This window comes from Trachemys scripta, chromosome 6 (assembly GCF_013100865.1).
Source record: "Trachemys scripta elegans isolate TJP31775 chromosome 6, CAS_Tse_1.0, whole genome shotgun sequence".
Classification (NCBI taxonomy): domain Eukaryota; kingdom Metazoa; phylum Chordata; order Testudines; family Emydidae; genus Trachemys; species Trachemys scripta.
The window spans coordinates 79,926,965-80,215,322 of record NC_048303.1 but is presented as its reverse complement, the minus strand read 5'-3'; the positions used below and the strand labels follow the sequence as shown (position 1 = coordinate 80,215,322).

Below are 288,358 nucleotides of genomic sequence, written 5' to 3'. Positions count from 1 at the left end.
AGTACTTGTGGCACCTTAGAGACTAACAAATTTATTAGAGCATAAGCTTTCGTGGACTACAGCCCACTTCTTCGGATGAAGTGGGCTGTAGTCCACGAAAGCTTATGCTCTAATAAATTTGTTAGTCTCTAAGGTGCCACAAGTACTCCTGTTCTTCTCTCTCCATTGTTGTGACCGGCTGCAGGAATGTGGAAGTGTCGGTTTCAAAGCTCCTATTGCAGAGAAAAGCAAACAATTTGCAGCTTGCTTTGAGTGAGTAAACGAATGAGCAGAGGGCCGGGAGTTTGGAACTTGCAAAATAGAGAGCTGACATGCTCCAAAAAGCACTCTCTCTCCCCCCACACTCCCTGTCACAATCCACCCACCCCCCCATTTTGAAAAGCACGTTGCAGCCACATGAATGCTGGGATAGCTGCCCATAATGCACCGCTCCCAACACAGCTGCAAATGTTACAAGTGCGGCCACACCACTGCGCTGGCAGCTGGTAGTGTGGACAGACTGCAGCGCTTTTCGCTACTCAGCTTTATGAAGACAGGTTTACCTCACAGCGCTGTACAGCTGCAAGTGTAGCCAAGGCCATAGACCCTGGAACAGGGCTCTGACCCAAGGCGGGTGAATGACGTCCGAGTCCTTCACAGAGAAATGTTTTCTCTTGTACTTTAGTTTACCACAGAAAGGGAAGTCCTTTGATTTGGCCTGAGAGGTTAACTACCTATTTTACCGGGAGAAGAAACGACAGGCAGCACCTCACCCACTGTCAGAGGTAAGTAATCCTCTCGCATGCACTAAAGTTAGCTGATGTGAATAAACAAAAACAACCTAGTTTATTATGATAGTAATAATGCACAAGGTATCACATGCAGACACTGCCTAAGAGAAAATTACTCCAGTGAGATCAGTTGAGTTGTCTGATTATGCCTGGGATAAATTTGGTGAAACCATAGAGATATGATTTAAGATGTAAAATTTGGATCTGGATTGGGATTTCTAATACTTCAAAGTTCAGGGATGTTTGGATCTGGGGTTTTGGTTAAATCAGTTATAAATGCTGGGGCCATTTGTAAAATCAGGATCTGAGTTTTTATTTTGAATCCCAAAGTGTGGGGCATTTGGATGTGACATTTTGATTCAAGCCAATCTCTAATTGATAGTAAGTAGAGCTAACTGAAATTTTTTCATTGAACCATTTTAAAATGAAAAAATGCCCATATTTTGGGGGGTTACAAATGTTTGGGCTTTTCTTTTTTTGTAAATTGAACACTTACTGAAAACTTTTTTTTAACAATCAAAAATAAAAACAATCTGTTTGTACTGCACCTAGCACAACGGGGTCCTTGGCCATAATTAGGACTCTTAGGCACTATGGTAATACAAATAGTAAATAATATTACAGTGACTGATTCTATGTACAAAGCATAAGAACATAAGAAAGGCTGTACCGGGTCAGACCAAAGGTCCATCTAGCCCAGTATCCTGTCTACCGACAGTGGCCAATGCCAGGTGCCCCAGAGGGAGTGAACCTAACAGGCAATGATCAAGTGATCTCTCTCCTGCCATCCATCTCCAATAGGTTCACACATTTGGTGGACTCGGTTTTAGTGACTAGTTGTTTTCTAAATGGCAAAATACCCAAAGCGACTGCATACTCTCTCTCTCTCTTTCTCTAGTATTTAAGTGCATCCAGTCATCTTGGAGAGCATTAGGTTAACAGCCTGAGGGTGGGGCATACTCCAAGTATATTTACATGTTCAGAGACTTTGTTTTCCCCCCTTTTTCCAAGTGAAAAGGTGGTTTGTGGTTAAGGCACCAGGAGTTCTGGGTTTCATTCCTGGCTTTGTCACATTTGCTATGGATCCTGGGCAAGTCCTTTAATATCTGTGCCTCAGTTTCCCAGCTGTCCAGTTGGGATAATGACATTTCCCTACCTCTCAGTCATGCTGCAAGAACAAAAATCCTCCATGTTTGTGAAGTGCTCAGACTCTAGAGTGCCAGAGACAAGCCTAAAGAGTCGCCCACTTCTTTCTCTCCCTTAGATCTCCTGTCACTTTCTCATTTCCCTCCACTCCACCTGGCAGCCTCTGACCCTCTTTCCTTCCCTTCAGTCTCCCCATTTCACTTTTCTCCCTATCACCGCCCCCATCTTCCTTCCCCACCCCCATGCAGATGTCTCCTGTCCACCTGGCTACTTGCTACATGTTGTTCCATTATTTTGTTCGAGCACACAGGGAACAAGTTAACAGTAACAGGACAAAGTGGCACTCTAGTTTGTGTGGAGTGTGTACCAGCAGGACTAGTTAGTATTTCCATTGAACACGTCTTCATTCTTGGAATGTATCCTCTCTCTCCCCACCCTCCAGCCCCTCGCCGCACCATTTTCTTGAAATTTGACGTGTTGATATAGATGGGTAAATTATATCAGATGAAATTAGAAAACTCTTTGAACTTTCTGAAGAACTTTCCCATTCTGAAACCCACTTCCATGGTTCTGAAACTAGGTGTTACCACAGTGGTGAACAACCTTATAAAAACATTAAAAAATGATGGAAGAACTCCTCCCTCAGCTACCATTTTTCCTTGTCTTTGTGCTTCCAGTATCCAGCAGAAGCAGGAAATTAAAATGTTTATATAGGAGTAGACATACTGTTCTTATGATATTTCATTCAATAGAGGAGGCAGAGTTTTGGAAATATTGCATAACAACCTGTTGTGAGATTTCAAGCCAAACTTTGTAGGTTCATGAGGATTTGGGAAAGGTTGAATAGGCTTTGGCTAAATCTTGAACTTTGGGATGCTCATCCATTCTTAACCCAATCTCTGATTTTTTTCTAAGGTTTTCCTATCACTGATACAAGGAGCCTGCTCCAATAGTCCCTGAACTCAGTGAAAAGATTCTCATGGACTTGAATGGATGTTGGAACAGGGCCAAAATGAGGATTTAATTTATAAAGCAGTGTGACTTAGTTGAACAGCTTTTCAGACACAGCAGTTAGAAAAAGGTTAATGGTTTTAGTTCCCTTTTTTGAAAAATCTGCTTTTATGTAAAATAGCATCTTCAGCTGACATTTTACAGTCCCCTCACTTGAAGCCATAGTGTAACATCGGATGCCTCTGTGGGCTGGAGCTGATATTAACAGCTCAATGAGAGCTTTTTGCTGAAACATGTCTGGGGTGGTTGAAATTACTAACTCATATTTTAGATAATGAGTTCTAATAGGGATGGGGGTGTATCTCAGTATTCTGATCTGGGTGCTGATGAGTCCTGCTATTTGGTGATATCTGATTTACATCTCCCCTCCCCCCCAATACAAACATGTGATCAGAATTGGCTATTCCTACCTCACATGGCACTCAGAATTAAATACAAAGAACAATGATAAAATAATGCAGCTAGTTATTCATGCACACAAGTCACCAGGGCCACACAGTTCTGCTTACTGCTCAAAATCTCCAAACAACAGGCTTGTGCTTGTGTTGCTGGACTAAAACATATGACATAGAGCCCACAAGCTGTCCCATGTGCTAAAATCCATGATGCAACAGGTGTTCAGAGACTCCAGGTCAAATCAGATAAGATTAGAAGAAGGCAGGATGACAAACACACAGCTTACTACACTTATCCTCCCTTGCTCCCATTTCCTGAATGCGACAATTGCCTCTAAGTGTCTGAAAACCTGTGTCCCCTATTCCATTTTTTACCCACCGCTGCCAACAAAGCCATGCATAAAATATCCTCACGCAATTCGGAAGATGTCATCTGTTATCAGCTAAGGTGGGAGAGGCACTTTAGATTAAATTAAGTGAATTATTTGAGCAAGGAAAGCAGCATGACTTGTATTCATAATATTGAGAGGATAGCTATCATACAACATGCATATTAAAGAAAAATAATAGGAATAACAAAACTGCTTATTATACTAGGAAGATGAAACATTTTGACTTAGTAGTTGATGCAAACTTTGGGTAACGTCTATGTGTTTAATAAATAGATGTTAATTTTCAAGGAAATAGCTAGACAGTATGTAACTCTTCTAATACTGGTGAGTTCCTCCCTGGACAGGAGATCCCATGATTTATTAAGCCACATATTAATGGGAATGTTGCAGGGAGAAAACTGTTCAGTTATACTGTGTGTTTAATAATAATCACCTATGAAGTAAACTAAGATGGGCTCAAATTTTTTTTTTGTCCTTTCCTTCAGGAATTTTAAGGGTAACTTGATGAGGAAAGCCAACAAGGAGTGACAGAGGTATGACTTTTGTATGTTCTAGTGTGTCTGGGGAGAAGAATAAGGGCTATGACTAGAGCTGGGTGAAATTTTTTTGGCTGAAACCTTTTTACAGCGAAAAATGCAGATACGGTGACACCAAAACATGTTGCGAATTCATATCAATTTTGCCAAATTGTTCTTTTTATTGCAACAAACACAAAACAATATTTTTTTAAAAAGTCAACAGTGTTTTTGAGAATCATTACCATGAAGCTAGGTATAGATGGACAAAGACTTTGCCCGCAGAGGCAGCAACATAACTCTGCCTGAATGCTGGCTGAATAGCTGGGCCATGCTTCTGCTTGTTCATAGCCAGGCAAGGTGATTAAATTAGGAGAAAGATTCTTCATATGCCTGGGTTGGGAAACAGCAACTTTTGCTGGTGCAGTTCCCCCTCAGGCCTTAGCTAAGAGAGGGCAAAGCTGAATACATACCCCTAAGATTTTGACATGTACCTCAAATGGGCTCCTCACAACTAGCCTCTAACCAATAATGGGACCATTAAACTCCTTTGTGGGCCAGTCTTGGGGAAAACTGGACCATCATGAAAGAACATGCTGCATCTGTAGGAAAAATAACTGCATCACGTACACTCTTCATTAACCCCCCCACTCCCACCCCCAGAGGGCTGCAGCTGATTGCTTGAATGCCTTCTTCAAGAAGAACTACCAGCTGCCTGGAAGGAAAGTTGTGATAATACATTAAATGCTCTGTTACAAAGCCATGAAAATAAGCAAAGAAAGGTGAGCAGGTCACAGATATTACAACTGTTTTGTGACAAGTTTGACCAGAAACTTCAATAGCTTACCAAGCACAGTGCTGAAACTGCCTGGAAAAAATACCCCAGATAGTCCAGTCAAACCCTTCTCCAGCCTCCTAATTTATCCAGCATGTAGCTGCTAAGGGCACAGTGAGTTACCACTTGAGTTGTGTGAGATTGAGTAATACATATAGCACCAGTCCAGGTCAGCAAACTGTTCAAGAACCTGGACTAAGGTTTGTGAGCAGGACTAGAACCAAAATATACTCTGGCTTCATGTGGGTTCAGGGTTCCAGTTGAACTGTTCTCACAGCCCTAGCTGCCAAGCTTTGAATGCACATTACATCTGACTCACTGTCTCTGATGCTAGTTATGTGCTAAATTGCATTTATCATGTATCTTTGACCACGTCATCTTTGCTCTGCCCACTGATTTATTAATGTCAGGCCCTATTTTAACATTCCAAACTTCTGGGCAGCTTTAAACATCTCGTAATTATTATTATTTGTTTTACAACTCTTTCCACCAAAATGTTTCCCCCTCCCCGCCCAATGTTGAATTCCCCATCACCATTTGTTAGTAGGCTGGCCATTTCAAATTAATGCTGTCAAATCTTCTACCCTGCTGTACATCATACACATTATTTTTACTTCACTTATCTGGCATGGGTCTCCTTTTGTGCATGTGATTCTTCAGCATCAAAACTAAAATTGAATAGAGCTGTGCTGGTTTGTCGCCACTACTGCTACTGGAATGCGTGTACCAGTGTGTTCCCACGGCAATTTCTTGGGAATGTTCCTGCAAATGATCAAAATGCGTGGGTGTGCCTGCAGGAACATCTGACAGTACCTAATAAGTATTTAACACTTGGATTTTCAGAGATTGTAGTTTTTATAGGCTACACAGCTGACACCTCACAAAGATAAAGGGTGCTACTGAGCAGAATTATATAACTGCCTAGCATGATCTAACAGAGGAACAGAGTTTTCTCTTTTTAGGGACAAACAAGGTGAGGAGTTTCATCCTGATTCTTTTAGACCAGAAGCTCTCAAAATGTTTGCACTTTGTGCTTCACGTAATTGAACAGTTGCCTTGTGGACTACCTCCTCTCACATTCACAATAGCATAGCATCTGTGTAGTAGCAATAGTACAGGTTTATGTGGAAAAATATATCTTCACCCAATTTTGAGAGGCCCGAACTGTTGTAGATATCAAATTCTGTAATGTGTAGATATCAGTGAGTTTGGTGTTTAGTAAATACCAGGAGAGCGTGTGAGGATTAGAGCTGACAAAAAACTTTTTATAAAACTTTTTTCTGTTTCAAAATGGTACTTCATCCAAACTAAAATGTTTTTTGCAGAAATGTGTCAGTTTTGACAAGAGGATAAGAAAAGAGCAAGACTCCCACAATTGCCAATAGAGTGGTGGTTAGGGAACTTGCTTTGGATATGGGAGATTGAGGATTGTCCCTGCTCTGCCTGATCCAGAATTCCCTATGCTACTGGCAGTTCTGCGGTGGATCTCTCTCTCTCTCTCTCTCTCTCTCTCTCTCTCTCGCGCTCATGTTTTTTCATGACAAAATTTGACAGGTCTCATTTTCATTTTGCATTGGAAACAAAACTGAAACCTCAATTTTTGCTGAAGGGGAATTATTATTGTTTTCCAGCCAGCCCTAGTTCGGATGTGGCAACTGAGGGATTCTCATAAAAATATGTGGAATAATGTTAAAGGAAGATACTGTATAGCCATATTAAAAAGTAGATTTCCACTTTAAAAAAAATCCCTTTACTAATTATCCCACTCCTTCCATTTGATTGAAATGCTGACTTAAATGACTTTTCTTTGAGTAGCTATTGGAATATGCAGAAATACCTGCACAATGTTCATGGACATAGTGCTTAATTGAAATAGGATTTATCTATTGCAGCTCTGCATTCTAAAGCAGCCCCTCATTTCTGAGAATAAAAATTTGGGGCTGGAAAACTGGTGATCTGAATCTCTTCTCCCCCCTCCTTCTATTAGGGATGCTCTGTGTTTGGTTAAAGGGTATGTTTAGACTTAATCTGTCCTGACATGCACATACTGTACCACTGCAATGTGATGCAATACTCAGTACTTCTCTGAAGAGTATAATTTCTGGGAATTGTGTCACAGTGTCACATTCGCTGGTTGGTTGCTATGAGTAACATCTGTGAAGAACTATTATTTATTCTCATAGGGCAAAGCACCATAAAAAGTCACTTCAAATGAACAGTAAACACAACATATGAGAATTATTGGCCAGCAATCTTCTTCCACATTTTGTGGTCTTCACACAGCTTGAGAAGTACGCCATGCTGCATTCTGTCCAGTCAGCCACATCATTGAACCACACTCACTGCAGATGCCGCTAACCCTGGCACTTAGTACCAGTCCCTGCAAAACTTCCTTCAGCAATCTTCCTCTGCTCCTCTAATCCATGTGTCCCACAAATTCAAGTTTTCTTTTTCTGAGCATCTTGATGATGTCAGGTATCACTCTGATTCTACTGTACATTTGGGTGATTACCTCTTTGTTAGTTGTGTGAGATATTGCTAACATGCAGCAATTGCCTGTAGCATTTCAATTTGAAGGCCAAAAGCCTCTTAATGCCTGTATCCTTGGAATCCACATCTCTCACACACATATCAAGATGCTGAAGAAAAGGAAACAATTTCATTTTACATTTCACGGTAATACTGTGGTGTTAAGAAGAGTATCCATAAAACTTTGCAGCACCACTCAGGGAGTGCTGTCTATTAGTTAGAGCTAGAGGGACTAGGAGTCAGGACTGTAGGGATCATGTCCAGCTTTTCCACAAAATGAGTCTGCCATTGTGTAAACTATGTCAAATGGAGTAATCTCTGTGCCACAGTTTATCAAGCCATAAGCTGATCATAAAGGTTGTTGAGGCCCAACTATTGTTTGCAAAACATTTTGAGATTCTCAGATGAAAGTTGTGGAAGTGTCCAATATTATGGAGGACTCTGGCAGTAAATTTTCCTATCATTTGTGTTTGGGATACATAACTGTTTCCAAACATGCTGTTAGAAATGTGGGATAATTGAAATTGCTTCCTAAGAGCATTTCACAGAAAAATTCTCAGCACAGTTCTGGGGAGAGAAGCATTCCACCTTATTCTTGTCTTCCTTCCCTGCTGGAAGTGATTTTGTGCTGACATACTGTCCATCGTCTGTTCAGTTCCTAAGGTGCATGTTGTATACAAATAAAATCTGTCCAATGTGATTGATTAACTTCCTTGCCTTACTGTTTATCTAGAACACTTTGTATGCATTCATGTGCAATGCCTCCACGTGCTTCCTTCACAATTTATAGTCCAGTACTTGTCACTTGCATAATATCCTATCCTTACTTGCTACTAATATATTAATCAAGTAATTTTTCTATTCAATGAAAATGACAAGTAGACAGCTAATCTACCTACCTATATGAATATTTATACCATTCCTATCACTGTGGTATTGGAGCTGAGCATCCTTTTCTCAACCACTCAAGAAGATTATCCATCTTTATCTCCACATGCCTCATCAGCATCATCCGTTAACTTCACTTTAAAAAAAGTTTTGATTATCAGTATTGAAATGGAAAAAAAGGATCATAATCCTTAGTAAATGAGAAACAATCAACAGTGTCTTAGGAAGGAAAGGGATTGTCCCTCTGATAGACTGACCATTATTTTTTATTATTGCAAGCATAGCATGGAACAGGAAATATTGACTGAATTTATTGTTGTAGACAGATGCTGGGGAACCATGAACGAAAGGAACAGAGGGAATGAAAAGGCATCAAGCTGTGGGGATAGAGGGACAGCTGTGGCAGAAAGTTAGAGGCATCCACATCTTGGACACCCAAAGAAGAGGCAAGTACCCATTTAATTTGGGACATAAAAATTCACGGTGGGTGAGATCCTCACCCTGCTCTGTCCCCTATATGTCAAATAAAAAGGCTGGTGCCATATGAAGGGACCTTACAAGCCCTGTTTCTGCATGAGGAAGCCAGACAGACACTTTGGCAGACAGCCATAATGCTGTCCTCTGAGGACCTTTCACAAGCCTTGGTAGATCATGGTGGAGAGGGTGTATGTTATAGGTGATGGTGGGGACACAGTGGGTTCATTGGGGTTAGAGCTGCCTGCATCACACACATCTGTGGAGATTCTGAGCAACATTGTAGCTAATAGGACAGCCCAGGGAGGCTGCCTGGACTTAGGCACCCTAGGCTGTCTAAATTACACTGTGGCCTCTCTAAACTCCCAATTAGCCCAGGATCAGGAGGGTGCAAAGTTGTCTGGAAGCCGCCTTATCCCCCCTACTCACCCTGGGCTATTACATCTGTGCTGCACCTGTTGGGGACACAGCGCAAAATCTCACTCCATACATCTTTATTTCTGATATATTTTTAATTTGGACTTTGATTATGGTGAGTGGTGATGTTATTCCCCCAATATTGATCCACACATTAGCACTACAGGCCAACGGAAAGGATCCCAGCACTCAGTGGCTCGAATTGTGGGCCACTATTAACATCCCAAACAAAGACCTGATTGAAGATCCAATGAAGGAATTCTCTGGATTCTGCCTTCCCCTAGGCAGTGGGCTGCACTCAACCATGTTCAGACAACACACACAGAAGGTGTAGATATTTCCTACACAAATGGAAAATCAAAGAATTGCCCAATTGTTGACTGTAGTGAGGTACAAGCCATGCAATACATCATGGACAACTGCCCCATTCATGTTTACTGTGGTGGCAAATGGAGTGTACACCTAGCTACCCCAGAAGTATTAGAATGGCTTTCAAATCTTAAGATTCAATTATAATCCTAGCCTGTTGCTTTTCAAATGCCAAAGACGATGACTTTCCCCAACCTCACCCCCAGAATAATTTTACTATAACTGTAAGTTAGTGATAACTGAAATTGCAGTTTGCGCACTTGCATTTGAAACAATTTGGGACTTCCATTCTTATTCAGTGAACACATTTTTAAAAATGGAATTAGAATGCATTGTCTGTCCTACACTGTGCAGGCATGGAAAACATTGTAGGCTGAACCCATTTTTAACACTGATTTCATCTGACCCTGTTCTTTACGTATGAGATCTATATGAGGTCACAATAGGAAGGTTTCAGTGCGATGTTCATATGTTGCTGCCTTTGCTATCCATGTCTACTACTCCCCCATATTGGATCAACACCAAACTAAAATCTATTGCCTTTATTATATTGTTTTTTCTTTCAACTTTAGGAATAAGAACACCCATAATTGTAAGAAAGCTGGGCTAAATCAATTGAAAGTGACAGAGCTGCCTGCCTTAAGATGTTGCAGTCCTACCTTTCTAGATATTAGCAGAAAGTGTTCAACAAATTAAAAAGCAATTGAGGCAATTATACAATAATCACTCACACAACAGTCAGTTTCTTTCCTGGCATAACTTCACTGGCTTACACCATGGATATTTCTTGGTTCCAGAAGCTTTCCAAGGGGACTTCATAAAAATTAAGATTCAAGTAACTAGAGTATGAAGATTTTCTTGGAAAGAATATTAGTCCATAAGAAACATCCTTGTGATTGATAATTTGTTACTGGAAATTGCGCTACATTCTAATCTCATTCTGCTGCAAAGCTTTCTCTCTCTCTTCATCATTTTGTAGCTGCTTCCCATAATTGAAGGCATTGCAGTGTTTCAACTAGAATACAAAATGGAGGGAAAAAAGATTCAGTATTTCATGGAATGAATTCGTTCCTCAGTCAGATCTCATCAGTGTCCAAGATGAGTAAGTTACATTATTTTGTCTGTGGGAATCTATCAGCTAATTTACACTGTCTGGTATATGGAAACTGTAAAAAGAGAAGAAGAAAAAAGCTTTCAATGGCAGAAAAAGAGATTGCATGTGCATGTGCACATATGTATGAGAGTGAGAGACTTGCCAGCTTTTAATAAGGTTACTAATTCATTAGTATACTGCACCTTCCATATTGCTCACTACTTTTAGGTGCCAACTACGCTACAGAATTAGGGCCAGATTCTGACTTGTCATGCACGCTAATGCAGGAGAGTTTTATATACTTTATCTAATAACTTTATGTATCTTCACCTGGTTTCTTCACTATTCTAACATAAGTGACATAAGGCATAATCTTATTCCCATGTACTGGCTAACCATACATCATTACATGTGAGTGGGAAGGGGTGGAGAATTGGTGAACAGTTGGGTGCACCCCTCCAACCAGCTGGCCAGTGCAGCTATGTGAGAGGACACACTGTGTCAAGTATAGGCTTGTCACAGGGTACACCTCAACAAAGCAGGGTGCACCAGGAGGCAGACTGTAGCTCTGAGATGCAACCTGCTTCTTGGGCTGCTCCTGGGGAAGAGCAACAGTGCACTGCCCCCATACATGGGACTTGTGGCAAAGCCATGGTTGAGCTCTGAACTGTGATTGGCTACCCAAAGGCTCAGTACAATGTAGACTATGGTAAAAACAATGTTAGGTCTCCTCTACACTTAACTTTGTCATGGGTCAAGCATGTTGTATCTGGGTCCCAACATTTGGTTAATTTTATAGCATATATAGGACTTGAAGCATGGGGCCAAGTTCTAGTGATGGGTGCCTGTGTGTACGTGGCTCCCATTGACTTCAATGGGAGCTGTGTGTGATATTGAAGAGTGGAATTTAGCTGAGGGGGTAGGAAGTCTGTGCCACCTCACAGCTGTTTAACACTTTATTATATGGGCTAAAAGTGCAGGATGGGAAGGAAAGATTCCCAGCTGCTTAAATAGTTCTCAGGCAAATGCTAAGTTCTATGAGAGCCAAAAGTATCTATCTTGGGATCCATGCACCATGGTGTGACCGGATGCCCAGGATGGACCAAACTGAGAATGCCGCACTAAGGGCAGACTGCAAGAAATAGGGCAGACAATTCCCCAAAACTAGTGGTTTATTCTATAATTCGATTCACCAAGCCAGTAACAAAAGAGCTTCTGCAGTACCACACTGGCTAACCAGAAGCCAAACACAGTCCCCTTTAGGCTTTCCAGCCCTTGTCTCCTACCCAAACAGGTCTAATACAGAAATCCTAATTCACCATATGTGAGATTCTACTAATCCCAAAGGATCAGACCTTTACCCCCAGGTCAGTATGTATTTCAGATCTTATTCTGTCATGTTATGCTAGCATGCTGTCAGCCAATCCTTAGTAAACCAACTAAAGATTTTATTAAGAAAAGAAAAGAATTAAAACGGTTAATAGATCATATACAGTACATACAAATGATTGCAAAGTCCTTTTATCAGGTTTGTAGCAATGATGGAATAGACTGCAGGAAATAGAGGTAAAATAATAAATAAATAAATTAATGGAGATATCCCATCTCCTAGAACTGGAAGGGACCTTGAAAGGTCATTGAGTCCAGCCCCCTGCCTTCACTAGCAGGACTAAGTACTGATTTTGCCCTAGATCCCTAAGTGGCCTCCTCAAGGATTGAACTCACAACCCTGGGTTTAGTAGGCCAATGCTCAAACCACTGAGCTATCCCTCCCCCTCCCCTGGTGTCTCAGGTGTCTTTTATAGCTTTTGCCATGTGAATGGAAATTTACTGTCCCAAACAAAGCCCACAGCCCCTGTGTATGGAAAATTCCTGGCCCAAGATGGAGTCCAGGGTCACATGATCAGATCATATGCCCCTTCATGTTCTGCTGAATCACAAGGGGTGGTCTTTGGATCCTTGCTGGGTGGGATGAGATTCTTCAATGGCCTATTGTGCAAACCATTGTCCTTAATGAGCCATCAATACATAGCTGTATAGTCCTGATGTAAATCTATCTGATGGGTGTCACCCAGGAGTACAACACATAGAATTGTGGGACTGGAAGGGACACCGAGAGGTCATCTAGTCCAGTCCCCTGCTTGTTTAAGATACAGGAACATAGCCAATATTCATAACTTCAGATACAAAGATGATATATGGATTTAACCAGGATAATCATACGTGATAGATTGTAACTTTTCCATTGACACCTTTCATAATACACTTTGTATAAAATTTGTTGTAATTGTACCACAGTGGTAGCAACACTGATGCAAATGGCATTTTCAGTCATACAGCATCACATGTGGGATGGGATGGGATGGACTCCCCTTTATTGATATGCCATTAATGATGTCAAAGACCACATATGAAAGAAGCTTTAATAATAATCACGGTGTGATGGGGTGCCTGCCTGACATTGGGCTCTAAGGGGTTAACAAGGTGGTTGTGCAGGAGGCAGCCAATCAGAGAAGGACTGAGAGGAGCAGCCAGTCAGGATGCAGGCAGGCCCATATAAGAAGGGCTGCAAGGCAGAGTAGCTTCAGTAGCTGCCTGGAGCTTGAGGAAGGAAAATCGGGCTCTTAGCAGCAGGAAGGAATGGTAGCACCCTGGACGAGCAGTGCTGCCAATAGTAACCAGGGAAGCTAGAGAGCGCTCCTGGCTAGCTGCTAAGACTGGCAGGCTGAAGCCCTGATGTAAGGGCAAAGAAGGTGTTGGGGGCCATGGGGAAGGGGTCCAGGGAAAGGTACTGAGAGGTTAGAGGGGATGCAGCACATGGCTGCCATCTACAAAGTCCCTGGGCTGGGACCTGGAGTATTGGGTGGGCCTGGGTCCCCCCCCATCTCACTTGCCATTGAGGAAGTGGCCACAGTCCTGGGAGTGATGTGGATCCTGGAGCAGAACTCATGGCGGTGAGATATCACCAGAAGAAGGTGCACTGGCTAGTAGAGCTAATCCCCGGGACAGCCGGCAGGAGGTGTTGCAGTGGTGAGTCCCTTCCCATCACACACAGGAACTATTCGCATTTGTTAAGGGAGCTACTCAACAGAAAAATGCTACTTGGTTTTTTTTGTAATAATTGCTTGATTTTGTAGAATATGATGTATGCCCACAGGGCAATCACAAAAAATCTCCTGCTGCTTTCAAAATACTTTCCTTTTATTCTATTTTAGATTATTCTTAATAATTTATTAAAGACTTGAAGGGCATCTGGACTTACAGGGAGGAGGGTGGGGGACAAGGAGATAAGTGCCAGCTAAATGGCATGGGAGCCTTCTGCACAAGACTAATAAACAGCCCAGAGGGAAAACCAGAATGGGAGTCTGCAGCATAACAATGGTGACTGGTGAGAGGTCTGGAAAGAAGAGATTAACTCTGGAGCCTGGGTTACTTTATTGCCTCTGATGACAAAGATTAGATGTTTTAGCCACTTCCTGCTACATACTATACAATAAAGATGAAAAGACATTGTAATTTGCAATTTTAATAAGATGCTTTTTTCCCCCTGCAGTCGTTAGGTCAATTCTGCATGTTCTAAACTGAGCAACAAACCACATCAGTTAAGTGAAAAATAAACCAATTAACTGAATGAGAAAGTATGATTGATTAAATCAATAAACCTGAAATATCAACAAATTACTGACCACTGATTTTTATCGCTATTACTAGACAGCAATTGTTTGTGCCATATTGAATTAGACTGGAAATATATACTTGGTGTCTCTATGTGCCTCCTGAAAACGGAGATGTATATCTTGTGGGGACCATTTCATTGAGCAAAAATTTTACTAAATAAACCCTCTTAATAGAAAACAGAGGAGTAAACCCCTTAAAGTAGCTACGTCTCTGCTGTTGCTGCTTTAAATAGGCTCCATTGTTTCATGTTCATGTTGTTTTTTAGCCTGTTGTATGTTGCTAGCAGCCTAGGGATATGTGTGTGAGGGGGGTGGAGAGAGCACCATCTGAGAGATCAGTGTTCTTGGAGTTTAATCACATTCTGAGATTTTAATTCTTGCTCCAAACAAAGGCTGGGACTGGCAGAATGTTACAGATCAGAGACAGTGATCTGGTCATTTCTTAGCGTTCAGTCTGTGTCCTGTTGTGATGCAGCACTGGCTGAGGCCGCTTTTCTTTCTCCCTGTTTCTGATCAATTCCCAGAGTGAAAAGAGAAGGAAATGAGTTGTTAGAGCTCGGAGTTCTTCATTAAAGCATGATATATTTAAAAATGAGTATAAGTTCACCAAGCTAGTGCATGCTGTTCTTCTGCCCTCACTTTCCTTGCTGTCACCCTACAAGCATGTAAATGGGACACTGCACAATTTGCCCTACTTCTGGACCCCCCCCCCAGCGGTGTTCAATGTTTTTTGTTGTTGCTTCAGTCTTCTTTTAAAAAAACAAATCAACCAAGCACTCTCAGCAGCGCTCATACAAAGGATTAACAATGAAAAGCAATAACAAACCAGTGTGTGTGTGTGTGTATAGTGAAGGAACTAATTAAAAACAAAAGAATCAACAATTGGAATGATGGATCAGAACCTCAGCTGGTGTGAATAGACGTAGTTCCACTGATGTCATAGGAATCAGCTGAGGCTCTTGCTCCTTGTGCCTATACAAAGGGAGAGTTTAGTTTCTAACATGGAAACGGTTTTCAATATCAATCTTCTACAAGGTTATTAAAACAATGAGGAAAAAATTGACTTAAAAGTTATTTTAAACTAGCTGGCTGGTGTCCTTTTGAAAAATACATAATACTGCAAAAGGCAAGACTAGCAATTCCTTTTGACCAACCACTTTAAAGGAAGAGATGGTAAGTGTGTTTGTAAATTCTATATTTGTCTGTCCAAGTTAGGCATTTGTGCCAGGGTTGTCACTGTGGTATATAAATACCTGATCTGTGCACCCAAACTGATAACTGCACATCTAGCTACCTATTTGCATATGCACTGCATGATTAACATGTACAAATGTGAGTTGTCATGGGCAAAAGTGGTGTGTAAACATTTTGGGCATACCAGTGGCTCCCTCCTTTTGCAAATTTGACTTGTAAAGCCAAATTATCAAAATCGGAATCCTTTGCCACCATACATGCCTGCATAAAAATGCATCCATGATTGCATGCACAGTGGCTGCAAGTCCATGCGCAAACTAACTGAATGTAGAAATTGTTAGGTGGCGACCTATCCATTTACTCTTGCATAGAGCCCTGAGAAGAGCAGAAGACTCAGGGCCCTTTGCCATGCAGCTCTGATTTACATGGGAAGCATTTTGATATTAGGGATGGGTTTTCTGTGGCATCTTAAAATAGAGAGATTTATTCCCTTTGACTGCAAGTGCAATTTTTGCATGGGCATTTCTTGCTCATGGACCCTGAGTGTCTATTATTGAAAACTTGGCCCTGTATGTCTGCATGGGCATACCCATCTGAAATTCTGTCCTCAGGAGATTGAGTGGGTTGGTTCTTGTGTTGCTGAATTATTAATCTGAATTTAAATGGTTTCCCTTTGATTGACTTAGATGTTATTCTTTTCTAATTTATGGGATAAAACATATTGATATAACAGTAAAGGATAACTTAAAATATTTAGATTACTGGTTTTTAAAAAAAAAAGAAACCAAAACAACCCTACAACCAAATATTATCCCTTACTGACATTCCAAAAAAATAAACCCCTAGAACATACATGTGCACAAACATGCATAGTACTATGTCAGTGTCAACGGGGTGAGATTGGGGATAGCTGAATTTTTTATATATATATATATATATATATATATATATAGGCAGCTCTTTCTCCTTTGTCTTGATTCTTGTAGTCAGAGAGGCTTACATCTGTCACCACTGCCAAATCAAGAAATACAGGGTGTGTAACTTAGTTAAGTAGGGGCAAATCCAGAAGTCCTTACTCAAGTAAAACTTTTAAAATGAATAAACTAAGAACCACAGAATTTGGTCGCATGTGTATAACTCACGGTCTCAATTACATAAAATGCCAGTCCTTACATACACTGAAAGTGGATTATATTAGCACTGGATTGCCTATGCAATCATTGTAGGGTTATCCGATACTGGATACTAGATATTGATGAATAATTTGGCAGATTTTCCTCTGTTATAAAATGTCCTGCACTGTGCTTTGCTGTAGGTGTCTGATTTTCATAATCACTTTAATTACTTCTCAATAACTATACAATATGCCAGCGTTTCTCAAACTGGGGTCCACGAGGGAACTCCAGGAGTCCATGGGCCCCTCTGATCAACTTCTTCCCCTCCCTCCCTTAATTCCTCCCAGTGCCTCCTGCATGCCGGGGCACAGCTGTTCCCTGGCATGCAGGAGGGGCTGGGAAAGGGGAGGAGGGGGTGCTTGGGGGAGGGGCGGAAAGAGGTGGGAAAGAGGAGGGGCAGGGGTGGGAAGAGGTAGGGCAGGGTGGGGCCTTGGGGGAAGGGGTGGAGCGGGGGCTGGGACTAAGCGGAAGGCTTGAGGGTCTGCAGCAAAATTTTAAATCAAAACAGGGGTCCTTGGGTTACTAAAGTTTGAGAACCGCTGCAATATGCAAATCTCTGAATTCTGGCTGCATTGACAGGTCTCAGAGGAATTTGCCTTAGGCAGCTCTGGAGAGCACACCTGTTGCTATACCCCTCCATGGACTACACTATACAAGCAAGTGCATAGGAGGGACAAGTTCTGCCTCTTTCCTATCTGTTTTAGTGGGCTGGTGATGCTAGGAAGGGAGTAGTCCTGTTCTCAGGGGAGTTCAGTAGTTTTGTTATATCTCAGAGGAGAAAAAAAGCTAGGAAGTTTTCTGCCTCCTCCCTACCCCCTATTCTTATCTTGGGAGCAGTCAAACATGCTGACCCATTGAGTTTACATCACCAGAACATCAACCTCTTGCTCTGCATTCAGTTCTCAAATAGAGTGGACCTTTATTCCTTTATGGGGGTTATTCCTATGTCAATGAGCATAAACTCCTGGTGTTATTCAAGGACAGTTTGTTAGCTATAACACAGTATGGGAGTTTAGGGTGAAAGATATTATTATTATAAACCATATTCTAAAAGATTTTGTATTAGACACTTCACTTTAATGTACGCAACATCAGCCCTTCCCCACTGTTTGAAGTTCAGCTCCAATTAGTGAGGGAGCAACCAAAGACATTCATGGATTTTTAAGACTAGGAGGGACCATTCTGATCACCTAATCTGACCTCCTGCATAGCATAGGCCATAGAATAAGGCTCTGCATTTGAGTCTTTAGCCAGAGAAAGGGTTCTCATCCTTAGCCAACGTTTTACTAAACCTTGTCTGAAAATGGGACAGAACTTTTGTATAAACTTTAGGTAAAAAGCTTTTTTCATTGGAAAATTAATCTTTCAACCAGCCCTAATCTTAAATAAGCACTTGGGTAGAATGTGGTACGTCACCAAAGACGTGTTAAAAATAATGAAAGGATGACAGCGTAAAAGCATTTGAAAGGGTAACATCTTGCCAAGTGTCCTAGAAACTGACGTCCCCTACAGGGTTTTGCCCTATTTTTCAGGAGATCTTTTTAGAAGTATAATTATTAAAGCATAACAATACTGTGGAAGGAGAAGAAAGTAAGAAGGTCATTGCCCACCCTACATTTATTTCTTATGCGAATGTTTGATTATTGCAAATATTTAGAAGTTCCTTTTTTTAGATGACGTCTATAGAATTGCAAATGAAAAAGCTCCGCGTTTGCTAAATGACTTGTTGTGCAGAACAACAAAACATGGTAAAACTCACTGTGAGTTTCTCTTTCTGTAAGAGCCAACATCCTGAATTGCCTCTTAGCAATGCTACCTCTCCATCTTACCAGGATAGTCTGATAAGTATCCTTACATTGTAAAGGCACATAACACAGAAAACCAAATAATCTCCATGGTAGTTCAATACATCACACAAGAGATAGATATATGGTAAGTAATTTCAACCCTAATCTCCCTCATTGGTATAGAGGGATCCCGAGAAATGGGAAAAACTCCTTGTGCTTCCACTTCTTGAATATCTCACATCCTTCTCCACCTCAGGTTGCAGTGGATGTGAGGTTTCTGAGGATCTGCAGGGAAGGATTCTCAGCTCCTTAGAGGCAAGTCTGCATGAACAACTGATGCTGCTTCTGCTGTGCTGAACCCCCAACTCCACCTTCCCCCCTGGAGGGCAGCCAGAAGAGAATGGAATCAGCCAGGAATGGAGAGAGCAGGCGAAATATCAGTGGTTATACAAGTGGAGAGAAAGGGTGAAATGAACCTATGGAGAGTTCTGTGCCGCAAAGAAATTTTGAATAGGATTCAGAGAGAGTCTGTGGAATTGATAGGGTGCAAGTGATATGGTCTTGAGATATATTGTTTTAAAAAAAGTTTGGGCTCACATCAGTTCAACAGATTTGTGCCAAAGTGCGACTAATTCTTTATGTTTTCTGAACCAGTGCATCCATCCCTGGTATAAAGACCAGATAATCAGTGGCTATAGAGCAAAGCAAGGAAAAAATAATTCTAGCCCTCATTAAAAAATACTTTCCTCCCAACGATCTCTGTGTTAACCTTGCTCAGTGCCCTACATACCTCCATAACTTTTTTATTGGAAGACTCCTTAGTGATCCAACAGCAGAATTATTTGGTGTAGATGGTGACAGTTCGGAGGAAAAAGTGATGGAAACATTTGTTTTGGAGATATAATGTCTGGGACAGATATACAAACAGAGACCTTTAAAATAACCTTATTGCAGTTTCATGTCATTCTTTCATGGCCCACATTTATTTTGCATCAGTCTGGCTACCATTGGATTGCTCTAATAAGCTTAGCTTAAATGACAGACTCTCTGTCAATTGAGTCCATGACAATCAGTCAATTATGCCTCCGCAGATCATTCACATCTAGTGTTTTGTGGTAGAAGCTTTCCATTTTCATAATAATTGAAAGGTTGGTTTGTCTGACTTCCTTGTGAACATGGTGGAAAATGGAAATATACTACCTGAAATGAACTACTTCTATTTGGAAAGCTATTAAGAGTACAGTAAATGTTCATAAAAGAGACAAAGACGCTGATCTGAAGAGTTTATAACTCTAGACCAAATATAATATGCTAGACAAGATGCAAGAAGCAGAGGGAGTTGAAGATACAGTAGTTTTCATGAGAAAAGCTGGGTAAATTAATGTTTGTTTTTTTTCATTTGCTGGTATCTGAAAAATTGGTAAAATATTTCAGGTCAAACTACAAATGCAACTTTTCAGCAAATGAAAAAGTAAAAAAAAAAAAAAAAAAATGTGGCGAATGAACTGTTTTGTTTGACCCCAAATCAAACATTTCAAACAAAAAGCTGTTTCAAATCAAACTGTTTCAATTAAAAAATGTCATAATAAAATATTGTGATTTTTTTTCAAGATGACTTTTTAGGGTCTTTGACAGAAAAAAAATTATGTCAATATGAATTCATGAAATGTTTGTGTCACTGAATCTGCATTTTTTCCCCCCATAAAAGGGTTTTGGTTGAAAAATTTTGCTCAGCTCTGTTAATGAGACGTGAATGTTAAGGAGAGAGGACTGGTGCACGGGAAGGGGAGCCCCTTCCAAATACAAGGGTTAGTATGAAAGAAGGTGTGAGGCTGAGAGCTGGAGGAAATGAACGGTGCAGTTGGGAGAGGGGAAACCAGAGAGTATAAGCAGCAAGAGGGGGCTGCAGAGCAATTCTTAAATGGTGCAACTTTACCAGCCTTTTGTTAACATTTTGTTCTGTAAGTAGAAGTATCTGAGGCTATGTCTACACTACACAGCTTTTAGCAACATGTCTGTGTCGATTCAGCTGTGCTGCTAAAAGTCGTGTAGTGTAGCTGCTGTTTGTTGGCTCTCCTGCCAACAGAAAACTTCCACCCCCAACGATCAGGGTTTGTGTTGTCACCAGGAGAGCGCTCCTGCCGACAACATGCCGTTCACACTGGTGCTTGTCGCAACAAAACTTTTGTCTTGGGGCGGGGGGAGGGGGTTAACACCGCTGGAAGACAAAAGTTTTGTCATTCAATTGCCAGTGTAGACATAGCCTGAGATAAATGGTCTTTGTTATTGGGACTGATATTATTCTATTTGAACTCAGGAATTTTATTTCCCTGGTAGCATGGCAGAAATGATCTTCTACCATCTGCTTATGGTGATGTTACACTTAGTTGCAATTAGGCCTTTCAGTGTGTGCTGGGATAGGAGTGGGTGGGATGGTGAGCATTTTATCTGTCATGTGTTCTGTGTATCTCCAAGTGTGAGTACATCAGTGCTGTGGAATGAGAGGGAGATGAGGGCTAAGGGGTTTCTCTGAGGAGAAAGGCAGCCCGGAATGACAAGGGCAATAAAATCTTTTTACATCCTAAAATCCTTGTTGCTTATTCATGGCTGGAATAAGACAGTTGGTGAAGGATAACCAGATTTGCCTAGAGCAGCTCTGTTGCCTAGAGCTGAAAAAAAAGTATAGGAAATCAAAGGACATTTTGTTCCCACTGACACAGTAACCTGTGAATATATACACAATGTGCCCAATTCTCTGCTGTAGCTCTATTGACTTCAGCAGTTTTGCCCATTTACACCCGCAGAGAATTTGGCACTGTGCCTTTTGCAGCAAATGTCATTATTTTGAAGTGTTCTGCATACGTAAAAGCTTATGACAGTTCATGTTCGACAGAAATCGCTATAAATCCTGACAATCTCTCTTGATTCATTGAAGACGTCAGCTAGTCCTTGATCAGTTTACGCAGAAACCAACACAGTCAAGAAAATGCACAGCACAACATAGGTGTGAAGGTAAATCTGCTGTGGTCTGTTCTTTGCAGTAACAGCCTGATTTTTTTTTTCTAGTGGTGACAAAGGTATTGGCTATATTAACAGTGCAGCAAGAGCTGATAATTCCTCTTTCATTCTCCAACAATCAAAACCAGAACGATTATTTTCTTCATCAGTATTTCTTTCAGGGCTCAGCACCAGAGCCAGTGTTGGGATCTTTGGGGGGCGGGCTCTCAAACAATATTTTGCCACCCCCACAATTGTAAAGAATCCCTGTTGGCTGTGATCACACCAATATACACAGACCCAGTCTTAAGAGTTTGGGGAGGTAAAATGATTTTTTGCTGCACAAAAACATACACACCCTTAACTGACCGATATTTTGAAATGTATGTGATCCCTAGATCTCATTCCCTTGGCCTCACACAGGAGAAACAGGGCCTAGTGGTTTGTGCTGGGATCCATGAATACTGGTAGTTGCCAGATTTTAGAAAAGTCTTGCAAGGGACAATTGTCCATTTAAGCTGACAATATTGGTCTGGGACCAATATGTGGGGAAATGGGGGCTATGTGCGATTCTGGTGACTTTTGGGATTTATATACACAAGTATTTAATTAAATATGTAATTTCCTGAGTGTTTTAGGTAAACATATTTCCCATTTTAAAGATATGGAAACTGATGCAAGAAGCTTAAGGGGAAAATGTTCAAACTTATGTTTACAATGTCATACACCCATGTCTAGATTTAGGCACTTCGGCCCAGATCCCAAAGCAGCTTTAACTCCCATTGATTTCAAATGAGTTAGGCTTCTAAATATCTTTTGTGTATCTGGGCATTCAATAAAAGTGGAAATGGACACAAATAAAGGTCAACGGGACCTTTCAGTGCTCTGCTTCTATGATTTTTTTTGGTATCTAACTTTAGGCCTCTCCATTTGGAAATATTGGTCTATGGGACCTGACAAAGGCCACAGAGCGAATAGTTAGTTTTTTTTAAGGTTAATCCGTTCCCAGAATGGGGAGAGATCTTAAAATGCAAACTTATAACTAGAACTGAAAGCTTGTCACTGATTTTTCCCAAAGGTCACAAGTTATTTATTCACAGTCATTAGTTAGTTTTCTAGACCATGCTGCCTGTCATGCTATCGACTGGCCCCTCCTTATAGCCCACGGGTTCCCAAACTTTTCACAGTTGCGCCCCTCCTTACCCCGTCCGTGCCTTCCCCCCCGCTCAGGAGCTGGGGCCAGGAGTAGGGCTGTGGCTGCCACGCCTCCTGAACGTTCCTCTGAGCCCCCCGGCGGGGCAGGCCTCACAGTTTGGGGACCACTGTTGTAATCAGAGGTCAGGCTGGCTGCTTAGCATAGGACATGGCTCAGCAGTAGGCGGCTTATGGAGGCTGTAGTAGTTCCGGGGTGGGGCTCGTCCCTTCCTGGGGCGCCTGAAAGCCAGGCCGCCCCGCTACAAAGCGAATAACAGTTCTGAGCTCAGGCCCTTTGTGCAGGGGCTGAGCAGACAATTAACAGTTCTGAGCTCAGGCCCTTTGTGCCGGGGCTGAGCGGACAATTAACAGTTCTGAGCTCAGGGCCTTTGTGCTGGGGCTGAGCGGACAATTAACAGTTCTGAGCTCAGGCCCTTTGTGCAGGGGCTGAGCACAATTAACAGTTCTGAGCTCAGGCCCTTTGTGCAGGGGCTGAGCACAATTAACAGTTCTGAGCTCAGGCCCTTATGCAGGGGCTGAGCACACAATTAACAGTTCTGAGCTCTGGATCAGGGCGGGGCTGCACACCAATAGTCAGTCAGGGGCCCAGGCCCCTTGGACAAGGAGGAGGAGAGACTGCCACCCGGCGCGGGGTGGCAGGGGGGAACACAGGCCCACCCACTCCACTGTGTTCCAGCCCGGGGCCCTATCCGCAGCAGTCCGTCTGCCGCGCAGTCAGTGGGGATCCTGACCGCAACACATTGACATGGGTTCGGGGTCTGCTATCCCCGGGCCACTTCCCATCTCCTCCTCCATGGGTACCGGGCTCTCGGCAGGCTCGGCCAGTCCTCCTCGGGATACCGGGCTCTCGGCAGGCTTAGGTCCGCGGGAGCTCGGGCACCAGCGTCTGTCCTCTCCCGCTGCCGGCCAGCTACTGAGCGCTGGGGCCTGGCCTTTATACTTCCTGTCCCGCCCCTTGACTTCCGGGGGGCGGGGACAGGCCGCAGTGGCTCCGCCCACTCTGGCGGCTTTTCTGGCTCATCGCTTCCTGGGGCGCCTGGAAGCCAGGCCGCCCCGCTACAGAGGCTCTATTGTCACCAGTAGCAGCCTGGGTGGCACTGCTCCCTGCATTTGGGAACTGAGCTTGGTTCTTCAAGGAACATACGGCTATGGTTTTTATGGACCCTAAAAGCCAGCCTTGGAGGCTGTGAGGGGACTGTGAATAAATAACTTGTGACCTTTGGGAAAAATCAGTGACAAGCTTTCAGTTCTAGTTATAAGTTTGCATTTTAAGATCTCTCCCCATTCTGGGAACGGATTAACCTTAAAAAAAAGAAAGAAGCTGAGATTTTCATTTCCATTTCTAAGTCATTCAAAGTAAGATTGAGCTTGACTCTTGTGTTCTTTGAGTCCACAGAAGCCAGCTCTGTCTCCTATGCTATATGCTGAAAGACGTCACTCTTTACTATACAACAATATTAATGAAGTGCCCTCAGAACAATCAGTAAACCTGGACTGGTTTCAGTAATGTGCTAGTACAAAATGTTACTTTATTAGCAACAGCCATGCAAGTCACTTATAACAAATACTTGTTCTGGCTCAGTTGCAATTTGCTATGATTGTTAGTGGGTTTTTTGTGCTGGAGCTATGAAAAGCCTTGATAATCATAAAGTTCTCTTTTATGTGATTGGAAGTCAAATTATGATTATTGACAGGTACCCAAAAGCATAAAGGAGCACTTCCAAGAAAGATTTTGTAGGGGATGGCTTGCAGGGAAAAAACATCAGCTAGATTCCAGTAAAACCAGATATGAGTCTATTCATTGTAATAGGATTTAAGAAGCATGGTTAAAGTACACATGCAGGACATTTTATTACCCTGCAACACCCTACAATTAGAGGTTACCTTTATGGAAGGTGGTTAGCGTCCTCCCAATGCTTGGAACACTCCTGTGCACAGAAGTGCACCATCTATCATTCTGACAAAAAGCTATTCAAGGGATACATTGCTGCTGTGTGATCTGCCCTGAGCAAGGGGTAGTGAGTAGTTGTGCTGCCGCAGGAGCAGGCTGGGAAATAAATTGTGACCTGGAGAGTCAAAATCTGCCTACCCATTTCCCCCATGGTTCTGGGAAAAAGTAAACTGAGGGCTGGTCTATACTGAAAAGTTACATTGGCATAGCTACGTCTCTCAAGGGTGTGAAAAATCCACACTCCCGAGAAGCGTAACTATGCCAACCTAACTCCTGGTGTAGACAGTGCTAGGGCAATGGAAGAATTCATTTCGACCTAGCTACCACCTCTCAGGGAGATGGATAAACTACAGTGATGAGAGAACCCCTCCCATTGCTGTAGGGGGGTGTCTATATTGAAGTGCTGCAGTGGCACAGCTGCAGCAGTGATGTTGGAACCTTTTAAGTGTAGATTTACACTGTGTCAGACTTATATCTCATGCACTGTATGTAATCTGGGATATTGGGGGTGCAGACAGGGTTTGACCCATTCCTAGCCATGTCCTACCCACCAGTGTGGTGTGGAAGTGGTGGCTCTGGAGAACCTCCTTCCCCTCCTGTGCTGAATCTCATGGGCTAGCCCACTCATGGGAGCAAGGAGGTGCTTTTACATTGCCATTACACCCTTGCATGCCCACGTAAGGCTATCGACAATCTAGCCCAAGTGATGAGGGGAAAGGCCCCTGAAGTTGAAGGGAAAGTAAAAATTTCAGCTAAATCTTGGAGCTAATCACCTAGTGCTAGATATAAGGCTTTGCCCTGGTCTCTGTTTTGGCAGGGAGTTTTGTGTCTGAAGATTATTGTGTATGAAATTTATTTGTGGGCACAAATAGGCAGCTAGCTGTCAAATACATGCAATGAAGTATGGGTGCAGGCACAACAGCCAAAGTTCAAAAAAAAAAAGGGGGGGGGGGAGCAAGAAACAAAGGCCAGTGATGAAAATCTGGCTCATGAAATAAAATTCTGCCTTCAAAAACAATAAACAACAAAAACAAACCACAACAAAAAAAGTTTAACTCCCATTGAAGTCAAAGGCAGTTGTGCTAGCGTGTGTGTGTATGAGTGTGCGTGACCAGGAACCACTTAATGCCAACTAGAAAAAAAGTATAGAGGGGGTACATAGGAGTTACACATAAGTAAGTAATAGTTCACCAAGAGGGAATGAAGGGGTGTTCCAAAGAGGATGGAGCTAGGCTGTTCTCAGTGGTGGCAGATGACAGAACAAGAAGCAATGGTCTCAAGTTGCAGTGCAGGAGGTCTAGGTTGGATATTAGGAAAAACTATTTCACTAGGAGGGTGGTGAAGCACTGGAAGGGGAAACCTAGTGAGGTGGTGGAATCTTCATCCTTAGCAGTTTTTAAGGCCCGGCTTGACAAAGCACTGGCTGGGATGATTTAGTTGGGGTTGATCCTGCTTTGAGCAGGGGGCTGGACTAGATGACCTCCTGAGGTCTCTTCCAACCCTAATCTTCTATGATTCTATGACATGTAAGGTCTCTAATAAAACATGTATCACATTGGTCATCATATTAATTGCAAAATGTATGAACAGATATTATGTAAGCAGTTATATATATACTGAAAATTATGTTCTGAAGGTATGCAACTTGGGGGTTGGTCACCAGGAAAGATGAAAAGTTTTTTTTTTGCAGGGAAGAGATGGATGGATAAACATCTATCTATGTACTTGTAAGTTGAGTAGTGTCAGGTTCACAATGGACAATCCTTTTTGATCTGAACCAAGTGCTAATGAAGGATTGTGAAATCTCAGGAGAGCAGAAATTTACAGGAAGAAGTGAGCCAGCAGTGGAGCCCCATTTGCAAGTGAAGACAATGAAATTTTGGGCTACAACTGTAGGTAGAGAGATTCAGCCCTGGTCTACACTAGAAAACTAGGTCAGTTTAGTTATGTTGGTCGGGGTGTGAAAATTCACATCCTTGAGTGATGTAGTTAAGTTGACCTAAGTCCCTGTGTAGACAGTGCTAGGTTGACGGAGGAATTCTTCTATTAGCCTAGCCAGGGCCGGCTCTAGGATTTTTGCCACCTCAAGCAAAAAATTTTGGGGCCACCCTCCCTTTTCTTTGTTCCCCCTCCAGCCCCGCCCCAACTCTGCCCCTTCTGAACCCCTTCCCCAAATCCCCGGCCCCGCCTCCTCCCCTGGGAGTGCTGCATTTCTCTCCCCCCATTGCTTCCTGCGGCCCCCCCCGCGACCTCCCACCCTAGCTCACCTCCGCTCCTCCTGCTCCCCGGGTGGGCCACGGAGTCGGTGACTATGATGGCCATGGCCAGAATGCCGCCCCTAGAAATGTGCTGCCCCAAGCACCTGCTTGTTTTGCTGGTGCCTAGAGCCGGCCCTGAGCCTAGCTACCACCTGTTGGGGAGGTTGATTACCTACGCTGACAGGAGACTCCCTCCCGTCAGTATAGGCAGTGTCTACACTGAAGTGCTACAGTGGTGCAGCAGTGCTGCTGTAGTGTTTTAAGTGTAGACAAGTCCTAAGGTTGTATCTTTCATGGATTAACAAGCTGCAATGTGGCTTGGTTCATGAAAAGAAGCTCACAGCCCAACCTGCGTGAAATATACTGGAAGGACTTTGGGTGAGGAAAACGTCTTTAGACTCGGAGTTATCTTGTTAGTTAACTTTAGTCTCTCGAAAGCGTGTTATGATTTTGTTTAATATGTAACCACTTGTTTCCAATATTCTTATTCACTATCACTTGAATCTGTTCTTTGATGATAAACTTATTCTTGTTTTCACTATAAATATATTGAAGCATTGTGTTCAGCAGAGCTGTGTTCTAAGGTATAGCTAGTGAACTGTGGTGCACTGTACCCGTGGGTGCTGCAGGCCTGGTCATTCGGTGAGTGTTCAGTGGATAAGGGGTTGGACACTCAGGGAATGCTAGGTGGCACAGACAAGACTTCCTCATGCTAAGGGCAGATGGTGGCAAGGTGCCTCCTAACCCTGGGAACCTCTGGGAAACATCAGTGTGTACATTGTACCTGAGGGCAGAATTTGGCCCATGGTAGTAATCTGTTATCCACTGCCACAGAGTCAAGTAGTCTATACTAAGGTATATTTATCATTTATATTTCTTCTTTCTGAATAAAGCAATCAAGTGGCCTAATCTGGAATACTGTGTGCAGTACTTGTCATCCCATCTAGAAAAGGCTGTTACAGAATTAGAAGGGGTTCAGAGAAGGGAAACAAGAATGATCAAGGGCCTGGAAAAACTCACATAAAGGGAGACTGAAAAGATTGTAACTGTTAGCTTTAGTAAAAAGATGAATAAGAAGGTACATGATTAAAGTATATAAAATAATGAATGGGATAGTGAAGGTAGACTGGGAGCTTCTTTTCTTCCTGTCCCATAACACAAGAATGAAGGGACACTAAATGAACTTAAAAGGTGGTAAATTCAAAACTGATTAAAGGAAATACTTTTTCACACAATGTGGTGTTAGGCTGTGGAACCTACCTGCCACTGGAATTTGTTGAAGCCAAGAACTTAGTGAGATCCAAAAAATGATTGGACATTTATATGGATAACAAAAATATCTGGAGTCATCATATTAAATTATAACAAAAATCAGGATACTGATGGAACTCTGTCTGATCCAGTATGGTTGTTCCTATGTTTCTAGCTAAACTGCCCCTGGAGACACCACTGCACCAGTTGCAGAATTTAAATTGCTGGCACCTACTTAACCCTCCTCTCTGAGTTGATACTTCCATTCCATCCCACTTGCTGTTAAATAACAAGAATGACATCCTGGTCTCACTGAAGTCAATGGGACTTTTGCCATTCACTTCAAGGGATCCAGAATTTCACCACAGGACTCTGACCTCATCCTTTCTTATCGGTCTCGGACTCCCACATCAAATCCCACCCCTGAAATTCCTGTTTCTCTCCTTTCACCTTTTGACCCACCAATAATTTCATTTTCATTTCCCCATAACTCTAAATTCCACGTTGCCCCCCCCATACAATTCCCCAAGCCCCTTCCGATTCCTGTGCCCCCTCCTCGGCTTCCTCTGAACCACTACTCAAACTTGGCACAGACTCCTTTATCTTGGTGGGAACTGAAAAGGTTGCCATTTCATCCAAATGTGTTACATGGTTTCATACTTTAACAGTCCCTGCAGCCTAGCTCAGTGAGCTCACACCCAGGAACTACTGTGTTCTTATCCTCACTCTGCCACCAATTTGCTACATGTTAAATCATGGCTCTATGGCTCAGTCTGACAGTGGTAAATTTCTACAGGTTCTGGATGACATTATGGGAATATATGCACATGTTCATTGTCTCTGGCAAGAATGACCCAAACTAAACAGAATCTTTTGTTTATTCAAGTAATATATTATGCAGTGGTTACAAGCTGAGCTGCTGATAATAGACATTTAAGCTTCAGCCATATTTTTCTTAAGTTTCCCAGTGATTTGTACCAAGTAGCATGAATGATGAAGTGAGATAGATTTGTGTAGCAATGATAGTTTACCAGTAATCAATCATAAGTGTCAACATTTAACAGAATTTATCTAAAAATCTCAATAAGGTTGCTCACTTACAAATATATCATTAGTTTGATAAAACTACCAAGCACTTGCTTGGTATGTTCAAAGTAATAATGGGCTGATCTTTTCTGAGAATGTTCCATTACTGGCATTGTACATTTCTGAATTGTATCTGATGCTTAGATTTCCCCGCCTCTCCCCCACTCTGTGTTGGGCTGTAATTCCTGCAGAGGAAAGCAGACAGTATCGTGCATGGAGGATAATGTTCTCAAGGCTTTATCTTGATCTGCATGTTCATGTTGACCCAAATGATGCAAAACTTAACTAATTAATTTATCTTTGACAAAATGACCATTGGGGTCAATGAAATATACCAGTGTAAATATTGTGATCGCCTCAGAGGGATCGCCTGTGGTTTAATGTGGCTTCATTTTTCTCTGAAGTGTCACAATGGTTGCAAATGATTTGTTCTCAATAGGTCAAAGTAGGAGATGCATTTGGACTTTAAAAAAATGTAAACAACTGCTTGGGAATCTAGGAGGAAGAAGCCATTACTGATATTCTTTTTGTGCTGTGCCCTTTAATGTTCTCTCTGTATTTGGGGAGATGGAAAGGCAATAATTTCTAAAAGGACTATGAGGATGAAAACTAGGGAGGGGAAAAGTCAATTTGATAAAAACAAATGACCCAAACCTGAAACTTCTGAGGCGTGTAAATGTTCACAAACTTCTCCCTCACCACTTTCATCTCTCTCTCTATTTTCTGCTTTTTCCCCAGGGTTGCAAATGGCTGTAGTGCACTTTGGGGGGAGGCAGAGGAAGGCTTTTTGCTTGATAATGTTTTGTAGAAGCCGGAAGTGTTGGGAATTGTGAGCTGGGACTTCCAGACCAATTTCCAGCCCCAAATATTTGGATAAACATCTGGATTTTGACTGCAGACTGACTCCCTTCAAACCCGACACTCCTCAGATTTCAGGTCGCATGGTTTTGCAAAACAAGTTTGGGTTAGCAGCATTACTATCCACTGAAGTTTAGCTGGAATTTCATATTTATTTGAAATACCAAATGAATGCCAAGAAAAATGGCACTTTTCATCATGCCATCCATCTTCATAAGCCTCCTCCCCACAATGCACTCGGGTTAACTCTGCACACCAGCTACTGGAGTATTTTCTGGGGCACTGAGGCATCTTCTTAATCACGTCAGCCTAAGGAATCTTCAAAGTCCTGGCTGGCCCTCTCCCCTGAAGCTGCTCTTCAAAGGGCAGTAGGCTGTTTTCCAACCCCTCCATCCTGCCTCTGTTGATGACAGCAGGATAGATGTACTTATTACATATCACCGGTATCTTCTGGGGTTGTGAGCAGCAAATGTATTGCTGCTTCTCATACTGCACACACCTGCTGCTCTTGGATCTGCCCTTTTAATCTAGGGCTGAGAGCTTCTCCAGAATATACTGAGCCTGAAGAAATATCCATTGTGGGGCATTGTTTGGTCTAGGGTGACCAGACAGCAAGTGTGAAAAATCGGCACGGGGTGGGGGGTGGGGGGGGAATAGGAGCCTATATAAGAAAAAGACCCCAAAATCAGGACTGTCCCTCTAAATTGGGACATCTGGTCACCCTAGTTTGGTCTAAGAGTTAAAGGAACACTCTAGTAACAAGGTTTGTAGTCCCCTTTCTAACAAAGGGAGCCATCCACTCCCTAAATAGTTGTAGGGGGGGGGGGTGAGTCAGCTGACTGCCTTCTGAAGATGACAGCAGGTGAGGAGTTTTCCATCCTATGCCTCCAAGAAGATAGCACTATCTTAGATGGAGGATCCTGGATTTGTTGGGGAGATGGCATATTATCTGGGGATGAGCTGAAGGGTCTTTGAGAAAACTGAAGTACACTTCAAGATTAGCATGATCCTCTGGGTGTCTACACTGCAAAGTAAGCCCCGGGTTCGAACGCAGGCTCAATTCTAACCCCCCTTGCCTCTACGCACAAATCATGCTAACCCAGGGCTTGAACTCAGGATCTCAGGACCCCACAGGCATGGAGAGTCTGAGTCAAACTGAGACCCAGGTCAAGCTCTATTGGTTTGCAGTGCAGATGCAGTCTTGCTGGACTTGTGCATTGGGAGTCCACCAAAAGTATTTCACAATCTCAAGGGCCGAATTTCTTTGTCATCTGGACAGTCACATTTCCCCACACTGCACTATGGACAAAGGTAAATGTACATGTAGAGCAGCTACATTTTGGGAGGGTGCTAGGATAAGGGTGGTTGGACTTAGGCCCACATAATGCTGCGTAAATGCTGAAGCCCCATGTTGAGACCTAGGGTTCAACAATGCCTAACCTGGGGTTACAAATGAATGTAGAAGCTCAAGCCCTAGCTTAACAACCCAAGGTCTGCTAACTTGAGTTCTCCTAACCCTGAGCTTACTCACTTACCCTATGAGGTGTCCTTTCCTACTGAAACCTAAAAACCAGGCAAATTAACACAACTCTATCTTGAACCTTTTTAAGATCACCCATCCCACTTTTAAAACTTCAAATATCTTCTCTGTCATCAGTATATTTTGACCACTTGTTAGTCAAATGTGTGATTATACTGGTATGTATGCATTTCTTTTTCATGGGGCAGTCAGGTAATTTTCTATAGCAGCTGACTATTTCATGGTTCCCTGTGGGTGGGCCTTCATTAGTAAATTATACAAGTCTGCAAAGTAGGAGGGACTGAAAAATGGAGAAAGTAAGTTTATGCCAGGATAATGTGCTTCCATGCCAGCTACCTCAGATTAGTAGCTGCTTAATTCCCTTCTGTCCCCTGTCCCCTTTCCTCTGGGATCTGTACATTGCAGCTCAGAAACCCTCCTGCTCTCTGACCAGGAGGTTAGTGACCTGACCCTGCTGTGACCAGGACACACAAACAACATTAAATATTTAGCAGGGTGACAAGAGCCCTGAGGATTGGCCTCTGGAAAAATGTAATGAGCCTATAACTTGGTTCTTGTTAAGTAAAAACAGGCAATAGATTATAAATTTCAGCAGCTGAGGAATATTGTGGAATACCTTTGTCCTGCCCACCCTACAAGACCAGAGGGTGCGATGCTTCTATGGCACAAGAGGAAAGAAGCTCAGTGTGAGGAATCAGATGTTTTGGCTGATAGTGTTGGTAACATGGAGGAGCAAAGGGAATTGCTGTTTGATCTGTTACTAGGCAGATCTTGATCAACCAAATTATTTACCTCTCTCTCCCCCCACTGCAGAAGGGGGGAGGAGGGGCATAGTAACTGTGAGTGCTACTGCAGGCTAAGATGGAGAATGCCTTTCCTTTTCCTCTTCCTCTGGATTTTTGTAGTGTTGCCCACTCACAATTTTATTGTGAATCTCAAGCTCTTGGTGTGTTTCTTGCAGCCCCAGTTCCTGGAGTGATGCAATTACTTGAGACTCAACTTTCATTAAAAAGTGTGGATTTTTTCTGTTTTTTGCTCTCATAGCTGCAGAGGAATACAAATGAAAATGTGAACCCTAAAGTTATTAAAATCAGAGGTAAATGAAAAGGATCAATTTTTTAAAAGAATCTCATGATATTTAAGCCTAACTTGTGATGGGGGGGGGGGTGTTGACTCATGTAGGTGCTCGTAGTTGGCCATAGTGTGTGTGCTGGATGGGGATCAGCCTCTTTGGCCTTACCTATTCCAGGGAATTTCTCTGGTGCTAATTATACCTTTACCATGATGGTGAAAATACCAGAAGCTGCTAGAGCTTGTTTGCATTACAGTTTCCAACAGTGCTAACGTAACTCACACTAGGAGAATGCAGTTCTTTGTCCTTCTAGTGGTTGATCTGCCAGAGGTTAATAAATCAGCTGCCAGAACGTCTAGCTCCCTAACTCTCATTTAATTCAATGGGATTGAGCTGCCTAAATACATTTATAAATAAATAAATAAATAAATGGAGATATCCCATCTCCTAGACCTAGAAGTGACCTTGAAAGGTCATCGAGTCCAGCCCCCTGCCTTCACTAGCAGGACCAAGTACTGATTTTGCCCCAGATTCCCAAGTGGCCCCCTCAAGGATTGAGCTCACAACCCTGGGTTTAGGAGGCCAGTGCTCAAACCACTGAGCTATCCCAGACCTCAGTCTTTTAAATCAAGTAGTAAAGGCTCATGATTGTTTAGTGTGAAAGATCCGCTGCAGGACTAGTAACCTAACACCATTGTGAATAAATATGAGGTAGAACCAGTGGGTTTTTTTGAGTAAAGTTTCCTGATGAAGGCTTGGCCAATGTGAACTCACAGTGAGACTCAGTTTACAGTAAAGTAGAATGGAAGTCCTAAATCACCTCAGTGCATGGAATGCACAAGCTGCAATTCCAGTTATAGCAAACTTTCTTTCTGTGAAGAAAAATGACTACATTGAGTTGTTGATTTGCTGTTACATCCTGTTTCAAAGAATTTCTTCCAGAGCAAAAGAAGATAGCATTAAAAAGGAGATAAGTAGTTCAGTGAAAATACCCATTCTCTCTCTCTCACACACACACACACAAAAGCCTTGGGAAATGATTGACATCTCAATTTATCACTTAGAATAAATTGTTAGTCATCTTTTGATAATTTTTCATGAACAAGAGTGATTCTCGCTTTGGAATGCAGTCAGTGAATTTTATCAGTGAGTCATCACCGAGGGCAAGTGCTACTGGTAAAAGATCACAGGTAAAATCCAGTGATGTGTAAGAAAGAATAGAAGACAAAATCCCCAGGAGACAGAAGATAAGGTCACTCCTGTGTAGATTCCAGTGGCACTAGCTCCATTTCTGCATAGCGCCATAACTTTTCTGAGAGCATAGCTTCTGGTTTGGGGGTGCATGTGTGTGGGCGCTTGCACCCATTAAGGGCCAGCAGTGGACTAATACAGTTAGAAGTTTGATGTATGATAATATTATACTTAAAGAACTGTATAGATAAGATCCTGTTCCACAACCCTTATCCATGCGAAGTAGAGCACTCCCACTGAGTCAATAGGGGATTACTCATGTGAATAATGGTTTGGATATTACCCTGATGAGGGCCATATAAGGACCTAGAAAGGTTGCAGAATGAGGCCAACAAAGAGGAAATGCTATATATTTAACCACACACTGCTAAATTTTCAAGCATAGGCATCTAAGTTAGGGTGCCAGTCAGCATCTGGGTATATAAATATTCTTACAGACTCCTGTTGCTTTTCCTGCTACTTCTGTCTCTTCCAGCCCTTTGTGAGGAAGTTATAACCACAAAGACTTCCTTGCATCCATTACTGACATGAACTTACCTCACTCTGCACATCACCCCTAAATTTGGCCTGTAGTTTCTGTTAGGTTGCATCTTAATAGAGAAGAAGGAAGCATCACCATGGAGCGGTTTTATGTGAAGTGAAAAGAAGGATGGAGTGGAGGTTGTGAGAATAACCTGCAGTCCCCTGGCCTCTATTCTGCTTGATTATATAGGGACAACAAATGACTTTGTGAAGCCATACGAAAAGGTTTTCAATGTCTTAAATCTAATCCAGGAAGCTCAAGACTGAAATCTGTTTCAGCATTCTAACTGGGAATAATGCCTTGACAAATATGGTCTCTGGTCTGCCCAGATTTATGCCCATCTACTTGGATAACACAAGATGATCAGCTCCTTAGAGTAGGGTGCAACTGTCAGCTCAAGAGGTGTGTTTATGAGCAGCCAGAATACTGAATGTGACATCTCTTCTGCAAAAAGCCTTCTGGGTATCGCACTAGTGACACAAGCTTTTGTTCACTTTTGCCTATGCCATAGTGGGAAGAATGTTCACAGGTATTTCTAATTGCTAGCAATGCTGGTTGTTTTGCAGTGAGTGCTGTGGGCACTTCAAAGAACCCTTAGGCTTATGGTGCCAAAATGTATGCCATAGAAAAATACTGCCTACAAAACCTGCTGTGTTCAAGCAATGGGGTTCACTTAATGGGGACAAAATAAATCACAAATGGAGAGATGCAGCTGATAAGATAAGTGCACAAGGCTTGTCTAACCAGGTATTTGGATAACCTTGAATAGTCATTTGTGCCTTTTCATGTGGAGTAGAAGGGAAAGGAAATATTCTGGATCAGTTTTGCCTTTGCCTGGAGAGAACAAAAAACAAACAAACTCTTAGGCACAATGGAGGGTAAAAGTAGAGTAAGCCCATGTGTAGAGCTGGGCAAACTATATTGAGCTTTTAGATTTTTGGATGAAAAAAAAAATGGACACGTTTCATGAAAACTCTTGCAAAAGAAAAAAAAAAAAAAAACCTCTTTTTTTTTTTTTACCAGTTCTGTCCATGAAAATGCGTGTGCTAGCAGTGGAAATGCAACTGTTATTGGACAAATCTTCAAGTGTCAGTACGTTCCCGAGGTAGATGTGGCCCAATAAGGTTATCAGACAGTCTCTGTTAGCCTTATCCTTGGAGATCACTATTGTCTCAGCTGTTACTGTTATGCTAGAAGTGTCAGGTTAAAGCTGATGGGAGTACTAACCTGCAGGGCTTGTTTACACTTGAAAGTTAATTCAGATTAATGTAGGGAGTGACACACACACACACACACACACACCCCTACCTGTTCCTGAATGACTCCAGTCTTTAAGGGCTGATCTACACTGGGGTGGAGGAGGGGAATCGATCCAAGATACGCAACTTCAGCTATGTGAAGTCAAAGTATCTTGGATCAAATTACCTGGGGTCCAGACGGCACGGGATCGATGGCCGTGGCTCCCCTGTCTACTGCGCTACCGCTGCTTGCTCTGGTGGAGTTCCGGAGTCGACGGTGAGCGCGTTCGGGGATCGATATATTGCGTCTTAACGAGACGCGATATATCGATCCTGGATAAATCGATTGCTACCCGCCGATGTGGCGGGTAGTGAAGATGTACCCTTATTCTGGCATAAATGTTCACAGTTGAAGTTATTCTGGGAACAACTGTTCCTGAATAGTTCCATGTATAGACAAGCCCTAATTTTCTTCAAAAATTGTGTTTTTGTTTGAGGTAGAAAACTATAGGGATATATTTTCAACCCATCTTCTATTTTTCTAGACACAATTTGCTGCCACAAAAAAGTCAATGGCAGTGGGAGCTGATGGGTGCTCATCACTGTTGAAGACCAGGCCACTCCGGCTATGTCTACACTCAGGGCAACCCCAGGCACCAGCTTAACAATCAGGCGTTTCGGGCGGCCAAGGAAGAGGGGCAGCATCTGCAGCAATCCCTGTATGAGCAAAGGACCTGCCGCTGAACTGCCGCCACCAATCGCGGCTTTTTTTTTTTTTTCGCTTGGGGCGGCAGATATGCTGGAGCCGGCCCTGTCTACGCTACAATGCCACAGCAGCATAGCTGAAGCTCTGCTGTTGTAGTGTTTCAGTGTAGACTCACTGCAGTGACGGGAAGTTTTCTCCCATCACTGTAGTTAATCCACCATCCAGAGATGCAGAAGCTTGGTCAGTGCAAGAATTCTTCCATTGATTTTGCTCTGCATATACTGGGGATTAGGTCAGCGTAATTACATCGCTCAGGAGTGTGGATTTTTCACACCCCTGATGGACATAGCTGGATCGACTTACCTTTTTAATGGACTTAGTTAGCCACCTAAGTAAGTATGTAGGATCCTAGCATTTTAGGCATCAATTTAAAAAAAAAAATCTTGGTCTCAGTGTTTGGAGGATTTAGTATAGCTCACTATTATGTTTCCACTCAGCAAATTAAAAAAAAAAAAAAAAAACTGGATGAATTTCCAGCCTGAATAAACAGCTGCATTTCTTCTTTATTATAGCAGAGCTAAGCAAAATACCAGAAGGCACCAGGTAATTTAATAAGGCAATTGCATGTAAGACTCAAGCTAATTCTACCATAGATATATGAATGATGCTATTGTGTTATACTGCTGCTTTGCTAAGAAAGGATCCTTTAAAAGACCATGGAATTTAATGAAACAATCTTAAAACACAAAGATTATTATGATTTGATTTACAGAATTTAATATATTTTTCCACACAATTCTTGGCCAATTCTTTAAAAGCAAATAAGCAAAATTCATCCTTTTTGGAATGAGCATCCTCCTCACCTTCTAGGAGGGGTTTTACTTAGTTCATTGAGCCACAAATGTTGCATTATCACTCTAATTTTTGGAATTTTGGACAAATTCCATAGTTTTGGGGTTTTTTTGGTAGTTCTTTTAAGAACAGAGGAAGTAAAAGAGGTGAGTTCTGGATTTAACCTCCACACTTACCTTGACAGTGGATGTTAGTGAAAAAATAATTCACAGATACATTCTGTAAAACACGAAACCCTCAATTTAAGTTTTTTTGCAATTGGAATTAAAAAAAAAAAAAAAAAGCAAAAAGAAAATCCAAAAGGACTAACCTGGTTGAGTCAGAGAAAAATGACAGACATAGAAACGTTAAAAGCTGTCAGGCAGGATATTGTGCTGTTGTGTCGCTCCTAAACCTCTTATTAACACCCATGTCCCTTACTTATAGTGGATTAAAGGCAGCAAATGTCTGTGAATATCAGGGTTGGAAATAACGGATGCAATCTTTACAGATGAAAAAGTTTTTGAGAACTTGTGGCACCTTAGAGACTAACAAATTTATTAGATCATACATTTATTTATAAAATTTATTTGCGGATACAGACTAACACGGCTGCTACTCTGAAAGTTTTTGAGAGAGCCTCATGAGTGATCAGATTCACTTTCAGGGTATTGTAACGCGGTCTCTAACAGGATCTCCAGCTGCTACATCACAGAGTAACTATTGCAGCTTAGTCACATTTCCACAGATTGAACATTTTATATAATATAGATAAAGGGCAAGGAGGCTGACTTTGATTTCACACCAGTGTGATTGGATTGATTTTCAATTGACGTACTCCTAATTTACACAGGTGTTGGTGAGAAGAGAATCAGTCTTGATACTTCTGTCCAATCATATTCAGATAAACTCCCCACATGAAAAGGAGATAAAGAAGTCATAGGCATATAAGAGTTTGAGACAACTTTATACCATCTCTCTTTATGTATCTGTATAGTATCTTTACTAAGATAAGAGACTTTGATTCTTCAGTATGGAAAAACCAGACATTAGTAGCACAGGCCTCATCGTTTCAAGGTGTGGGACAGAAAATGGCCTTGTTATTTTGCTTGCTGTCTACTAGCGAATACACATGCTTTCTCTGACTAGGATCTAACTTTAGTACCTTAGCCCAATCAATTGGAAAAATAAGTTGTATTTCACTGGAAACTCATTGTGGAAACTTCTGAACATGAAAACAGTAATATGTACTACATGCAGTATATGTCTAAGGTTTACAAGAGATATAAAAGAACAACAGAAACCATCAACTAAGACTATCAGCTAAAAGATTGATTGCTATTGGCATTCCAGGTTTATCCATGTCTGTATTTAACAGGATGAGTTGACATACTATAAAGATGAAGTGTGAAATGATTTATGTGCTACCAAGTGTATAGTCCTAAAATCATAAACACAGTATTGACAACTCCAAATATTCAAAAATCATGAGGTAAGCCCCTGAAAATCATGAGATATTTTAAAAATAATACATTCTGTGGGCACACTACTAGGAATGTGAAGCTTCAGCTAACACAGTGGAGTAACTAGCTGCTTTATTAAAGTGCCAGTTTAGTTTTATAAGAAAGATGTCCATGCATATTATTGCCCAGCAAATTGTACATGAAACTGCCATGTTACCACTCACAGAGAGGCTGTAGGTGTAGGCAAAGCAGCACCCATTTCTAACATGACACGAGAGAGTACCGCTCTCTAGCTGGAACTGGGACCCCCTGTTGCAAGTCTGGCTTTCTACCTGCTGTTAAACCCTATTGCTCTGTCCCTTTGGACTAGGACACTTTCAGGTTGAATAAGGCTCGGGTTTTAGATGTTTGTCAAAAAAATAAATAAATGAAACAAACCAATGCTAGGTTTTGCCAAAGATGAAGGGAAATGTTTTCCTTTTAATTCCATACAAAACACTAAGTTAAACATTGGGGGTTCAAAGTGAAACATCCAAACTTCAGGAAATGCCAAAGTAAAGGTAATCCTCACAAACTGAACTCTTCTGCCTTGTGCATACAAATTACAATGCAGTCCATTAACATGTTTGGATGCTATTATTTCTGTGCCCTTTCCCGCACCAGACTCATCCAGCATGTAGCCCGTGAATGAGGAAGGAGGAGCAACCTAGCAAAAGATTTTATTTCTTTCATAAAATTAAATGAAAGGCTAAGTTTTAAAATTAAATTATTAAATTCAGTTATTTGTAAATATATTTTGTATTAATAACTATACCCTTACTGTACACTGAATGAGGCAGAAAGCTTGCAGAAGTCATATTTGACCACGTAGTTAAAGAGTGTATTTGTGCAAATTGAAAATATGTAGCAGAAGAGTAATGAAAGGATCGATCACTCGGGGTTTTCTGGAAGACATGCCTTTAAAAAATGCAATACTGCACAACGAGAGTTTTTAAAAATAGGCAATTCTTGTTAGGTGAGAGAATCACTATCTGTATTCCCATGAGGACCAGTAACGAGCAACATGGCTTTGGGAACATCTGCCTCACAAGAAACCCAGATCTTCTCTGCTACCGGAGATGCATGCTAAACACAACAACTTGTAGGGAGATCTGACCTATTTAAATAGTAATTTTGAGAAACTGGTCTCAGAAATACATAGTTTTGTGGATGAGGAGATTGAACAGAAGACATGCACACTTTACACGTAATTACACATTGCAAGCCCACAGTAACATATCAGACATGGAAATATATCCACTAGAAAGTCTAAGAGAACATGCATCTGAATTATTGGGCTGAATTTCAAGAGACCCAAATTTGAGTTTAGAGAAATACCTTAGTTTATCTGAGGTTACTGACACAAGGGGAAAAGACAGTCACTTTCTTTGAACAACAGATCTCATCATTATTAGATTGAGGCGGGCCCCATGGAGTTCACTCCTAGAAATGTGATTGCAAGAATCTCGAGGATAAAGACTGGATTTGACCAACAGCAGGTTAAAAACAAAACAAAATGTTTCTTCCTAAAGTTCTATTTACCTTAGAATTAGGACAGTATTCAGGCAAGTAACATACTCTTGTTCTTCTGAACTAGGCCTTCAAAACTCTGACAGAGATGCCAGTTTGCTTTTCCAGCAGTTACATGTGTTGCCTGAAGATAAAGCAGATTAGTGGGGCCTGTAGTGATTTTGTTATTGTTCCATGGCATTTTTTCCAAGTTAATGTGGACTATAAATAGTTTTTGTTAGGCATGAAAGAGGAAGGCAAAAATACCTCATAAGCAGGAAGTATTGTATACAGGACAACCCCATATATCATGGGGCTGGAGGGTGTGTGCGAATTATTTTCTGATCTCAACTTGTGATTGTTTTATGCATGAAGCTTGCTTGAACTTACTCCTGCAGCTGAAGCACATTCAAGCCCGTCAAGCAGTTTAACAGGAAAAACCACTGAGCCTGAAACTTCTGAGATGGTGTCCTGGAATAGAACATGTGGGTAGGTCCTTGCAACCTAGTGAACAAAGAAAGGTGGTGTAAATTCCTCTGCAACGTGCTTTGATTTATTTATTAATTTTTTTTGCAGTTTGTTGCAATGTTTTTTTCCTCTAGCTATTGTTTTTAGCAACAGACATCAACAGATGCTATAGGAGAGAGTCTGTTATTTACCACTGGTAATCTCTGCAAATAATATTTATTAGGCCAGCATTTCTATGCTCTCCCCCCGCACCCTCCATTTATATAGCATGCTTTTGGTTTGGTTTTTAAACTATATCTGAGTCAATGTTGTTTGTGAAAGGCTTACTAGGCCTTGCCAGCAGTTCTCGCATGATGCTCTGCCAGTGCTTCTTGAACCTGAGCTATGGTACTTGTAACGTATTTATTCTCATAGCACAAAGCACCATAAAGTAACATCACAATGAACAGTAAACACAACACACATCGGTCAGCAATCTTCCTCCATGTTTCATGGTCTTCACACAACCTTGAGAAGTGGGCCATAATGCATCCCATCCAGTCAGTCACATCATCAAACCAGACTCAACACAGGTGCCCTCTGCCCTTGGCATCAGTGCCTCCAAAAACTTGCTTTGGCAATCTTCCTTAGATTTATATACTGTCCCTATCATCATGTCTGACTCAGCATGTCCCCTTGCAGGTGGGAATGGTGTTGCAAATGAGCCCTTCCTTGATTTTTCCCCACGCCCAGGGTATTAGCAAGTCCAAAAAGACTGTTAGATGCTGAAGAGCACCTCCTTGTGGAAGGTCTCTTTTATTAACACAAAAGCCAACACAGAACATAAACAAAACTTTTACCCGAAATCTCAGTTGGGTGACTAGGTTGTTCTTAGTCCATCTATCACCCACCTGAGTTCAGTGCTCATTTCTTTCAGGCTCTTCCCCCAGGGTTTTTTTCAGTTCCAGCCTCTGCGCCTCTTGCCCCTACTGAAATAGAATCCTTCTCTGGAGTCAGGAGTTCAGGGAGGTCTGTCTACTGCAACTGTTCTCCAGGGCAGCAGGTGATACCTGCCAGGCTGGGCTTCCGTCCAGTGTCTGTGAGACCCCTGGCTCAGACCAGGCTCCCTTGGATGCCTGCTGACTGGAGCCCTCCATCTAGGAGGCTCCCTTCTCTAGGGGCCCCTCTTAAGGCACCCCACTCTGGTGGGTTCCTAAGAGACCTCACCCTCTAGGCCAGGGGAGGGAAAACTACAGCCCGCGGGCTGGATCTGGCCCATCAGGGCTTTCAATCCAGCCTGCGGGATTGCCAGCCCCAAGGGGCAATGGGGCTAAGGTAGGCTCCCTGCCTGCCCTGGCTCACTGCTGCTCCCGGAAGCAGCCAGCACCACGTCCCTGCGGCCCCGGGGAACGAGGGGGCAGAGGTCTCCGTGTGCTGCCCTCGCCTGCAGACACCGCCTCCCCCAGCTCCCATTGGCCAGGAATGGGGAACGATGGCCAATGGGAGCTTCGGGGGTGGTACCCACAGGTGAGGGCATCATGCAGCAAAGCCGCCTGCCCCACCACACCCCCAGGAGCCACTGCCGGACATGCTGGCCACTTCTGGGAGTGGCGCAGGGCCAGGGCAGGCAGGGAGCCTGCCTTAGCCCTGCTGCGTGCCGCTGCCACCCCAGAGCTGCTCGAGGTAAGCGGCTCCAGGCCAGAGCCTGCACCCCAAACTCCTCCTGCACCCAAACCCCCTGCCTTGAGACCTCTAACCCCCTGCCTTGAGACCCCTGCTGCACCCCTCTTGCACCCCAACCCCCTTCCCTGAGCTCCCAACTCCCTGCCCTTAGCTCTGTGCCACACCCCGCCCCCCTCCTGTGCCCCGCACACCTGCCCTGAGCCCCATCCTGCACCCCTCCTACACCCCAACCCCTTGCCCTGAGCCCCTTCATGCATACCGCACCCTCTCCCACACCCCGCACTCCCCCATTCCACACCCCAACCCCTTGCCCCAGCCCTACATTCATGGACCTGCATACAATTTCCCCACTCATATGTGGCCCTTGGGCCAAAAAGTTTGACCATCCCTGCTGTAGGCTCCCTGCTCAGCCCTCTGGCTCAAGCCTTTCCTGGGAGAATCTCTCCACAGAAGATATAAGTATCTTCTGCTTTTGGAGTGTTCCCATCTAAGTGAGCTTGGATAACATTTATTAGGTCTAGGTGCTCAATTACTAATCCGTCACATAGGACAGTTAGGGTCTTCATCTGGCAGTCATGGGCAGACTGGGCTCAAACTGCCAGTAAAGGGCAACTGCCCCATGACCATCCCGCCATACAGGTAGATTCGAAAACTTTTTGGTGACTGTCCAGACAATGGGATAAATCTCGAAGTCCTTATTCAGTTTTTATTCCTATCTAACTCAGGCAAAACAATGGGGACTATATGTTGGCAGGACCCAATCCTGCACTGCGCGCAATGTGAAAGTGCAACACACCTTCAAGGGGAGCTCTTGAAAGTATTGTTCCTTAGGAAGGCAGAATACACACTAGAACTTCCAGAGAACACAGCAACTGCACTTTCCTTACAAAGGTAAGGACTTGAGATTTGGTTCTATCTTCCTTCTACTCTCACTGAAGTTCCCTCAGCTAGACAGCAGCTGGTGACAGAAAGAGAAGGATTCCACAGAAGGATTCCTGAATTTACAGGGTTAATTTAGGTAGTCAGAAATGTAATTATCCAAGTTGGAATTCATCCAGTACACCAGTCTAACCCTCTTCTTTCCAAAAGTACCATGCACACTTTAATTACCAGAGGAGACCAAGGTCTCAGCTTTATTGCATCTGAAAAATAACCTGGCCTATAGCCCAAAGGCCCTAACACTGTACTAAGGCACTTATTCAGTACTGACTCAGATGGAAGACCGCCACCTACTGAATTGCCAACACGGCCATTTCCTACAGGGGTCTCCCGTCTAAATGCTAACCCAACCTAACCCTGCCCAGATTATGCAATCTGATTAGAACACAGCTTCAGGTGTTTTGACTGAGAGCTTAGTATAATGAAATACCTGAATGCTAAGTATAATGAAATACTCTGCTCCTACGTGCAGGACATGTACATTACCTGTGCTAATGAGACAGAAGGGGGAAAGAACCTAATGATTTAGAGGAGAACTTGATATTAGCAAACCTCATCTTTTTTGTACCATCAGCATCCTATGTACTTTGCCCAACCCAAAATGCTCTAGTTCTTGCTGTATTTCAACATCCAGCAAGTCTTATCTGACCCTTGGTGTGTCCCAGCCAGCCTGACAGCCCCATAGCACATCAGCACCAAGATGACTTGGTACAAATGCAAGAGTGCTAGAAGGAACAGACTTGTACTGTTTCCCATTGGCCTCCACTGTAATAAACTGTGTGTTTTTGTGTGTGAATGAATTTAATGCTTCATAATCTCAACCAAGTGGAAATACCAAATAGCTATTCTTATGGTAACAACCAGGAAGTATTAGAGATCTGACAGGAACTTCTTCTTTTCAGACTTCCAATCTAATCTCTCTAGTCCAAAGAGATTTGGTTTATTTTTGAATAAGAATCTGAGTACTTACTTACATTTTACCTCTGAATCTTCTGTAGTTCTTACATCCCTACTTTGAATATTGGTTACTTCTAGATGACATTGCTATATACAAGTGCTCTGGGCAGTGAATGGAGGGAAGGACAGTTTTGTGGTTAAAGCACAAGACTGAGGCCTGGTCTACAACTAAAACTTAGGTCAATATAGCTAAAATCCATACTCCTGAGTGCTATAGCTATGTCAACCTAACCCCCAGTGTAGATACAGGTAGGTTGACAGAAGGATGCTTCCTTGACCTAGCTACTGTTGCTTATGGAGGGGGAGTTCCTATAATGACAGAAAAACCTCTTCCATTGATGTAGTCTGCATCTATGCTGCGTGGTTACAGTGACAGAGCTATAACACCATAGCTATGCCGCTGTAGCACCCATAGAGTAGACATGGCCTGACTAGAGTCTGGAGATTTGGATTTTATTCCCAGCTCTACCAGCCATTTTCTATGACATTTTCCAAGTCATTTAGAGCAGTGTTTCTCAAACTAGGACTGCCGCTTGTTCAGGGAAAGCCCCTGGCGGGCCGGGCCAGTTTGTTTACCTGCTGCGTCTGCCATCTGTTAAATGGGGATAGTTAGCACTCTTGCATAACATATAGGTGCTGTGATCATTAGGGCCTAGATTTTCAAAAGAGATCTTGAATATATTTTCAAGTGCTCAGCACCCAGAATAGGAGTGAATTTTTCAAGAGTTTGCCATTCCGCATGCTGCAGTCATTTTAAAAATCTGGCCTTGTTTGTTCATGCTAAATTCTTTTGAAAATCTGGCCTTCATTGTTTGTGTAGTGTACAGATAGTATGGTGATGAGTGCTGATAAATAAAATAATGAATAACTGAATCTGATAGCTTCCCGTATCCTTTAACAACAAAGCAAGTAATAGGGCGTTGGAGTATCAACTTGGTGTCAAAAAGGTTTAAATCCTTTTTCCTGCAGAAATAGAATAGCCCCCTTTATACATACTACTTTGGTGCTTTGGCTTTCCATTTTCACATGTGAGAGATACTAGAGAATGAATTTTCACAAGTAGCATCCAACTGGCTAAGTTTATGGAATTAACTTCAAACTTTTCAAATATCTTGGAAAGGGACTTGAAACACCATCGTATTTTACTAGTTGAATCCCCTGCATTGTCTGAATCAACCGGAGTCCTGTAATGACTGACAGTTCTTTATCAGAATGTCAAACTCACTCTGACTTCAAACCAGTAATTATACAAGGACGGAGTCCTAGTAGTTCAAGGATGAGTCCTGATACCACTCAGGCCAAGTGAAATTAGTCACCCTCTCGCATCCCCTTATTCAGGCATCTACATTTTGACATTGCTCCAATCTTTTGTTGTTACTGATACAATGAGATTTTTGTCAAGCAACTGTTAGAGTTGAAAATCAGAGGCACAAAGCCAAACCACAACTGAATGAAGTTTAATTAAACTGGAATAAGTAACAAACTTCTGACTGCAAGAAAAACATCTTATATTTCAATTTATGATGAGGAGGCCTATTTTTGCCAACTAAAAGCATGAACTCAAATTTCAAGAGAATATTTGGAAGAATTCCTGTGCCCTAAAAATGTAGAACATAGTTCAGCTGTCTTTCACTGTCCTGCCCCCCTCCCCCAAAGATTTAATCCCTCAAACTAAAACCATTTTCTTTCTATCTCATCCTAGCTAAGACTGCAAAATGTAAGGCTTTTGCTAATCCAAATCATTTGAATTTAACAAACTACCATTTAATTACTTGATGCCACCTTATTGCTTTCCCCAAACTTTAGTAATTGTCCTAAAAATAAAAAATGTGATCATAATTACAAACCTGCAAATCAGTTGATTGCACATACGGACTGAAATTTAGATCAGAGAACTTTCTCCCATTAAGTTCTGTTACAACTTCTGGTTCCAGTCATGACTGGAAACCAAAGTGGGAGAATATGTAGGTCAAGCCCCCTACACTAAAGTGAATCTCTCACCCCCCCCCCCACAGTCCTGCCAAAATTGAAACATGAGCATAATTTTATACACAGAGGTCTTCCCGTTGACTCCAATGGGAGTATTCACATGCATAGTTACAAACATGCTTAAGTCTTTACAGAACTGGGCACCTGGCCACCACTGTCTCATAACTGGTAGCTGACCTTCCTCCAAAAGCAAGAGGAATAGTGGGGGTTGAGACTGGGATTAGAAAAAAGGGGGGTTAAGGAGATTACAGTGTAATACTAATGACCTGAGGTACTTCCTATTAACTTGGTTAAGTACAGCATATCCTGAGTTAATTGACTTGTAAACAGGAAGTTCCTTCAAGTTATCTAATTATTTTACTGTTTTACTTCTAGCTGTACCTACTATGCAGTGTGATAGGGATAATAAATAGAACTACAGTTTAACTTGGCAAGGATGCAGTCCAGTTGTGGACTTAATCACTGTGGATGCATCAACCATGTTGGCTTATTTGCTTGTAAAACTCAATGCTATGCATTAGTCCCTTATAAGAACAACACACTGTGTGCCATGTTGCTTAAATATCTACAGCACAGTCCAGGACTCATAGACACAATAACCACCACAGAGATGTTTTTGGTAAAAAGAAAATCTCCGTTTCAACAAACTCAGTGTTTACTCAAAAAACTAGCCTGCTTTTAGGCTTAAAAAGCTGTCTAAGGCAGTATTTCTTCTTGCTTCCCCTCCTACCCAACTGAAACACCTCTAATAAAACATCACTCCAGGAAAAAAAGCCCCTTTTAAACAGACAAGTACACCCAAAAGGATGTATTAACCATCAACTCAAATCTGCATAAAAACTACATTGAAATCCCACTCCCCTAGACTTCTTCCTGGGAATTCCAGCCATATTAATTATACTGCACTTGGCTTTGCGGCTGAGAATTCTGAATAATAGCAGTGGAGTCTGCTAGGCTGCATCACTATAGCTTACACTTTATTCCCTTGGTAGCATAATTAATTAATATAGCATTTATTCTCAACAAACATGTCAACATTAGTATCACATAGTCCTTGATGGCTGGCACTGCCTCCTTTATACCAGTGATGGAGATACTGTGTGTTGGTTTTATGTAAATAAAGTCTTGTAATTGTGCCGAGTTCAGATGTGGGACTTCAATAGGAATGACTATACATCAAGAGACACTGGCAAATTGGTGAGATGCAAAATGTGACCTATTTTTCTTTCTTTTGTCTGTTTTCAAAGCCAGGTCCCTTCCTATGGGATGACAGTCTTATAGATTGTTAAAAGTGATGGGCTCTACAGAAATTACTGTAAAAATTAGTGCTGGTCAGAGAATGCAATTCAATTTCATGACAATTTAAAGTTTTGCAATCTACTATCAATCTGTTTTTGGTTCAAAAGGGTGACTTCTCCCCCTCTTCCCCTAGACAGTACAAGCTGGACCTAAGAAACTGTCCAACCCAAACCTTTGTTGAAATTAATATATTTTCACTAAATGTTTTGGTATAAACAAAATGGCATATTTTGACCAAAAACATTTAGCCAAAACGTTTCTAACCCAGCTCTACAAAAATCCTATAATATTTAAAAAAGAAATACAGCCTTTCTACAGGCTTTTTGAAGTCACCCCACAGAACTCTAGAACAGGGCCATAAATCTCTATTTAATTATATAAGATTTTTTTAAGAATTATAGACAAGTTATGTCTTACTTTTAAATTCTACATAACTCTTTTATAAAGATCAGTTATTTAAAGGCCAAATGCTCAAAAGCAGTCTCTAAAATTGAGCCCTGCTTTTTTTGCATTCCCAGAAATTTAGCTGTGCATGTAAATGATATTTGCGCATAAAAGTGGATTATTAATCATGACTGTTTACATTTGTGTGAACAAATGTATGGAAAGCCAAGTTCTTTGAAACCCACAAACTTACAGGCATAACATTATGTGTACAAAGGTAGAGGCCATGTTACAGGCATTTTGAAAATTTGTCCCGTGTATTTTTTCTTTCCCTCTCCAAACCAAACTAAATTTGGGGAAAAACCCAAGAAGCTGTTCAGCGATGCAGGTAAGAGGTTTAGTTATAAGTTATGAAAACCATAACATATAAGGTGATTGGAAGAAGGCGAGGGGGAACCCAAGGGTTTAGAAAACACAAACTCTGCTGAGAAGCGATAGCACAGAGTGCAGGGTCTCCTGGTCCAATGAAGTGGTTCAATGACATTCAGATGATGAAACAAATGTTACTGCATTGCAATTCTGTCTCTGCAAAAGCTTGGGCTCTTTTTGGCTGCACTTAGATGGTACAGGTGGTTTTCAGAGTCTGGCCCACACACTGCTAGAGCAGTTTTTGATGTCGGGCTCAGCTTGAGGGCACTGCGTTTTTCACCAGCAGCGAAGTGAAGAAGTTCCTGTATAAATTCACTTCTAGAAGTGTGTGTGACATTATACTCCATATTATTTATGAAAATATGCTTGTGATAGAAATATGACAGAATTAAGATACGCTTTACGCAAGATAACTCTTGTAAGGTATCACTGGAAAGGTTATAATTTACTGAATATGATTATCCTGTTTGTATGCATGTATCATTTCTGTATCTGAAATTAGGAATAGTGAGTATGTATCTATATTTCAACTATGTTACTTTGGGTGACACCCCCTGCAAACACTTCAGGTACAATGATGAAAAAGCCAGACAGTGCTGATAGCCCATCAGCAAGAGACAATGGACTGTAAAAGAGCTTAGTCTTCCTGTGAACGTGTGGGTCAGCTTGTGAAGAATGGCTACAGGGGCCCTACAGAGGCATGTGACCATGTCATCTGATACTGGAATCCATCTTGAATTCTGTACTTTTCCAGGAGAAGCTGGGGGGAGGGGTGATATCAACCTAGGAAACAAAGGACTCCTGCCTTATGCAAATCCTATTTAAGGGTGGGGAGTGAAGTAATCCAGGTACTCAGTTCTTCCTTGCTACCCCACCCAAGATGACTGCTGGAAACAACTAAGACTGAACTGGGGGAAAGAACTGGACCCAGGCTGGAAGGGCATCTGGCCTGTGAAGAAGATTATTAGAATCACATTTAGGGTGAGAACTTACATGTAACCAGTTTCTTTAGTGTATTAAGCTTAGTTTGTGTGCTCTGTTTTATTTTCTTAGTAATCTGCTTTGTTCTGTCTGCTACCTCCTTAACTACTTAAAATACACCTGTTATAATTAAATTTATTTCTGGTTTATAATATAACCCAGTTTATGTGATTTCTAATGGGGGGGAGGGGGCAAGGAGTTGTGCATACCCTCCTCCTCATTGAGGGAAGAGGCAAATTTCATATAATTTTGGGTTTGTACTCCAAGCAGGGTGTGTGTGTGGGGAGACATATGGGTGCTGTGCCAAGCCCCTTAAGCTGAGTCTTCCCAGAGTGGATCTCTGTTTCTCTGTGCAGCTGGGTGTGGCTCTGCCTATGTGCTTGGCTGGAAAAGGCTGGGGAGCCGAGCCCAGCAAGACCAGGTAAAAGGGGGCCCAGGCTGGCAGAACAGTCTGACTCAGTGGCATCTCAGCCTACCAGGTGACATCCAAGGGGGTCCAACTCATCACAGTGTGATACAGCTACTATGGCAAAATGGTTTTCCTGTAAAATGAGAATAGTGTGGCAAGGGAGTTGACTTGTACGGCTTAGATCTATGCAGTTACACAGGGCATCACTTTTCGAGGGACTTCCCAGCACATGTATATACGTGACTGACCATCCAGAGCATTATTGCTGATTCACCCTCTACGGTTCTGTCCGGCTCCATTGCCAGCAGGCCCTAATTACTTTTCCCTCAATTGGAAAATTGCTTTTTGGCTTCACTTCCTGGCTTCTCTGATTACACAGAGGGTTCATCAGTGCCTGTGGAGTCTCACAAACAGCAAAAGGGAGTTCACCTCAGCCTGGCAGGGAGGGGAAGAGACACAGGCAGGCATATGGCACTGATTGGGATCCTGTAATTTAGATAAGCAGTGCTAGAGGGAAATGTGGTGGACACAAAATAGAGCAGTGGTGGGCAATCTGTGGCCTGCGGGCTGCACACGGCCCATCAGGGTAATCCGCTAGCGGGCCAGGAGACAGTGTTTACATTGACCGTCCACAGGCATGGGCGCCTGCGGCTCCCAGTGGCTGCGGTTCACCATTCCTGCATATGTTGTTTTTATTAGGTCCTTCATAAACTATGCTATGCAGTTATGCTGGACACCTGCAGAGTTTGGACCCTCATTGACTAACTGATTTTATATTGTTTTCCCTGGGATTTTAATGTATATGGTATACTCATGAATGGTTACTAAACTGTGGATACATTATAATGTAGTAAAGAAAATGCTGAGGTACTTCTACCAAAAATTAGTGCTGTGACCCGTCCACCTCCAGAGAATCCTGTGCCACTGGTGGCTAGATTGCATACTTGGGTTAATGCATTAGCCTTTCACCTCTGGAGACCTGGCTGGGTCACATCACACGTATAATTGAGTCTGATTTGTAGCCTGTTTTCATGCTTCTATATTACAAAACACACAACAAAACTTGTTTCAGAGTAGCAGCCGTGTTCTTCTTACAACAAAACTTGCCACAGGTAGCCTTGGTTGCTCAAGAGAAGTTCTGCCAAACAAAATTAAGAGGGTTATTGTAGGCAGAATTTAACAGTTTAAGTATGTACCCAGGTTCTGTAACTTGGACAACCCATGCGGAAGCCATGCTGTGACATCTATACTGCTATTTTTAGCTATGTTCGCACTAGGAAGGCTAGCATATGTATGTCTATCTGAGCTGTAATCACACCTTGAATTGCAGTTTGGACATACCCAAGTGTTATATTCATTTAACTAGGGAACAAACACAATACCATATGGCCTGTGTATAATGAAAACTAACAAAGCAAGCTTGAATTTAGAATATCAAATATACGGCAAGGAACTACTTGTGAACAATCTATTCATCAAGAATTATTCCTGTCAAGTCATGAGAAGCTGCAAAGATTTATGTAATAAAGAATTAATCTGGAAAAATTATAAACTGCTCTTGGATAACTAGACACTGAAAAGAGGCTAAATTAATTGAATAAGTTATTTGCTATGTATTATTCTTTGTATTCTCATTATAGGTTAGGTTCTGAGCTAGCTTCCCCTACGGTTTTTCCAGTGCACCTCAACACTATCTGCCCTATGCCTGGTCAATATAGCACTATTCTTCCCTTCTTAGGAACAAAATTAAGCCTACAAAATTAACAGTTCTTTGTTGCAATTTCTGTTATACATCTCAGAGGTCTTCTCTGATAAAAGTCCTTGAAATGCACACCTCTGCTTCAGCCTCTGCAAATATCAACAGTATTATCAGAATGTTTTTGGTACACATGTAACGATGTGCTCTGGAAAAATCTTGCTGCAACAAGTATTACCTTGAACTATAAAATCCACAGTTTATCATCCAAACTGCAGAGTTTAGGGCTAGAGTTTGAAATCGGAGTCTTGTTTTGTGCAAATCAGATATATTTAAATAGTTTTTATAGATGCTTGTTTTTGTTCTTCAGACAGTAATTATTTAACTAACATTCATTAAGGCAGTTGCCGCAAGTTCCAGGCATAGAGGACAAGTTAGTAGTCCCCATACCTCCATTATGTCAGCTTCATTGCATGCTTACTAGTTCTTTGATATCTTCTACTCTTATTTTAAAGCAGGTCTCAGTCATTTTTTGTAAATTGGCTACTTTAAAGGAAACCCACAATGCCTATTTATATTATGTCAAATAGCTAAATATATATTTGCTAAATAAAAATAGATGTAGTGTTTTAAATTAATTTTCAAAAGAGATTTGAGAATTACCTGTGTCTGGTCAACTGCCTCTATAACTGTTAATAAAGCTAGATTCCCTCTTGCTGGATAGATATTTTGCTGGCCATTTTGTTGATTTTTACCTCTGTTAAAATAACCATATTAAAAAACCCCACACACAAACAAAAAACAACATACAACCCACTTACCCTACAACTTTGAGTCAGATTTTCAATAGTTTGCAAAATATATGTTCTTTTGATTGCTTCCTTTTACAAAGCAAAATCCTGTGTTTGTATATGAAAACAGGTAATTAGATATGCAATTACCATGTTGCATATGCAAACCGATGCAACTGTTATTACTGTTACTAATAATTCAAATAGCACTTGTATATTATAATGCTTTTTCATCTGCAGATCTCAAATAGATCCTTTCAAAATGTAGCCCTTACAATATCCTGCTTTTTCTATGTAGTACTTAGTTTCCTGTCTCCTCATCTGGGTTACAAAAAAATCAATTTCCTGACTGATATTTTAAAAATTATATTTAGGACACACTTTATTTTATTTAATGATTTAGGATAAAATTTTCAAAAGCTTGTAAAGCAGCAGTTATCGAACTGTGGGACACGCCCTGCAGGGGGGCATGTTGGAACATTTGGGGATGTGAATGGTGACGCCAGGCAGCTCATGCGAGTCCTGCAGGACTTGGGCCAGCCCCCACTGGGAATGGGGAAGGAGTGCCACCTCTGCCCCTTGACTCACCTCAGCAGGCCCCCCCAGCCTGTAGGTCAGTGTGAACATCCAACATGGCCACACCAATTTTCTGCTCCTGGCAGCCTCTGCACCCAGTGCTGGTCCTGCCCTCAGATACCTTTGTACGTGCTTCCCCCCTGAAAATCTGAGGGGGGGGAGGGGCAAGGGGGCCCTGTCCTAGTGGTGCAGCTGGCTGCAAGTTAAAAGCAGCCCGCTGCTGAGGAAACCTTGGCTGTGCCATTGGTAAGTATCTGTGTATTTGAAACTTATAGGTGTAGGTAATTTAATTAAAGTTGTGTTAAGATCTCTGTCAGGTTTATGAGAAAGCTATCAAGCATACTTTTGCATGTGTCTATTTTTGTTTGTTTGTGGGGAACACAACAAAAATTGTAAGTCAAAGGGGGGGGGGGGGCTCTCAGCTCAAAAAAATTGTAAACTTGACAATGAGATTTAGGGACCTAAATCATTTAAGCACTTATGAAAATGCTTATCCTTATTGTTGTAATTACTCCATAATTCATTGCAGTGATTGGCTTTGAAAGTTTCCTTGAAATCTTTTCAAAGGGATAAACAAGTGTCTTCAATTATATAGTGATTATAGAGAGATAGTGGAACTCCACTTCCCCCACAAGGGCAAATGAAAGAAGTAGATCAATGCTACTATAGCAGCAACTGTAATAATGTTACTATTACCAGAGTGAATATCTGTATTCTCTATATTTTCATAATGATGCTCCCTATAGAATCGTGCTCATTATTTAACAGCTCCCTTTTTTTTTGTATTAGCAAACCTTATTCCTATTTCTGTAACCCTTGCACATCTGCGCAACCCATTTAAGGCATTATTTCTCAAAGTGTGGGGGCACAAAGGACTAGCTGGGGGGATGTGAATAGGCCCCAAATTGTTCTCCACAGTGCCAACTTTTTTTTTTTTTTAAATTCCCTAGCTGCTATGGTTGTGAAGAAAACCTTGTAAACATGACCTGAGCATAACTGAGGCATCAAAATCTGCCTGAGTTTGCAAGGGACCTGAAACAATAGTGCTGATGGGGTGAGCTATCCTAATCTTCTCAGTGGATGTTAGCTCAGATGCCAGTGATGATATTTTTAAGGTCAACATTATTAACTATTTCACTGCTGATCAAAGCATGTAAGAAAGCAGAGAAACTACCCTGTTATGAAGTTGGTAAGTGTGGTCAAGCAACCTTAACTATGCCCCAGTCGTGTTTCCATCTTATATTGCTTAACAAAACATGCACCTTTTTTTTTAAAAAAAAAACATTCCACTTCGAATTAGATTTTTGCTTCTAAAAATTCTTTATTATGCTGCACCATGGTGCAGGATTAGAGAAAGGTGTGTGGAACCTTTCATTGTTTCATCCCCAAGCACACAGAGGACCAAACTCAGCACAAACCTGGATGGGCACAGTAGCATGCTTTTCTGCAGTCAGAGAAGAGCAACAGAAACCCTTTGCTGTAGAGTTAGTTGGAATTTTTCTGGTTGAAATTGAAAGGTTCCCTGGTAATGTTATGATTTTGACAACTCTTTCAATGGAAATCAACCCTCAATGATTTTGCAGCACTCTCTAACATCAGTGACTGCAGCAAAGGATTGGCACTTAGTAAGCAGGGGATAGAGAGGGTGGGCTTGGGCTACTGGAACTATTAATTGAGTCAGAGAGCTTTAATCTGTATATTTAGGATTGGGAACTGGGATATTTTATTACTGCTGAGGAACATGCATATGTAACTTGCCTGAGGGGTCTCCTCTTGGTATTACCCCCTGAAATGGGCTAAGGGCTTGCCCTGCTTGGATAAAAGCATTGTTTTATTGCTGAGAGCCATGTCCATTCCTGGGGTCACCTTCTGCCTCTTCAGAGGGGGTTTGTGCTGATCAGAAGCAAGGGGGTGTCTCAGGTATGTGGGCTAGGACCTGAGATCCCCTCCACGAACCCCTGGGCCCCCTATTGACAGTGACATTCTCTGATTTCTCACCAGTGTTCTGTGACATGACAAATCTCCTGTGTGCCTCAGTCTGGGTGACTGTCAAGAATAATAACCTTTGCTTATCTCACTAAGAAGAGCATCACCTCCCCTGAGGTACTATAAGCTCAAAAGATAGTTCACTTGTTTTTAATATGTGTGGGAGTAGGAGGGAGAGAACGGAAGAAACTTGCCCAAGGCTAACTTATTCTCACAAAGTCTCTATGTATGTCAGTGTTAAGCTCTATGGACTTGTCCACACGACAGGCTGTGTTGGCATAATGTATGTCCCTCAGGGGTGGGAATAAGCCACACACCCCTCCCCACCAAGCAATGTAAATTACACTGACCTAAGCGCCAGTGTGGACAGCACTATGTCAGCAGGAGAGCTTCTCCCACCGACATTGCAACCGCCTCTCACGGAGATGGTTTTATTTTTGCCAATGGGAGGGCTGTCAGCATAGAGCATCTTCACCAGACACGTTGCAGTGGCGCCATTGTAGCGCTACTAATGTAGACTAGCTCTATGACTTCACACTATTTGATTATCTCACTCCCCAAATTCTCTTATTTGTTGATGTTTGCTCTCTCTAAGAAGCAGAATCTTGACAGAGTTGTGGGAGTGGGTGGGGGAAGGGTCTTTCACATCCCTGCTGGAGCCCTGAGGAGCCCCCATTTTCTCCCTCCCCCCCTCAAGATTCTGCACAGAAATCATCATTGTGGCACAGGACTCTCTTCAGAGTCCGTCACCTGCACTCCAGAAACTGAGTCGAGGGTTTGCTGTTTAGCTCTGTGAGGCTTTTCCTGCTGGGGCTGAGCATGCTGCCTTCACAGTGCCCTTGGCTCCTGTCCTGATTAAATACTGGCATTTGAGTGACGTATTTCTTTCCTGAATTTCTCAGGGGAAAGAAATTAGTCAGTACTCTGCTGCCACAGCTAGTCCTTCCCCTACCAAATGGTACTTGAAGCTGACTTTAACGTCTTGCAACTTCCTCTCTTACTATTATGCCACACACTCAGAGGTTTTTTTTCCTTTTTGCAGGCTGACAGGCCTTCTGTCACTGGCAGAAACTGATGCTGAATTCCTAGAATGTACATAGGAGGAGCCTTTACATCTTGAGATTGATCATCTTGAGACTGATAACCATGCACTTCAGGGAAAAAGCATTTGCTCTGCAAAGAAATTTCATCCTCTGCCTCACCACAAGATTCTGCCCAGGCTGCAGCAGCAGTGGTGACTCCTCCTACCTGTGTTTTCCCCCACCCCCCCCCAAAGGCTTTCCAGTAAAGGTAACAGCTAACAGGCTGAGGAAACCTCACGGCCATTTCCTGTGCGTGAAGTTTCTGGTAAGCAAACTATTTGCATTCCCTTCCTTGTCTGCATCAAAGCTGGAGGGACAGCAGTGTTGGAGGAATACATGGCCGCTGAGACCAACATGCTTCTATTTGCCTTGCACTTAGAAACAAAAAATATTTTGAAAGCTCCCATGATTGCCTGCTGTAAAGTAAAACTCCGCAAGAAAGTGCTTTGGCTGTGGTGTTTGATTCATGTGTGTGTGGGTGAGACAGCAAGATTACCCTCTGAAAACCTCTTGTCTGCTCACAGAATAGAGGCTGCAGGCTAATTTACAAGCACTTGTGGTACAAGAGTTCTTTGTATATAAAATACATTATAGAAGATAACATAACCTAAGTAAAACAAGTTAACACATTTACCTGCAGTCCTAAAACTCCCATTATTGTGAAATACAATTTGTCATGACTTGTATACACAAGAGCAAGGGTCACAATAATTTAAGCTTTTCTTTAATTGAGCTAGTGTTTGAAGATCTTTCCTGCTATGACTTACTTAATTGTTCAATGATGCTGGTTATAATATTTTGATTTGCTGTATATTTTTTGTCTACCCTTCAATGATAATCCAAGGTAAAATTACTTTTCATTGTCCTGCTTTGGTGACCTTGGGCCTGACTGTTCTCACATCACTTTTACATCATTTTACTCCTTTGATTTCCATGGAGTTACTCCTTTTTTATGTCAGTTTAAGTGAGATGGGAATCAAACTACTTTGGTTTTTTTCCTGTTTAAATTGTGCAAACTAATGTGCAAAACTGGTACAAAGTTGTATTATAGTTGTTACATATTGGCATGATATTCCATTGTAAAGAACTGGGAACAACATTTTGATTGAATAACACAGTGCTGTTCTTAAAGGTGACTTGCAAAGGTAAGCTACAAAATTTCAATAACTTTACTAATATGTACTAAACTTCCCTCTTTAGTTATGCATAGGAAGTTAGGAGTAAAATAGCACATTATCTGAAATCTGTTCTCTTTTATATCATATGATACCCAATCAGGGGTGAAAGTAATATGAAACACTTACCAGTACAGGGGCCCGGCTACTGGCCCCTGGAAGGGGCGGGGCCTCAGACAGAAAGGGTGGGGCTGGTAGTCAGCCTCCTCCAGCCAGCCAGCGCTGCCTGGCCCGTGTCACCCGGGACTCCGGCTGTGATTTTAAAGGGACCGGGGCTCCAGCCGTTGCCACAGTAGTGGCGGCCGGGAGCCCCGAGCCCTTTTAAATCACCGGCCCCGGGGCAGTTGCCCCCTTTGCCCCTCCCCCCCCGTCGGCGGCCCAGGGCAGGGGAAAGGGGCAACGACATACGGGCCAGTACCAGCTTCTTGCTGGTACACCATACAAGCCTGTACCGGCCTACTTTCACCCCTGTATCCAACCCATGAAAGCCATCCATCTGTTGTTTCACTGTGAGCACTCCCCTCCATGGTAGCTGTGCATGCTATCTGCCATTGAACCTTCTTGAAATATGGATCCACCCTGTTAGAGGGTGGATTGGCCTTTTAAGTCATAGGCTTGCCACACCTATGACTAAGGCTGTGATTTAGTCACGGAGGTCGCAAGTCATGGAATTCGTGACTTCCAAAGATCTCCATGACTTCAGCCAGCATGGGCTGGGAGCTGCAGGGTCCCCTGCTGTGTCTGGAGGCAGGGAGCTGTAGGCTAGCTCCCTCCTGCTCCCGGCTGCCACAGGCAGCAGGGAGGACCCCCGCAACTCAGAGGCGCCAGGGGAGGGGGACCCTGGAGCTCCCAGCCTGGGCCCAGCTGCCTAGGCTCCTCATTTTGTCATGGATATTTTTAGTAAAAGTCAGGGACAGGTCATGGGCTTCTGTGAATTTTTCATTATTGCCTGTGACCTGTCTGTGACTTTACTAAAAATATCTGTGACAAAATCTTAGCCTTACCCAATTAACTACATCCCAGGTGATTGGTTTGAGGCCAGGGATCAGATGAGAGAATGCAAGTCACCTGATCCTTAAACAAACAAACAAACAAACAAACCCCCCAACCAGCTGCTTTAGTGGGAAGCGAGAGCTACTGCGGGCCAGATTGGTCTTCTGCAGGAGCCTAGGGACAAAAGAAAAAGGCCTAGTTTAACTGTTTGATTTATGTTGGACAGTTCTGGTGTTGAGAAATAAACCCATCACTGAAGAAAGAAAGAGATGTATTCTGCCACAGCTGGGCAGGGCCGGCTCCAGGCACCAGCTTAACAAGCAGGTGCTTGGGGCGGCCAAGGGAGAAGGGCGGCACCTGTGGCAATTCAGGGGCGGCAGGTCCCTCACTCCCTCTAGGAGCAAAGGACCTGCCGCTGAACTGCTGCCGCCGATCGCGGCTTTTTTTTTTTTTCCGATTGCTGCCGCCGATAGCAGCTTTTTTTTTTTTTTTTTTGCTTGGGGCGGCAGAAATGCTGGAGTCGGCCCTGCAGCTGGGAGCTTTATTTGATGCACTAGCCAGTGAGATGTCCCACTGGTTTATACACTCTATAAAAGGTTTGGCTTAAAAATTGTCAGCACTCTGAAACATTTTATAATTGGGCTGTGAAATGTTTGTTTGTTCCTTTCCTTTCACAGAGGCCAGATCTTGTGTGCATCACTGAACTTGGGTTTTATGGAGATGTATAGGCCCCATTCTAGCAAATGTTTTAAGCCTGCGCGTAAACTTTAGAAGCATGAATAATCCTATTGTAGCCAATGGGACTACTCATGTGCTTAAAGTTAAGCATGGGTTTAAATTGCTTTGCTGGATTAGGGCCATATACATGTATATCTGGATTTTCTACACCTGGATTGACCTCACAGCTCCTAATGTCATGCAGCTCCTCTCTTCTCTTTCAAATCCCTTCTTACATCTCCCCTTTTGGCTGTCTCCACTGCCACTCAAGACAAATCTCATTCAGATGCATATGTACATATTTAAAAAAAAATTGAATTAATATGCTGAATAAGATGCAAACACAAGTTAATAATAATTGGCATCTTGAAATGTAGTTGTTAGGGTCATTTGCAAGTAATTCAGAAGGCTTCTTTATCTGTGTATCTAGCCTACCAGCAAATTTTAGAACATAAGAATGGCTATGTTGGGTCAGCCCAAAGGTCCATTTAGTACAGTATCCTGTCTTCTGACAGTGGCCAATTCCAGATGCCCCAGAGGGAATGAACAGGTAATCATCAAGTGATTCATTCCCTGACACTCATTCCCAGCTTCGGACAACAGAGGCTAGGGTCACCATCCCTGCCCATTCTGGCTAATAGCCACTGATGGACCTATCCTCCATGAATTTATCTAGTTCTTTTTTGAACCCTGTTATAGTCTTGGCCTTCACAACATCCTCTGGCAAAGAGTTCCACAGGTTGACTGTGCATTGTGTGAAGAAATACTTCCTTTTGTTTGTTTTAAACCTGCTGCCTATTAATTTCATTTGGTGACCCCTAGTTCTTGTGTTATGAGACTTTCTTTACTTTTTTATTTACTTTCTCCACACCAGTCATGATTTTATAGACCTCAGTCATATCCCCCCTTAGTCATCTCTTTTCCAAGCTGAAAAGTCCCAGTCTTATTAATCTCGCCTCATATGGAAGCCGTTCCATACCCCTAAGCATTTTTGTTGCCCTTTTCTAAACCTTTCCCAATTCCAATATATCTTTTTTGAGATGGGGCAACCACATCTGAATGCAGTATTCAAGATGTGGGAGTACCATGGATTTATATAGAGGTAATATATTTTTTGTCTGATTATCTATTCCTTTCTTAATAATGCCCAATGTTCTGTTTGTTTTTTTGACTGCCACCACACATTGAGTGGATGTTTTCAGAGAACTACCCACAATGACTCCAAGATCTCTTTCTTGAGTGGCAACAGCTAATTTGTTGTCATTTCATATGTATAGTTGGGATTATGTTTTCCAATGTGCATTACTTTGCATTTATCAACATTGAATTTCATCTGCCATTTTGTTGCCCAGTCACCCAGTTTTGTGAGATCCCTTTGTAACTCTTCGCAGTCTGCCTGGGACTTAACTGTCTGGAGCAGTTTTGTTTCATCTGCAAATTTTGCCACCTCGCTGTCTACCCCTTTTTCCAGATCATTTATGAATATGTTGAATGGGACCAGTCCCAGTACAGAGCCCTGGGGGACACCACTATTTACCTCTCTCCATTATGAAAACTGACCATTTCTTCCTACCCTTTGTTTCCTATCTTTTAACCAGTTACCGAGCCATGAGAGGACCTTCCGTCTTATCCCGTGAGAACTTACTTTGCTTAAGAGCCCTTGGTGAGGGACCTTGTCAAAGGCTTTCTGAAAATCTAAGTACACTATATCCACTGGGTCCCCTTTGTCCACATGCTTGTTGACCCCCCTCAAAAATTCTTGCAGACTGGTGAGGCATGATTTCCCTTAACAAAAATTATGTTGACTTTTCCCCAACAAATTATGTTCATCTATGTGTCTGACAATTTTGTTCTTGTTTCAACCAGTTTTCCCGGTACTGAAGTCAAGTTTACCAGCCTGTAATTGCCGGGATCACGTCTGGAGCCCTTTTTAAAAAATTGATGTCATATTAGCTATCTTCCAGTCATTTGGTACAGAAGCTGATTTAAATGCTAGGTTACAGACTACAGTTAGTAATTCACATTTGAACTCCTTCAGAACTCATGGGTGAATACCATCTGGTCCTGGTGATTTATTACTGTTTAGTTTATCAATTTGTTCCAAAACCTCCTCTAATGACAACTCAATCTGGGACAGTTCCTCAGATTTGTCACCTAAAAAGAATGGCTCAGGTTTGGGAATCTCCCTCACATCCTCAGCCATGAAGACTGATGCAAAGAATTCATTTAGTTTCTCTGCAATGGCCTTATCATCCTGAGTGCTCCTTTAGCATCTCAATCATCCAGTGGCCTCACTGGTTGTTTAGCAGGAGTCCTGCTTCTGATGTACTTAAAAAAAAAATTGATATTACTTTTTGAGTCTTTGGGTCGCTGTTCTTCAAATTATTTTTTGGTCTTCCTAATTATATTTTTACACTTCATTTGCCAGAGTTTATGGTCCTTCCTATTTTCCTCACTAGGATTTAACTTCCACTTTTTAAAGGATGCCTTTTTACCTCTCATTTAGGTTCAGTGCAATGGACTGATTTAATATTACTGTTTGAAAATACTGCCTGCTAATATTATCCCCAGGAAATAATTTTGTCCTCTGCACAGATACAAGTTGGAGATGCTCCCGTAATTCCTAATCTCATTCTCTAGCAATGAGTTAAACACCCTTTCCTGCTCTACTCCCTCAGTCAATATTTGAAGATACATTAATTTAATCATTAAAAACAAAACCTGGCTAGCATAGCAAACTTGACCCAAAGTTGTACCATGTTGGGCAACATTTGTCCTACTTAACAAAGCTCAATAATAGACATCCTGGAACACACTGATGCAGAACAATGCAGATGAATAAAGCACGTCAGCCTAGCCTGTTTTTGTTTGCATGTGCGTATAGGTCTGACCTGCAAGCAAACATTGGTTTAAAAAAGGAAATCTATCAACTCTTCTGTCTCATAATAACTATTAGAAGACACTGCACCATTAAAGAAATTGTAACAAATCAATTCTAAGAACTGCCTGTTTGTATTTTAGTTCCTCCCTTACTACAGTGTACAAGCACAGGTGGAATTTTCTCTAGGGTTGTTCGCCTTTTGTTTTCACAATTCATAGCACTTAGAATGACCTGTCAAACAAAAGAATAGGCCTGATTCTAAGAAGAGCAGAGAAATTCAGGTCCCACTGAAGTCCAGGGTAACTGTGTGTGTTCAACAACTTAAACAAGTAAGTTAGGCCACAAAAATGTGCCTGAATGTACTTTCTTGCAATATTTATATTTATCCATGGAAATGGGAATTTAGATAACACCCTTCTTCACATATCTGTGCACAAATATGCGGTTTGCATGTGCAAAGTGTGCACATGCAAGTTTTTTTAGAGACAACCAAGACACGCTTATCTCAAACTTTGGTCCACAGAGTGGATTTCTTTTGTGAATTTTTTAAAAAAGGGAATTTAGTGTTTCTCAAAGCAGCTGGATTGTGAGATCTGGTGAGGAATAAAGTCATATTTATATAATGACATTTGTATAATGTCAAGAAATATATTTAATTTCATGTCATCATATAATATACACACTTGTATGTGTAATATATAGAATACATACACACGCATAAAATGAGAGACTTTATTTACCAGCCACCACAATATTGTTATGCTGAAAAGTGTTAAGTGGGTCTTTGATCCTTAGAGAATCACAGACCTGGTTAATGTTGACGGATGGGCTAAGCACCCTTCATTCAGGCTAAAGAGAAGAAACAATTAAGTCCCTTTTTATGCCAAGGCTCTGGACTGCATGGGAAGAACTAACCTAGGGAGAATACGAGGAGTTTCCCTGGGACTGGTTGCAAATGCAGGGACTAAGGGATTGTTTGGCTGTATCTAGGTGTGTGAGAGGCAGAAAGCAAAACATGGATAGAAAGCAAGAGAAACAGTTATTAGTGTAGTGGGGAGACACAGAGCTCCTTGGGAGCTCAGTGGAAAGACAAGCTTGGAAACTGCGAGCAAGGAAACTGTCTGCTGTTGTCTGTTTTTATTGTGTTCTGGGAAACTGGACTTCGTGAATGTTCTGTGTAAACAAACAGGATTATACCAAACAATATACCTGACACACATAATTAACTCATCTTAATGGAAATACAGGGCAAAACCTCGAATATTGCCTAACTGCTCAGCCAAGGGGCAATAATATGTGTAGTGCAACTTCCAGGGAGTGAGGCTTCTAGCTGCTCTTTAAGTATCAGGGGATAGCCGTGTTAGTCTGTATCTACAAAAACAACAAGGAGTCTGGTGGCACCTTAAAGACTAACCGATTTATTTGGGCATAAGCTTTCGTGGGTAAAAACCTCACTTCTTCAGATGCATAGAGTGAAAGTTATAGATGCAGGCATTATATACTGACACATGGAGAGAAGGGAGTTACTTCGCAAGTGGAGAACCAGTGTTGACAGGGCCAATTCAATCAGGGTGGCTTTAGATGAGGAGGTGTCAATTCCAGGAGAGGAAAAGCTGCTTCTGTAATGAGCCAGCCATTCCCAGTCCCTATTCAAGCCCAGATTAATGGTGTTAAATTTGCAAATGAATTTTAGTTCTGCTGTTTCTCTTTGAAGTCTGTTTCTGAAGTTTTTTTGTTCAATGATAGTGACTTTTAAATCTGTAATAGAATGACCAGGGAGATTGAAGTGTTCACTTATTGGCTTTTGTATGTTACCATTCCTGATGTCCGATTTGTGTCCATTTATTCTTTTGCGGAGGGACTGTCGGGTTTGGCCAATGTACATGGCAGAGGGGCATTGCTGGCACATGATGGCATATATAACATTAGTAGACATGCAGGTGAATGAGCCCTTGATGGTGTGGCTGATGTGGTTAGGACCTCTGATGGTGTCGCCAGAGTAGATATGGGGACAGAGTAGGCAACGAGGTTTGCTACAGGGATTGGTGTTTCTGTGGTGTGGTGTGTAGTTGCTGGTGAGTATTTGCTTCAGATTCGGGGGGTTGTCTGTAAGCGAGGACTGGCCTGCCTCCCAAGGTCTGTGAGAGTGAGGGATCATTTTCCAGGATAGGTTGTAGATCGTGGATAATGTGCAGGAGAGGTTTTAGCTGGGGGCTGTATGTGATGGCCAATGGTGTTCTGCTATTGTCCTTGTTGGGCCTGTCCTGTAGTAGGTGATTTCTGAGTACCCGTCTTGCTCTGTCAATCTGTTTCCTCACTTCCCCAGGTGGGTATTGTAGTTTTAAGAATGCTTGATAAAGATCTTGTAGGTGTTTGTCTCTGTCTGAGGGGTTGGAGCAAATTCGGTTGTATCTTAGAGCTTGGCTGTAGACAATGGATCGTGTGATGTGTCTTGGATGGAAGCTGGAGGCATGTAGGTACGTATAGAGATTAGTAAGTTTCTGGTATAGGGTGGTGTTTATGTGACCATCACTTATTTGCACTCTAGTGTCCAGGAAGTGGATCTCTTGTGTGGATTGGTCCAGGCTGAGTTTGATGGTGGAAATTGTTGAAGTCCAGGTGGAATTCTTCAAGGGCCTCCTTTCTGTGGGTCCATATGATGAAGATGTCATCAATGTAGCGCAAGTAGAGGAAGGGCACTAGGGGACGAGAGTTGAAGAAGCATTGTTCTAAGTCAGCCATAAAAATGTTGGCATACTGTAGGGCCATGCGGGTACCCATAGCAGTGCCACTGACTTGAAGGTATAAGTTGTCCCCAAATCTGAAGTGGTTGTGGGTGAGGACAAAGTCACAAAGTTCAGCCACCAGGTGTGCAGTGGCCTCATCAGGGATACTATTCCTGACAGCTTGTAGTCCATCCTCATGTGGAATATTGGTGTAAAGTGCTTCTACATCCATGGTGGCTAGGATGGTGTTTTCAGGAAGAACACCAATGCATTGTAGTTTCCTCAGGAAGTTGGTGGTGTCTCGAAGATAGCTGGGAGTGCTGGTAGCATAGGGTCTGAGGAGAGAGTCCAAATAGCCAGATAATCCTGCTGTAAGAGCACCAATGCCTGAGATGATGGGGCGTCCAGGGTTTCCGAGTTTATGGATCTTGGGTGGCAGATAGAATACCCCTGGTCGGGGTTCTGGGGGTGTGTCCATGTAGATTTGTTCCCGTACTGTAGCTGGGAATTTCTTGAGCAGATGGTGTAGTTTCTTTTGGTATTACTTAGTGGGATCAGAGGATAGTGGCCTGTAGAATGTGGTCTTGGAGAGTTGCCTGGCAGCCTCCTGTTCATAATCTGACCTGTTCATTATGACTACAGCACCTCCTTTGTCAGCCCCTTTGATGATAATGTCAGAGTTGTTTCTGAGGCTGTGGATAGCATTGCGTTCTGTACAGTTGAGGTTATGGGACAAGTAATGTTGTTTGTCCACAATTTCAGCCTGTGCAAATCTGCGGAAGCACTCTATGTAGAGGTCCAGTCTGTCATTTCGACCATCAGGAGGAGTCCACACAGAGTTCTTCTTCTTGTAGTGTTGGTAGGAGGGTTCCTGTGGGTCAGTGCACTGTTCAGTGGTGTGTCGAAAATATTCCTTGAGTCGGAGACGATGAAAGTAGGCTTCCAGATCACCGCAGAACTGTATCATGTTTGTGGGAATGGTGGGACAGAAAGAGAGTCCCCGAGATAGGAAAGACTCTTCTGGTGGGCTAAGTGTGTGGTTGGAAAGATTGACAATGTTGATAGATGAGTTGAGGGTACCACTGTTGTAGCCTCCTGTGGCAGGTAGGAGTTTAGATAGCTTACTGTCCTTTTTCCTCTGTAGAGAACTGAAGTGTGCATTGTAAATGGCTTGTCTCATTTTTGTAAAGTCCAGCCACGTGAAAGTTTGTGTGGAATGTTGGTATTGTATGAGAGTCTCCAGTTTTGAGAGCTCAATCTCTCATTGCCTACTCTGTCCCCATATCTACTCTGGCGACACCATCAGAGGACCCAACCACATCAGCCACACCATCAAGGGCTCATTCACCTGCACATCTACTAATGTTATATATGCCATCATGTGCCAGCAATGCCCCTCTGCCATGTACATTGGCCAAACTGGACAGTCCCTCCGCAAAAGAATAAATGGACACAAATCGGACATCAGGAATGGTAACATACAAAAGCCAATAAGTGAACACTTCAATCTCCCTGGTCATTCTATTACAGATTTAAAAGTCACGATCATTGAACAAAAAAACTTCAGAAACAGACTTCAAAGAGAAACAGCAGAACTAAAATTCATTTGCAAATTTAACACCATTAATCTGGGCTTGAATAGGGACTGGGAATGGCTGGCTCATTACAGAAGCAGCTCTTCCTCTCCTGGAATTGACACCTCCTCATCTATTATTGGGAGTGGACTACATCCACCCTGATTGAATTGGCCCTGTCAACACTGGTTCTCCACTTGCGAAGTAACTCCCTTCTCTCCATGTGTCAGTATATAATGCCTGCATCTGTAACTTTCACTCTATGCATCTGAAGAAGTGAGGTTTTTACTCACGAAAGCTTATGCCCAAATAAATCTGTTAGTCTTTTCGGTGCTACCAGGCTCCTTGTTGTTTTTGTAGTTGCTCTTTGTGTCTTCTGAAAATCTCCCACATGTAAGTACATGGATAACCTGTGTACTGAATAAGGGAGGGGTTTGGGCAGCACTTAGCACAATGGGGCTCTGATCCTGACTTAGCCTCTGGGTGCTACTGTAATAAAAATACTAAATAATAGTCCTGACTTGAACCAGATTTGGACAAGTCTCTTATATATATACCACCTTGAGCGACCAACAAGCCATTTAAAAACTCTTCTAGAGCATGCTGCAAGTACAGATTCAACTGTTCCTAGAAATAACAACAAGGAGATCTCAGGTCAATCTGAATTGAAAACTTGAAAAGGCACATTAGCTTGCTGTTTGTCAAAGTCAAATCCTGCTTGATCTGGTTGTTCTGAGGGAAGCAAGAATTGGTTTCCAGCAGCTGACAACTATTTAGTGACTAATGTGCAAATGTGTTTGTGATCTCCATGGTTCCTAGTGGAAAAGCATTCACATCCCAAACACAGTGACAGTTGGTATCAACAGGCACTACTGCTAGCAGTTTTGGCATGAAAAATGTACTTCCATTTTTCTTGTGGTCACGGTCCCTTTGTGTCAGGGTTGGGGAATATTGGCAGATGATGAGGGAGGAACTTGTACTACAATTGTCTGTGCTTTACCTGTCAATAATTAGGACCCCAGTCTGGCAAAGCACTTAAACATAACTTTAAGCATGTGAGCAGTTTTATAAATTAAATAACTGGGTCTACTCATGAGCTTAGAGTTAAGCATGTATTTAAGCACTTTGCTGGATCAGGACCTGGAGGGATTTATTTTTCAGTGTTGTCAGTTTGACAACTTTCTCAAGCACCAAAATCATTTTATAAAAATCAACTGTAGGTGTGGTAAAAATCGAATGTGGCCTAAACCAGCTTTCCAGCAACAAATACTTGTGTTGCATTTCTACTGCTGCAACAAGTGTTATTTTTTAAGACCTAGGGATCAATAACTAAATTTATAGAAAATCCAGCTTCTTAATGGTTAGTGGTTGTGTGTAATATGTAGAACATTACTCCTCTGAGTATACAGTGAACTTATGGAATATTATCCCCCACGTCAACTTATATCAGTCTTCTTTTTCTGCTATCCCGGAAGCAAAAGAGAGAAAAATCCACAAAGTGGCCTCTAACTAATGTTAGAGAGTCAAATATGACATGCTCTTTGCATGTACGAAAACTGGCATTTGTGGATTGCAGTTTTGATTTCAGATACCATCATAGTATAATGTAAAATCTAGGACAAATATGATGTGTAGCACTTCTTTGCATGATGTTGTGGACATTACTGGGGATATGCCAGTCAAGAATGGGGGAAGAGCAGTTGGAATTAAGAATACAATCATGCAGGTATAATTTAAAACAAACAATGCTTTCCTCTTCTCTCCTCCCCACCCCCCGATTGTGAGAGGAATGAAAACTTCAGCTAAATTAAGTTATGTAGAAATTACAACAGCAATATTTCTGATCATCATCTCATCCAGGAGTTGCGATTAGAAAAAAATAGGATGCAACAAATCTCAGAAGAATAGAAATATTCCTTGTGGCAAATTGATGAACAAAAATATGACAATGTTTCCTTTTTGGACAATGCAGACAAAGAAACCAAAACTTCATAATGCATCTCTGTAAGAACTGAAAAGTTAAAACACTCAGGAGTTCACAAGCGATTGAAATATATGGAGAAAGAACAGAACCGCAGATGATTCCTGCTAAATTGTAAAAAGACAGATTCAGGCTATGAAAGGAGAACAGGATAAATATTTCACTCTTTTAAATTGTTTTAAGTTTAGATGTTATGATCGTGACTTGATAACTGAACATTTTACTTATCCTATATTTTGGAGGAGTGTATTAACTATACAGGGGCGGCTCTATGTATTTTGCCGCCCCAAGCATGGCAGTCAGGCGGCTTTTGGTGGCATGCCTGCGGGAGGTCCGCTGGTAACGCGGATTTGGCGGCATGCCTGCGGGAGGCCCGGCGTCCCGCACCTTCGGCGTACCCGCCGCCGAATTGCTGCCGAAGCCGCAGGACCGGCGGGCCTCCCGCAGGCAAGCCGCCAAAGGCAGCCTTCCTGCCACCCTCACGGTGACCGGCAGGCTGCCCCCCGCGGCTTGCTGCCCCAGGCACACACTTGATGCGCTGGTGCCTGGAGCCGCCCCTGTAACTATAAAATGAGTCATCTTAACATGCCCAGCACTGAGAAACAAGGGTTTGAAAGTAAAGGGTGGTAAATTAGGCCCAAAAGAGTTATTTTTTGTTTGTATATTTAATAACGTTTAGCAGAATAGAGAACTTTTAAAAAAAGGACTTAAAAAAACATACAGTGAAATCAGTGTTTTTGTTGGGAATTGAACAGAGAAAACCCAAACACTGAACCATTGCACTGGTCCCATGAGAATCAGAGAAGGAAACTGAGTCATAAAAAACAATTAAAACTGAATAGTGTGAGGTTGGTACCACAGTGTCTCAGATCACAGTACAAATAATCTAATTTCAGTGCCCATACGAAGAGCCAGATTGTGCTCTGTTAGTCCATGGTTGCACAGAAGGGGTGGAGAGATAGCAAATTGCCCTCCTTGCCTGCTTTTTTGAGTTCCTGAACAATCTGTGCTTCCCTGGAGTTCAGGGTCTGTTCCTTCCTTACATCTCCCAGGGTGCAAGGCACTCCAAAAAGGTTAGAGAGGAGGTGGGGTCATCGACACACCCCACCCTACATACAAGTCAGCAGAGTTGGCTGGCAACAATAGGGAATCGGCTGCAGCAGCTTAAATTCTGTTATAGCTTCGCCTGGGGTGGCATGTCTCTGCACTGCCCCAATGTGGTGCTTGACCTTAAGTGCCTGATGCAATGCCCATTAAAATCAATGGAAAGACATCTATTGACTTTGATGCATGCTGAATCAGATCCTGAAGGCACATCTGAATCCTGAATGAAATACAAAATGGTGAAAAGTGAATGAAACCATAAACAAAGCTTTCCCTTTCATTGATCTAAGAGATGTAAGTAAAGCAGGTAAAGGCCTTTTTAGAAAACCATTTTTTTAACCTAATGAAATCCATTATGAATTTCAACATAAGTGGATTAATGCTGCCAGTTGGTTTAGTAATCTGAAGATATGTGAGAAATGACATTTTTCCTAGCATGTTTTGGATTTTGGGCTCCAGAGGGTTTTGCCAGATTGCATGTGCCTTAAGAAAAAAAACCTTTTGTGGGAAAAAAAATTCCTGCCTAAAATACCTTCTCTTGGAAGCCCTCCTAAAAACTAACAAAGAGTTTGGGTGTTTTTTGCTGGTAGTTACATAATGTTGTTTTCTCAACTCTATAATAATATGCCATTATTTGCAGACTTGAGCTGGTTTAATAATTGCATTACTTTTCTTCATTTTCAGTTCAGCGACCTTGTGCACCTGAGGATCTCAATCTTGACATGTCATTAAGTTCGATGAGCAAATGCTTAGTTGTCTCTTTTTCAAACAGGAAAAAAATATAATAAAACTGCCTGGTTTAAAAAGTAGAGTTTTTTTTTCAAAGTTAGTGTCTGTTAAAACAATTTCTGTAAACTCTAGTCATGATTTATTCATTCCATCTACAGTAGATACTTCTGCACACTTTTCCCAATTGTTAGCTTATTAGAGGCTCTTTTGCCACCGCAATTTAAAGCTGAACTGCAAAGCTATTATGAAAATCTTGCTAACGTTTAAATCCTCACTCACTAAGAACGTACATGTAGACTGGAACCTTCTAAATACATTTACATTTGGAACAGCCCACTCCTGAGTTCAGAATTTTCTTTCCATTTTAATGGTTGATGGCAAATCCTTAAATTGAATCTCTTGCCCTGTCTGAAGTGATTATGATGCTGTCAGCTGTTGCAGTGAAAGAAAAAATTTCCTGAATTCAGGACTTAAGGCAGGTCACTCAAGAAAAACAAAATTGACAAGTATTCTAGTATAAAGTTCATGTGGCCCTGATTTAAAATGTAGCACTTTCCCAATGACTGGTTTCAGTACTACGGTCCCTTTGCTGTCTCTTCCCATAACCCAGAGAAAACAAATGGAAAAACTCTGTCAGTGCTCCAGTCATTTCTAACTACAGAATTTAATAATGACCATCTCACTTATTACTTCCTATTTTAACTAGTACTGTCATAGGACCTTATCCACCTCACAGGATACAGAATGTGGCCTTGTGGAGTTTATATATCAAGCCAAACTAATCAGGAGAATGTCAGCTCAGTATGCAAGGCCACTTCCTGAGCCAAACTCCACAGCTGCTTGACCTAAATGACCTCTCCATACCCTAGGACTGTTTTAACTCTCCCCCCCCCCCCAGCAGCCCCAGGTGAGTATGAAAAAAGCAAAGTCTCCCTTCCACGGGTCTCTGATTTTTAAAAATGCACACATTGGTGTGACAGCTTCTTTCTCTGACACTATTCCTGCTAGAACTAGTGGGAGGGTGATCCTGCCCCCAAACACTTGTCTGATGGTAAGGGCACCTGCTTCGTTGTGGGGGCTCTGTCGTCCTCTTTGATTCCCTATCTCTGTGGAGGAGGGGCACAATCATTAGTCTGATGGGCCTTTCCTCTGCTGGATGATAACTTTCCAGCCAGTCAATTTTTCATGGCCTCTTTAAGAACTTTCCTCAGCTGACTGAACACTGAGCTTGTTCTTCTGAAACCATTGCTTAGGGCTAAGTAAGAGAGAGTTACAAGCTTATTGTCTGGGAAGGGGAAGTCCTGAGTGGTCACATTATGTCTTATGTGGCTGCTTCAGAGTGGGAATTTTCCACTTGGAATTGGAAGCTGAAACCTGTCTTGCAGAAAAGAGGAAAGTCATGGAGCCAGAGGCTCTGTAGCCATCTGTTTAGGATGACACATTTTAAGAGGTGTGCCATGGCTGTGGGAGCAGTATTAAGAAGAGAGTCATGATGATTCTGTCAGAAGAAGCCAACTGGCCAAAACACCCCATATTCTGGAGTCCTATTCCTAGTACACAAGCAGGGCCGGCTACAGGCACCAGCAAAACAAGCAGGTGCTTGGAGCGGCATTCTGGCGCTGGCCATTATAGGCGCCGACTCCGGGGCATGGGGAAAAAGTGCCCCTGCCGCCCCAGCTTGCCTCTGCCTGCTGCCCTGAGTGCGCCGCCGCTGCTCCGCTTCTCCCACCTCCCTCCCAGGCTTGCCGCGCATGAAACAGCTGTTTTGCGCAGCAAGGCTGGGAGGGAGGAGAAGCCGAGTGGCAGGGCGCTTGGGGGAGGCGGCGATAGTGGAGCAGAGGTGAGCTGGAGTGGGGAGCGGTTCCTCTACCCCCCGTTACTTCCTGCGCCCTCCCATTACTTCCTGCACCCCCCCCATCCTAGCTCACCTCCGCTCCGCCTGCTCCCCTAAACGCGCCACTGCTCCACTTCTCTGCCCTCCCTCGCCTGAGAGGGAGGGGGGAGAAGTGGAGCGGCGGCGTGCCTGGCGGAGCAGGTGGAGCAGAGGTGAACTAGGGCGGGAGATTGCGGGGGGCCCGCAGGAAGCAATGGGGGCAGGGGGAAATGCAGCACGCCCGGGGGTGGAGGCGGGGCTGGGGATTTGGGGAAGGGTTTCGGAGGGGGGGGGGTGGGGGCAGGGCAGGGGGTAGGGGGCCACAAAAAAAAGGGGGGGGCGGCCAACTTTTTTTTTGCTTGGGGCAGCAAAAATCCTTGAGCCGGCCGTGTACACAGGTGTCAGAAGAGAGTATCCTAGAGAGAAGGCAAGTTCCTTGCCTAGAAAAGAGAAACCAAACAGGAGCTCGGAGGAAGGGCAGAGCAATGTAAGATGACTTAGGGAAAGGGGATCCTCTTTGATTTATGGGTGGAACACAAAATAATCTGTTGCTTGAAGTGCCAAAACACCTAGTGCTGACCCTACCAAAAATCTCTGCAGAGTTGCAGACACAGAGTATGCAAAATAGGTCCCTCAGTTCAGAAGGGCAGCTATCACACCTTAAACCACACCTCCTAAAGCAGTCTTTCAGCTTTGATGACACCAGAACACTACAGTAAGTTCAGCTATACAGAAACTGTGTACTTCATCACCCTAGCTTGATGTCTCTCCTAGATTTCTCTAATTCCTGACATGCTAGGAACTGCATGCACTTCCTTTTTGTATAAAATGACTTGATTGCTTTATACTCTCTCCCCTATTTTAATCAAGGCAAGTTCAAACAACAAAGGACAAGATCCTTAGTTAAGCTCCTGTGAGAAGTCAGTCACAGTTCATGACAGACCTCCGGAATCTGCTGGAAATTAATATGAACATTCTACATATATTTATATCCTATGCATGAATTTTATGACCACCTATTTTTCAAGGAAGGGATGGGTCGTGGGTTTAAAAAGAATCAAGCATCTATAAATGTATATAACACTCCATCTTGTAGTGCTAACAGTGATATTGCCAGCTCTAAATGTGGTTTCTGAGTGTTTGGAATCTGGTAGATAAGTGACATCCGCAGTGCAGAATGCAAAAATTCTTGGCCCTGGAGTACAGCTGTGTCATCATGAGGCTGGAATGTACAGTATATGCTGTCCACAAGCATAGCTCTGAGCAGAGAAATGTGTATATGATCAACAGCACCTGCCTCCTGATGGAACAGTTCAGCTGTTGTGATAGCTGATGATCTAAATTTAAGGTTTGCACATGCTTGATTCTATTTAATACCAAGCAACATAACTGTACAGGAAAAAAAAGAACAGCTTTGGGGCTTGCACTTTGTAAATGAAGTATATACAAAGAATTGAAATATTTTTTTCTCCTTTTTGCTTAAATTTTTAATTGGCATGATCTGAAGACAAACCTTTTCTTTTAAGCGTATATCATGCTGTGGGGTGCCCTAACTCTCCTGAGATATTGCCAGAGAAGTCACACTTATTAGTAATAGCTGGGTCTGTTCTCTTCTCCTTGGAATTCACAAGATCTCCTGTCAACCCTACAGAATTCCTCAAACTGCTCCCCCCCAATCTAGAATGCAGCCCATTCTCATTCTTGTTGAATTTAAGATGTACATTAGGAGGGTTTTGGCTGGCATTAATTTCTTCATTACTTCCAAAGGGAAAGAGAGAAGGAGGGGAGCATTATGGCTGCTTCTTCACAAGAGATATTCAAAGCAGCAGAGACCCATGCTAAATGTAGTTTGTTAATCATGGAGAGAATTGAGATGCTGCATATAAGCAACATGCTTTCAACCTGAGTATGGGCCAAAAAAGCCTTCTTTGCATTCTTCTCTGGCTCTGGCAAAGCACAGCAAACCATCCCACCACAGACATTTCATGGGCATTTGTTGAGTACTGATTGCAATAACAGAGAACTTGAAGGAGCCTTAAAGATGAAGTACATATTTTTTTTTGAAGTTGCTAACAGAATAAATGCTATCCTCCACATACACGAATATGACAATATGCCATGGTGCTGTCCACCCACAAATACTGAAGGAAATTTGGATTACAAGAAAGTCATGCTTCATATTACAAGCCATAGTGCCATATTTTTCATACCTTTCTGGTAGTGTATATTGTGACAAAATCAGGCCGGATAGGGATCAGAGGTTACCTCAGGTCAACAAGAGACACCTGAGTCCACTCCAATTAAGTGCTGCTTGTGACCTTTAAAAACCCCTCTTCTGATGTGTGAGAGAAAAGAGAGGAGAGAGAGACTGTAGTACAGAGAAAAGGCTTCTTCTAAGTGGAAGGCTTTTCTCCATCCCATAGGGGAAGCAAGCAAGGTAACTGTGTTTGGGTAAGGGCTGGCACTCAGAAGCCAGCATAACAAGGCAACACCCTGGAGAGGAGGCAGGGAAAGTTATTCTTTTTTTGTGTGTTATGAGTCTGTGTCTATGTTTGGCTGAAGATTACTACCCCAAGGCCCATTTTGAAAATAACAAAAAATAAAGCCGACTGAGGGAAAAAAACTCTCTGGAGTAGGACTGATTTACTCCAGGCCCCCCACCCACTTGAGGGGGGAGACGCTGAGGCTGACAAGTTGAAAGGGATGCCTTGCCATAATATAATATCCTTTAGAGACTATTGTTCAGAAGTGAAATTCTGGCCCGTTGAAATCAATGGCAGAATACCAATAGAATTCAATAGAGCCAAGATTTCACTGCAGTATTCGAGTTACTTTAAGTTCCCTTCGCCCTCTGGTGTATATGTATGCTTGGGGGTGTGTGTGTGTGCACACAAACATATACACACGTTCTGAAATCACTAAAAAGAGGATAGCAAAGGGAAATGGAAGTAAAATGTACATGTCTTGTTTTATCTACATGCAGAGCAGAATGCAGAAAATGATAGATGGAATGGTCCCTGAACTCTAACAGCTTACAATAAAAACCTTAAAATGCAAAATTTGCCACTACTTTTAAAAATAAAATAAAACTGACATTTATTTTCAATTCACATAGTAATTATGTTCTGAAAATGGTACAATGTATATCACTCTTGGCATGCATCTCCTGAGAAACTGATTCTAGAGGGATTTTTGTTTTTTATAAACAAGGAGAGAGAGAAGAAAACACTGCACAGCAGTGTCTTTGGGCAAGCAAATGTTTGCAGCATGTATAGTAAACAAGCAGAAGGGATGGTGCCATGATGACTAGCTGGTTTAGGGGATCAGGTATTGTATGTCAACAGCACTGCAGTGTCAGAGCCAAGTTACAGTTGCAAGAATTTAGCACCTTGCAAACTCGTGACCCTGAAAAGGCCACGCCTGCATGTCACAAATGTATCACAATTGATTTTGTGGGGTGAGCAAGGGTAGAAGCCCCTATATGTACTAGGGATCATTTCATCATAGATATGTGGTTATAGGTCTCTGCCTTTATGCTCTTAGGACTGGATTGCTCAGGTATCAATGATTTTGTGTTTTGAGTCGAATAGCTAGATTGCTTTTCTATTTACTCGATTTAGAGAGATTTAAAGTGAACAGCTCTTCCTTTAAAGCTTAAGAAAAAAGGGTGTAAACAAAATTATATGTGCTGATCTGAGAAAGGTAATGAGTCTTTTGTGTTTTATATTTTGAGAATTTTACAGAGCTGTACAAATGGATTGATTGCTTTTTAGGAATAATTGATTAGCACAATCCAAAATGATTTATTCATAATTAATATATATTATAATACCAGTCACAATGTTAGTGGTGATTTTTTTAATGCAAAATGGAGTTGCCTGTTTAATCTGGCATGGGTGCTACTGAAAGGTTAGCTGATTCTTTAACATACATTTCTGCTCATTTCAGTGGGAATTTTTTTTAAATGAGGTTTTGAGTAAGTAAACTTAAACCAGCACTCTTCTGCTTCTTAGGTGTTTTGAATTATCTGCATGTATTTTGGTGACTCCTAGAGAGAAGGAGGAAGTTTGCATGTAGTTTGATAACTAGCGAGTACTCATCATCAGTCTATTGTGTGTCACAGCACAATATGAAGTGTTTTATACAAGTTGTCATCATCAACCTCCAATCACATTTCAGAATTTATCTGAACACCATCTCACATAGTCAGTCTTACCAACATGATACACAATGTACAAGGACTGGTCAGACAGTTTAAATGAATGCACTGTTTTTGTTATTATACTAACATGTGCCTCAAGTCTTGAATCCTTTTTGGCGAGTTACGTATTTGAGAGAAACCAACTGTCAACAACAATTAAATAAATAAGTGATGCAGCAATTACGGAACTATTGCAAATGTTAATCGGGCCACTGGCAGGAGTTTTGAAGTGTGTAACAAATATTCTGATGACTGGCCAAGTTTTTCCTTCCATAATGTGCTTTTTCTCTGTTCACTCTTTGTTCTTCTACTTTTCACATGCATCTACTGAAGATTATAGACGAGAACATAGGAAATGTACTATATATAATAAATAATTGCAGGTTTATGAGTATGAAAAAATCACTTCTCATTAATCTGCTTCACTCATTAATATATATTTATGTCTCTACTATGTAAGAAGGGTGAATGGTCCTAACATGTGATTTGAAAACTGTTCTCCAAGAACTATGCTGGGAAGGAGAAAAAGCATTGGACCGGGTGGCTCTTGAGATAGCGTGGAATGTTGTTAATGTGATAACTTCACCTCTTGCTTGCTGATTAAAATATGGCCTAATATTCAGTTCTACTGTGGGCCCAGCTCAGCAAACTGGGGAGCATCCTCAACTGCCCTTTAATTCAGGAGAAGCGCTGCACGTTGCAGGAGAGGGTGCACTGTTCCTCTTTGATAGTTGTTCTGTGGCCTCTGTGAAATGAGTTGATGGTCTCAGTTCCCTTGGACAGATGCCCATATAACCATAATACCACCCTTCTTGGTAGTATCAGCAAAGAGATCAAAGGCAGAATGGGCATAGGAAATAAACTATTTTCCTCACAAAAGCTGGTGCATCCAGTAGAAGGGTATGGAGGACAGTGGTACAAACTTATTAAACCAGCTTCTGTGCATCTCCTACAAAGCGATCCTGTGGAATTTTATGACAAATCCAGAATTTTCCATAGTCTTCAGCTGAACAGTGCTTTGGTATGGGCATTGGTCAGAACTGTGGAGCTCAGAACCATTCCTTATTACTGTACTGCCTGGCACATCATCTCATACTAAGAAGAGTGACTGAGTAGATGGCACAGGGAAGAAGGCAGAAGAAACACACCACTGTGATGGGCCTTGAACAAATAGAGAAGTAGAGTGTCATCACTGGAATCAAAGTAAACTGCCTTGCATCCAGAAACTAAAAGATGGTAGGGGAAGGTACACTGAAAAAGGGTTTGCCCAAATGAGAAATAGTTAAATGAAGCCATTTTCCTTAAATAAAAGGAAATGTGTTGCACTCTCTCTTGGCAGGTTTAGAATTCATTGGATGCTACAGTATAGTAATGTGCCTAGGAATAAATATTATATAATTAAATATGTATCAGTAAAATTATATACTGCTGACAGGGTGATTCTTTTATCTCTAAATGTGGAAATTGCTTTGGGTACTTGAGTTCAATGAAGGAAACATTAATTTGGTCCTGTCAGCTTGGTGTTTATTATGTTTCCACTTTGTTGCATTATTTGTGCCAGTCTCCTTAACTTGAATGACCCAACAACTCACCTAATGTAACCTAGGAGATGGACAGTCCTATTGTCACCAGTTTAAAGAGATACCAGTTTTTAAAAGCAGTGCAGAACCTGTATTTATTTGCTGCAGCTGCTTCTGAGTATTTTGCTATTCCCTGCGAATAAAATCAGTGTAATTTATCCTAATAATCTCTATCTGGTGACTCCAAATGAGAGGTGTTTCTCTCCCTTTCCCCGTGGCCCCAGGAAGCAAGTTGGCTTAAAAAAGAACACATAACTACTTAAAAACCCCCACAGAATACAAACTCCATTTTCAAATAGGCCCTTATTATTATTATATCATAGTAGCCTCCAGAGCTCCAATCAAGGCCTTATTGAGTTAGGGGCTATTTAAACTTAAAGATAGACATGGTCCCTGTCTCAAAGAGCTTACAAGCTAACTTTTATCATACAGAACAGACTAAAAAGGTTAATAATTGACAGTGATAGTGGTTTTAAACAGCTGATCTCTAGTAAAAGCCATGATCCATTATCTGCTGTTTAAATATACCAGGTTTGTCTAGGTACAATAGAATCAGGCATGTCTTAACTTTCTATTGATTTATTTCACTATTCCCATTTGATTGCATGACACTTTTTTATGTTTCATATTTACAATCATAAGACATAGCCTGATTGCCATTTTCTTTAATGTGTGTGTGTGTGTGCTGTATAAGATGAAGAAAATATATTTTTTACCTTGATTTTTCCCTCTGTCATTGTGCAGTGTACAATCTCATGTGTCAAGTGATACGTCAATACCCTCAGCTGGATGGATTATCAGATCAATTCAAATGCTGATCAGTTTGCTAAACTATATGATGATGGAGCCCTGAGAAGAGGTTTAAGCCCTAATACTACTGACAAGTAATGGAGAGTCATCTTCTTCCTTTTTTTTTTTTTTTTTTCTTTTTTTCATTTTTTTTAGTACTTGAAAATGGTACTGGATACTCAACATTGGTGATATTGAAGTCTTAATTATCTGAGGATGGGTACAGAAGATGGAAAGCTCCATTACATCACCCCACCAATGCTAAGTGGAGGTTGAAGGGACAATTAAATCTCCATGCCCTCTGTTCAGACTTTGGCTGCTCTTGAGTTTGAAAATGAGGGTGCTAATGTCAATGCTAAGTTTTGTGATATGGATATCTGTCTCCTGGAAACTGGACTGAACCCCCCGCCCCAAAAATAATTTCATGTAGGTGTTAAAATAGCCAATGGAAAAGTACCAATTCTAATGTTCTGGGCTGGATTACAGCTGGCAATATACATGTTGCTTTATCATTCCTTTTTAATATTCACCTAACTCAAATTATAGTCTTGTCTTGTCATAGCTAAAGTCATTAGTTTAATTTATGCACCCTGGAGGGAGGGAACATGTCTACCTCTCTGTCTGCACATCACTTGGCACAACAGGCTCCTGATGCTGACTATAGATAAATAATATAGCAATATTAATAATTAATGGAGAAGAGCTTTCTATTGCCCCAACTCTGCAAAAAAATTTACACCTTCTGAGGATAGTATATGTAATACTACATTTTTGTGGCCTAATATGTGACTTTGAAAGAAAAGTTCTGTTTCAAAATATCAGCTTGGTTCCAATGAGATGTTAACTGAAATTTAAGGCTCAGTTTAGATCATAAAAATAATTTTGTGAATTCTAGAAGTAAATGTTTTGGTTTTGCAGGCAAGATTATTTTTTAGTATCTAAACATTAAGAGGGGTGAAATTTTTTTTGTCCAAATATTTTTTTTCCATTGAAAAACGCAGAATCAGGTTGATTCAAATTGATTTCAACAAATTGTTTCAATCTAAAAACAAAACAAAATGGAAATGGTGAAACAGTTAATTTCAGCATTTTCAAAATGCAAAAATTTGACTTCTTAGCACAGAACAAAGTTTTGTTTTGGAATTTCCCTCATTTCCCCCCCCCCCCCCAAAATTAAAACCATGTCTATTCTCAAAAAACCACCAGCCCTCAAAATCTAAATGAAACATTTTGTTTCCAGTTGACCAAAAAACAGTTTTTGTGGTGTGAGAAGTGGGGAGAGGAGTTTGCACCCAAATTGAATATTTAGTTATTCACATTGCATTGTTGGAGAGAGCTATGTGGCTGATGCCTATTGCTGAATTCTGAGCCAACTGCCTCCATCTATACCCTGGGCCTAGATTACCTTTCCCTACTAGGAAGTTGATGCTAGGGGTTGGTTTGTTTGTTTTCTACTGACCTTATTCTATTTTTTTTAAATAGCTCCATATTTAGCAAGGAAAATTAATATGCAGTCATGAAAAATATCCTGTTTGATTATTTATGATTATAGTTTCAGAGTGTGTTTGGTCTGTTTCCAAAACAAATAGTGACGTTTCATTCGTTGTGAGTAAAAATGTATTAGTAGATTCCACAAGTTTGAGTCATCCACACTTCAACTTGCACCAGGAATTTGTGATCGATCCTCTTAAAGTTGTCATCTTAATGGGCCATGTGGTATGTCCAATATACTACTAAGCACCACCAAGTTCATTTTCCATCTTTTGAGAAGATTCTTTGCTATTCACAAGTAAAATCTTAACTAACAACTTCCTTGAGTTTTATGCACTTTTCTCAATTTGCAAATAATGAACTATGACTAACAAATGATATCATTACCCATTCTAACTAAAAAATGTAATAGATAATGTAATAAATAAATCAAACATGGGAACCAGACACTACATCAATAGCAATAAACATTTAACTTGTCTTCACTGAACCCGGAAACAAAAATATTAAAATAGAAAGTGTCCAGTATAATAATGGCTTTACATAATTTAAAAACAAAAAATGAATAAGGAATTTGATCCTGACTTCATCTTTCCTTTCCTGCCTGCCTCTATTTCAGATAATTGAATTGGATTTAATTCAGGATTCCCACTAAGGATGGCATCAATGCTGTTCCACAAATTTCCCTGCTAGAAATGCTGAAGAGCAGTGCTGTCTGCATGCCACTTTCTCAAGTTGGACCAAATGTATTACCCCTGGGATAAGTTTTATCTCTACCAGGATGAGAAGGGAAGTCCCCAGCTGGCTGCCAGACCCAGGCACATATGACCCAGTGCTATCAAGCCACCTAATAAAGCAATGCCTTTGTTTTCTTCCTAAATCTTTTCCAGCTTTTGTTCCTGTCCCAGATGTCCTTTTGCAGCTGCCCAATCCCACCCAATTCCTGTTTGCAATGCTCTCAATTAAAAAATTACTAATTAAAATGAAGTATTCTTTGTCCATATTACTGCCAGCCTTTACAGTGTTCCATCTGCCCATTTCCCAGTCCTATCCTTATTTTGAGAAGACTCATTTGTATGTGATCTAATCTCTGCCAGGAATTCCCTGGGCCCATCTGCTCCCTTTATGGGTGATCAGTCCCACCCAGACAACTATTTACCCTATTCTCAGCTCCAACTAATAATTAAAAAAAAATGTATTTGAGAATTATTTTTTGGAGAATTACCAAAATCATCTCCCATCAATCCCTTTCCACATCGTCTAGAGGCCACATTGATGACAATATGTCTCAGATGGGCCGATATACTGCCAGATAGGTGGGGGGGAGGGGGCATTCTCTAAATAACATATCAGTTTTTCACAGATTGTACAGTTGCATTCTACCCACTCATTAGGCTAGGGATGGAGAGTTTTCCAAATTCAGTATCCTGCTTTTGGGAACACAGTTGTGGTCACCATTAAGCCTTACTCCCAGCCAACGTTTGAATTAAAACACTTAGCATTTTAAATAATGCTGTGTAAAATAAAACAAAGCGGATTCTCCATTTAAAGATACATAAATAAATTATTTTGCATTTTCTTTTAAATTTGACAATTATCGTCTCTTCCATCTTTCAGGCTTTCCATTGTCTCACTGATTTCTTCTTCAGCTGTAGATGTACATTTTAGAAAAGAATGATCGACCCTGATGCTATGGCACCCAGACACTGGGCTAGAAAATTAAAACACAGCCTAGAGGAGTTGTGCCAATTACACAATGTTAAACATGAGTTAACAGTCAGTGTACACATGGGCAATGTGTGTTTAACATTGTTAGCTAGTCATGGTTAATCCTGTGGTTCCAAGCAATTGGAATGTTTGTCTGCTGAAGGGGCCAATCTCAGTTTCCTCTTCTTCCTGATCAGAGAAAAATCTTCCTAATATGAGGGCTGGACATCCAGTGAAAAAATCCAGCCCCTTAGGAGATGATTTGACATGCAGTCCAGTTTATACTTATTCACATTCTCATCCAAGTGCTAAATATCCTAAGGTATTAAGGGCTGTGACCCAATTCAGGTGGATATTATTGTGCCTCAGTGGAACTGCAAACTCCTGTACTTGTTTATCCTTTCAGCTCTACCCCATTGTGTGTTCTACATAAATGTAGTGTTCTACATAAATACTGTGATTTAATGTATGCAGTGTTCTACATAAATACTGTGATTTAATGGACAGTCTCATCTTTTCTCCAGGAACTGACTTCCTAGTTAATTAATGAGACCTTTTTAATCAGCATTTCTTTGGAAGGCATGCTCTGGATGTTAAAGAGCTCTATAATTCTGAGAAGGAGTAATTGTTTTTGGTCTTCTGATCATTGTTCGCCTTTACCTTAGGGGAAAGGCCAAGAAAGGGAGGTGAATTCCTGCCCTCTATCGTAGCACAGCTCCCATTTACTTCAGTGGGGCCAACATTTCACCCAAGACCTCTGAAGTTACAATTGCTTGCTGAACTAAAGCATTTATTGGGCTGAGGTGGCACCAAGTCTTCTTTAATGTTAGGGACCACTCCACTCTAGACATAGCCATGTGCTTGCTGAAAAGAGTTGAAGGCTTGGTGAAAGATATATAAAGTTACAGTTTGTTACCTTCTGTGTTCTTTTACCAGGAATACAGGATTGGGATGTACAGTAGAACTTCAGCGTTATGAACACCTTGGGAATGGAGGTTGTTTGTAACTCTGAACAAAGCATTGTTGTTGTTCTTTCAAAAATTTACAACTGAACATTGACTTAATACAGCTTTGAAACTTTTCTATGCAGAAGAAAAATGTTGCTTTTAACTATCTTAATTTAAATGAAACAAGCCCAGAAACAGCTTCCTTCCCTTGTCAAAACTTTTTTATATACTTTCCCTTTTTTTTAGTAGTTTACATTTAACACAATACTGTACTGTATTTGCTTTCTCTTTTTTTGGTCTTTTTTGTCTTTGCTGCTACCTGATTGCGTACGTCCAGTTCCAAATGAGGTGTGTGGTTGACTGGTCAGTTTGTAACTCTGATGTTCATAACTCTGAGGTTCTACTGTACACACAGTGACTATGCACTGATATTTCAGTGTCTCAGTGACTTTCATTTAATCAATCAGATGGTCTAGTTTTCTTTTATAACAATATAGTCATTCAAGACTCATTGCTAAAGTAGAATTTGCCAAGAACAAACAGATCAATAGGGACAAGTGTTCAGTGTGAAGAACCATACTTGGAGCGAAGAGAAACTTTTAATAGGATGTAGTCTCTCTCAAAGCTGCTCTTTTGTTCAAAGTGAATACTAGTAACACCTGTTCACTATTTCATGCCAAACTCACTCAGAACACTAAAGTTACTGGAATAACTCTTCCACTCCAAGAAATGTTGAGTCAGAAGTTGTTAGTAACATCAGCACAGATTTTTTTAAAAGGTGTACTTTTCCCTTTTCTATGACTCCTTAGTGACTGTAAAATACATCACCACAAAAGTGTCTAGTTTTTTATTTTGAAAATGTTTGCTTTACCTTAGCAGATGCAGCCTTTGACCATGCAAAAGCTGAGAGAGGTTGTTTTCCCTGAAACTCTCCCTCCACACAAATGATTCTTAAGAGTCTATGAGACCAATATCAACTGAAGAAATCTTACCTCAGATTTGAGTATCTTCACTGCAGCCATCACTTGTTAGCCTCCTTGATATTGCTGCTATTGACAGTAATGCATAGTTCATAGTACTCATGTTACTATTAAACCTTATTGAACTTGGTAAATATTGTTCCTTCTGCTCTCTAATCAAACCTAATTTATATTTCTCTTAGAATTAAATATTTATAAACCATCCCCTACCCTTCTTCAATATTCTTTGCTATTATTGAACTCGCACTCCTTTTTACTAGTTTGAATGGAAAGGAGAGGCTATGTCATTGACATGTAATCCTTCTCCTCCTATCATGTTTCAGGAAAAGGATTCACAACCATTTCCTACCCTGGAAACCAAAACCACCCACTTTTTTTCTCCTGGGATCCCCAAATTCATTTGAGTCTATGCCACACAGTCTTTTGCACTCTTTCAGAAGAAATGATAGTACTCTCATACATAATAGGTTGTTGAGTTTTCTAAAGGTTCATTGCACCATATATGGCCAAAGTAGGCATTAGATTCAGTTCATATAAATTTGGTAATTTAACATTTAAGTAATATCTATGCATTCTTACAGGAAACATCCATACAGTGCATATTCTCCAGAGAATATACTAAATTAGGCTAATTATATGCAGAAATTTATATGTGGAAGGTTATTGCTGCAACCATAAAACCTAGGAACATAAATTTTTTTTAAAAAAGGAAATCATTCTTCAGAAAATGCATTAAACCTCAGAAAATAACTTTGTGATCAAACTTGGAGTTATGATGTCAAGGCTGAAAACCACTGCTATGCAGTGATTCAGAAGGGAGTTACTTTTTTTAACATACTTTTTTTTTTTTTTTTGGTAAACGTTTCAAAAACAAGCAGTTGTGATGCTTTTTTAAAAAGTTTACATACATCTCCAGAGTTAATGACAAGGAATCTGATGTAGCATCTTATCTGAAGTACAGTGTGTAGCTGTATTCGAAAAAAAAAAACCAGATAGACAAATAACCTTTATTCCTCTGCTTTTCTTTAAAGACAGATAGACAAATAAGTCACTTATCACTGCATAGGTGAGGCCTACAAAGCACTGCCACCCTGACAACTGCAGATGGAGAGGTCTCATGTCACCTTAATATAAGAGAACTTGCTCACTTTACTGTTTCCTCCTCATCCACCTCCCCTTTCCCTATCTGTTTGTCTCTTCCACCTGTTGTATTTTGTCATAATCTAGACTGTGAACTCTCTGTGGCTGGGACTGACTTTATACCATGTGGCTGTAGAGCGACTAGCACAGTGATCCTTGACTGGTGCCTCTAGGTGCAATTGCAATCCAAATAACTAACCAATGATGATGATATAGTTAAGTTATGCTTCCTATAATGACACAGCTTTCAGTCTTTGCGCATCTCAACAGAGGAGCCCTGCACTCCTATTCTGTTACATAGTGACACAAATTGAGCTATCTAACATTGCAGAATGCTACCTGCACCAGCTGTTGCACATACATGTCTATGTATCACATTCCTTACGGTTAAATGTGAGCTAGCCTGGTTTTGGAAGGCCTGCATACTTGGTCTAATGGCTTACAAACCTCATAGAATGTGATCTTAGAGAAAAATGTGGTATTATGGCTCACAAGGTGAGGTTGCAATCTTTCAGTTCATACAAGGATATGAATCTTTCAGTTCATACCCTGACTATCAATATTACAAAAAACCACTCAGAAAATGACAACTCTTTCATTATCCCATTTTTCTAAAGCTCATGTGAGATATGCATTTCTCTCATATACAGACTACATCCCCTAATAAAGTGGAGACACTGCACCCTTCTTTTTTCCCTCTTTTGTATCATCTCCTTAGAAACATTGTGAGCCCATTTTTTAAAGATGTGTACATAACGTACAGTGCCTAGTTCTGCATTTCAGCATTCAAATCAGCATTTAAGTACTTAGAAAAGATATTCCAGTGCCTAAACACTGATCCGAATGCCCAAATGCAGAACTGAGCACTCATACTTTAACTTGGCTCCCAAGGTTGAAAACTTAGCCCTATATTTCTAATACTGTGTTTAGTATTGACCATTAATAGTGTGAACATATTGGGCAGATTTAATCTCTGGAGTAACTCCATCTATTTCAATTATGTCAATGTTATATGATAGGCCTGCTCCCCTTGAGGCCAATGGAAGTCTTGCTAAGGCCATTTGTCTTTAAAAACCTAGACTACTTTAAGGTTAGCTAGTATAGAGGCAGAGGATGAAATTCACTCCTGGGCAGAGGTACTGCATTCAAGCTCGCAAAAGAGATTATGCAACTGTATCTTACTTTTCACTATGGACTGGACTCTAGTTCTGATACTTTGCCTGCACGCTGTACTATTTCATTATGAACATGATGCAATATTGTCCACTTCAGCTGCTTACAGTTACAATCCTTTATCCACAGCAGTGATTCTTGGTGATGGGATGTTCTGTATCTGCACAAGGTCACTGCACTGAGGCTTCTGCTCAGTTAAACTTTAATTGATAGCACAGCAGCAAAAGCTGAAAGTTCAGTTGGGAAGTGTATTACAAAATCAATAGTTGCCGTATAGTGTTTGCCTGTATTGAAGGACCATATAAGAGTGTAATCATTTGGATTATTTGCACTCTTTGATAATTGATATTTTTAAAGTTTTGTGGATTTATTTTCCTAAAGTAGTGGTTTTTAACTTTTTTGGGGCAACTGCACCGGTTCTAAGACTCTTCTAGGGCCACGGCCATAACAGCCAGTGTCAGCTGGCTCCCATTTATTTGAGTACGCTGCCACTTGCCCTGGATCCTGGGTTTCTCTGAATCCTAGGTTGGAGTTTGTATCCTAGGATGCATCCTGGTAAAGGTTTCTACATAGGAGCTGATCAGTCTAGAAGGAAAAGGGAGGCTAGAATTCTAAGTAGTCCATCCCAGGAGAGTAATGTACCAATGTATGAAGCAATTTCTGGGAACCATGGTCCTAATTTATTGACATGGTTAATTCACCAGCATAATTGCTGGCAAATAAAAATTAAAAGCATAGTCTCACCTCCCGATATATAGGAGACTAGGATCATTTAAGGTTATAAATGTATAAGTAGCTAAACACAAAAATCCAGTGCAAATTACAGTTTCATCATTAGTAGGATAATGAAAAGAAGAGGAAGTGATGGAAATGATGGAAAAAGGAGTGAAAGCTTCTAAAAAGAGGGGTAAATGGAAACCCAGAGAATATGCAATACAATGAAAGAGAGACAGTAATTGCAGGGAACCTTAATGTACTTGCCAGCTCTGCACACTGGTGACTAACTGTACCATGATTTACTGTGCAGCCTCGAGCACGAAGGGCAAATTGAATTCATCACCTACCTGCTGCTGTCATAATCATTTCTTGGTGTCTCAGAGAAAGGCGGGAAAGTGATTCATCGGGAAGCTGCTCAGTATGCTGTGGGAGTGCACAAATAACTTTGTTGACCACAGAGGCAGAATTATCAAAATAAATTACAAAAACAATAATACAGATGTGCTCCACTAAAGAAAAAATACATTAGGAGAACAGTAAGGCTTTGTCATACCCAATTCACAATTAAAATACAAACACCCTGTACTTTGGCACGACAGACGCAATAGGTGTGTATTAAGGTTACCCATTTTGCATACTTTTCAAGCCATTTTATGCCGAATACTAGGCTTTATTCCTCTGTTTTTGTTTAAAGACAGAAACTTCATGAGCCTTCAATGAAGTTTTCATAGACTTTCTGTAGGTAATTTAGATTATTAAAATCAAAAGTGAATTTAATGCTTGTGGAGCGAACATAGTGGAGACTGAAGTCCTCTACTTGTCCACAGAGCAGGCACTACACAAGTAGCTGCTCTACAAGCTTTTTTACATTGTCTCATCAATGTGCCTCAGCCCTCTCTCTGCAAGAATCGTTTTAGGGGTAATAGGACAGTTCAACCTTCAACCACCACACTTGTCAGCAAACGGCCATCACATAGTAAGAGCTTTTGGAAACCCAACCATTGTTAGAATTAGATGATGAGGAACTATTTCAACTGAAGATGGTTGTGGCTCATGCAGGTCTGAAGAAAATGCTTTGTACCATATGTATCAAACCCCATACATCTACATAGAGCTGTACAGTGAGGACTTATCCATAAATATTTCCACCACCAGCAGCAAATGGGGGGATGGTGTGAAAGATGTGTGAACAAATATCAAACTTTTGTGCTAAAATCAATATGCCCAGTTCTATATTTGGGTACTGAGTTGAGTAACAGTAGAATTTGCTGCTTTGATTTGAAGGCTCAAATTTAAAAATTAGGCTGTGTAAGCTTGGATTCTGCAGATGTTTATCTTTTAGATTTCTGCATTGTGATGTTGCATCATACTCCTGTGATTAGAATTCGATGAACTATTTGCAGCAAACAATTTATTCAGTGATTTTAGCCCTTTTTTCTGTTTATGAATTGCCCATGAATAAATGGTGATTTTTACATTTCTTTTCTGTTTGCCATTGTTCAATGCAAGGGTCAAATTCACTCCTGTGCGCAGAGGGCCATCAAAGCATAAGGCCCATGCACCACTTACACCCTATTTTGAGGACTTAAGTGGGACTTCAATAGTATCTAGGCCTTGTGCTCATCCTCTGCACAGCGGTGAATTTCATCCAGAACGGAGCTCTGGTGTGGCCTTATCAGTAATGAGGCCAGCCAGGCCAGCCTAGTAAAGAGCATAGAGTGTCTTCATAGCCCTTCCATAGTCAGGTCATGTGGGAGCCCAGAGGAGCTCTCTGCCTTCTTCTCAGAGCTCTGCAAATCCTGATTCCCCCATGCAGGGGCCATGAAATTAATTACTCTCCAGGGGTAGGAGAACTGCCTGTGGACCTACCTATTCAGGAGAGACAGATGGGGAGCAGGGGATCCATGTCAGCCCCCAAGAACACATTCAGAGGGGAGGTCCCATGAGTTTCTGATACTGCGCCTGCTACTTCCTGTTTACATCCTATATCAGCAATGACCCTCCAATTGTCAGCCAGCTCTGGTGCTGGGAGTAGAGATGGGGAAGGGCTTTCTTGGCTCCTTACTGTCTCCTTGGCTGTAGATCATCAAGCTATGCCCTTCCCCCATCTTTATTGATGTTTACAAAAAAAAATTAACCTAGTTGCTAGGTATTTTTAAACTCAATTTTAAATTTTAATAGTTCATCCCATAAGTCCTATATATATAAAGTAGACATCTGACTATCTTTGAAACTGCTGGCTAACAATCAGCAGTAATAGTCAATTGCAGTGCTTATATCTCACATTTACATTATATAATTTCCTTCTATTTATAGATTTTTGCGACCTTTGAGCTTTTTGGTCACTCACACAGACACCCAAACAATCAGGGGAAATTGAATTCGCTTCTATTCTGTATAGGTTTTTATATTATGCTCATCAATGTAGTATACGAGTGCCTTCCAGTGGTACATTAAATAACATGACCACAACAGCTGTCACGTGTTGTTTGCTCTCTTATCTTCTCCCCAGATGTTGAAGTGTGTATGCAGAGTTTTGTTTTGGTACGGTGTGGGATTTTTAAAATATAGATATACCTGTTGCTATGTCAAGTATCAGAGGGGTAGCCGTGTTAGTCTGAATCTGTAAAAAGCAACAGAGGGTCCTGTGGCACCTTTAAGACTAACAGAAGTATTGGGAGCATAAGCGGGTAAGAACCTCACTTCTTCAGATGCAAGTAATGGAAATTTCCAGAGGCAGGTATAAATCAGTATGGAGATAACGAGGTTAGTTCAATCAGGGAGGGTGAGGTGCTCTGCTAGCAGCTGAGGTGTGAACACCAAGGGAGGAGAAACTGCTTCTTTAGTTGGATAGCCATTCACAGTCTTTGTTTAATCCTGATCTGATGGTGTCAAATTTGCAAATGAACTGGAGCTCAGCAGTTTCTCTTTGGAGTCTGGTCCTGAAGTTTTTTTGCTGTAAGATGGCTACCTTTACATCTGCTATTGTGTGGCCAGGGAGGTTGAAGTGTTCTCTTACAGGTTTTTGTATATTGCCATTCCTGATATCTGACTTGTGTCCATTTATCCTCTTGCGTAGTGACTGTCCAGTTTGGCCAATGTACATAGCAGAGGGGCATTGCTGGCACATGATGGCATATATAACATTGGTGGACGTGCAGGTGAATGAGCCGGTGATGTTGTAGCTGATCTGGTTAGGTCCTGTGATGGTGTTGCTGGTGTAGATATGTGGGCAGAGTTGGCATCGAAGTTTGTTGCATGGGTTGGTTCCTGAATTAGAGTTGTTATGGTGCGGTGCGTGGTTGCTGGTGAGAATATGCTTAAGGTTGGCGGGTTGTCTGTCAGCGAGGACTGGCCTGCCTCCCAAGGTCTGTGAAAGTGAGGGATCATTGTCCAGGATGGGTTGTAGATCACTGATGATGCGTTGGAGAGGTTTAAGCTGAGGACTGTAGGTGATGGCCAGTGGAGTTCTGTTGGTTTCTTTTGGCCTGTCTTGTAGCAGGAGGCTTCTGGGTACACATCTGGCTCTATTGATTTGTTTCTTTATTTCCTTGTGTGGGTATCGTATTTTTGAGAATGCTTGGTGAAGATCTTGTAGGTGTTGGTCTCTGTCTGAGGGGTTGGAGCAGATGCGGTTGTACCTCAGCGCTTGGCTGTAGACGATGGATCGTGTGGTGTGTCCGGGGTGGAAGCTGGAGGCATGAAGGTAGGCGTAGCGGTCGGTGGGTTTTCAGTATAGGGTGGTGTTAACGTGGCCATCGCTTATTTGTACTGTGGTGTCTAGGAAGTGGACCTCCCGTGTAGATTGGTCCAGGCTGAGGTTGATGGTGTGGTGGAAGCTGTTGAAATCATGGTGGAATTCTTCCAGGGTCTCCTTCCCATGGGTCCAGATGATGATGATGTCATCAATGTAGCATAGGTAGAGAAGGGGCATGAGTGGACGAGAGCTGAGGAAGCGTTGTTCCAGGTCAGCCATAAAAATGTTGGCATATTGTGGGGCCATGAGGCTGCCCATGGCGGTGCCACTGGTCTGGAGGTATATATTGTCACCAAATTTGAAATAATTGTGCGTGAGGATAAAGTCACAGAGCTCAGCAACAAGTTGTGCTGTGTCATCATCAGGGATACCGTTCCTGACAGCTTGTATTCCATCTGTGTGTGGGATGTTTGTGTAGAAAGCCTCTACATCCATGGTGGCTAGGATGGTGTTTTCTGGGAGGTCACCAATGCATTGTCGTTTTCTCAGGAAATCAGTGGTGTCACGGAGATAGCTGGGAGTGCTGGTGGTGTAGGATCTGAGTAGGGAGTCCACATATCCAGACAGTCCTTCAGTGAGAGTGCCAATGCCCGAGATGATGGGGCGTCCAGGATTTCCAGGTTTGTGGATCGTGGGTAGTAGATACCCTTAGAGCCCCGACCGGGGTTATTCTATGTTGATTTGTTCCTGTGTTAGTGTAGGGAGTGTCCTGAGTAGATGGTGCAGTTTCTTAGTATATTCCTCAGTGAGATCTGAGGAAAGTGGCCTGTAGAATTTGGTATTGGAGAGTTGTCTGGCAGGGCTGTGCCTGTTTGAATCCTCTGTATCAATGCACTTTTATTTACATTTACCTCCAGGTTTAAACTTGGACACAGGAATAGTAATTCCTGATTTAACAGGAATAAATGCACAGGTTACCACTGATAAAGTTAGATAGAGTCTCTGCGTATGTGGATCAGGGCATAGGGGCGAAATATATAACCCAAATATGAAGGTGAAAAGAGTCTGGTCACTCTTATCCATAATTGAGTGCTACAGATAGTAATTGGACTGGGGGAGAGGTTTATATGTGTGGATAATGTGCTCTGCTCACAATTTGAAGAAGGTATCCGGTATTAATGCCTACACATGACTTTTTCTGTCAGCTTTGATAGGACATGCTTCAGATTGCGCAATGCATAAGATAGTTTCTCTTTTAATGTACATTCATTGTGAACAACATGTTGGATGCTAATGCATGTGAGTGTAACATACAAATTCCTAGTGAATTACTTAGGGAGGTTGACTCTTCACCGTTTCCTTGTTACGCCACATCTACACCAGCACATGTTGTGGCCATTATTTAGCTCCACAGCAGCTCTTCACTACAATGCTGCAGGGTAAACTGGCTTTGGTCATCTATACCACCATAAGCAGAGTTAAATGACACAGTGGTAAAAAAATGTCTGAGGCCTGTCTATGTTATAGTTCCCACTACTGCTGCCAGTTAAGGCTCCACTGAAAATCAGAAACCTCACTGACAGTTTAGTTTAGAATGTGCTCAGGGCCGGTGCTACCATTTAGGCCAACTAGGCGGTTGCCTAGGGCACCAAGATTTGGGGGCGCCAAAAAGCGGTGCTCCCAATTTTTTTTTTAACAGCACGCGCTGCGCTAGGAGGGAGAGGGAGTCTGAGCCGCCGCCAGCAGCCCAGGGGTTCCCCGGGTCAGCGCGCCGCCGGCAGCCAAGGGGAACCCCTGGGTCAGAGCTGCCGCACGGATCCCCGGACAAGGGGATGGGGAGCTGCCGCGCGCGGGGGGTGTGTGTGTGTGTGTGTGCGCCTCAGGGTGGGGGGGAGCTGCCATGGGCGGGGCGCCTCAGGGTGGAGGGGGGCGGGGAGCTGCTGCAGGGCTGGGGTGGGGGGTGGGGGCGCAAGTTGGAAGTTTCGCCTAGGGCGTGAAACTTCCTTGCACCGGCCCTGAATGTGCTGTGCCTAACCTTAAATATGCACACAAAAGAGAGATAGTGTGAAGACCCTTCCCTTCCCTGCTGTCATGCACAGGTGCTGGATGCAAGCACAGTCCTTATACCCAGAGACTGAAAGGACTGTGTGAGTGAGGAAAGGTCCTACAGTGATGCTAGCTTCTGCAATGGTGTGGCTGTTTATTGAGCTCTAATTCCATGGATTTTCGGAGGTTGCTTGAAACTTGCACCACACAGAAAGCAGAAATACAGTATTTTAAATGAATTTCAAGGACTTTTCCATGTAATTAAAGCCCTAATTAAAGATTGTCAGATAGTATTAAGAATTCAAGGCACTACCTCAATAAGGCTCAAGACAAGGGGAAGAATCAGGCCCTTTGTGTATTTGGCAGCATTTGTGAACAATCAATTGCCCTGTATGATGACTAAGTCCCTTTTCCCCTGTTGTGGATCTTTTACGTACCCACAAGGGGAGACAAAAATATTTTTTAAAAGAAAATCCTAAAACAGTAAAATTTGCTTAGAGAAGGATAAAAAATGTGCAGTGAGGAGAAAGGAGCAGGTTAGCTGCAGCAAAACCAAATTGGTTCTTTCTGGTAAAGTTGACCACATTTGAATTGACTGTGCCCCTTTAAATATGTTAGTGCTGTTCTGGCTGTTTCTTACCACATACAAATCACTATCTGATTTCATATGAAATCCCCAAAACTTCCACCCCTGCAGACTAAGCCTACAGCCTGGCACTGAAAGAAGTAGTTAATTGGTAGGGTTTCCCAGTAGGCCAGTATTAAAGGCATAAAAGTAATAGACTACTGAGAAAAGCAGAAAACTTGGCAGGTCTGCCTGTGAAAAGTGTTGTACTTGTGGTATTTCTGGTCTAACCAGCAGCAGGAAGGAAAAGAAATAACACAAAAGAGCATATATATATTTTTAAGCTAGTCTAGTAAGTCAAAGACATTTGGAAGAGTTTCTGATAAGCACCAGAAGATCATATGCTTATCTGAACTTCATCTCTGACACTTTGGAGGTTCCCTGTCGCTACCATAGTTGTGTAACTCACATTGCTGAATGACTGTTTTTGTGTGGTTTTAGAGCTCTGCTTCACTGATAAGGAGGTAGCACATGAATATGTCACAGAGCTCAAGCTGTGGTGTACAAGCCATATAACCTCTTCACTGCTTGTCGAGTTCTGTTGTACAGAAATAATACTTAGCATGTCTATAGTGTTTTATGTGTTAATAGCGCTGCACAAATATTGACTGATTTTCTAATTTGAAACATTTAGTTAAAAAGAAAAGCAGAAAAAAACCAAACCTTTTTCCAGACAAAATGTCTCGTTTTTTTTTTCACAGTGAATAAAAATCCACTCCAGTGAGTGATCCAGTTGTTCATCCTGATCTATGAAGTGACCACAGCTGCCGAACCTATAGGGCATCCAAGGAGAAATATACAGAAATATACGCCTTTTACACTTAGGAAATATGTTGTACACAGAGAGGTTTTAAAAAAAATGATAATAGAGATTGTTTATCTTAAATGGGGGCAACTAGCATGCACAGTGGGCTTATGTGTTTATGGTGTGGTGTGTTTATGAGAAGAAGTCCTCCTTAGCAAAAGTAGGCCTCACACTCAGTGTAGCTGAGATACAAAGTATGACCTCAATCCTGCAGACACTTAGGCTACATCTTCACTACAGGGGGGGTCGATTTAAGATACGCAAATTCAGCTACGTGAATAACGTAGCTGAATTCGACGTATCGCAGCTGACTTACCCCGCTGTAGGGATGGCGACAAAATCAACCTCTGCAGCTTCCCGTCAACGGCGCTTACTCCCACCTCCGTCGGTGGAGTAAGAGCGTCGATTCAGGGATCGATTGTCGCATCCCAACGGGACGCAATAAATCGATCCCCGAGAGGTCGATTTCTACCCGCCGATTCAGGCGGGTAATGTAGACCCAGCCTGAGGTTTGTGAATATGACTGGCTATGGTCCCACTGAACACAAAGGAACTCCTTCATATGCATAAGGTTACACACATGCCTAGGTGGTTGCAGGATTTGGGTCTAAGTGCAAGTGCAAGAGAAGAATCAGATCTAGAAGTAGAGAGAAATCTGAGACTTCAGAAAGTGCATTGAGAGAAAGGCCTCACAACCTCATTTCTCCAGTCCTCAGATGTAACATTATTATTTTGCAATAAAAGTTAATGCAACTCAGAGGAATGATGAGCAGGCTCTTTCCCTATTTGACTGCCCTGCCAGAAATCATATTGGATGGAAATTCTGCCCTCTGTGCAATATTAAGAATAACTTTGACACAACATAGCATTGTCTTTCTTTAGATAGAAAGGCAGGTTGCCAGAGTAACATCAATTCAGAGTGTTTCTTAAAAGCACTCCCTTCTGTCCCCCAGCTGCTGCACATTAGACTCAACCTCATAAGCTGTGCTGTGAAATAACTTCAGTGTGAGGATGTTCTACAGTGCAAGCTATTTTAAAAATTACTATGCACAAAGGATTGAATCAGTTTACTTGCTTAATTGAAATGTCAGGCTTCAATTTGGTATACCACTTTAAAAAGAGACTTTCTTAGCTCTTTAAATTAAACAAGACAGGGAGTTTCACTACTCCTTACTCAAATTGCCAAGTTTCACTTTATTGTGTCTTTAGGGCAGGACTGAATATAGTGTAACAAGGATGTAGTGTAACAAGGGGCTCCATCCACACATTTCCCCCTATTATTATCTATGATAAATATGCTATCCCAGGGATTTTGGTGCTATAGAGGAACGAGCTAAGGATCAGAGGAATCTATATTTAGTCATGAAGTGGCTTCTTTGTGTAGAGACAAGACTTTTGCTTAGACTTGCAAAGATTGGGAGCTCAAATCCTGGCCCTGCCATACCAGAGGGTGTTATCTTTGGATACCTTTAATTGTGGTGGATCCTCTGTCTCTTGAAGTCTTCATATCAAGACTGGATGCCTTTCCACATGTATGCTTTAGTCAACCAGAAGTTATTGGACTCGCTACAAAGAGTACTGAATGAAATTCTATCGCCAGTGCTATTCAAATCCAATGGTCTTTTTTGGTTTCAAAACCTATGGATGTATTCCTTTTAACTGCCCTGTTTCCATCACTCTCCCTACTCCGCCCCATTTTACTGCAAAAATACTTTATCAGCAATAAGCAAAGACGAAGGTAATACTATATGGGAAAAAAGGTATATCAATTACACTTTGTTGGAAATGCTTATTCTTTGCTTATCCTGAAATGAATATTGAGTACAGCATGCTGTTCAGCTTGCATAATTTGAATTGTGTGAGGGAAGGCAGATACCATTAGTCCAAACTTGCAGTGAACTCCATGTGTTAGGAGTTTTGTGCACAGGCAGAGCTCACTGCAGGATCAGAGTCTTTGGGATATCCTCTGTGTAATGGAGCAGACAGAGCATGCCTAAGGCATGGCAAATAGGAGGTTAACTCCCTTAGGTAAGGAGGATCACAGCTGCTTGGGATGATTTAGTTGGGGATTGGTCCTGCTTTGAGCAGGGGGTTGGACTAGATGACCTCCTGAGGTCCCTTCCAATCCTGATATTCTATGATTCTATGATTAGTACGTGGACAAGAGAGTTAACTCCTGCTTGGATCCCTTCATCTCTTCCCTTGGTCTTCCAGGAAAAGAGTTACTGCATGGTGTACTTTCCTCCTTCAATCCAGGACATGCGGTCTGTCACTGGGTACTGCCCTCTATCCAAGAAGTTGACAATGGACAGGGATCCCTGGCTTATGGGTGCTTTTTATACATAGGGTTGAAATATCAATGGTGGGCTGTGGCATGCTCTTATGTGAATTTTTGCTGCAGTATGTTGGGGCTGATTTACTTTTGAGCACCATTTTTTGCTGTGTTTAGGCAGTTTTCTTGCATACCTTTAGATGTATCTACAGGCTGGATTGGTTTCCTTTGTGCTGGTGCAAAGTCTGTATATTGACAATGCTGGGGGATGGCTTTCAGAAGTTTGCTCCTATGTTTATTTTGGAAGTCTATAAAGATGGGCTGATTTTGCTGTATTCTTGTATATCTGTATTTATTGAATTTAGCCCACTGAGGGGGAGACTTGCAATGCTACCAATGTTATGTGTTCAGAAACTGAATCAGGTCTGAATCTTGACTTCTATTTATTTGCCTTCTGGTGTCAGAGCATCTGGTGTCAGAGCACTCATGTTCTCAAGCTGGGCTCCACAAAACTGAGAGACGCTTAACTCTTTTTAATGAAAGCTGAGGTTTTTCACATAATCACATGACTCCAGGAACTAGAGCTTTTAGTAAAATGCCATATTATGAGTGTCTCCATAAAATCACATGAGCTGGGAACACTAAATTGTTGTGGCACTTCTTCACAAAAACAAAGTCAGGCTTTCTTGTATTGTTAATCTGGCACCATTGGTGAGGGGCAAAGAGGCTGATATTTGGATTAGATGACATTCAGATCTCTGACTCAACACACCAGCCCACCATATGTTGCCCACAGCAGGTTTCAGGTACCCCTTCACTTATCAAGTGTGTGCACATGTGCGTGGGCCTGCTGATCTTGTATCCATACCTTATGGAGTGGCCCCTTCACTCATCTCCAGTATTTAGGGCATGGCAATGAACCTCTTTCCTGAAAGTAGTCAGATGAGTGGGATGGTTGTCACCCCCTCTCCGAGCTTTGCAACATGGTGGTGGGGGTGGGGGAAAGGAAGGCTACTGCTTTTGCCACTACTTGAAGGACTTTAAATTTCCTCACAGAAAGAGTCTAATGTTAGATACAATGCTCACACTATGCAGTAACTTTCTTCCCCTCGTTGAACGTCTCTAAGCAGAGTTCACATGAACCAACACTGCAATTTGCCTAAGGAAACAACTCGTCATTTTACTTGACTGTAAGAGTTTCTGGGTTCATCTCTTGATCTGTCTCTTGACTTGCAGCAGTAATCTTTACAGTTCATTCTTCATTTCAATCTATTTTAGCTTCTTTGGCTGCACTCTTAAATTCATGTAGATATAAAAACTTATCATACTACTTGCTGTATGTATATTGAGAGAGTAGTAAAACACTTGAACTTGGTATCGAACTCAAACTGAGTTCACAGGTTAAAAAGGTAATAATTACACTAATTATTTATAATTGTATAACAAGAAAGTATAACCCTTCAAGACCATGACTATGAAGTTGGAGCTCTTTAGCCCAGGACAAAATGGAAGAGACCCTTAAAACCTGTTCTTAGTTGTATCTCAGATCATCTGTGTTTGATGCTGAAGTTTTAAAAATTCCCAAGATTGTCCAAAACTTGAATTAGTCATAGAAGGGTCTTCCTTGCTCTCTGGGAACATGGTGCTAAACCAGGGGTGGGCAAACTTTTTGGGCCAAGCCCCATATCTGGATGGGGAAATTGTATGCAGGGCTGGGGCAGGGGGTTGGGGTGCATGAGGGAGTGCGGGGTGTGGGAGGGGGCTTAAGGCAGGGAGTTGGGGGGCAGGGGGGCAGCGGCACGCACCAGGGCCAGGGCAGGCTCCGTGCATGCCTGCCGTGACCCCACGCTGGGCCGCTTCAGGAAGTGCTGCGGCCCCTGGGGGAGGGAGGGCAGAGGGCTCTGAATGCGCTGCCCTTGCTGCACCTCCAGGTAGCTCCCCCAAAGCTCCCATTGGCCACGGTTCCCCGTTCCCGACCAATGGGAGCTGCGGGGGGCAGTGCCTGGAGGCCAGGGCAATGCACAGAGCCCTCTGGCCCCCCCACCCGGGGGCCGCAGGAAAGTGATGCTGGCCGCTTCTGCAGAGTGGCGCAGGGCCCGCAGTGCCATTGGGGGCAATCCCACAGGCCAGATCCAAAGCCCTGAGGGGCCGGATTTGGCCCGTGGACTGTAGTTTTCCCATCCCTGTGCTAACCCCATTGCCATCTGCTGCTTTTTGATTTCTGCTGCTGAAAGTTTTTTAACATAGGGTTAGTTCCCTACCCACCCCATATCTGCTTTGCCAGAGAAATACTCTTCTTTACTTGGGACAACAGTACCTTCACATGACAGAGAAGAGAGAGGTTAAATCACTTTAGGCCTGGTCTACACTATGAGTTTAGGTTGAATTTAGCAGTGTTAAATCGAATTAAGCCTGGACACGTCCACATGATGAAGCTCTTTTTTTCGACTTCAAGGGACCTTTAAACTGGTTTCTTTACTCCACCTCCGATGAGGGGATTAGTGCTGAAATTGGCCTTTCCAGATCGGATTTGAGGTAGTGTGGACGGAATTCAACGTTATTGGCCTCTGGGAGCTATCCCAGAGTGCTTCATTGTGACCGCTCTGGACAGCCCTCTCAACTCAGATGCACTGACCAGGTAGACAGGAAAAGCCCTGCGAACGTTTGAATTTCATTTCCTGTTTGCCCAGCATGGAGAGCACAGGTGACCATGCAGAGCTCATCAGCACAGGTAACCATGATGGAGTCCCAGGATCGCAAAAGAGCTCCAGTATGGACCCAACGGAAGATACGGGATCTGCTCACCATATGGGGAGACGAATCAGTGCTAGCTGAACTCCGTAGCAGTAAACAAAATGGCAAAATATTAGAAAAAGTCTCAAAGGCCATGAAGGACAGAGGCCATAACAGGGACGCGCAGCAGTGTCGCGTGAAAATTAAGGAACTAAGGCAAGCCTACCGCAAAGCCAGAAAGGCAAACGGAAGGTCTGGGGCAGAGCCACAGACATGCTGCTTCTACGCGGAGCTGCATGCCATGCTAGGGGGTGCAGCCACCACTACCCCAACCGTGTGCTTTGACTCCATCAATGGAGAATCACGCAACAGGGAAGCGGGTTCGGGCTACGAGGAAGATGATGATGAAGACAATGAAGATAGCTCACAGCAGCAAGGAAGCAGAGAAACCGTTTTCCCCAACAGCCAGGATATGTTTATCACCCTGGACCTGGAGCCAGTAACCCCCGAACTCACCCAAGGCGTGCTCCCAGACCCTGAGGGTGCACAAGGTACCTCTGGTGAGTGAACCTTTGTAAATATTACACATGGTTTAAAAGCAAGCATGTTTAATGATTAATGATTAATTTGCCCTGGCAATTGCGGCCAGTACAGCTACTGGAAAAGTCTGTTAACATGTATGGGGATGGAGTGGAAATCCTCCAGGGACATCTCCAGAAAGCTCTTCTTGATGTACTCCCAAAGCCTTTGCAAAAGGTTTCTGGGCAGGGCTGGCTTATCCCGTCCGCCATGGTCAGTAGCAAGTAGTCTGGAATCATTGCATAACAAAGCATGGCAGCGTATGGTCCCGGTGTTTGCTGGCAAATAGACAACATCCATTCCTTATCTCTCTTTGTTATCCTCAGGAGAGTGATATCATTCACGGTCATCTGGTTGAAATGGGGTGATTTTATTAAGGGGACATTCAGAGGTGCCCGTTCCTGCTTGACTGAACAGAAATGTTCCCCGCTATTAGTGTGGTGGGGGGGAGGGGTGAAGTGATCATCCCAGAGAATTGGGTGTGGGGGGCGGGTAGTTGGGTTTGTGCTGCATGTTAACCCGGAAACCGCAGCCCCTCCTTTTACATTGCAAACCCATTTTAAATGGCCAACCCAATGGGTGCTTGGTATGGGAAATGAGGGCGCTGCTGTTTGAAACCATTCCCACATGTTAAGAAGGTTAAAAAAGCCAAAAGACTGTGGCTTACCATGGCTGCCTGCAAGCCGAAATCTGTTGCCTGGCACTGCGTGAGTGATCTCTCACACCAAACCGGCAGGCCTTCAATATAAGAGGAAAAATGCGACCTTGTAACGAAAGCACGTGCTGTGTAATGTGAACAGCAAAATTTAACGTGAAAGAGTGTACCCATTGTTCTCTAAAATGTGTCTTTTTTTAACCACCTGTCCCTTCTCCTCCACCAGAGGCTAGTGAAGATTACAAGGAGAAAATGGCGGACTCGGGATGATATGTTCACGGAGCTCCAGATGTCCTCCCACGCTGAAAGAGCACAGCAGAATGCGTGGAGGCAGTCAATGTCAGAGTGCAAAAAAGCACAATATGAACGACAGGAGAGGTAGCGGGCTGAATCACGGGCTGAAGAGAGCAAGTGGAGGGCTGAAGAGGATAGGTGGTGTCAGCTTGCTGACAGAAGGCAAGAGTCAATGCTCCGGCTGCTGGAGCATCTAACTGGTATGCTCCAGTGTATGGCTGAGCTGCAGGAAAGGCAGCAGGAGCAGAGACCGCCGCTACAGCCCCTGTGTAACCAACAGCCCTCCTCCCCAAGTTCCATAGCCTCCTCACCCAGACGCCCAAGAACGCGGTTGGGGGGCCTCCGGCCACCCAGTCACTCCACTCCAGATGATTGCCCAAGCAGCAGAAGGCTGGCCTTCAATAAGAGTTAAAGTTTTAAACTGCAGTGTGTCCTTGTCCTTCCCTCCTCCCCCACCCCTCCTGGGCTACCTTGGCAGTTATCCCTAGTTGTGTGATGAATTAATAAAGAATGCATGAATGTGAAGTAACAATGACTTTATTGCCTCTGCAAGCAGTGCTCAAAGGGGGAGGGGAGGGTGGTTAGCTTACAGGGAAGTAGAGTGAACCGGGGGGAGGAGGGTTCATCAAGGAGAAACAAACAGAAGTTTCACACTGTAGTCTGGCCAGTCACAAAACTGGTTTTCAAAGCTTCTCTGATGCGCACCACGCCCTGCTGTATTCTTCTAACCGCCCTGGTGTCTGGCTGTGTGTAATCAGCAGCCAGGCGATTTGCCTCAACCTCCTACCCCGCCATAAATGTTTCCCCCTTACTCTCACAGGTATTGTGGAACGCACAGCAGGCAGTAATAATGATGGGAATATTGGTTTCGCTGAGGTCTATCCGAGTCAGTAAACTGTGCCAGCGCCCTTTTAAACGTCCAAATGCACATTCTACCACCATTCTGCACTTGCTCAGCCTATAGTTGAACAGGTCCTGACTACTGTCCAGGCTGCCTGTGTACGGCTTCATGAGCCATGGCATTAAGGGGTAGGCTGGGTCCCCAAGGATAACTATAGGCATTTCAGCATCTCCAATGGTTATTTTCTGGTCCGGGAAGAAAGTCCCTTCCTCCAGCTTTTGAAACAGACCAGAGTTCCTTAAGACACGAGCATCATGTACCTTTCCCGGCCATCCCACGTTGATGTTAGTGAAACGTCCCTTGTGATCCACCAGGGCTTGCAGCAGAACTGAAAAGTACCCCTTGCGGTTTATGTACTCAGTGGCTTGGTGCTCCGGTGACAAGATAGGGATATGGGTTCCGTCTATCGCCCCACCACAGTTTGGGAATCCCATTGCAGCAAAGCCATCCACTATGACCTACACATTTCCCAGAAACAACAAAGAGTCTGGTGGCATCTTAAAGACTAACAGATTTATTTGGGCATAAGCTTTCGTGAGTAAAAACCTCACTTCTTCGGATGCATAGAGTGAAAGCTACAGATGCAGGCATTATATACTGACACATGGAGAGCAGGGAGTTACTTCACAAGTGGAGAACCAGTGTTGACAAGGCCAATTCAATCAGGGTGGATGTAGTCCACTCCCAATAATAGATGAGGAGGTGTCAATTCCAGGAGAGGAAAAGCTGCTTCTGTAGTGAGCCAGCCACTCCCAATCCCTATTCAAGCCCAGATTAATGGTGTTGAATTTGCAAATGAATTTTAGTTCTGCTGTTTCTCTTTGAAGTCTGTTTCTGAAGTTTTTTTGTTCAATGACAGTGATTTTTAAATCTGTGATAGAATGACCAGGGAGATTGAAGTGTTCACTTACTGGCTTGTGTATGTTACCATTCCTGATGTCTGATTTGTGTCCATTTATTCTTTTGCGGAGGGACATGCCCCTCTGCCATGTACATTGGCCAAACCGGACAGTCCCTCCTTAGTCTTTAAGGTGCCACCAGACTCTTTGTTGTTTTTGTAGATACAGACTAACACGGCTATCCCCTGATACATTTCCCAGAGTCACTACCCTTGAGATCAGCAGGTCTTTGATTGCCTTGGCTACTTGGATCACAGCAGCCCCCACAGTAGATTTGCCCACTCCAAATTGATTCCCGACTGACCGGTAGCTGTCTGGCGTTGCAAGCTTCCACAGGGCTATCGCCGCTTGCTTCTCAACTGTGAGGGCTGCTCTCTTCCTAGTATTCTGGCGCTTCAGGGCAGGGGAAAGCAAGTCACAAAGTTCCATGAAAGTGCCCTTATGCATGCGAAAGTTTCGCAGCCACTGGGAATCGTCCCACACCTGCAACACGATGCGGTCCCACCAGTCTGTGCTTGTTTCTTGGGCCCAGAATCGGCATTCCACGGCATGAACCTGTCCCAGTAACACCATGATTTGCACATTGCTGGGGCCCGTACTTAGTGAGAGGTCTATGTCCATGTCAATTTCTTCATCACTCTTGTTGCCGCGCTGCAATCGCCTCCTTGCCTGGTTTTGCTTTGGCATGTTCTGGCTCTGCATGTACTCCAGGACAATGCACGTGGTGTTCATAGTGCTCAAAATTGCCGCGGTGATCTGAGCGGGCTCCATGATTCCAGTGCTATGGCGTCTGGGCTGAAAAAAGGCACAAAACTATTGTCTGACGGAGGGAGGGAGGGGCGAGTGACGACATGGCTTACAGGGAATTAAAATCAACAAAGGTGGCTGTGCATCAGGGAGAAACCCAAACAACTGTCACACAGAATGGCCCCCCCCCAAAGATTGAACTCAAAACCCTGGGTTTAGCAGGCCGTTGATTTCACGGAGGGAGGAGGAAGCAAATGAATACAGAACAAATCTGGTCCATCTATCTTTTACATCTTAGGCTGGCAACAGACGGTGCAGCATGACTGATAGCCATCGGCATCTGGGTGCTTTGCAGAAAATGCTGTATTATGACTGCTAGCCATCATTGTCAAGGCAGTTCAACAGGATTGCCGGCAGGACTGAGTCTCCAGGAGACAAAACATGTCTGCCCAGGTGCCTCTGACCGAACTCACTGAGGAATATGACGATGATGGATACCAATCGTAATACACCATCTACTACCAAAAGGCAAGGAGCTGCTGCTGTATAGCAATGCAGCCCCACATCTGCCAGCACCGAGATAGCTGATGACGGCTACCAGTCATACTGCACCGTCTACTGCCAAAAGGCAATTAGCTGCTGCTGTGTAGCAATGCAGTACCACGTCTACCGGCACCCAGATGACATATGGTGACGGTGAGCTGAGCTGAGCGGGCTCCATGTTTGCCGTCGTACATTGTCAGCACATGTAACCCAGGGAAAAAGGCGCAAATCAATTGTTTGCCGTTGCTCTGATGGAGGCAGAGAGGCCTGACGACATGTACCCAGAACCCTCCGCGACACTGTTTTTGCATCATCAGGCATTGGGATCTCAACCCAGAATTCCAATGGTCGGCAGAGACTGTGGGAACTGTGGGATAGCTACCCACAGTGCAATGCTCCGGAAGTCGACGCTAGCCTCAGTACTGTGAATGCGGTCCGCCGACTTAATGCACTTAAAGCATTTTATGTGGGGGGACACACAATTGACTGTATAAAAACGATTTCTATAAAACAGTCTTCTATAAATTTGACCTAATTTCGTAGTGTAGACATACCCTTACTTAACACACTCAGGGCCGGTGCAACCCATTAGGCGACCTAGGCGGTCGCCTAGGGTGCTACAATTTGGGGGGCGGCGACCGCGGCAGTATTTCGGCAGCGGGACCTTCGCTGCCTCTGTGGGGGGCGGCATTTCGGGGCGGGATCTTCCGCCGCCTAGGGCGGCAGAAAAACTGGCGGCGCTCCTGAACACACTAGTCATCACAGTAGATTATTCCTATAACCAAGTATATATTGTATGAAATACATAGATTTTGAGAGCTTACACCAGATACATCTATGACTTCTGCTGCTATGATAGTATTCAGGAGGTAAGCCTGATAGTGATTACTTATCTTTGCATTTCTCTGGAGCGTAGGCATTTACCAGATCAATCTTTGGGGCATTAGTTCTTTTGTTTAAGAGAATTGGTAAAGTCTAATGCCAAATTTTCTCTTGTACCACTTGTTCATTTTGGGGACCATCCTTGGCAAAAAAGAGGGGTGGGGGAGGCAATCAGAAGCTATATTGATAATTGAAAAAACATCCTGGGATAATTTATCCTGAGCAACACCACTGTAAAAATGGAGTGTTTCCAAATGAATATTGGCTCTCCTGTTTCTTAAGACCTAACAAATAAGCAAGAATTGCACTGAACATGGAATAAATAATTGATGGAGCACATGCAGCAAAGAAGGAGAGACACTTAATTTTCTGTGTAGTTAAAAAAAATAATTCTCATTAATAGCACTAAAGCTATTAAAGTCCATCATTTCTCTACCTCCTCCTTAGAATGGCTGTACTGTTAGTCTGCGAAAAATCAATTAACTCCCTAAAACTGTGGTGCAGTGCCATCTGTTTCTCCCTGCTTTGTGTCTAAACACAGCATCTATATCTATATATCTCTTCATGGTAGGACAGAATGTTTAGCATAAAACATCTCAATTAAAACATTATCCAAACAGTCTGGGCCTAACCATGCATTCCAAGCCAGGCACTATGTGCTTAACATCTGCTAGCATCCACTTAAGTTATTATTGTCCATATGGTATGGGCATGAAAGAATGACATATCAGTGATGTAAGTGCCTGCAATAGCTGCTGATGCTTGCAGACTGCTTGGTAACTGAATGCAAGAGATAAGTGATTATTCAGAATCATGTTACCGAGAAGAAATCTCTTCAGTGAGCACTAGGTTAATTAATTTTCAAGTGTATTAATTATGTAGCTTTGCATGTGGTATCTGCTGTAATTCAGTGCAGGCTGTCTCTTGAATGTAGTAGGCAAAGAGAATTCAGTAAGGGATCAAATCATTTTTATACAAGTGTAGAACTTCAATTTGTGAGTTAGGAAGAATGCTCAAATTACAAACCTCTGATGCCACACTGCTCAATAAAGACATGTTAGGATTGCAGCTCTCTTTGGTGTGCAGTAGAGATGAAGAGGAAAAGTTGGTAGCAGCTTCACTTATTCTGGGACCTATATATTTTACAATCTAAAGATGTTATCTCTTGCTTTCTTGTAGTCTACAAAACATTAAGACACTTTACATTTGGGGGCTTGCTTATATTGTGGGATTTTCCATTGGTTCCACCCTGTACAGTGTAGATATGCTGTGCTGGTGTAAAGCAGGGCAGGTATTGATGCAATTTTTCCTGGCACAAATGTTTTACGCTGGCATAACTACATCAAGAGGGAAAAGGCCCTTTATAGGCCAGCCCTGAGTTTTGATTTCTTTACGTGTATTATTCTTTCTCCTAGCTGGAAAGGTACTCGCTTTTCTTCCCAGGGATGGTATTCTCTTCTCCACTCTCATCTGACGTATACTTCTTGGATTAGGGGCTCAACTTCTCAAAATGTTGTTAGTGGCCTCAAACTAATAATGTGGTGTAATCAGATGATTTTGGTTGCAGTTATTTGGGCCTATAAAAACTAAATGCACAACAACAGGTCCTGGTTAAGGCTAGGCTGGCGTTAACACTGTGACCAGCACCGGAAAACGGAGCATGCCTGTGAGACTAATGGTTATTTTGAAAACCTAGTTCCTGATCCTGGGAACACTTGGGCATGTTCTTAATTTTACTTCTGTGAGTAATCCCATTTATTAAAGTTAAGGATATAAATTTGAAGGACAAAGTCAATGTGAATTGTCATCCTGGTTCATATCAGTAATTTGTTTAGTCCAGTATCCTGTATAAGCATTCTCCTGTTTCTACTCTGGAAAACTTAGGGTATGTCTACACAAGTGGGGGAGGTATTAATTCAAAACTTTTTAATACACTTCAGATAACTTGCAGTATGCTAGTTGCACCAACAGTGTGCACACAAACACCTGTTTTTCAGTTTTCTATCATGTGAACACATGGCAGCAGTTCGCTGCAGATTCAGGGCATAACATTCTCTGCGGGGTATCCCATTGTCCCTCATTGCACTGCTGAGCAATGTGTATCCAGGGAATGTTTTAGCTGTGAATTGGGGGATGGCAGGTGACTCTGAATTTTTTTGTTGAATCCCATGTTTCTGCTGTCTCTGCCCCAGGCTTTTCTGGGCTGGCTCACATCACTTCCAAACTGCTGTCAGCCAGCACGACCCAACAATGCTCCATGCTGCTATGGTGACAAGTGAAAATATGTACAGGGTGGTTGGACTGTGTTACTGCACTGAGCTGGATGAATTTGGCACTGGATTTTGCCCATTGCGCAACTGAGCAAATGTTACTGATTTATAGTTAACCAATTCAGCATGGGGAGAGCTATTGGGGCCATTCCCAGGCAGATCTGCTAGGCCATTGATACAGTGCTGTCTAACTGGGTCACAAAGCTGAGTAATGCTCAGAGAGTATTGATGGCCCTGCACACACAGTGTTCCCAAAATGTATTGGGGCAATTCATGGAACCCATCTGCTTATTGTTTGTGCTCTTCCTGCTGCTGCCAGGGCACAGAATTTATAAACAAAAGGTTTTTTCTCCACTCTGCTCCAAGGATTGGTGGCCCCCTATTGCAGGTTTACTGGCACAATTGTGTGTGTGTGTGGGGAAGGAGGGGCGGGAGGGTCCCCAATGCTAGGATCTTTGGGAACTTGGTACTATTTAAATGAATGGAGAGAAAACTGCCTTCAGGAGCACTGGGAACATTAATGGTATGGAGGTTGGTCCAATTATTCTGGGAGACCCACACAGGCTGCTTGGACAGAAGGACAGAGCATTTTAACGATCACCTGAGCAGTTGTAGAATGGTAGCTGAGTGCATTTGGCTGTTGGAAAGCCACATGGTGCTGTTTGTGGACTAGGTTGGAAGCAGCAGAAAAAAATGTTCCAACCATTTTAACTGTAGGTTGTCTTGCACAACATTTGTGAGAGCAAGGGCGAAAGCCTTGCCAATGGGTGTGAGGCTAAGGTGCAGAGACTTGCTTGGAGGGTTTGAACAGCCAGCCAGCAAGATGTTCCACAGAGAAAACAAACAGCTCGGGGAATGCTGTCAGGGATGTCTACTGTTCACATTTTGAGTTGAATGCCTGACCATGTTAGCCTGTGGGGAGGATGTTGGGATCCAGACAATGAGAGCACTGGGCATTGTGTGGGTGGTTGAAGTTTAATGTTCCCTATGTGCTTTTGTCAAAACCCTATGGATTATTTTAGTTTTAACACAGAAAAATCCTTTAAATAAACGCAATGAAGATCCATAATGGAAGTATTGTAAACAGTTTTATTCTGAAACAACAATAAAAAATAAGGCATCACTAAAAACAATGGAAAAATGTCTTTGATTCATTACATGTATTTCCAAATACAATTTTCTTAAGTAACCAGCTATAGACAAAGGTTTAATTACTGCAACAATGCAAACAAAACTTAAAGCGCAACAGTAACAACATTCCAAGTACAACAAAATGGGAGTGGGAGGAGCAGGAGATTGGCCATTCTGTCAGCAGCACATAGAGGTCCTGGATGGTCTGGCTGTTGCAGGTGCTGTGGCTGTAAGAGAACTGGGGGGTGAGGGAACATTTGCTTATTATTCATATCATGGGCAAGTCATGATAGCTTTTTTTTTTTTACTGTGTACACTGCAATTAGACCCCTGTGGCTGGCTTGGGCTGCGGGGCTGTTTAATTGCATTGCGGAGTGGACTTCTGGGTTAGGGCTGGAACCCAGGCTTCGGTACCCTGCAAGGTGGGAGGGTCCCTGAGTTTGGGCTGCAGCCTGAGTCCAGAAGTCCACACTGTGATTAAACAACCCGTTAGCCCAAGTCAGCTAGCACAGGCCAGTAGCAGGTTTTTAATTGCAGTTTAGAAGACACACCTTTAGCGGTCTTTCCCATTCTTGAGGAAACATCAGAGGTTGTCTGTGTGTATGGTGGGTGCTGGGTGCATTTAGATATCAGTCTACTATGTCTACTTTCATGCTGTTAGCTCCAACCAACCACAGTGTGTTAGAGCAGAGCAGGGCGGGACTGGGGCTGGCTTTCCAGATGGCTGTCATCAGGATCCTGCATCACAAAAAGATCCTGGCTTTCAGGGGGCAATTCCTCTCTGGCATCTTCCTGCTCATTCTACAATGGGTCTAGCTAGTTGTCCTCGGTGTAGGGAAGAGTTCAGGCAGTAGGCTCCGATAGTGCCTGGAACAGGTTATACTATAATTGTCTAGAATCCTGTCCAGTTCATCAAAAAATGCACAGATCACATGGCCCTTACCAGATTGTCTTTTTATCCCTTGTTTCTCCTGAGTGGCTTGCTCTTTACCTGGCACTGGTTGGTATCCTGGTCATGACCCCTTGCGGACCTCTGTTTTACAATGTCCACAAAAAGGTTCTTATTTCGGTGGCTGGCTATAATAGTTTCCTGAATCAACATTTCTTCCCAGATGGCAATGAGATTCAGCATGCCTCCATGCAGCTGCACAAGGTATGTTGTGGGGCTTCTATTGTCAAACTAATGATACACTGGTATCCATGAGCAAATGGGCAATATCTGTCTCTGTGCACTTTTAAAGAGGAGAAGGATCATCCTGAAAACTTGAAGCCAGGACAGAGAGAGACATCACACAGGTAAATGGACAGGTCAGTAATTGTCAACCTGCAAAGCCTTATGGGATAGTCATTGGCAGAATGCAAAAAGTGGTATGCAGCAATTGTGTGCACATGAACAAAAGACCAAACATAGTCCACTTTTCAAGAGGACTCCAGAGTTCCTAATAAAACGAGGAGCTGGTGCACAAAGATGGGTTGCATTGTGCATCCATGAGCATTTTCAAAATGGATTAACTCAAAGGGATCTAGTTTGAAAACACCCGTGTAGACAAACCCTTAGAAAGGTTCCTCTTCCCACATCTCTCTGCCTCTCACTTATATAGAGCAACACTGTAACTTGTATTTACTTACACAGAATCATAGATCTTCTTCACTCTGCCTCCCGTCAGGTCACTTAGGCCCTGACAATGCTCAGGGGCAGCTCCAGGCACCAGTGCACCAAGTGCGTGCCTGGGGTGGCAAGCCGCAGGGAGCGGCTTGCCGGTCACTGTGGAGGCGGCAGTCAGGGAGCCTTCGGCAGCATGCCTGTGGGAGGTCCGCTGGTCCTGCGGATTTGGCGGCGGGTACGCCGAATCTGTGTGACCAGCGGACCTCCCGCAGGCATGCCACCGAAAGCCTCCTGACTGCCGTGCTTGGGGCGGCAAAATACATAGAGCCACCCCTGACAGTGCTAGATTGTTCTCTATGGTACATTTAACAGTGCAAGTTTAAAATGTCTCAAGCAGTGGAGCGTATGCTCTTTAGGAGGCCTATAAAATGTATGAAATAGACTATCAGGAGAGTTTCTGATGAACCATCCATCTTAACATTTCATTTTAATATCATCCCATTACCACTACTTATACTCGTTTGTACTTAAATAGTTCCCCCCGCCGCTGCCCCAAACTGAGTGTTTACACCCTTCTGATGGTTTCTAGTTTTGACTCCTGCGTGTCTTGGGTTATATTTGTGCCTAACAAATTGTGAAAGGTGCTTTCTCATTAATACATACTGTGAGAGTTTACAAACTGCTTCTGAGTGTCTGTTGGTGTTGGCATGGCATGGCATGCCTACTGCCACCTCAGAAGAGGGCTTGTAGCATGGCTGGATTATGACATTCTGAGGCCCTAAGCTATGTCAAGTGTGAGAGGCCCCATACCATAAAAAAAAGAATGTATTATTTTCACAGAAAGGACATTACATATATAAACATGAAAGCTTTATATTTGCATATATATACTAATTGTGTATGTAAGTAAAGTAGAAGTAAACTATACAATAGAAAATAAAAAAGACAGTAAATATAATTTACTAGAAGTGTTCTCAGGAAATTTTTCTTCTGTGTTGGGGCATCTAAATTGTGGAATTCCTTTTCTGAATATGCAATGAGACTCTTAAAGGATATAAGATGGCAATAGAGGATATAAGAGGCAATAGAGGATATAGAATGTGGATAACCCACAAGCTTAAAGCTCAACTATTAGTTATATTGATCTGAATTACACCCAGGTAATAAGCCAACCATCAGAAAATTGCATGCTGGTTGTATTTTTCTAATAAATTGTTTCGTTTTGTAGAAAGTTATGCTGAATTACCTAATATTAGTACTAAAATGAGTATTAGAAAGCTTTTATTGAAACAGGTAAAAAATAATTTTATATTTAAAATTTTAAATTTATAATATTATGCAACAACAGAGAGAGAGAGAGAGAGAGAGAGAGAACCTGTTATTTTACCAGAATATTTCTGTGAAAGTTAGTGCTATTTTATCTATGTTCTCACAGGAAAACAAGAGTATATAATCTTTTTTACACCATGAATAAGGAAAATTCTCCTTTTTATATGAATAAATGAAAAAATGTTTAATTTTGTTAGGAAAATACAAAATTAATCTGGACTATATATAAATATATATTTACAAATATTTATTCTGATTTAATTTTTGCTACAAAACAATGAATTGTTGGGACTTTTATTTTGCTATACTACAATGTATTATGCATATGAGATGTGATTTATAAATCTATATATGAATTTTTACATAGCATATTACCTATAATAAAATATTATCTTGTACGCTCCCAACCCGGTGAGCAAAAAATCCCGGTCTTTTTTCTAGGCAGACATCTCTTTGTGTTTGCTTCTCTATCCTCTGTCTCCCCCAGAACCACTAATTAATCTTGAGTAAACATCTCGGACACACAGAATGACAACAAGCTATATGCGTGAAAGAAAGAATTTTACCAGAAAAAAGATGAGTAATCTCTAGACAGGTATTGAGAAAGTGAGAAAAAACAGCCTATATTCAAGCAAATATAATGAATAATATAGGCTTTAATAGCCTATAAATCATATATTCACATAGTCTGAAATAATTTGCTCACCAAGTACTCAGAATATTTTGATATATATGTACATCTTCCTTCACTTCTCTCAAAACCGTCTATTTATCCTTTTGTCAGCACTCTTCGAAATTTACTGTGAAGGTTCCCGAAACTGACAGAGGGAAGCCAACAAAAATGTATCCTTTTCAAGATCCACTCGACCCAAGTCCATAAGATGATCACCTGCAAACTCAATCATATGAAACATGCATAGCCCAGGAAGCAGAAAGTGGCGTGCGCACGAAAATACACAATTGTATGTTTGTACCAATCAAAGGAAGAAAGAACACACTAACATACAAGTATGAGCTTGGCAGGATTGCTTCATGACACTGCTGTCTCCAACCTCACATTTTCCCCAATTTTTCTCCGTAATAAGATCTTTCTTTCTTGTTATGAAGGCATGTTCAGAATTTTACAGTAGCAGCTGGCCAACAAAACGCTGCCTTAGGAGACTGAGAGCAGACTTACTCATAGAAATACTAATTTTACAAGTGCAATTATCATTTTTTTCTCAGCCCTGGCCTCTTGCCTGTCAATAATGAAAAATTAATGAAGAGTAAGGGTAGAGAAAGGGTATTTGTGTAGCCAGATGTGTATATTTTTGTTATATTTGAACAAAAATGTCTATATTTAGAGAGAATAGTCCTTTTCCCATATCTCTTTTATCAACCGATTTTGATAAAATTTGAAATGGAGTCATTTTACCTTTTTAGAAGCCCTTCATATTGCGAGGCCCTAAGCTGTAGTTTAGTTATTTTATACCTTAATCCGGCACCAGTTTGTAGCATGAGGGGAGTGCACCACATAGATGAAGTTTCAGCCACTGCTAATGGTATGGTGTTCTCTGGCCAATATTACTTAGGTGGTTCTTGCTCTGTATGGTGGTAGATCAAATAACTTAGTAACACATAATTCAGAGGGACACTGAGCACTTGCTGATCTGGTGTACAATAATTAACTGAAATCCAGGATAGTTATGTAGCATGGTCTAGTGGCTTGTGTGGAATTCTTACCCTGGTCCTGACATCGCTGTGCCTTTGCCTCTAGCTACTGACCAACCTTCTCTGACTCTTGCCCTATCTGTATAATGGAGGATAACAACATAACTACCTTTTGAATGTTGTGAAGAATAATTACAAACATTGACTAAGGTGTCTTAAAGAAGAGAAGCATGAAGGACAACCAACCTCTAGTTTTACATGCAACAGTATGCTTTTCCAGTATCTATGAAAAAACATTCAAAAATAGGCAGAGGCAATGGATATAATAGGCTAGGGGAGGATAAGCTTCCCCTCGTGCAGCTATTGCCGAATGTCAGGGCCACCGCGGCCCAAGGGTCCAGCCTGCTCTCTGCCTCTTCCCTTACCTGCTCAGAACCTTCCTTGAGGCCTACACTGCCCGCCGCTGCCTGGTGAGTCTCTCGTCTCGTATCATCTCATCTTCTCTGCTCCACACCCCCACCCCATCTCTCCACTCCTCAGCCCCCCAGAGTTTGCTCGCCACACCCCTGCGAGTGGTGGAGGGGGGCGGAGAGGAGGACATGGGGAGCGGGCCTGGGATGGAGTGTGGGAGAGGCCATGGGTGGAAGAGGTGGGACAGGGAGCTAGCCTCCCCCTGGGGAAGCTTCACCTTCCATCCATGAAAAGAGGCCCCAAAGCTTAGGGCCCATCATTTTATCAAAATACAATGAGTTATTTTTTTGGCCGTTAGTGTAAAATGATGTAACGGGAATTGGAAATAATTTTTTTCAAAACACCATTATGAAAAGTTTCAGCAGATACAGAAGCAGTTCTCTTCCTTGTTCTGGAGGCTAGCTTTCCATTACAGCAGTCGAAATCAATCTGTCCCTACATGTGACAGTTAACTTAAATATAAAATATGGGAACTTTGAAAAATTGATCTTTTTGCCTCTAACATTCCTAGGTGGCTTGAAATGATGACCAATGTATTTGTACGCCTCTATTTCTTATTAAAGACAGGCACATTTTGAAATATTTATTAACCAGAAGGGCTAGAAAAATCCCCACAGACAAATTAGATAACAGACCTGTTTAGTAGCAGTAATAGTTACTCGTATGTAGACCTTTGTCTTCAGAATGCTTTACAAAAAGAAATAGGCCCAAACCAGACCTTCAATTGAACTTTAGCATTTTGGATAAAAGGGAACCTGGAGTTGAACTACTCCTGGATTTTCTGTTTTATTTTCACAAAATCAAGTTCAAGTCTTGCAGGACCATGACGCGGTCTCTGTGTACTGACATTTTTTTGTCCTGTCTCATAATATGCAAATACTCATTTAAACCTAAGCTTTCAGTCATGATAAGGGCTGGTCAGAAAGCAAGAATTCTGTTTTGTGAAAAATTGAGGTTTTGAAACTCTTTCATTCCCCACTGGGAATTTTTCAAGAAAGTACATGACACGCTCTCACCCTAGAATAACCAACAGTCAGTAGATAGGTCACTCACCTATGATGTAGGAGACTCAAGTCCCTGCTGTGGATTTGGAGTAAGGACTTGAGAACTTGGCTCTCCCACTTTCCCTGGTGAGTTCTTTTATTACCAAGCTATTAACTATTCTTGGGAGGGGGTGGGAAGTTGAGCATGTGTGTGTGTCTGTTTTTCTTTCTCTCTCTCTGCAAAATTTCTGTTGAAATTGATACATTTCTGCAAAAAAATTCCATTTTGCTGGAACAGCTTTTTGCAACAGAAAGTTTTATCAAATTTTTCAATCAGCTCTAGGCATGATCACTCAGTGTCGCAGTAGTTTTGTACGTTTTTAGCAGTAACCTTAATTATTCCAACATTCTGGTTATTGTTTAGGACCATGCCAATAAACAGTGTTAAGTGCCATACAAAGGAGGACTGTTCTGTTTGAAAAGCCGAATTCATGGATGAGAGACTTACAAGGTTGCTCATAATTCCAAATTGGTGCTGCAAGATGCAGAAAGTTGACCCGTGTGTGGCGGGGAGGGGAAGGAGATGACCTCTTTCAAAGACTGTCGCACTCAATTTGTAGATCTTGCTGGTCTGCAGAGCTGATCAAGCCAACACCCATAGACAATTCTGATATTTTGCCCTTTTTTGTTTTTGCTTTGAATTTGGTTGAAGTGAAAATAGCAAAAATGTTGTGGAATGAAAGATGCAGAATTTATTTTTTTCGCATGTTTTATTTTGTTTATCTTCTGGACACACAATTCTATTGAAATCTGCCTTTTTCTGCAGACAACTTTGATTTCAACAAAACCTCATTTTATGGCAGGAAAATGCTTTGCTCAGTTTTTTTTGACCAGTCCCATTAGTTCACGGCTTTGTGCATTTTGTTCTACTTGTGATGTGATTTCTTCAGATCTCTTGAATCTGCAAGACATGGCTGGCGACCCTTTTTGAAGTTTTCTTATAAGTTTTCTTGTATTGTTTTCATTGGGTTGAAACTGTGATCAGAAATCTCATTCTTAGTGTATGACTGGGGGATGCAAAATGTTAGTTATTTTAGCTTCTGAATCTTAAAGATTTGACTAGTGTTTTGTTGCAACTTTTAGTAATGATGTTGAATAAAGTTGGTCTGGAGAGTGCTTGGGAGGGCTTGTGGTCCCTACCTCTAAACGTTGTATTCCATGCTGCTTTCTTCCCCTCTTGGAGACAGGCAGTCCTATTCCAAAAAGGAGGAGGGAGGAGAACAAACCTGAGCCTCCTCCAAATCTTGAACAAAAATTAACCTTAACCTTTTTTGAAATAGTTCAAGTATGTACCATCCCATCCCCTAACTTTGCTGAAATCCATTTTTGCTTAGAACAGGATTGTTGCTGTCTGGTTACCTTTTGCCTTCAGATTACTGGGGGGAAAGGGGGCATGGTCTGAGAGGCAGTGTGGAAAATTTCTAACCATGGGGATCTTCAGTGCACACAACAGTTGAACAAAGCAGAATGTGACACAGAGTTGGGGTTGAAGACTCTAATGGGGGCCAGTGAGAGGTACTGGGAGGTTGAGGGTCAGTCTGAGATTGGGGAGCCTGCTTTTGGTCAGGGAGAGGGACTGAGCTGTGTGCTCCTCTTTGGGTATGTCTACACTGCAATTGGACACCCACAGCTGGCCCATGCCAGATAACTCCCAGGCTCAAGGGGGCTCAGGCTAAGGGGCAGTTTAATTGCAGTGTAGACATTTGAGCTCTGTCTGGAGCGCAGACTCTAGAACCCTGTGAGGTGGGAGGGTCCCAGAGCTTGGCTGAAGCCTAAGCCTGAATGTCTATGATGCAGCCCATGGGCCACAGTCAGCTGGTTCAGGGTAGCTGTGGGTCTTTAACTGGAGTGTAGACATATCCTGTGAGGTCAAGGAGATGGTTGATACCCCTGGGAGCTGTGATTATGGCCGGCTCGGACAATAAGAGGAGGAAGGCAGGCATCCAACGTTTTGGGAGTCGTAAGCAAATCTTTAGTGATAGCTGAATATCCAGGTCTCTAATCTGTAACGTATTGCTTTATCATTTCAGATACCTTAAAATCCAACCAGCGTTCAGGAGCCTGATTTTTAAACTGAATAATGTCACACTGTCTTTAATGCAAAGTAGTTTTTTAATCATTAAATGAATGAAAACATGTATTTCCTTCTCTAGCTCTTCCCTCTCACCTCCCTCTCCCCTGTCCCCCCACCAAAAAAAAGATGGTGGATACCTTATCAGGAGGGCTCCAGTAAAGTACAGACCACCAAAGCAGACATGGCAGAGCTGCTAATCAAGAAATACTGGAGAATAACAATTGCATGAGCAACAATATGACAGCAGAATTACCTCCCTAGGTCTTTTTTCCTTCCTCATTCATCTACCTGCAATCTCATTCACCAGGAAGGAAGCTTATGAGTTTAATATTAAATAGAGAACCCACAGTGAACAGTTTACAAAGACTGTCAAGTGTGATTCCATGTGCTTGTATTATCAGCTTTGAGCTTCCAAATGCAGACAGAGTGTGGAGTAACATGTGTTAAATCACAGTAAGCCACAGAGTAGACTACAGCTAGTAGTGGGGGAGATTCAGTTTATTGTTCAATGGAATGAATGCTATTGTACAGCGACAGCTGGTGCTCTGAGTGACACAGTGACTGCTTCACTGACTCACAACAATAATACCTGACGAGGTTTGCACATTAGTATGTCTCAGGGGAACGCAGAGCGGAGGATTCTGAAAAAGATCTACTCTCTCCTTTGAGTGTGGGCACCATTTGATGAGAAATATATTCTTTAAAGCAGTAAAATCTGTTTGCTATAACAGACTTTCTCTCTAACTTCTATAAAGTCCTTTAATTATTTACCCCAGTATTGTTAAATATACCTCCCCTTTTCTCCTTGATCTCTGAAGATTCAGGACTGGAGTTTTTTGAATCACTAAATTAATTGGTGTATTACCCCACTTTCTCTTCTTTTACACCTTTTTTTTTTCTACCTTTTTCTTAAGGATGTTAATGTCTGCTTAGCTGGCTGATATATAGATCTGGGAGGTTACTGTACAACATTTAGGGCTTCTTGATCCATTGTCTCCTGAAACTTAGGCTTAATGTACTGCTCACCCATTATTCCCATTAATCACTAATAATTAATCATTGATCACTTGTAAACATACAGAAATGAGATCTACTGGGTTTTTTAAACTGCTTGTATTAGTATAGCTTCATCCACACCAGGGGCTTGCACCAGTTCACCTATCTTGGTTTCTAAATCAATGTAGTTAAAATCAGTACACAAACTGTGTTGGCAAGCCCTAAGCACCATTGCTTTCCCCATTCTCTCAACATTGCTATAATATGGACAATTTTAAATATAAGTCCCCTTTTTAAAAGCACAACTAATATCCTTCCACCCTACCTCATCATAAATATCATAGAAAGAAAATTGTTCAAATTGGACTTTTTCTGTAAATAGCAAATTTTTAAGGATAATTGAGCTAAAATGAACCACTTTATCTGCCATTAGCGCTGTGAGGATTAAACAGGGGGATTGAGTGGACTAACTTTTAGAGTATGTTCTGCAAGTATGCCAAGAATTGGGCTGGTAGACAGAGCTTTTTAGTTCCCATTGCTACTGACCAGAGTGACACTGCTTGATTCTTACAAAGATGTAACAGCTGTATGGGTGATGGGTGGTATTTTGCATCCAGCATCTGATTGGAGTTGTCAGATTCTTTAAGGGAAACCATTCCCTAACCAAAAATGAACTAGAATCCTTCATGATATCTGTCTCCACATAGCCTAAATATGAATGGCTTTCGCACCACCTCACATTTGCAACTTTAACTTTTCAAAACATTCAAACTTTGAATTGACAGTGCAACACACACCAGATTGGTCTGGGTTACAATGATTGGATTAGTTCTATGTAAAACAGTTGTCAAGTAACAATCATAATATCCACCAACGTATCATGCTCTTAGCAACACCATTGTGAATGAGAAATAACTCTTGTGAAGGCAAAGGTGTTACTCCCAATTCATGCTTGTGTAGATGAATACAGTGTTAAAACCAGTGTTACTTAACTACAAAAGCATGAAGTAAAAAATGTCAGCCCTCTTGTCTTTTGTCTGACTCTTATAATTTCCAAAACAAGTGGTGTTTTGTGGTGGTCATGATTTGTGTCCAGTTCCACCTGGCTGGGCATGATAACAGGAGCTTCATAGCTCTCCACCCAGACTGTCTATCTGGGAAGCTCAGCCCTTAAAGACACAGCCCCCACTGCCGTAATGTTGATTCTTCTGGTACAAGGTAGAGAGTATTTGCCTCAGAGACTGATTCTCCTTCTCTGGTCTGTGAACTTAGATAAAGTCTAACTTTTATGCAGGGAGAAAAAGTTCCAGCACAAGTGTCCATTTGTTCTGACACTCTCATAGCTCCAGCTTCTTTTGGAACTTAATATTGAGAGTCCTTCAGGGCAAGTACACTTTCTGCCCACATAACCACTGGGTCCCAGTGATGTCATAGAGAAATGCTTCTATTGGGTTTGGCTGTTGCATTTGAGAGAAGATTTCATCTCTATTCTTTCATCTCCACCTGCTCCAGTTTTAAATCCTACAGCCACAATATGTAGCTCAACAGCATTATCACAAACACAATGCACAGAGGGAACAAAATAAGGCAAGTATCTTCTTTATTTCACTATAAGAGCAAATTATTTTACAGGGGCATACATAACCTATACTGTAATAAAGACTGTAAATTACCTATACAGTAGTTTGATAAATGTCTATGATACACACCTCTATAAAAATTACAAACAAAACCCCTCCTTTAAAAGTGGACAGATGGTGGAAAGTTTGTTTCAGTGGAGTCCAGCCAACACCCCAAAACAATGCAATTATTGACCAATTTCTGTACTTTCAAAAAACCAAACTAGTTAGTGTTTCTGGAAATCACCAGTAATCTGCTCCTCTGGGCCAATACTCCTTCCTTATCTCATTTCACCTCATCCAATTTAACTGCTCACTCCCCCTTAATGTTGGATGGTAAAGCATGCAAAACATCTACAAGGTTCCAAATAACCAATTCCTAGATGTCACACTCTCACCCCTTTACTCCTCTGCCTCACAATGTAAAAGGGAGACTAACCCTGTTTCCCCTTACCACTTTATTCCCCTGCTCAAGTGAATAAGGCCTGTTCAGATAGAGCAGGCAGGGATTCCTCATCCTACGTACCCTACTTGTGGGCAGGGTGGCTACAGATTGGGGAAGGGAGAGGAAGAAGTCTTGGCTCTACTCTCTCCCCACCCTCCTAATTTGCTGGCCAAAGTGTCTACCAGGTGCACAGGGAAAATTAAGCTACACCACAAAAAACATCAAGGTAATCTTGCCCTCTCTTCCAGACCAGGGGAAGAATTGTGATTGAGTCACAATTCTTTTTCGTGGTCTGTTCCGGGGGTAAGGGGGTATAGCTATGACTGTCCTTTCTCAAGGCAGACTGTAATGTTACAATTGATCCATAGGAGAATATAAAATCCCATTTTGTATTCTAGAGATCAGTTTCCCAAAATCTCCTAGTAACTTGCTATTTTCATCTTTTCACAAATTTTAGGTAGATGCATTAAGGTTGGATGGGTTGATGTGGCTGCTTACCAACAATATTTATAAATATTCCCTGTTTGTTCCAGCCTCCCTTGAAAATCTTTGAAGTATCTTCCAGTGCTTTGTTTCTCCATGGCAGAGGGAAGGTATAATGCTGATAGAAGAAAGGTTATTTGAGCTGTGTACAGTAAATACTACTTCCAAAGTACAGCCTGTTCCTGATCTCATTGAAATTAACAGGAATGTTAGCAGATGATTTTCAAAGGGTGCTGAATCAGGCCCATAGTATCCAATAAGGAATTGTGCTGGAGGGCTCACGGTATTGGTAATTGGCATGGTGGAGACTTTCACCTCTGTGTTATCATTTTAAAATTCCACCTTGACAGATACTGTTACCGGCCAGCTGTTTATTGGGCCATGTGATGTGAACATGTTCTCAGACCAACTTCCAGTGGATACTGCTATTTCTGAGAGATACCTAACTAGCACCCTTGTTTGCAGCCTTAACAGTGGCTGAGGACTGCATGGGAATGGAGATGTTGGTCCTGGGGTGGTACCTATCAATCCTGAGCTGATGCCGACTGGTGGAACCATGTGAGGAAACCTGCACTTTTGTTTTTGCTTCCTGTTCTGAACCTATTCTGCACATCAACAAACGGCTGCAGTATCAGGGTACCAGGCTGGGACCTATTCGGAGTATGAAACATCTTTTTAAAATCTGATTATATTAGACTGGTAGTAAGCAAATGAAAGAATGATCATACATCAATAGGATATGACACACTTCTGTCTGCCATCTCCACATCAACCTCCTGCAACTCCTAACACCTGCCAGACTCATGTCACCGTCCGCTGGAGTGACACAGGATAAGATAGTGTGTGCATATGTGCAAAGGCCAGAGCACAGAGTCTAGGACTAAATTGTGCTGGTGGAACATCAGAACACTAGTAGAAGATATTTTATTGGGAGAATTAGCAATGAAGAGGTTCAATGAAGGCTAAAACTATATTTCTATTAAAAAATAATTTCCCCCCACCATGCTCACTGCCCACAGGGAGAGAGTGCCTCAGGTTGTTCTCAGGTGACCCTTTAAGACTAGTGCTTACAAATAGGATCACCTTACTAGTGGTTGACTTGATGCATGCGTTATATGTGGGATGTGTGAATATTCCAATAACTTTGTTTGTTTTTAATCTTTTTACATTCATGCATTTGCTCACTTGTGTGTTTGCTTTCAATAAATATTGTTAGTGAGCAAGCTTTGTTAGTATGAATGCTCATGGAAAATTAACTTTGAGCCTAAATAGTCACCAAAAGCAAACTTGAAATTTCATAGTCAAGTGTAAAATTTGCAGTTCAAACTTCACGGTTGATTGATAGAAGTTCTCCAGTTAGGGAACACAAACAAGCTCACGTGCTCACATGATACAATGTGATCTTTTGAATATTCACAATGAGCTGGTCATGAATAATCAAATAACTTAACATCATTCACTAAATACACTTGTGAATAACTGCAAATTAAGAAATTAGAGACTTTTGTGTCTGTTCATGACCAGAAAGAGGTGAAAATTGTAGAACAAACTGTATTCTATGAATTGTTTGCCCAATTCTACTTTATGATAATATTTTATGAATAGTATTTGATGATTCCCAGAATTTAAAAGTATCTAGTATACACCTCTCTCTCTTCCCCCATAACTCTGCTTTCCGCTGAGCTACCAGTGCAACCTGAACATAAGGGTGAGTGAATCTGATTGATTGGGGCCCTGATCAAATCAAGTTCCTTCATGTAGGACTCCACAAAACCTAGGGCCAGTCCTGCTTTTCTATACACCACCTGGAGAATTGAAATAAGAGGGGAACATTTTCTTCAGTGATATTAGGAGATGTAATTTTAAAATCCATTCATAGATGTTTATGTTCAAACACTGTTTCATTTGTGCATATGTTAATATCAGAGGGTGTCTGGATCATTGCTGCTAAAGTGTTTTGGTCATTACGTACATATCTTCTCTCATAGTGCAAAGCACCATAAAGTCACAATCACAATGAACAATAAACAGCACACTGAAGTCATTGGCCAGCAATCTTCCTCTACATTTCAATCTTCACCCAGCCTTGAGAAGCGTGGCGTACCATATCCCATCTCAGCCACAGCATCAAACCATACTTGCTGAAGGTGCCCTTGGTGCCTTGCACAAGTCCCTTGAAAACCTTTCTTCAGCAATCTTCCTCCACTCATCTGACCCATGCGTCCCACAAACTCAAGTTTTCTTTGTCTGATTATCTTGATATTACTTCCTTGTTAGTAATGTGTGAGGTATCGCTAATGCACAGCAATCACCTGTAGCATTTAAATTCAAAGGCAGAAAGCCTGTTAGGCAGTGGTTTTCAAACTTTTTGTATTGGTGACCCCTTTCACAAGCAAGCCTCTGAGTGTGAGCCCCCCTCTGATACATTAAAAAAACGGGGGGTAATTTAATGGGGGCTGGGAGTTGCCAGCTCCATGGAGCGGATACCTCATGACCCCTAGTTTGAGAACCCCTGCTCTCAGGGTACATCTACACTGGACTAAAAGATGTGCAGCATGGAGAGGCTGGCTTGAGTCACCTGACTCGGGCTCGCAGGGCTTGGGCTGCAGGTAAAAGTTGCTGTGAAGACATTTGGACTTGGGCTGTAGCCCAGGTTCTGGGACACTTCCCCCTTGCAGGGTCCTAGAGCTTGGGCTCCACCCCAAGGGCAAATGTCTACACAGCAATTTTACAGTTCCATGAGCCCGATGCTGGCCCAGGCCAGCTTCAGGTGTTTGCTGTATAGACATACCCTATGTGTCCTGTTTCCTTAGTGTCCATGTCTTGCATACATATAGCAAGATGCTGAAGATGAGACAGCAGCAATTTTATTTTACACTTTATGGTAACATCTTTTGCTTCTCCAAATATGGCTGAGTGTTGCTAGAGCAGCAGTTGAGTCCAGTTCTATGTCAGATCTCTAAGTGGTGTTTTAGCATCTCCTGTAATCAGACTGCACAGGTACTTCAAGTGCTCAACGCACTACAATGCCTCATCAGATTTTGGCAGGAGTATCTTTATCTCTGCAACAGACTTAGATGTCACCACTACCTTTGTCATTCGCCAATCTTGTTCTCCAGTAATGTTAGTGGGTTTGATGATTTTTCCTCCCTTCTCCCAATCACCCAAAAATCTAGTACAGCAGTCACTGCAGAATTTCTTCATATTGTTTCCTATGTTCTCTACGATTGCACATAAAACTCACCCAAAGGCTTTGCATGTTAGATGCTGCTGTGAATTTTTTTTTATTGTGAGACTTGTTTATCGCTCCCCAGTGCACTAAGTTAAATGTGTATTAGACAGCCCCACCCCAAAGAATTTATAATCTAGAAGTTAGACATATAAAGTCTGATCCAGCTCTTATTGAAGTCAACGGCATACTTCCCCTTGATGTATATCAATGATGCCAGGATCAAAGCCATCGATAGCAAGGTACACTAGGAAATCCAGAGTATCATGTGGTGGGTTTGTATTGTTGTGGGTCAGAGGTGTGTGTATTTTTAATAAACTAACATTTGCTTCTTAAGGGCATTGCAGAAAAAGTGGGCTTATAAATGGAATTTGGATGAAGAAAGTCTGGAAAGCTGTCACCAAGTTTGTAGAAGGGATTCCGTGCATTAAGAAAGGCAAGTGTCTGTATAACTAATTTTCCGTAATTGTCACTTTATATCTATTGTGTGGAGTAAATGGATTTAGATATTTGGAAGCAGATACTTATAAATCCTATGTATTTTGGAGGGGGTTGACTCTTTTTTATTAATCTAATGTGAAAGGTTACGTACTTAGAATGTAAGAACTTTGGGGCAGGGACTGTCTGTGTCTGTACAGTGTGAAGCACGTGTTCCCTGATTGGGGCCTCTAGGCACTGTGATGGGGTGTGTATCCCACACTGGCCCTATGGTGATTATAAAGCCAGGAAGTTTGTAGCAAAAAGGAGTTGTAGGGATAGAGTCTGTAGTCATTCTTAGGGGGAACAGAAAACAGTCCAGGGAGGAAGCCAGAAGTCTGAGGGATTGGATCTTGGCTGCCAGTTAGAGGGTTCCTGCACAGAACCCAGAGGAAAGGGAGGGTCTGTATTTCCCTATCAGTCACCAAGGAAGGGTTGGGAAAATCCCCTGAGGTGCGGGGTGTAAGGACCATGGAGTCCAGAGACCAATGAAAGGCCTGCTGCAAGGTCACTGGACTATAGCTTAGTTGCACTCTGTTACCCTGGAAGGGATGTACTAAAATGTAACCTGGCCCTAGGACCAAGTTGTGGGAAGAGACCCCACTGCAGCCAGAGAGCAACTATCGGCAGGGGCGCCATATGAGGAGATGGCTGTGACTCCATGCCTGGCCATGAGGAGGTGATTCTGCAATGAATGAATCCCTTCACGGGCACTAGCACAATTCACATAATATATAATACTGTCTCTCTTGAAGTGATGAAGCACTGAGGATAATAGATCCATCTGAGTTTAACACGACACTGTAGATATTGGAATTTTTTGCATGTTCCATGGAACAACACACTTTACTGTTTAGCTGCTCTTTCCTTCAAACCCTCTCCCCTCTCAATATCATTGCCAGTGCCAGGTGCTCTTTTAAAAAAAAAATCTAAATAAGGTAGGAGTTGAAACTCATGGAATTATACTCTGGATTTATCTGCTTTGTTTGAGTAACATTAGCATCCATTTGCATTCATGCAGAAAAAAAGTACACTACATTTTATATGCAATCTGTTATTTTATGCGTATCTTCCTTTGTAAGACTTACAACAAATGACTGAAATTAACAGTGGGATTCTTCTGCCATCCAGTGGAGAGACTGTTACACGAATTACTAAAAGGCAGTTAGCAAAGAGATTGACCATTTTTGCTAACTAAAAGACATGGGATGATAACCCATAGTCGATTCCACATCTTGGACCAATACTACACCTTGGTCCTAGTCCTTAATTATAAATTAATACTTCAGTGAAACTTTTCTACAAAAAATTAACTTACCTGGCATGAGGGGAATAAAATTCTGGGATTCTCAATTGGTTCAATTCCCCCCTCTCTCCCCCCTTCCCCCTCCCCCCCTGAGTCTGGATGCAACTTGGAGCATCAGGGAACCCTTGGTTGTGAACTGGGAGAACAAATCCCTGCTGGTCAAAGGTGCTGAGCACCTGCTTAGTAGCATTTGATGCCAATAGAAGTTGCATATACTCAATAAGTCCCACGTTGTGGCCCATAGAGTTTTAGGTTCCCACCAGCCAGGCTATGATTTTCCCTCCCTCTTTCAGACTTAAAGGTGACATCTTTATCTCCTTTCAGCAATCCCCTTTCTGCCAGAGAAATTAAAACAAACGAACAAAAATCTGCAAGAAAAATGGAAAGTGAAAATAACTTCTAATCCTGCCATGAGAAGGTACAGAAAAAGATAACAGGGTACGGTGAGGTCTAATTTGCAGTCTGGGATAGTTCATCCTAAAATGAGTTTTTGTAATATAAAAACATGACTAGCGAGCATTCTTTTTCTCTAAATACTGTGGTGTTTTGCTTGAGGGTCCTGTAAAGAAAAAATCTCACGGGCTGAGATGAAGTTCTATTCTTGTCATTCTGATGTTGTTTTAATAAAAAATTTCTTTTACTATAAGCCTCTCAAAGTTGAGACAGTGGTACCCCTCTGGCAACATCTAGTGTAAACTGGTCTTGCCACTCCTCCATATTAGTCTCCATTCCCTCCTGTTCCTGATTCACAGCTGCCATTTCAGCATTTTCAAAGATGCCAGGCTCTGCTGAGAAATTCCTTTCTGCAAAAGCAGCTTCAGTATCTTTTGTATGGACATGTCTCTGATATAGGCCTTCTGATTCGTCTTTAGTTCTGTGATGAGATGGATACTCCTACACTTGGGAGATAGGGGTAGAGAAACAACTTTTGGTTCAGGAAGCCCTGCCCAAGCAGGCCTACTGAACATGCTCCAGTTGAACGAGGGAGCCTAAAAGGGAGGTATCTCAGCACAGCTGATTGGTGGAAGAAGGCAGACCTGTGCTCAACGCTAGTGGGACCACACCTGGAGGGTGCATCTCCACGAATAGGACTGCTGCATGAAACATGGATTTTATAACTCGAGGAAGCCCATGCATTGGGTTGCAAGGGACAATTGCAAGCTGCGATGCACTTCATGGAGGGACAGAATGCTAGGAGAAGACCTGGGGTTCACTAGCCAGATCACAGGTAGCGAACACTGTCCTTATGGTGCTCAAGAGGGCAGGGGCCAAATATCTGGCTATGAGCCCTTCATGAACCATCTTGGGTTTAATTGTGCATGACGCTCCTGTTGCTCCTGTGTCACCCTCTGTAGATACTGTGGGGGGAATGTCTGATGATGAAACAATCTGAAGAGATGAGGCTATTACCAAATGATTAAGTAGTTCTGCCTTGCCAGTGGGGAGAGTGGTTGCACCTCTGTGCTGATGTCTCTCAACTAATGGTGCCAGTTGTCATGGTGTCTCTTGTAATACAATTACCTGGGAATGGATAGAGATGAATGAACTCATTTCACAGAGACCGCCAGACAGCCTGTCAAATTATTAACAACTGTTGATTGCATTCACTATGAGTTTTGGATTAAATCAGGGCTGTGGCATGGAAGTGAGGGATTCTGCATCCCATCACAATTCCCTTGGAACATTTGGTCCTTTCTACCTATACTCCTCTCACAAAAATATAGCTTCATCTTTATGCACTGAAATTTGCTCATCATTAGTCATTGTGTTGACTAACCTTTTTATTAAATTGAACGCGTTGTTCATGTTTACTGAAAACCTTCCCTAGTAATGAACTCCAGCAGAGCACAGTGTGAGTTTACTGGATCTTGGGTGGCTTCCAGCAAACACCTACTTTCCTCTTGACTGATTCCTGAAATTATTATATATGCATTAGTGCTCCAGGAAGATGACTCTACTTCTGAGCTGACAATACTTGATACAGCACTCCACTCTTCCCCCCGCCTCCCCGTTCTTAGCAAGCTCTCTGAAAGAACACTGACTGAACAGTTGTGACTCAGGTTCCCAGCACAAACAAATCTTCCCAGCAGCAATTACATTTTTAGGCACTGCCAGGTATTACAGGACTGATGTTAGAGGAAAGGGGGAGGGGGGAGGGCAGAGCATTTTTCCTCTGCTCTGCACAGTATTTCCAGCTGCATCATTTTTCAGCATCTCTTCCAGCAGCACTGTTTGCCATGCCTAACAGTACTTCACAGGAATGTCTTTTTAAAGGCAACAACATGACTTTCCTACTTATACTTTTAAAATCAGATTTAGTAAATAATGATCGTATAGCTCTTTTCCCAGCTTTTAGGTCACTATTCCATTAATTAAAGAGCAAACAGGTTTTTAAAATAAACCAGCTTTTGGTCAGCTCTGCATTTTAGATTGGAAAGGTGGAATGACATCTGACCTTGTTCTGTGTCGCAGAGATGAGGTGCTTCTATCTGATTGCTTTAGAAGCTTCTCTCACATCTTAGATGGAAAAATCCATTCCCAAAGGTATTATGTCACATAAGGTGACACCCTTTTTCCAGAGCTGGAGTTTGACTCTGCCCCGCTCTTTGACTATACATGGCAATAAGAGTGCTCATGGGAATGAGTAAGTCCCTTGATGTCTCAGCTTGGAGATTGGGTTTGTCCCCAGATGACTGAAGTAGTGGACCAAAGCACACTCTTCTTGGCTGTGTTTAAAGACAATCAAAAGGGCCAGATGAACAGAAGACTATACTACACCGTGCCAAATAGTGTGGGGAAAAAAGGAGGTTCCTTAATAGCTCTCAACAAAACTGGATATGGGGAAATGGAGTGTTCCCCTCCACCCAAGCTCTTTGGAAGTAGAACTCTTCCTTCCCTCTACCATCTCTCTCATGCACATGGGGTCTACAGAGCAACAGTCTATAGATGTAGTTGTAGGTTCATAAGTCATTTCAAGGCCTCCTGTGATGTTATGGGTATCCTCCATTTCACCTTTGAATCTATATTTGGGGCATTGCTTTATGATGTGTTCAATGGTCTGGATGGTCTCACCACAGTTGCATAAAGGGAAGTGTTTGATTTTCCACTTGTACATCAAGTAGCAGCATCTTCAATGATTTGTTCAGATGTAGTTTGTTCAGCCTGGTCCAAAGTCTGCGTGGCAGGTCAAAACTGGGAGGCCAGCTTGTTGGGTCAATGATAATGTGCTTGTTTGTCATTCCCTGGCTGGATCCAGGGACATGAAGTGGTTGTATGTCCATAGTGCCACAATTTCAGGCAATATTGAGGTATATTGTATATTGTCCAGAACCACCAGATGGGAAGTTTAGGTAGGCTTCAGCACATTTAAGCTCTCATGCTGTGGCTATATTTTGATGGATAGCTGGAGGTTCAGTGTTTGCTAATACAGAAAGCCACAGTAAAGGTGGTAGTTTTAAAGTTTCTGTGATGATTTGTGATGCTATATGGAATCTGGGGGACACCTGAGGATATTATGATTATTAATATTGTAAAATGACAATGAGTTGTGCCAGATAGGCCATGTAAGATATCTGCAAAAATGTTATGATTTGCCAAATATGATCTCATTTATATGTTTGTATCACTTTTGTATTATGAATTATATTTATGTATATATGTCTGCATTACAAAACTTGTGGTACGCTTCTGGGTGATGCCACCAGACAGTTTGGCAGCAGCACTGCCTAGCCTGTTTGATGACCCAGTAAGGACAATCAGCTATACAATTGACCCATTGAGAGAAGGCAGAGGATACACCTCATGACTCAGCAAGGCATGCCTGAGCATGCCTATGGACAGAAAAGGTTTCCAAGCCATGTGCTGGGCAGCTTCTGTTTGAAACAAAGGGAGCACAGGCCACATGGCAAAAGACTATACAAAGCAGCAGTACCTTCTCCATTTTGTCTTCAATCCTGCTTCTTACCTCTGGAGGAACTTTGCTTCAAACTGAAGCTCTGAACAAAGGATGGAATGACCCATCCAAGCTGTGGATGTGTTCCAGAGGGACTTTCAAGCCAGAAAACTCACCAATATTGCTAGGAACCTGATATATGGACTTTGAAGTCTTTGTACGTATGTGACTGTTCTACCATTTAACATCTCTCTTCTTATTCTTTCTTTTTTCTTTATAATAAACCTTTAATTTTAGACACTAAAGGATTGGCTGGCAGCGTGGTATTTTGGGTAAGATTCAAACCTATACTGATCTGGTAACATGGCTGACCCTTTCAGGTCAGAAGAACATTTTATATATGTGAGTAGAATTTTAAAATAACTTCTCACTGTACTGGATCTAGGTGTTGATTGGGAGCCAGAGAACTGGAATGCAAAAAGGGGACTGTGTGGTTTCTTTTTTCCTTCTTGATAACCAGTGTGGGGAATCAGAAGCACAGTTTGTGACTGGTTGAGGAGAATAACTTCAGTGTTACTCCCCAGACTGGTGGACATCTGCTCTCCCTTTTGCAGCTTGCCCTGACCTTGGCATTTCCTGTGAGGGCTGCCCCATGAACACTCTGGTTCACAATTTGCATGATTTGATTCAGCTGCCTATTCACAGATATGGCAGGTTCTTGTCTATACTGGTGCACAGCACTCTGCAACTGAATGTGCCAAGGCTGATATTTGTAGCACTGGGGCAGTTGACCCCAAGCTTGTTCCTGCTAACTTTTAGACAATGTTGACGCAGGTCTTCGCTTCGGAGGCTACTTTCTTGAGGTAGTCATGAAAGATGACTGTGCTGTCAAGAATGATACTGAGGTATGTTTTTCAATAGTACTAGCCCATAAGCTGAGCCCTGAAATATTCATTAGAATTAATTGAAAACTTTCCCTTTAAACTTTTTTTTGATTAAAAAAATTTCTGCAGGGTGGAGGGCAGATTTCTCAACTAGCTCTATTATCCATCACTCCTCCACGAGGGCTGCATGTGCAGGCTAGTGGCATTGAGGGGTGGAGGTTGTTCTCCCACTCTAGGGCTGAGTGGTGAGTCCAACAAGAATTGTGGCCCCAGTGAATATTCTCCTACATCTCCAGACCTGTTAAGTTTCCTGTTTTCCTCAGGAGATGCCGTTTTGAGACTCTGCTCATGAAGCCTCAACCATCTCCCAGGAAAATGGCAAGAATAGGGGTTGAGGTGTTTTTTTCCATATAGTTCTAGTAATTTGGTCTCTGTCAGGTTGCTTCATGGTGTAGCTGGAACAACTTACATTGATGCTATACAGTATAGAACTGTATGGGTAGGGTATATTGCCCCACTTCTTGTTAGACCTAAGAATTCAGAGAGATTGGAGTAGAATGCCTGGCACTTTCTGTATGCAGCAGGGATGCTTTCACAGTGCGAACTGTGGCTGTGGAGGAGGAATACCAGAGTAATGGCAGAGCAGACCCAGAAAATGGCATCAATGATTGTAGCTCTAAGGGACCTGGGCAGAGGGGTCTGAAGCAGCCCTGTAGATGGAGAGGAAGACAAACTCCCACTGAAGAAACCATGATCCTCAAGTCTCCTGCTTAAGACTTCTTTGGTGTTTGCAGTTTTATTAATGGCCCTTCACATTTAAGCATCCTTTTCTTCTTCAATGGCTCTCTTACTGTTGCACAGCTCTTTCCCTCTTCTCCTACGAGCTGATAATACTAGCTGACAGTGTGTGATGCTGCACAATAGAATCCCCACATTTATGTGTGCTGTTTACGTTTTATTGGGTGATGTAACTGACACTAGACTTTAGATTGCTTCTGACTTCTTTGCTGCACAGCCTGCAGGTTACCTAATGGTGTGGAGGACACTGCTAGAGCAAAGTGGAAATACTACTAAGCCTTAGAACTAGCTTATTAACTAGAGTGTGAAGGGTCAAACATTGCAGCCTTAATGTTCCATCTTAACTAGCCCTTTCCTCTGTTGTTGTATCCTCTTCATGCCCCATTGCCTTTGCCACATTTTTACGCCAAAAATTTAACAAACTTTACTCTAGTTAAGACTTAAACTGTGAAATCTAATTCTATGATGTAGAGACCACCTGTGGTTTAGTGGAATTCTGAAAGCTGGTGGTTGGGGGGTCCTGACATATATTTTCAGCTCTGTTAGTGACTCACTGAGTGACCAGGGTGTTACCCCAAGGGGAGTAAGGTAAAGCTTCAGAGAGAAAATACTAGAAAAATGGTAGGGGGAAAGTTAGAAAAGGAAAGCCCCTTTTCTCAGAAGAGCAGACTTGGCTCCCTTCCGTGTCTGTCGCCAGTGGATTTAGCGTACCATAAGGGTGTCCCTCCCTCCCTGTGTGATATAATAAAAATAAACAAGGTAATATGGTGTAAACAAAGGTAAGTATATTAAGGGTAAAGGTACAAAAAACTGGGGAAAATGGGGGGGGGGAAGAAAAACAAACTTAACCATACAGTGATTCAGTGACTGGCTTTAGGAGCTTGAAGCTCAAACCCACAAAACCTCCCTTGGCATTTAGAAAAACAATGAAAGAAACCCCAATACAGAAACCTTTCCTGTGATTTAGGCGCAGTGGACACAGTGTGCAAGTGTGAAGCCCAGGACCTTCTACTCTCCAGCTGAGGAGGACTACTGGGGAGTCCCGATGACAGCTGGACTTTGTCACAGGCGGGGAGACCCTCTGGGATGATGGGCACCAGGAAAGCAGGACCCTCCACAGGTAAAATGGATTCAGTTTGCTGTGGCAGGGATAGTGATGACTAGGGGAGCAAAAAAATGGCAGCGGAGCAAAAAAAAAAAAAAAGCAGTTTTGCAGGGGAGGGGGGCATTACCAGGCCCCAGCCGTGCTGCCGGATCGTACACAGCGCCCCGGCCGTGTGGGCTGCCCACCCCAAGGGTGGCCCCGATGCAGAGGGGGCTGGGGATAAAGAGGGCATAGGAGGGGACCGAGAGGAGGCGCTGGGAAGCACAGGAGTCTGGGTGGGCGAGGGCGTATGGCTCCAGCGGGGCCCTGGGCAGGGCACAGGCTGGATGGGCACAAGGAGGCAGAGCCCCGTAGCGGGACCGGGCGGGGACAAAGCTGTCTCTCCCCTGGAAGTGGCTGCAGGAGCCCCCAAGTCCGGGGCTGGGCGCAGGGCAGCGGCGGTTCATGGGAGCCGGGGACCCTGACTGCCTCCTCGACCCTGTCCGCCGGCCGCCCTGTCTGGGACAAGTCTCGCCCCCGCAGCCCTTCTCCATTGCATGTCTCCGGCGGCCCACGACCCCAGGCCAGGCTGCCCACCCGGGCCAGAGCCAGCCCTGGCTGCTGCCTGCACGCAGCCCGGGCCATGCCCAGCTAGCCCCCGGCAGCCGCGGCAAATTTTCTTTCCCCTCCTGCGCTCCTGGTAGATGCCCGACCCTCCTCCCTCCATCCCCCCTCCACACATCCCTCCTCCTAACCTCCTCCGTACATCCTCCTCCCTCCATCCCCCTCACATCCCACACAGCACCACACGCTGGTGTCCGGTGGCTTCCCTCCAGCGCTTGCGCAGCTGCCATACAGCTGATCAGTGGTGCGCAAGTCTGGGAGGGAGGGGAAATGCGGGTTGGTGCTTGGGGAAGAGGTGGGGCCAGGGTGGGGATTTGGGGAGGGATCCAATGGGGGAAGGAGGGGGCGGAGTCAGGGCAGGGGGGGGGGAACGTGAGTGCCGGAGCGGAGGGCAAATGTGCTTTTTTGTCCAGTGTCCCGACCGAACATCGGTCAGGATGCGGGATAAAGAAGCAAATATTGGGACAGTCCCGATAAAATCGGGACGTCTGGTCACCCTAGTGATGACAGGCCTCTCCTTCCTCAACCTTGCTGTAGGATAGATGGTACTCTTCTCTCTAGCTCTGGAGCTGTAGGAAGACCCGATGGCACACGTGCTGCCGCTGGAATGGACAGCCCCACGCAGGCACTGAGCAGGCTCTAATATAGACTTTTTGGAGGGAAAAGTTCTGAGGGAATAAAATATTTGGGGGCTGGTTTTGGCGCGAAAAACTGGTTCAGTCCGGTTTGAGCCAGGGAAATCCAGTGCCTTTAACAATAAACAAGTCTGCTTACAGAGATGGAGTCCAAGAGACTCAGATGATATACTCCATACTGGATTTCATTTACATAACCTTTACCTTATACACACTATTAAAACAGCTAATTAAACACCTTTAAACAATACCAACACAACATTTCTTACTAACAAGGGGGATATCACTGAACGTAGTGTGGTCCATGGAATACTTACTAGTTTTGTCGAAAGATGGTCACATGATGCTAGCTCTCCTCGCTTTCCTGCTGCTTCTACTGGTAAAGATATGGGGTCTGGAGCATCTAGCAATGAAAGGGAGAGGAATGTCTATGAGGAAAAAGAAATAAGTGGCAGGGATGTATGTTCAGGGGAACAGAATTTTCCTGGCAACAAGGGAGGAGAGGAACTGGACAGGTCGAAGAGGGAGATGAAGTGAAAAGCAAAACTAGACTATCATTTCTTTTTTTACCCAAAAGCCAAATATTCTTGCATTAAAGACAACTGAAATACATACTTTCCTTTTGCCTTCCATACAAAATCAACAGCAATAGTGAAGTCTCTAGTGGACCTCATGGAGTCTCTGGCATCTTTCCCTTTTTGGGGTCAAAACTCTGCTTGTGGTAGGGTTTTGCTTTGTTTTAGGGGAGACTAGTAGGAGTGTGGGAATAGAGGGAGGTGTTCATATTGTGAGTATCTCTTCTGGTGGAAAGGCTTTCTCTAAGAGGAAGGTTTTGCAACATTTCCTAAAGATAGTCAAGCTCTGGATTTGACTGATCTCCTCTGGAAGATGTTCCATAGTTGTTTCCCTTGATTGAGAATGATTTATCTCCATCTCTCTAATAGTGTGGTGTTTACCAGGGGGTTGTGAGGCACCTCGCTACCACTTGCCCTTAGTGTGAGGAAGCCTTGTCTGTGCCTGCCATGGGTCAGCTCCTTGACTGCACTGGCCATGGGCGGCACAGGCACTCCTCTCTAGGCTTACAAAACCCTGCTGTTTCTTGACAGGTTAGCGATAGGCACACCCCAAGCCCTCTGAGCATCTTCCTGGCGTATCCAGCCTCTGTTCTACTGGAGGCTCAGGGTTTGTCTACACTTAAAATGCTTCAGTGGTGCAGCTGTCCCACTGCAGCACTTCAGTGAAGACTACCTATGCTGATGGGAGGGCTTCTCCTGTTGTAGGTACTTCACCTCCCTGAGAGGTGGCAGCTAGGTCGATGGGAATATTCTCCCACTGACCTAGTGCTGTCGACACCAGGAGTTAGGTCAGTTTAACTGTGTCGCTCAGGGGTGTAAAAAACAAACAAACAACAACTTAATTTCCTAGCATAGACTAGGCCTTACAGTAGTCACAGATTCACTGCTTCTAAAGAAGCAGTACACCCCAGTTTATCAGTTACACTCAGATTACCACTCCACTTAATACACAGCACTTGGATATGTTTATAGTGAAAACATGTAAAAGTTTTTCGAACAAAGTATAGTGATTCAAGTGATAGCAAGTAGAAGTATTGAAAACAAATGGTTACATGCAAAATAAAATCATAACATACATTCTAGAGCCTAGACTTACTTAACTACATACTTTCCTGTCTTATACAGCAACTCACCCAAAATCCTGCCGCATTTTACAGCCAGATCGGCTGTGATCCTCCGTTCATAAGACAAACGTATCTTTGGCATTCCTCCTCAGAGAAGGATTCAGGGAGTACCTTTGCACCCCCATATATAAACCAACAATCCATTGTCTTTAGTCATAAACAGGATCCCCTTCTGCTGTTTTTTTCCTGTAAACTTCCTCTCTTGAAGATTTCACAATCTCTTGATTAACTCAGTATGCAAACAGGCATCCGTTGTGAGACATACAATGTCTGAAACATGTGACCAAATAGAGAGAGCAGAGTCTATGATCACCCTGACTGAAAGGAGCCTTCCTACAGTATGTTCCCTCCTTGTGACCTGCTTTAATCCCAAAATCTTATTAACATACTTTTCAGGATAAATAAGTAATTCCTTAAATATTATCCATGTGTACCTTTCACAAAGATTGACAACCAATGGGCTACTGGCTTTTGTTAGAGACATCACATGCCACTCTTTGATGGATTATTATGCATATATGTATGAACCAGGGGATCTCTCTGTGAATCCTGTGTGCCCTCTGCCAGTTGGCATCAAGAAGTTCCTGGATTACACACACTACTCTGTCATGCAAGGAATTGCTGTAGTTGACCCAGATGTTGTGATTGTTCAGTTTACCTCCCATTTCATTCACAATAGCAAATGGGAGGGAAAGCACCTACAAGAGTCTCTCTCTATTGGCATATAACCCACACTGGGAGAAGAACTGGGAATTCTTGACTTGACTTCTCTGTTTCATTATCTGTAAAAATGGGACTAATAATGCTTCCCCAGGCTTGTAAAATGCTTTAAGATCCATAGATGAAAATGCTGTGAAAGTGCAATGTGCTAACAAAATCTGAAAATGAAAGTTCTAGGTGTTAGATATAAGATGTCTCTCAGGCCTTCCCACCTTCATGAACATCTGGTGCTCACTCAGTGTAAGACTCCATAGACTAGAACCCAAATTTGCAGAGCCTGTGATGGCTGACGTTCCCACTGTGCTACCAGAAGGCCATGCAGAGCCACACCCAGAGAGCACTGTGGAAAGTAGGCGCAGCAGGAAGTTCCACCCACGGGGAACCAGAGTGACAGTATTCTGCAGCCCTCTGACTGGCCAAGCACCCTATTTAACCCTGTAGGGTACCCCAGGAAGTTGTCTGGGCAACCACACAGACTTCTTGCCCACTGCAACTCAAGACATCACCTTGTTTTCTGATCTCTGGTCTTTGACCCCAGACTGACTCTTGTCTCCTGATTCTGGCCTGGTACACCTCTGATCACCAGTCTCCAACTCCAGCCTGATTTTTGACCTCAACTCTTGCTTATTGAACACAACTCTAGCAATTCCTCTGATCCCTGCTCACCGACTACCATCCCTGATGTGTGGACCCCAGCCTAGCTGTGATCTCTAGGCCAGACTGCCTAATCCCCAGTCCCTTACACCCAGAGTCAAAGGAACTACTATATTCAAAGATGTCTGCTAGTCCCCAATTCAGATCTCAGACAAGTATGTGACAGTTGATGGGAACTCACCAGTTCTTTGCAAAACCAAAATGCTGTATGGGTTCAACCATGAAGCTCAGTGGACACAAGATTACAAAAACAGAGAGCAGCTTTCATACAAATCTAGTATCAGAATTCATTAACCCAGAATAGATATATAATATTGTCCTCCACATTTGGATGACTTTATATCTTGGATCTGACAGCATTCTCTAAGCAATGCATATCTTCTTCTGGGGAGCAAACGTAATGTAACAAAAATGAAATAAACACTTAGGTTTTAGATGAATGTATTCTCTTATGTAGGTCACATTTCATCCAGAAAGCATCTCAACTTCTTTACCAAAGATGTTATGTGTTAATTTACAGTTTACTTTTGTTGGGTAATCTTCAAATGATGATAGATGTACAGACAGCTTGCAGTACATATCTTTACTGGAGATTATTACTATCTTTCTTGTGATCTAACTGCTCAATTTATTTCAGACTGGTGTGTGTGTGACATTGTCTACAACAACCCACTTGGTTTTTATTGTTTAACCCACTTAAAGAAGCCTGGATTAATTTTTCCATTCATAATTATCTCTTCCACTTCTAGTGAGTCTTCAGTTCGGTAAAGATCTCATACTGGCCTCTCTCCCATATTTCATAAATGGGAACTGTATGGACAAATCAAAAGCATGTTCATGTTTAGCCAGAAAAATCAGCACAGAACAAAGGAGGGCTAATATACAAAAAAAAAAAAAAAAAAAAAAAGAATCACTATGAAGTGGCATTGCATAGATTTCCAGTCTGTAAAGTTTTCCAAAGAATTATTTAATTTTAATATATGTTCTTTCTGAGACCTTAGTCCTCCATGAGACCTGATTTTCCTTGAAGTTTGCATCCTGGATTCCCTTATAAATTCAATGGAGATACACTCATGCTCAAATGTGCTGGATATAGGGGCATACAATGAATGTTGCTTCTAAAATTCTACCTAGAAATCACTGTTGACAAATATGCTAGTTTCTCATGATCATGATGGTGGCATCATAGATCCCACCAGTGTTAAATTTACACTGCAGATTAAAAACACCTTCTCTAGGAACTTATTTCGTATACCAGCTTGGTGTCCTGAATATGTTGGTTAGTTTGGATTTGTATTTCACTAATGAGGGAGGTGAAAACCAAATTGGTTCTTTGGTTATGCTCAGTTTGGTACTGAAGATTGAATTCAAAGAGTTGCTGGTGAAGAGATTAAATCTATTTATCTCCAGAACAAGTACAGTATAGGAGTCAGCAGTGTAAGCTTCCTCACACTGTCCTGCCAAGGTAGCTTCAGTAATATCCTGGGGGTACCAACTGCAGAGGTGAGAAAGTGGGTTAGATCTTCATAGTCTTTCCATATTGGGCTTCTCTGCTAAACAAGGATCAATGTAGTTTTAATTATTGTGTCTAAAATGTGGACTTCGTTTTGCTACAGATGTCACTGAGACTATCAAACTCATTTCACAAAGGCCACAAAACAGTGATCTGGGAAACCCATGAACCAATTATCTTGTCTTGAAAGGCTTTCTGTCATCCTTGAATAATCCAAACTAATCACTAAGACTTCCAGTTTCTTTGCCTTCCCCCATTTTAAAATGTCAATAGGCCTAGGTTTCACAAAGTATTTTAAACCAAAATTTGCCTCCAATTTCATAAGAGCACAATTGCACATGCAAATATTCGGGCAATACAGTTTTGTGCTTAAGCAAATAAACTGAGTAACAAGGTACCCAACTGCACATGCAAAAACTGATATGCATGCGCAAATGTGGTTAACAGGCATGCAGATGATGGAAACAACTAGTAGGTGTAATTTTAGAAGCTAAGTCAGGCATCTTTGAAAAATTGGCTTTACAAATCTGAGTTACTGGAGTATGTTTTGGTGGTTGGTTTGTCTCCCTAGGGCTTGTATTATATCACCATGCTTTCCAAAAACTATAACTCTATTTATATGAACTAGTTCTTACAGACTAATAGATGAGGCACATGTGAAACTCAGTGTAGCTGAATCCCAAACTATGTCCAGAAGTCTATGCAAAAATGTTTTATTAAGAAACATCAGTTATTTAAACTCTTCCATCTTGTTGTTCTGCATAAGGCCACTAGGCGTCAGCAAAGAACACAGCTGTGTTAGTCTACCTCAATTAGAAATTACAGTAGTAGAATATGCAACACTTGCAAAACAGGCAGAGGTGAAAGTAAACTGGTATGGTCTGGTACGGTGTACCAGCAAGAGCCAGTATGCCATGCCGGACCATACAGGCTTCCCCAGGCTGGCGATTTAAAGGGCCCGGGGCTCCCTGCAGCAGCCGGTGCCTCAGGCCCTTTAAATCACCTCCCAAGCCCCGCTGCCGGAGCCCCGGGGTAGCAGCGGCAGGGCTCCGGGGGTGATTTAAAGGACCTGGGGCTCCAACCGCTGCAGGGAGCCCCGGGCCCTTTAAATCACTGCTGGAGCCCTGCCGCCGCTGCCCCGGGGATCTGGCAGCAGGGCTTGGGCGGCACTTTAAAGGGCCCGGAGCTCCGCTGCAGTAGCGGAGCCAGAGCCCCGGGCCCTTTAAATTGCCCTTGAGCCCCGGGGCTCCCAGTTGCCTCTGCAGCTGGTAGCTCCGGGGGTGATTTAAAGGCCCCGGGGCTCCCAGCCGCAGCCAGGGCCCCTGGGCCTTTAAATCTTGATTTAAAAGGCCCGGGTATTTAAAGGCCCCGTCTCTTCCGGTTGAGGCCACCTTTCCTCCCTCCCAAACTCTGGCTTACCGGTAAGTCCTTTAAGTTACTTTCATCCCTGAAAACAGGGGGCAAAGAATCAAGTAAACCCTAAGACTTTTCAGAAATTTCACTGTGAACTTTGCATTGTTTTGGCTTAGAGACCAGATGCTGCTGCGATTGAACTTCCAGGCCATACTCTGTCAAAATGACAACCACAAGTATGTCTCTGACTTTGGCCTGTTAACATTATTTGGATTCAGAGGTGCATCAGTCACTTATCTGTTGGCTTTCCTTTGGCACTCATCTCAGTAGGATCTGAGTGCCTCCCAATCATTAATGATTTTATCCTCATGGCATCCCTGCCCTATAAGGAAGTAAACATCACAGATGTTAGAAGACTTGCACAAATTTACAAGAATTCTGTAGTAGAGATAGGAACAGAAGACAGATCTCCAGATTCCCAGTGAAGTGCATTAATCAGAAGACTATTCTTCCTGGATAGCCTTTTTCCCTTAGAGGAGGAGGCTGTTTTTCTCATTTAAGTCAACTGATAGCTTGAATATACAATTAGGGTGCCCAAGCATTTCTCTCTCATTTAAATTATCCACAAGCCCCACAATAGATGCCACTACTACATATTGCCTACTGGGGAGTAGTTTGCTCTTAAGCCCCTTTCACTCATTCCCAATGTGGCTAACATTGGAGTCATTTACTAGTATGAAGGCAGAATCTGGCAAAGAGGGCTTCTCTTGCAATAGTCTGTACTTGGGGTGGTGGGTTTCTATCCTGTCTTCTAATTTAAAAAAGGTAGAGGAGTTTTAAACCATATAAACATAGCTGCTAGTGGTACAATGCAGTTGTTATGTGCAGAAAACACATGCATGGAACTGCCTTGAATGCCACTTTTTCATGTTTAAAGGGAAGGTGTTTGATTTAGGGATGTGTAAAGGCAATGATGGGTCAACCTTAAAAGGTTTGCTTCTTGTTTGCACCAAAAATTATGGTGCTTAAGAGCTTCATCCAAAACCTGTTTAATTTAGAAAACTGGGCTAGAAATCTTGGGTTGCAGTTCACTGGTTAGGTGTGGAGGTTTGTTAGGCCATAGCCGTGCAGAGCTTGAATGTGCTTTATATAACATTCACTGTATCCGAGTTCTTAAGTGACCGTTACATCTATTTGTTCTGTTCCATCCTGAGAAACTATTTATATCACGATCAGCTGAAATGGAGTCAGAGGACATGTTCCCTAGTAGAACAGTTCTTGATGGGACATCACTGTCTCCAAGTCTAGCAAAATCTTTCTGTGGAGTCTTCTCCATTCCTGTGGGGTTTTTTCCCTGTTGCTGTTGGAACTTCTCTTCCACGATCAACAGTAGCTAGGTTGATGGAAGCATTGTTCCATAGACTTAGCTGTGTCTACACCAGGAGTTATGTTGGCATATATGTAATTCAGGTATGGATTTTTCACACCCCTGAGCTGTGTAGGTACATCGACCTAAATTTTTTTAAACATAAGACTGCAAATTGGCTACGTACTAGTAACCGACACAGGGTGGGGTTTGCTCATCATTTATTTGTTTTTAATGTTTATAGCAAAATGTTTGTAAAATACGAAAGATCTATCATGATCAGTTGGAGTAGAGTCAGAGGGCCTTGAGGCACTGTTATTGAGGGGACACTAGTGGAACAGGGAACACAGAGAATTAGGCTGGAAACAACTCAGGCACCTAGCCAGAGCAGTGCCCAGGGTTTAATAAAGTGCCACTAGTTCAACTTACACTGCATTCAGCTTCACTCTTCAAATGAAACACTGTTGTTGTAAGTTCTATGTATATATCTTGTTTTATGCCAATGCCCTAGGGTTCTTGAATGAAAGTGATTGTTAAAGGAATATGAGCTTATACTTAGTGTAGGAGGTGAAAAATGTAAACCCTCCAGGAAAAAGATCTTTACTGTGACATTAACTTGGAGAAGAAATGAACTAAGTATTGCATATATATAAAGTACTGTTTTAATTTTAAATGTAGCTTAGGATTGGTCAGTATCATCTTGCATCAGCAGAGTGACCATATTATTAACCATAACAGCCAATATAACTCTTCTTTTGTACCAATTGTGGGGGCAGCTTTCAGTCATGGGCTCCTTGTAGAGCATCCAAATTCCACCCTGAGTTCTCAACAGGTAAGTATACAAAATGGTAACTTACTTCTCTAACAACTGGCTTCTCCAGATGTGGGATTTGAATTTCCGTTGTGAGCTGCCCACATTTTGATAGTTGGGCTATTTTTTGTATTTGGATAAATTATTATTAATTGGAATATTACGGAAAAAAACTGGGGCTGTCAAATTAACACTCTCTGCCAAAACAAAACTCAAGAAATGTAAAAAGGGAAGTGACAGCAGATGGCACTCCAGTAGCAATAAATAAGAAGTCTAACTAGGATTCTTTCTTACCCATACCTTTCAATCTGTCAGATCCTCATCTGTGCCAGAGCTCTAATCAGTGAAGATGGGGGAGGGGGAAAAGGTGGCTTTAAGTCATTTTTGTGCTTACCTGAGGGATTGTCAGGGGACAGCTCAGCTCGTGTCCTGTCTTTGAACGGCTTCAGGGAAAACTGTTAGAAGTAATAGGGTGTATGTAAAAGCTTCCCACCAAATACAAGAGAGGTATAAAAGGTCTGATTGTTTGGCTTATAAAGGAGAAAAGCAAGAAGAGAGATAATATTTATGGCCTGGTGAAGGCTGTCTTTTATTTTCTCTTAACTTCATTTGACCACCAGAGCTTTCAATGAAATTAAAGATAACAAATTTAAAAATGGTTAAATATTTTGGCTAAGACTTTAAACACATGTAAAGTTGGCCTCCTGCTCCATTAAGGACCTGATATTCAAAAGTGCTGGGCACCCCGGAGCTGCCACATGTTCAGCACTCTTGAAAATCCAGCCATTCAAGAGCCCAACATTGGGTACCCATTCCTTTTTAAAAGTTGGCAGAAGTAGTCATCATTTTACAGAACACTCTACTATGGAATATTAATGAAGCAAATAACACACATCTAACAAATAGCATAGATTTAGTTGTATAGATGCATCAAAGTAATGCACAGTAGTCAATATGGATATTAAGAAGTTACTGGAGCATACAAATGATGCAGCTCATTTCAGGTGGTGTCAGCTGGAGAAGAAAACCAAAAGTAGTATAGGAAATCATACGTGAAATTACCATAACTAGTGTAAACCTGTGCTTAGATGGGTAAAAAGGAGTCTGGAAACCTATGTTCCCAGGAAATAAGATATTTATACAAATAGTCATAACATCTCAGAGATGAATTTCAAGAGCTATCCAACCTTCTGCCTATCTAACTTCACCAACTGATGTCAGATAGAATTTTCCCTGCTCCCTCCAATCCTGATTTATAATATAATGTTGCACAAATAGGTACATTATGCTTCTTTAATAGCCTCCACCGGAGGCTACTTTAGAGAATGGATAATAGTCTGTTCCAGTGTGGCATATCCTGAGTTTCTGAGGATTTTGAACTTCAGTTCAACAGACCATGACCCATTGCTTTGCCCATGTCATGATGGATTTTGTTTGCTGTGTTTTCTTAGCTTGTTCTTGAGGGACCCGTGAAGTGCATTTGCCAGAACTGTGTTATGAAAATGGGAAATATAGCTTCCATACTGTCATAAATCAGCATTTCATATGGAATTTAAGTAAGAGCCTCTTGTGCTCAAAAGGAGACCATTATAAATACCAGCATTTCATTTAAATCTGAGTGCCAAGTGATAAAATACTTTTCTAATATGGAGTAAAGGGTACATAGGCCAGCAATGCCGCAAATCAATTGAAATCAACAGCTATCCTTCAAACAACTGAGATTGAGGGCTTTACTAGCACTTTTGTCCTTAAAGTACACATCACATATAATTTATAAGCAAAAGGTTCAGTTCTATCAGACTCCTCCTGAGAGTTCATCTGATTTTAGAAGGTGTTTATAGAGGGGCTAGTTTTCAGGCAGAGTCAGATGGGTAAAGGACTTGAAATCCACAAGTACAGCCTGGATGAAATTCTGGTGCAGAACTAGCAAGCAGAAGGCCTGGTTATAATTAACACAGGTGTCAAGTAGGATGTGCTTTAGTCTAGTCTATATATTTGGTGATGAATGAATACTTCCATATAGTGAGGGCACACGATTTTTTTCCTTAATGTGCTTATATGAAGGAAATTTGTGGGATAGGAACACGTAATTAAGTTATGATGGTATGGGATGGGATGGTATTAAGTATGATGGAATTATGAATTATGTAAAGACATGGCAGCTATGGGCTGAAGAAGGGGTTAGAGTTCTTCTAGGCACAATCAGCCTCGCCCAAGCAGGACTGTGAGACCTGTCAATTCCTGGTCAGTGCAAGATGGCACTCTGAAGGAGCAGGACTGCAACTGAGAGCTAACAAATAACAATGTCTTACCTGAGTATGGTTTGCATTACTTTCTGATGTTGAAACAATATAGAAATTGCATCAAAAATCAATTAGTCATTTGAAATAAAGCCACCCAAGCCCAGCCTATTTAAACTACAACAGCCATAAAGGTCTTATAAACAATTCCTTTTTCAGCCAGTCTCAATCCGTCCCCGTTTTAAAAGCACAGCTCACTTTGCCCATGAGTGGATGCGCACTCCTTTTTTTTTTTTTTCATAAACAAATAAGGCAGTTAGATGTCCTGGTTTTCCATGCTGTATGTGCAAAAATGGCTGCACAGTCACTGTTGTGTGAGAAATGCAAAATCAGAGTCTAGTCTAGGGCTGGGAAAATATGGAAAAGTGATTTAGAAGAAAAGAATGCAAAGAAAACAACAAGGAAATTCAATGACTACTTTCCAGTTTCCAGGGGAAAAAAGTCCCATCTTTTCATCACCCTCTCTCCACCCTTACCACTTCCAGAAAATGCAACATTTGATTGCTGGAATTTCTCAATAAACCCACCTTCATTCACTGAAACTTCTGCAGTCAGTGTGAGGGGGCTGGAGGGATAGACACTACCTATGGGCTCAAACCACATCTAAGTTACACTTTAACTTCTAAAGAGTTTGGAATCCAAATTGAAGCTTGACATTTCAGTCCCAATCTCTATAATGGGTTAAACTTCGTGGGTGGAGGGAGATGAGACAGATTCAATTTTGCAGCTCAAAATTGAACACCTTGTGCCCTCTGAAACATAACCAAGGAACGAGGGGCTTGTCTCTGCATAAGTGAATCCAATGGAAATGTTACTGGAAGCAGAATCAGGCCCTAAATGAACAAAGGATGCATTGACCCCCAACACTTGTGTCCAACTATCTAACAGTGCTCCAGCTTCCAGTGAAGAGAGAATTCACCATGCTACATTTTGCTGATAAACTTTATAAAGAACAAGGGGAAAAGAAACTATGAGTTTAATTGCAGACTTTTTCATGCCTTTTTTTGGTTTTGTTTTGTCCTTTGTGAAACTCATTTGAGGAATGCTGACATGGCAAAATCCATCTCTGCTGCAATTCCTTCCTGGAGCCTCTGTTCTTAGTAGACACAATCTACTCAGAACACTTGGCAGCAGTTAAGAGAAAACGGAGCCAAAATGTGCCTGACTCTTTTTAAAGCTTTTTTCAGCCCTTGTGATATTTTGCAGTGGAGATGAGCTGTACTTTCAATTTCATCAAATTTTGAATACAGTGTCCCAGTTCAGGCCAATGTCTGCTTGTACATATTGTATATTATGTACACTTTTTGCCAGATACTGCCCTATGATGTTCAATGCAATGACACAGGTGTAACTGAGAGCAGAATCTTGCCATTTAACTGAGGCATGCTACATAACGTGGCAGTCTTTTTCTCTGTGCATGGCCTGCAGTAAGAGAAACACACCCAGCCTTCCTAAAACCATCCCTAATTGAGAACCTTCACTTTTTATTGGCACATGATTCATTTAGTGTTAAATTCCTTTTATTTTTGTTTGGAGATACCCATTCCTCTAGGTTTACAAAAAAGCTGTCTATATTATTGATAGTAAGAAACACTGTCAATTGCTGAATGTTTCTAGTAAAATCAGTGGTGGTATTTTTAATGGTTTATTTATTGAACATACACAGCTACAGAACGGTACATTAAACAACCCAAAAAAATCATTTTTTTGCTAAACATTTGTTTTTACTTATCTCCAAATATACAGTCCAGCGAATACTAAATGGATTGTGAAATGAGTTTTTTTTCTTTGAATGCACTTTAGAAATGTGTATTAGGGAGTAGCACTTATCTCCTTTAGTCTGAATGTATTGGGGCCCACTCTGTCCCTTGTGCAAATAACTCTGCTGATGTCAAAGCAGTTACAACAGGAATAAATGTGCTCCACTGACAGACTTACCTCAGATTAAATGTCTAATAAAATAGGATGTACCTGTGTGCATATTGGTTTATGTTCTTAGTCGTGCTAATTAAATCACAGGCTTGTTCAAACGGGTATCTTTTACAGTAGTTATGCAAGGTGAAGGAAGGAATTTTTAATTTGTAAAAGTGGAGGAAAGTGCTAAAAGAGCCTTTGGAGAAGGAAGGCTAATCTTGTTCACTGAATAGAATTATACAAAACTCTTGCTAGAGTTGTGGAACAGAAAAACTACGAGGACAAACATGACTTGATCACCTCAAAAAGTAATTTTTATTCTTACCTCCTAGGCTTGAAAGCCTGAGCCCCAATGTCTATACTGCTATTTTTAATGTTCTAGCTTAAGCCCCCAGCACAAATCTGTTTATCCAGGCTGGGAGTCTCGCTCCTGATTGCAGGGAAGACTTACCCTAAGAGAGTGAGATGCTGGTGAAAATGGTCACAAAACTATACTAAAGTTACTGTGCAGTACTAGAAATATCTTGAAAGGGATAGTAACCCTTGGGTCTTCAGTTATTGGGAGGTCCCTCAGGAAAGTTATTGAGATTACCTGATGAGATACAGAACTGCTTTTATTTACCACATCAGCACTGCATGAGTATTCACACAATACCGAAAAATGCCTAATTGCATGTTCTGAGACTGGTTCTTTGGGGGTTTCGAGTTTGGTTGTTCCAAAATCCTGGACCTGGATCTGCCATATCCTCAGGCCATTTGAGCATCTTCCAAGATGCTGGTTAACATCATGTCAGTGTGCTGTGACTTAAATGGAATATTTCCTAAAATATTTTTCTTTGTAAAGTACATAAAAATTGAGCATAAATAATGATTAACTAGTAGAACTGTTAGGGTCTACAGCTAGGTAATATTTTTTGTTGGTAATATTTCCATCCATAAAGAGCAATTACTTGTGTGCAGGCATAACCAAGTCTACTATGCACTAGGATAAAACTGTCAATCGAGGTAGTCTGTCAGGGTGATTTCATATATGATAGTCTATGACCTACAGGAAATCTTCTGCTGTGCATGTCTACATTCCAGCTGCTGCTGATTTTACAAGGTAATATAGTGTAATATGTTCATATTAAACTATCACTGTACACCCTATTGTCGCTTTGGTGCAGGCATCTAGCTACCATTAAAGATAATCAAACTTACACAAAGAATTGAAGGAAAAATTATCCCAAGGGTCTACTTCTCAGGAACAGATTCTAATTTTACATATGCTCCCACACCATGATGCACGTACTATCAATTGTGAATGCAAATGTTACCTGACTTGCAGGTGCAACTAGTATTTGTATCTACAACTAAGAAAATTTAACTCTGTCATTTGTACCTTCTGTTGATTGTATTCATAAAATTTGAAGATGGCAAATTAGAGACCAGGTTTGAGGCCCCTTCAAAAATGAGTTCCCAAAGTTCTAAATGGAAGCTCAAAATGCTGGGATATTTGTTAAAAAGAGCAAAAATATATCAAGGTCACATTCACATTCTCTTGTAAAAAGAGCTTTACAGTTCAACATGATGACCCAACAATTAAGAACATTGTTTGTAATACTATGTTAACTGACCAGCCAAAAACTACATTAGAAGACCATTATTGAAGTTGCAAAGTCAAGCACTCAGGAAATGCCGGAATTAGGGTTGCCCCATAAACCTTAATTCAGTCCCCTTGTGCATTTGCATTATGATACAATCTTTAATTACACGATCCACAAGTTTCTTGCCTCATTCAGTGCACTTAAAATATTGAATAGCTACTCATTATTTTCTCCTCATTGTTCAGTGGATGGCCCAATACCTTGTTTTCTGCATACTATTCAAACTCAGCTTTGCAGACAAAAATATGAATTTTCTCATGGGATTTTCTGTGGGATTCATCACTATAGCATCCGCATGCTTCACAAATATTAATGAATTTATTTTCACAACACCCTTTTGAGGTAAGAAGGTAGTATTAGCCCCATTTTACAGAAGGGGAACTGAGGCACAGAGCTCAAGGCCAGAAATGTTCACTAATTTTGGGTGTCCAATTCGAGACACTTTGAGACCTGATGTTTCAGAGTACTTTGTATGCTCAGAGCACAGCTTCCATTGACTTCAGTTGCAGCTGTGAGTGCTCAGCACTTCTGCAAATCAGACTCAAGGTTCTCAAGTTGGCCACCCGGAAAATGAGGAACACACTTTTCATGACCTGCTGTGAAGAGTTTGGTTTAAGTGACTTGTTCAGCATCACACAGGAACTCTGTGGCAGTGGCAGGGATCGAATCCAGTTCCCTTGGACAGCATTCAATTGCCTTAATCCTGAGACCCTCATTTCTCTTCCTTTCAGAGTGGTAGCCGTGTTAGTCTGTATCAGCAAAAATGACGAGGAGTCCTTGTGGCACCTTAGAGACTAACAAATGTATATGGGCATAAGATTTTGTGGGCTAAAACCCCAGATGCATCGGATGAAGTGGGTTTTAGCCCACGAAAGCTTATGCCCATATAAATTTGTTAGTCTCTAAGGTGCCACAAGGACTTCTCTTCCTGAAATCTTCATTCATGACACACCTTCCAACTTCAGTAACAAATGAGGCAGGAGTGCTCCAGACAACAACCTCCTTCACTATACAACTGTGATTCATCCACAGTGCAGGTTCATCCTGTGCACTGAAAGAGGCAGGGCTCCCGTGGAAAAATCGTATGTGATCATGTAATTGCAGACTGTCATAATGCTTGCTCACAAGGGGCTGAATAAAAGCAATTTTATGTCTGGCATTTCCTAAATTTTGAGTTCTTGACTTTGCAACCTTAATATTCTTTTAATGTAATTGTGTGTGTAATAGGACAGGCCAAATTCAGCCAAATTTGTCTTACAGAAAAAAATGATTTTACAGCATGTCTAACTTATTTGCTACCATTATTATCTAAATTGGAAATAGTTTTATATCTAGCAACTACTGGGAAACACTAAAACAAAGAGCATTAATGGTTTCAAAAGATATGAGTTCTTGGAGAAGAAGGAAGTGCAGAGATGTGAGAGTGAGTCAGGAAACTGAAATGACAAGTAAGGGAAAAGAGCCAGCGTGAAGGGCAGGTGAATTTTTAATACTCTTCCTTAAAAAGGGATTTGATGCTGAGGGCATTCTCTTATTAAATATGACTCACCACGTGACATAGCCAAAAATAGACTGATAGTATTGTATCTTAATCTTTATTCTCATTTGCCCATTCCTCTCTTTTCTTTAAACAATCAATGTTTTGAAGCCTCCTTTTGTGCCTGCAACCTTTGCCTTGTGGCTGATGTCACTGCTAAAAGCTGCCTTTTTTTTTTTATAAATCTGGTGCAATTCCACATGCGCTCTGCTCTGCAGGGGTGGAGAAAGTGAGTGAGAGAGTGTGTGTATCTTTCCGTCTGTCTGAGGCTGTTGGGCAGGAGGAAATATGAGTGACTATTTCTGAATGATCTGAAAATATACTATCACATTTCAAAAAATGCAAGGATTTAAAACACTAATAAAGATATGGCAAGTGGTTCAAAAGCTCATCTTATAACAATACACTGCTCCTCGTCTACCACTTTCTCTGCTGTAAGGTGGTTTCTGTCCACTCTCCCTACATAGACACCTGCTGTACTGTTAACGCTAAAAACATTGACATACTCTCTGTGTAACTTTTTATAATCTGGTTCCTCCATCGTAAATCCGTCCTCCCAAAGAATTTTTACTCTGCTTGCACTAACTCTCTCTTGCCCTCCTACTCAGTTAAATGGGGTCCTAAGAGAATAAAGCAGCTGGCTTCTCTGGTTTAACCCAGTTTAAGATCAGAAAGGGGGTTTAATGAGGTGCTCCCAAGGAATTCCATAGGTGCCAGTCAACTAGTGTGAATTTGCATATTTTTCCTTCTAGCTAAATTGCTGTAACAGAGCATAGATAAAAATGTGTCACCTATTTTGAAATGTGGTAGGACAGTAGTGGGAAACTGCATATATACTATATCACCCATCCCTTAAACATTCATTAATAATACTTTGTACTTTACAAATGGATGCCATTAACACATCAATATTTATTCTGAGTAATTAACATTATTAGGATATTACAGGTATTATTTCTATTATCTACTCCACTGTGGGCTACGGAACTCTGTATTTCCTGTGCTAGAGTAGTAAACAAGATTAGAGAACCTGTAACACTAATTACTTTCAAATAGTAAATATCACCATTTTAACAATGTCTGCTATACTATATTTTTATTTGTATTTCAGTAATGCCCAAAGGTCTCAGTAGAGTTGGGACCCCATTGTGCTAGGTCCTTACATACCCAGACCCTGATCCTGCAAACTGATGCTCTTCAGTGAGACTGTCCATGAGAACCAGGTTCCTCTCTTTCTGGAACAGCTTGCAGGATCAGGGTGCCCCCCTCAAACCTTGTAATATAAATACACAAGATGGGAGGGGAAAGATAAGACATGTGAGCAGAGCGATGGTTAACAAATGTCTTGTTCCCCTTTTTTTGTGGTGTTACATAGTGTACACCACAGAGCATGCACCACAACCCTAATTCCCTGAGGAATGCGAATGCTTCATCTCCCGACACAACCGAGTACTAGTGTTGGGGCTGAGGGATTGTGGGGAAAAACTGGTAAGTGTGTGTGTGGAGGGTAACAGTGGGGCAGAGGTAAGTGTATGGTGTGAGGTCTGTGGTGTCCAATAGATATGGTAATGGTATAGGTTATGCTTGTTGGTGAAGGAGTAGAGGATATGTTCTGCTATGGGACTTAACTTTTCATTTCCTTGTTGCTGTGGGTTTGTGAGAGGCATATTTATGTAGCAAACTGAACTGCTTCACAAGGAAGTTTTTGTGTGTTAATATAGTGGAGTATGGAGGAGTGGCAAAAGGGCTCAGTTAATAGGAGTGTGGCCATAGGGCAGGGAAGGGCCATATTGAGTGGAGGAGGAGTGATAGGAAGATGGGGTGGAGAGATGCAAGGATTGTGAGGCTGCAGTGAGGAGACTGTTCCAACTTCTCCCCTCACAATCAGCTAGTCAGCAGAGATAGCATGTCAGGTATCAAAACTGAAAGACTGAAGTCTGATGACCACGCATTGGAGGGCTCAGAATGAGTGCTCCCATTACGCACATGTATGCGTGTGCACGCACTTGCTTACTTGCTCCTGGGCTGACTCAGGAGTTTCTTCCTCCTTTGGCCCATGGGGTGGGAAATGTGGGTATAAGCAACCTACTGCCCTGTATGTGGAGATTGACCTCCAATAGAAGGGTCAACTATGCTGGTTCCAGAGCAGGGGAATGAGGGGCCAGCCATCCCTCAGCTGCACCCCACTCCTCCATCCTGTGTTGTTCCTCAGCTCCATTCTCTCAGTATCTCCTGTGGGTCGGGTACCACTAAGTAAGAGGTCCACTTCCTAAATGAGTAAAATGAGACACGGAGAGGTTAAGTGGCTTGCCCAAAGTCACACAGTGAGTTAGTGGCAGAGGTGAGAATAAAACACAGGAATCCTGTCTCCCACTTCCTTGCTGTAACCTCTAGACCAACTATAAATGTTCCCTGTAGCTGTGTGCTAATTTATTGCCTGTGTTATCTAGAGTTGTAATGCAGTAATGTCTGAAAAAAATGAGCATGCTCGTCCTCTTTAAACAAGATAAATCTTATCACAGAGCACTTACCAGCAGTAGAATCTCTCTAAGAACAGATATGATTTTATCATCTTGTCGTGGACATTTGTGCTTTCTTTAGCATTCCTCGCTGGATCTGTGATACACAGTATGATTTAAATATTAGAGAAAGCAACCATAACTGTTGCTTTTTTAAGCAAAAAAAAAAAAACAAAGTTAGCAAAAATAAACTCTAGATCAAACTTAAAGTGATTGTGCCTTCACTAGTCACAAGCTCCTCAATCACTGAATGGTGCTGTTCACTGGAAAAATACTTTTGCCAAATCTTAATCCTCTGGATTTTTGTAATAAAATGCAGCTAGCCTGTGCTACCTATGGTTGGTGATGGACTCTTCCACCTCTAAACTCTTTCCATGTGAACCCTCTGATTGACTTATTAACCTATAGGCCAGTTGTTTCCCCCTAATTTTACAAGAAGAAATAAGCAAAAACAAATGAAATCACTAGAATACTCTACGCTAGTGGTACAGAATACTGCATATTATAATATGTAGGTGCCAGCAGTCTATCCACACAAAATACTGACTTAAGCTTTCATTTCTCAGTCATCGTCCCAGGGTGCCATACACTGAGTGATCAGTGTCAGAATGAATCTTGAGCCATTAAGCTCAATACACTCAGGTTAATCCATCAAGGTCAAATTAATCAGAGGTGAAATTCACTCATTAGAAAACAGTTTGTGCAAGGCTTTCTGTACTGTGGCAGCCCTACCGTACCCTTGCTCGGGATGATACTGGCAATAGCTAGGAAAGGTACCCTGTTTGCCCTTTCCATGCTAAAGAGGTGGGTTCTGTGCTGGCTCTGAGTATGCTTCTATAGAGGGTAGTTCCACAGTAAGTTGGGAGGAAAGATCACTTGATTTACACATAGATGAATCCAATGACTTAACTCCACCTCCGCAGGGAGTGAAGAGCAGTAACCACTATATTAGCCTATAAGCTAAAGTGGAGGTCATAGAAGGACAAAGGTGCAGATCTGAGTGAATTTTCTTTCTCCCACAACTCTTATGCTGGATAGTCTAATCTGGCTTTATGCAGTTTCCTTCCTCATGTTTTCCTATAGGCTCTTTGTGTTATTGGAATCCTGCACACTTCAAGTACATAGTAATGATGGACTGAATGGGATCTACTCGAGTCCTAGATGCTCGCCTGCATATATTCTTCCCCCTCACCATACAAACTTTAAAGTGCTCTGGTGGTGTACACCCTGCACTGCAGAGGATCGAGAGAAGCTGTTCTTGGAAATAGTGCCACTGTCAGAAGGTCTGTGTTGATAAAGACTTGTCAGATGATGTGAACTTTATTCTTACAGAGGTATTGGTACATCTAGGAGGAGTTTGTCAGTCTGGATGAGAATAAAGTAAACTAAAAGATGTTAGCTTCACTTCTAATAACTACTGGAAGGGACAACTGATCCACATAGAATGAAAGTCTATAGATGGAACTGTCCATGAACAGTGGTCATACAGTTACCACCAAGTGAATGTTTTGTGGTCTATGCAAAATAAGTTGGGGTGTCTCATTCCAGTTCATGGGCACATTGGGGGCTGGTGAGGGGAAGACCATCATCACAGATCACAAGTGGCACTTTGTTTTGCTATCTCAATAGAAAGCTAAGGATTAAATAAGCATGGTGAATAAAGAGCGAAATCTGCATAGTGTCAAGCACTCCTAGCTCTTAGTGAAGTCCGTGCAGTCTGAGGGTTGGAAGATGTTCAGTTTCAAATTGCTAGAAGTAGTTGAATCAGAACAAATTTTGAGGCACATGCATGATCAATATGGGTGTGATGTCACCTGTCCTACAGCAGTGTCCGAGGCAGTCAATCCAGCTCCTTCCATGAGTTTAAATGTATATAGGACCTGAGTCTGAATTCACTTTGAAATGGAAGAGTTAGCTATTTACTCCCCCTCCCTTTCCACACTGCTGCACTTTCTGATTTCTACTAGCACTGAAAGTACCATAATGTTGTGGAAAAGGCTATTGTGCCATGATATATTTCATTGGGAATCTCACGGGAGAGACCAGTCTTGCAAAATTTACAGCATAATTTCCAGGACAAAGAGATTGATATTGGAGCTGGTTGGAAATTTTCAAATGTTTTCCAACAAAAACACAGGGGAAAAAAAGTTCATGGAAAACTATCCAATTTTTTGACATTTTAGTTGATATGCATTGAAAAGTCAGTGTTGTACCTCTGAACTCCCAAACCTGGGGCCTGGTGCTGGGAAATGATGAGCTCCCTCAAATGAGGCCAAATAGAGGGTGTGTTGCACCTCTCAAGAGCTCATCTCTTTGCAGGTCTGGCTCCTCTTTGACTTTGGATCATTAATTTTCTCCCTCATGTGACATTTCCGGTAGAAGTATTCTATTTTGAGATTTGAAGCCTACAGTAAATTAAATTCATTCACTTGAGAGTGCCAGCACCATTTAAAATGTAACTATACAAAGATTCAATCATCCCCATGAAAGTGCAGTTGCAAATCAGCAATTATGGTAGGAAACAGCCCAGCTATGCTTCACGGCAGCGCACTAAAACATTGGCCACCATGCGCATACTCATCTACTGCATGACAAACATCACTAATAAGAATCTGTTCCCAATATAAATTGGATTTTTACGTGTCATTTTGTTAATGCCTTTGGTAGCTTCCATAGCTGCAACAGTGACAGAAGTGTGCATCAGGGAGTCTGCCACTTTGTACAGCTGCCACTTCTAGCTAGAGATGTTTTACCAGCTGGATCACCACAGATGATTTTACATTGGAGGCTCTGTATTCTCACATCTGCTTTGGCATGTATCCTGCATTAATCATGGACGGGACAGGCAGCAGGAAAGAATTTTATGCTCTTCAGCATTTAGAAAAATCATCTTTTCTGCAATAATAAAAGTCTAATAGGTCTTGATTACACACAACAGAAATGAATAATGCAGCTGAGCCTCCCTAACATTTCTATGTCAAGAGGGCAGCATGTGAGTACAGTATGTATTCAGTAACCAGTTTTGGTTAAATGCATTCATGTATTTCATCCAACTGCATTGTTTATAAAAGTTCATCACTTTTCTTAGTATAGGAGCTAGGTTGGAGAGGTGGTACTGAGCCTCACCCACTTTTTACAGCATTCCATGGAGAAAAGGAGAAACATGTTTACATGACTGTTCTTGTAATTTGTGTTGGGTTATAACATAATACCTCCTTGCTTCTAAAAGTAAACTGGTTCTTTATTAAGAGATCTATATGCAGAGATATTGCAGCTAGCATTCTATCCATGCATATACAGACTGATGTTCTGGTGCCTCCTCCAAACGCTTTTGTCCTACAACCTCTGCTCCTCCCTCTAAGTTCCATGCAGATTGCAACAGTGGCCTTTAGCAAGCCATTTGCCAACAGACACCATCCAGTGGAATCTGAGGTATCAAACTTATTTCTCATTCCAAGTAGTGGGGGAATTGTGGTGTCTCAGATCCCATTGTGTGATAACTTGGCAAATATCTACTTCCTAATGTGGAAACCACTGTATAGGTTTGTTCACATCCAACTGCTTCAAAATAATTACCAAGTACAGTAAATACAGCACATACCACGCCATTACATTACACCAGAAAGAGAAACTTTTCACCATATTGTGTTTTGTGCTGGAATAATTCAGTGTTTTCGTATTCATTGTGTCACCTCTCAGCATTTCACTTTCCCTGTTCTTCTCTATCACTTATACCATTCCAGGATCACATTAGAATAGAATGAAGCAATGTGTCTCATTTCGGTCCATCTAGTTCTGTTTGGTATTCTTTTGTTATTTTGAGCTTTCCTTTTTCAAGGACTAAAATGTTGAATGGGAGGGAAACCTATGACCATCCATGTCTTAAATGCTGCCAAACAAACATAAGCTCTTTTTTCACCCACCTTGGAGCCCCTGCATCTCTAGTGACATTGTCCTCATCCATCTGCTGAAAACAAAAGGGAAATTGGATTTGATCACAACTTCTTGCTTAGTTTATTAACTTGCAAAGTGTACAGAAGTGCAGGGAACTTGTATTTCACATTTCATAATCCAAAATAATATATTTTAACAAGATCATACATAATACACAAATTTATAAAAGCCTGCAGACAAACTCAGTAGTCCTTGATTCTAGTAAAGCTTCTATTGAAATAAATGGGAGTTTTGCCTGAGTTAGGATTACAGAATTTGGTGCATCATAAATAATTGTGAAGAATATAAGGACAGGAGCAATGAGACTGAAGCAAGGAAGTTGAGATTTATTCATATACGTATTAAGACATACTGTAGCTATGAGAAGTGTGTCTTGATATGAACTTCAAATATTGAATATTGTTGATTTTGTGATATTCAGGACCAAATCTCCAGATTTCATCAGGAAGGTTATTTCAAGTTAATATGTGTGATCTCTGCAAAATGTGTTTTGTGGAAGGAATGGGCTAGGACCAATTTCTAAATATAATATAATGTAATCTATGCTTGATTTAATGTCAGATGGCATAATCCGGGGCCAGCAACACAATATCAGAGCAAAGAGGAGAGACTGCCCAAAAAGCCAGCTAGAATTCCACCCATGAGCCTTTGCTCTCCTCTCCTGTGCCTCTTATGGTATCATGTGGATCTGGGTTTCTGTATGGGACTGACTGAGGGAAGCAATTAAAGGAAAAGAGGGGCACTAAAAACAACTTCTCTTTGCTCAGTGATCTTACAAATGCTTTTTTCTTTGGCATAACAAACCTGATAGGTCTTACTCAGCTACGTTTCTAAGTAGAAATGAGCCTGAGTTGTGGAGTTAGAATTTGAACTCCCCAGAGTTCTTGGGCATTCAGATCTGTTGCCTATGTCCAAGCCTACCTTTGTTCATTGATCCTTTTCAATGTTGCTCAATTTTTATCCTATACGTTCTACTTGTTACCCTCATTTCTTTCCCACTCCTCTTTTTTTTTTCCCTTCAGGGAAACGACATGTGCTGCATTGTTTGTGCTTTTTAGTAACACATTGTTGCTACCTCTTCAGGTTTGTCAGCCTAGATTTAATAGGGAAGCTTATGATGGGATCTTGATTAACTTGAAGTTCTTGGCCATTGTTCCTGTCAGAGAAAACAAAGGGCCCAGTTCTTGTTATAGTACAAGTCATATTAAGTTAATGTCAATAAGTGTTTTATGCAGGCTAAGCATAGACTGTGACCCTATGTATATTACTTTGGCATTTGATGAAATGTCACATCAAAATTCATTTAAGAAAAAAGCTTATTTTTTAGAAAACTGACAACAACATGTCAGTGGGAGGGCGGAAATTGAGGTACACTTTTAGAGGAAAGGGAGAGAGGTAGGCTTATATGTAAAAGAAAGTTAGTAACATCCAACAAAGCTCTTAAGTACATATGTTGTCTCCTTGAAGTCAATGAACTACTTCAGTGCTTTGAGTTATATACATGCTTATATGCATTGCTGGATCAGGGCCTTAGTATGATTTTAAAAACCTTCGGAGATTTGTTAAGTGATTAGAAACATAATGACTCAAAATTAATATGGTAAAAGGAATTTCTTATAGATTGGTTGAACAGAAAGGGAAACATAGTGAAGTGATGTAACTGAAGCCAAGCAAGATTATGAAAAGACCACATTGGCAGTAGTGGGAGATTTCAGCTAAAGCTGCAGTGAATTGTCCCTTGAATAATAGGTTCATTCATCAGCACATGCCTCCATGTGCATAAGGTTAGCAATAAGGAACTTCACCTTCCCAGAATGAAACCATGAAAAATCATACCATACAGTAGGTGGGAAATGATGAACACATGGCAGCCAATGGAGTGGCTGAAAGGAAAGGTGAGTCTTGTTTTTACTGTGTTTTTTCTTTTATTTCTTTGTTTATTTTATCTAATGAACATTGTACTGAAACATTTAAAAATGAGCATTCTCAGGTTTGTATACATACACTCTGAAAGCAGTGAGATCAATATAAAAATGTGCTTGTGAATTTAGATTAATCAGCTGACTAATTTTCTAGACAGTAGAAATAAGATAAGAGAAAAATGTTACTTCATTAGTTCTTATTAATGTGCATCCTTGCTAACCTCATATAACATTGACATTTTATATATGTAGACACACAAGATATTAGCATTGCTTTCCTGCATACCCAAGACAGACCATGTGGAATCTCACTGAGTAATGAGTTCTAGAATCATCACTGACAGCAAGGTCTATGGCTGTGCTGGTCCTTAAAATAAATGAAAATGTAATGGCTTTTCTTCATCACATATTCCACATTGCAAATAGATATTGCCCTCCAGGAGCCTAGTTCAGACAAGTTATTCAAAGGATTTTAAAAATGCCTATATCCTGCAATAATGTACTTGGCAGCAAGTCTGTAAATAACAAATTATCTTTTAGCTGTCATTTTTTATTTGTTTGTTTCAGGATCTTGTATCAACAGTTTGGTTTAAGGTAGCATCTTGTCTTCCCACACCCACACTCCAACACTTTTGTGTCTTTTAATTCATACTTTAGCTGAATATTCTTAAAAATCTTTTTTTCAAAACTCCAAACTAATTGCTTGTTCAGTTAATTTTTCATTTATGTGCACCTCTGCCTTTCTGAGCTCCAGTAAGGAGAGAGAAAAAATTGCAGAGAGGCTTCTGGAAAGCCATTCTTCTGGATTTCTGGCTTGATTACAAATAGGCAGCACCAGAAATCTGATGAGAGAACTTGTTGTGAGAGAGAAGTCCAAAACATTCAGGAGATTCCTATGCAAAAATCCCCTAGAATTTAGTAGAGAACTCTGTTACATTTCAAGTATTTTTAAATTTCTACAGGAAGGACTTTATTCTCTATTAACTTCTATGCATTTTTGAGCAATTTCTATAGCAGTCAATTGGTATTATCACTATAAAATTCTATAAGACTTTCATATAGGAAACATCTGGACTTTTTGGTGCTGAACTGAATCAAGCCCAAACTCTAAAATTTTTGAGGTTCACCTATTACTAAAAGTGACTTTGGAGACCTCCTCCTGTAACATATTCTTATGAGTAACCTGGAATCCTAGTCTTGAGAGTAGTCTATCGAGATTACTTCCATTAAAAGGATTGCAGTTTTTCCATGGATGAAAACAAATGTATGTTCATTAAAGGGATGTCTCTTGTAGGATTAGACCTATTCAAAAAATTAAACTGGTATCCCACCCCCTGCAGCAATATTTTACAGATTTCTATTATATTCTCAAATGTCTTAAATTCCGCAGTAGATAGATGTCATATTAACTAACCATATATCTCTTTATGAAAGGCATCTACCAACTGTTTATAAATGACATCCCCTTCTGAAAGCAACATATTATTTTTGTGCTCTGTTTAATAATAACAAAAACCCAAAGCTGGTATGATGCCCCATGTCCTTGCAAAGGAGAACTGTAAATAATTGGAGAGAAACAGAGATGAACATCTGTCATGCATTCTCAGCCACTGACTTTCATTGGCACAGCTTGCTGCAGACCTGTAATAAATATACCTTCAAATCCAACAAAAATAATCTGATAATAGTCAGTTTGGTTTCTGGCAGCAAATCTGTCATGTGCTGCTTTATCTTGCACTCCCTTAGATAATGTGCTTCAGATTAGGAGTCTTACTTGATTTGAAATTGAGTAAAACAATCATTTTATTAAATATTGTATTTTTGTAATTTAATATATTACTGAAAATGAGTTTAATCTTTAAATCTATTTTTCTTGAGATGTCAAATCTGGATGATAAGAAATAGGAATTTCCTTTTTCGTTTATCCTTTTCTTCATTTTAGATCACAAGATTTAGCTGAAACATCTAGTTTTGATTTTTTCCAACAGTCATTTCAGTTTACCAAAGGTCATAGCAAATATTGAAGTATATTATAGTCTCATAATGAGGCAAACTAATTTCTGCTGTAACTACCCCGAATCCAGTAGATTTGATTCCAGAGCTAAATTTGGCTTGTTGAACTTCATACTTGTTCTGCCATATTAGTTTTTCAACATTTTAAGTGCTACACAACACCAGAACTGTACAACATGAGATGTTTGGCTCCCACTTCAGAAGATCCAGGTTCAAATCTTGGTTGGTCAGAAATGACATGTCATTGTTTTAGGTTAATGGATAGTACAGTCCAAAATGCATGTACTATAATTTGGTTCTGAATGATTTGTAATGTTCTGGGGAAGCCCTGTACTAACGATTATGGCTTCCTCCAGACTTGCACTGCATCATGCAGAGAAGCTTTGTACAGTGTGGGTCTGCAATATGTGGCTTTCTCTTCAACACATCTCCCGCATTTAGAGGGAAGTCCCTGGTGTGTGATGCCTAATTTTCCATGACTCTAATCAATAAGGAATGATTGAAAAATGTGAGCAGATGAACAGTGTGTTTTTACACAATCATGTAAAGGACCATACAAGTGTTTTTGTGCCATGAAGAAACCAGTGAGGGGGATGGTCCTTAAAAGTTAGCTTGTTCTGAATTTTTCAGAAAAGTGCCCTTTATTTCCTTCCAGAAAATTTCATTAGCACCAAAATTAAGATGAGAACTTAAGTGTTGGGTTGTATGACAGAAAGTATAATGCAGAAAGTCGCAGTGCATCCTTGGTTCCATCTACAGCAGAATACAGGCATTGCAATATTCTTGCAAGAAATCTGCTTACAGTTTTCTCAACCATTTGATAGTGTTTCACATATGTATACATTTGGCTTACTCGCTTAGGCTGCATGTACAGCCATCCTGCACTTTCAGTGCTCCACCAGCTGCAGGGAAAGAAACCAAATTAATATAGCATCCTTTTAGTGATCATGAAAAGTAAACTAAACTGATAAGAAACAGATTACTGTGTTTGACACTTAATCAAATGGCTGAGCGATATTTCCATAAGCCTGGAAAGGATTTTGTAATTGAAGCAGCAGAGATTTCATAGCCTGTGCATGCCTCAGGCAATGTCGGCACACTTATTGCCTTTTTAAATGAAATGCTGCCTTCACCCCTTGTTTCAGCAGCAAAATAACACCTCCATTTAACAAACTAAATTAGCATAGCAATTCTGCTATAAATGAGATCAGCATTGGATATTTAAAAGACCTGATACAGATTCATAATGTTGTATAGTTTATTTTCATGCATTTTAAGTGTCACAACAGAAAAATTCAAGGACTTGATTCTAAATCTTTTGTCATTGCTTTGGAGGAAATTTGACAGCTATGGTAATCAATTTTTAATTACCCTTTCTGGCACTGTAATAACATGATTCGTTTTCCTGACAGGAAGATAATTATGCAACCTGAATTATTCAGTAAAGTGAACTACTGCTGGGGAAACCAGTAATAGATCCAGCATCTTTTCTCACCTGAACGTATCTTGAGGGAATCCCTGAGCTAACATGTTCTGTGACACACAAAGATTTTTACTGCAGTCTCCTTGGATATCAAACATTGCACATGAGATTTCAAATGATAACTTGAAGAGAATCGTGTGAAAAGACACTTCTTAGCTAAATATTTTAGAAACCTCTTTAATAATTAACCCACTGTCTTTTTTTAATTTATACTTTATTGATTTTTTTCCCCAAAAAATAAAGGGAGGAGAAAAAGAACAAAAGAAATGGAAAGGAAGGAAAGGGGGTAGGAAGGAGGCAGGAGAGTGACATCTTGGTTACCATCTACTAGGAATTAATCAAAGCTTTCTAAAATGTTGGATCAAATCTCTTCAAATTTGTCTGAGGTCTCTCTTCTCCAAAATATTACCCAATCTTTAACTGCCAGATCAGCCAAGTGGCTGTGCCAACCTTGTGTCCCACTCTTCCCTCTATGCAATATGGGTTTCTTGGCTAGAGAATGAAGCTTTCCACAAGATGGAGAGTTTTCAAGCTGATGGGATACATCCCAAAACACAGTTCTGGGCAATAATTTTTAAAAGGGGGTGTCCAGTATCATGATGATCTTCCTGCCTATGTCTAGCCAAAGGAATTGGATTCTGGGGCAGTCTCAAAACCTATGAGAGAGAGAGTGGCTCTGGGGAGACCCATATTTCCAGCAGCAGTTTGCTTTGGAAGGTCCGTGCACTGTAACTTATGTGCGTACCAGTGTGAAAGAAATATAATTTTCTGCCGAATCAGCCTTAGCCACAAATCAGTAGTAGAATTTTTAATTTTTTTGGCAAGGTGCTTCCCCTTTGCCTAGGGTTCAAGGATATACACGCATCTTTGTTCCAGGGCTGGCACAGGCAATCAATATTAGGGAGGGTCTTTTGGGCCATGGCATCATAACAGGCTACAGCTGGTTGGGTGAACCCATGGAGCATTCTCCACATCAGCAACAATTCTAATGTGTGTGGTGCTCCCAGCACATCAGATCCAAATATGTCCTTCAAGAGATACTTAAGCTGCAGCTAATGCCATGCAGCTAGTCCAGGTAGGCTATACTGTTGGAGTGCTTTATCCTGGCAGAAACTGGTCCTCTGGGATCAATTGAGAGATCCAAATTATCTCCTTGTGCATCCTTTCTCTTCTCATTAATGATTTATTGTCAATTTTCAACAATGGGTTGCTCCAAAGTACAGCATTAATGTGTGAGAGGGATGGAATTTAAATTTTATAGCCAGTGTCTGGTAGCCAATATTGTATGGGACGTTTTATGATACAAACGGTTATAGTCTGAACCCAGTATTCCTACCAATGGAAGGAGATGGGCCAACTCCCGTTCCATTAGCAGCCGGGCCCTGTTATGTTCTGGAGGCACACAGCTGCCTGGCTAAGGATAAAGGCTGTATGATAATGCTGCAAGTTGGGGAAATAGGAGTTGTAATTTACACAAAGCCAATCTTGGCCTCCCAGCACCCCACAGAGGAATATTTTAAAAATTTCATTAATTTTGCTAGAACAAACAAAAATGAAGAATAGTAATTGAGGGACCACTCAGTATATACACATCTCTCAGTATCTGGGGTAAAATGAGCTTTAGATTAATTTTGAACAGATTTTCTAACTCACTGGGGGATGAGTATTCCTAAATGTTGGAATTGTAGGTGGCAACCCAAACAATTACCATAGATACGCCTATGAGCATGTTTGGTTATGCCCAGAATTTCCAACTTTTCTCAAATGATTTTTTGGAGAGGGATCCAAATTCATTAATTAGATTGAATAGGTTTGGAAAAGAATCTTGAGGTTTAGGTATATGAACAAGAGTGTTGTCAGTATATCACATGAACCTGTGCTCTCTTTGGACTATCTTACTGCCATTTATATGTTGATTTATAGATTCATAGATTCTAGGACTGGAAGGGACCTCGAGAGGTCATTGAGTCCAGTCCCCTGCCCGCATGGCAGGACCAAATACTGTCTAGACCATCCCTGATAGACATTTATCTAACCTACTCTTAAATATCTCCAGAGATGGAGATTCCACAACCTCCCTAGGCAATTTATTCCAGTGTTTAACCACCCTGACAGTTAGGAACTTTTTCCTAATGTCCAACCTAGACCTCCCTTGCTGCAGTTTAAACCCATTGCTTCTGGTTCTATCCTTAGAGGCTAAGGTGAACAAGTTTTCTCCCTCCTCCTTATGACACCCTTTTAAATACCTGAAAACTGCTATCATGTCCCCTCTCAGTCTTCTCTTTTCCAAACTAAACAAACCCAATTCTTTCAGCCTTCCTTCATAGGTCATGTTCTCAAGACCTTTAATCATTCTTGTTGCTCTTCTCTGGACCCGCTCCAATTTCTCCACATCTTTTTTAAAATGCGGTGCCCAGAACTGGACACAATACTCCAGCTGAGGCCTAACCAGAGCAGAGTAGAGCAGAAGAATGACTTCTCGTGTCTTGCTCACAACACACCTGTTAATACATCCCAGAATCATGTTTGCTTTTTTTGCAACAGCATCACACTGTTGACTCATATTTAGCTTGTGGTCCACTATAACCCCTAGATCCTTTTCTGCCGTACTCCTTCCTAGACAGTCTCTTCCCATTCTGTATGTGTGAAACTGATTTTTCCTTCCTAGGTGGAGCACTTTGCATTTCTCTTTGTTAAACTTCATCCTGTTTACCTCAGCCCATTTCTCCAATTTGTCCAGATCATTTTGAATTATGACCCTGTCCTCCAAAGCAGTTGCAATCCCTCCCAGTTTGGTATCATCCGCAAACTTAATAAGCGTACTTTCTATGCCAATATCTAAGTCGTTGATGAAGATATTGAACAGCGCCGGTCCCAAAACAGACCCCTGCGGTACCCCACTCGTTACGCCTTTCCAGCAGGATTGGGAACCATTAATAACAACTCTCTGAGTACGATTATCCAGCCAGTTATGCACCCACCTTATAGTAGCCCCATCTAAATTGTATTTGCCTAGTTTATCGATAAGAATATCATGCGAGACCGTATCAAATGCCTTACTAAAGTCTAGGTATACCACATCCACAGCTTCACCCTTATCCACAAGGCTCGTTATCCTATCAAAGAAAGCTATCAGATTGGTGTGACATGATTTGTTCTTCACAAATCCATGCTGGCTGTTCCCTATCACCTTACCACCTTCCAAGTGTTTGCAGATGATTTCCTTAATTACTTGCTTCATTATCTTCCCTGGCACAGAAGTTAAACTAACTGGTCTGTAGTTTCCTGGGTTGTTTTTATTTCCCTTTTTATAGATGGGCACTATATTTGCCCTTTTCCAGTCTTCTGGAATCTCTCCCGTCTCCCATGATTTTCCAAAGATAATAGCTAGAGGCTCAGATACCTTCTCTATTAGCTCCTTGAGTATTCTAGGATGCATTTCATCAGGCCCTGGTGACTTGCAGGCATCTAACTTTTCTAAGTGATTTTTAACTTGTTCTTTTTTTATTTTATCTGCTAAACCTACCCCCTTCCCATTAGCATTCACTATGTTAGGCATTCCTTCAGACTTCTCGGTGAAGACCGAAACAAAGAAGTCATTAAGCATCTCTGCCATTTCCAAGTTTCCTGTTACTGTTTCTCCCTCTTCACTAAGCAGTGGGCCTACCCTGTCTTTGGTCTTCCTCTTGCTTCTAATGTATTGATAAAAAGTCTTCTTGTTTCCCTTTATTCCTGTAGCTAGTTTGAGCTCATTTTGTGCCTTTGCCTTTCTAATCTTGCCCCTGCATTCCTGTGTTGTTTGCCTATATTCATCCTTTGTAATCTGTCCTAGTTTCCATTTTTTATATGACTCCTTTTTATTTTTTAGATCATGCAAGATCTCGTGGTTAAGCCAAGGTGGTCTTTTGCCACATTTTCTATCTTTCCTAACCAGCGGAATAGCTTGCTTTTGGGCCCTTAATAGTGTCCCTTTGAAAAGCTGCCAACTCTCCTCAGTTGTTTTTCCCCTCAGTCTTGATTCCCATGGGACCTTACCTATCAGCTCTCTGAGCTTACCAAAATCTGCCTTCCTGAAATCCATTGTCTCTATTTTGCTGTTCTCCCTTCTACCCTTCCTTAGAATTGCAAACTCTATGATTTCATGATCACTTTCACCCAGGCTGCCTTCTACTTTCACATTCTCAACGAGTTCCTCCCTATTTGTTAAAATCAAGTCTAAAACAGCTTCCCCCCAGTAGCTTTTTCAACCTTCTGAAATAAAAAGTTGTCTCCAATGCAGTCCAAGAATTTGTTGGATAGTCTGTGCCCTGCTGTGTTATTTTCCCAACATATATTCGGATAGTTGAAGTCCCCCATCCCTACCAAATCTTGGGCTTTGGATGATTTTGTTAGTTGCTTTAAAAAAGCCTCATCCACCTCTTCCACCTGGTTAGGTGGCCTGTAGTAGACTCCTAGCAGGACATCTCCCTTGTTTTTCACCCCTTTTAGCCTAACCCAGAGACTCTCAACACTTCCGTCTCCTATGTCCATCTCTACCTCAGTCCAAGTGTGTACATTTTTAATATATAAGGCAACACCTCCTCCCTTTTCCCCCTGTCTATCCTTCCTGAGCAAGCTGTACCCATCCACACCAACATTCCAATCATGTGTATTATCCCACCAAGTTTCAGTGATGCCAACAATGTCGTAGTTGTATTTATTTATTAGCACTTCCAGTTCTTCCTGCTTATTACCCATACTTCTCGCATTTGTATATAGGCATCTAAGATACTGGTTTGATCTTTCCTCCCAGTTTTGTCCTGACCCTCCTTTCTCTCTGCCAATATAGCCCACACTCCCTCTCGTTTCCGACCCATCTCCCCGGTCTCCATGTTCCCCACTTACCTGTGGGCTTTGCTCACCTGTCCCCGTCGAACCTAGTTTAAAGCCCTCCTCACTAGGTTAGCCAGTCTGTGTCCAAATCCATGCTGTACAAATAGAAATAGTTAAAGGTTCTAAGGCTAGGTCAAACAGCAAAGGCAGAGGGTGGGGGGCAGCAATTCAGTCCTGTAACCCTGTGAAGTGGAAATGGTTCTGAAATGATGTCCCAGGTGACAATCCTGGAAGAAGAGTTCATATAAAAAAGTTTAATCCAAGAAATAAATTGACTATCAAATCTGAATTTAGCAAGAACGTAAAGAAGGTAATCCTAGGATACATAGTCAAAGGCCTTCTCAGTATCCAAGAAGATAGTGACAGGAGGCTCCTTTGACTCCCTCAAAGTTGCAATGATGTCAGTCAGTGGGCACAAAATGTCAGCTTCGTGTCAGAGACAGATACCCCCCACCTGATTGACCTGAATAATTTGGGACAAGATTTTATTCCAGCTTTTCGTTCTGATTCAGAACTAACTTTTTTCAAAACTGCAAATTTTTCCATGGAATGAAAATTTCAGTTCCTGCTCAATTTTAATTACAACCCACCTCTGCAAAAACTCAGGGACATGAGTTTTGGCACAGCCTGCTAAAAAGAAGAGCTAGCTGTACAATTCAGATCTAGGCTTCTCTGTTCAGAGCATCACTAATATAAATATGAGAGTCCTAGACCCCCATCTATACTAACTCAGGCTGAAAATGTTTTGCGTTCCTAGCGTGGACAGGACAAATATTTTTACTATTGTTGTGTAAAGCAATCTTGACACTGTGACAGATTTATGTTACCAATTTGCCTGGGGCTTTAGGTGTTTAGGCTGAGGCCGCAGGATTTTTAGGGCAGGAGATGAAGGAGCACACCAAGTGAATAAGTTTAAAGCTTTATTATTTAATTAATAGCGGTGAGTGCCGGGTACGCTCCACATTATTTAGAGGGAGTAAAGAACTGTTAGTGCCCAAGCCCTAACCCACTTTCACACTTACACATGCACAACCCAAGGCTGGCCAAGCCTGGGTGTAACGTAAAAGAAGAGGGGGGGAAGGGTAAATGAGAGTTTTGCCCTATGCACAGGTCGTTTAGGGTCCGCTGTAAATTTTCAGCTTGCATCAGCTCTCAGGAGGGTTTTAAGCCCTGGATTCTTCCAGAGACATTTTTGTCCAGGGACCCTTGTTTTCCGGGCTTTTGGTACCAGTTTGAACTAGCTTTTTGCAGTTTTTTTAGTTTCCCCAAAACACACCGGTTTCAGGGTTGCGAGATTGTTGTTTTTTAATTTATTGATTTTTGTAATTTTACTAGTTTTGTTTGGCTTAGTTTTTTTTTTTTTTTTTTTTTTTACGTCTGTCCAGAGTTGAGATACAGGCTTATGGTTGTTTGGCAGCAGAGAGCTTGTTTGTGTGTGCTGGCCTTGGGCTGCAGTTTTGTTTTTTATTTTTGGGCTTACCTGGATTGTTGAGTTAATTTTTTTGTTTTTTTTTTTGTAACTTGCAAATGAATTTTTTATTTTATATTTATATTTTTAATTTTTTAAAAGATATTTTTTAATGTCTATCAAGGCGTTAGCAATATATAACGCTGGTGCTGACTTAGGGGACCTCATTTTGGGGGGCATTTTATTGTGACAACACTTGGTGGGGCCAAGAATACTTTCTGAAAAGGTGCTTCATAATGCTCTGTGAGTTCTGCTTATTACACTGATCATACTTGTCTCACTGTTATTTTGTGCTTCTCCTGTATCCATCTGCTTATGTGCTTACCTACCTCCATAGGAATGTTTTGATGCAAAGTTAATATTTGTTCAATACTTTGAAAGGGTAAAGTACTGTATTGGTTTTGGTGTTGGTGGCATTAAACATCTAGACTAGAAGACCCAATGTTTGAAAAACAATCTGTTTTCATAAATGTTGGGGATTTCATCAAAACGTTAGTAACCCCCAAATTAAGCATTTTTTGGTGTTTTGGCAACCAAAAACTTTTGTAGGGGGAAAAATTACCCACCAGCTCTAACAAATGTATTTAAGTATTATATTTAGAAATATAAAATAGGGCATTACTAAAATATTACACACACAAATGTACTTCTCACTGCTTCTCTTGTATTACTCAGCCTAGAGCACTGAGCATCCTAGGAAATAACCTCAATTCTGTTGATGCTGCTGCCCTGATTGTAATAACAGTGAGATGGCATCAGAATTCCTTACTTCTAGTACCTTGAATAAGTCATTTACCATAACATGGGATATTTTGACAACAGAAAACCAGACAAGCCCCAGGAATAAGAAGTATGTCTCTCATTTGGTTATAATGGTAGATCTGGCTATTTTCTTGACCATCAGTTTAAGTAAAATTTTAAATTAAAACCAAAGAGCTTGATCCTTAGTGGTGGTTGGAGATATGCAGAGGCCCAGCTTCTGCTTAGTTACTTTCCCTGCCAGGGGAGCCAGGGAATCTAAAAATTTGGCTTAACTTGTTGACAGTCTCTCTTTAACCAAATCATTATTTCAGCTTTGAACATTGTTGTTCACAGAATAACCACTTGTTTCGCTAACAAGGTAACTGACTTTGTTTATAGATATGGACAGATTGTAAATGTTGCAGTAAAATGAGGTGTTGGCTGTTTAGTTGACAAATATAATTGATAGGTCAAAGATGAAGGAAAGAATTAAATGCACTGATAGTTGTATACTGGATCAAGGATAAGAAGGAGCATCTCAATGGCATATTACAGATGAAACACACATTGTTTTAGATTTTAGCATTTCACATCAAGTGGGGAAGAGAAATAATAGCAGTATAATGTCTGCTCAGTATTCATGTATTAAAAAGTAGATGACACAATTTGTGTATTACACACAAACCCAGTGACTAGAGGCTATTGCATGTAACTTTATTAATTCTGAAATAGCATGCAGAGATCATAACACACTTCTAATGCATTGCCTGGTGGTGGGGTTTATGGTTTGGTTTGGTTTTCATAAACTGAGGTCTTGATGGCACTGTGTTCACAATCAGAGAAACATAGGAACACTCTCAATTTTGGAGGCCAGCTGACTTTTCTGAAAAAGTAAACACTTATTTTTAGGGGTGCTGTATAAAGCTTGAGTTGACAGTTGATTTCCTTGTTCACGTTTTGTGGTTTGTTCATGCATCATGGGGGAAAAAACATAATTTCTAACACCACACAATAAGCACTTAACACTATACATATGTAGAGGCATTCCTCCATAAATAATTAACTCATTATCTGGTTTCAACAATTACTTAACTCCCAAGAAAAAGCGTGCATGTGTGTGTATGCTCCCTCTCTCTGCCCTTAATGGCTAATGTACTCTTAGCTGATTGAGAGGTAATTACCCAGTCCGGACCTACCGAGCAGTAAGGGGCAAGATGGCAGTTGACTGGTCTGGGTGCAGTCCAGGAGATCTAAGGGGAATGAACTACTGTGCTGTTTGGTGGCTTATTTAAAACAAAACAAAAAAAAATTAACTCTCCCACCACCTCAAAGTGTGGGTCACCGGGCCCTGACGCAACTGCAATTTCAACTTCGGGCATCTCAATTTTATGACACAATTCAACCTACAAAGCCCCCTTAACACGTGTATAAAGATTCTAAACCACAATGACTAGTCAATAATACCCAATGAGGATGCTCTTGGAGTGCAACGAGGGATCCTTACACAATTTCCATGGAAACCTAACAGTGGGAGACAAATAGTCACCCACAAGGCATGCCAAGTTAGTCTGATGGTCAAGACCATGAGCGCTTCTTTTTGTGGTGTTTGTGTTTGTCTACTATTTTCCCCTGGAAGGCATATCCTTCCCTCTATTGCAAAGTTAATCAGTTAAGAAAAGTAAAAGTAGTATACCAGAGACAAAGAAACAGAAAAGAGAAACAGCTGAGGAAAAAGAAGTCATCCCTGGTGAGTTGCAGCATTTCTGACTGGCATTAAATTCTGACTGAGACATTAGTCAGATTTTAATTTAGATTTTACTGAAAGTGAGTTCCTATCCTGGATAGGGAGGTTGGCCTTGTACATCTCTTGGTGTCCCATCTGGGGTGCCAATCTGTAGCCTGATCTATAGATTATGTATTAACTATAATGATTACTTAAGAATCCCCAGTTATCACTTTGAGGGTTGACATGTTCTTGTTCCAGGATCAGGCCCAGTATTATTCAAATTATTATATAGTTAAGAACCCAGATGGGCACAGTTGCAATATTCAGACTATAGGAACTCTTCTATATTTACAAATAGTTTATTAATACATTTAGCACAGTCACAAACACCCCAACTCAGTAAGGTAGATAGAAATACTACAGAATGTGTATCTGTACATCCATATACTCATGTCATCCCTTATAGAACAATCTGAAATGTTAGCCATCATCTTCCTCATCACCATCATCTTCCCCCTGTATCATCAGTGGTCATCGTTCTGGCACCTCCCCAGGACTACATCTCTTTCTACTACTGCCCCTAGTCTGGGATACAACTTTTATAATATGATAAGCTGATGTCCCATGTTTGAAGCATATTCAGTATGGGTTTCCCCCCTTTTCCTTATTTGCATATCCTCACCTTACTAATGTTGGAATGTCTTTCTCTTATAGGTTAGTATATCAGTGATCTCAACTTATCATATACGTCAATTCGTTACCAGGGCCCTCTTCTGGTTAAATATCTGTGGCTGTAGCTCATGCACTTGTTATGGCTAGCTTCCCGAAAAAAGAAGGAAGTTATCTCTCTCTTTCACATGTGCAACTGGGACCTGTTGATGGAAACATTCACAGATACAAAGAGGATTTCAGAAGGGGTGTTGTCTGGTCCTCATTCTTAACACATGTCAGAAGCAGTTTAAACCAGACAGCCTTTTAAGAAAGAAACAATCATTTATTTTGTACTCCCATTGCTCTAAATACAGAACTTTCATAATAACCACAGTAACAATTTTAGATCTGTAGGAAGTGGGCTCAAACAAAAAAATGAAAGAAATAAGGATTGTCTGGTGTGGTTTTGTGAGATCGCATCCAGCTGTAAAAATTCAGAACTGGATCTCATTTTGGGTTCTGAGCCCCTTTCCTAAATGTGGGAGGATTCAGATTTGGGGATTTAGTTCAGGGACTATGTTTCCTACAGTCATCTCCTAGCCCCTGAGAAACTTTAGGGGAATTCTAGAGACAATGAGGACCCAATGAGAAGGGGATGGCATGTGGAAATGGTGGTAGACTTGAAGTTAATTGGTTGGGTTTTAAATAACATTTCAGTCCTTTATAGAAGGGTAAGAACTGTATTCAAAATCCTAGAGGAATTGGTTTTTTATTTAAAAGATTAAAAGAGCCAAACATGTATAGCTTTGCTTAGCAACAACATGGTAAAGACATTATGAGAGTCTGAAGAATCAGAGCTTAAATTCCCAGCCATCTGCACCCTTTAAAATATTTGCAAAAACTTATGCACCTGTTTAACTTTACATACTGTGAGTAATTCCATTTAAATAAATGGGACTATTTCATGTGTAAAATTAAGCACATTAATAAGTCTTAAGACTGGAGATTTAGCCCTGGTCTACACCACAGGCTTATGTTGGTATAACTACATCGCTCAGGGGTGCGGAAAATCCACACCCCCTAAGCGATGTAGTTACACTGACCTAACCCCAGGTGTAGACAGCACTACGTCGATGGAAGGGCTTCTCCCATTGATGTAGCTGCCACCTCTCAGGGTGGTGGAGTACCTACGCAGAGAGGAGCAGCTTTCCTGTTGGCATAGGTAGCATCTTCCCTAAGCACTACAGTGGCACAGCTGTGCTGCTGCAGCACTGTAAGTGTAGACAAGCCATTAGTGTGGTACATGGATGCAGAACATTAATTAGAATGGAATGAAATAAAGAAAAAGAAAATCCAGGTTGAATATCAGGAAGACTTTTCTGACAGTCTGACACTTTTCTGAGATCTTTTAGGTTGTGGAATCATTTCCCAAGTTAACAATCTGGCATTGATAAGAATGGTCTTTTGGCTGAGTTCCATCCATGTTTATAGAATCTAATAACTTTTTTAAAAATTTTGTTTCTTTGCTGTCTTGTTCTCGTAAAATATCAGTGATGTCTGATGATCTCCTGGGTCTCTTTACAGTAAACTGAAAATATATGCAAGAACACTTTTTTCTAGGATTTTGAAAAGCATTGGAAATCAAATTTAAGTGAAACTCCATAGTACAGTGGTTCTCTAAGGGCTGCTCCTTATTGTGAAAATTATTGCTAGTTTAAAGTCTCATAATTTCTGCCAATGGGTTATAAAATTTCACCACAGAAGTTCTGCATGATACAAAAGCCAAATGATGGATTCCGTAGAACTTAATGCCCTTCTGTATATTGCAGGGAGGCAAATAAATAGTGTAAACATCGAACATTTGCTTCCAGGCTAATGCAATTCTTATTAAAAACTCATCAGAGTACAAGTGCCCATGAGTAGTGTATGGGAACCAATGGTGCACAATGTAATACTGGATTTCATATATAAACCACTTACTTTATAAGGGAAAAGAATGTAACTACTGTAAGTTAATGCTGAATTGCATTTTAAAATTCACAAACCAACAGAAGTTTTTTGCCACTTTATTTTTAGCTCTTATGTTCAAAACTGTTTCCAGAGGTGGTCAAATAGTTCAGTGTGAATAATTTGTGCAACTAACATGGGTATTTTTGTTGAATAAATGGTAGGTATTAAAAATCAGACTACGTTATTCAACAAATATTTATACATGTCGTCATTACTGGACCAGCTTGAACAGTCTCTTGTGTCTGTGTAATTATCCATTTTATTTTACAGTAGGAACTAGAAGCTGCAAACATTCAAGCTGGAACACTTCTAGAATACAGTAGGGTTTTTTTCCCTCATAAAACAAAAAGCATTGAAATTCTAGGTGACCTAGTAAGGCTGTATATAGAGACCATTGTCTCTGAAATTTGGGATCATAAATCCAGATATGAATGTGTCCCAGAAATCAGACAATTTTTCATCAAGCCTCTCCCTTTCCATTGAAACCTTTATTGATTTTTATGAGCCAGACTTTTATTAAAATTATAATAAATTCAAAAAGTATAAAACAAATTCCCACAAGGGGCTTTGCACCCCATTCTTATGGTCCTACCAATCATCTGGAGGTGTCAAAATTATCCTGTGGCCTGGTACTGCCTGTCTGGCCAGTAGTATAGAAGATAAATCCCTGCTAGCGTAGCAGATTTATATTATATGGGAATAGGATAGTATCATTTTAAATAATTTGTGAGTCCTCTAATAATGGCTGGAAATAAGGTTCTATAGTTCTGGAAGCTGGCCAAAAAATTTCAGGGTGGTCTAAGCCCAAGAGTGGTTGGACTGCAGATTTCCCCCAGAGAGGGTGAAGGTAGCAAAACATGTTCCCAGAGAGTGCACTAGAGGGACTAAAAGAGGTCTAAAGTGCAGCTCTCCCTGTAACTGTGACATCCTGCAATGCCCAGTTGGACTTTTCCAAAACTCTTTAGGAGGGGGGTAGGGGACTGTGTGAGTGTGTCTATGTTCAAGGTTCTATAATAGTGAATCAGTACCTGCTTCAGTAGCATAGTAAGTGACTGTAAATCTCTGAAACTGAATCCCTTATACTGCTGGCAAGAAGTGCTGCTTATGTGGTTCCTAATATTGCTTTCATCCATGGCAAATGTTTTAGCTGGCTTACTGTATGTGATTTTTTCATATTCTCAAGGGTGGAGCTCCCACAACAGACTTTAATAGACTATTCCCTATTAAAACAATCAAATGGGCATGGAGACTGAACTCTCTTGTCCCTATAACACTGTTCATTCAGGTCCACTGTAGAAAGGAGGGGAAAATAGTGTTCCTGACGTTGACTATAATGTTTTTACTAAGGAATTTCCTGTCCTCACTTTCTTAATGCTTCCCTTCAACACCCTGAACAGTTCATTTTTTTCCTCAAAATTCACAGCCTTTAGGTAAGTGTAGATGCTTAAGACACAAGTTTGGACACTCTTTTGCCCCAGCTATCCTTTACTTGTAAAGCTATCTTATGGAACAGTTGTCATTTCACACTAAGGACACTCTATTATTGTCTCTTACCCAGGACGGTAAGCAGATCCACTGCATTTGCAGGTATCAGGGGGTAGCCGTGTTAGTCTGTATCTACAAAAACATCCTATGTTTTTGTAGATACAGACTATGCATCCGAAGAAGTGAGGTTTTTACTCACGAAAGCTTATGCCCAAATAAATCTGTTAGTCTTTAAGGTGCCACCAGACTCCTTGTTGTTTTTGCATTTGCAGGTATATCATTGAGTTCAGTTGGTATAGTGAAGAGTTATATTATGTCTTCCTCAGTCATTTGAACTGCATGTTAAACAGGCATTCACAATGCCTTCTTTCTTTCAAAATGCTGCCAGGTTTTTTGATCCAACGTTTTTCAAGCTACTCTACTTTGATTAGTTTTCATGCCTTCTCTGCACTACAGCATGCATCTTTCATTAAGGAAAAGTTGTTCCTGGCATAAAGAAACCCTCCTGCTGTTGGCTGACTTGAAAGGCTTTTATAATGCTTTATTGCATACATTGGAACTTGGGTAAAAATTCTTCCTTAATCTTCCTGCCATGTAGGTTCCATTCTTTTAAAAATGAAAGGTATTGGCCAACATCTTACTCATTAGAAAAACTAACATTTATTTATATAGTAATTACATAAAAATCATTGGATTTAGGGTGACAGTCATCCCTATGCAGAAGGCCAGCACAAGGTTTATGGACCAATTAAGCTCTTGAGTGCCATGTAAGTAGTGCATGGGCCTTTGCTGGAGTTCTGCACGGGGTGAATTTCAGGTCATCAAGGCTTTCTTGTGAACAGATTGTTCTGTGAAGTGTTGATTTAGAGGCTTTGTAAACTAGGCTGGTACAGAAACATACATTATACAATAATCTGCAAAAGCTAGCTGCACAAATGGACTTTCCGGGGCAGATTGACTTTTGTTTGACAAAAGAAGGTATCAGCTTAAAGGAACATGATAAAAAAATCATTTGTAGAAGTTAAAAACCCTAGGGGGACTCAGAGGAGTATGAAAAGGTTATGGGTTTTTTTTTCCTGCTTCTGTCACTGATTTAGTTCTAGCTGAGCTGGGTTGGTACATAAAGTTACCATTTCATAGCTCTTTGGAGACCTTTTCAGATATGATTTAGTTGTCTTGGTGCATTTCCTAGTAGACAGCTGTGCACTGCTACAAATCTTAAAAATGAGGACAATTATGGAATGGATGAGGACCTGGTTTACCCTCATTAAACACAGTCCCTCTAGATCAGGTTGAGGCACAATGGGCAAGGCTGACCAAGCTCTACCTGACTTTGGAAATAGAAAAGACCGCAGTCTACAGGGCAACAACAGTTAACCCTAAATTCACTTTAAAGCTTAAAGGAGATCTCTCTTTAATAGTTGTAAAAATATTGAAATGTGTAGCCTGTGCTTGGTCTGGTATACTGAACAATACTCCACATCAGGGCCGGCTCTAGGTATTTTGCCGCCCTGAGCAAAAAAAAAAAAAAACCCTCCGAGAGTGCAAGAGTCACCCCTAGAATTGTGCTGCCCCAAGCACATGCTTGGTTTGCTGGTGCCTAGAGCCGGTCCTGCTCCACATGACTTAACTTTTTCTTGAGGGTCATGAAGTCAGTAATTTCAGTATTTATAATTATTATTAATTGATCTGTATGATGCTATATGGAAGAGCCAGAGGACAGGGTCTTTGCCTTAAGGAGCTTATGCTGAAGCCCTAAGGAGAAATATCAACAAACTAGAAAGGGGTGGGAAGGAAAAAAGTAAAGACAACATAAAACAAATAAAAAGGAAAGTATTGTTAGAGTTTGCATGTAGGCCACATATTCTCAACCAGTAAGCTGTGAACCCAGCAGGGGCGTGGGCAAGTTTTGGGAAATCACCATCATCCTCACTTTCTTTAGCTAGATGGGAGTGGGGACCATCCCCCTCCTTTTCTTTAGCTAGATGGGAGTGGGGACTGAAGCTTTTAGCCATCACCAGATGAGGTCATAATATGAAAAGCGCTGAGCACAGATGGCATAGGCCATTTATTTGGTTTGTATTTATTTTGGCATTTCAAACCCTACTTTGATGTTTAGAACTACGAACAGGAAGTAGGAGGAGTATAAAGGGCCCCAGAGGGGAGGTCAGAGAGAGGAAACTAGTTGAAAGAGGAGGGATTGAAGGAGAAAAAGGAGATTTGTTGGCACACAAAATTTGAAGGACAGTGTGGAAAAGGGTGCAGAGTCAAAGGAAGGATATGGGGTAGAGCATAGGGTGTGAATGGGCAAGTAAGATAAGGGATTTGAAAGAGGGAAGCCAGTTTGAGAGTGGGAGGTAAGAACTGTGTGTGAAAAGAATGAGAAAGCAAAAAAAGTGATGTTTAGCTAAAATGGAGAGAGAGATGATGGTAGAAGACAGGAGACAAGGAGGGAAGAAAACAGATAAATTGATAGACTCCAGGCATGAATCAGGGTTTAGCAGGGAGGAAAGGATAGGCTTTACAAATGTTACAAAGGAAGAAGTGATAAGATTTGGTGAAATCTCAGTGCGGTGGGGAAGGAAAAAAAAATGGTTAAAGATGACCACGAGCCTGGGGGACATAGGGTAAAGCAGTGTTATGGATAGCAAAAAAGGGCAAATGAGGGATTATTCAAACAATTAAAAGGTTGTCAGTTATCAACAATCCAGTCTAACAGAGACTCACAGAGTGCGAAATTTCACATAAAACAGGGCATGACTCAAATTACCAATCTCAGAAGCAAATCGTTCTGTCAAATGCTTGTCCCTTTAGATATCACAAATGATTGTAATTGCTGTTTACCAAGCTATTCAGTTCAGAATATTTATTTTGTTTTGTTTGCTTCTCTACAAATAAATGATTGAGGACTGTGGCTTGAAATATTTCTAACACGGAGGAAACCACTACATTGTCTTCTAAAAGGAACTAATGTAGGAATTACTAGTATTGTCTGTTGTAACTAGCTGTAAATAACCCCCCTCCATATATTCCTCTTCCTCCCTCAAAAAACCACCTCCACCAGGAGCAAATTGGCTTAGCAATATTATTATTATTAATGTTCAGACATGCCCCGTATAGCCCAAGGTGGATGGTACATAGAAGAAGGGGGCATTGCCTGAGATCCTCATGGGGATGGAGGAGGAGGTAGCATTAGTTCAAATGTGTGTTGAAAGCTCTGGTGGGGGAGAAGGAGGAACTCTGCCTCTACTTTCTGAAGAGGATGGGGAGCTGTGCTTCCTCTTTCTTAATCCCTGGTTGAGAGTTGAAAATGGTGGGGGTGGGTAGGTGTGATAGTGATGAGAGGTGACAGTGGGTCTAGTAAATATCTTGGTGCTTGTGGTTTTTTTGTGTTAAGAAGATGTTCCATAATAAAGAAAATATAGAAACCCTCTTTTACACCATTTTATTATTTTGTGAAGAATTTGAATAATAAAGGGACTTAGTTTCTTTTTTCTATTGCAGTAGAATTCACTCCTGTCCACAGGGCAAGCATTAGGCCTATGTGTCACATCAAAGCTTGTCCCTTCCTCAGATTAGCTAGTGCCAGTTTATTTGCCTATTTTTCTCATTACTTTTTTTTTTAATTTCCTCTTTAGCCTGAGGATTTAAGTGATGCCTGTGCCTTGTGCTAGCCCTCTGCATGGGGATGAATTTCACCCGATGGCCCAAACCTGCTCCTGTTGAAGTGAATGAGACTCTTACCACTTGGCTGAAGACTAGTGCCCAGCTACACTGGGACTGTGTTCCCGCCCCCCCGCCCCCCAGCTTTATATCTCTTTTTCAAAGTTTTCTGTTAATCCAGGTGTTTTCAGCCTCAACAAGGATTGTGTTCAAATAGCTTTATGAGGGACTGTAGCGGGGTGGTCACCCCGCTTCGGCTCTGAAGGGGTTAAAACAACCCTGGGAAAGGACTGCCTTGGGGAGTCATTAGGAAAAGGCTTGGAGGCAGCCAATCAGGGCCAGGCTAGGCCCTATAAAAGAGCTGCAGAGCCAGCAGGCAGACAATCTCACTCTAGCCCTGGAGTGGGAAGGGCTAGCTGCCTGAGAACAAGGTATCTGAAGTAGAGCAGTGCTGGGGAAGGGCAAGAGAAGCTGGGGAGCTCCAGCTTGATAAACCCCCAGGCTGCAGGCCTTGGTGAAGGCCTACAAAGGTATTGGGGCTACAGAGGTGCAGCCTGGGAATAGGCAGAGGCAGCTGGTCCTAACCCCTTGCCAATGATGAGTGGCCATTACAGACTGCAGTCTGCCCCAGTGAGTGGGGGACAGATGATGACTGGCAGTAGCCACTGAGACAAGGTGGGTTTAGAGGGTCAGGGGTTCCCCTGGGAGGGGAAACCCAGAGTAAGGGGGTACTGCTGGGGGCAGAACCCTGAGGAAAGGGGCACCGGGGTCCGATGGGACATGGGGCCTGAGGCAGGCAAGACATCGGCCAGCAGAGGGCGCTCCGAGGCTGAAGAGCTAATTCCCAAGACAACCAGCAGGAGGCGCCGTGCTGGTGAGTCTCCACGCTGCTACAGGGACCCCTAGCTGACAAACACCACTGGCTTGAACCCCTGCCCAGAATTTCTGAGCTCATTAAATACTTCCCTGGGTGGTATTAATAAGTAATAACTTCCTCACTCACAAGCTCTAAGTCTCTGTATGAAATGAGAAAAAATTATTAGGGGACGAGAGAACACCGTATCAGCCAGGAAAACACACCAAGGATATGTCCATATCAATGCTAAATAAAACACTCTGCCATGGTAACTTTGGCACCAGTCCTTTAACTCTGTTCCCCTCCCACTGATGTGAATGTGCAACAGGTAGATGTCCCTTTGGCACATCACTTCGTTGTCCCAAACAACTAACCCTCCTCTGGCAGTTTGGTGTCAAGGCAGGCCTGCATCCACTCCTGAGGCTCCACCATTGGACCCAGTTATAGCAGTTACTGCTTTATCTAGTAGTTGCATAGATGGAGTCTCACCAGAGTTCAATCAGCTCTGCTGCTGTCCTCTGCAAAGACCCATTTCTCAACAACACAAGAGGAAGGGAACCAGCAGTATACCAAGTCCTTGCCAAAAGATAGGAGTCCTCTTCCACCACCCAATGAACCAACTCTGAGTCGCGGAATCACTATTACTGTACAGTGTCACTGGAGAAATTCTGGGTAGAAAGCTTAGGCAAGTCAAGCTCTATTAGCCATACTTCTCCCTGTTAGCCAATAGATGGAGAAAGAGAGCTTCTTCCTCTCTGAAGCTTCCATCCATCTGGTATTCCAGGTAAATACCTTATGCAGACAAAGCAGGCGAGCAGGTTCTTCCCCCTGTTCACCAACAGATAGGAGCAGAGAACTCCTTAACTTCTTACTGCTACAAGCCACCAGGCTTATGTCAATATTTTCTTTCTCATTCTGCTAGCATTCTCATGTGTCTCTTCTAGACATGAACATAGTTTCCCCAAGGTTAATCAAAACTGAACATACAATGAAGAAACCCTTGCTTGCTAAACAGAAACTGAGAGTAGGTTACCACCTGCATACCTACACTGCAAGTAGAACTGTTTCAGAGCTATAGTTTGAGGTAGTGTCAGATCACACTGTTGATTCCTAGGAACATTCTATCATAAACCTGCATTAGCAGGAAAAAAGTCTTGGTCTAGGCCTAGGTTGGCAAGTGGAAGCTTTTCAGGAGCCCCAGGAGGAATTTGTCTGCATAGGTATTTAGAGAAAGAGAAAAATTATGGTGATCAGGAAACTACTGCAATCATTTCCCATGGGGGTCAGTTTGTGAAACTTAGCAGAAGATCAAAAGTAAAATAAAGAACCAAGGAAGTCAAAGAAAATAATAAAGCTATTCCATAATTTAGACTTTAAATTGCCACTTTAAATAGGCAATCTGAGGAGCCAGGAAAATCCCATTACAAATACTTAACTAGGACCATTAATTCAACCTAAAATTACATAAGAGAGGGGATAATTTGGTAACCCATGCATCAGATTTAATATACTTAAGATCTTCAGAATGGCCAGGAAGTGATACTGTATGTCTCTTATGGTTTATACTGACTCTTGCCACCCAGTAGTTGAGAACCTTCCACATTAATTAAATTGGAAAAGCAAGGCCCTTGTGAACTTTTTGAAGTCTCCAGCTCTTCTTCTGCCTCTTTTTGCTGGGGATAAGGTGTGAGGGTGTGGGGTAGGAAGGGGAAAGGAGTTTGTCATTTTTCTGGGGAGGGGGAGGAAGGTAAATAGCATCAAAAGAGGGGAAACATTCTCTGTGCCCTTTGCCCCTGTCAGTACAATTACTGCTTTGCTAAGCAGCAGAGACAGTATAGTCCCAAAAGACTAATTGAGCAAATTAGGAAGCTATCTTTAGAGGGGTCAGCCTGTCCTCAGAAGTTAATAGGAGGTTGATCAAACCAACTTGCTCTTCTCCCCCAACAAAATTAGCAAAGATATATGGGGCAGTCTCTGGAAGTTTTGGGGTACCACTTAGAGCAGTGGTGGACAACCTGCGGCCTGTCAGGGTAATCCTCTGGTGGGCAGTGGGACAGCTTGTTTACATTTGCATGGCCACCCGCAGCTGCCATTGGCTGGGAATGGCAAACTGCGGGCGGCTGTGCAAATGTAAACAAACTGTCTGGCGGCCTGCCAGCGGGTTACCCTGACGGGCCGCAGGTTGCTCACCACTGACTTAGAGGCTCACGTTCCTGAAACCCAAATCTGCAGGGTTAACGGCGATTCAGAAGGCAATCCTTGTGAATGGACCCAGGAAAAGTCAGACTCTGCTGTGTTCACTCGGCACTTTCTCTGAGACAGTGTGCGCATGTGTGAGTGCACTCACCCATTCAAATGGATTCAGAAAATACCAGGTTCAGCTGATATGGGATACAGGCACCTCTTTGCTGTTGACTTCTCATTGTCCACAACTTTAACTTTAATTTAAAAGAAGAAGAAAGAAAGTCAGGTCTTGTCCACCTGGGGAAGTTTTTTCAGGAATGTTTTTCTACCATAAGGAAAGCAGTGGGAGGATGGCCAGAAGCAGAATATGTAATCTGAAATACGGATGCCTCCACACAAACCTTACTCAGATGTAACTCATTCTGGAGTTATTTCACTTTCAAAGTGGATTATTTGAAGTGAGATAAAATGCCAGATAAATATAAAATAATAATAATTGTATGTGAGCTCTAGGCAGTTTAGGCTAATGCCTCCCCCGCCCCATCATATCAAACCAACTTACCCATGTAGACGAGTCCTAAGCCTCTAGCTGTTTTGGTTGCTGAGAGAGATTTGAAAGTATGAGCACAGTGTAGCCAATGCAGTGACATCTGCCTGCCTTTGCAGAACCTGAAACAACAATTCAGAGAAGTGTGAGCAGTCCCGTTCACCTCAGTGAAAGCTAACTCAGATGCCTAGTGATGACGATGTTGATGTTTAAGATGTAAATTATTTCATTGCTCATCACATAAGAAATGAGGAAGATCATATTAATAAAATCTATATAATATACTGTGAGTGACATCTTGTGAGTGGAGCTTGGTAGAATACCGTCACCTTCCTCCCTCATTCCTCCCCTCACAAACTGACCCCCATGGGAAATGATTGCAGTAGTTTCCTGATCACCGTCATTTTTCTCTTTCTCTAAAGAGTGTAGGCTGTTGGTAATCTAATTTTAGTGAAACAAACATGCATGTCTCTTTCACCAGCAGGACAGATTTAAAGTGTTAACGTCAGAATTTGCTGTTAAAATTGGCAGGTGACAGCAATGATAAGATATATTTTTCTTACTCAAATGGGCTATTGATTCCCTTTATCTTCAGATAGTATTTGATGCACTGACAATGGCCAGCTGTCATCTGTGCTCTCAGAGGTTGTAGTCACGTGCTCCAGGAAAACAGACATCAAAAATGAGAAAACCACCTTTCTCAAGCATGGCATTTTTATTAATTGAATTCATGGGTCACTGCTGCCAAAGGGCTTTTGGATAGCAGTAACACTTTTAATCTACCAGAAGTGCAGATACTAGAAACATAATAGATTGTACCTTCAGCAGACAGAGGTGAAATAGAGAGGTTGCATAGCACCTGGAGTTTCCAGTCTTCCCAGAATTCCTCCTGGGGTTCCTGAAAAGCTTCCACTTGCCAACCTAGACCTATCAAAAATGGAACCACCCTTTACTGTCCAGCCTCCCAATAAGTCAAGTCTTAGACTGAAAACTGACTGAACAGAATTAAACTATAAATGTTGCACATGCTTGGCATGGCATTTGATGCATCATGAGAAAGGGTGTTAAACTGTGGGCTTCTAAGGCTAGGTCTACACTACCCGCCTGAATCGGCGGGTAGAAATCGATCTCTCGGGGATCGAATTATTGCGTCTCGTCAGGACGCAACAATCGATCCCTGAATCGATGCGCTTACTCCACCAGCAGAGGTAGGAGTAAGCACCGTCGACGGGGAGCTGCAGAGGTCGATTTTGCCGCCGTCCTCACAGTGGGGTAAGTCGGCTCTGATACGTCGAATTCAGTTATGCGTAGCTGAATTTGCGTATCTTAAATCGGCCCCCCCGTAGTGAAGACCTGCCTAAGGTAATGACAACACTTCTGGGTATTGACCTGTAGGTGGGGGTATTCACATACTTTTGATTAATTAGAAAAATAGAATTCCTTTTCTGGGATCTGAAACTTTATTGTCATAGTCACCTTTTGTTGCCCTCTTAGACATAATCTGTGGAAGCCCCAGGGCCAGAGGTTGAAAACCACTGATCTACAATGATGGCAGCACAACAAAGTGCCATGGAAGATTATTAACAGGAAAGGTGCAATATAGGGCACTTTCACTGTATTCTACTTGACTGACTAACCTGTGAAGAGCCCACCAGTGTTAATGGTGCTCTGTAGCTATTTCCCTGTGTATCACACTATGAAACTAGTCCTGTGTCAAAGATTTTATTGGTGGCGTTGAAAAATTCAAGCAGTATCTCCATCTGAATAAGAGAGATTTATGTAGCTAATCAGGCCTCCTTGTGAAAGCAGGAGATGGAATCTAGAGAGTGACACTCATTCAGAAATCAAAAACCTGGATGACTGCATTCAGACACAATACTTTTACATTTCAGAGCCTGCCATACAAGTGTATAGATAATGATCAGAGGCACTTCATAAATGCTGAATATAATGAAATGCAAAATCATAATTGCTGCTGGTTGTGCTATCATTAAATCCAGTTTATATTTAGAGAGAAGCCATTTTAAGAATGCAGAGCAGAATAATAGATCGTTTACATGCCTGAAAGGAGTTTACTTAACACACAGCTGAACTCGCATTCAGTGAGCAGCACACAGCCTAAGGCAATTTCACAAACAGAAACCTAGAGGCACATGCACAGGCTGACTGGCAGCGCATACATATGACTGGCATTTAGAAGCTGTGACATAAAAGTAGTCTAAAAGCAAGTGATTCCTGGGAGCACAGCAAAATAAGATTCCAGAGTGTGTGTTCAGGTTAAATTTAATCCATTGCATGCCTTCAAGTGGCATTTGCTTCAGAGGCCATGCCACTTTATTTTGGCATCATTACTGTTCATTATTTGTTTCTTGTATGTTACAGGCCGAGGGAAACACTCTAAACTTTCAAACAAGCACCATCATGCTCTCCCCCATGTTGCCCTTCAAAAATGTCCACTAAGTCACCTCTGTCTTCCTTCAAATCCATCCTCAAAACTTTCCTTTGCTGTTTATACCTACTTGACAATGGTTAGTTAGTGGCTGAAATCACAGCCTATAATGCTGACCAGTATCATCTTATTGTTTCCTTGTGCTCTCCTGTGCCTGTTTTTCTCTCATCTTATACTTAGGTTGTGAGCTCTTTGGTGTAGGGTCTGTCTACAACTCTATGTTTGTGCAGTACCTAGCACAAAGGGGTTACTGGTCCCTGACAGAGTTCCTAAGTGCTGCTGTAATACAAAGTGAATAGTAAAAGAAGAATACAGAAAAACAGCTGCTGTAGGAAGAAATACAATATACAAACTTTACAACTGCGTGCTACATGAACTGCAGGGTTTTCCATAGGAACATAGGAATTGCCATAGTGGATAAGGCCAGTGATCCACCTACTCACAAGTTCCACCTGCGGCAGTAGCCAGCACAAGGTGCTGCAGTAGAATAACAGGGGAATTTTTTCCTGTTGGCAGAGAATTAGTAATTTGCATATGCCCTGAAGCAAGAATGTTACATCCCTTATACATTTTTATCCTACGTCTTCAGCCCAGCATAAAAAGACTTGAAGTATTTTGATTGCTTGGAAAAGGCTTTTTTCAGACCAGAAAGAAATAATTTGAAGACTATACACCATATAGGAAAACTAAACACCCTTGCGTGTTTAAAGTGGTGTTAATGTCTGATGATACCTCCATTACCAGTGTAATTGCCTGGTATCAATACTCAGTTAAGAAATGTAGGTGCTTTGGCTCAAGACTATGTGTATTTTATTGTAAATGCTATTTATCAGTGTGTTGGGGAGACATGGCTACAACAATACTGCGTTTATCAATGTAGAGAGACAAGGTAGATGAGATCCCTTTTATTGGACCAACTTCTGTTTTGTGAAAGGTACAAGCTTCGAGCTACACAGAGCTCTTCTTCAGGTCTGGGGAAGGAAGCGGGGTATTTGAACTAAATACAAGTTGGGACAGATTAAGAAGAAGGGGGTAACACATTCATTTTAGAGGTAACTAGGTGTCCAGATATCTATTTGTCTTGTCTAATTGGTTGTGTTATAATTAATTTAAACAGAATGCCAGGATACACATTGACAGAGCCATATGGGTGGCACTTTGCTGGGCAGTTATCAAATCTGTAACTCTTGAGCAGCTACTATGGTTATGGCTTTTGTTAATAGAATTATTTTATTGTTTCTATCTTCCCCTCCCTGCACTTGTACTCCCACTCATATAGGAAAGAACATTTGTCAAGTCTTATCCTTTGGCCAGGGAACATATAGTTTAGAATATTGTTTCTAAACAGGGTTATCATCACTGTTCACACAGAGAATTTGGGGCTTAGACTGAAAGCTACTCTGACATCTGTTATTTAGTCATACCTACCATAAGCAAGCTGGCTCTGAGTGATACTGCCATGAACAACAATGTAAAGTGGCAAGACAAACAGTAACCTTGACAAATCTTACAATGCAATCAGAAATGATGTTCTCTTTTTCTTAACACTCTTTCTACATTTGTAATTTCTCAGTATCTTTTGGACAGTTAAAGACACCTTCGTGAAGACCGCAGATCCCATCATAAAACAAATTCCAGTCATATAAACAACATTCAGTGTTACACATGTGCCATTCCAGCTTCAATGGTAATAGCACTGCTAGTATTTGTTATTCACTAGACATGCCGCCTATTTCACTATGTGTATAATTATTAGGTAGCTCTCTATGTTCTTGCATATTAATGTTCAGTGGTCACACTGTTTAAGCTGCTTTGTAAGTGGGGAGTGGGGGAGACAATTTTATTTATAACAGATCCAGTGCATGGGAGATAGCCCTGTATTGCTATAGAAATGAAATGATGATCGTTTCGCCACAGTGAACCCTTCATTTATGCTGGAAAGCCATTTTTTATTTCCTTGTTCTTTTTAGCTTCTTGGTGTAGCTGATGGATATCTCAGAATGTTTAACCTCCTTTAATATGCCTCTCCTGGGTGTTTCTGTACAGAACTCCTAGGGAAATAATCAAAAAGATTATACTGGTATAATACAATGAAGCACGCAAACAAGATCACAAAAAGAGTACCTTTGATTTCTCCTTTGATAAAAGTGTTGTCAGGGTTAGAAAAATGACTGTTCAAGTATATGCTGGTGCTGCATATTAGCCATCTGTGACCTCCATATCAAATCAGTTTTTAGAGATAAGTAAATAATTCACAGCAAATAATTCAGTCCATTAATATAACCTCCTTTTCTGCTCACAATATTCATGAACAGATTCTGATTTCTTCAAATTTATTAATTATTAGTAAATGTGGTATAAACATATAGTTCTTAATTTCCCCCACCCTCTGATAGCTTATTAACAGCATGTTGCCTGTAATTATTCTAGGTATTTATGGTACACACATTTTGAAATTCAAACTGATTGGTAACCTAAGTCGCATCATAAATTTTCTGTTCCCTGATTGGAAGAGCATCTCTCTCTTCATAATCGGGAGGGCTTGAGGAGGCTAAATTCAGAGATGACTTAAATGGTGGTTGTACAAGTTACAGGTTGGGATGCTGGTATAAATAAGTGTAAGATGGACCAGTTTACACACTGCAGGAGTGAAAGAGGAGTATTATAGCTGGAAAAGTGATAAGAGGAGTGGAGCAGGGCAAGAAGAGTATTGCTGTTTGCTTTTTTTCTTGGTTGCAAGTACTGGTATAAACTACATTGGTATAAGCACTTTTAGACTACTATAACTGTGTCCATGCTAAAGGGTTTTACGAGCATAGCTATACCAGTATAACTCTCTTGGAAAAATCCTCCTAGAGTAGACAAGGCCCTACATTCACTTTCACTCATGCAACCTGATCACTGGGTACAGGTTGCTTCAAGTTTCCATACACACTTTATGTATTAGTAAAACTATTACCAATATGCATAGCTGTTTCTTAAACTTATGAAATATCCTATTTGCATTGCTAGATAAGGTAATAACACTACAGTAACTCCGCACTTAACGTTGTAGTTATGTTCCTGAAAAATGCAGCTTTAAGTGAAACAATGTTAAACGAATCCAATTGTCCCATGAGATTTAATGTAAATGCGGGGAGGTAGGTTCCAAGGAAATTTTTTGGGGGCAGACAAAAGGCATTATACTGTATACTGTACAGTACTGTACTGTGGTTGGGAAGTGCCCCTGGGTTACCCCACACAGGCACAGCCCACTGCAAGCAAGATGCTAGGAAGCACCTTTGCAGTAGCAGCGGCAGCTTCCCCAGAGAAACAAGCTCGGATTTTGCCGGGAATGCTCCAGGCTCGCCTCTTCCTGTCCTAGCTCCACTCTAGGCCCACCTCTTCCCACCCCCACTCCACCTCCTCCCCGGAGCATGCCACATCCCCCCCCCCAAAGTCCTAAGCGCCGCTGAACTGCTGTTTGGCGGCGCTTAGGACTTTCTGGGAGGGAGGGGCAGGAGTGGAGAAGTGCCGAAGAAGTGGGCTGTAGTCCACGAAAGCTTATGCTCTAATAAATTTGTTAGTCTCTAAGGTGCCACAAGTACTCCTGTTCTTTTTGCGGATACAGACTAACACGGCTGCTACTCTGAAACCTATAAATGTTTGCAAAATTAAAAACAAAAAAAATGTCTTTTTAGTCCATCTTCCATTAAGTAGGAATATGTCTGATGGTTTCCATGTATTATGGAATAATATCTATCGATCTGTGGCTTTTCTGTAAGAGACAGTATGATTCCTCTCATGCTTCACAATGGCTACAAAGGTGATCCTCCCTCCCCACACCGCCTCCGATGTATAGGATATATACGTTTCTAAATTATTTAACATTTGTGTGCTGTGTTGTAGCCAGATCCAAGCCCAAAACTTCTTTTAGTTGAAGCATTCCCATGGGTGGCAGTGTGTTTAATTCAGTTTTCTTGGCAATGAACCAAATAAATTCAAAAATCTGGGGGAGAAGGTGAACAATCTATTTAAAAAAAATGCATACACATATCTCAGTTAATGCTATATATAGTGGCGGCATCCCCAATTTGCATAAAGAACCTTAAGGAATTGTCTGCCTGAGAACATATTGCTGTCTCTTATTGTCCATTCTACAGCTATCTTACAAATATTTTTCTTTTTGTAAACTAGCAGCCTAGGAAGTCTCACATTCTTAGTGCCTCATAACACAGAAAGAACCTCTGTGGCTATGTTCTGTGCCAGAAGACTCTGACGTTTGTCAACACTTCTTACCAGTGTAGATGCCACCCTTGTGAACGTGAATTAAAATGCTTTATCATTCAAAGGGGAAAAGCCTTTACTTTCATTAATACCCTTGAAAGCCACAGTCTAATAGTGGAAATAGATAAAAAGAGAGTTGATTTTTAAAAATACTTTAAAAAACTCGTGCAAAATAATATATTGATGTATATCATAAATGAAATTCAGCACCTACAGCAACCGTATGGATGCCCCCTTAGTGTATGCTTTACAACCAGGTCTATTCTCCAGCAATGGGTTGGAACTGATAGAACAGAATGAATTGGAACTGCACCACTTCCCATAATCTGAAATGCAGTTTACTGTGAGATCATCTAATCAGAGATTCTCTAATAAAGCATATGTGCAAGGAAGTAGTTAAGGTTGCTTTGGACACCTTGAGACAGAACTTCACATGGCTTAAATTGCCTTAGCTTCCTTGAAGTCAATGGAACTATGAACATTTATTTACTCCAGATGAAAGTTTGCCCCCTTATGTTTGAATTTCCTGAACTTTGTGCCATTTATAGTGCTTATCAAATGCGGTTATTTATTCATATGAGAGTATCCCCTGAGGTCCCCAACAAGTTGTCTCTTTGTCTCTTTGTTCTGGGTGATGTACAAATATAAGACAGTCCCTGGCTCAAAGAGATTACCAGTTAAATAGATATATGACATGACCATATAACTAGACCATAGCAGGGAGGGAGGTGACAAGAGTGAAAGTAACAGGAAAACAATCTGAAGACTTCATAGTTCTCTTGTATTGCTGCTTGTTTGTTGTTTTTAAATAAGATGAGTGAGTAAGCGATGTTAATGAATCACTAACAGGCCATCTGCCTAGCCATCAGGGCCGGCTCCAGGCACCAGCGCAGGAAGCTGGTGCTTGGGGCGGCCAATGGAAAGGGGCTGCACATCCGGGTCTTCGGCGGCAATTCAGCGGCGAGTCCCTCAGTCCCTCTCAGAGGGAAGGACCGGCCACCGAATTGCTGCCGAAGAATGAAGCGGCGCGGTAGAGCAGCCGCCGAAGTGCCGCCGATCGTGGCTTTATCTTTTTTTTTTTCTTCGCCACTTGGGGCGGCAAAAAAGCTGAAGCCGGCCCTGCTAGCCATTATAACTGTGCAGCGTGTGAGGATATCACAGTAAACGTGGGTCTAAGAGGAGAATAATGCTTATACAAATTGATTCAAGGAGGCCATTCTTCACCTAAGGGACACAGTGGAAGAAGACACAAAGGTGGTTGTAGGAGAAGTGGCAATGGAAACTACACTCAGTGGTGGAATGAAAGGAGCAGGTAGCAATGTAGTGAAATAAGAGTACATTATAAATATGTAGTATTGTCCTGAGGTTGGTAAGTATCATTCCCATTTTACAGATGGGGAAACTGAGGCATGAAGTTTATGTCCACAAAAGCTTCAGAACTTGCTATCCCAGTGAATGTTGTTGTGGTTCTGCTTTCCTGCACCTGCAAATTCATTGTTGAAGCTTTGTATACATTAAATATATTTTCTTTTAACAAAAAAAAGTTTTTTCTGTGCCAATGAAAACCATCAACATCCGTATTGTGATACCTTACTCATTATTAATAATCTTTGTGATTTGAGATAGTAGCTTGTCTCCAATGGAGTGGCTATAACCAGTGTGGTCATGTTTAAAGAGGCATTTAAAAAGAAGTTACTTCAGTCTTTCAGAAGAATACTTCATTCCCCGCTATTTAGATAAAAGTTAAATTTAAGTCTGAAAGTGCTTTTACATACATAACGTCTGCAAACAAAGCACCCCACTGAAGACTGAAGTCAAGAAGAGTAAATGTCACTATTAAATTTGTTTATTTTTCAGCAACCTTCTAGCAATCACATAGGAGCTAATATAAATACATTGCAGCACTGAAATATATGGGAAGTCATCTCATAACAAATGGGATTTTCAGAAAATACCCCACCCTCAAGCATTCACTCTCATTTCCATTGCATGTCCACTGTTACAGGTAGAATAGAACTAGGCTGATTTCAAGAGAGTATGGGTGGTATGAGTCCTGGGCTGGGCCAGTGGTAGCTGCTTGGGAGTTTGCTGGCCAACCTATATACAATATAGGTGGTTGTTCAGTGCCCACAGCTCCTCAAAGTAGCTAACGATCTGCCTTAGCTTCTACATTTGGATGGCCTCTTGAAATATAGCCCTCAGTTGTGTAGGACAAGTAGCTGTGTGGGAGCAGTTGCTGAGCTATATGCCACTGTGTACCCAGATATGGGGACAAATGGAACATCACAGTCCAACCTCCTTCCCTTATTTTACCTCCTCAGTGACAAGAGACCTGCTCCCCACAGCCTTCTTTGCTGTCTGGTGCCCTTTTATTGCAAATGAGGAAGAAACAATAAGCAGCTGAATCTGCATTGGTGGATTATGCATGAGTTTCCCTTCCCCCCAGTTATGATCTTTAATATCATCTAAAAGACTGTCAAACAGGGATTTCCAGCTAAAACATTTTACAGCGAAAGGGGACAAGCAATAAGAAATATTGTTAAAATGAAAGCCATTTTTAATATTTTCAAATGCTAGAACTGTGTTTTCCTTTTTTCTGTATCTTTAATTGAAAAAAGAAGGAAATGGGAGCAGGATCAAGGCCTTAGTATTGTTGTTTTCTCTGATCCAGAGAGACTTTTTAGAGCAGTACATCTCACTGCAAACAATGAAAGGGAACACTGATGCAAACTGATTCCTGGTTAGGAATATGTCTCAAAAGAAGTAGCTAATGATCCCAGGTTATTTCCTAATTCATAAGGGGATTAACTACCTCCATATGTCTGTGAGTGTGTAAATAATGTAATGAGAAAAAAATAAATGGTAGAGACCTGAGCGGTATCTAACTGTTTTCACTGTATTGTATGGTGTATGATTCATCCCTCAATACAAGAGAAACCTTGAAACAAAATTACTCAAAGTAGATAAAAGCTATAAAATGATATATGGACCATGGGAATATGCTTCTCTACTAAATCTGTAAAGTGTGTCTGCCTTAGTGTAGATAGCTGATTGCACTCCCACATGTAATATTTGTTGGGAATAAAAATTGTTCGTTCTCTTGGAAGAAAAGTAGTTTGGAAGACAAAACAACACGCAGTGGATGGGAAATAGAGGCTTGGTCTACACTAGCAACTTATGTTGATATAATGATGTCACTTGGGGGTGGTGGATTACCTACACTGGTGAGAGAAGCCCTCCTGTCAGGTAGGTAGTATCTTCAGTGAAGCGCTACAGATGCAGCTGCACCTCTGTCATAACTATAAAGGGAAGGGTAACAGCTGTCCTGTGTACACTACTATAAAATCCCTCCTGGCCAGAGACTCCAAAATCCTTTTCCCTGTAAAGGGTTAAGAAGCTCAGGTAACCTGGCTGGCATCTGACCCAAAGGACCAATAAGGGGACAAGATACTTTCAAACAAGGCTTTTGTTTGTGCTCTTTGTTTGGGAGTTCGTTCGCTCTTGGGACTGAGAGGGACCAGACATCAATCCAGGTTCTCCACATCTTTCTAAACAAGTCTCTCCTATTTCAAACTTGTAAGTAAATAGCCAGGCAAGGCGTCTTAGTTTTACTTTGTTTTCTCAACTTGTAAATGTACCTTTTACTAGAGTGTTTATCTTTGTTTGCTGTACTTTGAACCTAAGACTAGAGGGGAGTCCTCTGAGCTCTTTAAGTTTGATTACCCTGTAAAGTTATTTTCCATACTGATTTTACAGAGATGATTTTTACCTTTTTCTTTAATTAAAAGCCTTCTTTTTAAGAACCTGATTGATTTTTCCTTGTTTTTAGATCCAAGGGGGTTGGATCTGTATTCACCAGGAGTTGGTGGGAGGAAGGAGGGGAATGGTTAATTTCTCCTTGTTTTAAGATCCAAGGGGTTTGGATCTGTATTCACCAGGGAATTGGTGAAAGGTTTCTCAAGGCTTCCCAGGGAAGGGAATTAGCTTGAGATGGTGGCAGCGGACCAGAGCTAAGCTGGTAGTTAAGCTTAGAAGTCTTCCTGCAGGCCCCCACATTTTGTACCCTAAAGTTCAAAGTGGGGATACAGCCTTGATAACCTCTGCAGTCTGTTAAGTGTAGACAAGCCCAAATCTGTTAGTGAGATTTTCTGCCTCTGTTATGAAATGTGCTGATATTTCTTCTAGAAAATATATTTCATCACTTAGGTTTATTGTCATATTTTACACAAAAAAACCCCAACAACAATAAGGACATAAGGCCTAGTGATTGGGGAGCCTCAACTTTTGGGTGCCTAGTTTGAGACACCTTAAACAGGCCTGCTCACTTTCAGCCCCTCAGAGGCAGGAACAGAATCCAGGAATAATGACACCCAATATTCTAGTACTGTCTTGCAGACTACCTCTACAAACTGGTTCACACAGGGTCCCAGTTTGCTTTTGTCACCAGTTGGTCTTACAGCTTAATTGGAAGTAGCCCATAGCTTCAGACCCTGCTGATAACTGACATGGGAGATAGAAATATATAATTAGCCTCTTAAATTAGTGTGAGGATCCTGAATAGTTGGAATGATTTTACCTTACACCACATTGTATTGGAAGTGAATTTGATCATTGTGTTAATATTTGTTGTAATTTTAGTGTTTGTGTGTTCCTTAATGGAAGCTGTTCCTTTAAGAATGGGGTGAAGCACTTAATTACAGAGTGTTTTCACCCAGCAGCGTGTGAGAGTTTTGGCCTTTGTAGTCAGAGAGTGGAGGATGTGCCCTGTGTAAACTCAACAGGTCAGAACCTGATTTAATCAACTTAACTTTTGGAATGGAGGCTGGCACTTAGTAGGAGACTGGGTGCCTAAAGAATGAGCTTCAGACTCTTTTGCCTGTTGATCACCAGTCTAAGGCCATGTCTACACCAACACTTTTGACTGCAAAACGTATGTTGCTCAGGGTGTGAAGCTTCCCCCCCCCACCCCCCCAGGCTGCATAAGTTTTGCTGGCATAAGTGGTAGTGTGCACAGCACTATGTCAGTGGGAGAGCTTCTCCCACCGACATCGCAACCGCAGTTTGTTGGGGGTGGTTTAATTATGTCAATGGGACAGCTCTCTCCTGTTGGCATAGAGCAACTATATGAGAGATCTTACAGCAGTGCAGCTGCATCACTACAGACATGCAGCTGTAAGGTCTCTAGTGTAGACATAGCCTCAATCTAACACATGCCAGTAGGGATTCAAAGTTTTTCCCATCTAATAGATCTTTGATGGCCTATATGAGATTTGTTTTGGTCTCTATTCCAGCTCCCATGGTGTAAACTCACCTCCATACTTTACACTAGCTGGCAGTCTTAGTAGAGAGGCCAACAACTGCAAGGGCCATGGTGACCGAAGTGCCCTATTCACCCCACAGCACACTTGAGGAACACACTGTGCCTGAGAAACTTTGCAGTACTTCTGGTGATGAACCAAGGATGTCCTTTACCAGGGCAGAGCCAATGCCTTTTGCCAGCACTAATTTACACTTTTTTAAAAAGCTGAATTTTGGGCTATATTCAAAATATTAATTCATTAATTTTGCATAATATCATGCCTGGTGAAAACTTTGCAGTTCTACAGATGGTATTTATAATACCTAATAATGTTTTAACCTGTTATGATTTTCCATACACAATGGCCATGCATGTAGGTTCAGTTTGAATTTTTATTTTAAGTTGGAGCACCCGATAAAACGTAACAAAGGTCTTTGTCTCCTCGTGTTACATCAACTCTGTGTCAGAAAATAACAACTGCTCCTGCAAACACCTTAAAGGTGCAGTCCAGGGGAATGATGGTATAGCTGCAGCTACCGCACTTGATTATCCAGAATATGAAAACAAACATAAAGGCTGAAGGGATCAGCTATTCAACTTCAATGAGACACAAGATAAATGAGGTAATATTTTTTTATTGGCCCTCACCCACCTGGTTTTTCTAATATCCTGGGACAAACACAACAACAATGCAAACGACTGCAGTGAGGTCATTTACATTATATAACTTGTTTACAACTCCAGCAAGGCACGTATTCTTCATGAAAGCAGAATTAATAGGCTCGCTCTGGCTAAATTTTTCAAAGGGCTTCTCAAACTTTCTCATTCACACATGAGAAGTGCCACCTTCTCATTTGCACGGAAATGGAAGCTTAAGTGCACAGTTACCTGACTTGACTGCACATGTGCATGTGTAAATTTTATATGACTATGTGTTTCAGAAGCCCTTTGGTAATAAACTTAAATGAAATAAAAATATCTGAGATCTCTATGAATCTCTGGAAATTTAGTGTGTAAAAAGTTGATGATGATGTGTGCTTTATCTGGAGTACTTAGTTGTAAAAAACAAAATGATCATGAGCAGGCTTTTTAAGTGGCAGAATTTCCTTTTGAATTGATTAGACTCATTCATTCTATGGGAGAGCTGGGTATACAAAAATGTCAATACTCAATCCTGCAGTTTTCATAGAGAGCACAAAAATATTTTAAATAAAGACCTGGATACAGCAGCGGCAACAGGATATTGCTTTGTCTAATCCGTTACTATATTTAAAGCTTAGCTGTCAGTGTGTGACTCTGTATCTCGGCAAAGAAAGCTTTTGAAATTATAGTAAATCTGAATGGATGGGAAATAGGTTGACCCTGAAAATCTCTGCTTAATCTTTTCTCAGCTTCCATCAACAAATAACACTCATCATTACGCAACAAGCCTCAAAAGCTATCAACTAGGATTTCAGTCAGCAGCGGCGTATATGCAATTTGGGCATAAAGAATTATTCAGTACATGATGCTTAGTTATTATTGTATTCTGTAAGTTCTATATTCTATTTTGTACATTGTACTTACATGTAGCACATGCACTCTAGATTCTTCTTGTCAATCTTTGCTGGAAATTTCCTTTTGGACTTACTCCCTGAATATTATTTCAGCCTTTCCACAATCCAGGGGGAAGTTTCTACACAGATTTATATCTTTTTGGATAAGGTAATCTTGTTTTTACTATTTGACAGCTTCCTATACCACTCCCCTTCTATGCTGTTACATATGTTTCTCCCTTCAAACTTTAGAGCAATGTCTTTCTAAATCAGACCCTCAGATGCATAAGGAGAAACTTTACATTTATAAGATGAAGTGGGGGAAACACAAGGTAATCGTTAATCAGTGAAGAGAACACAGTATGTGATCTGATGGACTATGCTTTCACAGACGAAAGAATAGATGTAAAATATTCTCGAGATAAAAAAAAAAAACTTAATTGTGAAAGAGTGCCTGAAGTCCCATTCCCGTGCCCCAAGGGATATTATTTAGAATTGCGATATCGAGCACCTCTCTTTTCTCTCTGACAATTTTTTAGTTATTGCTCTTAAAATGGGTACTAGTTATAAAATAGTATACTTGGCCAATTTGTGGGTCTAATAACCGTAGTCCTAAAACAGGCATATGCCTTGTAAGGTCAGATAAATTTTTTTGCATACTAGACAAAGAAATCCGGAGCTGGGGCAAGATCCTGCACCCCTGAACTCAGTGGCAAAACTCTAATGACTTTAGTGATGCAGAGTCAGGTGCCCTCGTATAGAACCCATTGTGTATCAAAATATACAGTTCTTAGGTACAGAGAAACTTTAAACAGGGTCTCCCCAGGCATGGAGTCACTGGGGAAGAGAAACTTCATGTCAATCTGTCCATTTATCTGGGTATTTATATTATGTTCAGCACCATGCCATCTGAGCACCTAAAAAAGGAGCCTATCCCCACTCTGCCCTCCATGGGGCTCTGACCCACTCTCTTCCTAAGCAGGGGCCCTTGGAGTTCCTGCTGTCCTGGGACAGTGGTAGCCCTTGCAGAGCTGCCACAATGGATTCCTGTTTTATAAAGATAGAAAAGGAAATTATGTGTGCATGCAACAATGTGGTGGTGGGGGATATTCTTCCTATCTCTGGTTAAGCTGGGCATCGGGAGTGGGGGGGACTCTTTGACCCTGATGACACCCCTTCATTAACCAAATGACAACTCCATTCTTGAGCTGCTTTTGTTGTTTATTAACATTTCACTAATGCCTAAAAAGCTTCAACCAGGAACAGTTGATGAAGCAGGATATTTGGTAGCATGGTCTAGAAGATTGAGCCCTGGACTAGGACTCCAGAGAGGTAGGTTCAAATCATGGCTCTGCTGGTGATCTTGGGCAACTCAGTGCACCACTCAGTTCCTCAGTTTCCCCATCTGTAAAATGGGGATAAGGCTACTGGCCTCCTTTGTAAAGCACTTTTTTGATCTGCTGATGAAAAGTGTGGTGTAAGAGCTAGGTAGTAGTAGTACTTTATTATATTTGAGTGTATGTGGAAGGGTAGGTTAAAAAGTTACTGTATTCTTTTAATATTATATGGAAGAGCCTGTTCAAATGATGAAGGGTCAAATTACTACATATTAGGGGCTAGACTTTGTCGTCTTGACACAAAACAGGTTCTGTCGAAGTGTGGAATCTATATTATGGATGACCCTCGGCAAAAATACTGCCCAACATCTAGACAACTCTGTCAGTGTCTGGTGGGACATGGTAATCTCTTGTCCTTGATTTTTTTCCTAAACATCCTCTCCTAGCTTCCCTATGCCCTGGTGATCTGCAAGGGTAAATATTTGAAATGGAATTGCACCTGCAGTTATTTCTGAGTTCAAAATTTCTAAACACTTTTCCAAATCGGGCCCACAAACAGCCAAAAATTCAGTATCGTTTTGGAAAAATATGTACTGCATACACATATATATATATAAATAAATAAGAGTGTAATGCATGCTCATTTAATAATACTTTAAATTGCTCTCACTTGCCTTTTCCTCCTCACTGTTGCAAGCCTCTCCATGAAGAACTCTCACTGTGATGCCACAATTAGGATAGCAACAACTGCTGGTTGCCGAGAATATGTGAGAGATGAAGAGAGGCAGCTAGAGAAGGTGAGACTAAACAGCTTGTGCTGACATATTCTGTTTACATTCCTTGATCACATATTAACCATTTTAATATATATGTGAACACTTCATTCATCCTCTTTAAGTGCCTCCCTTGTTCTCCAAGTATATGTCTACATTGCAGCTGGGAACGTGCCTCCCAGCCCAGGTAGACAGACATGCACTAGCTCTGCTCAAGCTAGTGCACTAAAAATAGCAGTGTGGATGTTGCAGCATGGGCAGCGGCACTGGCTAGCTGTCCAAGCTTGGACCCAGGGGTTTGAGTAGCCTTGTTCTCAGATGGCCAGTCTGTGATGCAGCCTATGCCACACTGCTATTTCTAGCAGGCTAGCTTGAATAGAGCTAGCTCATGTCTTCTATCTGGGCTCCCAACTAGGGTGACCAGATGTCCCGATTTTATAGAGACTGTCCTGATTTTTGGGTCTTTTTTTTATATAGGCTCCTATTACCCCCCACCTCCTGTCCCGATTTTTCACACTTGCTGTCTGGTCACCCTACTCCCAACTGCACTGTCCCAAGAGACACTAGAAAAGGAGAATTGAAAAAATGCTTTCCAGGAGGTGTGTTTAACTTTACAGTGATGCTTAGTACTCAAAATTTGGGGCACACCATCAAGGATACTGCTGGTTCCTACCACCAAGAGAGCTGAGTCTTAAGATGGGAGGGAAAGAGTTTTCATCCAATCTCTCTCCCTCTAATGGTGGGACTTGCAGTTTCCCTGTTATCACTAGAGAGGTAAGAGAGCCCTGTGCCACTCTGAGATGATTTACTACCACAAAATGGGGTGAGAAAAGGGCAGGCTACATTGTCATGCATATCTCTTTTTCCTTTTTGGTGGTGGCAAACTCACACCTCAAAGACCTTGTAAGGTCTTGCACAGGAGAGAGGAGACCCCAACCAGTTAAAAGTTGTGAGCAAGGTTCTGACAAACATCTGAACTTGTGGATGCTTTTCTAGGTCAGACCTTTAAACCTTGAACTACTAGTAGGTGAATTCAGGTGTTTAATTGTGTACCTATATGGTTACCTCTATTCTTTTTTTTAAATTCAAGAAAGGCTAAACTGGCAGTGCCTCTGTCTTGAACATTCTTAAACAATGGAGCCTGGAGTCATTGGCAGTGTTGCCAAATGCTGTGATTTCATCACAATTCTTGTGGCATTTTTTTTAAAGTCCTAGCTGCTGCAAGTAAGAGACTGCATGAGAAAATTAGCTTATTTTTTTTTTTAAGTAAGTTTCTAGCTCTCATGGTTGTGGAGAAAAGTTTGAAAATATGAAGCAAATGCACCTTAAAGGTTCAGAAACCAGAAGGCAAATTGAAAGCATCCAATATTATTTTAAAAAAATCATATTGTTTTTTTTTTGGGGGGGGGGGGGGGGGAGGTGCTCACCCATGATTTTTGAACATGGGGTTGGGGCTGGCCATGATACATTGGGGTGGCCTGGACAATGTTCTGGTGAGGCATGAAACTTTTGACTGGGTTATTTACAATGTTGAAAATAGAAAAATGCAAATCATTGGAAGAGATTTTCTGTTCCTGCTACAGCTAAAATTGTTTCTTGCATCCAGCAGGACTGCAGGGACTGAACAGGGTTTCCTTTGCAAGGACCATTCCCAGCCACTGGTACTTGCATGGAGAGCTGGAAAATTCACTCTCTTCCTCTGGTTTCGGTGTTCACCCAGCTGGTGCTCAGCTGGTGTGATGTTACCAGGTAGTAAGAGGTAGCAGCACCAGCTACCTCTGGGTCTTGCCACCAGGATTTGGGGGAGAGAAAAGTGAGGGAAGGCGCTCACAGATGGACAGGCTAAGGGAACAGTCAGAACTGGTTCAAGGGGGAACCAGCTGGGGACAGAGCTCAAGGGGAAACAGGCTGGGGAGTGATTTGGGGGTTCAAATGGGAAACAGGAAACAACGATGGAATGACCAAAGCTGTCCCTTGATATGTCCCCCAAACACTCCCCAGGGTCCCAGGTTCCCACTGCTCCCCCACCCAAGCTGCCTTGACTCCCTCCCTTACTCTGCTCTCCCAACCCTACTCTTCTTCTGCTGGTGCCAGAATGAGACTCCTACCTCACTGGTGAGGGCTCTGTGAAGGAAAAATCTGTGTGTGAGAAAGTGTGTTTGTGATCTGGGAGGACAAACTTATGCTCTGAATTATGCAGAGCGGGGACTTGAACCTGGATCTCCCAAATTCCAGGCCAGCTTGCTAACCACTGAGTTGTCTCACTCTCACTTTAGCCAGAAATGACTTCCCAATTAAATTTTTCTCTAAACCAATATTTTTCTTCAAAACATTTCAATTTCCACAAAAAGACCCTTTTCAATAGAAAAAGATTCAACTAGCTCTAGCTAGTACCCTACCTTAAATCTAAACTACTTTTCTCTTTATATTATAGATCCTTGTAGTTCCTTATCACTGGCTTCTGGTAAGATTGTGTTCCAATTTTAAACTCCAAATTTGAACAAAACCACATCTTGTTCTACTTAAGATATTTCTACTGTTTTACATAATACAACTATGCAGGCAATGTAATCACACACACAACACATCAACGGCTCAAATGGAATGCAGAGTTATCCCATATACAGTGCAATATCACCTAACATCAACTGACTGAAAAAAGGGTGACTCCTCCAAAGAGAACATATCACCAGGTACTGATCCCCAAATCTCCTGAACTGGAATACAACATGTAGTAAAACATTAGGTGACCTAGCATGGAGCTCGCTTTCAGTAGATTTGAACCTGGCAGCAAAGTCGTGAAACCTCACCCAGAATGCAATGTGACTTCACACAAACAACATCAGCCTGCACAAAACACATGGTATTTCACTGAGTACAACACTCAGCATTATTACCATATGTATACATATGTAACATTATATTAGCTGACACTGGAAACTGATGTCACCTCACACAAGCCAGTGTCACAGAACACACTGTTGTCTGGCATAGAATACGATATGACCTGTCACTGTGGTCACTGAACATGTTTCATGGTACACAGAAAACAAAAGTGAGCAAAGACTTCTGGTAAAGTTTATTCTTTCTTTCTTTCTTTCTTTCTTTCTTTCTTTCTTTCTTTCTTTCTTTCTTTCTTTCTTTCTTTCTTTCTTTCTTTCTTTCTTAAACAGTCTTGCATTCATATTTCATTTATTTTTTCAGTAATGTGTCTAAAAGCAGTAAGCACTGTGACATTCTGGAGTCAGGGAGCCTGCATGTGTACGCTGGTTATGCTATCAACACTGAGCACAGGAATTGCGTTGCTTTGGTGTTGTGCCTTCCTTCTTCCCACATATATGTGAGTGTGACAGATTAACACTGAATAATACTGTAGGCTGTTCTCAGTGGTGTGCTCGTTTACTGCACTTGCAGTATATCTGCTATGATACTAGCATTAGCATAGGTGCACTCTTTCTGTCCCTGCTGTTGTTGGGTCAGGTTTGTCAGTAGCTCTGTGGCATGGGGAATGAGCATAGCAGCACTTTTGACAGTACAAAAGTTAGTTCATTGCCTACATGGGGTAAGCTTTTCCTTTCAAAGGTTTAGAGGTTATTTACTCTTTTATTTTGTTGACAGATTTCTGGGTTTCAGAGGCAAACAGTATATTCCATTTCATAGACAGATAGAGTTATGGGCCAGAAGAAATCATCATGATCATCTAGTCCAGTGGTTTTCAAACTACGGATCGCAACCCAGTACTGGGTTGCAGAATAAAGCACTGGGTCGCGATGGCTCTGGTCAGACTGGGCTGTTAAAAGTCCTGTCAGCAGTGCTGTCTGGCTAAGGCAGGCTAGTCCCTACCTGTTCTGACACTGCGCTGCTCCCCGAAAGTGGCCAGCAGCAGGCCTGGCTCAGAGGTGGGGGGCCCATGGGGCTCTGTGCACTGCCCCCACCCCAGCACTGGCTCCACACTCCCACTGGCCGGGAAACAGCAAATGGGATCTGAGGGAGTGGTGCCTGTGGGCAAGAGCTGCGCGGAGCTGTTGTGCGCCTCCGCCTAGGAGCCAGATCTGCTGCTGGCTGCTTCTGGGGTGCAGCACAATCTGCAGCGTCAGGACAGGCAGGAAGCCTGCCTTAGCACCCGTGCTGCGCCGCTGACTGGGAGCCACCTGAGATAAGCCCGTGCCCTAAGCCCTCCTCCCCAAACCCAGAGCCCCTTCCTGCACCCCAAACTCCTCATTCCTGGCCCCACCCCAGGGCCTGCACCCCCCAAGCCAGAGCCCTGACTCCTTCCTGCACTCCAGCCCAGAGCCCCCTCCCATGCCCTGAACCCCTCATCCCTGGCCCAACCCCAGGGCCTGCAGCCCCCAGGCCAGAGCCCTGACCCCTTCCTGCACCCCAACCCCCAGTCCTGAACCCCTCCGACATCCCAAACCCTTCATCCTCAGCTCCGTTGGCTTGTGGGCATCAACAATTTTCTTCAACTGGGTTGCCAGAAAATTTTTTGAAAACCACTGATCTAGTCTTACTTCCTCCATAACACAGGCCATACAACCTCACGCAATAATTTCTCCATGAATCCATATCTTTTGTTTGGGCTATAACATATCTTTAGAAAAATATCTAGTTATGTACTCTCCTGTATTTTAACATTGTGATTAGAATCTTTTGAATGTACTTAACAGAATCTTTTCTACTCTTATTGAGCACCAGATAACTCAAGGAAAATTCCTGTTACCAGTTAGCTGAACTCCTTTGTTTCAAGAACCAGTAACTAAACTGGAAAACTTAGTTACTACAGTCAATTTTTGTATTAGAGTTCTATCCATACATAATTTAGAAAATATTAATAAAAGTGTAACAGATGATTTAATAAATCGATTTTCATAGATTGCTGTAGAGTCCAACAGTTCAATAAGTTGCTTATAACTATAGATTGTAACCATCTATTAAAGCTTCTATTGATGTGTTTACAATCATATAGAACATATACTGTTCATGTCTGTAATCTGATTATAACATTCATTGACCAGCTAGTAACCCTTTACAAACCATTAATGAAAAGGAATTTAATATAAAATAAGGGCATCAAAGAAGCACAGAACTTCAGGAAATCCATGTGTTTTTTTTTCTTGGAATCACAGTTATGATAATCACTAAATTCTACATATGAAACCCAACAAAAATGTTTTAAGGAGACTGAAACATTTATCAGTTTCTTAATCATTCAAGAATTTTAGGGGGAGATTTTTAAAAGTGTGTAGAGGGTTTAGGAGTACAAGTCCTATTTAAGATCAATGGGACTTGTGTTCCTAAATCCCTTGCGTGTTTTTGAAAATGCCCCCTTTAACATATTTATGAACCATAACATTTTGTTTCAGCTTTTAAAGAATTCACCTAATCAGTTTTGATCAGGTGGTTTTTGAAACACCTTCATGATAAAGTATTTTTTATTTCACTTTCTTCAAGAAGAATTTTTAACAACAATAGAATATTAATGTGGATTCTGGAAAGAGTCTCTGTTCTTAAATTATGTAATGTTTTCCCTTTTATGTTTGCATTGCCACCCTCCCTGGAATGGGATAATCCCACATAAAATTACAACAGCATTTGATCTCTCCTGGAAAAGTCCTACCAAATTTAATAAAGAAGGAGAGCTTTTCTTTGGTTATCTTTTTGAATTATCCTATAAAATGTAATTGAAAATCAAATTGCTGCCATGGAATTCTATCAGCTAGTTTAAATAATAATAAACCTTTCTAGAACAGATGTAATCTATTAAACCATATAGATTTCAGAGTGATCTCTGTAGAGCCCTATCGGTTTAATATCTCAAAGTGAATGTCTACACTTCAGGCTGGGGGTGTAATTCCCAGATCAAGAAGACATACCTGCACTAGTGCTGTTTGAGCTGGCATGCTATAAATAGAGTGTAGCCACAGCGGTGCAAACGGCCCTGAGTGTGTGCCTAACATCTTGGATGGATACGTACTTGGGGTGGCTAGCCCCTCTTCAGCAGTGGCTATGCTCTTTAGCAAGCTATCTCCCCAAGCTGTAAATTATGCCTTCATACATACCCTAAGAATGAGTGGTCTTCCTAGAGTAGGACAGTGCTCTGTAAAGGTTTGTCTGATCCTGTATGTTATGATGTCGTCTTAAAATTTACTATTTTAAACAATTTCATTTAATTTCTCCAGCTGCCATCACCTGCGTAGCTGGCAATACCATTGCCACACCCGCCGGCACTACCACAGCCACTAAGCCTACTACAGCTGGAGCCACCACTATGGCCACCACCGCTGGCAATTCACAAGACACAACCGCAAGAGTTACCAAGATCAGGACAGCAGCCATCCCTACTGCCGCAGCCACCACTATCAGTCCTTCCAGAGCTGCCACTATTACCACAGTAATCACCAGAAGGACAAAAAAAGCCTAAGCAGGAAGTGAATGATTAAAAGCTCCCATACATGCCCTCCCTGATCCATGCAATTTAATTTTAAGGTTCTTTAATTAATATAAATTTCTGTGCACATTTCATTAAATTTTGTCTCTTCCTCTCTTTAAAATTCAAACTAAGAAAAAAGTCTTCACCAGGAAAGGTTTTAATGACATCTTTTCAGTTACTAAAGCAATCTAAATGTTTTAGTGGTGACCCATTGAATTTCCATTAAAGAAGGAAGGAAGCAATTGAGAACCCAGGGCACTGATTGCACTGCATTTTTTCACAACATCTGCACTGCAATAATCTTTTATAGAACAATTTTATTCCCAAGCCAGAATAACCCACTTGCACCACTGTGGCATGCTGTCCCCTTTCCAAGGTATAGGAACATTAGATTTTTTATAGCTCCTTTTCTCTGTTCCACAATATGGTCTTCTAAGACCTCTTTGTCCATACAATCCTGTCCCTTGATGTCACCACTTCCTTCTGTCCATCCTGGTCTTTACACCAAGCTCCCTTTCCCAATGGATTGAGATCTTCCCAGCATCCTTTTATTCTGCCAGCCCCATCAGGGCTTCCTCAGCTGATTCTGTGAATTAATTTCCTTCTTTTTCACAGCCCATCTACTCTGACTTCACAAGCTGCCTAATGCCAGGCAGCGTTAGCAGGGTGCTAGTTGGTGCTTGTTAGCAGGGTGCTAGTCAACAGTAGATCCCAGGATTTGCTAAAACTAAGCAGTGCTTTCACCAGCCAGGGCATTAATCTTTCACTGACCTGTGCACTGTGGCCATCACCAAAACTGCCCCAGCCATAGCTATTTTGGCCATTGCCATCTCTGCCAACTTAGTGATGGGTACTGTCATGTATAGTACCTTTTCCTTGTAGTAGCAGTTCATATAAGGTGTTCATATATGTATCCTTTTTTTAAAATGGTGCTTTGTGCTCCTGGCACCAGATTGTGAGCTGCAGGGCAGACAGCTTGGTATAGCTCATGAAGGGTGTGTGGTCAAAGATGCCTTTTGTGTCCTGCCATTCTTCATCTAGTTCAGGTGCTGGCTGATTCCTCCAGCATAGATTAGAGCAGGCTGAAGGATACAGCAAACTGCAATGGCTGCCAGTGACCCCCAGAATATTAAATGTATAACACTTCCAAGTGGGTGCTTCCCCACAATCCCCACTGCCAGCTTTTAAGAGTTTCCAAGCCTCTAAGTCATTCAAACCTGTATTTTTTTTCAGGCCTGTAGTCTGATGGTCACTGGTTTAAAAAGATATGCAAAAAATAACTCTGCAAAGGCCTAGTTTCCTGCAGCACATCAGATTTTTCAGAGATTTCAGTGTGCCACTACATAACAAGATGTCTCATGGGTTTGTATTATGAGAGTCCCTCCGTTATCTCCTTTTAATAACTGTAAATGTCAAATGGGATATTGAATAATAAAGTGGGATAAACAATGGGCTTGTTTAACAAAATATAGAACACATTTAGATACTGTACTCTATCTTATCTTTCAAATGAAAGTTCACCAAACAAGCAAAGTCTTTTAAAATCTGCATACTTATGAGTGAAACTCACAATTGGGATAAAATTAATTAGAAACCAACCAACCAAACAAAAATTGGACATGAATAAACTGATAAATCTCCTTTTGAGGTTTATTTAGGTTTATATCTGAAAATCATCTAATTTTTTTCTCTTTTCTTTTACAGTTTTTTAACTCAGTTGTTATTAACCCTGTTTTAAGTTGTTGTTTTTCCTGCATGTAATGAGATTTTTTTTTTACTTTGTTTCAATGGGTGACACAAGCGTTGAAGTAATTCAACTTAAATTAGTTTCATTCAGTACTTCTAGACTCACAGGACCAGATCCCATTTTTCTTGCTAACATCTTACTCCAGACTGGTAGAGTAAGTTACTCAATTGTAAGCTTCTTGGGGCAGGAACTGTCCTTTTGTTCAGTGTTTGTACAGCATCTAGGACAGTAGCATCCTGGTCCATGACTAGGTGCTGTGGCAATACAAATAATAAATGATGATAGTAGCAAATGTTCATAAGGGTATCAGCACTTTGTTCTATTTTGGCTAAATTTTAGCAAACCCCGACTGACTGAAAACTATGAATGTGTGTGTGTGTGTTATTAAAATATTAATAGTATCTTTAAATACATTATTTTAGCTGGAATTACCAGCAATTTGTTTGTAAGAAAACAAATTATGGAATAACATACTTTTAAAAGAGTTTATGGAGGTGCTTAATCCTGCTATCCTAGTGTAAATCTAGTTTAGCCAGGATGCAATAACTCATCCAAAATTTCACCAGCAGTTTCAACCATAGCAGTTATTCTTCACTTATACAACAGTTATTGTAGAGTAACGTAGCTGCAGCAGAGCGGCTGATGTGGGTGACCATGGGTTTCAGCATTTCAAATGTACCCCATGTAACATAAGTATGATAAATTCAGCCTTCCAAGCATAGAAGCTGTTGTGATGTTGGCAGGCTAGGTGCCAGCTCTTGCCCAGGCTGCAGGCATTAGCTAAGAACTGACAAACTCATAGCTGGAGACCAGACCAGGTCAACTGTATGTTAGTTTTGCTCAAAATAGGTATTAGTCTTATAAGAATGTATTTAGTGTTTAGACTCTATGAAATGCTTGTATGTTGTTTGCTCTGAACTTGTGAACTCGGGCACTGGAATCATCCCCTCCACCCATCCAGAAGGACTGTCAAAATCAGATGGACCATCAAGGATCAGTGCAATACAAAGGGTTGGTTAATGGCCCTATCGCATCCATGAAGGAGCATGGGCTAGTCTACACTAGAAGCACTACAGTGGCACAGCTGCATGGCTATAGCACGTCTAGTGAAGGATACTCTTTGCCGACAAGGGAAAGCTCTCCCATTAGCATAATAAAACCATCTCCCCAAGAGGTGGTAGCTATTTTGGAGGGAGAAGCTCTCCAATTGACATAACACTGTCCACACTAGCATTTAGGTTGCTGTAACTTATGTTGCTTGGAGAGGTGGATGGCTTATTTACACCCCTGAGCATGACCTAAGTTATCCTGACATAACCTGTAGTGTAGGCAAGCCCTAGGTGCAGAAGGCCTTTTCCCATCCCTTTGAATGCTGGAAGAGGGAAATAAACATAGTTGATGTGAAAATTTTTCATCTTTTTGGCTGTTTGAACTCTGAAGGGCCAGAGACTCTAAATGGAAGCCAGAGATCCCTGGGGTGCCTCTTGGGTCTGCCTTGAAAGACACTTTGAATTGACATATTTCTAAAACATCGTCACTCTTAGAATTTAGATGGTAACTTTTTTGTGTGCAACTGTTTGCTTGCTTTAACCTGTAAATAACTTATTCCTTTTTCCTAGTTAATAAACCTTTAGATAGTGTATTACAGGATTGGCTACAGGTGTTGTCTTTGGTATAAGATCTAGGGTACCACCAGCTGATCTGGGGTAAGTGACTGGTCTCAGCGTGACAGGTGTCGTATGAATTTCCTGCTTCAGTTTCACTCCTGGAAAGGAGGAAGAAGGAAGTGATTTCCAGGGGTGCTGGAACAATTTGTACAATGCTTAGAGCCATTGAACCAAACTATAAACCCTGTATATAATGGAAACCACTTCATGCTAGGGGGTGCTGCAGCACTCCCAGTGCCCCTCCAGTACCTACGGTGCTTTCTCCTTTCCTGTGGAAGCTCCCAAACTGCTTCATTTGCCATTCTAAATAACCGTATTGATAAATAGCTCTCTCTGGCATTCTCACCAAGCACATTATCCAGGCCAGGGTAGGTCTTCTGCCTGATTCCCTTGGCGTAAGATTATCCTTTTCTCTGACTTACTGTGGGGCCTGGAGTGTCTCAAGTGGGTAGAGCACTAGACTTGGATTTGGTGGACTTGGCTTCAATTCCCAGCTGTGCCTCTGACTTGCTGCATGATATTGGGCAAGTCACCTCATCTCTCAATCTTGCCTATTTAAATTGTAATCCTTTTTGGCTGGGCTTCTCTTCCTATATGTTGTATAGTGCCTAGCACAGTGGAGCTTCTAGGAGCTACTATAATGCAATCAGTAATACACCCCAACATAATTGTCCACACACCTGTTTAACCATGTACATCCAGCATACCTATAACTATTCATTCCTCATGTGGTCACTCTCCTGGTAGCAATGTATACCATTCTTTTAGTACCCTGTCGTAATCTACTTACTTTTACTCCTGGGGGAATTCTGTGCCACTGCATGTGTGCAGAATTCATATACCCTGCAGATTTCTTTGCTCCCGGCAGAAAAATGACTTTCTGACAGAGAACCAAAGGGAAGCTGCAAGAGTGGTCATGCACCCCTCCCTAGCAGTGCAGGTACATAATTTCAGGCATCTGGAGTAGCTAGTGTTGAGGTAAATCACCACAAGCCACTTGCTGTCCCCAGCTCCCTAACCTGAGCCAGGGCCTGCTCCAGGCACCAGGCAACCAAGCACATACTTGGGGCGGCACCTGGTAAGGGGTGGGGGGGTTTCCGGTGGCGCAGCGCTCGGCGGGGGGGCTCGGTGGGGCGGCGCTTTTTTTTGCTGCTTGGGGCAGCAAAAAAGTTAGAGCTGACCCTGACCTGAGCCAGGATCAGCTGCTAGTCCCAGCTAGGCTGGAGGCCCGGGAGGGCAGGACTTCCTCTTCCCCTGCAAGGAGCGACCAGGGCTGAGTCAGACTCACACCTAGAAACCTCCCCTGGCTGCAGGAAGCTCAGCATCCTCCCCTGTTTCCTCCCCATTGTTCCTCAGCCACAGGGGGAGGGATCACTGTACGGGGAGCTGCTCCCCCATCCATCCAATCCCCTGCATCTGGACCCTCCATACTCAGACCCCACCATACACCCAGAACCACCCCCAGCCCTCCATACCCAAACCCCACCCCACTGAACCTCAACCCCTGCATCTGGAGTCTCCCTACACACAGATGACCTGTCTATGGACCCCCACCTCTGCACCCAGACCACCCCCTGCACCTGGACCACCCCGAAGACCCTCGCCCCATTGAGCCCCAGCTAGCAGCACCTGGACCTCCACTCCCCAAACCCCACTCCCCCAGCACCCAGACCCTCCTGCTGAGCCCTAACCACCTTCACCTGGAACACCCTACAGAATCCCATTTCCCCTACACTTAGAACCCCCGCAACAAGCCTCTGTGCACCCAGATCCCCCTCGCACCTGAACCCCCACACACTGAGCTCTCTGCACCCAGATTGCCCCACATAGAACCCTCTTACCTCACACCTGGATCCCCCCACACTGAGCCCCTCCACACTTGTATCCTGTTTGGCTGAGCCTGCCTGCCCTGGTGTGCCTGGCACAGAGGGGCAGTGCCCCGAGGTGTTTCTGGGAGCAAGCCCATCACTTGGGCTGTATCAGGGTCAGATGCAGCCTCACTGCCGAGTCAGTGTTCTTGGAGGGGGGCAGGGGAGGCTGTAGATCTCCCACCTCTGTGCAGCCAGTGGCCTGTGCTTCCCACTGCCATGCTGGAGCCTCCACATTTATTTATTGACACATAAAAATGGTAGAATTTTGCAGAATTTTTAACTTTTTGATGCAGAATTTTTTATTTTTTGGTGCAGAATTCCCTCAGGAGTGTCACTTTGTTTTTATGAACTCTGAAAGTTTTCAGTAAATCAGGGTTGTATTGTGTTTATTTTCTCATCCTCTTGGAGGTATGTGATGCACTATACTGCTGTATTTAGCTTAATTAATAAAACTAAGAAAGGTTATAAGATGAACTATAGTTCAGCTGCCATTGTTTTCATTTCTGTATTTACTGTGGGTGCTTATTAAAATGTCAGATAAACTTAGTAAGGTAAACAGCCCTGAGTATTTTGTAATGGCTCTTTATAGAAAAATGACATACAGTATTATAATCACCTTCTCCTCTAATTAACATCCTAGTTCATATTACGAGTGTCAGACTGACATTGATCAAAGTGACCCATTGTAACTGGAATTCATGGAGCTTGCCAAATGGTGGCTTTCTAAACACAGAACTGTTGAAGTTTTCCTAGTGAAGTTTTGCTGCAATAAGAAAATTAAATGCATTAATTTTAGGTAACTGTCACTGACAAATTCTTAGACAATAGTTCTTATTTATTAATCCAGATCTTTAACATGATGCCATATTGACAATAAAATGAAACTGATGGAATTTTCTACCCATTTCTGCAAAGGATATAAAACAAAGGTATCCCTTCTTTTCACTTTATTAATTTGTGAAACAGAGGGAATGGTAAGTTTTCACTAAACACTTGATAACTTTGAATACCTCAGTCAAATCCCTTCTAATGTTTAGCTAAATCTTTTTTCAAAAGTGATATGCAAATCCAAGGATACTGCTGACTTCTTCTGTCTGTCTGTGGACATTTACAGTCTCTCTCTTATTTTCCAGGCCAGGGTATACCAAATGAATTTAATATATGTTTGTGAAAGGTTTAGGTTAGAGTCGGAACTGGAAGAGAATTAGAATGGGTTTGGGCTGTTTCTTGATCAAGGAAAGAGGAATTGAAAGAGGGGTTTTGCTTGTTTTTTGGTAAAGGGATGACCTGATGGTTTGCAAAATTCAAACTCCAGGGTATTCATCCAGCTCTACAAAACATCTCAAATTAATTTCAGAGTTTGCCAAATTAGGCAGAGTTGAAAACCTTCCCTCCCTTCATCCCAACTCAAAAACTAGATCTATGGGTCCTCAACCCCTCCAGAAACCAAATATCTCCGGTAATTTGGGTTCTGAAGCGAAGCTCTAAATTACCACTATATTTTTCATATTCTTTCTTTGAACACTCTTTCCTGTAGAGCTTCTGGGATACCGCAAGTATGGATTGCTTGACAGGATCAACTAAACCAGCTGGATTCCTTGTTATGTCTGATCATGTCATGTATTTTAAAACATGATAGCAGCGTCAAAGTAGAAATTCCTTTTCTAAATTAAACCACAGATTTCTCTGCTGTAGTAGTAGGCAAGTTCTTCTTATCTAACCTTCTAAAGGTCCAGAAGTTCAAAAACAAAGTTCTCACTTCAATCCTGACTTCATATAGGATCCAATACTGCTCCCATCAAAGTCAATGGGAGCTGGATCAGGCCCACAAAGACCACTGGATGGAACCTTTTAAGAGAGCACGACTGGTCCTTAAATTTATCGTTTAGCCCTAGGAGATGGAGATCTTAACTGTAGCTTTTGTCAGCATAAATTTTAAAAAAGAAACTTTCCAGGCCTTCACCACTCATTTATTGTGTTCTTAATTAATACAGCAGTGACACAGTAAATTTTATACCTGCTGAGGTATCCCTACTGCAGCAGCATGGGCAGTAACACACTATACCTTTCAATGGAAGTGAAATGGTCTCTCATCACAGAAACTCAAGGATCTTAGTGTTTAAAAAGTGGCTAATGATCATGCCAAGAGCATGAGTGAGAAATAATTTACAGAGCTTTTCATCTTAAGTGGAACAAACATCAGAAGGAGCTGTTGCTATTGAGGGAAAGATATAAAAACGTTGAGGGGATTTGATGTTTATTCTGTTTCTTAATTTGTTTTTTGGTGTCTTTTACTGTATGTTGGTGCTAAAGCAAAGGGGGATTCCCAGTCTGTTGCTGGAGGGCCTGGAACTAGTGAACCATATGTTTCTGGACCATCTGGCTTGTCTGATTGGACATCCCAGAGTCAGCCTCTTGGAAATAATTTCTGACTATTCAAACTTTTTCTAGGGGTAAGATTTTGAAACTTTTGGAGGAAAAGGAAGGCAGGGAGATGGCTTATATTATTTCAGATAATTATCTGTAAATGTAGTAATTAATACTTAACATGTATTATAATTCAAGTCTTTTATACTTTATCTTAATGTTTTCTGAAGACATAAAAATGTACTAATGTTCGGTTTAATTTTTTTAGTGCTGTTAATAAAGAATACAGTGTATTTTGTTTGTATTGTAATTCTGTAAATTATGATTTATATGTTAAGATTTTTGCAGTAGGAATATTAAAAAACTGAGATTTTGTAGAAAACCTTTGATTTAATCTCCATTCTAGTTTAAATTCTATAGGAGCGTTCTATAACGATAGGCCTAGAAGTGAAAGGTTTGCTATCCCCTTATTATTCCTCTGAATTCCCTTCATTCCCCTAGTTAGCTATTTTTAACTCTGTATTTTTGCTTAAGTACTATAGATGCAAAGGCGCAAAGGAAGCACAGATTAGCAGACAGCATTTATTCCCAGAAAGGAGGAAGAAGACAACAAGACGGAAACAAAATAATTTACTCAGATGTCATCACAATAAGTTTAACAAAATAGACAACAATTGATTTAGTCTCAACTTCTTTATTACAGTAATTAATTACTTTATTCACTATACTAATATTATGAAAAAATGAGTTTAATACGACTGCTTACTGATTAGTAGAGCTGGTCAGGAATTTTTTCTTGAAATGATTTTTTCAACAGAAAATGAAGTTTTCACAGAATTTAGATTTCCCTAGGAAAAAGTTCAGCTTTGCTGAGTTTTTGATTTTCTGTCAGGAAAACCAAAATGAAATACTTTGGTTTGAATTATTCAATCTGAATAGCAATATTTCAGTTTGTTGAATTGACCTGAAACATTTTGGTTAGAACCAGTTCAACATTAAACTGCATCACCTCTTGGGAGTTGATGTTTGGGTGTCTCATGCACCTATTCTCTCCTACTGCTTGGGCTCCCTGACTAGACTATATCTCCTAGGAGGCAATGCAGTCTAACCTCTGACCTAGCCTTTTGGTGCATCGTGGGAGTCATGTGACTGTCATAGCTTCATGGGAAATGTAATCTGACCAGGGAGCCCAGACCTTAGGGAAAAATTGAGCATGAGATACCTGAACTTCTTGTTCTGCAAAATAAAATTCTGTATTTCAACTTTTATCCCAATTTGGGATGAAAAAAAATCATAATATTGGAATTTCTTGCACGAGGAAAACTCTGATTTTTGTTCAGCTCAGTAAGGTACCTGCAATTTAACATTTATTGATATTATTTTTCCTGTGTGACAGAGGTTGTGCTATTTCAGGAATCTTCTGCTTACTGTGACAGCATGCACTTGCCCTGCACTGGTACCGTGAAGGTTAACTCCACTTTCTGGGCAGAGGAGGCCATGCTCCGTGGCCCTGCTGGGCATGCTCTGGCTGTAGACTAGGTATAAAAGGGAGCAGCTCAGCTCATTCAGGGCTGACCGCTGAGGAGAGAGAATGCACGCTGCGAGCTCCAGCCCAGGAACCGCAGAAGCCCCTGAGAACAGAAGCCAGAGATGCGGAGGATCCCCCAAGAGTGGTGAAGCAGTTGGGAGTCATACCGACTGAGGAGCCCAGATCCCACAGAGATGCTGGAACCCCGGCATCAGAAACCGGGTAGGAAGTAGCTCTGGGAGACTAGATGGGGTGCCAAATGGGGTCAGTGTGTTTTGGGTGGTTCTCTGCTGACCGGAGGAGGGCATACTTGCCACTAGGCCATGCAGCCCCACAGAAGGGGCAGCTCTACCGACTCTGACCATTAGGCCACACAGCCCCGAGAGAAGGCGACCCTATTGACTCTGTCCTTTGGGACACGCAGTGCTGAAAGTAGCCCTGAGAGAGGACAGCCCTACTGACTTTTGCTGCTAGGCCATACTGCCTGGCTGAGCTAGGTGGCCACACTGACTCTGAACACTAGGCAAAAACCCAGCTGAACTGGGAAGCCATATTGATTCAGGCCATTGGGTCCCTCAGCCCTGTGGGAAGGGGCTGACACCCTAACTCCGGCCATTAGGCCACACACCCTTGAAAGAGCGGGCAGCCATATTGACTTTTACCAATAGTCCACACTACCCCCAAGACAAGGAGTAGTTGTAAGGACGCGACCATGGGGAAGTAATTACCCCGCCCCCACCCCAAGACGGGACAGGGCGCACTGGCCCCACGACAATTACATTAATATAACTTAGTGAAATAAATAGCAAGCTAAAATAATCTCTTAAAAGACCTACGAATACTCCAGAGATAGACAGACAACTTGGGCTAAATTCTGCTAACTCATGTTGCATTGCTATATTGGTAAGAAGAGTCAGCTCTGTATATTTACTTCCAAATTACTTGTGTCACCGTAGTAGGGGAAACTGATTTTGGTCCTAACTAGAACAGGTCAGAAATTTTGACTGAACCATATTCCATAAGAACATGCAGTTCTGTTGAATGCTAACTGCTTCACAAAATTGGATTGATTTTGCCTGAATTTTGTTTTGAAAGGTAGCCAGAAAAATATTCAGACTATATCAAAACATGTATGCAATGTAGTTGTAACCATCTTTGTCCCAGGATATTAGAGAGACAAGGTGGGTGAGGTAATATCTTTCATTGGACCAACTTCTGTTGCTGAGAGAGACAAGCTTTCAAGCTTCTTCAGGTCTGGGAAAGGTACTCCCAGCCTCACAGCAAAAAACAGACACTGGATTTATGGCTTATTGCAACAATCTATATCCCACTAAACCCCCCTTTTTGTTCTATGACTACAGGGGTGGGCCACTTCACCATGGGCCATTTCACAATATATGCTATTTATCCTAAACCAGTGTTTCCCAAACTTGGGATGCCGCTTGTTTAGGAAAAGCCCCTGGCGGGCCGGGCCAGTTTGTTTACCTGCCACGTCCGCAGGTCAGGCTGATCGCGGCTCCCACTGGCCACAGTTCACTGCTCCAGGCCAATGGGAGTTGCTGGAAGCTGCCGCTTCCAGTAGCTGGAAGCCGCGATCGGCCGGACCTGCAGACCTGGCAGGTAAACAAACCGGCCCGGCCTGCCAGGGGCTTTCCCTAGACAAGCAGCGTCCCAAGTTTGGGAAACACTGTCCTAAACAATCTGTTCCATCTTGCATTTTGTTGTGATGCTGGCTGTACCTTTCCCAGATCTGAAGAAGAGCTCTGTGTGGCTTGAAAGCTTCTCTCTCTCACCAACAGAAGTTGGTCCGATAAAAGATATTATCTCACCCACCTTGTCTCTTTAATGGCAAAACATCTCATTCTCACATTTTTCAGAATGAAACGTTTTGACTTTTCATTTTCAAATGACTTTCATTTTGAAATTTTTGAATGTTGTAAATATATTTTTGTAATATAATACAAAAGAAAAGAAAATCAAAATGAAACATTTGATTGACTTTAAATGAATGTTGGGGGGGATTTTTTGTTCATGGAGTATTTCAAAACTTTTGGGTTTTGTTCCCAGTCGGAACAAAGCCAAATTTCAGAATCCTTTGCAAATTGGAACTTCCATCATCTATATAGCTCTTGTCCTAATAATTTTTTCATCATGCTATTGCTGTTTATCCATCGTTTTCCCACCCCCCCCCAGCTATCCTTTATCTTCTCTCTCTCTCTCTCCATTTATCTCTTTAAGGTCTCATCATGAAATCTCTCTAAATCAAATCAATAAGATTTGTTTAACCTGAACTAGCAAGGACCATAGGCCCTCTTGAATTGATTAGAGTGAATGTTACTTCAGTCCCTAGAACTAAAATTATAATGACAAGACTCTACTCCCATCTTTAAAAAATATAGGATCATTAAAAGGCAATATGGGCCCTGTACCTGCAAACACTTACTCATGTGAATAACTTTATGCATGTAAATAGTGTCACTGATTTTAATGATCAAAGGAGTAGCCATGTTAGTCTGTATCCACAAAAACAATTAGGAGTCTGGTGGCACCTTAAAGACTAACAGATTTATTTGGGTATTAGCTTTCATGTGTAAAATACCCACTTCTTCAGATGATTTTAATGAGTGCACTGAGTTTAATGGGGTTGTGCATGTGCTTAAGTTCAAAATTTTAGGATTAGTAAAATGATGGGAATTCCTGTATTTGAAAGGACTTTGAGATCCCTAGAAGAAAGGTGCTAGTACTAGTTGTTATTCATCCACACTTCATGGATGTGATGCAGGGGCGGCTCTATGTATTTTGCTGCCCCAAGCATGGCAGTAAGGCAGCTTTTGGCAGTGCACCTGCGGGAGATCTGCTGGTAAGGTGGCTTTCAGTGGCATGCCTGCGGGAGGTCCGCCGGTCCCACGGCTTCGGCATACCCGCCGCCGAATTGTCGCTGAAGCCGTGGGACCGGCGGACTTCCCACAGGCATGCCACCGAAGGCCGCCTGACTGCAGTCCTCACAGCGACCGGCAGGCCGCCCCCGCAGGCATGCGCTTGGTGCGCTGGTGCCTGGAGCTGCCCCTGATGTGATGGCACAGATACATTTGGTAACTTACCCAAGATTAATAGAATAAGTCTACTACAGATTCATGACTAGAATCCCGACCTCCTGATTCTTACTAGCAGCATAGGAAAAGTCAATATTTGGGGACAAATGTTCTTATAACAATAATCAAGTTGAAAACCCATGGCATAACTTTGAGCAACCCAGTTTTAACAGAGTGAAAAACTGCTTTGCATCCACCCTTGTTAGAAACAATAGTGTATCAGTCAATAATTTCCATCACAAAGCAAAATTTACCATAAAAGGTTGAAAGATTAACTGACAGTTTGAATGAACAGAAATGGCATTTGCAGCCTACAGAAACCTAAAGAAAAAAAAGCCAGTATGATAGCATTTCAGAATAGAAAAACATCACTATGGTAACACAATGTTTTCTCCAAGGGCTCTTTTCTCTAAGAAATGTTGTATGTATACATACAACAGAATTGCTTGAGTTCTTTATGTGTATGTATACAAGGTGAGTTCTAGGGGCAGGCAAGCAGGGTGGCCATTTCTCCATCCTCCCACCACTGTGATTGGCCACTCAGGAGGGTGGGAAGAACAGTGTGTGTGTGTGTTTGTGTGTGTGTGTGTGTGTGTGTGAGAGAGAGAGAGAGAGAGATTAATTTGAATCAGGATTCACAAAGAAAACTTCCTGCACCATAACACCCTTAGCACATGTAGGTGGCTTCAGAATTGTTCCCTAAATTTCTAATGACACGAACATCCGAAGGGATTCCTTTTTAAGCTTTCAAAGGGTCCATCCCATCTAATCTTAAGAATTGTGGTCTTATTCTGGAATGTGTATATAATCAGTACTTTCCTCTGGCTCAAGAGGACTGCTGTTGCTTGTAATCTAAATAGAGGGTGATTAAGGTTTTTTGCTTTTCTGGATAATGGGGGGGGGGATACTATTGCTTATGAACATGGAAAAACTAACAGGACCACAAAAATAAAGACATCCATCCAAAACATACCACTGGTTTCACTTATGCTGCAAAATGTGAGTTGAGCACTAATGGCATTAGGGTAAACACACAGTAACACAACTGGAAAGACAAAAACAAGTGGTAAACTAAAGGGGTTAATGGCAATACGAAGAAGTGTTTTCTATATCCACACACACACAAAGCATGAATCTGTATGTATCTATATTTACAGATATATACACGCAAACATAGACAGCTAGATAATCTATCCAGGTGAGAATCTTATATTAATATAATCAGTTGATTAAAATACTTGGTAACAATGGCACTTTGCCTTTGTCTTTCACAAAAATGTACAGTTAAATGGAATTTGGCTAAGTCAATAGAAGGACTGAAAAATGACTATCTTAAGAATATTTTTCTGAACTGATCATCTATTAAAAATATCAGCAAGACCAAATAATATGCGCTATAGGAGCTTTTACCAATAGGCAGCCAAGAATTCTTAAGTAGCTATGAAAGAAACATTGGAACAACCATATTGGATCAGACCTGAGGTCTGTCTAGTCTAGTATCCTCTCTCTGAAACTGGCCAGTACTAGGTGCTTCAGGAGGAAACAGCGTGGATTCATTTAAATCAAAGTCGTTTAAATCACAGTATTAATTGAACTAATTGTTTCTGGTAACTATGTCCTTCAAGATTTTAGACATAGTAGCTCTCATCCTCTCACACCTAGTCTCTATTCATAGATTGGAAGAGATAAACAAGCTTTCCTGCTTTTTCAATGCCCAATAGGTTTCTTAACTAGTCATTGAACTGAACTAATTGAATAAACTGAAATGAAGAAACTATTCTCTCCATAGCTGCAGAAGAGGTTACTGTTGTTAAAAATTGTTTAGTACAGCAATGGGCTCTGGTTCCAGGTGCTTGACCAGTGACTTCCATTAGTTCAGTTGTTTTACTTTCTTTAAAATTGGGTAGCAAACATGTAATGCTTAATAACATTTTTATAGTTAATTTAAATGATTTTAATAAATTGTAAGTAGCTTATTCCTTAACATAGCTTGTCAATTACAAATTTAATTTTAATTAGGTTTATTTTTTTAAAGTCATTTTACAGAGGAGACTTTTCTGACAACTGGAAATAAGCTGTTATTTAAATACTCTTTACTTGTAGGTATTCCTAACATACTGACATTCCTGCATGAGATGTGTGGAATCTCCATCCATGGAGTAGTATCACAGCAGCCAATCAGAGTTTGTGAAACCACAGGGAGACATCACGTTTGGGGACAGTACTTCAGCTTTGGGGACAGTATTTCAGGAAAGTATGTCAGAATCACATTTTGAAAGGATGGTACCTTGGTAAAATGTATTCCCTCTGTACAGACCTAATACCCTGGTGTTTTTTGCATATGAAAGGTACTTTCAGGACAGTGTAGGGAGTCAGTATTCTGTATGATGATGGAGGGATGAACACTGTTTCCATCAGTACTGAATGACTCTTAATTTGTAAAATTCAGTTCTGCTGAAATAAATTAGACTTTTTTTAGAGTAAAAGTAACACCCAGATTGTCTCAGCCAGTGTAAGCATTCATTTGGCTTTTCACAAATAACTAATAATAATGGATTGCCATTTAAGTCTCCAAAATCTTGAAATCCATGGCTGCGATGAAATACCTGGTAATTATGGAAATGTACTGGTCACTGTTTCATGGTTAGCAATGTGAAATCACTTCCACTATGTAAGAACAGCACTTGTAAATCTTCTACCTACTACTGGGGAGAGTTTTTAAAAAGGAATGTTGCTGGATTTCAAACACAAAAGCTACAATGTTAGCCACACAGTATCCTGTGGTTTCTGATACTTCATGGAAATACCAGTAAACAGGCAATCAATCTGCTTATACGTAAACATAATTGGCTTTCCAAAAAAAAAAAAAAAAAAACATTTCTATGTGGCTTTTTTTGTAAAATACACCCACAGCTAATCAAGCAATATTACAATCTAAGTGTCCTTATCTCAGTTCTCTACTATAGTGGCTGTGAGTAGGTTGCATGTATAATTAACCATTTACTTTCTCAAGCAGCTGAATTATAAATCAGACTATTTTCATCATAATGTTTTTAGGATAAGAATAATTGTCATATGAGACTGTTTTCTCAGAGGATCACCTACTGTTCCTGACTTCCTTTCAGCAGTGGGTAAACTAGTTCACAATATGGGGGCAATCTTGCCAATTTTGGAGTTTGTGGTCCTGGGTCTCAGTCTTATTTTGTGATCTAGCATTGCATCATCTCCTGGTGATGGGACCTAGTAAAAGAAAGAGACTGGGAAAATAGAGGAAATGGATCTGAAAGGATTTCATGTCCTCAGGGAGATTTCTAGCATAGCCAGGTTTACCATAGCATGTGAGTATGTGGCACTTGGAGCTGAGTGGAGTACATCCTAGGTGCTCATTACCAACGTTCTTACAAACACTGTAAAAAGCAACAGAGGGTCCTGTGGCACCTTTGAGACTAACAGAAGTATTGGGAGCATAAGCTTTCGTGGGTAAGAACCTCACTTCTTCAGATGCAAGTAATGGAAATCTCTAGAGGCAGGTATATATCAGTGTGGAGATAACGAGGTTAGTTCAATCAGGGAGGGTGAGGTGCTCTGCTAGCAGTTGAGGTGTGAANCAGTTCATTTGCAAATTTGACACCATCAGATCAGGATTAAACAAAGACTGTGAATGGCTATCCAACTACAGAAACAGTTTCTCCTCCCTTGGTGTTCACACCTCAACTGCTAGCAGAGCACCTCACCCTCCCTGATTGAACTAACCTCGTTATCTCCACACTGATATATACCTGCCTCTAGAGATTTCCATTACTTGCATCTGAAGAAGTGAGGTTCTTACCCACGAAAGCTTATGCTCCCAATACTTCTGTTAGTCTCAAAGGTGCCACAGGACCCTCTGTTGCTTTTTACAGATTCAGACTAACACGGCTACCCCTCTGATACTTACAAACACTGTTATTTAGGATTGACCAGAATGGACGGTCTTAATTGATCTAAGAAAATGAATGAATGAAAAATGAAAAAAGGGATTCTTTTCTGAAAGATTGATTCCATTTTTCTGCTGTTTAGAAGATACACTTTGCATATATTTTGATATTTTATTTGTTTTGTATTATTTAAATCTTTCCTTCAGAGAGAAGGGGTAGCTAGCCACCGTAGTTTGATTTTCCTTCTTCCCCTCTTGGGGAAGGGGAGCTAGTGATAGGACAGATCTTTCTTTATAGGAGAGACGATAGAGAAATCCTGTCCGGGACACTTTTTTCTCTTCCTGTGTTAGGTGGTGCTGGTGGTGTTTATTCCATGGCATAAACAAAAACATCACAGAAAGACAACTTCTGTATATAATACAGAAAACACAAAAAGGGCCTCCTGCCAAACTTCTTTGTAATACAGCTGTGGTTATAACAAAATAAAATAATGTCTAAACTCCAGCAGGAGAGAAAATACTCATGTAAAAGTATGTCTATTGACAACAGGAATAAATCAGTGAAGAGAGGGCACTAGCATTTACATACAGTCACATTCCTGGGTCTTAGTTAAGCCGAATGTGCAGCCGGTCTATTATTAGTGCTGGTAGGAGATTTACTGAATTTTAATCCCCAAACAGCATTAGATTCTAGGAGCAAAAAGACTTTGAATTCAACTAATAGTGGAATATTTAATCCTCAGAATCAAAGTTGTAGTACTTTTGCTTTCTTTTTCTTTTCATCTAGTTAACAAGCACATTTGGACTTTGACACATTAACGGTATTACATTATCATTTATACTTTGCAGATCTATAATCTGTATATGTTCTGATATTATGTGGAATGACTCCAGTTTTTGTTAGGTTGGTTTAGTTTTTGGTTTGGTCCAAGTTAAAAGGAACATTCCTAATGTGGGTCATGGCAGTATTAGCCCATCCACTCATATCACTCTAAATCTGAACACAAAAATAATATTACTTGACATGAAAATAATCAAAATGGAGGCCGATTGCAATTAATTGTAATTTGCCAGAGTATGTGATTAGAATTAATTTTCACTTGTGACTAATAATGTCCATTTAATCACAAGACTATCTGGCATTTTAGGGTCAAAATTTAGGTTTGTACCTTGTGATTCTGGTCCATCACATGTTGCTGTTGTTGTGTCATAGCCTACTTTGGTAGCAAAAGTTATTTATCTGTGAACTTTCTCCCCCACATTGACACACCGTGTCAGAGTTGTATCATTACCTACTAGCTTTTACAGGTTTTGTTGTTGTTGTTTTGGCTATTTCTGAGCCAGCATTCTGGAATTTAAAGCTGATTCCAGATTCATATGATGAGCATCCCCAAATCTGGATATATTCACATACAAGTCCTATTGTAAAAGTGGGAGCTAACTGTAAAATTCAGATCTCAATTTGAATTCCAAGTCCCTCTCCCTGACCTGCCTTATAGCCCCCAACCTTCAAAATGTAAATGTGTTCCAAGGTTTTGACTCTAGCTACTTTTAAAATTTTTATTTTCACTCTCAGGAAAATATATATTAATAGAGGAAGAGCTTTATGAAGGGATATCTTTTTCTTCCTTTCTTTGCACCTTGTGTCCTTGCTGGAATGCCCTAAAAATCAAAACAGTGTTAGCTACATTTGTGAACTAGAAATAGTTATTATATAGTGCCTTTCAACCAATAATCTCAAGGTCTTTTACAAATTAGGCAAGTAGTGCACGATCATTTCCATTTTAAAGACAGAGAAACGGAGGCACAGAGGTTAAGTGACTAAGTTCTCTCAGTGAGTCAAATACAAGGATGAGATAAGAATCCATAACTCCTCATTTCTAGTCCCATGCACTAACCACCAGAACATACTATATCTCATTTTTAGTGAATTATATCTGCAAAATGACTTAACTCCACCCTGTTGTGCCACAGAAGGCTATGTGCATACTACATAGGTGAAATTTACCCCACTGCAGAAGGGCAGCACCTACAAGGCCCATGTACTTCTTAAATCCTTCTTAAGCCCTTGTGATGGCCCTCTGCATGGAGCTATTGAGCTCCAAGGAACTACTCATGAGCATAGTTACTCACATATATAAGTATTAGCAAGATCAGAGCCTTTGTATAGAAAAACTGATGATTTGCTAGATGTAGTAGTATGGTGCTCCTTGAACAGGTATTTAAGGGATACCCCTGAGGTAGGTGTATGTTTGTATGTATGTTTGGAGATTATGTTGTCCTAATTCAGAGGCTAAAACAGCCTGGAGATGCAAGCAAGTTGCACTGCATATATGCTTTTCTCAGCTTTTTCAGGAAGCATTTGACAGCAAGGAAAGTTTTCTGATTGACATGAAAAAGTGCTAAACAGCAGGTAGTGAAGGTAAATCTATTATTTTTTCAAAGTTGGATACAAGGTGAGTAATAAGAATGTAAACAGGAATCTGGCATGGCTTTTACTTATTTATATGGAGTAGGTGAAGATGGCATGAATGATAGCATTAAAAACAATTTGTAAGTCTTTTGTGTAATGATAAGCTAGGGAAGTGAGCATCAGTGAAACAACAATAGAATAAAGAACAGGAAAGGTATAGATCATCTACCCATTGTACCTCCATCAGTGCATCCCAAATAAGGCCTAATGTAAGTAACTGCAGACTGTTGTAAAAGATAAGGGTTTGTAGAAAAATCTGCAGTCCTTTAATCCATTGCAAATATACAGTGAAAGTTAATATGGTTGGATTGTAGAATGAAGACAGAGTAAATAAATGATTTTCTTATCTAATTATATTAAACATTACTGAAATTCAGATATGACGATTTGGCAACCACATAGCCTATTTTGGACATTGGAAGCAGCATTGCAGAAATTGAGAAAGTTTCACAGATTTAGTGGTTGGGGGAGTAGGATATTGGAATAAAAAATATTTTTGTTGGCTGCCACTATTACACCAGCATAGACAAGAAATAGTACTTTGTGGACACCACAAACTGAGCATTATTCAACATCATTACTGAGCATTTATATAGTGCTTTGTATTTTCACTGTTCCAATATTAAATAAATAAATCCTCAGAATATGCCTGTGGGGTTGACAATGTAAATAATAGAGCTGGCTAGAAAAATTGGAATAATTCAAAATTTTGATTATTTTTTTTTTTGTTCTGACAATTGTTTGGTTGTTTTCTAACGAGCTGTGTAGCTACTTGGATTTTTTTTTTTTTTGAGAAATCTTTAAGCAGTTTTATTATCTATTATTAATAATAATTAATATTTTAATAATAGTAGTAGTTTTGGGGCATCTCTATTCAAGAAGTACCATCCTCCTCATTTTTCACATGGAAGACCTGAGACATAGAAATGCTGTGACAGAATGCATAGGTGGGAGAGCTAGGTCTGGCTTGGGTTCAGTTTGATCCATCTGAATGAGAAATAGACAGCAAGCTAATGGATCTGGATGATTTGCCATACTGTACAATGACAAACATGTTTCTTTCTGAACTATAATCTTCATAATCTTCCAGGGAGTAAATAGTACCTTTGTGATTACACATGTGCATTTACAGTCTGTTTTAAAGTGTATTTGTACAAAATGGAAACATTAGTTATAGCAGCAGATTGGAGGTCAAGACTCCTGGGTTCTATTCCCAACTTTGTGACTGATTCCTTCTGGAACCTTCGGAAAGTCTGCTTCAGTTTATCTATCTTTATAAAAGGTAAATTAGGGAAGTGAACAACAATAGAATAAAGTATAGAAAGGATATAGCTCATTGTGATGGGATATATACCTCATCCTTGCTTTGAAAGTGTTAAAGTGGGCCTTAGAGACCAATTAAGCTATTTGGCTGCACCTGGAGGGTGGGCCAGGCTTAATTAAAGAGGAAGCCCTGTTGGGTAAGGAGCTGGGTGGTGACTATAAAGAAGGGAAGTGCAGCTTAGAAGGGGGCGGCAGGAAGAAATTCTGTATTAACTCTTTGGGATAGAAGACACAGAAGACTGTGTGTCTTAATCAAGTTTCCAAAATAAATAATAAAATTACCTACAATTATTGTGTACTTCTATGAATAAACTGTAATTTCCTTCTTAATTAACACTTTAGGAAAGAAGACACAATCTAAAGCAGCAGGAGTCAAACTGTGTTTTCAATCTTAAAATAATGCTGAAGTAAGGCATAGTAAATTGCTATTTACAAATGAATAACTAAACAAAGAAATACATGAATTGCAACAGCTATTGCATGGCTATGCGAGTCCTTACAAAATATCTCAGGCTATGCTAGTGTTTTTCTGTCGTGCAAAGGTAGTCCAGGTGGACAGTTAGGAAAACAAATGATATCTTTGTCAAGAGCTTAAACCACACTTTTTCCACAGGTCTACATCGTGTCTTTGTTACTTGGTGCAGCAACACCCACTGCAACCATTTAAAAACGTAAATCTATTTTGGAGCTGAGTTACATGTACTATATCCAGTAGGCATGTTTATAATCAACTTTGCTATGATAGCCAGGCAGAAAAATCTTATTTGTGACTGAATTGAGCTGCATTTGTAAATGCTTACATTTGTTCATTTAAAAGTGAACAGGGTTTTTTTATGGTGAATCATTTTCAAATGAATATTCTTACATACTGATGTAGATTTCAGATAAAATTGAGTATGAAAATACTGTACCTTACCTCTGCTAGGTATGATTACTAAATGGACAGCCAGTAGAATGTGGACCTCCACTTATAGCACATATCAACGTTTCTTTTTAGTGTCCCAAATGTAGTTTTTGAAGTACAAGTTCCATTTGTCCTGGAACAAGAGAGAGGTACTGAGAGCATGAGTGCACATGTCAGATTTTGTTGCATTTAGCTGATGAATTTGGGGTAGTTATTGGATTTGTGTAATTTCTCTATGTACTCTCAGTCTTTGATCTTTTAGGGCTGCCTATTCAAACTGACCACTTACAGTGTCTGTAAATAAAGGGCATAACTCTCATTAACTTCAGTGCTGATGGATCTAGCTCATATAAGCCCCAATTCTTCAGTATGAGCCAGAAAGGTTGGACACTTCCACCGATGTACAGCCTGATTAACTTAAATCTATAAGTATATGCTTAATATTAGGTATGTGCTTAAGGTCTTTGCTATGTCAGGTACATGCTATAGGCATGATTTTCTGTTTATTACATGAGGGTTAACTTGAAGTAATTGCACTGACATTGTCAGAATTCACACAAAAGTATGTGAAAGACGTTGTCAGAATTCACACAAAGTACATAAGCTCTAAAAAGGTTGCTTGTCTGTATAAAATCCTATACACTTTTGTACATTTGAAAATGGATATTTCTGTGTGTGCATTTTTGGACTTTCCCATATAGAACCTGGCTCTGTGCAGTGTTAAACACCTTCAACGCCAGTGTTATGCCCGGTTAGTGACCTTGCAAGATGAAGCCCACATGTTGTTGCAAGAGCAATTTAGAAGTTTAATTTTGAAAATGTTAGGACCTGATTTAGCAAAACACGTAAGCACATGCTTATCTTTAAGTCAATTGGGCTAGTCACGTGTCTGGAGCTGAGCACATGCTTAAGTGTTTCTCCATATCAGGCAAGAGAGCTTGTGGTGGGGTGGCTGTCCTACACAGGCAGAAGAAGGGTTAAAGCAATCTTAGGGAGGCTGTGCAGAACCCAGCCAATTAGAAGAGGGCTTATTGAGCCAGCCAATAGGGAGAAGGCTTAGTAGAGCAGCCAATCAGGGCCAGGCTGGCCAATATAAGAAGGGCTGCTGAGCAGAACAGAGGAAGTCTCTCCCTGGAGGCCAAGGGAGAAGGATTGGCTGCCTTGTAGGAGGGACAGCCCCACAGACAGAGCAGTGCTGGGGAGCAAGGGGGAGCTCCAGCCTGATGGCTGCTAGACTGAGGCCCTAATATAAGGGTGGAGAAGGTGGTAGAGCTGCGGGGAAGTGGCCCAGGGGAACAGACAGTGGAGTAGGAGGAGGGGCAGGCAGTATATGGTTCCTGGGCCGGAACCTGGAATAGCGGGCAGGCGGGCCTGGGTCCCCTCCTGCTTTGCCCCCCACTTGCCACCGAGGGGAGTGGCCAGTACATGGACTGCAGTTTGCCACCGAGGCAAGTGGCTGGACTGAGGACTGTCGGGTCCCCCAGAAAGGGGGAGAGAACCGAGTGGGGCACAGCTGGAGGGCTGTGTCCAGAAAAGGATGCTGCAGTCCAGGGAGCAATGTGAGTCCTAGAGGGGGAGGTGAGAGTGACAACGGGTGAGACACCACTAGACAAGAGCGCTGTGGCGAAATGAGAACTAATTCCCAGGAAGGCTAGCAGGAGGTGCCATGGTGGTGAGTCCCGCCCCACCACAGAGCTTAGTGGCAGGATTGCAATCTAAGTACCTTGATGAATTGGGGCCTTACATAACAAGACCTGATGCTGATTCATGAGAAGCTGCTGCAGTTTCCATTAGATTCAGTGGAAGTTGCAGGGTCTCATCAGCTCTTAGGATCAGGATCCTGAACCTGTGAACCCGCATATGAGCAGACCTATTCAAGATGGGCCAAGTGAGGGTTGGCAGCGTCAGGCTAACACCCTGGATGGTCTTCATTCATAAATTGCAGTGTAAAATCTTTTGGAATTCTGCATACCTGCAGGACTACAGTAGTCTCAGAATCTTGTCCCTCTCTCTTTTCCTGCACCCAGTACAAAATGAACCAAACAACCCAGTGTCTTAAACAACTAAGAAATAAACAGTGGAGTTTGTCAGACCTGTCTGGACACATTGGACTGTAATACTGCTTTTTAATGTTTATGACTTACAATTATTCTGAAGGCTCCAGGACAATATAGCACAACTGGCAGTTTTCATTAATTAGTTTTAAGCAAGGCCCAAAGGACCACCCTGTTAAGAATATATTATGACACTCAACTTTATCTACTGCTTATGCTTAGTAGAGTAAATCTCAGAAGAAGAGTTGGGAAATGCCAATCAGGCAACCACGGAAGTGAAAAAATGGTTCATACATCACTAAGATATAGGAACAGTAATTTTACACTCCAGAGAATAGAAAAAATATAAGTACAGGCCAAAATTTTCAAATGTTTGAGCCCCTACATTTGTAATTGGTATATGTATACATGTCACCTTAACAACTCAGCTGCTTGTTATAATGCTTTACTCAACTTGCTCCACTTTTCAGTGGTGTGTCAAAGATCTAGTAATGAGAGCACCTATTTATTATGAACTAAATCAAGACCAGTTATTTACTTCACTCATGCCACTGAACAGCCAACTTGTTAATGATGTTTAGTCAGGCAGGTGTCTATACGTGATCTGATCTGACCGAGAGGTGAAAGGAGCATTTCGTTAATGTCCCCTGAGCCATCCAGTCATTAAAAATCCTCTATCATATATTTAGTCTTTTTTTCTAAAATAATTTAATTGGAATTATTCATGGATTGCTTAAATCTGCAGATAATTTAGTCTTCTTCCATCTGTAATGAAAATGCCTTTCCTAACACACATCTCTTCCTCAATAGTCCATAATGTAAACTTTAATTGAACCTAATTTCTTGACTAATTAGGTACTGAGTTTTTTTACTTGCTTAGTCCTTTCTGCAATTGTGTCTTTTCATGATCCACTAGACTTCTTTATCCTCCTTACCACCTTTCATATTTCCCTGCTTAGAAAGTCACTGCCTCTGGAGATTAGACACAAAGTAAACATTTATTATAGCTGGGATGTTTAAAGGGGCCTAAAGAAGTTAGGCTCCTGATTCCCATTGACTTTCAGTGGGAATTGGGCACCTAATTCATTTAGACCCTTAAAGCCCCAGCCGAAATCTCACTGTATATATGCATAGATATAAAATATAATAGCCAGGAAAAGCTGTGAGAATAATGACAGGACAACAATGCTATTTAAAAAGCCTTTATAAAAGTGACAGAAATTGTATCCCACACAAACTAATATGACAAATTCACAGTTCATTTAAAAAAGAAAATCCAGAATATAGGAGGTGAAATCCTGGCTCCATTGCAGTCAACATGAGTTTTGCCATTGATTTCGACGAGGCAATGATTTCATCCTCTATATTGGATAAGCATTTTTTTTGCACTGCAGAGTGAGAAGGCTCCATTCTCACTTCACCAGGATTATTGTGCTAGGATGCCAAGCTCCCTTGGAGGAATATAGTGATGCATCTTCAGCATTTCATAGTTTGCTGGTTTGCTGGCATTGTTACTATGGAGCCCCGTCCTAGGAAAATGAGAGGTAAGAAAACTGATTTCTAGGCTAAATAGCACTCATGCTTTTTGAATAGCATGAGCCAGGCACTTAATAACAAAGTTTCCTCCTATAATTTGTGTTTTAAATTACCTTTTGCAATTATAAGAGAAGCTGCCCTGGCTCTTGAAGAGTCATTGTGAAACAAGCAAAGAATTTCTAGGGATGAGGCAAACACAGTGAACATTGTGTGAACTATTTGAGAAATAAGAGTCGCATCAAATGTTTTACAGTGCAAATCTTAGATGATTGCTATGTTGCCAAGTGACTGCAGTAGGAGGACATGTTAATAATGTGTCATGTACTGCTCTAGTAAATCACATCTAAATATGCAATCCCATTTTAGTTTTGCAAGCAGAAGAAACACAATTATCTTGGAAAGTATGATTTTAGAAACTTTCAGAACCCCTTAGGCACTTATTCCCTTTTAAAAACTCCTTTGACATCATACCCATTATGTGAATTAGATCCATACTTCAAGAAGATAGCAGTGCAAAGTAAGAAAGGACACACACTCTCAGCTTCTCTAAAACTTAATGAGATGACAGATACAATAACCATAAAATCCTTGGGAATCATCTTGGTTTATTAGGGAATAAAACAAACAGAAAGCTGCAGCTCTAGTTCTTATATTACCTACAAAGGCTCCCAAGAACTTTCAACAGCTCAGTGTTTGATGGATGGAAGTAATTTTTACATCTGTCCAAGTCTGTTTTAGCATTTTTGGACAGGGGCTGTGAAACAATTCTTCCCCTTGTGCCCACAGACAAGTCCTGTTTATTGTGATCACTGCTATGCCAGGGGCCAACCTCGGGGATTTGTGGGAGTGCTAAGTATTCAAGTCTTTGAGGAATCTCAATGCCATCACTGGTTTCCTGCTTCAGGATACGTGTAGCCCAGCTGTTTATGCCAGAAACTCAGCATATTTGATCCGGGAGCCTGAGGACCACTACTTCAGTCATCACCCCTGGAGCATTTTGGTGAATTTTAAGGTGTACCTATATGTAGCACTCAAGCTGAAGAGTGAGAGAGAGAGAGAGAGAGAGCAGGCTGTAGGATGACACTGCGCCTGACTGGAATTGAGGGTTCTGCAGGAAACAAGCTGTAACTTGGTATCACCTGTTCTCTCTGGCTACCAAGGCTAAGTTATGTCAACCGAACGGCTTGAGGGGAATGCCAAGGTCTCTGATATTTTTAAATCCACATCTCTAAGTTCTATGTATCTCTTGGATAAAATAAGTCATACTTTTGTGACACTGCATCCCATATTCTTCATAGCTATATTATTATGGTAGGATTATGGCATAATTATGATTCATTTTGTACAAGATAAGTCACGTGAGGTGTCATTGAAAAAGTTATGATTTGCATCATAATTATGCCATAATCCTATCATAATAATATAACTATGAAGAATATGGGGTGCAGTGTCACAATTTTGTGTTGAAGAACTGCTCCTGTCTCACTGCATAGTATTACTGCCCACAGATTCCCGAAGGAGAATTCTTGCAGGGTCAAGTGCAGTTGGATCTGCTGAATTAGTCATGGTTGGTACTAGGGAGCTGTAACCTAGGCCCTGGTCTGAGAGTGGGGCTGTTGCAGAATTCCACCCCAGAAGAGGTAAAGACTTATGGCTTGACACCTGTAGGGGTGGCCTTGATGAGACCCCATAAAGGGACAGTGGTGCAGCTAGCCTGGTAACTGTGACACTTCTATTCCCCATCTGTAAAATAGGGATAGCAGCACTTCCCTACCTCTCAGAGATGGTGTTTATAGATTCATAGATTCATAGATTGTAGGGCTGGAAGGGACCTCCAGAGATCATCGAGTCCAGTCCCCTGCCCTCATGGCAGGTCCAAATACTGTCTATCATAGAATCTACTACTGCTAGAGTAGCTGAGATTTTACACAGAATACTATTTTGTTATGGGGTAAACCTCAACGATTCACCAAAGGAGGAGTGGAGCCCTCCAAACTGAATAAAACTAGGGGATATTTTACCGTTTTGCTCCCTCCCCTGGCTTCACTGCCAGCCCCAAGGCACAGCATTGCAAATAGGGTTACCAGCCCTCCAGGATTGTCCTGGAGTCTCCAGGAATACAAGATTAATCTTTTGACTCCAGCTCAAGCTCTAACACTGCACGATGCCTGGCGGGCAGAGGGGACTGGCGAGCACAGGAGACGCTGGGACCGCGCCTCCTGCACCAGCAATGGCAGAGCTCTGCTGAGGGGGCTTGGCCGGGGGGTGCCGCTCAGCCTCCCGGCTTGTTCCTGGGTATAAGTACAACCCCACCCCCACCCCCCGCCGCGCCCCAGCCGCGTTCCATCTGGGGGCAAACTCGCTACCCCTATTATCTAGGAGAGGGGTAAACAGCCCTGACCCATTTCCAGGGGGGGGAAGATCCTTCCCCCCACGCCCTTCCCGAACCTCCTTCTTTCATTCCATCCCACCCCGGAGACAGGCGCGGAAACAGGCACATTCCTCGCATATCTGTATCTCACCTCCCCCTCTCCTCTGTGGTTAGCTCTGTCTCCCTCCCTGTGAGGATACATACATTGTCTTAGATACTACAGTAATGGGGACCATATAAGTACCTCAGACAGAATCTGATTATACTACTTGTGGCTTATACCCTACTAGCTGTATACTCTCACGCCCTGTGTCTTCCTTTGTATTCTTGTTTTCTGTCAGATAGGGTATGTCTACACTGCCATTGAACACCCCTAGTTGGCTCATATCAGCTGACTTGGGCTCAGGCTACAGGGCTGTTTAATTGTGGTATACCCGGTGATCAGATGTGGAATCTGAAAGAACTCTCCCACTCACTCATCTTACTATCTTCCTCACTTATGCAAGTAGCCACTCAATAATGTTAACAAAATCCAATTCCCTGTCTAGAGTTTTAGGTGCCACTATAACATAAACAACAATTTTAAAAGGTTATTTTCTAGTGGATGACAGAAATAAAAATAAATAAAATAAAAATAAAAAACCTAATTTGGGATGTATAAAAGGGACTTTTAACTTAGAGGAGCTTATGCAGCTGTTACTGCTTTTGCCAGAAGGAGGAATCACTTTACTAGCTCAGTTAACAAATCATATCAATGGAACCATGACTGTCCTCCTCAGAGGCACAGTAGAGCTGTTGTAGTAATGCCACACACATGCACTTTCACAACCTATAGGTGAAGAGGTTCTGTCTATTTTTCTAAGTATTTTTGTGTCCTTCTCTCCATCACTGTAGTATCTGAGCATCTGCCATTATTGAATTATAAAAATAACAATGTGTCTCTTCCTTCCCAGCCTATAGGAGAATTAGGTTGATTCATTTTTTGTAATTGTGTGTGAAGAACTTTTTGAGGGAAAGCTGAGGCCTTTGTAGTCTCCTAAATTGTATGCTATTTTCTCAGTGTACAAGGCAGTAGCAGGTGCTTCACTGCTAGTGCTGCTGTTAGCACTAGAGATAGGTTTTTTTTTTTTTGACTGTTACACTGAATAGATACCTTTTTATAGTGGACAAAGAGACAGCTCCTTTTTTTCTTCTCCTTTTTCTTCTGCACCAATGCAGATGGTGCTGCTGCGCTATTAAGCGGGTGGCTGAAGGGCATTTCTTCTTCTTCTTCTGCTTTCATTGCCAATCCCGAATTGTGTAAATGTAAAAACTGAAGTGTGACAAGCTGGTTCTCACTTAATCACTGATGCACATGTGCACCAACATCTGTACTGGTGTATTGAGGTCATTATTTTAGGGCATATAGCCTTGCGAGGTGGCTAAAACCTGTGTCTGATACAAAAACTGTGGGGCTCCATTTCATAGTTCCACTAGAGGTTGGCTTTATGACCCACAGAATGGACAAAGAGGTGTAAGATTTAAACCCAGGGCTGTCTTGAAAGTATTTGGATATTGGGACAGCCCCTGGAGGCCAGGTCCTCCAAATGCTTCACAGCTTCCCCCTCCTCCAGGTGGGAACACTTTCTTTGGAACCATTCTAGCATGGCGGGCCAGCTCGGTGGGGGCTGTTCCAAACACCACCCTCAAGGGAAGTGGATTTAATCAATGGAGGGATGATCCCATTAAGATAACAGTGACAATTTAGTATTCTCTTAAGTGGCCCCGGAAATCTCTGGGGACTATAATGCTGAGGAGCGCATCCTTCATCCTGGCCTCTCCAGACCAGAAAATCCTTGATATCATAGAGTACCCAGTGTTGGGTTTCTGTGTGATCAGAGGAAGATAGTTATGATTCTGTAGGGCTGGCACTTCTGTTATCCTTTATAGCCTCAAGACAGATTCACTAGATCAAGGAGCCATCTGCTCATTTATGTGGAAGGGACCACCTATCAGTACATTTAAAAAAAATTTATTTGTGAACTAGCAGAAGTACCCTGTGTACAGCTGCTTCATCTTACTTTACCTGTTCAATTGCTAATAATTTGTTTTAATAGTGTGGCTGAATTATCAACCCAAACTACTATGGCCTACTATCTATTCCTTCTGCCAGAAACACACTTCATTTCCCTGGCTGATGTTGTGGGGACAGAGGACTCTTGGGGACATTTTCCATTGAAAAGGACCTCAGAAATTAAACTTTTGGGGGCAAGGTCTGTCTTTTCACTTTGTATAGCGCTTAGTACAATAAGGCTTCATTCCTGATTGGGCTGCCTAGGCACTATCCAAATATAATTATGAAATAATAAGTGTAGACTTGGCTTGATCTGAATAATTGGACATGGGTGATGCCTTGTTTTTCATAAGACAGGAATAAGGAGGTAAATGGGTCAATAGCCTGGAAATAAAATGTCTATACTAGCTAAAAATAAGGGGGGACACCCAGGGAATGATTTTCAATGGACAAAATAACAATGGATAAGATAAGCCTGGAATATAAGATTAGATAAAGAGTAAGACATGCATGGACAGTGCATGCTGTACAGGGATTGTTTCCTACAAAGTGACCAAGCCAATCCTGAAATGTGTGCTTCAGTGTGTAGTAAATGCAATGCAATGTGTACATTTGTGAAAAGGAACAGGTTTGCTGTGTGACTTTGAATGTGTGGTACACCCTATATTCACCCCCTACGCTTGAGTCTAATACACTCAGAGTAGCTTTGCTGTATCCCAAATAAAGGAACCTGAGTGGTGAGACTGGTCTTGAAATGAGTTCTTGGGGAACTAAATAGAAGAGGTCTTGGGGCAACCCCAACAACAAGGAAATAAATTTGAGGTCAGATAGATTTTTATGAAGTACTGACTCAAATCTCAAAAATGGCACCGCAAATTCAGAGATTCATCTTTGGACTTGAATGTGCTAAGATTCATTATAGTTAAAGACTGGATCTATGAAGATCTCTGATCAATATAGAATATTTGTATCATTGTGCAATAGTATTTATACTCACAATGACTTGCTAGGAAGCTTTTAAATTGTAATTCATGCCTCTTCTGTGGTTTTAAAATAAAATGCTTAAACTGTAAAACTGTGCTGCTTTAATCTGGTTAAAGAATACTCTGCTGGGCATTAATATAGTTCTCACTTTGTAAATATAAATAATATTTTATTTACAAACTATTCTGAAAATTCTTGTATTAATGAGCAGCTCTTTACGTATCTTTAAACAGCTCTCTGGTATTGTAGTGAATCTTTCTGCAACAGATGGTGTTTGTTGAGACGAGAAGAGCAAAGTTTTTACAGCACCTCTGAGAATGGATAAAAACATATTGCCCTATGATAGCCATCTCCCCCCCCCCCACACACACCCACACACATACATGCTTTGATTGACAAACAAGTAGTAGGTACCAATATTATGGTTAAATGGCTGCAGAGGTTTGTTTTTATAAAAAAAGTTATTCCACAATCTTTTGGGGCTTGAGTCTCATTTGCACAAAGGCACTGCCACCGTGGTGCCTTAGTGCGGTGGTTCTCAACCAAGGGTACACGTACCCCTGGGGATACACAGAGGTCTTCCGGGAGGATACATCAATTCATCTAGATATTTGCCTAATTTTACAACAGGCTACATAAAAAGCAGTAGCGAAGTCAGTACAAACTGAAATTTCATACAACTTGTTTATAGTGCTGTAAATGTTATACACTGAAATGTAAGTACACTATTTATATTGCAATCGATTTATTTAATAATTATATGGAAAAAATGAGAAAGTAGCAATTTTTCAGTAACGGTGCACAGTGACACTTTTGTATTTTTTGTCTGATTTTGTAAGCAAGTAGAAATCAATGGGGCTACTTTTATAGGTGGAGGTCTCAGGATTGTGAACCCAAAAGGACAACAAAACCCTGGGCCAGATTTTCTGGTAACTCTGGCAGCTTTTCACTGCTCCTGCAACTCAAAGCAGTCATAAACCCAGTTTAGTGGGCCTATTAAGATGGTTTTACTGTTGTGTTACATCACCAGACTGGCACAAAGCAGCCAGTGCATACCAACAAATCTGGCCCAGTAATTTTGTATGTTCAATTTTTTAAGAATTTTAAAAATGCAAGTGCATTAATCAATGGACTAGCAATTAGAACTAAGAACTGATGTACTAGTAAGAGCACTTGGTTAATAGCATGAGAAATCTCATGCACAATCTAATTGTTTTTAAAAATGTGGGAACAACATGTAAAATCTGCAATCTGTTTATCTGTGCAGTATTTGTATGGCAAACGAGCATTGTTCTTTCCTGTACATAAAAGACTATTAAAGGGAATTCAAAATGTGCATTTATAATAGTCTGGGGCTTGTAATAGAGAACTAATTTTCTTCTTTGTACAGTGGCATCTTAAAAAACAAAGCTAAAATACATGTCTAATCCTGTTCCATATTGCTTTTAAATATGTCAGCTGGCACTATGCTGAATTGGTTAAATCCACAGATATCTTCAGTAATTCTATTTTAAGGTCACTGGAAGACCATTGAAATGTACAGTGAAAGTAATTAGTGCTGTTTTTGTTTTTCCTAATAGCTGTGATCATAGAATTCTTTATAAATAGTGCTTAATCAACGCTGTCTCATCACTTGCAACTAACAATCTGAATTGTGTCAGTGAATGTGTGAATCCATTTTGTCACGATTTCTAACAAGTACAGGTAGGTGTTTGTGTTTATCAAAAATACACCTCAGTGTGAAGTGCATGTGAATTAATCTCACATCTATTTTTGTTCTGTAAGTTAAATTCATTATATAGCCTTTTATATGTACTTTTCAGTTAAATATAGAGTTAATGTTTTCCTCAATTTCGGCACAGGTTCCATTTGCTGTTTAGGTACTTAGTTACCACAATGATTAACATGGTATAAGAACCTAGTTACAGAGAGAGCTGTCACGTGTGCCTTATTTGTTGAGAAGCAGTATTCTATATCTCTAGTACAGAGCATTTCTATATAAACTAGTTGTTGTTCTCCAGGGAGGCCAGAGAATGTGTTTGCTCAGCTCATCCTCTCAGCAGCTTCCACTAGCAGGGCTCCTATGGGGCTCCTGTTAAATGTTAAGTCTGCTCCAGCCTGGTGGAAAATCCCAAGGGAAGGTTGGAAGTAGCAACACCACCTGCCCTCCCTCGGGGTATATCTCCTGCCAGCGCAAACAGCCAGGCTAGTGCAGGGAGGCATAAACCACACATCCCAGCACCAGCTTCAAACAACCTAACACCATATATGTGATGGTCTGTCTCAATGCTGAGAAATCAATTCTGCATCCAGTGAGCTGATTTAATCTCACTTAATCATGAATCTGGTGCAACGTAATTAGTGCATTTATGTCATAAGGCACAAAAATTCTCATTGACTTCAATGAAAGGCCAAGGATGAGTACCACAATGTAACCTGATACCAGTAACTATTGAAACTTTGCTGTTTCCATCATACAAGGTAACAACAATTTAAAGAAACATCATTTGTTTTGAAGTAGGCTGTGATGGGTTGCAAACCCTGCACCAGTCAGGCAAAGGTTAAGGAACTGCTATGGGCTCAAGCAGCCCTACCTCACCAAACCTGCAAGGCATGTCAGGCTTGGAAGAAAGGCTTAAAAGACTGGAAGCCCCAGCTCAGCAGCAGCTGGGTGCAGGGGTGCTGGGACAATTTTTATAGTGGGGATCCTGAGAGCCATTGAACCAAACTGTGAACCCTGTATAATGGAAACCACTTCAATCTAGGGAGTGCTGCAGCACCCCCTGCACCCTAGGTCCAGCACCTATAGCTGGGTGGAGAATCATAGAATCATAGAATATCAGGGTTGGAAGGGACCTCAGGAGGTCATCTAGTCCAACCCCCTGCTCAAAGCAGGACCAATTCCCAACTAAATCATCCCAGTCAGGGCTTTGTCAAGCCTGACCTTAAAAACCTCTAAGGAAGGCGATTTCACCACCTCCCTAGGTAACCCATTCCAGTGCTTCACCACCATCCTAGTGAAAAAGTTTTCCCTAATATCCAATCTAAACCTCCCCCACTGCAACTTGAGACCATTACTCCTTGTTCTGTCATCTGGTACCACTGAGAACAGTCTAGATCCATCCTTTTTGGAACCCCCTTTCAGGTACTTGAAAGCAGCTATCAAATCCCCTCTCATTCTTCTCTTCTGCAGACTAAACAATCCCAGTTCCCTCAGCTTCTCCTTATAAGTCATGTGCTCCAGCCCCCTAATCATTTTTGTTGCCCTCTGCTGGACTCTTTCCAATTTTTCCACATCCTTCTTGTAGTGTGGGACCCAAAACTGGACACAGTACTACAGATGAGGCCTCACCAATGTTGAATAGAGGGGAATGATCACGTCCCTCAATCTGCTGGCAATGCCCCTACTTATACAGCCCAAAATGCCGTTAGCCTTCTTGGCAACAAGGGCACACTGTTGACTCATATCCAGCTTCTCATCCACTGTAACCCCTAGGTCCTTTTCTGCAGAACTGCTTCCTAGCCATTTGGTCCCTAGTCTGTAACAGTGAATGGGATTCTTCCATCCTAAGTGCAGGACTCTGCACTTGTCCTTGTTGAACCTCACCAGATTTCTTTTGGCCCAATCCTCTAATTTGTCTAGGTCCCTCTGTATCCTATTCATACTCTCCTGCATATCAACCACTCCTCCCAGTTTAGTGTCATCTGCAAACTTGTTGAGAGTGCAGTCCATGCCATCCTCCAGATCATTAATGAAGATATTGAACAAAACTGGCCCCAGGACCGACCCTTGGGGTACTCCGCTTGAAACCGGCTGCCAACTAGACATAGAGCTATTGATCACTATCCATTGAGCCCGACGATCTAGCTAGCTTTCTATCCACCTTATAGTCCATTCATCCAGCCCATACTTCTTTAACTTGCTGGCAAGAATACTGTGGGAGACCGTATCAAAAGCTTTTAGCTTTGCTAAAGTCAAGGAATAACACATCCACTGCTTTCCCCTCATCCACAGACCCAGTTATCGCCTCATAGAAGGCAATTAGATTAGTCAGGCATGACTTGCCCTTGGTAAATCCATTCTGACTGTTCCTGATCACTTTCCTCTCCTCTAAGGGCTTTAGAATTGATTCCTTGAGGACCTGCTCCATGATTTTTCCAGGTGAGGCTGACTGACCTGTAGTTCCCCGGAGAACAGACTTTCAATCCTCAGCACTTTGAGGACAGCGTGGCTAAGAACAGGGTCTGTTGCTACCTGTCCAAGCCCACTGAGGGGAAGGTAGGCTGGACTCAGAATACTAGTTACTTTGCAACTGTTACTATTGACTTGCCTGAGGGCATTACATGTCTGTTTTCTTCCCCCACCTCTTTGTTTTGAGATCTTTGGTAACACAGGGAGGCATGTACTCTGATGGGAACTGAATCTCCTGCACCTGTATTGCCAACTGCCTGAACACTGAGAACTAGAGGATGTGTGAGTACAGAGCCATGTGAAACTCATAAAGAGTGCTGTATAAGATCAAGACTGTGACATAGGCCTGTGCTGACAGTGATCCCAGGAACTCAAATTATCAGCGAGTGATTTAGTATTTCCTCTAATAGATGGATAATGTTTTATTTCATCTCAAATGAATAATATAAAAGTGTCAAAATATACCTGAAATAATCAGGTAGGTGTTTGTATATGAGGTTGAATGGAAGAAGCATCTTGCACCTTCTCTGAAGCCAAAGCTTCTTGACATGTTATTTTTATATGCCTTTGTGCTTCTTGGATTCAAAGAGGGCTAGCAGAAAAATGTTTATATAGTATGGTTGCTACTTTTTGACCTGCACAGCAAGCAGAAGTTCTTTGGAATATACCAGTTGGAAGTAGAAATTGATGGGAGTCTGGTATTTTCTTTGATGCAGTCTTGTTCATTTTCAAAGAATGTATAAAGTTCTCTGTCTCTGAATGCAGAAGGAACCAAAAAAAAAAAAAAAAAAAAGGAGCAGTTTCATAGTTTACAGTCCCTAAGCCTCTTTAGCTAGCACCAGACCCATAAGCTCTCTCTCTAGCTCTTTCCAGTGTCTCTCTATGCTTTCTGCTTGGCTTTCTGTCTGCACTTGTCAGTTCTCAGTTTCAATTTTGTGTGTGTGTGTGTGTGTGGGGGGGGTGGTATCCATGCACTTTGTCTCTCACACACCCACACTTACCCACCAATATTCAGCCAAAATCTCCTGGGTGGATTCACGCACACCTTTTGTCTTAGGTGGGGGCTTATGCATGCAGTTATATTAACTGAAGGGTGAGTTTATACCTATCAATCTCAATGGGTTTTAACTCAATCCATAACAAGGTTTGACCCAGCTCATAACAGTATTGATTGAAACCAGAAAGGACCAACAATCCCACAATAATTTCTCATGCAAGATTTTCCAAACAAAAAGGTTAGGAAAAACATTAACATTTTGGATGCTTATCTGGACCAAGTCTCCAAACTTTAGGAGATTGTTTAATCACTAGCTGCAAGTCATGTACATTATTATTTATTCATACAGAGCTTAGGTGTAGATGGCAGTTTTCAGACAACTAAAAAACATGCTCTTTCTCCTGAAGATCTTGCAGTTCAGAGGAAATAAATTATGACATGACAACAGAGGGAGTTGGAATTGGAGGGAGAGTAAACAGGAGACAAAGTATATGGTTGTGATTCATATTAAATATTTTATGCTTGTATTGCACCAACTTTAGTCAATGAATATTTAAATATTTTATACAAAGAGAGAGACTGAGTGACTGACTCTATAGCCCAGTGATTAAGACACTTACCTATAGGAAGCATCACCTGGATTCTTGTTCCAATGATTATTTAAATATTTTATACAAAAAGGAACAGTTTCAACAGGGGTGACTGAGAGACACACACTCTATGGCCTGGTGGTTAGGGCACTTATGTGAGAGAGGGGATACTGGGATTCAAGTCCCTCTTCTGGAGCAAGGATTCAAACTGGCGTCTCCCCCAATCCAGGTGACTGCCTTAACCATTGAGTTATAGGATATAAAAGTGGCACCACCACCCATTGTGTAGTTTTATGAATGCCAGTGGTGCTTAAGTCTCCTTGTGACTCTACCTGAAAAATCAAAATGGTTCATTTCTGTGTTTCTGAATTTTCTTTTCCTTTTTGCCCAAAACAGTTTGTGCAAAACAGTTCACCCAAATCAACACAAATGCAGGATGTGTTTTGGTCGACCCATATCTGCATTTTTTGGCAAAGAAGTTTCAGCAGAAAAATGTCACCCAACTCTAATAGTCAATTGCTCTTCATCCACCTGCTCTTCCTCTCCAGGCATGAGGCTATGCTGGTGATAGTGGGGAGGATGCTTTGGAAAAAAAGGATCTGTACAATTCAGTGACATTCATATACCGGCAAAAGGTAGAAGTATTGAGCCTGTGGGATTCCATGTGTTAGAGTGACAAGGTGGGTGATAGATGGGGAATGAGGAACAGGTGCACATCAGATCTATTTGGGATATGTCTGACAAGATCAGCTAAGTGCCGCCCCATTTACTCCTGCAAGATCTCACATGCATATCACTATCACTACTTTGAAGAGAGAGTGTTTGTTTTGTACCTAAAGCCAAATGTAAATTATTCATTAGCACCAGCAAGGCTCTTTCTGAGCCTTGTTCTTGTCTGAAACCTGATAAATGCTGTGGATTTTGGGTGCAACCATCTTCTCAATATCTTTGCCAAGAAAAGGGAGGATGAGAAGGGAGTAGTAATTGGTGAAGTTAAATTAAGTTAAATATAGACTCTTTCCAGGTTGGCCAGACTACAGTATTTTTCAGCATGCTGTCTTCAGAGGAAGCGTTGGTGATCTCTGTTATCACAGTAGCCAGATGTTTTTCAATGGACTTCACTAGCCACAAAGGGCAATGGCAGTTTCTGAGGATGTGGGACAGACTGTCTATAAAGCAGGGATCGGCAACCTTTCAGAAGTGGTGTGCTGAGCCTTCATTTATGTGAAATAACCTAATTTAAGGTTTCACATGCCAGTAATACATTTTAACATTTTTAGAAGGTCTCTTTCTATAAGTCTATAGTATAGAACTAAACTATTGTTGTATGTAAAGTAAATAAGGTTTTTAAAATGTTTAAGAAGCTTCATTTAAAATTAAATTAAAATGCAGAGCCCCCAGACCAGTGGCCAGGACCTGGGCAGTGTGAGTGCAACTGAAAATCAGCTCGCGTGCCCGTCTTTGGCACATGTGCCATAGGTTGCTTACCCCTGCTATAAAGCCTCAGACTTCTGTTTGGGTGATTGATCCAAATTCCACCAGACAAATGGGGTGGGTGTCATTCTTGGTTCTGATGCATTTACTTGTCTTTCTGATTTTGTTCAATTTTTATCAGCGAAGTAGGATGATCTTTCTTAGCAATGGATAAAGCTCAGATCTGTCCATCTTTCTGTGGACCTTCCAGACTGATTATCTGGATTAGTGTAAGGGGCAATTCTGTTGGCTTTGATTTGGCAGGAACTGTGTTTGAAAAGAGAGTTCTTTTCAAGATTCTTTATGGGAACAGCATATGGTAGCAACATATGTCTGTGTATGAGCCTCGAGCTATTAACAATCTATGGCTGAGTGAGTTTTGTGCTATAGGCGCTCCAGTCTTATGCCACCTTGTTTCATTTTACCTAGTTAGTTGGAGAACTTTGACCTGTGGGAATGGTGGGAAGTCAAGAGTCATCTCAGGGCTAGTTCAATAGTGGCTTTGCTAAGCAGTTGTAGTGTTTCACTAGAAAAGCATCCCCTGAATTTAGAACCACAAATGAGCATACTGTTCTATTTAAGCTGCTGTCCGAACTTCACTTGGTTGTGAACTTACTGTTTTAGTTGTACACATAGCATACCCTGTCAGCAAATTTAGCTCATAAAATGCAAATAATGACACTCATTTACATGGAATAATCCTTTACTGTATTTTTAACATGTAGGTATTCACAGAATATGCATATGACAAACACAGTACAGGTTTTAGCCACTAATAGCTGTATTTCCAAAGTGGTGTGTGCTTGTGTATGTGTGAGGTGCGTGGGAGGTAATGGACTAGCACTGTATCTCCCACTGATGTTAATAGCTATACCACAGTCTAACACTTTGTCTATCTATCCATTAAAATTAAATATTGCCAAAAGGATCTCTTCTATTTTCAGATTTATTTTTGTTTTTATTTTGTTTTATATGTGAGTTAATTAGAATTAGCCTGGAATTTTAAGATGTGTTTAAGGCATTGGAGCATTTGTGATTATATACAGAGCTGTTAAAAATACCTTATCATGTGATGGCACCCAGGGAATATCAGCTCTTTTCCAATTTCAAAATTCTTTGTTAAATATGAGAAGTCAGGGAAAAGGCCAAAGGCAGCCTGTGGAGTCCTAAAACATGACCTATGGATGCCTTCCAGTATGCTATATTATGAATATGGGCATATGGCCCATGAAGACAAATGATTAAACTGGCCAGAGCCCATCTGCTGTTCCTTTCTAATGACTCTGAATACCTTGGGTTTTTTATTTTTCATTCTTGGTAAATGCAGCCAACAATCCATTTAAATTCTATCAAGGAAGCGTTGAGTAAAACATATAAGGAACATTTATTATTTTGAAATGAAAACTGGGTGGAGCCCTTGGGTTCCTGGGAAATTGGAACTGTGATTGTCACTGTTGCAAAAATTGTCCACCTGCTATCAACTCCTCCCCACTACTAGCTACTGCTAAATGAATGCAGTGTGGTTGGACTCTGGAATATCTATGAAATAAAAAGTTGAAAAAGTCAAAATAGACCTTGAGCACTGCTAGAGTAATAGAAGTTTTGTATTAAATATAAAGCAGCCAGAGTAGGTTACTGCAGTGTATTAAAAGAATCAGTCAAAAATCATTTCTCTCGGTTACCTGTTGGAGCTGTAAAGTGATGTGCTATTTTTAAAACTAAATGAAGTGTGGAATACTGTGATAAGTTGAAGGATCCACAAAGATTAAATAAGACACATTTCCAAGGGTATAGCATGCTGAGTTTAGAACATCCAGAGATGCAGTGGACATCTCTAACAAAATTTTATGCTCCCAAATTTGATGCCAAAAGTATTCTTTTTACATGAGGACAATTTTCTCGCATAAAATGGATCTGATTATGCTTCAGAAAATATTGTAAAGCTTACATCAGAAATGAAAATCCAAAAGGAAATGATGAAATGAAATCTTGTTAAAATATACTTAATATATTTTATTGGAACACAATCTATCTCTTTCAATTTGATTTTATAGGCTGATCTCTCCATACATAGAGGACCATTACAATCTTTGAATAAACACTGCAATATTTCTTTACCATAGAAATTCTGATATTTAGATTTGTGGTATTCCCTGTTGTATCCCTGTGATATTCCCTGTTGTTTATAGTACAATCATCACCGTGGTTTTAAAGTAAGCTGTAGTATTTAGGTGGTCTAACTACTGTACCATTCAGGGTAAATGAAAATATTTTAATAGCATCCATTATTGTCTGGAAGAATTTCTATTAATATTAATAGAAATTACATGTGTGCAGTAATATAGGAGACTTCCCCATCATATCAGGCATTTTAATAGCTTGTTTGGCTATTAAATTATTAGTAGAAATTCTTCTTGCCCTTCAAAAACTTTTGAGATGTCAAAAAACCTACCCACCTGAAATCAGGACTAAAAGTCAAAAATCTCAAAAATGTTCACAAACTGGGAGGGGGGAGGTTTGATTTTGACCTTTTTTTTCCCCCTTAATCTTTTCCTCATCTAAGTCTACTAAAATTTCAAAACAAAAAGTCATTTCAACTCAAGCCAATTATTTTTAGTTCTAAATGGGACATTCTGACAATTTTGAATTTTTTTTCCAAAATTATTTTTGAGTTTGGAGCTTTGTTGAAGTCAACCCTGTTTTGCTAATCATTTTGTTTTTGATGAATCAGCATTTTCAGCAGGGGGGGGAGGAAGCGAGTGGGGGCTCTTAAAAATGCCTGACTAGCTTTATTAGTAAAATCCAGTTCAAAGTTTACTTAGATTGTAAATTCTTTGGGAATGGGAACACCTTTTTGTTTTGTGTGTTTGTAAGAACTTAGCACAACTGGGGCCTGGTCCTTGACTTGGGCTCATAGGAGCTATCACAATACAAATAATAAATAATAATGATATTAGAAAGGACTGATACAGGTGTCAATTCTCCTTCAGATATAACACTAAACAAGTCTTCACTGTCCATCTTTACTCTCTCTTTAGGGGGTAGGTAAAGATTTTATAATACAATATATTTTAAAAAATAGAAAATAAGATAACTTGTGTCCTGACTAACATTTCTGCTCTCAAAGAAACCAAAGTCTCATTCCCCACTAAAACTCCCCCCCAAACCATAAAACAACAACAACAACAAAATAAGCCCACCACAGTTGTAATGCTCAAAATTGCATTTCTGGGTAAATAATGGCTTCTGTTTGTCTTCTCAATTCACTGCACTGGAGCCGTATGAATACTTGAATGTTTGTTTTCTGCCAATAACTGCTTGAATACAAAACTGTGTGTGGTTTGCATATGTTTGCAATACTGTTCATGTTAACAAAAAATTTTAAACAAATATTACAAAATATTCCTGGAAATGGGATATTGAGTTTGTAAACATGTGACAGTGCACTAGAATCCTGGTTCTGAGAGTTGCAGTCATCCAGTAAGTAAACTGAAATAATATCCATAAAAACTAACCAACTAGCTAACTAGCTTGAATTCTGATGATCATATACTAGCAATGAACTGCTCTTGAGCAATCTACAGACTGAAAATTATTTGAATAATGAATACATTCAAGAAATTTACATGCTGTTTATGGACAATTCATGAATGTCTATAGAAGCCAAATCCTTCAAACTATTTACTAGAAATTATTCAATGAGTTCTACAGGTCATATCCTCTTCTCAATCAGGTAGTATTTTTTCCAGAATAAATTAACTAACCATGGAAGCCAATTTTAATACACAATTGGAGATGTATTGTTCATTTATTAGATACTTAATACCAAGTTATTCTACAAAAAGGAAACAAGGAGAAAAAAAAGTAAATTAGCTCTTTAAATGCACCATTTCTCTCTATGAAAAGGGTCTGTTAGCTCTTGCCTTATGCATACTTATGCATATGTTTTGTGACAGACCCAGACCAGTGGGGTAGAGGAGTCTGGTAGAGGGCAAATATACTGGTCACTGGATGAGTCATTTTCTGTTCCCTGAGTGACCAGAGCAGGGGCTGCACTAGAGTAATCAGGAACCTGCTAGAACCAGTTAAGGCAGGCAGGCTAATTAGGACACCTGGAGTCAATTAAGAAGAAGCTTCTAGAATCAATTAAGGCAGGCTAATCAGGGCACCTGACTTTTAAAAAGGAGCTCACATCAGTTTGTGGTGGGAGTGTGAGGAGCTGGGAGCAAGAGGCGCAAGGAGCTGAGAGTGAGAGGGTGTGCTGCTGGAAGACTGAGGAGCACAAGCGTTATCAGACACCAAGAGGAAGGTCCTGTGGTGAGAATAAGGAAGGTGTTTGGAGGAGGCCATGGGGAAGTAGCCCAGGGAGTTGCAGCTGTCATGCAGCTGTTACAGGAGGCACTATAGACAGCTGCAGTCCACAGGGCCCTGGGCTGGAACCCGGAGTAGAGGGCGGGCCCGGGTTTTCCCCAAACCTCCCAATTGACCTGGACTGTGGGTTCTCTCAGAGGGGAAGGTCTCTGGGCTGTTCCCCAACCCACATGGTGAATCTCTGAGGCAAGAAAATCCGCCAATAAGTGCAGGACCCAGCAAGATAGAGGAGGAACTTTGTCACACTGGTGTCGGGGGGGATCTTGGGGTGCACAGCGCAGCAGAAGAAGGAGGGTGATATAAACAAAAAAAAAAGGGAGAGGGTTTATTTTTTTTCTCCACAATGGATGACGTAGTGCGGGCACTGATACAAGCTACGGCGGCCCAGCAGGCGACTACCCGTGTCCAGGCAGCCGCCCAACAGGAGGCAGTGCGGCTGCATCAAGAGACTAATCGCCTGCTCATGGACCAGGCTGCTCAAGACCGAGCTATGTTGCGGGAACTGGTAAACCAGGTAAAGTCCCTTACAGAGCTGAATCATGGCCATGATGGGACGTGGCTCATACGGCCAGCCATTGGCTGCAGAAAATGACATGGGAGGATGATGTAGAGGCATACCTTCTGGCCTTTGAGAGGACAGCCCTACGGGAGGCCTGGCCTCGAGATCAGTGGTCTGGCATCCTTGCCCCATTCCAGTGTGAGGAGGCCCAAAAGGCCTACCATGATGTGCCTGAAGAGGCTGCAGCAGACTACCCCCAGCTGAAAGCAGAGATCTTGGCCAGATCTGGAGTAACGACAGCAGTGCGGGCCCAGCAGTATCACGGTTGGAGGTACCAGGAAGACAAAACCCCGTGGTCCCAATTGTATGACCTCATCCATCTCGCACGAAAGTGGTTGCAAACAGAGTCCCGGAGTCCAGAAGAGATACTAGCGATTTTGGTCATCGACCGATACATGAGGGGACTACCACCAGACCTTCGTGCCTGGGTAAGCCAGAACTAATCCTCCACCTATGATGAGGTTGTCGCCCTGGTAGAGAGGCGAAGGACAGCAAGGGAGCTGACCCGACCATTTAAGGAAGATGCACCCCGGGTTAAACTAGCAGCACCAAGCCCTAAAGTTCGGGTGACTGGGCCACCAGGAGGGCCCAGGTGGAAAAAGAGAGAGGCTGAAGGCCCATTAGAGGCCACAAAGAGTCGGAGCACTGAGGGAGAAGAGGATCGTGATGTTAGATTGCCCAAACCAAGAGACTGGAGAACGCCTAGGGCTCCATACAGATGTTATGCCTGCGGGGAGTGGAGACACATAGCTGCACAGTGTCCCAATGCTGAGGAGCCTATGCAGTGTAACCTGGGGAACTGGGCTGATCCTTGCTCCCTAATCCACCTTGTGTGGGTCTCACTAACCCCACATATGTATACCAGACCAGAGAAACTAAATGGGGTAGGGACCACGGCACTGGTTGATTCGGGGAGTGCTATCACGCTTATCTCAGAGAAGCTCGTGAAGCGTAGTCAGCTGCTGCAGGCTAAACGTATGGGGATAACATGTGTCCATGGGACAGTTAGTTACTACCCCACCATCCCAGTAAAAATCGAGATTCAAGGCAACACTACTGAGGTAACAGCAGGTGTAGTCCCTAAACTCCCATACCCGGTGCTCATAAGGAGGGACTTCCCAGGGTTTGGAAACTTATTTCCAGTTGGGGGATTGGAGAAAGATGGGGACCCTAAAATTGATGAGGCATCCACAGCAGACTGTCAACCCCCAATCTTCTCTGAAATATCCCCAGATTTGTTCTCCACTCCCAGACAGGGTAGAAGGACAAAAAGGGAAAGAAGGGCAGCTAAGGCCTTGGGAACCCGAATACTGACCCAAAGCCAGAGGGTCGCTCTTGTAGGTAGGCGGACCTGTGCAGCTGAAAAGGAGGCCATGCAGGAGGGAGAAGTACCTGAGTCTGACCCCAACCCTAATGCTTCTGAACCAGTAGAGGCGACAGTGACTGGGCCCCTAGATCTTGGGCAGATTAGCCCCGGGAGAGGAAATTTTTGACGGGACCAGGCAGAAGACCCAAGTTTATGACAACATTAGGAAGGAGGTGACTGAAATAGATGGGGTCCCCGTGGAAGGAAAAACCCAGGGACCAGGACCCTACTTCATAATGAAGAAGGATCTCTTATACCGGGTTGCACAAGTACAGGGGCAGAAGGTACAGCAGATCCTAGTACCTCAAAAACACCGGAACGCTGTATTAAGTCTTGCTCATAGTCATCTTTTTGGGGGGCATTTGGGGGTAGAGAAGACCCTGGCTCGAGTCCTATGACAGTTCTTCTGGCTCGGAGTACATGAAGAAGTGCTGAGGTACTGTGCCTCCTGCCCGGAGTGTCAGCTGCACAGTCCCCGTCCCCACTTGAGGGCACCTTTAGTACCCCTTCCCATCATAGAGGTCCCCTTCAAGCGAATAGCCATGGACCTAGTGGGACCCCTGGAGAAGACGGCTCGGGGCCACCAATATATACTTGTTGTTTTGGACTATGCTACTCGCTACCCAGAAGCCATCCCCCTGCGGAACACGGCCTCTAAAACTATAGCCAAAGAGCTGGTGGGGATCTTTGCCTGAATGGGGCTCCCGAAGGAGATATTAACCGACCAAGGAACCCCATTTATGTCGAAGCTAATGAAGGACCTCTGTACGCTGCTCCATATACATACCAACCCATCAGTCTACCATCCACAGACTGGTGGGTTGGTAGAAAGGTTTAACTGAACCCTCAAGGCTATGATAAGGAAGGTGGTAAGTCGGGATGGGAAGGATTGGGACACCCTACTACCCTACCTTATGTTCGCTATCCGGGAGGTACCACAGGCCTCAACTGGGTTTTCCCCCTTCGAGTTATTATACGGGCATCACCCCCATGGCATACTAGATATTGCCAAAGAGATCTAGGGAGAGGAACCCAATGAGGGGAGAAATATAATAGAGCATGTAATGCAGATGCGAGACCGGATAGCCTGGGTTACCCCTATTGTACGGGAACATTTGAAGAAGGCACAGGAGGCCCAGCGAACCCATTACAATCGCCAGGCAAAAGTGCGACAGTTCCAACCAGGGGATCGGGTTATGGTGTTGGTACCCACGGCAGAAAGCGAGCTTCTGGGCCAATGGCAGGGGCCCTATGAGGTGGTTGAACCCGTGGGGGAAGTAACCTACAAGGTGCGGCAGCCAGGACGCAGAAAACAAGAACAGATTTATCACGTTAACCTTCTGAAACCCTGGTATGCACAAGAGGCATGCACAACGGTCCAAAAAGACCTAACCCAGGAAAACAAGCCTTCCAAACAGGTGAGAGTGTCTCCCGATTTAACACCAGACCAGAAGAATGAGGTGTCTGAGATGATCTTCCGGAACCAAGATGTATTCTCGACAAAACCGGGTCGAACAACCGAGACGTATCACCACATCGTCACGAACCCTGGGGCCAGAGTAACAATGAGGCCCTATCGGGTACCAACGACAAAAAGGGAGGAAATAAAAGCAGAAGTAAAAAAAATGCTGGAGTTTGGGGATCATCGAAGAATCCCACAGTTAGTGGTCCAGCCCAATCGTGCTGGTGCCCAAACCTGATAGCACCACAAGATTTTGCAACGACTTCCGGAGACTAAACGAAGTATCCCAGTTCGACGCGTACCCCATACCTCACATAGATGAGCTAGTGGACCGTCTGGGTAATGCCTGGTACTTGACTACCCTAGACTTGACAAAGAGGTACTGGCAGATTCCTCTTGCAGAAGATGCAAAGGAAAAGACTGTGTTCTCTACATCAGAGGGTCTTTTTCAATATACTGTCCTCCCTTTTGGACTACATGGGGCCCCAGCTACCTTCCAGCGCCTCATGGACAAGCTATTACACCCGCATAACAGTTATGCTGCTGCCTACTTGGACGATGTGGTCATTCATACCCCAGACTGGAAAACCCACCTGGAGAAGGTGGAGGCAGTCCTCGATACCTTCAGGCGAGCTGGCCTTACAGCAAACCCTGCCAAGTGCGCTGTAGGGTTTACAGAGGCCAAATATCTTGGCTACATTGTGGGAAAAGGTCTGGTAAAACCCCAAGTGAACAAGTTAGAGGCCATCCAAAATTGGCCCCGACCAAGTCGCAAGAAACAAGTCTGGGCGTTCCTAGGTTTGGTGGGGTATTACCAACGATTTATCCCCCACTTTGCCACAAGGGCAAGCCCCCTGACAGACCTAGTGAAAGCCCATGGACCTGATCTGGTGAGATGGTCTGACGCAGCAGAGGAAGCATTCACAGACCTACGGACTGCCCTCTGCAATAACCCTGTACTGATAGCCCCTGATTTCACCAAGGAGTTTATCCTGCAGACGGATGCATCGGAAGTAGGGTTGGGGAGCGTTCTATCACAGATGGTCGGGGAGAAGGAACACCCAATTCTATACCTCAGTCAGAAACTCCTTCCAAGGAAACAAAAATATGCAGTGGTGGAGAGCGAATGCCTCGCTGTAAAATGGGCCATGGAAACATTGCACTACTACCTGCTCAGGCGCAGATTTGTCCTCGTGACCGACCATGCCCCTCTTCAATGGATGCAGTGGAACAAGGAGAAGAACACAAGGGTGACCAGATGGTTCTTATCCCTCCAACCTTTCCAGTTCCGTGTGCAACACAGAGCAGGGAGCCGTCATGGCAATGCCGATGGCTTATCACGTGTGCACTGTCTGGCGTCCCAAGCTGCCCAACCCCTTGGCGTTGAGCAGGGGGGAGGGATATGTGACAGACCCAGACCAGTGGGGTACAGGAGTCTGGTAGAGGGCAAATATACTGGTCACTGGATGAGTAGTTTTCTGTTCCCTGAGTAACCAGAGCAGGGGCTGCACTAGAGTAATCAGGAACCTGCTAGAACCAGTTAAGGCAGGCAGGCTAATTAGGACACCTGGAGTCAATTAAGAAGAAGCTTCTAGAATCAATTAAGGCAGGCTAATCAGGGCACCTGACTTTTAAAAAAGAGCTCACTTCAGTTTGTGGTGGGAGTGTGAGGAGCTGGGAGCAAGAGGCGCAAGGAGCTGAGAGTGAGAGGGTGTGCAGCTGGAGGACTGAGGAGCACAAGCGTTATCAGACACCAGGAGAAAGGTCCTGTGGTGAGAATAAGGAAGGTGTTTGGAGGAGGCCATGGGGAAGTAGCCCAGGGAGTTGTAGCTGTCATGCAGCTGTTACAGGAGGCACTATAGACAGCTGCAGTCCACAGGGCCCTGGGCTGGAACCCGGAGTAGAGGGCGGGCCCGGGTTTTCCCCAAACCTCCCAATTGACCTGGACTGTGGGTTCTCCCAGAGGGGAAGGTCTCTGGGCTGTTCCCCAACCCACATGGTCAGGGCCGGCTCTAGGATTTTTGCCACCCCAAGCGAAAACAATTTTGGCCACCCCCCCGTTTTTTTCTTACCCCACCCCTGACCCCGCCTCAACTCCGCCCCTTCCCCAAATCCCCAGCCCTGCCTCCTCCCCCTAGGCTCTCAAGCCTAGGAGGGAGGAAGGGAGAGGGAGAAGCAGCGCATGCGCCGCGGCCACTCGGGGTCTCCCCCTGCTTCCCAGGCTCTCATACCCGAGAGGGAGGGGGAGATCCCGAGCAGCCGTGGCACGCGAAACAGCTGATTCACGTGCCGCTGCTTTCCCTCCCCCCAGGATCTCAAACCCGGGAGGGAGGGGGAGATCCCGAGCGGCCGCGGTGCACGAATCAGCTGTTTCACGCGCTGTGGCTGCTCGGGATCTCCCCCTCCCTCCCGGGTTTGAGAGCCTGGGAGGGAGGGCGAGCAGCGGCGCGCGAGCAGCAGCAGCAGCGGAGGTGAGTTAGGGCAGCCGGGGCACATTTTTAGGGGCGGCATGGACCACTCCAGAATGCCGCCCCTAAAAATGTGCCACCCCAAGCACCAGCTTGTTTTGCGGTGCTTAGAGCCGGCCCTGCACATGGTGAATCTCTGAGGCAAGAAAATCCGCCAATAAGCGCAGGACCCACCAAGATAGAGGAGGAACTTTGTCACAGTTTCAATACAGATGAAACATGCCTTTCCCCAAACCATAAGTGTATCTTTGTCTTGGGAGGAATGACCCTCTACTTCCAGAGATGCCAAATTGTGATCCTGTCACTCGCATTGGGTTATTCACATTAATTGTCCTATTGACTCCAATAGGACAATTTCTGTAAGAAAATATTAATATGAGTGAGGGGGTCATATTCTGGTCCTTTCAGAATACACAAAGGAGCAACCAAAATTTATATAAATGTTTTTAATTTTCTTAAAGGGCATCCGTTTTTGACAAAGCTTTCTCTTTATTTAGAAATACAGTAGATAGTATCCTCACTTTATGTGGATGAATCACATCCACATCAATAGTATAGCTCTATCTCAAACAGTATTTGAATAGCATATATTTTCAAATTCTGTCCTTTCTTTGTCCCCTTGCTAGTTTTTAAATTTTCTGGTTACTGGAATCCTTGCCATTTGATTTTTTTTCCTTTTATGACTCTCCCCTGTGAAGTTGGCTGTCAAGTGATTTTTTTTTTAAGGCATGGAATTGAATAGGACTGATTTGGCTATCATTTAGGCAAACAGCTCTCTAAAAATAATTAGCATTCAAAGAAGTCTGTTAACCTCACAGGTCTCTATGCTGCATGGTCCTCTATGTATGGAGAGTAAGATAGATCTAGTATGAAATTCTAGTATCTCTCTCTCTCTCTCTCTCTTTCTCTCTGTGTGTATATATATAATATCTTTCTTTATAGGCTATATATCTTTCAATATGAATGTATAGGCTGATCTCTCCATACATATCTTCTATATAGATTAGATATGTATTTATTTTGGAGAGTTCTTGAATCAAAATTTTATTTTCACTCCTTAAGTTTGAAACCAGCCTGTAGTAGCTACACTGACAGCTAACCAGTGTGCAGAGGAGATCCATATGGAAACTGCACAAAGTGGTGGGTCCTGGATTCAAACTTTAACAAACAAGCTGGTAGTCTTTCTGTTTTTGTTTTAAGTATGTTTATCCCTCTGTTCATCCTTTTAATTCAAGTTTGGCTCATGTTAATTCTTGAGCTACCAGCTCTTCATCATATCTGTAAAAAACAATCCAAGTCTGAGAAATCTTAATCAGTATCATTAGCTCACCTTTACATAAAAGTCTTCCATGTCATTGCTACTGCATCTACCCACATTTCTGATCCAATACAGTGGCCACCATTTTTCTCTTGAACAGAATTTGAGGTCTGAGAGCATTTTGAGAGAAAAGTCAGATTACAAAATGCCTCTGTTTGTTTCAGCCCTGAAACTAAGTACTGATTCATCTCAGCATTTCTACTCATGCTTACCTTTAAACATGAGTGGTACTATCTGTTTCAGTTTGACTACTCATATGCTTGAAGTTATACATAAGTTATACAAGGTGCATAAGTACCTTGCAGAATTAGGGCTATAATGTTTTTATTTCAAATACCAGTGAACTTTAGGCCTGTTATTTTAATATATTCTTTTCCTCTTCACTGTTGCTTTTGTTGCAGGGATTTCTAAAAGTAGACTCAAAGCGGGATTGTATATGTTCTGAGTTTTGATGTTTTAAGTTGTCTTTTTTTCAAAGGACACAATCCAATGGTGAGACATTCTGTAACATCCACTCCTACTCAATAAACTGTAAACCCAATGTTCATACTCAGAAAAATATTCCTTTGCTGAAAAGAGACCTCTGTTGGAGGAGGCTTCAGTGTGCATACTTCTGGATTAAATTAAACTTTATATTCTGTAGAGAGATTAAAATCCATGGCAAAAAATCATGGAATTCCCAGAATTTGGAGGCACAGGAATTTACAGTCTGGTGTTTATAATGATAGAATTTTATTCATTTTGACAGAAGCAAAAAACGACACAAATATGAATCAGTGAAATTATTATAGGCCAGATTGTCCCACTCTTACTGATGTTGATTTCACTGAGACTACTAGAGTGTGAGCAAAGATGGCACAATCTGGCCCTATATATATTGCAGGGCTGGGGGGGTTAGTGGAGTACACTTCTCTTGTTCGTTGTGTTAATGCAGTGACATTGCAATGTCAATCTTTGTAAATTTGTCCAATGCTGAAAATTGGTATCTGAGACTCTCAAATGCATGAATATGTCTAAGTTTAATTTTTTCAGATTTTCACAAATAGGAAGTACATTTCCCCTCCAAAAATAATCTAATTAAAATGTAAGCAGCAAGTGCACAACATTTAATAGGGTTGGACAGTACATTATGCAATCCGACGATTTTTAAAATAGAAAAGCTGGCTAGGCAGTTGGCAAGTTAATATTCTTCTCTGTTTAACTGAAATCACACGCTGCTTTGTGCTGTTAGCAAGAATTGGGTTCCTCTAAGTGAGATTCAAACTCAGTCTCACTATGACAGGACACTAGACCTTGCATTACAATCCTGTAAATATTGTTATGCCCAAGTATATCTGGAACTATTGATCATATGGAGTCACAAATGCAACACATATGCCACTTTTGCTTTTTCTATCCTATAGAGCTTTCAGTACCAGTATATAAATACAAGAAATTTGATCCTCAAACTCATCCCCAAAATACAAATCTCCTTTCTGTTAAAATTTAGAAGCTCCATTATATGGAAAATTGAACAATAATGTGTCCTGGGAACTAGTCTTCAAGAATTTTGAAGTCTGCTGTTTCAAAACTTGACCAATACAGTAGGGTACTGATTTTCCTGGACCTTTAACAGAAAAGCCTGTGTCTCAAGGTCATAGACTGAAAATAGTTGTAACTGGCAAACCCAAATTCTCACCTAGGATTAATGTTACTATCTAGAAAAAGGATATATTGAAATATTTGCTCAATTTCCCTCCCCTCCCAAAAAATGAAGTTTCAGCACAAATTAATCTCATTTATTCTGAGTTCACAGTGTTCTGAGAAATTTATCAATAGAGAACTCTGCAGTCTATGAGGTCTCTAGAAGCTCACAATCTGTCATCAAAGTGACATGAGCCTAATAAATGATCTAACTCTCAGCAGGGTTGCCAATTTTTGCAAGCACAAAAGCAGACACCATTCTGACAGAAACTCAGTATTGAATCTAGAAAGAGCCTTTTCTTTGTTACTTGGTATAGTCATTGAGTATCCTGTTGTTGTTCCCCAGAGCTCCCAGTATCAGAATGGCGAGAAGAAAAAAACAGGATACACTTCTAGTTCTGTATTATTATTTATTTCTATTTTGGAGTGTCTTGGAGCCTCAGTTATGGACCAGGACCCCATTGTGCTAGGTGCTGTACAAACACAGGAGAAAAAGATAGATTCCAAGCTCTTTGGCACAGGGACTATGTATAAGTAAGAAACAACAGGTGGATGCAGAGATACAGCATTAGGAATTAATGAGACACTATTGGTCAGCATGATCGGCAGTAGTCACAGAACACCAGCTGCCTAACCATTGTCAAGCTTTTGCTTTGCTACCTTAAGTGAGCTAATATGACTAACAGCTGTCTATATAACAAAAATGTGATTTACAAATGGAGGCTCTGATTCAGGAATGCATGTATGCTTAAACCTACCTATACTCAGGAAAGTATTTAAACATGTGGACTTAAGTCTCATTGTGAGTTCAGTGGGAATTAACAATGTACTTAAGGGTCATTCTGGATTTGTCCCGTAAGCAATAAGTTCTGCTTGCTTTCATTAGCAAGGTCATGTTACTTCTTTTTTGTGAGTATTCAGACAGTGTCAGGTATTCATGAAAATGTTCAAGAATCCCCCAAATTTCATGACTCTTAGAACAAATTATTTTTAGAATGAATTTGAAAACTTAGATGCCAAGGGCATTGTTCACCAGTCATTGGTCATTTTTTGTTTAATAAAAGCTTCAGTCATCCAATCAGGGGACATAAAGAAATCTTATTTGATGTGAGTGACCACCCATATGCAACCAATAATGAATAGTGAACCGATCAGCTCATGAATCATTAGAAATGGAGAGAAGAATTACATTTGTAGCAAATAATTCAGTCAGGTCTAATAACTACTTTTAAATTTAGAACAATATGAATTAATAGAAAATAAGCTTTCTGAAGAGCAAAGTAAAGAAATCTGGAGATTTGGATATATTTTAAGCCAGGCAGAATTAGGAACTGAAATGAAGAAGGAGACTCAAGATTTATGTGCTTCTAGAGAGAGGATTTTTTTTTCTTTCTCCAGAGACTTCATCCTAGCCTCTTGCTTGGCTACTATATTCAGCTGTGAAGACAGACACACATACTTTACAGATATAACTACTTGATTTAGAGCTCCAAGTATCTTGTCCACAAACAGATAGATATCTAAATTCTATTAGTTCCAAATAATTGTACCCACACAATTCTAGGGTTGGAATTAGAGGCCACTTTAAAAAAAAAGTGTTCCTAAAAAAATACATGGCTAAAAAACCTTTAAAATTAAATGACACACATGACAACTGATGCATTAAAATCCTGATGGGTGAAGGCAACACTTAGTTTCTACTACAGTGAACTTCTGAGTCTGGCTATAAAACCATGAGGCTGGAATTCATCTCTGCAGAGTCAAGAGCCAATAATACTAAGAAGAATTTTCATTGTGACTCGTGGAAAAATAGACATTAGTCTTCTCTTCAGTGGGGATGGAAGTAGTATATGTTCCTTTCCTTACCTAAAAAGTTAACTGTATCATTTCCCTTTCTTCTTGCTCATTCCTTTTGTCCCCATTCCTGATAGGCATATGTAGATTTTTGCTCATCTTAGGATGACATAACCTTGTGTAGTCATAGGGATTTCTGCACATACGAGATTCCCCGTATGACCTGGTATCAAATGTTGCAGATGAGCTCCTGATGAAGATGTTTAAGTGGAGAATGCAGAGATTGCCAGCTTTCCCTGTGATTGCAGTAGTCCGGGGGCATATTTGTATTTCCCACACTCTGATGCATGCTGTTCAGGAGCCTTCTTATTTTTTCCTCAGTCATCAGTTTTCCCAGCAATGCTGGTTCTTCCTGTTGCTACTCAGATGAGGGGGTGGAAATTCAGTGGATGGATGTGCCTGGAACTTGCTGGAGTAGCTGGGTGGGTGGCTGTGCCTGGGTTGTTGCTGGGGCAGCTAGTTGAGTGGGGAAATGATTATTTCTGCTGTGCCTCATCTACTGCCTTACCACTCTCACACTTGCTGCTGCATATAGTGGCTGCCACCCAGGAAGGGGAGCAGGGAGCAAGGGAAGGGATGCAATGAAAGAGTGCCTTTGAATCTGAGGTTTAGGGGATTGTTGGGTGTCTCAAGAAGGTTCTTTCCTTTTTAATGGAGTGTATGAGGTCATTGTCTGCCAGGTTTGTGTCCTTGGGATATCCTTTGCGTTAATCCCATTTTTCAGCCCATAAAATCTCTCTAAAATTGGGGGAGTGAAGAGGTTATTTACCTTTCTCTGAATCTCTGTTGAATTCATCTCTGCAATTCTAGTAATTACTTCTCATTGAGATGCTTTATTGTGAAGACCTATAACTGAATACTCTCTCATGCCCACTACAAAGGCATTACATAGCACAGACCATGACTTGACTCACTGTACTTTGCAAGTCTGAAACTTGGTTCCCTTAGAGATCATTGGGAGCTGTTTGACATCAGTGGGAGAAGAGATTCTGCTGGATGACACATCAGTGCAGTGACCCATTGTTCTGCCAGAGAGTCTATAAAGAGAAGCTTTTACATTCAGCAGCTGTAGTCCTGACACCAGTTTGTCTCTCCAGCAGATGCATCAGATTCAGCTCTGTATCTATTTTCTATACATTCCAATTTAAGCTAGTATTTGCTGCCTATGATATGGCTTAGAAAAAGGATATTGTTAACTTGAAATCACATTTCTGTCTGAATGTCTCAAACAACATGTAGGATTACTATAGGCCAAAGAAGTTAGCGGGGAAAATTCTCTAATTTTTTTCAGTTTGTTTACTTTGTGCATTTGATAGCACTTTGTGTTTCAGTGGCTAAGATTTTCAAAAATAGGAGCCTAACATTTGACTCTTAAGTGCATAATTAAGCTCCTACAAAAGGGCCGAGCATCCAACAGCACCCAAAGAAACTGAATGGGAGCTGGTGGGTGTTCAACACTTTTGAAAATCAGGTCACTTACATTGGAGCCCGTGTAAGGTTTAGGAGACTAATTTCAGGCACCCTGCTCTGAAACACATGGCCACTGTCGGCATTGTACAGTCAATCAGGGATCCGTCCTGCAAACAATCATGAGTGTAACTTACTTGTTTAAACATTTGTAGGATCTGGCCTTTAGACAGTTTCTCCCTTGATAAAAAGATCCTTTATAAATATCAACAGTGGAGTGTGAAAATCCCTTCCAAAAATATTTTAAAGATTTTTTTTTTAATGAAAAATGTCAAGTCACATCATTTAGAGAGAGCTCTGTCAAAGTGGATTTTTTCCAAAAGAATTAGTTCATTTAAAAAAAAAATTAAGTTGACAGAATACCTTCAAAATACAGCGAGTATGTCATTTTTTCTTCTATTGGCTTATTCTGGTACAGTGCAAAAGCTAAAAAAATCTGTGTTGCCACAGGACACTTGAGATGAAATGTTTGTAGGATGTATTTAAACAGTCTCCATGTTTAAACAGTGAGTGTGTAGATTTTTGACAAACCCCTTGTTCTGTCCCTTCCTGCCACAACCCTTCCATATGCTTCTGAGAAGAGAGCCAATTAGAGACTGCTCTGTGATGTGCTAGGCTTAGAGATTCCCCTTACCTCATCCAGAACTGCAGCACCCTGTTATATTTTGGGTCCTTTGTATCCATGCAAGGAGACAGCAGGATTTCCTTCAGAGAAGATATATTTGCAACAATAGGGAAGACCACAAACAATATCTCACTATCTCTGACAATGTGCGCATATGTAAGAAGTCTAAAACAAACCCCAAATATGTACATTTTATCATGCTTAAATAAATTGCATTTCTCAGAATTAAAGCCCTGTTTTTTCAATAAAGCTGTTTATCAAAATAAGAAAGCAATGATAATCTGCACTTTCCATCTGCCAATATGTTTTTATAATTCTTATGGATCAAAATACAACAAAATAGATGAATGGAAATACAAAATGGTATATTTATTTAGTGCCAGCAGGATGGAAGACACTTCTCAGAGAGGTCTGAGGACAAGTACCCTGCCCCAAAGAGCTTACACTCTGAACAGATAGACAATGTATACATGAACAAAGAGTCAATGTGTTGTAATGAAAAGCAATGCAATTAAATGGTCAACTTTAGCATGTGATTTTACAGTTCCATAAATTTTGTTTTGTTTGTGGTTTTTGAGTTCTTTGGATTTTTGGTCATCCCTACTAATTGGTGCTTCTCTGCAGGGAGGACTAGTGTCTGAAACACTTGAAGCAGGTGAGGGTAGATGCACGGTCAGCTGGGTCAGAGCCGGAGACAAGGGAGGAGAGATGATAGAAGAAGACGACAATGGAGATTTCACTTTTTGTAATCTTGTTTTCTTTACATGACATACTTTAATCAAGCATCTAGGACATAAGTCCCCTACCCTGCAAACTATTCCATACAGTTCTGCCCTTGCACCTATATGGAGCCTCATTGACTTCAGATGGGCTCTGTGAAGAGGCAGAGGTCTGTCCGTCTGGACCAATTTGCAGGATCTTGGCCCATGGTTCTGATTCAGCCATATATTAAACACATGCCTAACTTTAAGCATATGGGTAGTCGGTCATTGAAGTCAATGAGACTAATCACATACTTAAAATTAGTCCTATGTTTAATTACTTTTCTTAATCGGGACCTAGGTCAACAATTGCCAATAAACATGTAATTGAGTCAGGAGACACCATTAAAATGTCATCATTTGGAAACAATTACCACACATTTACTATAGCTATCCTGTGTCTAAAAACTGAGTCTTATCTGTGATGACAATGTGGCAACTTATGTCAAATTCAGGCTGTTTCATGGCAGGCATAGTTTAAATGAAGGAGAGATATCGGGTTCAAACACTAAGTAATTATTTCAAAAATCAAGTATTTTATATCAAACATTCATTTTCCAAAATGAAGGATTCTCCATCTGCTAAAATCTGTCACCATTTGTATACACAACAAAGAGAGAGAGAGAGAGAATGATGCAACAAAGTGAGACAAAATATAACACTTACCTAAACATTTACAATCCAAGAGAATTGGAGAAAATATGATCAGTTGCTGTTGTCCCCGAGAATATGCTATATACATCATTTGATATCTGTTCATTATAATGTGTTGCAGTTGTGACAGAAGGTTTTCACCGGGTGGATGGTAGCATGTGAAATCTAGAAACTGGTTGATGCACTGGTTGCCTCCTATCTAACCCTCTTTAATATCATTGGTTTGAAAGTTTGATTCTGGCTCAAATGTTTTTGAGTTTGTGTTCCACCTAGGCAAGACTGTGAAAAAGTAACAAAGAAGGAAATAGATGAAAGAAAGAAATGTGACGGGCCCAATTCAGGGATGGGAAAACAGCTGAATATTCCTGGCTGAGGATTCCATTGGCATGAGGGATTCACCAGCTGACTCCTCCTGTACCAACCTCCCTTGCAGTCGTTGGTGACAGGGTATGTCCTAGAGTCATGAATATCTGTGGCCTGAGTGTCACACTGACATGGCAATTATTGGCTTCCAGTTCCAGATGACCCCCTAAATTATGCCAGGGCTGGTACAGTACTGACCCCAGAATCAGGGATCTGCAACTAGCTTCTTCATAGTCTCCACTTTGAGCTTAGTTTCATATGGCTACAAAAATAAAGTGAATGCACTCTTGGTTAATACATGCGATTGCATCATATCACAAAACTAAACACTGGCTCAGATATAATCACCATCTGGAATATTTTATGCAGTTCTGGGCAACCTTTTACTAGATAGATATAGACAAATTGGAGGAAATTCAGAGGTGAGCATCACAATTATCAGAAGGCTGAAGGCAATGACTTGTTAGGAAAAAAGATTACAAGAACAAAATTTGTCTTGGCTTGGGGATGGGGAGGCATAATGACTAGTGCTTGGCAGGCAATGTATTTTTTTCCATCCAGTGAAAATTTTCAGGATTTTGAAATTATGTCATGTCCCCAAAAATTCAAAATTTTAAATTTTTGCAAACCATTTTTTTAATCTAGTCAATTGAAGTGGAAACCTACTGACCGCTACATTTACCTACATGCCTCCAGCTTCTATCCAGGACACACCACACGATCCATTGTCTACAGCCAAACTCTAAGATATAACCGCATTTGCTCCAATCCCTCAGATAGAGACAAGCACCTACAAGATCTCTATCAAGCATTCTTGAAACTACAATAACCACCTGCTGAAGTGAAAAAACAGATTGACAAAGCCAGACGAGTACCCAGAAGTCACCTCCTACAAGACAGGCCCAACAAAGAAAATAACAGAACACCACTAGCTGTCACCTTCAGCCCCCAACTAAAACCTCTCCAGTGCATCATCAGAGATCTACAACCTATCCTGAAAGATGATCCTTTACTCTCACAGATCTTGGGAGACAGACCTGTCCTCGTTTACAGACAACCCCCCAACCTAAAGCAAATACTCACCAGCAACCACACATCACTGAACAAAACTACTGACCCAGGAACCTATCCTTGTAACAAAGCCCGATGCCAACTCTGTCCACATATCTATTCAAGTGACATCATCATAGGACCTAATCATATCAGCCATACCATCAGGGGCTCGTTCACCTGCACATCTACCAATGTGATATATGCCATCATGTGCCAGCAATGCCCCTCTGCCATGTACATTGGCCAAACCGGACAGTCTCTACACAAAAGAATTAATGGACACAAATCTGACATCAGGAATCATAATACTCAAAAACCAGTGGGAGAACACTTTAACCTGTCTGGCCATTCAATGACAGACCTGCGGGTGGCTATCTTACAACAGAAAAACTTCAAAAACAGACTCCAACAAGAGACTGCTGAGCTGGAATTGATATGCAAACTAGATACAATCAACTCAGGATTGAATAAGGACTGGGACTGGCTGAGCCATTACAAACAGTGAATCTATCTCCCCTTGTAAGGATTCTCACACTTCTTATCAAACTGTCTGTACTGAGCTAGCTTGATTATCACTTAAAAATTTTTTTTTTCTCTTACTTAATTGGCCTCTCAGAGTTGGTAAGACAACTCTCACCTGTTCATGCTCTCTGTATGTGTGTATATATATCCCCTCAATATATGTTCCACTCTATATGCATCCGAAGAAGTGGGCAGTAGCCCACGAAAGCTTATGCTCTAATAAATTTGTTAGTCTCTAAGGTGCCACAAGTACTCCTGTTCTTTTTGTTTGTTTTGTTTTGATAACTTCAAAATGTTTTGTTTCAATTTGTTTTAATTTTTCTTACTTTTTTAGAAGTGTCACCAGATAACACCTGTTTTGTTTTAAAAATTTAAAAAAATTTGACCACCTCTAATAATAATTCATAGCATGTTAGGATAGCCCCTTTGTGCTACTACAGAAGGCAAAGGGCCTCTAATGCCATCTTGGCTGTGTCCCTGAAGATTCCCCCAGTGTAGGCGAGATCTTTGGATGGCACAGAGCTCGCAGTGTGTCTACACCACCTCTCCTCCTGTCCCCCAAAATGGGTTTTTAGAGAAAAGGGGAGATGGGCAGTGATGGCTAAGTGGAATGGCCCCTTAAGGGCCATGGACATCTAGTTACAACTTAAAAGTCAGTTCAGTATGAGCTGTTTCGAGTGTCCCAGGGATCCACTGTGTGTAAAGGTGGTTTGTTGCCATCTTTGCCACCATATCCAATCTTACAGAGTTCAGCTTGGCTGAACTGGAGGATGTGTCCTATGAGCCTACAAATATTTGAAGGATGTAACCACCAAGGTGGGAGAGGAATTATTTTGGGTGGTATGAAAAGAACTTACTAAAAGTGATAAAATTACAGGGAAAATTTAGGCTAAATGTCAGGAGAAACATCCAGATAGTGAGATGTTATGCTGCAGAATATTTGCCCTGTTATTTAACATTTAAAACTAGACTGAACAAAAATAGAAAATATTGTAGGGAAGAACTCTGCACTAATATGGGATGGATTAGATCTAATATGTCTCTTCCCTTTATATTTTCCTTTTTTGTTCCACTTTCTTTTGGGGAAAAATCTGAATAAATCCTTTGACTATAGAGCCTGCTATAGACTACTAGTTATCAATAGCAGAATACAACATTTGATAATTCTGATGACTCTTGAAGACAAACACATACTTAATGCATAAAAATAGCACATTGGCACATTAAAATACCTCCTCTGGAATGTGTTTGTCTCAGCTATGCTGGAATGAAGAATGCAATATGATTCATATTTAACACTGAGTCATGCAGAAACTAAGTGAGACTAAATGTTGTGTTTGAGTGTTGAAGATCAGGAAATCTACAACATAATGAAGACCTAGTGGAGAAATCAGCAAGATCAACTCGTTGTAAGTAAGGTCGGATAACATCTTGTCGGATAATAAAAATTAAGCAGGATTAGGCTTGGTGAGTAGTTGGACGCATATTATCCAACAGACAGCTCAAGTCTTGCTGATCCAGTAGTTGTCACTCTGGGTCAGAATGGATGTAATTCACCTGCAAGGTATTAATGGACAATATGCTAATGGAGGTACTGTCTTTCCAGTGAAACATAAAACTGAGATTCTGAGCTTTGTGGTCATGAAAACTTCATATTAATTGAAATATACCTATGCATGTATCTTTCTACCTGTCAAGGATAAAATGTAGAGGCACAAGAGGAATTGTGCAAACATTTGGCATTCTTCCCTTTTTAGCAAAAAATTTTTTTACTATATATTCTGCTTTTTAGATTTTAAATAATTCACAGCTATCATGAGATAACAGCAGATTCCTTGTGTGGCAGATACATATTTGGGTCTAAAATGAGGACAGCTGGAGATGTGAGGCAGAAGCTTGCTATAATTTACTTACTGCCTAGAACCTTGACTATACAAGCAAAAATCCCTATCCAGTTCTTTCCTTTTTTTAGCTGCTGATTTTTTTTTAAAGTCTTTCAGGAGTGCATGTTTTGAGACTCTGTGATAATTCTAGTCTAAAATCTTTGTCTTCAGGGACAGATCTGTAATGACAGTGGAGTGCATTAAAATTTCTCTCAGTTCATTATCACTAAAAAGCTGTTTTTTCAGAGCCATATTTTCTTACCTTATGAAGATGTTAATTAATTTTGACTAAAATTCCCAGTTAATTAGTAGGAAGGGCAGTTACATCTGTTGTGCCATTCAGGTTTCTACTCTTACATGTTTTCTGGTATCTGATGATCCTTTGCTATTTGTTTTTTAAATGAGTAATATTCAGGTAACTTTGTAAAACTGAGTGAATGGTTGTACATTTTAAATCCCTTAGAGTTGAGTGGATAAAAGAAGCTCTTACCTTAACACTATTATTAATAACAGAATAACCAGGATGGAGTATGAATGTCTGTGGAATTTAGCCTTCTTAAATATAGTTAGGACCATATTATTCCTATCTGTTCTTGCTCCTTCCACCAAGGAGCCTTACTTAAACTGGCTAGAGTATTCACTCTGTGCTTATCTCAGACAGTGATCTGGTGAATTGGACTGTGAACTATAAGTCAGGAGATTTGTTTTCTTTCATCAGCCACTGACGCCATTGCCTGTCATGTTGGGTAACCTTGGTCAAATCATTTCCTTTTCTTCCCCTTCCCATCCTTGCCTATTTGGAATCTAAGTTCTTCTGGGCAGGTTCTGCCTTTTATTATATTTTCTTACATAAGAACATAACATAAAAACAGCCATAGTGGGTCAGGTGAATGGTCCATCTAGCCCAGTATCCTGTCTTCAGACAGTGGCCAATGCCAAGTCCTTCAGCGAGAATGAACAGAACAGATAGTCAAAGTGATCCATCCTCTGCCATCAATTCCCAGCTTCTGGCAAACAGAGGTTAGAGACACTTCAGAGCATGACACACACACCACAGTGGGGCCCTGATCTCAGCATGTAAGGGCGTTTTCACAATACAAATAATTAAAAATAAATATTTTTGACTGAAATGAAGCTGACGGTACTATTAGCATGGTGTGGTCTGTATCTGATCCCTGGACAGTTTGTGCTTTCATTATTGTCTTATCGTCCTAATAGGATTACTAACCTATTATGTAGGTGCTTATAAGCCTGCAGGCAACAGAGAGGTTGCTCTGATGGCAAGCTCCTGCTGACCAAGGCAGACATTAACTTTTAGAAGTTTAATTCAATGAAGTGTCACCAGATAACACCTGTTTTGTTTGTATATTATGCTCACAGGCACAGGTTACATCAATGATTCCCCAGATATTGTTACAGTAGAGTAAAAAGGGGAATGGGAGATGTAGTTTGACCAGGCAGCCCAGCCTACAGGGGAGAATGAGAGCATGAGGCACTGAGTGACAACTGAGGAACTGCAACAGCATTTCTCAATTGCATAATTAGGTATTTCAATTTTTATCAAAAATAGAAATTTTGACAAAAATATTTTTCAGTTTTGTCAAATTTTCCACAGAGGGAAAAAACATTTGATACCTCATCTGATGACTCTTTCAGGGAACTTCCAATTTTCCCATGTTAATCATTCTCGTAGTCTTAGGATGAAAAGGTTCACTAATGACTCCAACTTCTCTCTGGCTATTGAGGATCTTCCAGCTTAGACATAATCTCTCTCTTCACCACATGGTAAGAGTGATAAACACATACCTTTCCTCTCCAGATTGCACAAGACATACCAATCAACTTTACCTTCCATCTGACTTACTCCTTGGAAAGCTCATAAAGTCCAGATTTATTATATAAATAAATTCAATGAGACTAATGTCCAAAAAACTAAAAATCAAAGAAGAGAAAAAATTAATGTAAATAGCTTATTTTCTAGGTTTGTATATGGCATATATTGTAATTATGAATAATTTTGTATGCCTTGATGATTAAGCAGCAATACATGTCTGTTCCAAATCTGCTGATTAAATATTTCAGCCTATGACTTTGGTTTTTATCAGTTTGAAGGAGAATTTTATTGCCCCATAGTCTGAAAAATGTTGACAAAATGGTCTACCTAGCTTGTATATGAATAGAGGTTTGTTTCATGTTGTTAGACCTTCTCTTCTTTATTTTTATTTCATTAAATTAAATTTCATAAGGTTTTAGTACATTTATAAAGTATGACAAAGGTACACTGATCAAAACAAATAAGTATCTCATTGAAAAAATTTTATGTGTAGAACATGTATGTTAGTTCCGATTTAGTGATATTATTAATTATAGTTTTTCTCGCCCTCTGAGCTCTGTACAGATAGACTTCTGTGGTATTTAGTCACTGGCCAGAGTAGGGGGCAGTGTGGAGCTGCCCTGCCCGATCAGGATCTCAAGAGGGGATAGTGCTTCATGAAGGTATTGTATCTTGAGGGTGATGCAATGATGAAGGAGCATATCAGGGCTCCATTGCCCTTCTGCCCCTTTAGGGTGCTCTGAGAACAGACCAAATGTATTCAGGGTGAAATTAACACTGTGTGGAAGGCTGGTGCAAGACTCTAGTACTACTTAAGATGTGCACATAGGGATTGTGTGGGAAATCTGCCACTGAATGACTGCCTAGTAGTGTCTGTGCACCTCTGCACATCTTGGGAAGGGTCTCCTTATGGCCCCACGTAGGCTGCTGTGGAAACAGTCCAGGATCAGCCCCTGGGAAGGGCCACAAATAGGGTTTTTGTGGATCCAGTGGCCACAGGATACCATTTTTCCTGCACAAAGGAGCTGTGGCCACTATTCCTGCCCATAAATTAGAATAACAACTGATAGAGAGGAAAGAACGATGCTATCACCCTACACCCTGGTCCTGGGCTAGGAATGGATTTTCCCTTCTCAACTACCCTGCACAGAGCTGGAGAGGCTGGAATTTGAGTGAATTTCACTTCAAAGGGAACTACAAGTTAAACACCTTTTAGTCTCTCTTGAATGCATCTCTCAGGAGAAAGGCCTGGCTTCCCGCACCTCACTCAGGAAGGCACCTCACAAGCCCATCACTCTTACTGGACCTCTGGACTGTAGCCCCTGTCTTTTATCAACCATGTTAATCTAACAGGCCCAACTGTCTTTGGCATCTGTAAACCCCATTCCCTTGGGAGCCTGTGACAACAGCTGAATAAAGTGTTGCTGCATCTTTTCGTCATTCTGTTAGTATGGCACTCAGCCTCAGTCTGCTGGCAATGCTCTCAGCCCCCAGCCTTTTCCAGGACTGGCATCCTCCAATGTTTGTATCCACCTTTTGAGCTTAGGCTTAGCCTCCAGAAGAGTAAACTGATCTCAGCTTGCCTGGTGGTGGGTATTCCCAAATAGATAGCTGTTCCATTGTTTCCTCCAGGGCTCTTATCTGTGGTGTTTTTAATTTTCCTGCTTGGTCCCTTTAGCAATCCCTTTGGCTCTAGCTCAACAGAAGGTGAGCAAATACGCACAGGCATACATTAAAAATAATACAAGATATTTCCCAGTTCATCACACCCGCAATAGTGTTTTTGGCTTTTGCAAAATTTTGGTTGGGGCTTTGGTTTTCGGAATTATAATCAGACAGAGTTCAGATCCATTTCCTATTAGATCTGAATCCTCAGAGATCTAAAGGTGAGAGAGGGCTCAGATCAATAGCTCTGAACTTTTCTTGCCTTCACCAGCAACTCTAGTTACATGTCATATTGATTAAGCCTACTGCATTTGCCAAGCAAGGCTGGAGGCAATGGGGAAAGAAGGCAGCTTTCCATTAGATGTTTTCCTTTTACTTCATATTTGCCCCCTAAAAAGAACAGTTTTGTACATTTCTGAAAGGCATTAAAGCAAATATTTTTGCATAACAATAATAAGTGATGTTGAAAGACAGAATATTAGCTTACTTACTGATTGCAATATTTACAAAGCTTTCATTGTGTAACCTTCATTACAGGTAAAGTGCATTTTTAGTTCCTAAGATGGGTAATAAAACTAAAATACAGTCAAAGCCATCTCTGCAGTGGTTGTTTTCCATTAGCAAAAATGCTACAATTCCATTAATTATGAATAGCAATAAAATATATAATTCCAAGAATACATTTCATTTAAAAGGCACTTCTTGCTAACTGCACCGCATGTTTTGAAAATACAGTTTTCACTCATTGCTGATGAGCAGAATGTCTTTAATGTTGCTGGGCGGCGGGAGGGGGAGAAAAATCCAGTTCATTTTTACAATTCAGAATGAGATTTGTGGGTGTTTTACTACCTGCTGCAAATATTAGGTAACACCCCTATCCTCCTTGATATTGAATCTTTTTGCTCTGGTTATTTCCAGCTACTGGAATGGCTCCCTAGGGACATAGATAGCTAGACATAAGTTAGAACAGTTATGAAGGTACTCTGTCTTATTCTGGGGGACAAAGTGGCCCCAGAATTGGGGAGCATGAAGTTGGCATAAAGTTACTCACTTCTCCCCACTCAGCTCCTGTGCTGAGTATAGCTAGGGCAGATGTGCAAACAGGGCATAGCGAGTATAGATGCAGTGACAACAGTCTATTACAAATAACAATTCATTCTAACATACTGGAATGATATAAGCACTATCACATTCACAAGGAAAAGATAATTCTATAACACAACAGACAGTATACTACATTGACTGTGTTTGCTATTGCTGTTTAGTAGGTGACCTAAATTGGTCCCAGAAGTTTAAGGGAGAGTTCCCTTAGGTAAGAAGAAAGGAGAATGACAAAGAGGAGAGTTGACAAACATATATGTGTGGATGTCTGGGGACAGAGGTGATATAGAGGTATATTGGTAGGAGATATTTATGTTCTGTAGAAGCTTCTGCTAGAAAAAAACAATTCAGCCAGGAGGTGATTGTCTCTGCCTTGGGACATCATCTGCATCTAATGATATAACAAGCCAGGGTCTTGATCTTCTCTGATTATGTAGTAAAGTTCTTTCAAAGGCCTTATTGATGCTAAGCCTGATTTTCTAATATAATTTAGGCCTAACAAGCATGGCTTGATCAATGAAGTGATGGTGAAATTTAGAGCTTGAAAAGCACATTTACAGATGTCATGCTACAGGGCATGAAGACATTCAAATAACAAAAACAACAAATGTGAAGTTTAGTAAACTTTGATTCCCTTGTATCTGCATTCCTTTTGTATTCAAATACTTTAGTGTTACAATCAAGAATACTTGAAATAAATATTACGTGGGATTTTCAAAGCACTCAGTGTTGGCCTAACTCTGCTCCCCTTGAAGTCAATGAAGTTAGGCCAACAGTGAGTGCTTTGGAAAATCCTGCTCAAATATCTGTGACTTTCACAGATAATCCTTTCTGGTATTCACTAAATCCTATTTGAAAGGTCAATTCCAATCCAAAACAGACACCAATTTTCTTTCTTGTGGCTTCTGGTGTGATCATATTGTCCTCAAAAATAAAAAAAAAACTGCATAGCCCCATTAAGTGGATGATGCAACCCAGTCATATGCAGCTCTGTTTTCTAAGGGTATGTTTACACAACAAAAACTCCACAGGGGGTAGCCTACCTGAGTTAGCTTCAATCCAGCTAGTGTGAGTTACAATAATAGCAGTAAAGACAGTGCAGTGTGGGTTTCAGTGCAGGTAACATAAAACCACGTTGTACTGGCTTCACTGCTATTGTTGTAATCCGTGCTAGCTGGATTCAAGCTAGCCCAGGTAGGGTAGCCTATGCTCAACTTTTGCTGTGTAGACATACTCTTTGGGTATGTCTACACTACAAGAGTAGTTTGATTGTACTTAAAGCAAATTTGTGGAACCGATATTACAAAGTTGAACATGTGTATCCACACTAAGGACAGACGGGGCAAGCGTCAACATTGGAAGCGGTGCACTGTGGGTAACTATCCCACAGTTCCCACAGTCCCCGCTGCCCATTGGAATTCTGGGTCAAGTCCCCAATGCCTGCTGGGGCAAAAAAATGAGTCGAGGGTGGTTTTGGGTAACTGTCGTCATTCAACAGTCACTCCCGCCCTCTCTCCGTGAAAGCGCCGGCGAGCAATCAGTTCGCGCACTTTTCTGGTGATTGACTGCGTGGACACCACAGCACCGCGAGCATCGAGCCCGCTGTGATCATCGCTACAGTTATGGCCGTTGTCAACACCTCGTGCCTTATCATGCACCTTTTTCAGAGGCAGATGCTGAGAAATCGGGCGAGGAGGCTACGGCAGCGCGGTGAGGACATTAAGTCTGAGAGAGGCACAGACCTCTCACAAAGCACAGGACCCCATGCTGTGGACATCATGGTGGCAATGGGTCATGTTGATGCTGTGGAACGGCGATTCTGGGCCCGGGAAACAAGCATAGACTGGTGGGACCGCATAGTGCTGCAGGTCTGGGATGAATTACAGTGGCTGTGAAACTTTCGGATGCGTAAGGGAACTTTCCTTGAACTTTGTGAGTTGCTGTCCCCTGCCCTGAAGCACAAGGAAACCCGGATGCAAGCAGCCCTGACTGTCCAGAAGCGAGTGGCCATAGCCCTCTGGAAGCTTGCAACGCCAGACAGCTACCGGTCAGTCGCGAATCACTTTGGAGTGGGCAAATCTACTGTGGGGGTTGCTGTGATGCAAGTAGCCAATGCAATCGCTGAGCTAGTGCTCTCAAAGGTAGTGACCTGGGAAACGTGCAGGTGATCATAGATGGCTTCGCTGCGATGGGATTCCCAAACTGCGATGGGGCTATAGAGGGAACTCACATCCCTATTCTGGGACCGGACCACCAGGTCAACCAGTACATTAACCGAAAGGGCTACTTTTCAATGGTGCTGCAAGCACTGGTGGACCATAGGGGACGTTTTACCAACATCAAGGTCGGATGGCCGGGCAAGGTTCATGACGCTCGTGTTTTCAGGAACTCTGGTCTGTTTAGACTGCTGCAGGAAGGTATTTACTTCCCAGACCACAAAATAACTGTTGGGGATGTGGAGATGTCTATAGTGATCCTCGGGACTCAGCCTACCCGCTAATGCCCTGGCTCATGAAGCCCTATATAGGCGCCCTGGACAGTGAAAAAGAATTCAACTACCGGCTGAGCAAGTGCAGAATGGTGGTGCAGTGTGCTTTTGGACATCTGAAGGGGAGATGGAGAAGCTTACTGACTCGCTCTGATCTCAGTGAAACCAATATCCCCATTGTTATTGCAGCTTGCTGTGTGCTCCACAATCTCTGTGAGAGCAAGGGGGAGAAGTTTATGGCGGGGTGGGAGGTTGAGGTAAATCGTCTGGCTGCTGATTACGCCCAACCAGACACATGGGCGATTAGAAGAGCCCAGCGGGATGCGCTGTGCATCCGAGAAGCTTTGAAAGCTAGGTTCCAGAGTGAGCAGGGTAACCTGTGACTATTACGTTTGTTTAAACAGAAGCTGAACCTGCCCCCATTTCTTTACCCAGTTAATGTTGACTATCCTCTCCAGTTACCAACCAATTTCCCCCCCTTCCAACACACCTTTAAAAATAAAATAAATGAAACTTTGTTCATTAACACCGTTTTCTTTATTAAGGATTTCGCGGTAAAGGGTTGAAACTGGGATGCAGACTGTGGTGGGGAGCGGGTGTAGTAGTGGAAAGGACGCTTCTAAACTTGAGGAATGACAGGCTCCTGCTCCTAGAGCGGTCCGCGGTGGTGGACTGGTTGTTTCAACGGAGCCTGCCACCCCTCCTTTTCGGGACTCTGTGTGTGGGCGCTATGTGACTTTGTGGCAGGGGAGGGCGGTTACAGATCCCCTGCTGCGTGGCTCTGTCATCCAGGCTAAGGACCGCTGCATAAGATCTGTAACCGCCCTGCCCCGCCACAAACTCACATATCCCCCCACACAGAGCATGAAAACCACCTCCCAGACTGAGCAGTGTGCCTAGTGACTGTAATGTGTGTGTGACCTTCTGCTGAACCTGCCCCCGTGTCTGTACCCAGATAAAGGTGACTGTGCTCTCCAATTACCAACTCCCTTTCCCCCCTTCAAACACACTGTCCTCTAAAAGAACATGAGGGGAAATAGTAATTAACAGAAACGTATTTTTTATTAAGAACTATACAGTTAGGGGATGAAACTGGGACAGGGGCTTGGGTGAGGTGCATTTGGAGGGAAGGAAAGGACGTATCAGATCTTTGGGAATGAGAGCCTTCTGCAATTTGAGCAGTCTGCAGGGGTGGAGTGACTGTTTTCACGGCCCCTGCTGCCCCGCCTTCTTGGGACTTTGGGTGGGGGGGATGGGACTTTGTGGCGGGGGACGGCGGTTAGAGATAGAATGCAGGTGGGCTCTGTCCTCCTGCCTCCGGTCCTGCAGAACATCTACAAGGCACCAGAGCGTGTCCGTTTGCTCCCTCATTAGTCCAAACAGCGTTTGAGTAGCCTGCTGGTCTTCCTGCCGCCACCTGTCCTCCCTTTCGCTGTGTGATCGCTGGTATTGCGACACGTTCTCCCTCCACTGGGTCTGCTGTGCCACCTCGGCTCAGGAACAGACCATAAGTTCTGAGAACATCTCGTCCCGTGTCCTTTTCTTTCTCCACCTGATCTGCGCCAGCCTCTGGGAGGGGGATGCCGGGGTAGCTTGGGAGACGTTTGCAGCTGTGGGATGGGAAAAAGGGAGTGAATTCCTCAAAAAGATACATTTTTGCAAACAATGAATATAGTCTTTCTCTGTGAACAAGACCATGCACAGTACCTATCACATGTGCACTCAGTACAAGGTCGAATTTTCTGTCTTCACCTTGAGTGCCTGGGGTCTTGCTGTACAGATCATACAAGCGGGTCTGGACAACAGAATTCTGCTAGCAGGCAGCCAGGGTAAGCCCTAGACTTTTGGCTGCTTAAAGCTTAATTTACAGCAGTGCCCTCCTTTCACGTTCCAAGCAATGCTCCTAGCGTTGGCCAGTTCCTGCTGCCAGTGATCCGGCCGGCATGAACTCTGCCCCTGTCCCACCCCCATCGTGGCTGTCTCCGGGAAAGATCCCTGCACGCTGCCAGCGATCTGGCTGGCATGAACGGTTTGCCTCCCCGCCCCCACCGCATGGCTGTAAACCGCCGATTACGGTTATTTAAAGGAACAGGCAATCAGTCCCCATACTAAAATTCCCCTAATTCAAAGCAGGTCACCATGAGTGATATCACTCTGATGAGGATTACAGAGGCAGAGAAAGACCGCATGCTGCGTGAATTCCAGCAAACACCAGGGCCGTATGCTGCCATGCTTTGCCAGGCAAGGATACCGGAGTACCTGCTGCTAGCCTGGCGCGGAAAAATTTCCTACCATGGAGGAGGCAATAAGGCTGCTCTCCCCAAGAACCTGATGCAAAGGCTTTCACATTACCTCCAGGAGAGCTTCGTGGAGATGTCCCAGGAGGATTTCTACTCTATCCCCAGACATGTTGACAGACTTTTCCAGTAGCTGCACTGGCAAGGACTAAAAAGTTAAGCGCCTAGGGCAAACTAATCATTAAAAACCCATTGCTAACATACCATGCCTATTCTATTCAAAATAAATGTTTAAAACACTTACCTACTGATGTTTCCCCTGATTCATGGTCCGGGTTACCGCCAGGGGAGGGTTGGTAGGGGATCTCCGCGAGGATGATGAAGAGATCCTGGCTGTCGGGGAAATCAGCGTTGAAAGCGCTGTGGACTGCCTCATCCTCCTCATCTCCTTCCTCATCTTCCCTGTCCGTGAACAGCTCCGAGGAAGTGGCCGTCGACAATACCTCATCGTCAGAGTCCACGGACAGTGGTGGGGTAGTGGTGGCAGCCGCACCTAGAATGGAATGCAGTGCCTCATAGAAACGGCATGTCTGGGTCTGGGATCCGGAGCGTCCGTTTGACTCTTTGGTCTTCTGGTATGCTTGTCTCAGCTCCTTGATTTTCACGCAGCACTGCATTGCATCCCGGCTGTATCCTATCTCCGTCATGGCTTTTGAGATCTTCTTGTAGATCTTTGCATTCTGTCTTTTCGATCACAGCTCCGAAAGCACGGACTCATCGCCCCACACAGCAATCAGATCCAAGACTTCCTGATCAGTCCGTGCTGGGGCCCTCTTTCTATTCTGTGATTGCATGGTCACCTCTGCTGGAGAGCTCTGCATCGTTGCCAGGGCTGCTGAGCTTGCCACGATGTCCAAACAGGAAATGAGATTCAAACTGGCCAGACAGGAAAAGGAATTCAAATTTTCCCGGGGCTTTTCCTGTGTGGCTGGTCAGAGCATCTGAGCTCGGACTGCTGTCCAGAGCGTCAACAGAGTAGTGCACTGTGGGATAGCTCCCGGAGCTATTAGCATCGAATTCCGTCAACACTAACCCTAATTCGACATGGCCATGTCGAATTTAGTGCTACTCCCCTCATCGGGGAGGAGTACAGAAATCGATTTAAAGAGACCTCTATGTCGAAATAAATAGCTTCGTTGTGTGGACAGATGCAGGATTAATTCGAATTAATGCTGCTAAATTCGACATAACCTCCTAGTGTAGACCAGGCCTTAGAGTTGAATTAAAGAAGGTTTGGGGTCATTCAAACATTTATGTCCCATTGGCAGTCATCAGAACTATTGTACCTGGATTTAAATTTGTTGGCTTTACAGAATGGTAGATCTGCATATTGTTAGCATAAATATATATTAAACCTGAGGCTGTGTCAACAAAATGAATTGTATAAGGGCATTATATAAATATTAAACAACTATGAACCTAAGGTAGAATCTTGAGAGTCCCCTGAAGAAAATATTCTCTTTTAGAAGCAATGGCAGCAAAAAGAGACAAATTAGATATGAAAATTAACTCTATATAAGGTGGCCCCACTTTGATCTGGACAGAGCCTCATTTCTGTAAAAAAGGAATGTCTTTTAATTAACTAAATTGTATGGTAAAATATGTTAACACTGTTTGTCTTTGATCCAACAATCAGCAAATCAGTGTGAGGAGAGAAGCAAGGCACCGTATTTGGTGGTGGTTGCATTAATCATAGAAATGTAGGTCTGGAAGGGCCCCCAAGTGGTTATCTAATCCAGTCCCCTGTGCTGAGGCAGGGTTAAGTATTATCTAGACCATCCTTGACAGGTGTTTGTCTTACCTATACTTAAAAGCCTCCAAGCACATGGATTCCACAACCTCCCTAGGTAACCTGTTCCAGTGCTTAACTATCCTTACAGTTAGTAATATTTTTGTAATATTCAACCTAAATTTCCCTTGCTGCAATCTGAACTGATTATTTTTTGTCCTATCCTTGGTGGACATGAAGAATAATTGACCACTGTTCTCTTTAGGCTTAAAACAGCCCTGGGAGAGGGCTGTGGCAGGGGAAAAGCTGGACTGATTGCACTGGCTACAGCTGGGGCTGCTTTCCCAATCAGGGCCCAGCTGGCCCTTATAAGAGGGTGGTGGCCCAGAAGGATGAGGACACTCTCTCTCTAGCCTTTTGAGAGGGAGGACCTGGCTGCTGGGAGCTGAGCAGGGTACCTAGACTGGAGCAGGGTTGGAAAAGGCCAGAAGAGCTGGGGAGCTCTGGCCTGGAAAACCCTCAGGCTGCAGGCCTTGCTAAAGGCCGGAAAAGTTACTGGTGTTGCAGAGGGCAGCCCAGAGATAGGCAGAAGCAGCTGGTCCAACCCCCCTTGCTGATGAGTGGTTTATAGACTGCAGTCTGCCCCAGTGAGCGGGGGCTAGACGATGACTAGCAGTAGCCACTGAGACAAGGTGGGGATAGAGGGTTGGGGGTTCCCCTGGGTGGGGAGACCTAGATTGTGGGTTACTGCTGGGGGCAGAACCCTGATGTAGAGGGGCACCAGGATCCGGGAGGGACACGGGGGCCAGCAGCAGGCGAGAGACCGGCCTGCAGAGGGCGCTTCAGCTGTAAGAGCTAATTCCCAGGACAACCAGTAGGAGGTGCCGCAGCGGTGAGTTGGCACCCTGCCACACCAGGCTTAATCACAGGTTAATATTGTGATTCTAAATAATCTCCTGGGGGTGAAGGGGGAAACCTCAGGCTGTTTCACAATCGAGTTTGGTTTTTGTGTTAATGAAAATAGTTTACAACTATTGTTTTGTCTGTTGAAGGCATAGTGTGTCAGATCACAGGCTGTGTTCCCTTCACTGGTTAACTAGTGCCTTATTTTTCCCAACTTCATCTTGTAAATGTAAGGTGATTTCTTGTGTATGTGAGATAGGCTGATTTAGAAAGGCATGCTCTAAAGCTCAAAGAGACATTCTGCATATTTCCAGCACTATTTTCTGAACTAATTTCCTTGAGATTATTCTTCAGTACAATTTTCGTCTTGCTCTAGGGTTCCTGTGATATGGGTTGATAAAGGCTGCAGGTATATGAATGCAGTATTTATCCTAAAAAAAAAAAAAATGCTCTGAAGAGCAAGACAGTAAGTGTTAAAAATCAACGATTTTTCATATTCAGAATTACAGCTTTCATCTAGGCTTTCAGGGTATTCTTCATTGCAGTAAGAGATGCATTTCCTCGAGCAGTTGCAAAAAGGGAAGCACAGAGGATGAATTGATTACAGATTCCAGGTCAAGCTGCTTGTGTATGCCAGTAAGTGGAGCACAGAGAAATTAGCTCATGAAATCTAATGCTAGACCGCAAATTTTTGTGTAATGAGAGGGTTCAAAGGCCCTTTCTGAGCACCAGCAGGCAGGAGATGCTCTTCCTGTTCAACTTTCCAGGGAACCAGGGGGCGGGGGGAGGGGGGGGGTGGGGGGCGGGACTCAGGACTGTAGACACTGTCAGGGAAGCTAAGAAACTCTATAAAAATGATTCATTATGACCTAGGAGTTAAAGGTTTGGGTTGTATCCTAACATAAGGATTTATTTTCTCAACCTCTTATTTCTGCTGGACCAGTGGCTCACTCTGATGGATTTTATTTAGTCCTGTTTCCTGTAGATACTAATTTCTTTTTGGAATTAAGAGTAAATATGTTGCAGGCAAGAGTTTGCCACTGTGCAAGCAAATCACCTATGATGGTAGAGTTTATTTTTGCATCTCTTAAACTGAACGCATATTAAAGAGCGGAAGCCCCTGTAAATAAATGGCTTCTCCCATGAACTGACCTGTTGTGTCCCTGACATTCATATCTCTGCCTACGGATATGAACAGAATGTAGGACCTGATTCTCACTGTCTTGGCACAGGTGTAAATGATATCACTAAGTTCAAGTGTAGACTAAGGCCTGGTCTACACTACGAGTTTAGGTTGACTTTAGCAGCGCTAAATCGAATTAAACCTGGACACGTCCACACGACGATGCCCTTTCTTTCGACTTAAAGGGCCCTTTAAACCAGTTTCTTTACTCCACCTCTGACGAGGGGATTAGCGCCTAAATCGGCCTTTGCGGGTCGGATTTGGGGTAGTGTGGATGGAATTGGACGTTATTGGCCTCCGGGAGCTATCCCACAGTGCTTCATTGTGACCGCCCTGGACAGCACTCTCAACTCAGATGCACTGACCAGGTAGACAGGAAAAGCCCCGCGAACTTTTGAATTTCATTTCCTGTTTGCCCAGCGTGGAGAGCACAGGTGACCATGCAGAGCTCATCAGCACAGGTAACCATGATGGAGTCCCAGGATCGCAAAAGAGCTCCAGCATGGACAGAACGGGAGGTATGCATATCTGCTCGCCATATGGGGAGATGAATCAGTGCTAGCTGAACTCCGCAGCAATAAACGAAATGGCAAAATATTAGAAAAAGTCTCAAAGGCCATGAAGGACAGAGGCCATAATAGGGACGCACAGCAGTGCCGCGTGAAAATTAAGGAGCTAAGGCAAGCCTACCGCAAAGCCAGAGAGGCAAACGGAAGGTCCGGGGCAGAGCCGCAGACATGCCACTTCTACGCGGAGCCATGCTAGGGAGTGCAGCCACCACTACCCCAACCCTGTGCTTTGACTCTATCAATGGAGAATCACGCAACATGGAAGCGGGTTCAGGGTACGAGGAAGATAGCTCACAGCAAGGAAGTGGAGAAACCGGTTTCCCCAACAGCCAGAATATGTTTATCACCCTGGACCTGGAACCAGTAACCCCCAAACTCACCCAAGGCGTGCTCCCAGACCCTGAGGGCGCACAAGGTACCTCTGGTGAGTGTACCTTTGTAAATATTACACATGGTTTAAAAGCAAGCGTGTTTAATGATTAATTTGCCCTGGCAATCGTGGCCAGTACAGCTACTGGAAAAGTCTGTTAACGTGTATGGGGATGAAGCGGAAATCCTCCAGGGACATCTCCAGAAAGCTCTCCTTCATGTACTCCCAAAGCCTTTGCAAAAGGTTTCTGGGGAGGGCTGCCTTATCCCGTCCGCCATGGTAGGACACTTTACCACGCCAGGCCAGTAGCACGTAGTCTGGAATCATTGCATAACAAAGCATAGCAGCATATGGTCCCAGTGTTTCCTGGCATGCAGACAACATCCATTCCTTATCTCTCTTTGTTATCCTCAGGAGAGTGATATCATTCATGGTCACCTGGTTGAAATGGGATGATTTTATTAAGGGGACATTCAGAGGTGCCCATTCCTGCTTGGCTGAACAGAAATGTTCCCCGCTGTTAGCCACGCGGTGCGGGGGAGGGGTGAAGTGATCATCCCAAAGAATTGGGGGGGGCGGGGGGTAGTTAGGTTTGTGCTGCATATTAACCCGGAAACCCCAGCCCCTCCTTTTACATTGCAAACCCATTTTAAATGGCCAACCCAACAGGTGCTTGGTATGGGAAATGAGGGTACTGCTGTTTGAAACCATTCCTACATGTTAAGAAGGTTAAAAAAGCCGAAAGACTGTGGCTTACCATGGCTGCCTGCAAGCTGAATTCTGTTGCCTGGCACTGCGTGAGTGATCTCTCACACCAAACCGGCAGGCCCTCAATATAAGAGGAAAAATGCGACCTTGTAACGAAAGCAAATGTGCTGTGTAATGTGAACATCAAAATTTAACGTGAAAGAGTGTACCCATTGTTCTCTAAAATGTGTCTTTTTTTTTAACCACCTCTCCTTTCTCCTCCACCAGCTGCAAATGTTTCTCCTTCGCAGAGGCTAGCGAAGATTAGAAGGAGAAAACGGTGGACTTGGGATGATATGTTCACGGAGCTCCAGATGTCCTCCCACACTGAAAGAGCACAGCAGAATGAATGGAGGCAGTCAATGTCAGAGTGCAAAAAAGCACAATATGAACAAGAGGAGAGGTGGCGGGATGAATTACGGGCTGAACAGAGCAAGTGGTGGGCTGAAGATGATAAGTGACGTCAGCTTGCAGACAGAAGGCAAGAGTCAATGCTCCGGCTGCTGGAGCATCAAACTGATATGCTCCAGCATATGGTTGAGCTGCAGGATAGGCAGCAGGAGCAGAGACTGCCGCTACAGCCCCTGTGTAACCAACAGCCCTCTCCCTAAGTCCCATTGCCTCCTCACCCAGACGCCTAAGAACACGGTGGGGGGGCCTACGGCCACCCAGTCACTCCATCCCAGATGATTGCCCGAGCATCGGAAGGCTGGCCTTCAATAAGAGTTAAAGTTTTAAACTGCAGTGTGTCCTTGTCCTTCCCTCCTCCCCCACCCATCCCGGGATATCTTGGCAATTATCCCCCTAGTTGTGTGATGAATTAATAAAGAATGCATGAATGAGAAGTAACAATGACTTTATTGCCTCTGCAAGTGGTGCTCAAAGGGGGGAGGAGAGGGTGGGGTGGTTGGTTTACAGGGAAGTAGAGTGAACTGGGCAGCGGGGGGGTGGGGTCGGAGGGTTCATCAAGGAGAAACAAACAGAAGTTTCACACCGTAGCCTGGCCAGTCACAAAACTGGTTTTCAAAGCTTCTCTGATGAGCACCGCGCCCTGCTGTACTCTTCTAACCGCCCTGGTGTCTGGCTGCGTGTAATCAGTGGCCAGGCGATTTGCCTTAACCTCCCACCCCACCATAAATGTCTCCCCCTTACTCTCACAGATATTGTGGAGCGCACAGCAAGCAGCAATAACAATGGCGATATTGATTTCGCTGAGGTCTATCCGTGTCAGTAAGCTGCGCCAGCGTGCTTTTAAACGTCCAAATGCACATTCCACCACCATTCGGCACTTGCTCAGCCTATAATTGAACAGGTCCTGACTACTATCCAGGCTGCCTGTGTACGGCTTCATGAGCCATGGCATTAAGGGGTAGGCTGGGTCCTCAAGGATAACGATAGGCATTTCAACATCCCCAATGGTTATTTTCTGGTCTGGGAAGAAAGTCCCTTCCTCCAGCTTTCGAAACAGACCAGAGTGCCTGCAGACACGAGCATCATGTACCTTTCCCAGCCATCCCACGTTGATGTTGGTGAAACGTCCCTTGTGATCCACCGGGGCTTGCAGCAGCATTGAAAAGTACCCCTTGCTGTTTATGTACTCAGTGGCTTGGTGCTCCGGTGCCAAGATAGGGATATGGGTTCCATCTATCACCCCACCACAGTTTGGGAATCCCATTGCAGCAAAGCCATCCACTATGACCTGCATGTTTCCCAGAGTCATTACCCTTGATATCACCAGGCCTTTGATTGCCCTGGCAACTTAGATCACAGCAGCCCACACAGTAGATTTACCCACTCCAAATTGATTCCCGACTGACCGGTAGCTGTCTGGCGTTGCAAGCTTCCATAGGGCTATCGCCACTCACTTCTCAACTATGAGGGCTGCTCTCATCCTATTATTCTGGTGCTTCAGGGCAGGGGAAAGCAAGTCACAAAGTTCCATGAAAGTGCCCTTACACATGCGAAAGTTTCGCAGCCACTGGGAATCGTCCCACACCTGCAACACGATGCGGTCCCACCAGTCTGTGCTTGTTTCCCGGGCCCAGAATCGGCGTTCCACGCCATGAACCTCCCCCAATAACACCATGATTTGCACACTGCTGGGGCCCGTACTTTGTGAGAGGTCTATGTCCATGTCAATTTCCTCATCACTCTCGTTGCTGCACTGCAATTGCCTCCTCGGTTGGTCCTGGTTTTGCTTTGGCATGTCCTGGCTCTGCATATACTCCAGGACAATGCGCGTGGTGTTCATAGTGCTCATAATTGCTGCGGTGATCTGAGCGGGCTACATGATCCCAGTGCTATGGCGTCTGGGCTGAAAAAAGGCACGAAACTGACGGAGGGAGGGAGGGGTGACTGACGACAGGGCGTACAAGTACAGGGAATTAAAATCAACAAAGGTGGCTGTGCATCAGGGAGAAACACAAACAACTGTCACACAGAATGGCCCCCCCAAAGACTGAACTCAAAACCCTGGGTTTAGCAGGCCGTTGATTTCACGGAGGGAGGGGGAAGCAAATGAATACAGAACAAATCTGGTCCATCTATTTTTTACATCTTAAGCTGGCAGCAGACGGTGCAGCATGACTGATAGCCATCGGCATCTTCTGGGTGCTTTGCAGAAGATACTGTACTACGACTGCTAGCCATCATTGTCAAGACGGTTCAATAGGACTGCCGGCAGGACTGAGTCTCCAGGAGACAAAGCATGTCTGCCCAGGTGCCTCTGATCGATCTGGAATACCACGATGACGGATACCAGTTGTAATACACCATCTACTGCCAAAAGGCAAGGGGCTGTTGCTGTGTAGCAATGCAGCCCCACGTCTGCCAGCACCCAGATAGCTGATGAAGGCTACCAGTCATACTGCACCGTCTTCTGCCAAAAGGCAATTAGCTGCTGCTGTGTAGCAATGCAGTACCACATCTACCGGCACCCAGATGACATATAGTGACGGTGAGCTGAGCGGGCTCCATGCTTGCTGTGGTATGTTGTCTGCACAGGTAACCCAGGTAAAAAGGCGCAAATTGATTGTCTGACGGAGGGGGAGGGGCCTGAAGGGAGGGGGAGTGACCTGATGATGGAGGGGGAGGGGCCTGACGGAGGGGAAGGGGCCTGACGACATACCCAGAACCCCCTGCGACACTGTTTTGCATCATCAGGCATTGGGATCTCAACCCAGAATTCCAATGGGCAGCGGAGACTGCGGGAACTGTGGGAAAGCTACCCACAGTGCAACGCTCCAGAAGTCGACGCTAGCCTCGGTACTGTGGATGCGGTCCGCCGACTTCATGCACTTAGAGCATTTTACGTGGGGACACACACAATCGACTGTATAAAACCGATATCTATAAAACCGGCTTCTATAATTTCGTAGTGTAGACATACCCTAAGTGTATGTACAATACTGCCTTTCTGAAATGGAAGTATTTCACACCCACTCTGCACAGTCATTATGCAAGTGTAAATTGTTATCTACAGTGCAAGGAAATGGACAATCAGCGCTCTACATTGTATTCTTCAAAGGGAGTAACTTGTTAGTTGAATGCTGCATGTTAATGAATAAGACGTGCTGGATAATTATACTGCTGTGGTATGGTTTGGTCATATTTTGGACCAGAAACACTTTAGAAATGATCCTTCAACCAAATAATCAGATTTGTTTTTTACACTTGAAAGAAAGTAACTGCAGATATGTAACAAACTCACCAGCAAATTCTACAGTGTTTTCTGCTATCATCCTGTTTTCTCTTACTCCAATAACGATCACAGTTGGAAGCCTTTGCTAAGGAGAGGACCTATGTTTAGATTAGCAGGGAAATTGTGGGTCAGGAGCAAAATAGATAGAGGGGACAGTATAAAGGAAATGTCCATAACACTTGTCCACAATGATCTTTGCTAAGTTGACTGTGTTAGTTTTTCCTTTCATTTTATCAGCACCACTCCCAGAACCCACCATCAAAGCAGTATTGAAAAGAAGTTAACATACCAAACGGAGAGTCCCTCTTTTAAAATAAATGTTCTGGTTTTGAAAACCACGTATGTCTGTTATTTAAAGACATTTTCATCCCCTGAGAAGAATCTCCCTGTTTCTAGAAATTATCAAAAGAATTTCGGTCTTTGCCTCACAGCCTGTTTGAAATACTACAATGGGGCAGAAACTCCTGGCTAATTAAAAAATATATATATTGTAACTATACCCCTTGGCTGCCATCACTTTATAGGGAAATTATCTTTCATTATCTTGCCCATTTTTAAAAAAATCATTAAATCCTTTGGGGTGGGGGGTGTTCTAACCTAGAAGAATGCTGAAACTAAATAGGGTAAAAATTAGAACAAAGCCAGGTTGTAGCTCATCACCCACCCTCACACTGAATTGGTTTGAATAAACTAAACACAAATCTACACACCAAACCTGATTTTGGAATTTGTTGTGGGCACTGAAATGATCCATGATCTATAAAACACCTGGGTTTTTAATCAGCTGCATGTATGTGGCCCTGGGAAAAGAACTCAAGCTTCTACCTAGTAAGCATAAAGGATGTGTTTGCTAGTATTGCTTAACTAAGGGTAAATCACCAGAGTACGACTTAGTCTGAACCCAGTCTTTTCTGTGTGATCTTTGGCAAGTCATTTAATTTCTTCTTCAGTTCACCTTCTACTCTACCTCACAGGGGAGCTGTGAGGATAAACTCATTAATGCTTGTGAGGTGCTATGATGTTTTGATAGGAAATAAATAAATGCTGGATCAGTGGAAGTATATGAGGCCACTTGACATATTCCATTCATTAATGATCAGTTGTACTAACACAGGCCCAAGCTCTGACGTTTAGGAGTTTGTTCTCTTCTGTAGTTTAGGCTTGGGTCATTAAATAGATAAGGGCTAGCCTTTAAATTGAGGACTAGTTCCAAACTTTTATCTCAAACCCAAGTCTCTTCAGAATTGGCACCCTGAAGTACAATAATCTAGAAGTACCAAGTTTCTTGTAATTCAACACTGAGTCACCCAACTAGTAACATAACTGTCACCATTCATAGGAGCACTCCTGCTAACATCATAGAACCTGGCTTTATGCTACTTGTCATTATCTCTCTTGTGTAAAAATCAAAATAATAATTCTGATAAACCTTGATTAATTTCAGCAGTGAGGTTACCACTTAACTGTGGCAGGTTTACACACTGTATAGTGTAACTCAGCGGTTCTCAAACTTTAACAACCTGAGGACCCCCATTTTGATCTAAACATTTTGGGGACCCCCAAGCCATCCCCACTCCATTCCTTCCCCCAAGACTCCACCACCACCCCACCTCTTCCCACCACCGCTCCACCGCTGACCCTCCTCTTCCCCACTTCTTTCCGCCCCCTCCCCTGAGTGCAACCCGTTCCCTCTCCTCTCATTCCCTCCCAGCACCTCCTGTACACCGTTGAATAGCTGTTCCCTGACATGCAGGAGGTGGGAGGGAAGGGAAGGAGTTCATTAGCGGGGCCCATGGACTCACTGGAGTATCCTCATGGACCCCCAGGAGTCTGCAGATCCCAGTTTTAGAAATGCTGCTGTAACTTAATACAGTAATAGGGAATATAATAAGGTAGCTTGTGGCAAAGAGGTTCTACACTAGGGCTGTTCAAAAAATTTTCTGTTGAAACCACTTTTCAGTGGAAAATTGGATTTTTGACTTTTTTTTGCACAAAAAGTACCAGCTTTCTATGGATCCTTTTTGGGGGGACGGAGGAGGGGTGTATGGGGAAACCATTTGGATATCCTACCACAGTGTTGCATGAGAGTTATAGTTCAGTTTTGTCATGCCCCGTTCTCTTCTGGGCCAGGCTCCCCACAGCCAGACTGTATCTCCCATGATTTGCCATAGCTAGGGATTCCCAATAATGCAACTGCCTCCCCTCACCATGAAGGGAGACTATGCATTCTCCTCTCTAGAACAGGCTCCATGTTCGCATCCCACCTCCTGTGGCACAGCAAACATGAGGCACTAAGGCAGCATTTCCGAATTTAAATATTTTGTTTTTGATTTTCACTGAAATGCTGAATTTTTCTGTGAGAATTTTTTATTAAAATTAATTTTTGTTTTCACTAAATTTTTTCTTGGAGGGAAATGGCTATTTTCCAACCAGATCTATTCTATACCAGTTCTCCACATTAATCAACACTATGGAACAAATCCTGGAGTCCCAATTCAGTTTTCACTTGGTCCTTGCCTGAGGAAAATTCCTATTTGCTCCAAAGGCTGTTATACCTGAATGAAGATTGAATAAAGATTTTGGTTGAGATTTTCAAAGCTATTAGACTGAGATTTAGCCATACAACTGACAGTGAATTATCAGGAATTGTTTGACTAAATTCCCTAGTTGGCTTTGAATATCTCAGTCTTCAGGATTTGGTCCTATATCTGGAAGTTTTCTAATTACTCAACCAATGAAGTTGTTTACAAGAGAGGAAGGAATATACTTTTCACAATTTGTTTGTCACATCAACTTTCTTTTTATCTTGTTGCTTAGTATCCCAGATTAGCATACTCCACTGAAAAAGTAATATTAGCTGTATTTCTCTGTATATTGGAATCGTCAAGATATAATTATGTTACTTATTCTTGCTGCATGTTTTGGTTCAGAAGGCCAGATTCTTTACCTACTCACTTATTATCTCAACCTGGCTCACCTTCTCATCTCTAAGAGCCACTGCACACCCGCTGGACCAAATCCTCAGCTGACTCCAGCTGAAGACATTGGAGTTGCATCGATTTACACTAGCTGAGGATCTGGCCCTCTGTCTTTTTGGCACCACTATCCCTCATTAAGTAATGGGTTAATAGAATTTAGGTATTGGGGGCATTCAGCATTCTGAATGATACCATTGCACTCCTGAATATTCATTTAATGATTTTAGAAGTCATTAAACTTGCTAGCATGTGTCTGTCAGCATTTCTGTAACCAACACTGTGACTCCTACTTTGCCATCTCAGCGGTTTCTAATTTCATAATGCTGAACTTTCTCAGGCAAGTGCAAGTTTTTTTCCCAAAGATGATCAAAATCCACTAAACAAATTTTTATTTATAACAACTAATTTGGCCTTTGTGCCAAATATGGACCATAGTAATTCTAAAATTAATAAATATATATATATTATATTCACAGCAGCAGATTTAATCCAAAGCTTTTTTAATGTTTTGAAATAAGAAATATTTTGAATTGATATTATTCATTCTTAACAAATAGCTGCTGAGCATGATGAATCACTACCGATGTGTGGGGGGTTTTAGTTCATATCAGTGGTATAGTGTCTATCCATATTGCAGGTGTGTGTACTTGATTAACTTGTAATAATGTGTAATTTACCATTTATTACACTAGGAATGCCTGAGCCTAAAAGGCTTTAAACACCCCGTGCTCCAATGATGGTGAACCTCATCCAGGGCCTCACAGGATTGGAGTGGAAGAGTTGAGTATTACTGAGGTCTGTGGGATTTACTATGCAAGTGCAACTGCCAATTGTGGTCATATGTAAATATAGACATCACAAATTGATGAGAAGATACCTCCCCATCACCTCACACCCAGAAAATAATATGCTAGCCGTTTTACTGCAGACATTGTTATTGTACAAACCGGAGGTCACATTTTTAGATACAACCTCCTATGTTGCACAAGCAAAAATGTGCATATGCTTTTTGTGTATGTAACACCTGCAAGGAATTTTCTGGTACCAACTGGGTAATTGTTTGTGAAAATGGACCAAACCTGCCAAAATTTGTATCTCTGAGAAGCAAAGATTGCATGCAAATGATGTCTTATTGCACTGTTCCTGGGTCTTGGTCCATATTCCCTTCTGCTTAGAGGCCATTGATGAAGCAGCTTCATGCCCATCCTCTTCACCTGTTCTTTTCCTTCACAACATTTAGTTAAATAGAACTGTTAGGTGGTTGAAAGCTACTTAAAACCTAAGGAATCTTTTTCATCATTCGTGGGTACAATCAATCAGAACTAGAGCAGGCTGGCTTCACTTGTGTTGGCAGATACATGTCTGACTGGGAGAAATGCAATGCCATCTTTGGATAATTTCCAGTGGGATTTTTTCACTGGGATTCTGGAGATACTGGAGCTTTAGCTTATATGCTGGGAGACCAGACTGCTAGTAACACTCAGGGCAAAACAATCACTCATCTTACTGAAGAAACCATCTGAATGCAAATAATGCCTTATTTCTAACTTTTTTTGGGTAAAAGATTGAGATGGATGTAAAAAGACAACTCTGGGTCAATCTAGAATCTTTAGATTTCTTCGGTCTTTTCAGTTCTGTGAATGGCATGAAAAAGTTGCTAGTCCCATTGGTGATTGATTTACTAATGATGGACAGTTTTCAAGTGTGCATGCTGATTCTTGGGAATACAAATAGTTTCAATTATTTTTACTAACAGGGTAACAAAGAGGAAACAAAATGCACATACAGTGCTGGCATTTGCATTCTGATTTTTTTTTAGGTCTTTAAACAGCTTTTGATACTGCTGACACAAACTAATAAAGCTACTGTGACAGGGCAGCCCCACCCCGCACTAGCCCCAGCGACATCAGACCAGTAGCCCTGACAGAGGAAGTCCCGACCCGTTCGTACTGGGCATGCTCCAGATGCTCACTGAGTATAAAAGGAGGGAACTCAGCTCAGTTGGGGCTGGCGGCCGCAGGGGAAGGACCTAACTGGGAAGCTCCTGCAGAGGACCAGCCACCGCTCTTGAAGCTGCCAGAAACAGAGGCTTCTACAGGCCGGCACGAACCCCTATTGTGGGAGGAACCAGAGGAGGTGACGGATCCGGAGACTCATGGAGAACCCTGGGATCTGTGGGAGACCCCAATTCCCCAGCCGGTAGGGAGCGACCAGGGGAAGGTGACGGACTGGTACCTTGACACCGGTAAGCCTCAGCGTGTTTCGGTAGGACCCCCTAGCTGAGCCAGTAGTAAGGTCCTACGAGGTCCTATGGCCCTGCAACCAGGGGTGCTTGTATGGACTCTGGCCACTAGGCCGCACTGCCCTGCAACCAGGGGTGCTTGTATGGACTCTGGCCACTAGGTCGCACTGCCCTGCAACCAGGGGTGCTTGTATGGACTCTGGCCACTAGGCTGTGCTGCCCTGCAACCAGAGGCGCTTGTATGGATTCTGGCCACTAGGCTGTGCTGCCCTGTAAGGAGGGACGTGAACCCTCACAGCTACCTTCAGACCATGGTTGCAAAGGGTGATACTATTCTACAATCTTTTTTGCTGTAAGATGTTGCAGAGGATGGTTTGGGACATTTACAAATCAACCCTGGCATCTCTCCTATTCAACATATATAAAGGCCACTGGGGAAGATTTGGAGGGGAGTTGTGCTACAGTACTCTCAGTATGGAACTGAATGAATGTTTCCATCAGACACACACACAGTGTGTTATCAGTTTTTTCAGTGCCTAAGTGAGACTGGCAGGTGGATGGGAGCCAGATGGCTGAAACTCCATCCAGAAAAGATGGAGGTGATGCCCCAGAACTGGGGGAAGAATGTTGAGGATATGGCAAGAGCAGTTGCCACCCAAACTACTGAGGTCATACTTCATCCAAGAAATCTGTAACGTTTAGCCCTTCCAGATACTTGATTGCCCACAGAATCCCAGGTGGCATCAGTGGATGAGCACTTTTTTCTACCTGCATCTGGCTAGTTCTTTGACTTCACCCCATAACCCAGCATAATTTTAAACCAAAAACCATACCATTGTGTGGTCACTAATCTCTGATAGAGAACATCATAGAAAAAAAATCTTTGTGCTGCTGTCCCCTTAAACGTCTTCCCTATCTGATTTCTGCTCAGTCATCTGAGGAATAACCTGCCTCATGTTTTAGGGCCTTTGGTGGCAGTGGTGGTATTTGCTGAATACAGTTGAAGGATATCTTTCTCCTGCACCCAACCGTAAAAGTCAGAGGCTAAGCCTCAGGAAGGAGTGACATGGAATGCCATATTGCTACACTCTTTAGTTACTATGCATCCTGTGCAGCTGCTGAGCCTGGGAGAAGTTCTGTAACAGAACTTATGACACATAGTCTGAAAAAGCTATAAATGTCATATGTGGGCATCGCATTCAAGCACTGTAGAATTCTGATGCATAAATACATAAGGTCATACACATGCCACTCGTATGGCCAACTACCCATCAGGCATTGAAAGGGTTGGAGCTAAAAATCAGTCCTTATGTCAACTTGATGTACTGAGATATTTCAGCTTGCTGCCTAAAGTATGAAAGTTCCCATGAGAAAAGATGGTATTAGCTGAAATATTTATGCACTACAAAGTGATCTAAGGGGAAAAAATTCTCAGCCTTAAATGTAACTTTCTTGGCTTTTGGCAGTTTAGATCAGACTCAATTTCATTTAATGTAGCTTTTTGATGTAATTTTTGCAAAGGAAGGGACTGAAAGAGAAATTCTTGTTAATTTACCTTGAGATTTTGCAAGGTGCTCACATACCCCAGCGAGGAATTTGGTGTAAATAGATTAGATTGAACAGGCAAGTCCTTGTTTAAAATGAAGAAAAGAATAAGGAAATGGGGCTGTATGATGAGGCTTATACACCATGAAGTGAGAAAGGGATCAATGAAGATGCTAAGAAGCAGGAAGCTCCCCAGCTGGAATTGATTACAGACAGTATAAAGGCTGTCTGCAGAAATGCAAAGAATAGGAGGCTGGAGAAGATCTTGTCTCTGGAAGAAGCAGCTTTGGCCTGAGCAACCAGGTGACCTTTCTGGGAGCGGAGTTCCTGGTCAGTAAATAGACCCAGGGCTGGCCTTACTATGAGGCGAACTGAGGCGGCCGCCTCAGGTGCCAGACTGTGGGGAGAAGGGGCGCCACTAGGACCTAGAGTGTAGAAAATTGTCTGCTGCTGGTGCATATGTATTCTCTCTGCTCTAGATGCACAGAGATGGTGGAGTGCTGTACTGGAGGAAGGAGGACATGAGACATGGCAGGCAGAAGAAAAGGTGAGAGGGAATAACAGAAAGCAGCAGGAGCTGCAGGGAGAGAGAGGAGGAGGAGCCTCTTATGTACCTCTCTAGCACCCCCAGGAGCCTGGACTGATTAACACCAGCTTCTCAGGGAGCTTCCTGTTTCCTGCTGCTTCCCTGAACCCACTTGAGGAGAACAGGCAGTCAAATGAAGTAGTAGGAGCCAGTTAGGCCCTTAAGACGCTGATATCTTCCCTCACTCAGGCCCTGCTACCAGTCTGCTTATTTGTCCCCTTCAATTGAGTGTTGAGAGTCACTATAGCTGGCACAGAACAGCAGTCACGAGTGAAAGAAGAAAATGCCCCTCTGGGGCAGCATTCAGAAAAAGAAAGAAAGCAAAGGAAGCTTTATTATCTAAACAGGAAGGAGCTCTCCTGAGATACATAGACACACATGTTCACGGTGAGCCTTCCGGCCCCAGTGAGGATGTGAGTGGTGAGGAGATGCCTGATGTTCCAGTTAGTCAGAGTGCAGGTGACCTGGCAGCTACTGCAGCATCCATATTTCCATCTCAAATGGACGTAACCATGCACAATCCTGAAGAAAAGTGTAGATCAGAGAAGAGGTGCAAGAAACAGCTGCTGCTGAATTTAGTTCCTTAAGTCTACATGATCCAGGATTGTGGACCCATTTGAGCAGTAGCCTGAGGGACTTCCTTGTACTGCATGGGCCACAGCAAGTGGAAAAACTTCATGTTCCCCAAAGACAATGAAAATAGAAGTTTCCATCCAACACTTTACTGGCGTGAAATCCCCAATGGTGACACAGTGGAGAGGCCATGGTTTATGTACTCAAAAACCCAGAATGCTGCATACTATATTTGTTGCAAACTCTTCTAGTCTAATGTTACAGCCACATTGGGTTCTACAGGAACAAAGGACTGGAAAA

General features: G+C 42.0%; 2 long non-coding RNA genes across 3 annotated transcripts in view; both read left to right on the top strand.

Moving 5' to 3' along the window:
• Positions 1-8,919, top strand: part of LOC117878681 — a 17,324-nt gene extending 8,405 nt beyond the window's left edge. Inside the window, exons 2-4 of one of the 2 annotated variants that reach the window (XR_004646055.1) lie at positions 665-764; positions 4,200-4,247; positions 8,804-8,919. This is a non-coding gene — a long non-coding RNA (uncharacterized LOC117878681). Of the gene's footprint in view, positions 1-494; positions 765-4,199; positions 4,248-8,803 lie in introns of those variants that run through there. The other variant, XR_004646054.1, reaches the window with a different exon arrangement.
• A 47,160-nt stretch (positions 8,920-56,079) lies between these two features.
• Positions 56,080-195,595, top strand: LOC117879536. Its single transcript, XR_004646299.1, has 4 exons — positions 56,080-56,368; positions 130,930-131,082; positions 194,712-194,793; positions 195,496-195,595. It is a non-coding gene; the product is annotated as an uncharacterized LOC117879536 (long non-coding RNA).
• Positions 195,596-288,358: the final 92,763 nt, after the last annotated feature.